Consider the following 244,563-nt stretch of genomic DNA (forward strand, 5'->3'; position numbering starts at 1 on the left):
GCCACGAGAAGAAGGAACCACCCCTATGGACCGTTGAACAGGGCCTTTTATTGGGCGGTCGCTCTCGGGCAGAACTCCCGGGGGCGGGTCAGCAAGGGAGCGGGGGGTGGGGGGGGGGTGGTCTGCGAAGCAAAGGGAGTCAGAGGGGTAAAGGGAGTCTGCAGGGGGGAAAAGAAGTCTGCGGAGTCTGCGAGGTGTGAGGGGTGGGGAAGGGGTTTTATAGCCCGGGCCGGGGCTCCCATATAAGGAAGAAAACGCGGGCTCAGCGGTGATTGGTGACCAAGGGCTCTGTGTCAGCTCCTGATTGGACGGCGAGGGCTTCATGTCGGCTCCTGATTGGTCGGCTTGGTTGCCGGCCCGTCTCCAGGGCTTGTCTGCAGCGCCCTCTGCCGGGACATGTCCCGACATGCCCAGGCATGCCTCAGCACGCCTGACCTTTCCCTGACCTTTCATCCTGACCTCACCCTGACCTTTCATCCCGGCCTTTTTGATATAGGACAAGGGGCGCCGACTCTCTCTGGCTACTTCCTGCTGAACGGGGGCGACGAGGGGTAGGGTACGGTCGGGATGACAGGGGGCGTCTGCCATTAATCTTGCCACGGAGTGCTTGTTGGAAGCCCTTGGTACTGTTGTCGCATCACCATCATCTGGACCGTGTCGAGCCGTTGTTTGATGAAGGCCCGAAAGTCAGGAGCAGTAGGAGAATGATGATCGGTCCCACTAGGGAAGATAGCAAAGTTGTCAGCCAAGGGGAGCTCTGGAAGCTCTGGAACCAGGATTTGAACCAGCCCTGCTGGGCCTCTCTCTCTCTCGCCTTTTGCCTTCCTTCCTGGCAGTTTCTGCCTTTGTCTCTCTCTTTTTCCTTCGATTCTGTCTCTCTTTTCTGCTTCTCTGCCTTGCTTTCTCCTTTCTCTTCTGTCACACTCTCTAATTCCTTTCTCTCTTTCCTCTCACTCTTTCAGTTTCAGTCTTTCTCTTCCTTCCTTTTCTCACTTTCTCCGCCACTCTATCTCTCTTTCCTACTTTCTTTTGCATTCTCTCCTTTTCGCTCTTCAACTCTTCTCTTTCCTTTCTCTGACTTTCTTTTGCTTTCTCTGACTTTCTCCTCTTTCCTTCTCTGGTTCCATTTCCCTTGGTTCTTTCCTTCCCTCATCTTCCTTCCTTTTTCTGCATCTCCTCCTCTCTGTCCTATTCCTTCTGTCCTCTCCCTCTGGTGCTCTCCCTAAGGTGTTCCTCCCTCTCCTCTTAATAAAAGATTTGGACGGTGGTGTCTCAGTCACTCAGGAATCGGCGACAGAGGGGTTCAGGTAATGGTCAGTTTGGTCGGCCCCGTGAGGGTGGAGCGGTAGGAGTGATCAGGAGGAGAGGTCGGGGCCAGGGCCACCCCTGTCTCTGGGAGACCCGGGGGAGCTCGTTTGAGTCGGGTCAGGTGGTACCAGGGCTCGTGTCCCAGGAGTTTGGCTGCTTTAGGAGTGGTGAGGATTACACTATGGGGTCCCGTCCAGCGAGGCTGTAGTGGGCAGGGACTCAGGGTTTTCAGCAGTACCTGATCTCTGGGTGCTAGAGGCCGGGTGGGCCCCTCGTCGTCTGTCGGTCGTGGCAGGACCCGATCTGCGTGTTCCCTCAGCAAGGATCGTAGGAGGGAGAAGAGGGGGAGGTATCCCACGAGTGGGGGAGCCTCTCCCTCGGGGAGGTGAGTCAGCAGATAGGGCCTGCCATAGAGCAGTTCAAAAGGGGTCAAACCTGTTTTGGAGTGTGGTGTGGTGCGAATGCGAGTGAGCGCCAGAGGAAGGAGGTCGACCCAAGATAGCCGCAGTTCTGAGGCTAGCTTGGTCAGATGTGTCTTGATGATGCTGTTCACCCGCTCTACCTTGCCTGACGATTGGGGCCGATAGGGGATGTGAAGATGCCAGCCGATACCTGGGGCCGCAGCTACCTGCTGAGAGATCTGCGAGATGAATGCCGGCCCATTGTCAGACTGGAGAGAGTTTGACAACCCAAATCTGGGAATGAGATGGGCCGTCAAGACCTCTGCCACTGCCGCTGCTGTCTCCCGGGCTGTGGGGAAGGCCTCGACCCATCCTGAAAAGGTGTCCACCAAGACCAGCAGATAGCGGTAGGTTCGATGTCTGGGCATGTGGGTGAAGTCTATCTGCCAATCCTGTCCGGGCATATGTCCCCTCAACTGGTGAGTCTCCTGTGGGGGTCGAAGTCCTCCCTGAGGAGAGGTGGAGGCGCATGTTAGGCAGGATCGGTGGACAGCATATATGGTCTGTCTGAGATGTGGGAGAGAAAAGACAGGGCTGAGAAAGGAAAAGAGAGCTCTTGGTCCAATGTGGAGTGTATTGTGAATTTGGGATATTATGGTCTTAGCCTGGCACTCAGGAAGCACCGGTTTATTATGGAGCAGTATCCATCCTGACGGGTGCCTCTGAGCCCCTTCTTGCGCCAGCAAGGCTCTGGCTTCCTTGCTCGAATAATCTGGGTTAAGGGTGGATCTCAAAGTCAGCAGGGGCTCGAGGGCTTGTTGTAAGGTAATTTGTCGAGCCACTTGATCTGCCATGTTGTTACCCAGAGCGACAATGTCATGAGTATTTTGGTGTCCCTTGCAATGTATGATAGCGACCTCTTTGGGCAGGGATAAGGCATCCAACAGTCGAGTAATGTGGGGGGCATTACAGATGGGGGATCCTTTAGTGGTCAGGAAGCCCCGTTCTTTCCAGATTGCCACGTGAGAATGGGCAATCAAGAAGGCATATTTGGAGTCTGTGTAAATATTGGCCCTTTTCCCTTCTGCTAGGTGTAAGGCTCTAGTCAGGGCTGTTAGTTCAGCCTTCTGAGAAGTCGTCCTGGGTGGCAAGGGCTGAGCCTCCAGGACTTCCCGGGTGGTTACCACAGCATAGGCCGCCCTTCGGTTTCCACTGGGGTCTCGCTTTGAGCTCCCATCGACGAACAAAGTTAGCTCTGGATTTGGTAGAGGTTTGGAAAACAGGTTGTGGGGTGGTTGCATAAGGGACTCAAGGACCTCCGAGCATGAGTGGTTTGGGGGTTCTGAGGAGAGAGGGAGTGAGGGTAGCGAGGAAAGCGGGTTTAATTGTGGGGAGCGGCCCATGGAAACCTGAGGATTGTCCAGAAATACCAGGTGAAATTGTTGGAGCCTGGACTCGCTGAGTTCAGAAAGGAATCTAGAGGCTAAAAGGTCACCAAGACGGTGAGGCGAGAAGATGGTCAGGGGTTGGTCATGAATCAGCTTTTTTGCATCGGCATACAACGTTGTCGCTGCCGCTAGTGCCCGCAGGCAGGGGAACCATCCCCTGGCTGTGGGGTCAAGTTGTTTGGATATGTAAGCAATAGGCAGCAATTCAGGGCCAATCGGTTGCACCAAGGCTCCAAAGGCTATCCCTCCCTTTTCATCAGAGTATAGATGGTGCGGATAGCTGGGATTTGGGAGAGAGGGGGGGTGCAGCCAATAGAGTTGAGCGTAAAGTGTGGAAGGCCTGAATCACTTCGGTGGGGGAAGACAGCGGCCCTGTGGGAGTCTCTTTGGCTGCCGCATATAGAGGTCTGGCCAGGGTAGCATAATTTGGAACCCAGTGTCGGAAGAATCCCGTCAGTCCTAAGAAGGACAATATCTGGTTTCCGTCGGCCAGAGGGCAAATGGACCGGAGGAGGCTACACCGGTCAGCTGTCAGGGCTTTAGTGGTCGGAGTGATTCGGAGACCCAGATAGACAACAGAAGTCTGAGTCAGTTGGGCTTTGGATTGTGAGGCTCTGTAACCCTGGGAACCAAGGAAATTGAGGAGGGTTGCAGTATGTTGTCGGGAGGTCTCTTCTGAGGGGCTGCAAAGGAGCAAGTCGTCTACGTACTGGAGGAGGGTGCTAGGGCGGAGCGAGCACCTAGCCAGGTCCCGGGACAGAGCTTGCCCGAAGTAGTGGGGACTGTCTCTGAACCCCTGAGGGAGTACGGTCCATGTGAGTTGTGTGGTCAGCTGGGTGTCGGGGTCAGTCCAGGTGAACGCAAAGAGGAATTGGCAGTCGGGGTGGAGTGGGATGGTAAAAAAGGTGTCCTTGAGGTCCATAACGGTGAAATGAGAAGTCTGAGGAGGTATGGAAGAAAGGAGGGTGTAGGGGTTAGGGACAAGTGGATGGGCAGGGATCACCGCCGCGTTGATCAGGCGGAGATCCTGCACTAGCCGGTAGTCTCCTGAAGCCTTCCGAACAGGGAGGATAGGCGTGTTACAGGGGGAGGTCGTGGGGATCAGGAGACCCTGTCCCATGAGACGGTCGATGATGGGCTTTAGCCCTCTGAGGTTGCGAGTAGATAAAGGAAACTGGGACCGGGCTGGGAAACAGGTGGGGTCCCTTAGCCGGATGAGGACTGGAGGGTGGTGCCGAGCCATCACCGGGACTCGGGTGTCCCAGACCTCAGGATTAACAGAAGGGGTTGGAGAGTCAACCAGTAGCATTAGGAAGGCCCCTGACGTGGGAGCCGATCCTGGAGCTAACTGAAGAGTAGCCTTCAGCTTATCAAGTATCTCTCTTCCCAAGAGAGGAGTAGGGCAGGAGGGGATGACCAGAAAGGAGTGGGTAAATAGACAGGAATCTAACTGACAGGATAGTGGTTGGGTTTGGAGCGGACACGAGGGTTGGCCGTCAATGCCCATAACCAAAACCTGGGAAGGACGTAAAGTGCCTCCAAAAGAGGGAAGGACCGAATAGGTAGCCCCCGTATCAACCAAAGAATTGATGGACTTACCCGCTACCTGGAGTGTTACCCTGGGCTCGGCTTGGGTTATTGGGGTCCCCGAGTCTGGGCGGCGTCAGTCACCGTCGAAGTTCAGCAGCTCCAAAGCCAAAGGAGGGCAGGAGGTCTCCCTGGGGTGCTCTGGTCCCCGGCCCCTAGAGGTCGAGACCCGAGAGGCCTGGGGACAGTCACTAGCCCAGTGTCCTCGTCGTTTGCACAATGGGGACGGTGTGGAAGGAGGTCGCAGATTGGGGCACATCCTGGCCCAGTGCCCTTCTTGACCACACTTGAAGCAGGCCCCTGGAGGGGGGTTTTGGGGCCCCGAGCCCGCCGCCGGCCGCAGGGCCGCCACCAAGGCCTAGGTTTGCTGGTTTAGGAGGCTTGCCTGAAATTCGGCCTTTTGCTTGAGCCTTGCCTTCCGGCTGGCCTCAGCAGTTTCCTCGCATGCATGGTAGACCTTAAAGGCCATTTTTAACAGGTCTCGGATAGGGGTCTGAGGGCCGTCCTCGGCCTTGGCCAACTTTTTCCGGATATCGGGGGCAGACTGGGAAATAAAACGATTGGCTAAGTTGGCCGCCCCGATGGGGGACTCAGGTGACAGCCTGGTGTACTGGACGAGGGCCTCGGTCAGCCGATTAAGGAACATGGCTGGGTTTTTGTCGGGCCCCTGGGTCACCTCATCTAGTTTGAGGAGGTTTACAACCTTATGAGAGGACGTTTCCATCCCGTCGAGGATACACTCGATCATATAGCGTACTCGCAGCTGGCCGCCACCCCTCTCCTGCTAGTTCCAATCAGGGTCAGTGTCAGGAACCTCCTGAGCCCCGCTGGGGGGCGCTTGGGGGAGGGGTTGGCATAGTGCCGCTGGTCGGCCTGAGCCTTGGCTGCCATCCAGATGGCCTGCCTCTCTTCGGGGGTGGTGGTAGACCCCAGGATGACATATATGTCCTGCCATGTCAAGGCGTAGGAGCAGGTCAGACCAGTAAACTGCTTAATGTACTGAGTGGGGTTGGGAGGAGAAGGAACCCAGTTTGGCCTCAATCTGTGCTAAGTCTTGGAGGGAGAAGGGGACATGGACTTGGGCTAGACCCTCAGCTCCGGCTACTTGTCGGAGAGGGAATAGCGGGGCTGGGGGAGGGGGAAGGGAAGCTCCCGGAGGGTTGCTGTGGGAGCGAGTGTGGGAGCTAACCGGAGAAGGGGAGGGAGTGACGAGGGGAAGAGGAGGATACAAGATAGGGTTAAGGGCCGGAGGATCCGGGACCGGTGGTGGAGTCTCGGGGGCGGGAGCGGAGGTAGGAAAGTCCAGAGTGGAAGGGGAGGTAGCAGAAACCAGAGTGGAAGGGGTAGGGGCCGTGGGAGAGGTATAGGGAGGAGGGGCCACCAGATCTTCCGGGGGAACAGAGAAAGCAGAGGACTCAGAGACGGGAGGAGCTGGTTTGGCCCGGGAGGGTGGAATAGGGGGAGCCATGGTAAGCAGGATTTGGCGGGGAGTGCACGTGGTGCACAGGGTGGGGCGAGAGCGCAACGCCCAGAAGGCCTGAACATAGGGGGCCTCAGACCATTTTCCCGTTCTCTGGCAGTAGTTATCTAAATCACGGAGGACGTCAAAGTCAAATGTCCCTGTGGCTGGCCATTGTGAGCCATTATCTAGGGGATACTGAGGCCAGGCTTGTGAACACAGAAAAGTGAGCTGCTTGGAGCGGATATATCCCTTTAGTTTTAGGGTCCACAGGTTAGCCAGCAGGCACTCTAAGGGGGTGGAATATTGGGGATCGGGTTTGGAGGCCGTCGATCCCATGGTGATCACCAAACGGAGACTAACCCTCGCTGCCCGAACGTCTCCAGGTGCCAAGGGAAGCCGGGGGTCCGCACAGCCGTTCGGAACGTCTTCCTCCCGTACTGGGGGACAGAGGAAGGCCGAAGCCAGAGGGTCCGTACAGCCGTTCGGGACGTCTCCCTCCCGAGCTGGGGACCGAGGAAGGCCGAAGCCGGAGGCCAAAGCCGGAGGTCTACACAGCCGTTCGGGACGTCTCCCTCACGAGCTGGTGACCGGGAGGACCCAGTAAGTGGCCACTGGTTACCGGGTCCTAGGAAGTGGTCGCCAGGGAGGGCGGGCCCCAAAGCCGAAGGGACTTACCCCGTATCCTGCCGTCCGGGGGGTTGGTCAGCCGCCTGGGTCCGGGGGGGGGCTACCGCAGCAGTGGAGCTCGAGGGGGCCTCTACGGCGAGTGCCGGAAGCCCGTTGAACAGGGCCTTTTATTGGGCGGTCGCTCTCGGGCAGAACCCCCGGGGGCGGGTAAGCAAGGGAGTTGGGGGCGGGGAGTCTGCGAAGCAAAGGGAGTCAGCGGGGTAAAGGGAGTCTGCGGGGGGAAAAGGAGTCTGCGGAGTCTGCGAGGTGTGAGGGGTGGGGAAGGGGTTTTATAGCCCGGGCCGGGGCTCCCATATAAGGAAGAAAATGCGGGCTCAGTGGTGATTGGTGTCCAAGGGCTCCGTGTCAGCTCCTGATTGGTCGGCTTGGTTGCCGGCCCGTCTCCGGGGATTGTCTGCAGCGCCCTCTGCCGGGACATGTCCCGACACGCCCAGGCATGCCTCAGCATGCCTGACCTCGCCCTGACCTTTCATCCTGACCTCGCCCTGACCTTTCACCTTGAACATCTGGAAGTTCTTGGGTCACGTACTGTTGAAACCTAGCTTGGAGAATTTTGAGCATTACTCTGCTAGCATATGAGATGAGTGCAGTTGTGCAGTAGTTTGAACATTCTTAGGTATTGCCCTTCTTTGAGATTGAAATGAAAACTGGCCTTTTCCAGTCCTGTAGCCACTGCTGAGTTTTCCAAATTTGTTAGCATATTGAGTGCAGAACTTAAATAACATCATCTTTAGAATTTGAAATAGCTCAACGGGAATTCCATTACCTCACTAACTTTGTTCATAGTGATGCCTCCTAAGGGCCACTTGACTTCACATTCCAGGATGTCTGGCTTTAGGTGAGTGATCACACTGTCGTGGTTATCTGGGTCATGAAGATCTTTTTTGTATAGTTCTGTGTATTCTTGCCACCTCTTAATATCTTCTGCTTCTGTTAGGTCCATACCATTTCTATCCTGTATTGTGCCCATCTTTGCATGAAATGTGTCCTTGTTATCTCTAATTTTCTTCAAGACATCGCTAGTCTTTCCCCATCTATTGTTTTCCTCTATTTCTTTGCATTGATCACTGAGGAAGGCTTTCTTATCTCTCCTTGTTATTCTTGGGAACTCTGCGTTCAATGGGTATATCTTTCCTTTTCTCCTTTGCCTTCAGCTTCTCTTCTTTTCTCCGCTATTTATAAGGCCTCCTCAGACAACCATTTTGCCTTTCTGCATTTCTTTTTCTTGGGGATGGTTTTGATCACTGCCTCCTGTACAATGTCATGAACCTCTGTCCATAGTTCTTCAGGCACTCTATCAGATCTAATCCTTTGAATCTATTTGTCACTTCCACTGTATAATCATAAGGGATTTGATTTAGGTCATACCTGAATGGTCTAGTGGTTTTCCCTACTTTCATCAGTTTAAGTCTGAATTTTGCAATGAGTTCATGATCTGAGCCCCACCCACCCCACCCTTTTTATCAGCTAGCCTCCAAAAGAGCCCAATATGGAAAAGAGGGGAAGGTAGTATTAACTTTGTAGTGGAGAAAGTTGGCCAATGCTTCATTGGCTGAGTAATAAGGAATGATAGCAGTGATAAGTCATGTTGATTGCAGGTTTCCCATCTATAGGAAAGGTACTTGACCTCTGTGATATTACCGTGCAAAACCTGTAACCTTAGTTCAGTAACAGAACAGCCTGGTTCTATGTTGGGTGTGTCCCTTTAAGGCTGTTTGTATTGTTGCCTGTGCTTAGTCATGCTGGCTCTGCACTTTTTGTGTTGTTGAATAGAGAAAGAACTTTGTCCATAGCCTGAAATATACATAATAGCCCTTTCCCAAGGCCCTGTCTCCCAGGCTTGAATTTTAAAGGCATAACACTTTCCTTTATGTAGCGATAAAATTGCAGAATTTGTTAAAGGTTATGCACAACTGCAAAAGCAAAGGATTATCTCCCCCCTCCAAGTCCAGCTGAACAACTTCACTTTCACTTTTCACTTGCATGCAGTGGAGAAGGAAATGGCAACCCACTCCAGTGTTCTTGCCTGGAGAATCCCAGGGACAGGGGAGCCTGGTGGGCTGCCATCTATGAGGTCGCACAGAGTCGGACAAGACTGAAGCGACTTAGCAGCAGCAGTAGCTAAGTCTGGCAAGTACCAAGAAATCTGCAACAACCAGATACATCCCCTCCCCTTTTAGTATAAAAGAAGCCTGAATTCTAACTCAGGTAAGATGGCTCCCTAGGACACTAGGCCTCTATCTTCTCTGCCTGCTGACTTTCCAGATAGTCACTATTCATTGCCCCAAAACCTCATTTCTCAATTTATTTGTAGTGTCCCCAGCAATATGAACTTGGACTCAGTTCTTCCTTGATAATATCAGAAACACCGCCCCCCAAAAAAAAAAAAACTGTCTCGCCAATACAGCCAGTGCTCCATATCCATGGGTTCCATATCTGTGGATTCAACCAACTGTGGATCCAAAATATTAGAGAAAAAAAAAGCAGAAATTTTCAAAAAGCAAAACTTGAACTTGTTATACACTTATAACACTTACATGGCATTTACATTGTATTAAATATTCTAAGTAATCTAGAGATAATTTAAAGTATATGGGAGAATGTGCCTAGGCAAATACTAGACCATTTTATATGAAGACTTGAACATCCTAGGATGTTGGCCTCCAAAGCAGTGTCTTGGATACCAAGGGGTGACTGTAGTCCTAAAAGCTGAAAAAGGTCATGGAAAACAAGTAAGCTCTGTAAGAATCAGTCACAAACCAGAGGAAGCTAAGGAGACACGACAGTTAAAGGAACTGTGGCATTCTGAAGAGAATCTTGGACTAGAAAGGGGATATCAGAGGGGAAAAACTAGTGAAATCCACAAAATCACAGAACTTAGTGAATACTGCTGTTCCAGTGTTACTTCTTGTTGTTGTGCTTCAGTCACTAAGCTCTTCCTAATTTTCCACAGTACCGTCCTAAGGGAGTCGGCTATTTACCTCTTAGTTTGTTTCCTCATGATCTCAAGATAGTTGCTGAAGCTCCAGGCATCACATTCTCCATAAATGCATTCAAGACAGAAGAAAAAGGGCAGATGAAACAGGTGTTTTCCTTTTATGAGGGAGAAAAATAATGTATACTCCCATCTTCTAGATGGGAATTGGTAGATTCTCTTCTTGACCAAACTCTAGGCAGACTACACTCAGCCCTCTTCTCAGTTATGCCTCAGCCTGGGCCTATAAAATTTACTGTCTCGGCACTAATGATTTCATCCACTCCTCTCTCCCTGCATGAAAAAGACTTTAGCATAGTTTCTAATAGCTCAAGGCTGCATGCCTAGGATGACCTTAGTGCCTCGCCCCCCTTAATGAGCTCCAGGCTGCCAAAAGGATTTACTATTTGTTCTAGCCAACACCTGACAAATAGGTCCCTTACTACCCTTTCTTACAGCATTTACTAAAAGAGGACTTAAAATTTGTGAATTCTTTCTCTGTCCATTTGAGATATATATGTATCTCCTGTAACTCAGGATTGAGTCTTTCTCAAGGACCTTAAAACCATTCCTTTGAAATGTAATCAGCAGAAAGGATAGGACCTCTGTCTCCCAGTCTCTTTGTAGCCCTGATGGGCATTTACACTTAGCAGCCCTTTGTAATTCTCCCCTAACTCTACACAGGGCCTTCCATTGCCCCTGCCTACTCCCTCAACTTCTCTTTAAAACATCCAGTCACCTCTGTACAAATCCAAGTTGAATTCAGTTCAAGTCCATAGGGTCGCAAAGAATCGGACTCAACTGAAGCAACTTAGCATGCATGCATGCATGCAATAATACAACACTGATTAAAATCTGTTCTTACCACTTTAGGGAATTCAAGCTGGTGCAGCCACTATGGAAAACATCAGGAAAGTACCATATTTCACAAATTTATGCAGAGTTAAAGTTAATTTAACTATCAGATTTATGGTCAATGACCTATATCCAGTACTTCTTGGTTACCTTGGTGGATTTCTTCACTCCAAGGCTCTAATTGGAAGGCCCTTAGGAAACTGAAAGGGGTTAGAGTTCTCTTTGGGCCACAGCTGATATTGCTAGAGTGGACTCCATCACTTAGTTAATAATACCTGCTCTGACCCTGGCCTTTTTTTTTTTTTTTTTTTTTGAGTAATGCAAGCTCAATCAGAACAACCAACTGAATCTCACTCAAAAATCATAACCTTCCTCAGTCATGGGATGGACTTATGTGGTTAACACCAAGCTATGGTCATTAAAGTTTAAAGACCCCTTTATGTTGTGTTTGTGATATTGTACTATAGCTTTGTAAAAATATTACCATTGAGGAAACTGGGTGAAGTACAAGGAATTTCTGTATTATTTCTTACTACTGTTCATGAATCTACAATCATCTCAATAAAGTTTTGTCAAAAAGCAGAGGTCTTTCCCTGATTATTAGTTTTGTTTTTTGCAACTGATTAGGAAAATTCCTTGAAGTTGTGATATAATTGGAAACTATCTAAAGCATAGCTGTTCAAAGGAAGTTTCTGCTGTGATGGAAAGCGATACCTGCACTGTCCGGTACAGCCATCACTAACACATGTGACTCCTCAGCCCTTGAAATGTGGTTAGTGGAACTAACAGACTGAATTTTAATTGTATTATTTTGATTAACATTACATTTAAGTAGCCGTAAGAGTGTGGACAAAGAACGTTACCTACCATTTCAGTAAACAGCCCACCCCAACGGTGCACCCAGAAAGGAATTCACAGCAGACAAAAAAACAGGATACTGGCCCTAGATAGAGTTCAAGTGCACATCAAAGGAATAATTTCAGTAAGCCCAAACACTTATCATACACTGAAAACTGCTAAATTCATTAATTTGAGATGTTTTGTTTTCTTTAATTAGCAGTAATTGATGTTCCAGGACCTGGGTTTTTTGGGTTATTTTTGCAAAAACTCCTGCATATCCTGGCTCCTCCCTTACCTCTCCAGAACAATCCTTCAGAGGTATCTGAAGAGGCTATGCTGCTGCTGCTGCTGCTGCTAAGTCACTTCAGTCGTGTCCGACTCTGTGTGACCCCATAGACGGCAGCCCACCAGGCTCCACCGTCCCTGGGGTTCTCCAGGCAAGAACACTGGAGTGGGTTGCCATTTCCTTCTCCAAGAAGAGGCTATATCCCAGGCTTAAATCCTCAGTTCAGTTCAGTCGCTCAGTCCTGTCCAACTCTTTGCGACCCCATAAACCACAGCACACCAGGCCTCCCTGTCCATCACCAACTCCCGGAGTCCACCCAAACCCATGTCCACTGAGTCAGTGATGCCATCCAACCATCTCATCCTCTGTCTTCCCCTCCTCCTCCTGCCCTCAATCTTTCCCAGCATCAGGGTCTTTTCAAATGAGTCAGCTCTTCGCATCAGGTGGCCAAAGTATTGGAATTTCAGCTTCAAAATCAGTCCTACCAATGAACACCCAGGACTTATCTCCCTTAGGATGGACTGGTTGGATCTCCTTGCAGTCCAAGGGACTCTCAAGAGTCTTCTCCAACACCACAGTTCAAAAGCATCAATTCTTCGGCACTCAGCTTTCTTTATAGTCCAACTCTCACATCCATGTAAGCTCGCCAAATAAAATGTAATTCTCCACTTTCGTGCTTAGTCACCTAGTCGTGTCCAAATCTTTGTGACCCCATAGCCTGCCAGGCTCCTCTGTCCATAGGATTCTCCAGGAAAGAATACTGGAGTGGGTTGTCATGCCCTCTGCCAGGGGATCTTCCCAACCCAGGGATGGAACCCAGGTCTTCCACATTGCAGGTGGATTCTTTCCCATCTGAGCCACCAGGCAAGCCCAATATAACAATATTTGACATATTAAACCTGGGCACAATGAAAATATTATGCTTAATGTTGATGACTCTTAACATGTCTGTATGACTTAGATCAACAAAGCAAACATTAACACTAGGTATTTAATACTGAATAATTCCCAGTTCATATGAACCTGAAATTCATTTAGGTTAATTTCTCTTGCATTTAGAATTATTTGCTTTGTAAGCATTTAGTTTTCTGTAGGCCAATTAGATTAGAACTCATTTACAAACCAGTCATAACAATATTATCAAAAAAATCTCAACTTTTAATTTGTGCTTTTTCTTTCAGTGGACAGGACACAGCACAGAAATGAAAATTATATCATAGCCCCCTAATTCCTCTATTTTAAGCACTAACTGGTAAGGAAGAAAATTAGTTTCCCACCACTGAACTAATTTATGAACCTGCTCAGTCTCCATTTCCTCACTTTAAAAATGTAAATAAAAAGATGAATCCTAAGGCGTTATTTCGAGTGGGAGAAAGGGCTGCAACGCCGCTGTACACTTCAGGAACTGCAAACAAGTAACCTGACAACCTTGTGAATAAACAGTGATTTAGTGAACACTCCCCACAGAGAGGTGAAAATCAGCCAAGGCTGTGCCAGTAGATTTGCGTTCATATTTAGGGGAGAAACCAACAAACACTTGATCTCTACCATTTTCATCCAACTTATTCCACAACTCGAGGTTCCCAAGACTTCAGTTACAGTGATATTTTTCAAACACCAGGAGAAATAAAGTTAGTACATATGATTCATTTCTGCAAGCGCAACCGTGAACACGGGTGAACAGGAGGAATTCTGAGTTCAGCTCAGTTCAGTCGCTCAGTCGTGTCCGACTCTTTGGGACTCCATGGACTCCAGAACGCCAGGCCTCCCTGTCCATCACCAACTCCCAGAGTTTACTCCAATACATGCCCATTGAGTCGGTGATACCATGCAACCATGAGGATGGGGCTCAGTTTTAACTGAACGTTTAACGTTCTCTACGTTTAACGTAGAGAGCACGACCAATAAGAACGATTCTCTGCCCCCAGGCCTGAAATCGCCAGCAGCAGCTTTTGAGGAGGGCTGTTCTTAAACCTCCGCAGAAGTCCCCTCTCTACACACTCCACACCGCTGAGGGTCCGCAGGCGGCCGGGCCCCGAGGGGCGGAGCCTGAGTCTGCGCCTGCGCGCTAGCCCCGGCGCCCCAGGGTAATGCAAGGCGGTGATCGCTCCGCGCACTTCTTCTCGCGCAGACGCTGAGACGCGCAGCTCCCTGTTGAAGGCAACCCAAAGCCCTGCACACCGGCCATGTCGTCCTCCAACCGCGTGGCGCTGGTCACCGGGGCCAACAAGGGCATCGGCTTCGCCATCGTGCGTGACCTGTGCCGGGAGTTCCCGGGGGACGTGGTGCTCACGGCGCGGGACGAGGCGCGGGGTCGGGCGGCCGTGCAGCAGCTGCAGGCGGAGGGCCTGAGCCCGCGTTTCCACCAGCTGGACATCGATGACCGGCAGAGCATCCGCGCCGTGCGCGACTTCCTGCGCAAGGAGTACGGGGGCCTCGACGTGCTGGTCAACAACGCGGGCATCGCCTTCAAGAGTAAGAAGCGGTTGGATGCTCCAGGAAAGGCGGTCACCCGCTCTGAGCATCTCGGTCCAGGATGGACCAAATCTGTCGCAGAGTCGCTGTAGAGGGGCTTCTCCCGCCTGTGGGGTCCAGAATGACGCCCTAGAGAAGGAGAAAGGAAGGGGGAAGGGGAGCGGCTAGAGGAACTGCGAGGAATTGGATGTTCTCTACCTGAGAGAACTGTTTCTCTGGCTCAGAATCCTGGGCACCTTTTCCAGGTTATTCCACAGCCCCTTTCTGATACACAGAGGTCCCATGTGTGCACCCTTTGTACAGGGCCGTGCCAGTGGTGCGTTCTTACAAAACTATGCTTCATTATCAAACTGGGAAATTCACACGGGTGCAGTACTGACTGTATTGTGCACAAAATTCAACCGGTTTTTACCTTCACTAGTTGTACACAAAACTCAAGAAATGAATCTTCTTATGCAGTGTTACCGCGCGAGAACTGTTTCTTGACTCCACTTTGCTCTTCTCTTGAAAGCTGCTGATACCACACCATTTCACATTCAAGCAGAGGTGACTATGAAAACAAACTTCTTTGCCACCAGAGATGTGTGCACAGAGCTCCTGCCTCTGATAAAACCGCAAGGTGAGTCTGATTGGACCCTAGACTGCAGTGCTTCTGGCAAGATCTGGGTCCACCTGGCCCTGGTCTCATCTACAGGCTCCTGCCGCTCCTGCTCAGCCTCACTAGCCTCCACCGTGTCTCCACCCAGACGGGTGTCCTGCACCCTGAGGTCCCTCGACACACTGCCCAGGTCCTTGGTGCTGTCTGTCCACCTGCTTTTTGCTCATCTGGCTCTTTCTTCTCTTTCCCATCTGAGCTCAGAGGTTTCCTCCTCCAAGAGGCCCTTAGGTTGCTCTGTGCCCATCACAGGAGCAGTTCCGTCAGGAGTCCTTCCCAGACCTTCCCTCTCCCCTGTCCCCCTCTTACTCAGCCTAGTGGAGCCTGCACCACCACCAGTTCATTAGTCCCCTTCCCCCCAAAGACTCGCCCTTCCCCCAAAACATCTTGGTAACTAATCCCGTCGTCCACCCACCAGGAACCTGGAGGGCACCCTGCCCATAAGTGGGAGGTAAGCCTGCCCACTTATTGTCATTGCCAGTTCCTAAATTCGTCCAGCTGAGTTTCTCCCCAGCCGTCTGCCCCATCCCAGCTCTACAAACAGGCCCTCAGCTGTTGTTTCTAAACATTTGTAAACCCTCCTAAGGGACCCCCTGCCCTTCCTGAATCCTTTTCTTTCTTGGCAGGTTCACTGCCCCTCCCATAAATCCTGCAAGTGTGAAGTTCAAGCCCTTAGTGTGGCTAATAGAGATCTCTAATCTGATAACTGCCCTGCAGTGTGCTTGGTGTTCTGGACAAAACAAACTCATTCCTCTAGATTAAACTACTGTAATGTTTACCCTGAAGTAAGGGGCCAGGAGGGGAACCTCCACCCATTAAACGCACAAAGTAAGACAAGCAGATACTTTAAAAAGGATTCAGAGAGTGCCTAGAGATTGAGTAAGGGTGTTTACAGTTTACACTCAGCTTCTAACCTGTTTCCTGTCCGCTTGTTCTGGGAGGTGCTGCTCCTTCAAAGACTTGGTTCACTAGGACGTCATAAGTCAGCTCCTAAGTGTCCCCTGATTCTCCGAAGTGATATCTTTTCTTTTTAACAGCCTGTCTGCGTTTGTCATAGCTTTCTTCCCAAGCAGCTCTCATCTGATTTCATGGCTGCCTTCAGCATCCGCAGTGGTTTCAGAGCCCAGGAAGAGGAGCTCTGCCACTGCTTCTTCCTCTTGCCCTCCTATTTGCCATGAGCTAATGGGACCAGACGGAGAAGGCAATGGCACCCCACTCCAGTACTCTTGCCAGGAAAATCCCATGGACGGAGGAGCCTGGAAGGCTGCCATCCATGGGGTCACTGAGGGTCGGACACGACTGAGCAACTTCACTTTCACTTTTCACTTTCGTGCATTGGAGAAGGAAATGGCAACCCACTCCAGTGTTCTTGCCTGGAGCATCCCAGGGATGGGGGAGCCTGGTGGGCTGCTGTCTGTGGGGTCGCACAGAGTCAGACACGACTGGAGCGAGTTAGCAGCAGCAGCAGCAGCAGCAGCAATGGGACCAGATGCCACGATCTTCGTTTTTTAATACTGAGTGTTAAGCGGGCGCTTTCACTCCCTCCTTCACCCTCATCAAGAGGCTCTTTAGTTCCCCTTCGCTTTCTACCATTAGAGACCATCTGCATATCTGAGGTGGTTAATATTTCTCCCACAATCTAAATTTCCAGCTTGTTAACTCGTCCAGCCCAGCATTTCACATGAAGTGCTCTGCGTAAAAGTTAAACTCGCTGACAATACCCTTTCTGTTGTTTTCCTCTATTTCTTTGCACTGTTCATATAAGAAGGCCTTCTTGTCTCTCCTTGCTATTCTCTGGAACTCTGCATTCACTTGGGTGATCCTTTCCCTTTCTCCCTTGCTTTTCGCTTCTCTTCTTTCCTCAGTTACTTGGAAAGCCTCCTCAGACAACCACTTTGCCTTCTTGAATTTCTTCTTCTTTAGGATGGTTTTGTTCCCTGCCTCCAGTGCACTATTAGGGACATCTGTCCATAGTCCTTCAGACACTCTATTTACTAGATCGAATCGCTTGACTCTAGTCATTAGCTGCACTGTATATTCTTGGGGAACTGGACTTAAGTCGTGGCTGACCGGCCTAATGGTTATCCCCACTTTCTTTAGTCAAAGCCTGAATTTTGCTATGAAGAGCTGATGGTTTGAGCCCCGGTCAGCTCCAGGTCTTGTTATTGCTAACTGTTACAAAGAATGTAATCACTCTGAATTCGGTATTGACCAGTCATTTGGTGATGTCCATGTGTAGAGTCGTCTCTTGTGCTTTTAAAAAAGGGTGTTTGCTATGACCAGTGATAGTTTCAGGGCATTCTCAGGATGCCCAGCCTGAGGTTACAGCCTTGGTCCCACGAGTGAAGAATGGGTTGGAGAAGGAAGTCCTAACCTCCTAGGTACACTTACCAGCAACTGAACCTCTGCAGCAGGTAGCTGAGGAACAGGATGAGAAACGCTGATGTCATCCCTATCGTGGGAAGATCCCACAGCCCTTGGCAGGGAGGGAGCCCTGCGTCTCAGATGCAGCACCGCAGAGTGAAGTTTCCATTGTTATGGTCAGAAAGGAGGAAAGGAAGGAGCAGTCACGGCTGAACTAGATGCTCTCTGTTCTCACCTGAGTTCTTGGAGATAGTCTGCAAGAAGAGGTTCATTTGCTCCATGCCCTCGGGACCATTTCCAGAGACTTTAAATGGCTGAGTTTTGAAAATATTTTTCACAGGTCATTCTGGGTGGTAGATTCAGACTTCTTCCTTCATGACTTATTTATTGAGTTTCAGGGAAATATTTCATTCTTGTAATTTCTAAGAAGATTCGGTTCAGTTCCAACTCTTTGCATGTCCGACTCTTAGTCGTGTCCAACTCTTTGTGACCCCATGAATTGCAGCACTCCAGGCCTCCCTGTCTATCACCAATTCCTGGAGTTCACTCAAACTCATGTCCATCGAGTCGGTGATGCCATACATCCATCTCATCCTCTGTTTTCCCCTTCTCCTCCTGCCCCCATCCCTCCCAGCATCAGGGTCTTTTCCAATGAGTCAACTCTTCACATGAGGTGGCCAAAGTATTGGAGTTTCAGCTTTAGCATCAGTCCTTCCAAAGAACACCCAGGACTGATCTCTTTTAGGATGGACTGGTTGGATCTCCTTGCAGTCCAAGGGACTCCCAAGAGTCTTCTCCAACACCACAGTTCAAAAGCATGAATTCTTCGGCACTCAGCTTTCTTCACAGTCCAACTCTCACACCCATACATGACCACTGGAAAAACCATAGCCTTGACTAGACAGACCTTTGTTGGCAAAGTAATGTTTCTGCTCTTTCATATGCTGTCTAGGTTGGTCATAACTTTTCTTCCAAGGAGTAAGTGTCTTTTAATTTCATGGCAGCAGTCACCATCTGCAGTGATTTTGGAGCCCAAAAAAATCAAGTCTGACACTATTTCCACTGTTTTCCCATCTATTTCCCATGAAGTGATGGGACCAGATGCCATGATCTTCGTTTTCTGAATGTTGAGCTTTAAGCCAACTTTTTCACTCTCCTCTTTCACTTTCATCAAGAGGCTTTTTAGTTCCTCTTCACTTTGTGCCATAAGGGTGGTGTCATCTGCATATCTGAGGTGACTGATATTTCTCCCCACAATCTTGATTCCAGCTTGTGCTTCTTCCAGCCCAGCGTTTCTCATGATGTACTCTGCATATAAGTTAAATAAGCAGGGTGACAATACACAGCCTTGACGAACTCCTTTTCCTATTTGGAACCAGTCTGTTGTTCCATGTCCAGTTCTAACTGTTGCTTCCTGACCAGCATATAGGTTTCTGAAGAGGCAGGTCAGGTGGTCTCGTATTCCCAACTCTTTGAGAATTTTCCACAGTTTATTGTGATCCACACTGTTAAAGGGTTTGGCATAGTCAATAAAGCAGAAATAGATTTTCTCTGTAACTCTGTTGCTTTTCCCATGATCCAGCGGATGTTGGCAATTTGATCTCAGGTTCCTCTGCCTTTTCTAAAACCAACTTGAACATCTGGAAGTTCATGGTTCACGTATTGCTGAAGCCTAGCTTGGAGATTTTTGAGCATTACTTTACTAGCTTGTGAGATGAGTGCAATTGTGTGGTAGTTTGAGCATTCTTTGGCATTGCCTTTCTTTGGGATTGGAATGAAAACTGACCTTTTCCAGTCAGTGGCCACTGCTGAGTTTTCCAAATTTGCTGGCATATTGAGTGCAGCACTTTCACAGCATCATCTTTCAGGATTTGAAATAGCTCCACTGGAATTCCATCACCTCCACTAGCTTTGTTCGTAGTGATGCTTTCTAAGGCCCACTTGACTTCACATTCCCGGATGTCTGGCTCTAGGTGAGTGATCACACCATCATGATTATCTTGGTCGTGAAGATCTTTTTTGTACAGTCTTCTGTGTATTCTTGCCACCTCTTCTTAATATCTTCTGTTTCTGTTAGATTCATACCATTTCTGTCCTTTATTGAGCCAATATTTCCATGAAATGTTCCCTTTAGATATAGCTTACTTTTGAAAAACATTAGCAATAACCTGTTGTCACTTATAATAATAAAACAGATGAAACCCTTTGAGCAAACCCCTTCTAAAATACATTCCCTTCCTTCCCTAATGTCCTCTCTTTCAAGAGGGCAGTCCTGTCCCCAGTAGGGATTCATCCTTCCCGTGCTCGCCTTTCTGTGCACTGATCTGTGTTGTATTTTAGGCAGAGTGGTGAATGTATCCAGCTTTGTCAGTGTCAACTCTCTAAAGAAATGCAGCCCTGAACTGCAGCAGAAGTTTCGAAGTGAGACCATCACGGAGGAGGAGCTGGTGGGGCTCATGAACAAGTTCGTGGAAGACACAAAGAACGGAGTGCACAGGAAGGAGGGCTGGCCCGATACCGCATATGGAGTGACGAAAATCGGAGTCACGGTCCTGTCCAGAATCCACGCCAGGAAACTGAGTGAGCAGAGAGGAGGCGACAAGATCCTCCTCAATGCCTGCTGCCCAGGGTGGGTGAGAACCGACATGGCAGGACCCAAAGCCCCCAAAAGCCCAGAAGAAGGAGCAGAGACCCCTGTGTACTTGGCCCTTCTGCCCTTGGATGCCGAGGGGCCTCATGGAGAGTTTGTTTCTGAGAAAAAAGTTGTGCAGTGGTGAGCTCACTCACAGCTCCACCCATGGGTCTGTTTATATTGCTGTCCCAGATTCACCAAACATACACTGACAAAATTATCCCTATGCAGAAAAAAAGAAAAAGGAATCAAAATATCCAGATCAAGTTCTCACTGGGAGACGGCTGCTAATGTTGTAAAGAGTTTTCTGATTTCTTCTGTGATCCCAGGGGAGGAAAAGTGGGATGGGTGACAAATAATAAAAATAAACAATTCTTTATAAATGTCCATTTGTGCAAACTCTTAAATGGTGAATCTGCTCCATTATTCGTAATAGCTGAAGCTAGTTTGGTGGACATGTGGGTGTCTAGTATTAGTTCCATTTTTCTATTTAAAATTTTTCAGGACAAACATCTGGAACCAGAGAGTCCTGGCTCTGCCCCCTTCCTGGATGACCTAGAGCCAAAATCCAGCAGGATACTACTCCCTAACCCAGGGAAACCTGCTCAGTGTTACGTGGCAGCCTGGGAGGGAGGGGAGATTGTAGAGAACCAATACATGAATACGTGTGGCTGAGTTCCTGTGCTGTCCCCCTGAAACCGTGGTGACAGCTGACAGCGTTGTCAATCAGCGATGAGGGTGTTAGTCGCCCAGTCCTGTCTAGCTCTTGGCAGATCTGTGGATAGCTGTCTGCAATTCCATGGACTGTGGCCCACTGGGCTCCTCTGTCCATGGGATTTCGCAGGCAAGAATACTGGAGTCAGTTGCCATTTATTTCTCCAGGGGATCCTCCCAACCTAGGGATCAAACCTGGGTCTCCCCCCATTGCAGGCAGATTCTTTACTGTCCCAGCCACCAGGGAAGCCCTGTCCTCCAATATAAAATAAAAGTTTAAAGAAAAAGAGCGCTGGGTCCTCTTTTTTTGGCTCAGGGTACAGCACAAGGAAAGACGTGGAGCCTAGAGGGTGTTTAGTAACCTTATGGAACATTTGATCCCTCCTTAAGCAGGAGAAGAAGGCAGGGCCTCCTCCTTCTCAACTAGTCACCTCACTGGATGCTAGGACGCAGTTCTTTGCCTTCTGGACTGGGACGGGCCTCCCTGTCCCACGCCGCGCCACCTTGTGGGTCTCCAGCCTTGTCAGCTCTACTCCAAAGGGCCCTGCACACCGGGCATGTCCTCCACCCGCTTGGCCCTGGTCACCGGGGCCATCAAGGGCCTCGGTTTTGCCATCGTGCGGTTGTTGGCGGTGCCCTGCGCGACTTCCTGCACAAGGAGTACGGGGGCCTCAACGTGCTGGTCAACAACACAGCCATTGCCTTCAAGAGTAAGTGGGTGGGAGCTGGGGGGGTTACAGCCACTTTGGGCGAGCCAGATGGGGCAGGGCAGGGCTACTGCCTGAACCTCCGCTGTGGGATCTAGAACCCCCTCCCTAGGGATGGAGCACAGGCCAGAGGTCACAGGGAGAGCAGGTCTTCCACAATTACAAGCTTTTCCAGCAAGAAGGCCTTGCAATAGCTTTGACCAGGGTAAAGGACAGTGCCCAGATTTTCACAGTATTGATTTCACTGAACTTTGTTGAGTTGGGTGAATTTTTAACTTCTGAAACCAATTTAAAATTGCAGAGTGGTACACAGGAGGTCATATGGGCTTCTTTCACACAGCCTCCCCTGATGCCATCTTATGTAACTATACAGCATTATCAAACGACAAAACACCCATTGGTGCAATACCGTTCACTAACACCAAACATTACTAGATGAAAACAGAGTTCATGGAAAAAGTACTGTGTCAAGTAAGCATTTTTACCTTATGGCTTGTGGTTATTCACTTCAGTTCAGTTCAGTCGCTCAGTTGAGTCCGACTCTTTGCGACCCCATGAATCACAGCACGCCAGGCCTCCCTGTCCATCACCATCTCCCGGAGTTCACTCAGACTCACGTCCATCGAGTCGGTGATGCCATCCAGCCATCTCATCCTCGGTTGTCCCCTTCTCCTCCTGCCCCCAATCCCTCCCAGCATCAGAGTCTTTGCCAATGAGTCAACACTTCGCATGAGGAGGCCAAGGTACTGGAGCTTCAGCTTTAGCATCATTCCTTCCAAAGAAATCCCAGGGTTGATCTCCTTCAGAATGGACTGGTTGGATCTCCTTGCAGTCCAAGGGACTCTCAAGAGTCTTCTCCAACACCACAGTTCAAAAGCATCAATTCTTCGGTGCTCAGCCTTCTTCACAGTCCAACTCTCACATCCATACATGACCACAGGAAAAACCATAGCCTTGACTAGACGGGTCTTAGTAGGCAAAGCAATGTCTCTGCTTTTGAATATACTATCTAGGTTGTTCATAACTTTTCTTCCAAGGAGTCTTTTAATTTCATGGCTGCAGTCACCATCTGCAGTGATTTTGGAGCCCAAAAAAATCAAGTCTGACATTGTTTCTACTGTTTTCCCATCTATTTCCCACGAAGTGATGGGACCAGATGCCGCAATCTTCATTTTCTGAATGTTGAGCTTTAAGCCAACTTTTTCGCTCTCCTCTTTCACTTTCTTCAAGAGGCTTTTTAGCTCCTCTTCACTTTCTTCCATAAGGGTGGTGTCAAGCCCTATTCTTTTTCTATCGTAAAAGTTGGTGATCCCATACCGATTGCAATTCAGGCAGAAGTGACCATGAAAACAAACATCCCTGGTACCCGAGATGTGTGCACAGAGCTCTTGCCTCTGCTAAAAAGCCGAGATGAGTCCGATTGAGCTACATCTTTTGCATGTGGCAATGTGTGTGTTTCCGTGATCCTCTCTCAGCTCCTCCCACCCTCTCCTTCCCCCACTGTGTGCATAAGTCTGTTCTCTACGTCCACGTCTCCACTGCTGCCCTGCAAATAGGCTCATCAGTACCATCTTTCTACTTTCCATACACAATATTCATCTTTCCCTTTCTGACTTACTTCACTCTGTACAGTAGGCTCTAGGTTCATCCACCTTATTGATATAACTTGATTCTCGCCTTGATCAACTGCTACTTGTACCTTCAGTTCAGTTCAGTCGCTCACTCATGTCTGACCCTTTGTGACCCCATGGACCACAGCCCGCCAGGCCTCCCTGTCCATCACCACCTCCCGAAGATTACCCAAACCCATGTCCATTGAGTCGGTGATGCCAGCCAACCATCTCATCCTCTGTCTTCCCCTCCTCCTCCTGCCCTCAATCTTTCCCAGTATCAGGGTCTTTCCAAATGAATCAGCTCTTCGCATCAGGTGGCCAAAGTATTGGAGTTTCAGCTTCAGCATCAGTCCTATCAATGAACACTCAGGACTGATCTCCTTTAGGATGGACTGGATGGATCTCCTTGCCCTACAAGGGACTCTCAAGAGTCTTCAACACCACATTTCAAAAGCCTCAGTTCAGCGCTCAGCTTTTTATTTAGCATAAAACTGTTTGTGCAGTCTATTTAGTATCGTTAAGAGAGAAAAAGAGGCAACACACAAAAAAATTATTTCAGTTTGAGACAAAGAACTCTTTGAATGGGAAATCACCAAACCAGAATTAGTGAGGATGGCCCGCCTGACAGGCACTCAGAAAGAGACTATTGTGGAGAAAAGGCTGAAGCAAAGTAAGGAAACTGTGGACTGTCTTCCGCTTCTGGCCCAGGTGGCTCTTTGTGACTCTCAGTCCTTAGGTTCCCATTTTGTCACCTTGAGGCATTTTCAGGCTTCCGTTTTGGTTTGCTTACAGAGGCCACCAAGGAATTAGAGCCAGCTCAGCCTAATGACCTCTGCGTTTAACTCATTTACAGCATGGAAACTGGCTCATGGTTAGCTATGCCGAGTTCTTCATCAACTAGTTATTTTCCATCAGTAGTACACCCTGCAGAGACTTTACCTCCATCTCCCATCACACTTGATCATCCGTATCGGTATCTTCCTATGGCTCCTTTACATGTGAGAGTTGAATATTACCAGCAAGGCCAGTGATAACCCATATCACAGGACAGTAGGTAGAACATGTGACCTGAAAACTAACACTCAACAGTTGCTGGGACCTGGCAAGAGAAACACTCAGTGATTAACGATTGGTTCAATCCATCACCACGTCTTACAAAAATATCCCACAGACATCCCAGGGCTTCTGCTTGACTTTCAGTTCAGTCCATTGCTCAGTTGTTTCCAACTCTTTGTGACCGCATGGACTGCAGCATCCCAGGCCTCCCTGTCCATCACCAACTCCCGGAGTTTACTCAAACTCATGTCCATTGAGTCAGTGAAGCCATCCAATCATCTCATCCTCTGTTATCCCCTCCTCCTCCCACCTTCAATCTTTCCCAGCATCAGGGTCTTTTCAGATAAGTCAGTTCTTCACATCAAAATATTGGAGTTTCAGGTTCAGCATCAGTACTTCCAATGAATATTCAGGACTAATTTCCTTTGGATGGATTGGTTGGATCTCCTTGCATTCCAAGGGACTCTCAACAGTCTTCTCCAACGCCACAGTTTAAAAGCATCAATTCTTCGGCATTCAGCTTTCTTTATATTCCAACTCTTACATCCATGCTTGACTTTGGCAGGTCCTAAAGCAGGAGTGACCTTGACTGCAGGTTGCTTCACTCTATCAGGCATCTGGGATAAGTGAGCTAAAAGAGGATATCTCCTCCTGCTCTCAGCATTAATACTGATGTCTCTTATTGCATAACCCATTTAAACATCCTCAGTTCCATTCTGCCTACTCCCCACATGTCATCGACTTTTACCCATACTTTCTCATCCTTCAGAGGGATGTTAAGTTCCGTCACTGCTCATGCTGACTGCCCTTATCAATACCTCCCCTTAGTCCACCCCCAGCACGCAGGTCGGGTTACACAGCCCCAGACTGGTGGACTCTCTAAGCTGCTGACTAGACAATATAGCTGCAGTTGCTGTTCCTCCAAATTGGCCAGATAGGTGAAGACACAGTCCATCTCATTGGGCCATTTGGAATTCTGACCAAAAAAGTTTAAATTTATAGTTAACTTTCTTGCTTACCAGTTATCCCCTGACTTCCAGATCATAAATTGCAGCCGGGTCCCAGAACTACAGTATGGCCAGAAAAACGAAGGTTGAAATGAAGTAGGGAAAAGACTGTAGAGTCACCCTGGCATCCTCCACACCCCTTCTTCCCCACAGGAGAGAGGAATCTATCCGGGGGCTTCTTCCAAGGCTCCTATCATGCTGATTGTGGGCATAAGCTCACGAATGTCTGTAAGCCAATATTTGAGACAACCAGAGTTTCATTTCCTGTCCCAATTCTGTATCAAACCTCTACTCTGAGCATGAACGTGTGTTCCCTGGCCTGAGGAATATAGCTCATCAGTCCAAATCGTGCAGTGTCTTCTGCTCCAGTACCATAATACAACTTGGGCCCAAGGATCTACTGCTGGCTACACGGAGCCGTGCCCACAGACAGCATCTCACCTCATCGGGACATTTTCTACCTTCCCAGGGCTACTACCTGCAACTCATCTGCTCTGTGCCCATCCTTTGGCTCAAAGAATATGACTCCTACCATGCAAAGACTTTTTCTCTCACCCTGTCAGATACAGCAGGAATGGGAGAGGCACGGATAAACAAGGATCCCATCTCTGCATTCCTGCAGCACCCCATTTGCACTCATCTCATGGGGCCAGGCCCCAGTTCGATTCCTGGGCTGGGAAGAGCCACTGGAGAAGGGATAGGCTACCAACTCCAGTATTCTTGGGCTTCCCTTGTGACTCAGCTGGTAAAGATATGCCTGCAATGCAGGAGACCTGGGTTGGATCCCTAGGCTGGAAAGATCCCCTGGAGAAGGGGAAGGCTACCCACTCCAATATTCTGGCCTGGAGAATTCCATGGACTGTATAGTCCATGGGGTTGCAAAGAGTCAGACATGACTGAGCGACTTTCACTTTCATGGGGCCAGGTAGCACTTCAAATAAGCACACCTGAAAACACTCAGTGGTTCCAACTGCCTTCCAGTTTTGGAAGTGATTCTTCCGATGAGCCTTAAGTAGTTGTACTTTAATTCCTCCTAACTTCCCATCTGACACCCAGAGTATCATGTGACCGTCCGTTAAATAGTCTAGTTTCTGCTGCCCACCTCTGTCATCATACATCCAGGACTTGAGTCACCACTCCTGAGCTGATATAAACCTGAACCCAGAGAAACGAGCATCAGTTCAGCCCTCTGAACTGAGTTAATTTCACCATCCTTCAACCTGATGCTCTCTGGTCAACTTGGAACTGCCATCCACAAACCCATCAGCCCTTTGCTGGTCAACAGAGGCCTGGCATAGAGCCCTGCCCAAGTGACCTAATGTCCTCAGCTAGTTCCAGAGGAGGCCTTTGAGAAAAAGATGCTATCTGCTCCTGAGTGCAGTAAGGATTCCTTCAACCTTTGGAGCTCTTTCCTCAATATACCGTTTTCATTTTCTTATGGAAATCTGGGCACTGTCCTCCCCTTTATACCATGTCTTTCTCTTTAGTTACCCTAGGATCATGGTTAGGGCAGGTTACAAGACTGCCTAATAGTGAAGTGAAGTGAAAGTCACTCAGCTGTGTCCGACTCTTTGCAACCCCATGGACTATACAGTCCCTGGAATTCTCCAGACCAGAATACTGGAGTGGGTGGCCGTTCCCTTCTCCAGGGGATCTTCCCAACCCAGGGATCGAACCCAGGTCTCCCACATTGCAGGTGGATACTTCACTCACAGATACAGTCTTAATTCATCTCGTAGGAAACTGGTAACTGGCTCTCCAGGGGTAATCAAGTCCAACATCTCAGGAAATTGGGTATTCATTATTCTCATACATACCTTCCCAAGTAATGGTTTGTGTTGCATTTTAGGCAGAGTGGTGAACATGTCTAGTGGATGGGGCTTCAAAGCTCTTGAAAGCTGCAGCCCTGAACTGTAGCAGAAATTGACAAGTGAGACCATCACGGAGGAGGAGCTGGTGGGGCTCATGAACAAGTTTGTGGAAGACACAAAGAACGGGGTGCACAGGAAGGAGGGCTGGCCGGATAATAATATATATGGAGTGGCGAAAATTGGCATCACAGCCCTGTCCAGAATCCAAGCCAGGAAACTGAGTGAGCAGAGAGGAGGAGACAAGATCCTCCTGAATGCCTGCTGCCCAGGGTGGGTGAGAACCGACATGGGGGGATCCAAAGCCCCCAAAAGCCCAGAAGAAGGAATAGAGACCCCCGTGTACTTGGCCCTTCTGCCCTCGGATGCCGAGGGGCCCCATGGACAGTTTGTCCATGAGAAAAAAGTTGCAAAATGGCAATTCATGCCTGAGTTCTACCCATAGGCCCCACTTGCTTACCTGTCCTGACTAGACTAAGAAAACACAGTGTTCAGAATATCTCCTCATGAAAAAAATCAAGCATGCCTACCTCTATGTAAATTTCAAAGCCACTTTGAAATGGCTACTGTTCTGTGAGATCTTTTGTGATTTCTTATGTGATCCCAGGGAATAAAAGAAGAATGGATGACAAATAATCAATAAACATTAATAGATGAATACATGGTTCTTTATAAATGTCTGTTTGTTCCAACTGATTATATGCCGAACCAGCTCAGAAGTCTAATAGACCAAAATGTAGGTCAAGGAAAGTGAGAGTACTACTTGGGGAAAGAATTATCATCAACAGGGCCAGATGGGAAATACTGTTAGTTTTCGGGTTCAAGTGGTCTCCATGAGAACTGTTCACCTCCCCTCTTTCACCAAGAAAGTAGCCAGAGACAATATATAAGCCGACGAGCATGGCCACATTGGGTCTGCCAGCTTTAGCTGACCAGCCTCTAGGATGACATGGACCACACCATGAGGGGAAAACCTCTGCTCTGGTGCCTGTAAACACCAAACTCACTGGGAAAAAAACAATTTTACGTGTGAAATGTGAGGGGGTGCTGGTATGAAAGATAACATCCTACAAGAATCTGAGACAATGGGGAAATTGAGAACAGATGGGTATGAGTGGGTATGAGAGATTACTGTCAAATCTCTTCAGGGTGAATGTGTCGTTTTTGTGGGATGAGGTTGCAGGAGGTCTGCAACATTAGCATGGTTATGCAAAATACACGCAGAAGTGGAACACATAACTAGAGTAACATAACAGTTGAACCTAGTTGGGAGGACACCTGGGTGACCACTTTACCATGCTTTCAACTTTCTGTTTAAAATCTTTGAACCGAAACAGCCTGGCTCTGCCCTTTCCTGTGCAACCTTGACCAAAATCCTACATCTACTGTATCTCCTAAATCGCAAAATGAAGAGAACAGTCATAGGATTGCTGTAAATTGTCCATATATCTGTGATAGTGCTGAAAATACACTGGAGGTGCTAACTGTCCTATGTCATGAGTCCCTGTAAGAGGGGCACAGCTGCGCCCAGGGCATTGATGAGAAGCTTCCTGCTGCCCAGAACTACATCTGGCTCCCCAAGGCCCCAAAGACTGTCACAGAAGCTCCATGTGGTACACATGCCCCTTCTGCCATGGTGACCTATCACTGTCCGCCTCTCATTGTCAGCCCTGGGGAAGTAAAAAGTGACAGCCCCTGAAGGCAAAGGCAGGGCCCCTCCTGAAGTCAGGTTGACTTCACAGCTGTAGGCCTTCAACTAGTCTGGTATTTTCCTCCCCGTGCACCCCGCACCATATGACAGCAGAGGATCATCAGTGTCTAGATCAACGGTCAGCATCCCACCTGCCAGTCTGGAAATGGATACTGGAATCACAATGATCATGCACCTAGTTCCAGAAAAATGAAGCTCACATGATAAACCAGTTGTTAACTGTGACCTAAGACAAATCAAAATGTATGCACTTTCAACAAACCTAAGGATATGTAACTTTTAAATACAACATTCCAATTATGACCCAGCACAGTAAGAGGTTCATAAACAACCCTTCAATATGGGACCCACTGAATTCCAGAGTCAGATAGCCTGCCCACACAGAAAGTCTAATCACAGGACCTATTGTCAAAAGCCAAGTTTCTATCAGGAGAGCAGGCGGACCTATGTCCTTAGAAGTAGTTTACTGTTGTTCAGTCACCCAGTCATGTCCAACTCTTGGCGTCCCCATGGACTGCAGCCCGCCAGGCTTCCCTGTCCTTCTCCACCTCCTGGAGCTTGCTCAGACTCATGTCCATTGAGTCAGTGATGCCATCCAACATTTCATCTTCTGTCGCCCCCTTCTCCTCTTGCCTTCAGTCTTTCCCAGCATCAGGGTCTGTTCCAATAAGTCAGCTCTTTGCATCAGGTGACCAAAGTATTGGAGCTACAGCTTCAGCATCAGTCCTTCCAATGAATATTCAGGGTTGAATTCCTTTAAGATGGACTGGTTTGACCTCCTTGTTGTCCAAGGGACTCTTAAGAGTCTTCTACAACACCACAGTTCGAAGCAGTTACCCTAAGGAATTTCACTGCATCTTAGGAAGAAGCAACCATTCCAATTCTGCGGGTTTGATGGACCTGAAAAGGCAAAATGATAGGATACCAAAAGAGGAACTCCCCAGGTCATTAGGTGACCAATATGCTACTGGAGATCAGTGGAGAAATAACTCCAGAAAGAATGAAGGGATGGAGCCAAAGCAAAAACAATACCAGTTGTGGATGTGACTGGTGATAGAAGCAAGGTCCAATGCTGTAAAGAGCAATATTGCATAAACCTGGAATGTCAGGTCCATGAATCAAGGCAAATTGGAAGTGGCCAAACAAGAGATAGCAATGGTGAACGTCGACATTCTAGGAATCAGCGAGTTAAAATGGACTGGAATGGGTGAATTTAACTCAGATGACCATTATATCTACTACTGCGGGCAGGAATCCCTCAGAAGAAATGGAGTAGCCATCATGGTCAACAAAAGAGTCCAAATGCAGTACTTGGATGCAATCTCAAAAATGACAGAATGATCTCTGTTCGTCTCCAAGGCAAACCATTCAATATCAGTTATCCAAGTCTATGCCCCAACCAGTAACGCTGAAGAAACTGAAGTTGAACGGTTTTATGAAGACCTACAAGCCCTTCTAGAACTAACACCCAAAACAGATGTCTTTTTCATTCTAGGGGACTGGAATGCAAAAGTAGGAAGTCAAGAAACACCTGGAATAACAGGCAAATTTGGCCATGGAATGTGGAATGAAGCAGGGCAAAGACTAACAGAGTTTTGCCAAGAAAATGCACTGGTCATAGCAAACACCCTCTTCCAACAACACAAGAGAAGACTCTACACATGAACATCACCAGATGGTCAACACTGAAATCAGATTGATTATATTCTTGGCAGCCAAAGATGGAGAAGCTCTATATAGTCAACAAAAACAAGACCAGGAGCAGACTGTGGCTCATATCATGAACTCCTTATTACCAAATTCAGACTCAAATTGAAGAAAGCAGGGAAAACCACTCGACCATTCAGGTATGACCTAAATCAAATCCCTTATGATTATACAGTGGAAATGAGAATTAGATTTAAGGGCCTAGATCTGATCGATAGAGTGCCTGATGAACTATGGAATGAGGTTCGTGACATTGTACAGGAGACAGGGATCAAGACCATCTCCAAGGAAAAGAAATGCAAAAAAGCAAAATGGCTGTCTGGGGAGGCCTTACAAATAGCTGTGAAAAGAAGAGAGGTGAAAAGTAGAGGAGAAAAGGAAAGATATAAGCATCTGAATGCAGAGTTCCAGAGAATAGCAAGAAGAGATAAGAAAGCCTTCTTCAGCAATCAATGCAAAGAAATAGAGGAAAAGAACAGAATGGGAAAGACTAGAGATCGCTTCAAGAAAATTAGAGATACCAAGGGAACATTTCATGCAAAGATGGGCTCGATAAAGGACAGAAATGATATGGACCTAACAGAAGCAGAAGATATTAAGAAGAGGTGGCAAGAATACACGGAAGAACTGTACAAAAAAGATCTTCACGACCCAGATAATCATGATGATGTGATCACGAATCTAGAGCCAGACATCTTGGAATGTGAAGTCAAGCGGGCCTTAGAAAGCATCGCTACGAACAAAGCTAGTGGAGGTGATGGAATTCCAGTGGAGCTGTTTCAAATCCTGAAAGATGATGCTGTGAAAGTGCTGCACTCAATATGCCAGCAAATTTGGAAAACTCAGCAGTGGCCACAAGACTGGAAAAGGTCAGTTTTCATTCCAATCCCAAAGAAAGGCAATGCCAAAGAATGCTCAAACTATCGCACGATTGCACTCATCTCACATGCTAGCAAAGTAATGCTCAAAATTCTCCAAGCCAGGCTTCAGCAATACGTGAACCGTGAACTCCCTGATGTTCAAGCTGGTTTTAGAAACGGCAGAGGAACCAGAGATCAAATTGCCAACATCTGCTGGATCATGGGAAAAGCAAGAGAGTTCCAGAAAAACATCTATTTCTGCTTTATTGACTATGCCAAAGCCTTTGACTGTGTGGATCACAATAAACTGGAAAATTCTGAAAGAGATGGGAATACCAGACCACCTAATCTGCCTTTTGAGAAATCTGCATGCAGGTCAGGAAGCAACAGTTAGAACTGGACATGGAACAACAGACTGGTTCCAAATAGGAAAAGGAGTACGTCAAGGCTGTATATTGTCACCCTACTTATTTAACTTATATGCAGAGTACATCATGAGAAACGCTGGACTGGAAGAAACACAAGCTGGAATCAAGATTGCTGGGAGAAATATCAATAACCTCAGATATGCAGATGACACCACCCTTATGGCAGAAAGTGAAGAGGAGCTAAAAAGCCTCTTGATGAAAGTGAAAGAGGAGAGCGAAAAAGTTAGCTTAAAGCTCAACATTCAGAAAACGAAGATCATGGCATCTGGTCCCATCACTTCATGGGAAATAGATGGGGAAACAGTAGAAACAGTGTCAGACTTTATTTCTGGGGGCTCCAGAATCACTGCAGATGGTGACTGCAGCCATGAAATTAAAAGACGCTTACTCCTTGGAAAAAAAGTTATGACCAACCTAGATAGTATATTCAAAAGCAGAGACATTACTTTGCCGACTAAGGTTCGTCTAGTCAAGGCTATGGTGTTTCCTGTGGTCATGTATGGATGTGAGAGTTGGGCTGTGAAGAAAGCTGAGCACTGAAGAATTGATGCTTTTGAACTGTGGTGTTGGAGAAGACTCTTGAGAGTCCCTTGGACTGCCAGGAGATCAACCCTGGGATTTCTTTGGAAGGAATGATGCTAAAGCTGAAGCTTCAGTACTTTGGCCACCTCATGCGAAGAGTTGACTCATTGGCAAAGACTCTGATGCTGGAGGGATTGAGGGCAGGAGAAGGGGACGACCGAGGATGAGATGGCTGGATGGCATCATGGACTCGATGGACGTGAGTCTGAGTGAACTCCAGGAGATGGTGATGGACAGGGAGGCCTGGCGTGCTGCGATTCATAAGGTCTCAAAGAGTCGGACACGACTGAGCGACTGAACTGAACTGAACTGATGGACCCAGCACAAGATAGTAACTGTACTCCTTCCTCATTTTGGAGACCTACACGTGCATGCATGCAGCACCTCTAATGATTTTTATTCCTTTGCCAGGAAGGAATCCCTAGTCCCTTAATGACCATTCACCAAGCAGTTTTGTTTGGAGGACGCTCACCACTCCACCCTGCAAACCACAGTGTATCTCAGAGGTGGGATCAAAAGAGGGCTGTGTCCTGGTTTGGCTCAGGAAGGGGTGCAGTCAGGAGTGGTCATTAGGAACCTTCTGGAACATCTGGCCCCTCCTAGGAGGGAGGGAAAGGGGCGGGTTCTCCTTCTCAAGTAGTGACAGCACTGGACCCGGGAACATAGTTCTTGGCTTTTCTGCCTGTGATGGGCCTCTGCTTCCCACTCTGCCCCACTATAGGTGGCCACCAGCCTGGTAAGCTCTACTAACTGGAAAGGACCCCGTGCACCCTGCCATGTCCATGTCCAGTACCCCCAAGGCGCTGGTCACTGGAGGCAACAAGGGCATCGGCCTTGCCGTCGTGCATGACCTGTGCTGGCAGTTCCTGGCCTGCTACCTGACATGCTGTCTCCCGGGCCGCAGTCCTCGTTTTGCCCCAAAGAAAACTTAACTCGCAACTCTCACATTGTGCATCTTTTTTAGTTGACAGGTTCAAACGCATCTTTATTAATCAAAATAGGAACCATTACAATCAATACGTTTTTGCCAATGAGAAATAAGTTTGTTTATTCCTGTAGCATAATGCCATGCTTCAGGATTCAGTGAACTCTTGGAAAGCATTTTCTGCCTCTTCTGGTTGTGGAAGCATCTCCTGTCTGATATTTCAGCCATGTACATGAAGTGCATTAAATTGAAAAGGAATTGGTGAAATTACTGTTCACATATTTTATTTAACCCACCACAACCAGAACATCATCCCTGTAATATGTAATGAGAATGGAATTAGTGAGATAATTTATAATTTGTTGTAGTGAGTCTTAACTTATTTCTTTTTTGGGTTGTGCTGTGAGTTCCCTGCTGCACAGGCTTTCTCTCGCTGTGGCGCTCAGGTTTCTCACTGCAGTGGCTTCTCTTGTTGCAGAGCACAGGCTCCTGAGCACAGGCTCCTGAGCACAGGCTCCTGAGCACAGGCTCAGTAGTTGTAGCGCATGGACTTAGTTGTCCCTCAGCATGCGGGATCTTCCCATACCGGGGATCAAACCCATGTCCCCTCCATTGGCAGGCAGATTCTCAACCACTGGACCACAAAGGAAGTCCTGTCTTGACATTTTAAGAGTTACAGCACATCACAGTTTAGACTGTTTACATGTCAAGTGCTTAGTGACTACCGAACTAGGCAGCATGGTTTTTGCTTTTTTTTTTTTTTTTCAAAATAATGATGCAGTCTTTCCCCAAGCATGTGAAGATGTTACTCTACTAATTACAATTCTCCTTCAGGATTCAATTTATAAGACTGACTAGTGATTGCTAGTATATAATTTCTAATTTTTTTTTCAAAAGTTGAATTTTTGCCTTAAATGCACAAACTTTTAAAACATAGCTCAGTTGGTAAAGAATCTGCCTGCAATGCAGGAGACCCCAGTTCGATTCCTGGGTCTGGCAGATCCCCTGGAGAAGGGAAAGGCTACCCACTCCAGTATTCTGGCCTGGAGAATTCCATTGACTATATAGTCCATGGGGTGGCAAAGAGTTGTACACAACTGAGTGACTTTCATTTTCATACACACACATACACACATTGTAAACCAAAATCTCAAAAACAAAGACCTGAAATAAGGAAAGATTTATTAATCTTTGGGGTTTATTAGGACTGCATCCGGGAGACATAGATCCAAGAAGTACTTTAATTGTGTGCCACTAGACTACAAAATAGAAGGAAGCATATAAAGGCAAAAAAAGGTAAGGTCACAGTTACAGAAGTTGTTTGCCAAGAATTATAATTGGAGCTGGCAAAAAACTAAGGTGTTTTTGTTTTTGTTTTTGTTTTTCATTAAACAAGGGTTGGTTCAGTTCTGCAATGTTTACAAAGGTGCAAGTGGGAATCTGAGAAAACGAGGTTGAGGGTAGCAGGTGTTCCTTTGGATTTGATATAGTTCCAAAAGATTCAGTTCTTAGTGATACAGGGACATGTCAGAGCCCAGATCCTCAATGGCCGCCCAACCTCATTATGTTTGTGTGAACTATGATTATTCCACTAGGACTCAAATCTGTCATCCACACACAGATATAAAATGTATTGTCAGGTCTTCCCTGGTGGTCCAGTGGTTAAGACTTCAAGCTGTCAATGAAGGGAACATGAGTTCCATCCCAGGTTGATGAAGTTCCACATAGCACACACCCAAAAAATGTATTTTCATATGGTCCGTGCCATATTCTTTAAGTTCACACATGCAAATATTAAAAATACATATAAGACCAGAGTTGACAGCTAATCCTTACCTGATGATTGACATCGTATTATATTGGGACTGTCAGTCTGGGGAGTCAGACGACTTTTCAACTCACAGTAGCCAGACAAGACGGTCCCTTGATGCCCGCCGCCTATTCAAACCCTTTGTAGTCTCCTCCCACATCAGACCAGAATTGGCCTGTGTGACCAACAGTCATGGCAGAGTAGTGGTATGTAATTTATGAAACTAGGTCATAAAAGACCCTTTTTGCCTTCTGTCTTTCTCCTGTCCCCTGGATCACTCACTCTGGAGGAAGCCAGCAGCTACATCTTGAGGATGCCCAAGGAGCCTACAGAAAGGTCCACTTGGCTAAGAAGTGAAGCCTCCAACCAAGAGCCACATGAGCCAATAACCTTGGAAGGGATCCTCCAGCTGAGGTCGGGCCTTTAGAAGATGCACCCCAACTGACATCTTGACTGCAACCTCACGAGGCTTGAGCAAGAACTGCCCAGCTAAGCCAATATCAAATTCCTCATCTATGGAAACTGGGAAAACAAATGTTTCTTGATTTAATCACTAAGTTTGACTAATTTGTAATGGAACAAAAAGTTACCAATACACAGCTTTAATTTTAAAATTAAAATTGGCAATGGGGAATCTATATCTGTAAAATTTTGTTTAGATATGAATTACTTAAGGTACTGAAGACTTTTATAGCTTCACAAATTTGGTATTACAGAATATATACTTTTTCAGTTCAGTTCAGTTGCTCAGTTTTGTCCGACTCTTTGCGACCCCATGAACTGCAGCTCACCAGGCCTCCCTGTCCATCACCACCTCCCGGAGTCCACCCAAATCCATGTCCATTGAGTCAGTGATGCCATCCAACCTTCTCATCCTCTGGCGTCCCCTTCTCCTCCTGCCCTCAATCTTTCACAGCCTCAGGGTCTTTTCAAATGAGTCAGCTCTTCGCATCAGGTGGCCAAAGCATTGGAGTTTCAGTTTCAACATTAGTACTTCCAATCAACACCCAGGACTGATTTCCTTTAGGATGGAATGGTTGGATCTCCTTGCAGTCCAAAGGACTCTCAAGAGTATATATTTTACACCAACCATTTCTTAGCACTTTAAAACAAAATTTTTGTATTAAGTATTCATGAGCAAAATTGAACACTGAAATGTTTTACTAAGTAAAAATTCTGAACACTGAAATGTTTTCAGTTCAGTTCAGCTCATTTCAATCGCTCAGCCGTGTCCAACTCTTTGCGACCCCATGAATCGCAGCACGCCAGGCCTCCCTGTCCATCACCGTCTCCCGGAGTTCACTCAGACTCACGTCCATCGAATCCGTGATGCCATCCAGCCATCTCATCCTCGGTTGTCCCCTTCTCCTCCTGCCCCCAATCCCTCCCAGCATCAGCATCTTTGCCAATGAGTCAACTCTTCGCGTGAGGCGGCCAAAGGACTGGAGTTTCAGCTTTAGCATCATTCCTTCCAAAGAAATCCCAGGGTTGATCTCCTTCAGAATGGACTGTTTTGAGAGTCTCCAAGGGACTCTCAAGAGTCTTCTTCTCCAACACCACAGTTCAAAAGCATCAATTCTTCAGTGCTCAGCCTTCTTCACAGTCCAACTCTCACATCCACACATGACCACAGGAAAAACCATAGCCTTGACTAGACGAACCTTAGTCGGCAAAGTAATGTTCTGCTTTTGAATATACTATCTAGATTGGTCATAACTTTTCTTCCAAGGAGTAAGCGTCTTTTAATTTCATGGCTGCAGTCACCATCTGCAGTGATTCTGGAGCCCCCCAAAATAAAGTCTGACACTGTTTCTACTGTTTCCCCATCTATTTCCCATGAAGTGATGGGACTAGATGCCATGATCTTCGTTTTCTGAATGTTAAGCTTTAAGCCAACTTTTTCACTCTCCTCTTTCACTTTCATCAAGAGGCTTTTTAGCTCCTCCTCACTTTCTGCCATAAGGATGGTATCATCTGCATATCTGAGGTTATTGATATTTCTCCCGGCAATCTTGATTCTAGCTTGTGTTTCTTCCAACCCAGCAATTATAATTACTTATAATTTTTAAAAGTGACTTCTAAAGCCAATATTCTATCAATTTCATAATGTTCAATTAATACCTGCAGAAATAAACATTTCTGCAAACTAAAAGTTCAATATAAAATATCATCAAAAATCAGACTTGCTAAATGTGAAGTTCAGAAGCCAATGAGATACTACAAAACAAGTAAACCTTAAAACACAATGTGAAATAAATCAGTTAGTCACAAAGAGCACATATCTTATGACTCCATCAGTATGAAGTGCTCCATATAGGCATAACAACAGACCGAAATTAGATCAGTGGTTGCCTAGGGCTGGGGGGAAAGGATGCAACTACTAATAGGTATGGGATATCTGCGAGGAGGGGGCGGGGAACAGGCGGGGTCATGAAACTGTTCTAAAACTGTGGTGATAGTTGCACAATTACTTGAACATATCAAAACCATTGAAATGTATGCTTTAAATGGGTGTATTATTCAGTATTACCTCATAATAAAGGGAAGGTTCAAAGAATAAGAGTTGCTAAAAAGCAGGGGACAAATACATCTTTTGACAGCAGCACAGAGATTTTTTCCCAAGGAATATAATGTCTCTGGAAAGTGCTAAAACAATCTTCTTTTGATAGACCACTGATAACCGGGAGCACCCATCACCAGCTGAAATGGAGAGGAGCAGAAAACAGTGGAAAGCTGTAAAGAACATTAGTGTGGCTCCCGAGATGCTTTCACGTCTGCTGCCGAAAGGGGTCCCTCAGGTGTGGCCCCACTATAGAAAGCCTCCTGTCGTAATATGTTGAGCTGCAGTATTAAATGCTGGTCAAGAATCCACCTGCAAAGCAGGAGACACGAGAGACCTGGGTTCAATCTCTGGGCCAGGAAGATCCCCTGGAGGAGGGCATGGCAGCCTACTTCAGTATTCTTGCCTGGAGAAACCCATGGACAGAGGGGCCTGGCGGGCTACAGTCCAAAGTGTCTCAAAGAGGTGGACATGACTACGCAACTCAGCATACACACATTAAGTGCTGAGAACAGGAACTCAATATAAGATTATCTACCTTTTTTTTTTTTTAAGCCAGGAAGGGAGGGAAGGGAAAGAAAGCTAACGATCCAATCAGGTTTCTTTAGAGACACTTACTAATATCAGATAACAAAAAACATAAAGTTATCATACATAATTTCTATGATGATAGAAAACATGTAAGAGCAAATGATAGAAAAAGAAAACCAAACATTATATATGTAAGCAAGAATCTTTATTTGTGAACCAAAATCACAACTAGCTCTTGAACAACCAACGACAGGAGGATACTAAAGTGAAGGGAAGTGAAAGTCACTCAGTCGTGTCCGACTCTTTGCCACCCCATGGACTATAGAGTCCATGGAATTCTCCTGGCCTCAATACTGGAGTGGGTAGCCTTTCCCTTTTCCAAGGGATCTTCCCAACCCAGGGATCGAACCCAGTTCTCCCACATTGCAGACAGATTCTTTACCAGCTGAGCCAGCAGGGAAGCCCAGAAGGATGCTGGAACCTACCAAAAAAAGGATACCCCGTGTCCAAAGACAAAGAAGAAGCCGCAGCAAGATGGTAGGAGGAGAACAATCATGATAAAATCAAGTCCCATACCCATCAGGTAGGCAACCAACAAACTGGAGAATGATGATACCAAAGAAATTCTCGCACTGTTGTGAAGGTTCTGAACCCCAATTCAGGTTTCCCAGCCTGGGGATCCAACAAAGGGACTGGGAATCCCCTGAGAATCTGGCCTTGAAGACCAGAGGATTTGATTACAAGACTTTCACAGGACTAGGGGAAACAGAGATTCCAGTCTTGGAGGGTGCAACAAAACCTTGCCTGAACCAAGACTCAGAGGAAAAGAGCAGTGACCCCCACAGGAGAGTGAACATGTGGAGGCATGGCTTGGCAGGGGTTCACCACTGGGATGGGGGTACCAGTCTGGGAAGGCCCCCTTTGGCATAAACCCTCTTGGCAGTCACCATTGATGACACAGCCTGTAAACCTAAGGTTTGGGTCACCTCAAGCCAAAAAAAATACCAGGAAGGGACCACAATACCACCTCAGTTAAGTTCAGTCGTGTCCGACTATTTCTAACCCCAAGAACTGCAGCACACCAGGCCTCCCTATCCATCACCATCTCCCGGAGCTTGCTCAGACTCATGTCCATTGAGTCAGGGATGCCATCCAACCATCTCATCCTCTGTCATCCCCTTCTCCTCCCTTCAATCTTTCCCACCATCAGGGTCTTTTTCAGTGAGTCAGTTATTCGCTTCAGGTGGCCAAAGTATTGGAGTTTCAGCTTCAGCATCAGTCCTACCAATGAATATTCAAGACTGATTTCCTTTAGGATGGACTGGTTGGATCTTCTTGCAGTCCCAGGGACTCTCAAGAGTCTTCTCCAACACCACAGTTCAAAAGCATCAATTCTTCGGCACTCAGCTTTCTTTATAGTCCACCTCTCACATCCATACATAACTACTGGAAAAACCATAGCCTTAACTAGATGGCAAAAAGTAATGTCTCTGCTTTTTAATATGCTGTCTAGGCTGCTCATGACTTTTCTTCCAAGGAGCATGCGTCTTTTAATTTCATGGAACATGCGTCCTTTAATTTCAGTCACCATCTGCAGTGATTTTAGAGCCCCCCAAAATAGTCTCTCACTGTTTCCATTGTTTGCCCATCTATTTACCATGAAGTGATGGGACCAGATGCCATAATCTTTGTTTTCTGAATGTTGAGCTTTAAGCCAACTTTTTTCACTCTCCTCTTTCACTTTCAATAAGAGGCTCTTTAGTTCCTCTTTGCTTTCTGCCATGTGGGTGGTGTCATCTGCGTATCTGAGCTTATTGATATTTCTCCCAGCAATCTTGATTCCAGCTTGTGCTTCATCCAGCCCAGCATTTCACTTGATGTACTCTGCATATAAGTTAAATAAGCAAGGTGACAACATACAGCCTCGATGTACTCCTTTTCCGATTTGGAACCAGTCTGTTGTTCCATGATCGGTTCTAACTGTTGCTGGTTGACCTGCATACAGATTTCTCAGGAGGTGGGTCAGGTGGTCTGGAATTCTCATCTCTTTCAGAATTTTCCACAGTTTGTTGTGATCCATACTGACAAAGGCTTTGGCATAGTCAATAAAGCAGAAGTAGATGTTTTTCTAGAATTCTCTTGCTTTTTCGATCATCCAGTGGATGTTGGCAGTTCTATCTCTGGTTCCTCTGCCTTTTATAAATCCAGCTTGAACATCTGGAAGTTTATGGTTCACATACTGTTGAAGCCTGGCTTGGAGAATTTTGAGCATTACTTTGCTAGCATGTGAGATGAGTGCAATTGTGTGGTAGTCTGAACATTCTTTGGCATTGCCCTTCTTTGGGATTGGAATGAAAACTGACCTTTTCCAGTCTTGTGGCCATTGCAGAGTTTTCCAAATTTGTTGACATATTGAGTGCGGCACTTTCACAGCATCATCTTGTAGGATTCAAAATAGCTCAACTGGAATTCCATCACTTCCACTAGCTTTGTTCGTAGTGATGCTTCCTAAGGCCCACTTGACTTCACATTCCAGGATGTCTGGCTCAAGGTGAGCGAGCACACCATCGTGGTTATCTGGGTCATGAAGATTTTTTTTTTTTTGTATAGTTCTTCTGTGTATTCTTGCCACCTCTTCTTAATGTCTTCTGTTTCTGTTAGGTCCATACAATTTCTGTCCTTTATTGTGCCCATCTTTGTATGAAATATTCCCTTGGTATCTCTAATTTTCTTGAAGAGATCTCTAGTCTTCCCCCATTCTATTGTTTTCCTCTATTTCTTTGCATTGATCACTGAGAAAGGCTTTCTTATCTCTTCTTGCTATTCTCTGGAACTCTGCATTCAGATGGGTATATCTTTCCTTTTCTCCTTTATCTTTTGCCTCTCTTCTTTTCTCAACTATTTGTAAGACCTCCTTAGACAACCATTTTGCCTTTTTGCATTTCTTTTTCTTGGGGATGGTTTTAATCACTGCCTTCTGTACAGTGTCAAGAACCTCCATCTATAGTTCTTCAGGCCCTCTGTCTATCAGATCTAATCCTTTGAATCTATTTGTCACTTTCACTGTATAATCGTTAAGGGATTAGATTTAGGTCATACCTGAATGGTCTAGTGGTTTTCCCTACTTTCTTCAATTTAAGTCTGAATTTGCCAAAAAGGAGTTCATGATCTGAGCTACAGTCAGCTCCCGGTCTTGTTTTTGCTGACTGTATGGAGCTTCTCCATCTTTGGCTGCAAAGAGTATAATCAATCAGATTTTGGTATTGACCATCTGGTGATGTCCATGTGTAGAGTCTTCTCTGTTAGAAGAGGGTGTTTGCTATGGCCAGTGCATTCTCTTGGCAAAACTCTTTTAGCCTTTGACCTGCTTTATCTTATACTCCAAGGGCTAATTTGCCTGTTAATCCAGGTGTCTCTTGACTCCTACTTCTGCATTCCAGTCTCCTATAATGAAAAGGACACCTTTTGAGAGTGTTCCTATTACCATTTCTTAATTGTTTGGGGTTTATTTTCAATAGGTAGGTCTTATCCTTCTCTTGTTTCCTGGCTAGAGAAGCTCCTTTAGCATTTGTTGTAAAGCTGGTTTGGTGGTGCTGAATTCTCTTAACTTTTGCTTGTCTGGAAAGCTTTTGATTTCTCCATCAAATGTGAAGGAGAGTCTTGCTGAGTAGAGTATTCTTGGTTGTAAGTTCTTCCCTTTCATCACTTTAAATATATCATGCCATTCCCTTCTGGCTTGTAGAGTGTCTGTTGAAAAATCAGTTGATAGCCTGATGGGAGTTCCCTTGTATGTTATTTGTCATTTTCTCTTGCTGCTTTTAATATTCTATCTCTCTCTTTAATTTTTGTCAGTTTGATTACTATGTGTCTCAGTGTGTTCCTCCTTCCTGGGACACTGCGCTTCCTAAGCTTGGTTGACTGTTTGCTTTCTCTTGCTTTCAGGAAGTTTTCAGCTATTAGCGCTTCAAATATTTTCTCAGGTCCTATATCTCTCTCTTCTCCTTCTGGGACCCCTATAAAGTGAATGTTGATGTGTTTAATGTTGTCTCAAAGGTCTCTTAGGCTGTCTTCATTTCTTTTCATTCTTTCCTGTATCTTCTGTTCTGAGGCAGTGGGATTTCCACCAATTTATCCTCTAGGTCATTTATCCATTCTTCTGCCTCTGTTATTCTACTTATTAATTCTAGTGTATTAATTCACCTCTGTTTGTTCGTTCTGTGATTCTCCTAAGTCTTTAGTAAACTTTCCTTGCATCCTCTGGATCTTTGCCTCCATTCTTGGCAGCTCTGCCAAGCTGTGCCTGGGAAAAGCTGAGTCATGATGAGATCGCAGCTCTGCATAAATCTGAAAGTCACTAATCAAACACACTTGGATTAAATGCACTGAAATTACACTAAAGAAGGTGGGTGGGAGAGTTCTATTTGTCCACCCCATACACACTTTGGAGATTGATTCATTTTCAGTTGACCTTTGTGAGCACAGATTTCACTGAGAGCAAAAAAAGAACATATATGTATCCTCCTTGGACAAACCTAAAATTACACACTTACCATCCACAGGAGTTATGCAAGATGAATAAAAACATTCCGGCAAGAGGCTTGGCACACAAGGAGAGTTTCATAAACACATTCGCCCACGTGGGGGCGCAGTGGGATCCCACAGAGCTGAGTACCGGGCCCACACTTGGAAACCTGCTCTTGGGACCTTTTCTCTCTCAATCCCTCTCTTGAGTTTCTCTGAAGCAAGGAAGTGAATCTAGGTCCTGAGAAGCAGGTACCCTGTCGAAATCATTTCACTGTATTCAAGAAAAAAGCAAGTATCCTCATTTTGCAGAGGATGACAGGCGCATGCCCAAGAAAATTGTCAACACTTGTTTTTCTCCTTTGGGGTTTCTCCTGCACTAGTTTCTTCATTCAAACTGCTCTAAATCTTCAGACCATTTCGACTCACCACCGTCTGGTTTTGCTCTGGGGAAACCCCCTCTCCATCCCCGCAGACCACCGCTTGGCTCATGTATGGCTCAGAGGTGGCATCAACAACAGTGCGCACACCACGGGGAGGGGTACGCTCAGGATGCGGTGTGTTTCTAAACCTTCAGAAACAGACTGCCCCTCCTAAGAAGGGAAAACTGGGGACCGAAGCCTCTTTCCCTACAAATCACAGTGCCGGAGCTTAGAAGCCAGTTCTTGCTAGCTTCTCTGCCTGTGGACCGGCCTCCACAGCGCGCGCCGCCGGTGACTTGCGGTCGGTTCCGCACTCCACCCAAGCGCCTGGAGCGCCCCTGCCCTCAGCTATGTCATCCAACACCCACATGACGCTGGTCACTGGGGCCCACAAGGGCATCGCCTTCAAAGGTAAGGATCTGGGAATATGCGCTCTAGCCAGAGGGAACTTTGCGTTTCTTTGGCTCAGAATCCTGGGCCCCTTTTCCTGGTAGTTCCGCAGCCTCTTTCTGATTGAACTTTAGGCAGCTGGGTTATTTTTTTAATACAATCTTACATAAACCACAAGATGGCAAAATGATCCAGAGGTCCCAAATCTTCACCCGCGGTGCAGCCTCCCCCAGTGGTGCCATCTTATTACAAAACTATAAGGCATTATCAAACTGGGAAATTCACACTGGCATAATATACCAATTTTACTATTGTTTGTATCTTCTTATGGAATACCACCACATGAGTACTATTTATTCACGCCACTTTCCTTTTCTCCTGAAACCTGCTGATACCATACCATTTCATATTCAAGCAGAGGTGACTATGAAAACAAACTTCTTTGGCTCCAGAGTTGTGTGCGCAGAGCTCCTGCCTCTAATAAAGCCCCAAAGTGAGTCTGATTGGAGCCCAGACTGCAGTGCTTCTGGCAAGATCTAGGTCCACCTGGCTCTGGTCTCATCTACAGCCCCCCCTGCCACTCCTGCTCAGCCTTACTGGCCTCCACCGTGTCTCCACCCAGCCGGGTGTCCTGCACCCTGAGGTCCCTCAACACACTGCCCAGGTCCTTGGTGCTGTCTGTCCACCTGCTTTTTGCACATCTGGCTCTTTCTTCTCTTTCCCATCTGAGCTCAGAGGTTTCCATCTCAAGTGGCCCTTGACTTGCTCTGTGCCCGTCACAGGGGGAGTTCCCTCAGGAGTCCTTCCCAGACCTTCCCTCTCCCCTGTCCCCCTCTTACGGAGGCTAGTGGAGCCTGCACCACCACCAGTTCATTAGCACACCACTCCCCCACCCCCCACCACTATCTGTCCACTGCCTAGAAAATTCCCAGAGTTCCAGGCACACATTCTGTCTTCTTACCTCCCTGTCCTCTGCAGATTTCCCCTCCCTCCCCTGATTTCCTCCATCTAAAACACATATTTCCAAAGACTCATCCTTTCCCTGAGTCATCTTGGCCACGGATACTCTCATCCACCCACCAGGCACCAGGAGGTCACCTTGCCTGCCCGCTTATTGTCATTTAGCAGGTCTCAAGAGTTGTCTGAGTTTCTTTCCAGCCTTCTCCCCCCACCCAGCTCTACAAACAGGCCTTCAGCTGTCATTTCTAGACAACTGTAAACCCTTCTAAGGGAACCCCTGCCCGTCCTGAGTCTCTTGCTTTCTGAGCAAGCTCACTGCCCCTCCCAAAAATCCTGAAGTGAAGTCCAAGCCCTTAGCATGGCTAGTAGAGATCCCCATAATCCGATAACTGCCTTTCAGTGTGCTCAGTGTTCTGAACAAAACAAACTCATATTCCTTTGGGTTAAACTACAGCAATGTTTACACTGAAGTAAGGAGCCAGGTGGGTTCCTGGGCTTCCTGGTGGCTCAGAGGTTAAAGCCTCTGCCTGCTTCTCCCTGCAACGCGGGAGACCTGGGTTCAATTCCTGGGTCGGTAAGATCCCCTGGAGAAGGAAATGGCAACCCACTCCAGTATTCTTGCCTGGACAATCCCATGGACAGAGAAGCCTGGTGGGCTGCAGTCCACAGGGTCCCAAAGAGTCCCAAAGGACTGAGCTCACTTTCACTTCCAAGGGGCCAGGAGGGGAACCACACCCATTAAACAGACCCTTTTAGAAAGATTAAGAGTTGGCCTAGGGATCAGTAGACATGTTTACAAGTTACACTCAGCTTCTGCCCTGTTTCCCTGTCAGGTCCTCCTGGAAAGTTCTACCACTTCTAAGACTTGGCCCACTAGAGCTCAGAAGTCCACTCCTTAGCCTGTCACGTGACTCTCCAGCCACCCCAGCACTTGAGGGCAGCCGTGGAGTTCCCTGTGTCAGCTGCACGCTGTCCCTGTCTGCCTCTCGGACCTCGTGCTGATGACTCCTGCGTGACTACTCTTCTTACTTAACTGGGCTGTTCCTTGCTGTGTTCCACAAGGAGGAATGAATACTCTCTGGATTTGCTAAGGCGGCCTCTGTTTAACACTTTGTCTTGCCTCACTAGAGCTTAGAGTACATGGAGATTTAAGTACAGAGTATATTCTCAGGTGAGTGCAAGGTTTACTTGCCTTTTGACAGGGGAGAAGTCTTCTGTTTTGTTGGGAAAAGCTATAGTAGATCATCTTATCACGACTTAATCCAGGGTATGATTCTGCTTGAGGAGTCTACAGTCTCACTGAGCTTGGGGGCGGGGGTGGGGTGCCAGGAGAGGGCTCCAGGTGACTGGCTTCAATCCCTGGGGACCTGGTCAGTGGGCGGGGCTGGCATGGAATACATTGGGAAGAGGAAGCAGGCACTTTCGGGAGTTTATTATCTGGAGAGACCTTTGGCTCTCAGGGTCAAGCTTCCTAGGTTGGTATTTTCACCATTGAGGTAGACTAGCTAATACCGAATAAAAAAGAGACTGTCCTTTGAGTATCGATTATACCCAACATAGAAGTTAATAGCTTTTCTTGCTACTGTGAGATGGAAGACATGCGAAAAAGTAACAAGGCACAGCATAAATTGGGCTTCCCAGCTGGCACTTGTGTAAAGAACCAGCAGGACACATAAAAGACATGGATTTGATCCCTGGGACAGGAAGATCCCCTGGAGAAGGGCATGGCAACTCACTCCAGTATTCTTGCCTGGAGAATCCCATGGACAAAGGAGCCTGGCAGGCTATAGTCCATAGGGTCACACAGAGTTGGACATTACTGAAGCGACTTAACACACACATGCACAGCATAAATTGCTCCACCGATTGATCTTGATCCAAGTTAATTCAGGCTCTTTTGAAGGGCTAACGCTAACTTTTTGTGGTCTGTTCTGAACCATAAGGGACTCTCATCCTTAACTTTCTCTAGCCACCTTACTGATGCAAATGATTTAGTCAAAGCTACCAGTCTCTTCCTAATTGCTTTTTAGCACAGCTTTCACAGTCTTTGTTTTTCCACTCAAACAAGGAAGAAAATGAGCATTGGACAAAAAGTACAGTAGTACAGTATTAGACTATGAAGCCATTTATGTACATTTTAAGTGAATATAAAAATAATATCATGAAGTGTTCAGAAATAAAAGTAATGGTTTAGGTTTCATCACCCTCCCACCCCTCTTCCTAATCTTCTCCTCCCTTTCCTCATGAAGAGACCCAGTTTTTGATATCATAGCTGTGTTCTTCAGTCTCTCAGTCCTGTGTGACTCTTTGTGACTCCATGAACTGCAGCACGTCAGCCTTCTCTGTCCTTCACCATCTCCCGGAGTCTGCTGAAACTCATGTCCATTGAGTCCGTGATGTCATCCAACCATCTCACTTTCTGTCGTCCCCTTCTGATATCATAGTGGTCCCTGCTTTTTTTAATTCTGAGCTGTCAGCCATTAGCCAAGCTGTAACAGGACAATGTTCAACATCTAAGTTACTTCTAGTTTTTGGAAATTATTAACAGAGCCGCTATAAACATCTGTGCATGGGTTTTCATGTAACAATAAAATTTCTTTAATCTAAGGTAGATATCCTAAATGTCCATTTTTTCAACTCCGTTTGTTAAAAGGACTTTTTAAAATAAAATTGACCACAAAATGATGGGCAATTGATCATTTACAGAGGTGTGCCTCTCTCGATTGTGTACCACGTCAAGATTATTCTAGCATCATAATAATTCTTGAATATTTCTCTTTTCCAAAAGTATTTTGGCTATTCTAGTTCTTTTGCAATTGCACATAACTTTTCAAATGTTAGTCTGGATGTACACAAAAAAATCGTCCTGAGATTTTGATTGAAATTGCATTAAATCATACAGCAATATGAGAACAACTGACATTTTACCTGAGTCTGTCAACTCATGAATGCACCGTGTCCCTCCATTTAGGTCTTTCTTTTGAGCACCAACATGTCCTCCTCCAGGGGATCTTCCCCACTCATGGGTCGAACCCGAGACTCTAATGTCTCCTGCTTTGGCAGGCGGGGTCTTTGCCACTAGAGCCACCTGGGAAGCCCCCACACTCTGATTCAAAGAAATCACATATTTTTGGAGGAACTTTGGACCTCTTGGTTTCTATGTCCTATCTTTTCCCCTTTCTTGTGCTAAATCTCTAAGCCACAGGTCTGAAGGTGGGGGCAGGCATGGTGACACTTCTGAAAGGTTGCTGCTGCGAGCCATGTGTTATGCCTGGATTCGTGACCTCCCCAGGAGAGGATTTCAATTCAGGTCAGAGATGAGGCTTGACACATGGAGCTTCTTATGTAGCAAAGTCTTATGAAACTATAATAGAGATAGTGCAAGCTTCTGACATAGACTCAGAAGGGGACAGAAAGAGTGCTCTCTTGCTAGTTTTTCGCAAGGTGTTTTGTCGCTTAGCAAGCTATTAATCAGATAGGAGAGACGCCTCAAGGCTGCAGGAGTTTCACCAGGCCCCTAACACACAGTATGCACTTTTGAGATAGCGTGGCAAGAGGTGCGTCATCCACCCACCCACCACCGCCTCCCCCCACCGGCAACAGGCGGCACCATTGGAAGAAAGGCAAATTCCAAAGCAAATACATACTTTTATTAACACAGCTTAAGAAAAACATTTCCATAAGAAAAACACCTTGGTTACCGCAAGGCACAACCACCTGTCCTCAGCACAGAATTGGAAGATGCCTCTTTTAATTTTCTGTAGAGAAGGAAAAAAACGTCTGCCTCTTGCAGTTTGTTTCCTCTTACCACTTGGGGACTTCTGGCCTTTCTACCTGTTCAGATCAGTCTCTCAGTCATGTCCGACTCTGCCACCCCATGGAGTGCAGCACGCCAGGTCTCCCTGTCCATCACCAACTCCCAGAGTATACTCAAACTCACATCCATTAAGTTAGTGATGCCATCCAACCATCTCATCCTCTGGTGTTCCCTTCTCCTCCTGCCCGCAATCTTTCCCAGCATCAGGGTCTTTTCTAATGAGTCAGTTCGTCGCATCAAGTGGCCAAAGTATTGGAGTTTCAGGTTCAACATCAGTCCTACCAATAGGATGGACTGGTTGGATCTCCTTGCAGTCCAAGGGACTCTCAAGAGTCTTCTCCAGCACCACAGTTCAAAAGCATCAATTCTTCTGCGCTCAGCTTTCTTTATAGTCCAACTCTCAGATCCATACATGACTATCAGAAAAACCATAACCTTGACTAGACGGACCTTTGTTGGCAAAGTAATGTCTCTGCTTTTGAATATTCTGTCTAGGTTGGTCATAACTTTTCTTCCAAAGAGTAAGCGTCTTTTAGTTTCATGGCTGCAGTCACCATCTGTAGTGATTTTGGAGCCCAAGAAAATAAAGTCTGCCAGTGTTTTCTCAGTGGGGCTTTCCTCATAGCTCACTTGGTATATCATCTGCCTGCAATGCAGGAGACCTGGGTTCAATTCCTGCGTCAAGATCCCCTGGAGAAGGAAATGGCAACCCACTCCAGTATTCTTGCCTGGAGAATCCCATGGAAAGAAGAACCTGACAGGCTACAGTCCATGGGATCCCAAGAGTCTGACACGACTTAGTGACTAAACCACCACTGTTTCCACTGTTTCTCCATCTATTTGCCATGAAGTGATGGGACCGGATGCCATGATCTTAATTTTCTGAATGTTGAGCTTTAAGCCAACTTTTTCACTCTCCTCTTTCACTTTCAAGAGGCTCTTTCTTCTTCACTTTCTGCCATAAGGGTGGTGTCATCTGCATATCTGAGGTTATTGATATTTCTCCTGACATCCTTGATTCCAGTTGTTCTTCATCCAGCCCAGGATTTCTTATGATATACTCTGCATAGAAATTAAATACAAAGGGTAACAATATATAGTCTTGATATACTCCTTTTCCTATTTAGAACCAGTCTGTTTTTCCATGTCCAGTTCTAACTGCTGCTTCCTGACCTGCATACAGATTTCTCAAGAGGCAGGTCAGGTGGTCTGGTATTCCCATCTCTTTCAGAATTTTCCAGTTTATTGTGATCCACACAGTCAAAGGCTTCGGCATAGTCAATAAAGCAGAAATAGATTTTTTCTGAAACTCTTGTTTTTTGATGATCCAGCGGATGTTGGCAATTTGATCTCTGGTTCCTCTGCCTTTTCTAAAACCAGCTTGAACATCTGGCAGGGTTCACATACTGTTGAAGCCTGGCTTGGAGAATTTTGAGCATTTCTTTGCTAGCATGTGAGATAAGTGCAATTGTGTGGTAGTTTGAACATTTGGCATTGCCTTTCTTTGGGACTGAAATGAAAATGGACCTTTTCCAGTCCTGTGGGCACTGCTGAGTTTTCCAAATATGCTGGCATATTGAGTGCAGCACTTTCACAGCATCATCTTTCAGGATTTGAAATAGCTCCACTGGAATTCCATCACTTCCACTAGCTTCATTCCTAGTGATTATTCTTAAGGCCCACTTGACTTCACATTCCAGAATGTCTGGCTCTAGGTGAGTGATTACACCATCATGATTATCTGAGTTGTGAAGATCTTTTTTGTACGGTTCTTCTGTGTGTTCTTGCCACCTCTTCTTAATATCTTCTGCTTCTGTTAGGTCCATACCATTTCTTTCCTTTATCATTACCCTCCTACCTGTTACCCTCTCACTTTTCTTTCAATGACACTCCTGTGTTAGGAGCTGGGAGAGGGGGCTGTAGCCCCTGGTTTTCCCAGCATGTTACTTCCCTTTGCATGCTATTTCTGCCTCACAAACAAGGGCAGTCTAGGCTCCAGCATTCTCAGGATGCCCAGCATTGGTCCCACAAGTGAGGGCTGGGTTGGAGAAGGAAGTCCTAACCTCCGAGATACACTTGCCAGGAACTGAACCTCAGCAGCAGGTAGCTGAGGAACAGGATGAGAAACACTGATGTCATCCGCCTGGTGGGAAGATACCACAGCCCCTTGGCAGGGAGGGAGCCCTGCATCTCAGATGCACCATCCCAGAGTGAAGTTTCCGTTGTTATTGTCAGAAAGGAGGTAAGGAAGGAGCAGTCATGGTTGAAATAGATTATTTCTGTTCTCACCTGAGTTATTGGAGAGAGTCTGGAAAAAAAATGTTTCTTCACTTGCTGCACACATTCGGGACCATTTCCAGAGATTTTAAATAGTTCAGTTTTGAAAATAATTTTCACAAGTCATGCTGGTAATAGGTTCACAGACTTCTTCCTCTGGTCATGACTTATTTATTGAGTTTGAGTGAAATAGTTCATTCCTGTAATTTCTAAAATAATTAGATATAGCTTAATTTTTAAAAACATTAGAAGTATCATGTTGTTACTTATAATAATAAAACAGATAAAACTCATTGAGGAACCCCTTCCCAAGTACATTCCCTTCCTTCCCTAATGTCCTCTTTCAAGAGGGCAGTCCTGTCCCCAGTAGGGATTCATCCTTCTCGTGCTCGCCTTTCTGTGCACTGATCTGTGCTGTATTTTAGCCAGAACGGTGAATGTATCCAGCTCTGTCAGTGTCAGCTCTCTAAAGAAATGCAGCCCTGAACTGCAGCAGAAGTGTCAAAGTGAGACCATCACAGAGGAGGAGCTGGTGGGGCTCATGAACAAGTTTGTGGAAGACACAAAGAATGGGGTGCACAGGAAGGAGGGCGCGCTGGATAATATAAACGGAGTGACGAAAATCGGCGTCACGGTCCTGTCCGGAATTCAAGCCAGGAAACTGAGTGGGCAGAGAGGAGGAGATAAAATCCTCCTGAATGCCTGCTGCCCAGGGTGGGTGAGAACTGACACGGGTGGAGGCAGTCACAAAGCCTTAAAAGCCCCAAAAGAAGGAGCAGAGACCCCTTGGCTCTTTTGCCCTCGGATGCCGAGGGGCTCCAGTCAGTTCGTTTTCGAGAGAAAAGTTGTGTGTGCGCTCACTCACAGCTGTACCCATGGGTCTGATTATGTTCCTATCCCAGGTTTGCCAATCAGACTTTTACACCTTCGCAAATATCCCTACACGGACAAAAGAAAGAAAAAAGAATCAAAGTATCCCCATCAGGTTCCCACTGGGAGGTGGCTGCTAATTTTGTGAAGAGTTTTTGCCACCTTGTGGATGGTAGCACAGGAGGCTTCTCTGTCCATGGGATTCCGCAGGCAAGAACACTGGATGGGTAGCCACTCCCCTCTCCAGGGGCTCTTCCGAAGCCAGGGATCAAAGCCGGGTCTCCAGCACTGCAGGCAGATCTTTACCTTTTGAGCCACCAGGGAAGCCCTATGCTCCAACATAGAATAAAAAGTTTAAAGAAAAAAACAGGGCTGTGCCCTGGCTTAACTGAGAATACAGTACGCGCGGAAAGAGGTGGAGCCAGGAGTGGTGTTTAGCAACCTTACAGAACATTTGATCCCTCCTTAAGCGGGTGGAAGGCAGGGCCTCCTCCTTCTTAACTAGTCACTGCACTGGATCCTAGGACACAGTTCTTTGCCTTCTGGACTGTGACGGGTCTCCACGTCCCACGCCGCGCCACTCCGTCGGTCTCCAGCCTCGTCAGCTCTACTCCAAAGGGCCCTGCACACCGGCCATGTCGTCCTCCACCCGCGTAGCGCTGGTCACCGGGGCCAACAAGGGCCTCGGCTTTGCCATCGTGCGTGACCTGTGTCGGCGGTTCCAGGGGGACGTGGTGCTCACAGCGCGGGACGAGGCGCGGGGTCGGGCGGCTGTGCAGCAGCTGCAGGTGGAGGGCCTGAGTCCCCGTTTCCACCAGCTGGACATCACTGACCTGCAGAGCATCCGCGCCCTGCGCGACTTCCTGCGCAAGGAGTACGGGGGCCTCGACGTGCTGGTCAACAACGCGGCCATCGCCTTCGGGTGTGAGTGGGAGCTGGTGGGGATACAGCCACTGTGGGGAGAGCCAGACCGGGCGGGGCGGGGCTACCGCCTGAACCTCCGCTGTGGGATCTAGAACCCGCTCCCTAGGCTGGAGGTCACAGGGAGAGCAGTTCCTCCGAGATTACAAGCTTTTCCAGCAAGAAGGCCTTGCAATAGCTTTGATATCAGTGTAAAGGACAATGCCCGGGATTTTTGCAGTATTGATTTCATTGAACTTTGGACCAGTTTGGTAAATCTTTAACTTGCTTTGAAACCAATAAATAGTTGTAAAGAGGGGTACAGTGAGAGATTGTGTGAGCTGTCTTCATTCAGCCTCCCCTGATGATGCCATCTTACATAAATACACAGCATTATCAAACTGTAACCGGCTTCTTCCCTGGAGAAGGAAATGGCAACCCACTCCAGTATTCTTGCCTGGAAAATCCCATGGGCAGAGCCTGGAGGGCTGCAGTTCATGGGGTCGCTAGGAGTCAGACGGGACTGAGCACACATCAAACCGCAAAATTCCCACTGGCACAATACTGTTCACTAACTCCACCCACCTCTTAGACTAAAACAGATTTCACAGGAAAAAATACTGTATCAAGTAAGCATTTTTACCGTATGGCTTATATTTATTAATTCTGTTTTGTTTTGTTTTTCTGCTCTAAAAGTTAGTGATCCCACGCCAACTCCAACTAAGGCAGAAGTGACCATGAAAACAAATTTTTTGGGGACCCGGGATATATGCACAGAACTCCTGCCTCTAATGAAACCCCAAGGTGAGTCTGACTGAGTCCGAACTGCAGTGTTTCTGACAAGATCTAGGCTCACCTGCCTCTAATCCCCAGACCCTCTACGTCCCATAGGAAACTGGTAACTGGCTCTCCAGTGGGAATCGAGTCCAACATCTCAGGAAATTGGGTATTCATTATTCTCATACATACCTTCCCAAGTAATGGTTTGTGTTGCATTTTAGGCAGAGTGGTGAACATGTCTAGTGGATGGGGCTTCAAAGCTCTTGAAAGCTGCAGCCCTGAACTGCAGCAGAAATTGAGAAGTGAGACCATCGTGGAGGAGGAGCTGGTGGGGCTCATGAACAAGTTTGTGGAAGACACAAAGAACGGGGTGCACAGGAAGGAGGGCTGGCCGGATAATAATATATATGGAGTGGCGAAAATTGGCATCACAGCCCTGTCCAGAATCCAAGCCAGGAAACTGAGTGAGCAGAGAGGAGGAGACAAGATCCTCCTGAATGCCTGCTGCCCAGGGTGGGTGAGAACCGACATGGGGGGATCCAAAGCCCCCAAAAGCCTAGAAGAAGGAATAGAGACCCCCGTGTACTTGGCCCTTCTGCCCTCGGATGCCGAGGGGCCCCATGGACAGTTTATCCATGAGAAAAAAGTTGCAAAATGGCAATTCATGCCTGAGTTCTACCCATAGGCCCCACTTGCTTACCTGTCCTGATTAGACTAAGAAAACACAGTGTTCAAAATATCTCCTCATAAAAAATATCAAGCATACCTACCTCTATGTAAATTTCAAAGCCACTTTGAAATGGCTACTGTTCTGTGAGATCTTTTGTGATTTCTTATGTGATCCCAGGGAATAAAAGAAGAATGGATGACAAATAATCAATAAACATTAATAGATGAATACATGGTTCTTTATAAATGTCTATTTGTTCCAACTGATTATATGCCGAACCAGCTCAGAAGTCTAATAGACTAAAATGTAGGTCAAGGAAAGTGAGAGTACTACTTGGGGAAAGAATTATCATCAATAGGGCCAGATGGGAAATACTGTTAGTTTTCAGGTTCAAGTGGTCTCTGTGAGAACTGTTCACCTCCCCTCTTTTACCAAGAAAGTAGCCAGAGACAATATATAAGCCGACGAGCATGGCCACATTGGGTCTGCCAGCTTTAGCTGACCAGCCTCTAGGATGACATGGACCACACCATGAGGGGAAAACCTCTGCTCTGGTGCCTGTAAACACCAAACTCACTGGGAAAAAAACAATTTTACGTGTGAAATGTGAGGGGGTGCTGGTATGAAAGATAACATCCTACAAGAATCTGAGACAATGGGGAAAATTGAGAATGGATGGGTATGAGTGGGTATGAGAGATCACTGTCAAATCTCTTCAGGGTGAATGTGTCATTTTTGTGGGATGATGTTGCAGAAGGTCTGCAACATTAGCATGGTTATGCAAAATACACGCAGAAGTGGAACATATAACTAGAGTAGCATATTCATAACAGTTGAACCTAGTTGGGAGGACACATGGATATCCATTATTATGCTTTCAACTTTCTACTTAAAATCTTTCAAAATAAACATCTTGAACCAAAAAAGCCTGGCTCTGCAACTTTCCTGTGTGACCTTGAGCAAAATCCCACATCTGCTGTATCCCCTCAATTATAAAATGAGAACTGTCATAGGGTTGTGGTACTGTAAAGGTTAACTGTCTGGATATAGATGACAGTGCTGAAAATAGATGGGAAGTGCCAGGTATCTTATATCATGAGGCCCTGAAAGAGGGGCCCAGCTGCACCCAGGCCAGCTTCCTGCTTCCCTGTCACAGTCTTTGTAGACTGGGACCTGGGGACTGGAGTTGATGAGAAGAGGGACGCAGGGGATCCAAGTCTCAAGTGAAACAAGGGTGCTTTATGCAGTAAAAATATATATCTTCATACAAGGCAGCTTTAGGCAGTAAAAAAAAATTAGCAAAAACAAGGCCAAGCAAATAACAATCTTAAAAGGGCCAGAAAGCATTCCATATCCTGAGTAAGAGGGGCATAACTGAATAGACTACCTTTAAGTAAATGGTCACTGAAGGGAGTCACTGAAAGGAATCCAAGCAGGTGACTTTTCTTATGATCTCAGTCCTGAGAACTGTGTGCAGCTTTGCTCGTTCCTGTTTTCCAGGAACTGATAAGGAATAGAGTCCTTGAGGAATGGCACACAAAAGAAGAAAATAATATATTGGATCCCTTAAAGCTGAACGTCCCCTGACACTTCCCAACACCATATCCGGCTCCCCAAGGCCCCAAAGACTGTCCGCCACATCGCCTCTTCACAGAAGCTCCATGTGGTACAGATGCCCCTACTGTCATGGTTACCTGTCACTGTCCACCTCTGATTGTCAGCCCTGGTGAAGCAACAGCCCCTGAAGGCAAAGGCAGGACCCTTCCCTGAAGAGTCAGGTTGACTTCACAACTGTAGGCCTTCAACTATTGTTATTTTCCTCCTCCCCCTACACCCCACACCATATGACAGCAGAGGATCATCAATGTTTAAATCAACAGTCAGCATCACACCTGCTAGTTTGGAAATGGATAGTGGAATCACAATGATCACGCACCCTTAGTTCCAGAAAAATAAAGCCCAGGTGATAAACCAGTTGTTAACTATGACCTAAGACAAATCAAAATGTACACATTTTCAACAAACCTAGGGATATGTAACTTTTAAATACAACATTCCTGTCAACGGCCCTGAACACAGTGAAAGTTTCATAAACAGTCCTTCCATATGGGACACATTGAATTCCACAGAGTCAGGTAGCCTGCCCACACTGAAAGTCTAATCACAGGACCAAAGTCTTTAACAAGCTGAGTTTCTATCAAGAGAGCAAGCAGAGCCATGTCCTCAGAAGGAGTTGTTGTTGTTGTTCAGTTGCTCAGTTGTGTCCAGCTCTTGGCGACCCCATGGACTGCAGCCCGCCAGGCTTCCCTGCCCTTCACCATCTCCTGGAGCTTGCTCAGACTCATGTCCATTGAGTCAGTGATGCCATCCAACCATCTCAGCCTCTGTCGCCCCCTTCTCCTCTTGCCTTCAGTCTTTCCCAGGATCAGGGTCTTTTCCAATGAGTCAGTTATTTGCATCAGGTGGCCAAAGTATTGGAGCTTCAGCTTCAGCATCAGTCCTTCCAGTGAATATTCAGGGTTGATTTCCTTTAGGATGGACTGGTTTGATCTCCTTGTTGTCCAAGGGACTCTCAAGAGTCTTCTCCAACACCACAGTTCGAAGCAGTTACCCTAAGTAATTTCATTGCATCTTAGGAAGAAGCAACCATTCCAATTCTGCAGGCTTGATGGAGCCAGCACAAGATAATAACTGTACTCCTTCTTCTTTTTGGAGACCTACACATGCATGCATGTAGCACCTGTAATGATTTTTATTCCTCTGCCAGGAATCCCTAGTCCCATTCACCAAGCAGTTTTATTTGGAGGACGTTCACCACTCCACCCTGCAAACCACAGTGTATCTCAGAGGTGGGATTGAAAAAGGGTTATGTCCTGGTTTGGCTCAGGATGGTGCACCAGCAAGGGGTGCAATCAGGAGTGGTCATTAGGAACCTTCTGGAACATCTGGCCCCTCCTAGGAGGGAAGGAAAGGGGCAGGGCCTCCTTCTCAAGTAGTCACAGCACTGGACCCGGGAACACAGTCCTTGGCTTTTCTGACTGTGACAGACTCCGCGCCCCCCCGCCAATCCCATGCTATCCCACCACTGCTGGCCCCCAGCCTGGTCAGCTCTGCTTAAAAAGCCCCTCCACATCCCACGCCTGGCCATGTTCAACAGGTTCAGTTCATCACCACGTCCTATGACCATATCCCATAGATGTTCCCAGGGCTTCTGCTGACCTTGTCAAGTTTCAAGCAGGAGTAGTCTTGACAGCATATAGCTTCACCTTACAGGCATCTGGGATAAGTGAGCTAAGAGAGGATGTCACCGCCTGTGCTCAGACCCTTCAGGCACCAGTAAATCTGGACACTGACCTCCCCATTGGAGCATTTCTTTCTCTGTTGTCATCCTAGACATCATGGCTATGACAGGCCAACAGGCTGTTTCATGTACTTCTATTGTATAAGCAGTCTTAACTAATCTCATAGAAACTGGTAAATGGCCATCAAATGGAAGTTTGAGATCCAACACCCCAGAAAATTGGGTATTCATCATGTTTGTGCTCACCCTTCTAGGCAATGATCTGTATTGTGTTTTAGGCAGAGTGGTGCATGTGTCAAGCAGAGTGAGCTTTGTAGCTTTTAAAACCTGCACATCAAAAACTGCAGCAGACACTGAGGAGTGAGACCATCACGGAGGAGGAGCTGGTGGGGCTCATGAACAAGTTTGTGGAAGACACAAAGAACGGGGTGCACAGGAAGGAGGGCGGGCCCAATACCGAATATGGAGTGATGAAAATTGGAGTCACAGTCCTGTCCAGAATTCAGGCCAGGAAACCAAGTGAGCAGAGAGGAGGGGACAAGATCCTCCTGAATGCCTGCTGCCCAGGGTGGGTGAGAACTGACCTGGGGGGGACCCAAAGCCCCCAAAAGTCCAGAAGAAGGAGCAGAGACCCCCATGTACTTGGCCCTTCTGCCCTTGGATGCTAAGGGCTGTCGTGGAGAGTTTGTTTCTGAGAAAAAAGTTGTGCAGTGGTGAGCTCACTCACAGCTCCACCCATTTATATTGCTATCCCAGATTCACCAGGCAGACACTTACACTGTCACAAATATCCGTAAGCAGGCAAAAGAAAGAAAAAAGAAAAAAGTATCCCTTTCAAATTCTCACCGGGAAATGGCTGCTAATTTTGTGATGTCTTCTGTGATCTCAGGGGAGGAAAAGTGGGATGGATGATAAATAATAAACAGAAGTCAATAAATGAATAAATAGGTCTTTATAAATGTCCATTTGTGCAGATTGTTTATATGCTGAACCAGTTCAGAAGTGTGTTTTGTTTTTTTTAATATTTATTCATTTGGTGGCACCCGGTCTTAGTTGCAACGTACGCGATCTTCTTTGCCACGTGTGAGATCCTTAGCTGTGGCATATGTCCTCTTTGGTCAGGGCACGTGGGATCTAATCAAGGATCGAACCTGGGCCCCACTGCATTGGGAGTCTGGAGTCTTAGCCACTGGGCCACCAGGGGAATCCTCATCTTCCCTGGTATAATATATTACATGTAATATATCAAAAGGTAGAAAAAAGAATAAAACTCAGGTGTACAACCTTTATAGACAGGGCCGGTAGGAAATACTTTCAGCTTTTCAGGTTGAAATGGTCTCTGTGGGAACTGCTCAGATCCGCTCTTATACCATGAAAGTAGCAAGAGACAATATATAAGTCAACGACCGTGGCCAGACTGGGTCAGACTGGGCCTGCCAGCGATTCTCTCAGCTTTCCTGTTAGAAATTTTATAAGACAAACGCCTGGTAGAGTCGAGGCTCTACAGCCTTCCTGCATGACGTTGAGCCAAACGTGGCCTTCAACTATAGAATGGGGTAATAGGATAGGATAGATGCACAGATTAATTTTCTGGATATAGGTGATAGTGCTGAAAAGAAGTTGGAAGCGCCAAGTGTCCTATATCATGAGTCCCCGTAAGAGGAGCTCGGCTGCATCCGGGGCAATGACGAGAAGCTTCGTGCTGCCGAGAACCACACCCAGCTCCCCCAAGGCCCCAGGAATTGCCCAGCACACCCCCTCCCCCCACAAAGCACTCCATGCTGCATAGACGCCTCTACTGTCACGTTTGCTTGTCACTTCTCAGGTATGACTTTCAGCCCCGGGGAAGTGGAAAGTGACAGACCCTGAAAGCAAGTGTGGGACCCTTATCTGAAGAGTAAGGTCTACTTTACAATTGCTACCCCTCAACTAAGCTGTTACTTTGCTCCCTATGATTATGTTTTTCTAAACATACACCAGAGGACCATCAATGCCTAAATCAACATCACAGGATCTTAGCAGCTAGTTTTGAAGTACACACTGGAATCACAAAGATCTTTTCTTTCTTAATTCTGTAAAATAATACCTAACTATATACCCCACTTAATAACTAGGATACAGGACAATACCAGAACGAAGGCATATTTAGCAATCCTAAGGATGGGGTAACCATTAAATCATAAGTTCTGGTCAATGACTTTGCACTCAATAGAAGCTTCATAAACAAATGTCCCGCCTGGAAGCATACTGGGAATGCCACACAGTTAGGAACCCTGCCCGCTCTGAAAGTCTAATCATAGGATCATTTTTTTCTAACTCTGTCGCGAGTCTTTTAAGTGAGCAACAAGAGCTATGTCTTCAGAAGCAATTAATCTAAGTAATTTCCTTTCATCTTAGGAAATAGCAACCATTGCCATTCTGCCGTGGATAATGGTCCCAGCAGATAACAATTACTACTTCCTTCTTATCGGTTCAGGATTCTTTTTTTTCTTTCCATGCAAGAAAATGGTTTTTGCTCATCTACCAGGAATCCCTAACCACCACTCCACCCCCGACCCCGACCCTTCAATAGCAGTTTTCCTTGAAGGAAGCAAACCTCTTTGCCTTGTAAACCATTGTATTTCTCAGAGATGGTATCAAAAGAGGGCTATGTCCAGACGTGGCACACAGAGCAGCGTCAGGAATGGGGTGGACCCAGTAACTTAGAAGCCTTCTGGTACATTTGGCCTTTCCTTGCAGGGAAAGAAGGAGGTAGCAGATGGGGTCTGGAGCAATCATAACCAGGGAAAAAAACCTACTGTGGGACACAGGTGACCCAGTTCTAGGGTAGAGCCTGGGTGAGGTGCCAATAGCCATTGTTGGCCCTTATTCAAGCAGCACACCAAAGCATCCCAGAACTCCAATGGCAGTCACTCACAATACAAGAATCTCTGTGGGTCCCAACTGCCCTGCTCTGTGGCTCCATAAAAGTGCAGGGGGTCAGGCGGAAGGTCTAGTGTCAGGGATGACCTGTGAGGGACAAAGTGAACTTACACCCAAGGCTGAGTCTGAGCAGAGTGAAGGAAACATCGCAGGCGCCTGCACCGGCAGCACATTGAAGGCAGCGAGGGGCCTCTGTCTGCAGCACACATGACACAGGAACCCACACAGGCCCGTGGCTACAGCACTTCATCCCTCTGGGCAAGGATTCTGGTGTGGAGAGAAGGGAATACATACACTTAAAGGGAAGAGAACCAGCTTGGGCCAGACCCTCAAGGCTTCTGTCGCAGGAACTTGGGATCAGAACCTGCTCCCAGTAGTGTGTGACAGTCACTGAGCAGAGTGGAAGGCCCACCTCACTCCAGCTGTACCTCTAGACTCTTCATCTCCAGCCGCACTCAGCACCAAGGTGAGAAATGCCAGCATACTCTGAAGAAAAATGTGACTTACGTTCACCTAATTCCAGCCCTCCCATTTAAGGCACTGGGCACACATAGCCTACACAGGGACACTCCCACATAAGAACATTACTTCAAGACTATAGTACATAACTGTATAACCTGATTGACAGAGGCAGAGAAAGTTAACCAAAATGAAAAAGGCAGAGGAAATACTCTCAACTGAAATAGCAAGAGAAATCCCAGAAAAAAATAATGAAGCATAAACAGTTTTCCAAATAGAGAGTTCAAGGCATTGGTTATAAAAATGTTAACTGAATTAGGGAAAGAAAAGATCTACTGAAAAAATGTCACATGCAAGTAGAAAATAAGGGCTTCCCTAGTGGCTCAGACGGTAAAGAATCTGCCTGCAATGCAGGAGACTCGAGTTTCGTATATAAAAAGACCCAATCAGAAATGAAATAAAAATACAGTAGAGGAATGATTAGAAGACTATGTGATACAGAAGAAAATATAACTTATCTGGAAGATAGAATAATGGAAATCACCCAATCAGAACAGTAAAAAGAGACACAAATTTTAGGGAATTCCCTAGCAGTCCATTGGTTGGGATTCCACACATCCACTGCAGAGGGCATGGGTCTGATCCTGCTTGCCTCAAAGTACAGTCAAAAGAGAAAGAAGAAGAAAGAAACACAAATTTTAAAAAATGAAAACAGCTTACGAGGTTTTTGGGTAACATTAAGCATACAAACATTCACATTATAAGGATCCCAGAAGGACAAGAGACAGAGAAGGGGATGGCAACTGTTTTTGACAAAGTTATTGTTGAAAATATCTTGAATCTGAGGAAGGAAACATATATCCAAGTACAGGAAGTATAGAGCGCTCCATATAAGATAAACAACCTCATACCAAAACATATCAGAATTAAGATAGCAGTAGTAAAGATGGCACCCCACTCCTGTACTCTTGCCTGGAAAATCCCATGGATGGAGGAGCCTGGTAGGCTGCAGTCTACGGAGTCGCTAAGAGTCAGACACGACTGAGTGACTTCACTTTCACTTTCATGCATTGGAGAAGGAAATGGCAACCCACTCCAGTGTTCTTGCCTGGAGAATCCCAGCGATGGGGGAGCCTGGTGGGCTGCCGTCTGTGGGGCCACACAGAGTCGGACACGACTGAAGCGACTTAGCAGCAGTGGCAGCAGTAAAGATAAGAAAAAAGTCAGCAAGAGAGTGAAAAGAGCCATATGCAAGAGAACCTCCACAGGCTATCAGCTGATTTCTCGGGAGAAACACTGCAGGTCGTAAGGGAGTAGCATGATACACTCAAAGTGCTAACAGCTGAAACCCTGCAACCTAGGCTACCCAGCAAGACTATCGTTTAGAGCAGGAGAGATAAAGAACTTCTCCGATAAGCAAAAACTAAGGAAGTCCGTCAAGAGTGAGCTCACTCTTTAAGAAATGTTAAAGGGACTTCCCTAAGTGGAATGGAAGTAAGACTATTTAAGAAAGAGAAAATCCCACCAGAAAAGGCAAACACATAGTAAACACTGGGGATCAACCACTGAAATAAGCTAGTATGAAGATGAGAAAACAAAAATTGCAAAAGGAATTATAAATACTACACATATTAAGGGATAAGCATGAGGATGCAAGATATGACATTTAAAAAAATGTGGGGAAGGGAAGCAAAAATTTGAATTTAAAGGACTGCCAGCTTAAAATGAGTAGGATGTAGTTAAAGGTCAACATATACAAACCCCATGATTATCACAAACGAAAAACCTACAACAGACAGCTTTCATTCCAATCCCAAAGGAAGGCAATGCCAAAGAATGTTCAACCTACTGCACAATTGCACTCATGCCACACACTAATAAAGTAATGCTCAAAATTCTCCAATTCTTCATAAACAGTGAACTTCCAGATGTTCAAGATGGTTTTAGAAAAGGAAGAGGAACCAGAGATCAAATTGCCAACATCTGTTGGATCACAGAAAAAGCAAGAGAATTCCAGAGAAAAACATCTACTTCTGCTTCACTGACTACACTGAAGCCTTTGACTGTGTGGATCACAAGAAACTTTGGGAAATTCTTCAAGAGATAGGAATACCAGACCACCTGACCTGCCTCCTGAGAATCTGTGTGCAGGTCAAGAAGCAACAGTTAGAACTGGACATGGAACAACAGACTGGTTCCAAATTGGGAAAGGAGTACAACAAGGCTGTATATTGTCACCCTGCTTATTTAACTTCTATGCAGAGTACATCATGTGAAATGCTGGGCTGGATGAAGCACAAACAAGAATCAAGACTGTTGGGAGAAATATCAACAACCTCAGATATGCAGATGACACCACACTTATGGCAGAAAGCGAAGAGGAACTGAAGAGCCTCTTGATGAGAGTGAAGGAGGGAAGTGAAAAAGTTGGCTTAAAACTCAACATTCAGAAAACTAAGATCATGGCATCCGGCCCCATCACTTCATGGCAAATAGATGGGGAAACAGTGGAAACAGTGACAGACATTATTTTCTTGGGCTCCAAAATCACTGCAAATGGTGACTGCAGCCATGAAATTAAAAGACACCTGCTCCTTGGAAGAAAAGCTATGACAAACCTGTGCTTAGCTGCTCAGTCGTGTCCAATTCTTTGCAACCCCATGGGCCCACCAGGCCCTTCTGTCCACAGGGATTCTCCAGGCAAGAATACTGGAGTGGGTTGCCATGCCATCCTCCAGGATGACAAACCTAGACAGCATATTAAAAAACAGAGACATTACTTTGCTGACAAATGTTCATCTAGTAAAAGCTATGGTTTTTCCAGTAGTCATGTGAGAGATGGACTATAAAAACAAGCTGAGCACCAAAGAATTGATGCTTTTGAACTGTGGTGTTGGAGGAGACTCTTGAGAGTCCCTTGGACTGCAAGGAGATCCAACCAGTCCATCCTAAAGGAAATCAGTCCTGAATATTCATTGGAAGGACTGGTGCTGAAGCTGAAACTCCAATACTTTGGCCACCTGATGCGAAGAACTGACTCATTGGTAAAGACCCTGATGCTGGAAAAGATTGAAGGCAGGAGGAGAAGGGGATGACAGAGGATGACATGGTTGGATGGCATCACCGACTCAATGGACACAAGTTTGAGTAAACTCCAGGAGATGGTGCCAAACAGGGAGGCCTGGTGTGCTGCAGTCCACAGGCTCGCAAAGAGTCAGACACAACTGAGTGACTGAATTGAACTGAAAGGCTAGAAAACTAGGACACAACTAGGAGAGTTAGTGGGAAAACAGCCTAACCAGGGAAGTGGATGTTAATATCAATAGCTAACATTTACCCAACGCTTACTAGGTGTGTCTTTTTAAGACATGTTTATGCAGATTCTTGTTTAGTCTTCCTAATACCACTTCCATGAGTTGGCACTTTTATAACCCCTATTTTACAGAGGAGGAAACAGGCTTCAAATGTAATAGGATGGCAAAGAAATTTATGAAACTGAATGCAAGGGGTCTGTGTGCTGATGCCTACCATTATTCATGTTTTGGTGATCCACAGTTTAAGACTTGTGATCCATTGCAAGGGCCTGGGGGTTCCATTCCTCTTGGAGGAACTAAGTTCCCACAAGAATAAACAGCCGGCAAGGTCAAAACCATGTGACTAGGACTTATCAGAAAGAGTGAAAGGGCACCATCTAGTGACCCTCTAGGTGGTTAAAAGTATGTTTGTTTTTAATAAGAGAACTGAACTGAACTGATTCATTGTAAAAGTCCCCGATGCTGTGAAAGATTGAAAGCAGAAGGGGAAAGGAGTCAGATGATGAGATGGCTGGATGGCATCACTGATGCAATGAACATGAACATGGGAACACTCCAGGAGATGGTGAGAGATCAGGGAGACCTGGGGTACTGCAGTCCATGGGGTCTCAAAGAGTCAGACACGACTGGGCAACTGACCAACAACAAATTAAAGACACACAGACAAACAATACAACACCAATGAACCACCAAATGGCTTAAGAGCCTTAACATTTTCACTTATTTTAAATAAATACAAGCACATTGATTAAAAATCAAAATGATCAGAAGGGTATATATATAGTGAAATGTCAGCCTTCCTATCCCCCAGCTACCCAGTTCTCCCCAAACACACCAGTTTGTTATGCGCCCTTTCAGACATAGTATGTTTAAATATTTTTTACACAAAATGGTAGAGTAATACAGTAGTATAACACCTTCTCCCCAAGAGGTCTACTCCCTAATGCCCAGAACCTAAGAATAGGTTATGTTACATGACAAAAAAGGATTTTTCAGATGTCATTAATCTTAATAAGCATTTCAAGATGGGGAGATTATCCTGAATTATTCATGTAGGCCAGTGTCATCATATTAATCCTTAAAGATGAGAACCTTCTTAGGCTGTAGTCAGAAGAAAAGGTGACTATGGAAGGATAGTCAGAGATGCAATGTTGCTTGCACTGAAGATGTAGGAAGCCAAGGAATGCAGTCAGCCCCCAGAAGCTGGAAAAAAGCAAAGAGTAAAAAATTTCTTCTTAAAACCTCCAAAATGGAATGTAGCCTGGCTGACACCTGGATTTTAGCCCAATCAAGACTTGCATCTTGACTTGGATTAAGACCATCCCCAAGAAAAAGAAATGCAAAAAGGCAAAATGGCTGTCTGAGGAGCCTTACAACTAGCTGAGAAAAGAAGAGAAGTGAAAAGCAAAGGAGAAAAGGAAAGGTGTAAGCATGTGAATGCAGAGTTCCAAAGAATAGCAAGGAGAGATAAGAAACTCTTCCTTAGCAATCAATGCAAAGAAATAGAGGAAAACCATAGAACGGGAAAGACTAGAGATCTCGTCAAGAAAATTAGAGATTCCAAGGGAACATTTCATGCAAAGATGGGCACAACAAAGGACAGAAATGGTATTGACCTAACAGAAGCAGAAGATATTAAGAAGAGGTGGCACGAATACACAGAACTGTACAAAAAAAGATCTTCACAACCCAGATAATCACGATGGTGTGATCACTCACCTAGAGCAGACATCCTGGATGCTCAAAATGCTAAAAATTCTCCAAGCCAGGCTTCAGCAATACATGAACAGTCAACTTCCAGATGTTCAAGCTGGTTTTAGAAAAGGCAGAGGAACCAGAGATCAAATTGCCAACATTCTCTGGATCATCAAAAAAGCAAGAGAGTTCCAGAAAAACATCTATTTCTGCTTTCTTGACTATGCCAAAGCCTTTGACTGGATCACAACAAACTGTGGAAAATTCTGAAAGAGATGGGAATACCAGACCACCTAACCTGCCTCTTGAGAAATCTGTATGCAGGTCAGGAAGCAACAGTTAGAACTGGACATGGAACAACAGACTAGTTCCAAATTGGGAAAGGAGTACATCAAGGCTGTATATTGCCACCTTGCTTATTTAACTTCTATACAGAGTACATCATGTGAAACGCTGGGCTGGATGAAGCACAAGCTGGAATCAAGTTTGCCTGGAGAAATATCAATAATCTCAGATATCCAGATGACACCACGCTTATGGAAGAAAGTGAAGAAGAACTAAAAAGCCTTTTGATGAAAGTGAAAGAGGAAAGTGAAAAAGTTGGCTTAAAGCTCAACATTCAGAAAACTAAGACCATGGCATCTGGTCCCATCACTTCATGGCAAATAGATGGGGAAACAGTGGAAACAGTGGCTGACTTTATTATTTTGGGCTCCAAAATCACTGCAGATGGTGACTGCAGCCATGAAATTAAGACACTTACCTCTTGGAAGGAAAGTTATGACCAACCTAGACAGCATATTAAAAAGCAGAGACATTACTTTGTCAACAAAGGTCTGTCTAGTCAAGGCTATGGTTTTTCCAGTAGTCATGTATGGATGGATGTGAGAGTTGGACTATAAAGAAAGCTGAGCACCAAAGAATTGATGCTTTTGAACTGTGGTGTTGGAGAAGACTCTTGAGAGTACCTTTGACTGCAAGGAGATCCAACCAGTCCATCCTAAAGGCGACCAGTCCTGGGTGTTCATTGGAAGGACTGATGTTGAAGCTGAAACTCCAATACTTTGGCCACCTGATGCAAAAAGCTGATTCATTTGAAAAGACCCTGATGCTGGGAAAGATTGAGGGCAGGAGGAAAAGGAGACGACAGAGGATGAGATGGTTGGATGGCATCACCAACTCAATCAACATGAGTTTGGGTAAACTCCAGGAGTTGGTGATGGACAAGGAGGCCTGGTGTGCTGTGGTTCATGGGTCGCAAAGAGTTGGACACAACTGAGTGACTGAACTGAACTGGGATTTGCATCAGAACTGTAAGATAATAAATTTGTGTTGTATTAAGCCACTAAGTTTTCAATAAACTTCTACAGCAGCAACAGAAACTAATATATACTCTATATGGTACCATGCCTTTGAGGTAAGAGATGTACAGGCCCTGGACTGAGCAGCTGCGGTTGGTCTCCTGCTGATGCTGTGAGAGGCATGCCAGCGGGAGCACTGAGCCCTGACTGGGTGCTTTCCTGCGGGTTTTCTGGTCAGACACATGCGCAGAGAAGGCCCTCAGTCTAGGGAAAGGACAAAAGGAGGAAAAGACACCAGCTGGAATCCATCTTGGCTGAGAGATGTACACCCACATCAGGACCAGATAGGGGATGATTGACCAGAAAAAAATCTGGAAAACGGCCCCTAAGTAAGCAACCTAAGCCACCCCTATGAGACACAGCTCATTCCAAGTTTGCCTGTGCGCTCTTCCACATGGGTTTTGTTTTTTCTACATGTATTTTTCTTGTAACAAACACTTTTATCTTTTTCACAATCTTGGTCTCTTCGCTGAATTCCTTTTTCAGAGGAGACAAGAACTGAGTCCTTCTTCCAGCTTTTTATGGCCGGAATTACCTTTCTCGTTTAATAGATATTGAAGTTTCTTCTCTTTGACTACCTTTAGACCTGCTGTATTCTTTTTGAGACATTCCCTGGTGACTCAGATGGTAAGGAATCTGCCTGTAACGCAGGAGACCCAGGTTCTATCCCTGGGTTAGGAAGATCCCCTGAAGAAAGAAATGACAAACCACTCCAGTATTCTTGCCTGGAGAATACCACATATTTCTTTTTCAGTTCAGTTCAGTTCAGTTGCTTGGTCATGTCTGACTCTTTGTGACTCCATGGACTGCAGTACACCAGGCCTCCCTGCCCATCACTAATTCCCGGAGCTTGCTCAAACTCATGTCCATAAAGTCAGTGATACCATCCAACCATCTTATCCCCTCTGCCGTCCCCTTCTCCTCCTGCCTTCAATCTTTCCCAGAATCAGGGTCTTTTCCAGTGAGTCAGTTCTTCCCATTAGGTGACCAAAGTATTGGAGCTTCAGCTTCAACATCAGTCCTTCCAATGAAAACCCAGGAGTGATCTCCTTTAGGATGGACTGGTTGGATTTCCTTGCAGTCCAAGTGACTCTCAAGAGTCTTCTCCAACACCACAATTCAAAAGCATCAATTCTTCGGTGCTCAGCTTTCTTTATAGTTCAACTCTCACATCCATACATGACTATTGGAAAAACCACAGTTTTGACTAGATGGACATTTGTCAGCAAAGTAATATCTCTGCTTTTCAATATGTTGTCTAAGTTGGTCATAGCTTTTCTTCCAAGGAGCAAGCGTCTTTTAATTTCATGGTTGCAGTCACCATCTGAAGTGATTTTGGAGCCCCTCAAAATAAAGTCTGTCACTGTTTCTATTGTTTCCCTGTGGCCCACTTTACTTCACATTCTAGGATGTCTGGCTCTAGGTGAGTGATCACACCATTGCAGCTATCTGGGTCATAAAGATCTTTTTTGTATAGTTCTTCTGTGTATTCTTGCCACCTCTTCTTAATATCTTCTGCTTCTGTTGGGTCTATACCATTTCTGTCCTTTATTGAGCCCATCTTTGCATGAAATGTTCCCTTGGTATCTCTAGTTTTCTTGAAGAGATCTCTAGTCTTCCCCATTCTATTGTTTTCCTCTATTTCTTCACATTGATCACTGAGGAAGGCTTTCTTATCTCTCCTTGCTATTCTTTGGAACTCTACATTCAGATGGGTATATCTTTCCTTTTCTCTTTTGCCTTTCGATTCTCTTCTTTTCTCAGCTATTTGTAAGGCCTCCTCAGACAACCACTTTGCCTTTTTGCATTTCTTTTTCTTGGGGACGGTCTTGATCACTGCCTCCTGTACAATGTCATGAACCTCCATCCACAGTTCTTCAGGCCCTCTGTCTATCAGATCTAATCCCTTGAATCTATTTGTCACTTCTACTGTATAATCGTTAAGGGATTTGATTTAGGTCATACCTCAATGGTCTTAGTGGTTTTCCCTACTTTCTTCAATTTAAGTCTCATGATCTGAGCCACAGTCAGCTCCTAGTCTTGTTTTTGCTGACTGTATAGAACTTCTATACAGCTTCTTTCATACTAGTCAGTATAATTTTATTTAAAATAATGATGCAATCATTCTTGAAGCATGTGTAGATATTACCCTGTAACTGTATAATTCTTCAGGATTCAAGTTATAAGACTGACTAGTGATTGCTAGTATATAATTGCTAAATTCTTTTTCAAAAGTTGAGTTTTTGCCTTAAATGCACAAACTTTTAAAATATACATATACATGCAAAGTAAACAAAAATCTCCCAAACAAAGACCTGATTGAAAGGAAGAGACATTAATTTGGGATTTGTTAGGACTGCAGCCAGGAGATATCGACTCAAGAAGTATTCGACTTGTGTGCTTATAAAGGCAAAAATAGTAAGGCTGCAGTTACGTATGTCATTCATTAAAAATTATGATTGGAGCTGGGAAAAAAAAATAAAGGTGCTTGTTAATCAAGGATTGGTTTGGGTCTGAAATGGTTACAAAAATGCAAGGGGAAACCTTGAGACAAAACTACAGCTAGCAGATGTATCCTTGATTTGATGCCGTTCAGAAAGCTTCATTTCTCAGTGTTGCGGTGATATGTTTGAGCCCAGATGCTCAATGGCTCCCAACCCCATTCTGGTTGTGTGAACTGTGATTATTCCACTACCACTCCCATCTGTCATCAACAAATAGATATAAAATGTATTCTCAGTACCTCCCTGGTAGTCCAGCAGTGAGGACTCCAAGCTTCCCATGTGGAAGGCATGGGTTCAATCCCTTGCTGAGGAAGTTCCACATGCCACACAGGAGAAAAAAAAAAATTCTTCAGGTTTAGTGTTCAAATGTTCAAAAAGGTGCGGGGGGAGCAGAGCTCACCTAATCTTTACCTAATGATTGACTCAAATTATTTTGGGACTGTCAGTCTGAGGAGTCAGACAACTTTCCCCCTGGTAGTACTGAGCCAAGCCTGTTCCATGATCCCTGACCCCTATTCATACTCTGTAGTCTCCTCCCACACTGGACCAGAACTGGCCTGTGTGACCAATAGCGATGGCAAAGTAAGAGTATGTAATTTATGAAACTAGGTCATAAAAGGCCTCACTTCATAGCAAATAGATGGGGGGAAAAAATGGAAACAGTGACAGACTTTATTTTCTTGGGCTCCAAAATCCCTACGGACAGTGACTACAGCCACAAAATTAAAAGATGATCGCTTCTTGGAAGAAAAGCTATGACAAATCTAGGCAGTGTATTAAAAAGCAGAGACATAACCACCGACAAAGGTTTGTATAGTCAAAGCTATGGTTTTTTCAGTAGTCATGTACGGATGTGAGATTCGGACCATAAAGAAGGTTGGGCACCAAAGAACTGATGCTTTTGAACAGTGGTGCTGGAAAAGACTCTTGAGAGTCCCTTGGACAGCAAGGAGATCAAACCAGTCAATCCTAAAGGAAATTAAACTTGAATATTCATTGGAAGGACTAAAGCTGAAGCTGAAGCTCCAAAACTCTGGCCACCTAATGTGAAGAACTGACTCACTGGATAAGACGCTGATGCTGGCAAAGACTGAAAGCAGGAGTTGGGGGCAGCAGAGGATGAGATGGTTGGATGGCACAACCAACAAAATAGACAGGAGTGTGTGCAAACTCTGGGAGATGGTGAAGGACAAGGAAGCTTGGTAAGCTGCAGTCCATGGGGTTGTAAAGAGTTGGGCACAACTGAGCAGCTGAACAACAACAAAAGATACTTTGCCTTCTGTCTTTCTCACTGTCCCCTGGATCACTCACTCTGGAGGAAGCCAGCAGCTACATCTTGAGGATGCCCAAGGAGCCTACAGAAAAGTGCACTTGGCTAAGAAGTGAAGCCTCCAACTAAGAGCCATATGAGCCAATAACCTTGGAAGGGATCCTCCAGCTGAGGTCGGGCCTTTAGAAGATGCACCCCAGCTGGCATCTTGACTGCAACCTCATGAGCCCTCAGCCAGAACTACCCAGCTAAGCCATTACCAAAGTCCTCAACTATGGAAACTATGGGAAAACAAATGTTTCTTGATTTAATCACTAGGTTTGAGTAATTTGTTACAGAGCAAAAAGTTACTAATACACAGCTTTAATTTTAAAAACGAAATTGGCTACGGGGATCTGTATCTGAAAACATCTGTTTAGATAAGCTTCACTGGTGGCTCAGTATTAAAGAATCCACCTGCCAAGCAGGAGACCTGGGTTCGATCCCCAAGTCGGGAAGATCCCCTGGAGAATAAAACGGCAACCCACTCCAGCATGCTTGCCTGGGAAATCTTATGAACAGAGGACACTGGTGGGCTACAGTCCATGGGTGGCAAAAGAGTTGGACACGACTTAGTGACTAAATAACAACAAAAATAAATTACTTGAGGTACTGAAGATTGTCACAGCTTCACAAATTGGATATTTCAAAACATAGTTTACATCAACCATTTCTTAGTACTGTAAAACAAATTTTTAAATTAAACATATGAAAAAATAGAATGTTGAAATGTTTTACTTGGTTAAAATTCTGAAAGTGTGACCATTTTTATAACTGTTGATAACTTTTAAAAACTGACTTCTAAAGTCATAGTCTATAATGCCTATTGCATCAATCTTATTAGGCTCAATACCTTTAGGAATAAACATTCCTATGAACAAAAATTCATTATAAAATCCCATCAAAAATCACACTTGCTAAATGTAAAGTTCAAAACCCGATAAGATACTACAACACAAATAAACCTTGAAACATAATGTCAAGCGGGAGAAGTTACTTAAAAAAGAGCACATATCTTATTATTCCATTCATATGAAATGTTCCACATAAGCACAACTACAGACAGAAAATAGGTCAGTGGTTGCCTAGGGCTGGGGGGAAGGATGTAACTCCTAATGGGTATGGGCTTTGTGGGGGTCATGAAGCTGTTACAAAACTGTGGTGATGGTTGCACAATTCCTTGAACATATTAAAACCATTGAATTGTATGCTTTATATGGGTGCATTGTTCAGTATGTGAATTACCACTTAATAACCTGGGGGTTTTTTAAAGGGAAGATTCAAAGGATGAAATGCTAAATAGCAGAAGATAAATATATCTCTTGACAGCAGCACAAAGATTCTTTCTCAAGGAATATAAAATCTCTGGAAAATGATTGCTAAAGAGTCTTCTCTTCTGTAGACCTCTGGTAACTGGGAATAGCCATCATCAGCTAAAACAGAGAGGAGCAGAAAGCAGTGAGACAGCTGGGAAAGCACATTAGTGTGGCTCCCAAGATGCTTTCAAGTCATCTTTCGAAAGGGGTCCCCAAGCTTAGCTCTATAATATAGCAAACCTCCTGTTATAATAAAATCAGTTGCATTGTTAAATGCTGAGAGCAGGAACTCCATTAAAGATTAGCTATCATTTTTTTTTAAGCCAAGAAGGGAGGGAAGGAAAAAAAGTTTTAACAAACCAATAAAGCTCTAGTTCGAGATATTTAATATCAGATAACAAATAACAGAAAAGATATTACATACACTTTCTCTGATAGAAAAAAGTATGACTATAGAAGCAAATTACAGCAAAACTAAACGTTTAAATTTTAGGCAAGAATCCTTATTTGTGATAAGGGTTGATCAGAACTAAGTCATTGATTAGACTAATTGAGATAAATCCACAGAAAGGTTAAAGACACTGTAGTAGGTTGGATAGTGGCTGCACAAAACTCATGTCCACCCTCCACTTCAGAATGTGACACTATTTGGAACTAGTGTCTTTACAGATGTAATTAGTTTCAATGAGGTCAGACTGGGTTAGGGCGTGTCCTAAATCCAATGAGTGGAGTCCTCAGAAGAAGGGGAGAGGACACAGAGATACGTGGGAAAGAAGGCCATGTGAGGATGGGGACAGGGATGAGAGAGATCCAGGGCACAAGCCAAGGGATTCTAAGGAGTGCTGCCAACTACCAGAAGCTGGAAGAGACCAGGAAGGATTCTTTACTAGAGCTTTGGGAGGGACTAGGGCCCTGACAACACCTTGAGACAGGTCTTCTGGCCTCCATAAACGTGATAAAATTAATTCCTGTTGTTTAAAGCCACGCGGTTGGCGGTGCTTCATTATGAGACCACAGGGAACAGATACAGTTGCCATGAAGTGTAGCCACCAGACCACCAGAGGGCACTGTCTACCACCAAACGTGGACCCAATATACTTCACCAGGTTTATAGAGAAACACATAGTGTTCAAGTATTGAACACTTGTTCCTTTCCAATAATGATAAGCAAGTTAAAATGTATCCTTTAAATAATTTACAACTTTAATCAACTTTCTGGATAGCTTGTGACCTTTCCAAGAACTTGACTGGATGCTGCTTTTCAAGAACATCCTTGTTTGGCAGTCATTTCACTTCCCCAGGAGGTTATCTGTAGTACAAATTTCACCAAAAATTTCCCTTCCAGGAAGAGATGCGTATTTTAAATTTCTATAGACAGGGTCTAATTCCTCTCCAAGAAAGTAATACTAAATTACATACTCACTAGAAATGCACAAAATTGGCTGGTTTTCCCCTGCCTCGGCAATACTGATCTAGAACCAGCAGCAACATGCACCCCGAAAACAAGACTAAGGGCCTGAGACCCACATTTCTCAGCTCTGGTACTTCACCAGCCTGATGGTACTAGAGATCCCCAGCCTCCCCTAAGTGCTTCTCCAGCCAGGCATTGGCACAACTGATTTTCTTTGGAGAAAGGCCTAGAGCTCAGCCTTTTCGACACCACACAGGACTGGCTCACACACCTCTGCGGGGAGATGGTGTTGCTCCAAATTAACAGTGTTTACAATAAACATCACCCTTCTCCCTGGTTCACTGTGAACACAGAGGCCAGAAACCAATGCCAGGGCACCAAAGGGACAGGCACCATGGTGGTGACTCAAGAACAGCCCTCTCACCATGCACATGCATCTGACTAATATTTGACAGAAATCTTCACCAGAGAAAACAGTCTCTTCAATACATGGTGCTGGGAAAATTGATTATCACATGTTTAAAGAAATGACACTACACTCCTATCTTCTACCACTCACAAACATTAATTCAAATGAATTAAAGACTTAAATATTAGACTAGGAACCATAAAACCTCTTGATGAAAGTGAAAGAGGAGAGTGAAAAAGTTGGCTTAAAGCTCAACATTCAGAAAATGGCATCCGGTCCCATCACTTCATGGGAAATACATGGGGAAACAGTGTCAGACTTCATTTTTTTGGGTTCCAAAATCACTGCAGATGGTGATTGCAGCCATGAAATTAAAAGACGCTTACTCCTTGCAAGAAAAGTTATGACCAACCTAGATAGTATATTCAAAAGCAGAGACATTACTTTGCCGACTAAGGTCCGTCTAGTCGACTATGGTTTTTCCTGTGGTCATGTATGGATGTGAGAGTTGAACTGTGAAGAAAGCTGAGCGTCAAAGAATTGATGCTTTTGAACTGTGGTGTTGGAGAAGACTCTTGAGAGTCCCTTGGACTGCAAGGAGATCCAACCAGTCCATTCTGAAGATCAACCCTGGGATTTCTTTGGAAGGAATGATGCTAAAGCTGAAACTCCAGTACTTTGGCCACCTCATGAGAAGAGCTGACTCATTGGAAAAGACTCTGATGCTGGGAGGGATTGGGGGCAGGAGGAGAAAGGGGCGACCGAGGATGAGATGGCTGGATGGCATCACGGACTCAATGGACATGAGTCTGAGTGAACTCCGGGAGATGGTGATGAACAGGGAGGCCTGGCGTGCTGTGATTCATGGGGTCGCAAAGAGTCGGACACAACTGAGCGACTGAACTGAACTGAACCATAAAACTGCTAGGACAAAACACAGGAAAAACCTCCTTAAAATGGGTCTTGACAATGATTTTGTTGGATTTGAAACCTAAAGCACAAAGAAGCAACAACAACCAAGAAAAGAAAAAAAAAAGTGGACTTGTTTCAAACTGAAAAGCTTTTGCACAGCAAAATAAACCATCAACAAAATAAAAGGAAAACCTACTAAATAGAAAAAAAGATTTGGAAATGATGTGGCTTATAAGGGAGTAATATCCAAAAATATATAAAAAATTCATACAACTCAATAGCAAAAAACAATTCAAGTTTTAAATGGTTAAAGGACCTGAATGGGCCTTTTTTTTTTTTAAGACATACAAATAACCAACAGGTTCATGGGAGGTGCTCAACAACACAAATTACCAGGAAACTACAACTCAAAATCATGAAATATTGCCTCTCACCTGTTAGGATGACTATTATTAAAAAAAAACCAAGAGATAACAAAAGCTAGAGAGGCTGTGGAGAAGAGGGAACTCATACCCTATTGGTACATCTATGGAAAAAAAGTATAAAGTTTCCTTTAAATTAAAAATAGCTCTACCATATGATTCAGCAGCTCTACTTCTTGGTATTCATCCAAAGGAAATGAAAACACAATCTCAAATAGATATGTGCACTCCCATGTTCATAGCAGCACTGTGTATAATAGCAAAGGTGTGGAAACCACCTAGTGAAGTCGCTCAGTCGTGTTCGACTCTTTGCGACCCCATGGACTGTAGCCTATCAGGCTCTTCCATCCATGGGATTTTTCAAGCAAGAGTGCTGGAGTGGATTGCCATTTCCTTCTCCAGGAGACCTTCCGGACCCAGGAATCGAAGCCGGGTCTCCCGCATTGCAGGCAGACGCTTTACCATGGGAGCTATCAGGGAAGCCCAGTGGAAACAACCTAAGTGTCCACTAATAGATGAGCGGATAAAGATGTGGTGCATATATTATGGAAGACCATTCAGCCACCAAAAAAGAAGGAAAGCCTGTGATTTGTGACAACATGGATGAACTTGAGGGAGCTAGGCTAAGTGAAATAAATCACAAGGAGAAAGAAAAATACTATAGGATCTCACATGTGGGATCTAAAACTACAGACTCAGAATAGAGACAGAAGGTTGCCAGATGGTTGGGGGGAAAGGTGAAGAGGGTCAAAAAGGTACGTAGTTCCAGTTAAAAGATAACTAAGTCGTGGAATGTATAGCATTGATGACTAGAGTCAACATTGTGCTATACATCTGAAAGTTGCTAGGAGAGTACATCTTAAAAGTTCTCATCAAAAGAAAAATTTTGTAGCTATATAAAGTGATAAGCTGTTAACCATATTTCGTGTGGTGATCATTTTCAATATACATATATCAAGGTTTCCTTGCAGGAAACCTTAAACTTACATGATATCTCCATTATATCTCAATACAACTGGGAAAAAATCATGACCCTCCAAAATGGTTTAATAGGAATATGACAGGAATGGACCTGCTGGTGGCTCTGACATTGGTACCAGTCAAGACAGTAATGTAGTGGAGAAATAATTAAACTGGTGATGAAGACTTGCTTCCAGCTCAGACAGAGACAAGCAGTGTGAACATTCAGGGGCCTTAATTTCCTCATGTGCAAAAAACTGGTTTGGGCCAGATGATTTCTAGATCCTAGCAAGTATTCTACTTCAAGAAAGAAATATAATGAACACAGTCCATGTTCACTGCAGGGTTATTCACAAAAACCAAGAGCTGGAATCAACCTAAGTATCCACTGACAGTTAAATAGATAAAGAAAGTGTGGTCTCTACATACTGTGGAATATTATTCAGCCTAAGGAAATCCTATCATACAGTAAAACCTGGGTGATCCTTGAGGGCATTAGGTTAAATGAAATAAGCCAGTCATACAAAGAAATACTTAGATTCCACTTTGTGAAGTATCTAAAGTGGTCAAATTCATAAAAACCAAGTAGAATGTGGTTACCAGAGTCTGGAGAGAAAGGAAATAGAAAGTTGTTGGTTAAGGGGTATAGAATTCTTCCAGTTACGCACCTTGAAAAATTGCTAGAATCTGTTCCGCAGTAATCTTTTCCACAGTAATTGGCATATAGTTAACACTGCTATACTGGACATTTAAATGGTGAAGATGGTATATTTTATGCTCTGTGTTCCTCACCACCATAAAGAAGAATAGGCATCCCACACCTGCTTGCCCTGCCTTCTCTCTGCTGGTCAAGCCCTGCAGGGACCTGGGATGGCTCAGCACTCAGACACCCAGCACAAGGGAGAGGAGGGTGAGGTTGCAGCAAAGTCCAGGAGCGTTACCTGTGTTACCCAGCCCAAGTATGTATGCCCGACACACAGTGACACAAAACAGCACCGAAACATCAGAGTCTGGAGCCAAGAAAGGATTACTGCAGGGCCATGCAAGGAGATGGGTGCCTCACATTCTAATATCTCTGAACTTCCTGAAAGGCTTCAGCAAAGGCCTTTTATAGGAAAGTTGAGGGAGGGGCCTGATTGCAAACTTCTTGGATCTTTGTCCTTGAGGTCAGGTAAGGGTCAGGTCACAATGTACCTGTAAACCTCCACCAAAACAAATGTCATTCTCTGTCCTGACAAGAAGGGGCAAGGCCTCAAGGCTCAACCTTTGCCCTCCTGGGTATAGGCCTGGCTAAAAGGAGGGGGTCCCTGGCCCAGCACCCAGTCTGGGTCTTCCTACCAGTGCCCAGGCCCAGCTAGGAGGCAGATCTCAGATGGCAGTGCTCTCAGAATGGGTCCCCAGACCCTGCACAGCCATCATCACAGAGGGGACAGGTGCCCTCAGCTATTCACTGAAACTGGAAAGAATCAATTGTACAAGATCAATAGGAACAAACACATGTTGCAGCAAATACCAGTCAGGTTGGTTTCCTGCTCACAACTGCCTTTCCTAGAGAATGGCCCCAACCACAGAGGTGGACCTGAAGTAATGATGTGCAAAGTCCTTGCAACTTAACCCTGACCTCTGGCCTCCTGGGGCACACATTGAGCTAAGCTGTGCCAGGTTTTGAAACTGAATGCAGAGACTGAAACTGTTTGAAGCTGTCATCTCCAGTGACCCCCGGAGATGGCCCCCCACCATGAGGTCACAGATGTGGAGATGGGGGAGAGGTTCTCTGCTTCTTCAAGGTCTGTGCCCAGCCAGTGAGCTCTGTAGGACACAGCCCTAAGGCTGTCCCCACTGGCCCTGAGGTCAGTGGGCCTGGAGAGCCCCGGGGAGAAGGTCCAGACTTACCTCTGTCCTGATAAGAAAGGACCAGGTCCCACCACACAACCGTCACCCTCTGAAGTCCCGGTCCTGGCTAAAAGGAGGCACAGCTCCGTGGGCAGCTCCCTCAGGGCCAGGTTCCCAGCCCTGCCCAGCCATCACCGCTGAGGGAGCCAAGAGCCCAGGACCCAACTGGCCCTCAGACTCCTTAGGCCAAGCCCTGCAAACTGCATCCTATGAGTCCTGCTGCCGCCATTACATCACAAAGGGGCAATGAGGAAGAGGTTCAAGGTCCGGGCCCGGCCAGAGAGTGGCCTTGGCAAGGGCTCTGGAACCCTGCAGGAAACAGCCCCTAGCCTGTTCCCCGGGCCCCCCAGCTCGCGCACTGGCCAAAAGCCAGTAGGTGAGCTGGTGGGTCCTGGAGAAAAGACCAGGATTCCCTCTTACCTCACTCTCCACCAGAGGACCACCGCTGGGGAAACCACAGACTGTTGGCTGAAGGCACGCTAAAGGTGCTTCCTTGACGGTTGCTTGCTTGGAGCGAGCGGCCCACTGTGGCAGCCAACCAATGGCTGAGCAGGCCCACTAACGGTCACCCATTGACCGTTGCTTGTTGGGGGAGGGGGTCCACTGTGGGGCCACCAACGGCTGAGTAGGCCCACTAACTGTCACCCACTGACGGTTGCTCTCTTGGGGGGAGGGGCCCACTCTGGCAGCCAACCAATGGGGAGCGACTAGTAAGGGTTTCCGGGTCACCTCACCTGGTAACAGGTTTGGGGGCTTAATGGTGTGCAACTATGGCCACATCTAAGGGCTGCCTATGGTCCGCCACGCTGTATTGCAGAACCTGCAGTACAGGTTGCTTGAAGTAGCAATTCATTCTTGCTTCTAAAAAGAACATGGGCCCCGTTCCTGCCCGGGGTTGGCTTTCAGCAAGCCAGATACTCTGAGCATTACAGGGTCAATAGCACTTCCTCTAAGGAAGGATGAGAGACTGGGTTTCCTGTCTCCATCTCTGCCTATGAGATCGTCTGCCTCCAGTGAAGAAACGTTGGTTGAGACATGACTGTCTGGTTCCAATCTTGTCATACAGGAGGAGTGTAAGATGACCATCTGTCTCCCCTGGTAGAGAGTATAATAACAGCTGACATTCAGTGTCCCCACTTGCCATGACTGCTCTAAGCACTTTTGTAGTATTAACTCATGTCATCCTGACCACAGTTATAAGAGGAAAGCACCATAATTATTCCCATTTTACAAACGAGCAAACTGAGGCATGGAGACATTGAGAGCCTATCCCCAAGGAGCCGCTAAGGAGCTGAACCGGGAGCAGCTCCGTGCAGGCTCCCCATGCCTGTTGACTCCAGTTCACATGTCTGGGACCTAACAGGTGCTCGCATATTCACTGGAGGATGCGGATGAATGAATGCTGCAGACAGTCCGTGCCCAGGTGATGACACACCTTGGGAAGGACAAGAACCCTGAACAGATAATGTTGCTGGCATATCATGTCACTTTGGTTTGAACCCTAATGATTTAGGAAATACAGAAGAACCCACCAAGCAAGAGCAAAATCAGTTTAAATGGAATCACAATTATACATTAAAAAACCCAGAACCTATAACTTCTGACCAGGTGTGCAGGGTGGTTTAGATGGTGGGAATTTGGATCCGGCACAATAGCCTACACATCACTTTTGCTCAGATCCGCCAACCAGGTCATGAGTCAGAGGGTGTCCTGCAGCTTTTTCCCTTTAATTCATTTCTCCTCCACCCTTAGAAAGGTATCCAAGTTTTTTTTGTGTTTTTTTTTTTCAAAACCAGGATTTTTCGTAAGATTTGTTCACAATTCAAATCCTTAACTAGGTGTAAGTGAAGGGTGTTTCACTCCATCCAGAAGATAAGGGAAGAATCGTCCATTTTAAGTGTATATTTTCTGAATGCTGCTGTAATAAATTACCACACATTTAATGTTTTAAAGCAACACAAATTAATCAACTTACAATTCTGGAGGTTGGTAGCCCTAAAAATCAACATGTCAACAGAGCTGTGTTCTGTCTGAAGGCTCTAGAGGAGAACCCACCTCCTTGCTTCCTGCAAGTTCTGGAGGTTACCTGCATCCCTGGGTCTTCACCATCTTCAAAGCCAGCAATGCAATCATCGTCAAATCAGTCTTCCTCCAGGCCTCTCCTGGCTTTTATCTCACATCTCCTTGTGCCTCTGACCTGCCTGCCTGCTTCTCATAAGATCTGGGATTATATTGGGCCCACCAAGAAAGTTCAGGGATATCATCTCATCTCAAGATCCTCAATTTAATCACGTTTGCAAAGTCCCTTTTTCCATACAAAGGGACATCCACAGGTTCTGTGATTAGGACCTGATGTCTAGGAAGGGGGAGGGGACAATCACCTGTGCCATTTCCAAACTCTGTCTCCTCTTTTCTCTCAAAATCTTCAGCTCTTTTTTGAAGATTATGTCACTTTTAACCAATTAAAATTCCTATTATGTAACCCAGTGATTCCTAAAGTTTGCTACACATTGGAATCAGCTTTTGAAACTGCCAGTGCTTGGGTTACACCCAAACACAATTAAATCACAATGTCTGGGGAAAGAGCCAGACATCAGAATTTTTTTTTTTAATAAGATCCCCAGGGAATTCTAACATGAAAAACTGGAAATGACTGCTATAAGTAACGTGTGTGCATGTGTGCATGTGTGCATGCGTGCTCAGTAGTGTCTGACTCTTTGTGACTCCATGGACTGTAGCCCACCAGGCTCCTCTCTCCATGGAATTTTCCAGGCTGAACACAGGAGTGGCATGCCATTTCTTATTCCAGGGGATCTTCCTGACCCAGGGATCGAACCCCCTCATCTGATGTCTCCTGCACCGCCAGGCAGCTTCCTTACCATTGCACCACCTGGGAAGCCCCCTACTATGAGCAACAAACTCTCCCCAAACCACCCCAGACTCCCTTTCATTGACCTGCTACATAATTTGAGGCCTAGTGCGAAATGAAGATGTGGGAACCCTTGTTTCTTTAAAAGAAAAAAAAAAAAGTCTTAGGACAGAAACAGCCAAAGGCACAGACCTTGAGGCCAGCACATTATTCAGTATTTTCTTCCCTCCACACTTGTCCTCCTTTCTGAGGAACTCAGTAGACATGTGACGATTCCATCCAGTATCTGGCTTCCCAGTTCCACTTCTAAACACCAACACAAGTCCCCCTGCCCTCTTCACCTGGTTCATCTGTACAACCCCTGAGATCTCGGTCTCAAAGCATCCCACGCTGACCCCCAGGACCCAGCTTGGCTCCAGTCTACAAGCTTGCCTCCAGGGAGGTCCTGTCCTCAGAGGCCTCTGTTCCATCAGCCCTACTGTTCTTCACTTACTATGAGTCTCCAAACCTCTGGTGTCCTCTCCTCTCTCCTCGAGGCCATAGCCCTACACTACGCACCTTGCCTTGCAAACATCTCTCCCTGTGTTTTGTGAGCCTGGCGAAACACCAGCTCTCCAGCTTTGCAGCTGCACGAGTGGGTGGACGATGCCAGGAGGAAATTGGAAGGGGCTGGCTGGGCTGTCTTGACATTTATGACCACAGGTCTCAAATGAGCCCCCAACTCTGCTCATCAACGCTGCCTAATTCCCTAATAAATTTACTTTCCTGTTCTGCAAGATGGCTACACTTTCCTCAAGTCTCCCCAAAGAATCCTTCTTGTTAATGATCTCAAATCATTCATCCCTCAAAGGGAAAATAGTGCCCCCAGGAGAGCCACCCAACATCCTACCACTAGACCCACACACACGGCCTGCCCTGTCACAGGAGGTGTCCTGATTCCAAGGCCGGGCCCCCGTCTGAGCCCTAGGACCCATCTGCACTCACCTTCCCACACATTTTGTTCTTGAATTATTCACTTTGTCTCTGTCACCTATTTTTACCTCTTTTTGAAATAATTCCTATTGCATGAAAATGCTTTCCTCTCTCTCTCTCCTAGCTTTAAAAAACTCCTTTAAAAGAATTCAAGTCATACAAAACACATTCTCCATCTACAACAGAATTAAGAAATAGTAACAGCAAGGTATCTGGAAAATCCCCAAGTAGTTGGAAGCTTAAAAAAATACTTCTAAATACCCTTGGTCAAAGAATATATCAAAAAGTAAATTAGAAGTTACCTATTTTATGTTTATTTTTTTGGCTGCACGGCACAGTTTATGGAATCTTAGTTCCCCAACCAGGGATTGAACCTGGGCCCTTGGTAGTGAAAGCACAGAGTCCTAACCACTGGACTGCCAGGGAATTCTAGAATTATTTTAAACTGGTTGAAAGTGAAAGCACAATGTATCAGTGTTTATGGGATGGCACTAACATAGTATTAAAAGGGAAATTAATAACCCTTAATGTCTATATTAGAAAAGAAGAAAGATTTCAAATCCATGTTCTCAGCTTCCATAGTTAAGGCTCAAAAAACAAAACAAACAAAAAGAAACACAACACAAACCAACTAGGAAAATGAGCCAATAAAACCCCAAATGAGAAGAGAAGAAATAAACGTTAGAAAAGAAATATAACCAGAAAAAATAGAGAAAAATATCAATGAAATCAAAAGCTTCTTCCTGAAGTAAATGAACAGTTCTAACCAGACAGATCAGGAAAAAAAAAAAAGAAAGACAGAAATTGCCAATATCAGGAGTGAGAGAAGTGGCATTGCTATGGATATTACAAGGATTAATAAAGGCATATTATGAATGATTTCATGACAGAATCAATAACATAGATAAAATATACAAATGTTTTGGAAAACGTGAATTAAGCTCTCAAGAAGAAGTAGAAAACCTAAGTAGCCTTACGTTTTGAAAAGAGAGATCCAAATAATCTTTAGGGGAAAAAAGAAAATAATTGCTGAGCCACAGCATGTGCCCACCTTCCTGACCTCACTTGTTGATTTGATGAAGAAAGTGCTGTCAAGGTGACAGGCTTGGGTAGCTCAGCCAAGCTGTGCTTGAGAAAACCTCAGTCGTGAAATCACTGCTCTCCATCAATCTGAAAGTCACCAATTGAATGCACTCAGATCACACTAAAAAGAGTGGGTTGAAGAGTTCTAATTGCTTGTCCACACTGTGACACACCTTTAGAGATTCATTTTCAGTTAAATTTTGTGGGCACAGAGATTTCACTGGGAGAAATTATATATACATATATATACAAATATATATCCTAATTGTTGTTAAGCTGCTAAGCCTTTTTCGACTCTTTGAGAGTCCACGGGACTGTAGCCCGCCGGGCTCCTTTGTCCACGGGATTTCCCAGCAAGAATATTGGAGTGGGTTGCCATTTCCTTCTCCAGGGGAGACACTTAGCACCCACAGGAGTTATGCAAGATGAATAAAAACATTCCGGCAAGACGCTTGGCACACAGTGGGAGTTTCATAAACACTCTCGCCCACTTGGGGGCGCACTGGGATCCCACAGAGCTGGGTACCCGGCCCACACCTGGAAATCTGTTCTTGGGACCTTTTCTCTCTCATTCCCTCTTTTGAGTTTCTCTGAAGCAAGGAATGGGATCGAGGTCTTGAGAAGCAGGTACCGTGTCGAAATCATTTCACTGTATTCAAGAAAAAAGCAAGTATCCTCATTTTGCAGAGGATGACAGGCGCATGCCCAAGAAAATTGTCAACACTTGTTTTTCTCCTTTGGGGTTTCTCCTGCGCTAGTTTCTTCATTCAGACTGCGGTAAATCTTCAGACCCTTTCGACTCACCACTGTCTGGTTTATGTTTTAGGGGAAGACTCTCTCCACCCGCGTAGACCACCGCTTGGCTCAGTTGTGGCTCAGAGGCGGGATCAACAGTGGGCGCCTCGCGGGGAGGGGGCGGACCCGGGAATGGGGCGTTACAAAACATTCAAGAACAGACCGCCCCTCCTAGGAGGGGAGGGATCGAGGACCGGAGGCTCTTTCTCTACAAGTCACAGCGCTGGAACCTAGAACCCAGTTCTTCCTGGCTTCTCAGACTGGGGACCGGCCTCCGCAGCGCGCGCCGCCGGTGGCCCACGGCCCGGATCGCTCTCCACCCAAGGGCCCCGCGCTCCTTGCACACCGGTCATGTCGTCCTACACCCGCGTGGCGCTGGTCACCGGGGCCAACAAGGGCATCGGCTTTGCCATCGCACGCGACCTGTGCCGGGAGTTCCCGGGGGACGTGGTGCTCACGGCGAGGGACGAGGCGCGGGGTCGTGCGGCAGTGCAGCAGCTGCAGGCGGAGGGCCTGAGCCCTCGTTTCCACCAGTTGGACATCGACGACCTGCAGAGCATCCGCGCAGTGCGCGACTTCCTGCGCAAGGAGTACGGGGGGCTCAACGTGCTGGTCAACAACGCGGGCATTGCCTTCAAGAGTAGGTGAAGGGGTGGGTGGGAGGTCTCCGGCTCTCCGAGGGCGCCCCGCGACGAAATGCTCGCGCCCCTGCCCCCACCCGTCCACTGGAGTGATCGGAAAGGGAGCGCCCGCCCCTCGGGATGCGCTCAGCTCTCGCCTCCCACGGCTGGTCCTCGCTTCCCACGGAGTCGCGGGAGCGGTTCGTTTCGCTCGAGAGCAGCCGCGGTGCCGGGCACAGTGTGCCCAGCGTGCCCCGCCTGCCCGCCGGCCTGTGCGGGCCTGTGCGCCACAGTGCGCCACCCGGGACCCTCCCAGAACCGTCAGCTGCTGAGTTTTGCAAGAGAGTCGGTCTCCGGGGAGGGGACCACGCCCTGCTAAGCTCATCAGCTTTCTAATGCCAGAAACATTTGCTCTGTGAAGGGTCTCCAAGCTCTCTTTGGGCTTTCGCTTTCCCTCAAAGAGAGCATTCATAGACACCAGGAGGCATCTGCTCGGGACAGGAAGTGAGTCTCGGAGACACGGATTAGCGCGCATATGCACGCTAGTGGACTTGGGTCTCTTTAACGCAGGGCTTTGATAGGCTCTGGCAAAAAGGAAGCGAGTGTGGTTCCCACCCCCCAGGGAAGCTCCGCTTGTTATCAAACATAGAAGGTTTGTTCTGGGTTTTTCTTTTTTAAGGGTGGTTTTAAGCAGCATCCTTCTTTGGAGAGGGGCAGGGAGATGGAAATTACTTGCTCCATGACTCGAATAAGAAAGTTATTGATCTGCCTTGTGCTGCGGGTAGAAAATAAAAGGCTGGCCTCACTTACAACCTAATGGGAAAGAGAAATCTAAGAGGCCGAGGGGAGGAAAAGGAAGCATTGTGAAGCCTAAGTCTTCATCTCCCTCGGCTTTGGGCGTTGGGCCGCCCGGGGCACCCGTTGGGGCAACTCAGTCTGCCGGGCTTTCTGCGCGCTCAGGCGGGGAGTTGGCGGACACCCCCTCGGAGCGCACAGTTGAGGGATGGGTGGACAACACATGGGGGGGTACACTGACCTCATCTGGCAATCCTCGCCCCTCAGCGTTTGGACCCTCGACCAGCAGTACCTGCGACTCTGGGAACTGCGGGAATCGCAGAATTGCCAGCCTCAGCCCCACACCTGCTGAACTGTAATCTGCATTTTAGCAGAATCGCCAGGTGCTTCCTCCTATGCCCTTTCAAGATGGGTTTGGCCACTGCTGCTCCAAGTGTGGCTCACAAGCCGGTAGTTGGAGCGTCACCTGGAAACTGAATTAGAAATGCAAATTATGAAGCCCCACCCCGGAACTCCTTAATCCCAAACTCTGGGGGCAGGTCCCAGAAAGCTGTGTTCTAACAGGCCCTGCGGATGCTTCAGATAGAGGCTGGACGTCTGAGAACCATCAGCCTCCTGCTTTTAATTTATGTAAACATCTTTGGCTGGGCTGGGTCTCCGTTGTTGTGCCGGCTTTTCTCTAGTTGTGGCGTGCAGGCTTCTCATTGCAGTGGCTTCTCTCGTCGCAGAGCAAGGGCTCTAGGGTGCTCGGGCTTCAGTAGTTGTGGCACGGGGGCTCAGTAGTTGCGGCTCCAGGGCCCTAGGGCACAGGCTCAATGGTTGTGGCCCTCGGGCTTAGCTGCTCTGCAGCACGTGGGATCTTCCCGGATCAGGGATGGAACACATGTCCCCTGCATTGGCAGGCAGATTCTTTACCACTGAGGCACCAGGGGAGCCCTTGAAATTGTTTTACAGTTACCTTGTTTTGCTTTTAATCAGAGATAAGATCCACTTTGTCTTGAGAATTTCAGGGGGGAAATGTGTGACTTTGTTTCTGTCTCTTTTTGAAAAGCGGATGATCCAACACCATTTGACATTCAAGCTGAGATGACGCTGAAGACAAACTTCTTTGCCACGAGAAACGTCTGCACCGAATTACTGCCGATAGTCAAACCTCATGGTGAGTCCAGCTTTGCTGACCGTCAGGTTGTCTCCCTCAGCAAGGAGTGAGCCACAGGGACCTGTCCCCCAGGAGTCTTCCGGGCGGCTGCTTCTCTGTAGGGGAAAAAAATAGAAAGCTGCGTTATCTTCTCACAGTACCTGGCTTCTCATCTGAACATTTCAGCTTTATTGAAGGACAGGTACTTTGCTGTTCAGTCGCCAAGTTGTGTCCGACTCTTCGAGACTCCATGGACTGCAGACTGCTAGGCTTCTGTGTCCCTCACCATCTCCCGGAGTTTGCCCAAGTTCATGCCCACTGAATCAGTGATGCCATCCAACCATCTCATCCCGCACCAAATTTATGGAAGAATTATTTCACTTTTCTCCCTAACTTGTGTGTTGGTAGGCATGAATTCCCTTAGCCGTGTATAGATACGTGCATGTTTAGATACCCGATTCATTGAGGAGAAGGGGACGACAGAGGATAAGATGGTTGGATGGCATCACTGGCACAATGGACTTGAGTTTGAGTAAGCTCTGGGAGTTGGTGATGAACAGGGAAGCCTGGCATCCTGCAGACCATGGGGTCGCAAAGAGTCGGACACAACTGAGCAACTGCACTGAACTGAAGGAAGAAGAGGGAATCTAAATGTACCATTTTGCAAATGGCTACCCAGTTGTCTCATCGCCATTTATTAAAGGCTCACCTCCCATCTCCTGCAAAACAACAACAATAAAAGATAAGTATGATACACAGCAATCTTGGGTCCCAAGTCATTAACTCAACCCTAGAAGGAGAAGGTGTTGCAACTCTCATAAGGCATCTTGCCTTTGAGCAACCTCAGTGAGTCCTTCTCAACTCCCCAAGGTGACCAGTCCTCACCCAGCTCACCTGGGGCCTGGGGAAAGGGCCTGTTCTTGCATGATTATGACTTTGTCTGTATTATTTTCTTCTTGTACCAACCTTTGCCAAGCTGATTCAGAACATCCAGAGGAAACTTTTCTTTATTAGGAAATATCTTACCCACACCTTCACGTATTCGCTAAATAACATTTATTACTATTTCCACAAGCATGTATTGAGCACCTGCCATAACCTAGGCATTACTCTGGTGCTGGGGTTACAGTGGTGAGCATTGTGGGCACAGACAGTCCTGTTCATGGAGCACGGAGTCCAGTCGGGGAGACTCACTGACAAAGAACACTAACTGTGTAAATTACAATTGTGCTGTGACTTGGGGACAGAAGGCTGGCTTCCCTGAGGACTTTCTTTCCAAGAAATCAATCATGTTTCTTAGGAAAAGAAGAGGTCTGTAGTTTTTTTCTTGGAAATGTGCTTTTCTTAACTGAACGTTTTGAATAAAGATGATCTCCGGTGCAGATATTTAAATCTAAAAAGATACATGGTAAGAGGTCCACCCGCCTGCCCATCTCCAGTTTCCACAAGTAATTCTCTTTACTGGTTTCTTTAGTGGGATGGGATCATAGAAAGCTCACAGGTAAGAGTTGCAGGCACCAGTTGAAGGAAGCTTTGGGGCCGGAGGCATGGAGTTGGTGAGTGCCCAGGGCCAGGGGGATGGAGTTTTTATACTTTTATTGATTGATTGATTGATTTTTGGCTGCGCTGGCTGTTGCTTGGGCTTTTCTGTAGTCACACTGAGGAGAGGCTATTCTTCATTGTGGTGTGCAGCCTTCTCCTTGCAGTGACGTCTCTTGTGGATTCTAGGGCAAGAGCTTCAATAGTTGTTGTTCCTGGGCTCTGGAGCACAGGCTCAGTATTTGTGGCAATGGGCTTTGTTGTTCCAAGGCACGTGGGATCTGCCCAGACCAGGGATCGAACCGGTGTCTCCTGCATTGGCAGGCAGATTCTATGTCACTGAGCCAGCAGGGAAAGCCTGGGGATGATGTTTTTAAAGGCAAATCTAGGGAATTCCCTGGTGGTCCAGCGGCTAAGACTGCTCTCACTGCCAAGGGCCAGGATTCAATCTCTGGTGGGGAACCAAGATCCCACAGCCGTGGGACATGGTCAAAAATAAAATTAAATAAATGCAAGCATTTGTTTATTTTCTAAGTAAAAATAAATGTATATAAATTTTTGCCCCCCCCCCCTTTTAAAAAAAAAGACATTATGTTTGCCACCTGGCTTTCTTCACTTACTGTATCTGGGACTCATTCTGGGTCAGGACAGAAAGCTTTTTTAATCTTTTTTATAGCTGTGTAGTACTTCACTGTAGTTGTGTCTTTTACCAAGTATCAGGAAGTCTTCTCCCTACGGACTTTAGAATCAAAATCTGAAAGCTGCAAGGTATTGACGAACATTTATGTTCCTACACCTTCAGTTTATAGAAAAGGTTATTGAGGCCCAGAAAAGTGAATACAGTCAGGCAGTAATAGAACTAGAAACAGTATCCCCATTTCCTGATTTCAGTCAAACCAGGACAGTTAGTTCTAGTGAGGAATGATCACAGTATGTCAAACAACTGTGAACAAGCCATTTTGAAAGGTACAAGGAACCTTCAGGGAGGGTGGGGCCCAGGGATCAACCCAACGCTGGCCAATCACGGTCTTCAACCAGTTTTCTGTAACAGTAATCACCAAAGCAGGAACCTTCAGTTTGTAACACATTGAGAATAACTGTGACTTTTTGACAAACCTCCTGTTTACCTGGAGGGCAAAACGCTGACCATCATAGCCCCTTGGTTTATAGGGAATCACTTTCACCCCATTCAAAAGTGATTTAACAGCCACTCTTTTATTAGCTTTATAATATCACTTTAAAGAAAGTTATCCAGCTCGCTTGTTAGTTCAAGATTGAGTGAACAGGTTAAACAACTGTAGAGGCACCTCAGTTCAGTTCAGTTGCTCAGTCGTGTCCAGCTCTTTGCGACCCCATGGACTGCAGCATGCCAGGCTTCCCTGCCCATCACCAACTCCCAAAGCTTGCTCAAACTCATGTCCATTGAGTTGATGATGCCATCTAACCATCTCATCCTCTGTCATCCCCTTCTCCTCCCAGCCTTCAGTCTTTCCCAGCAGCAGGGTCTTTTCAAATGAGTCAGTTCTTTGCATCAGGTGGCCAAAGTACTGAAGTTTCAGCTTCAGCATCAGTCCTTCCAATGACTATTCAGGACTTTTTATTTTTATTGCTTTTAAATTTCCTTCAGGATGGACCGGTTTAATCTCCTTGCAGTCCAAGGGACTCTCAAGACATTGCTGGCAATGTCTCTGCTTTTTAATATGTTGAGCCACTAGGGGGAGCTAGATGCCCACTCTTTCCAGGATGCTATAGGGTTGTTTGCGAACAAGTGGCTCCACCTGACCCTCAGCAAAGGGTGGTGGTGATGGGGGTGTGTCTTAGTCCTTCTCAGGGCTGATTGGACCAACTTAGCCACTGCCACTGTCACCCCTTGGCCCCTCCCCCAGAGATGTGCCTTGAGATCAAAGAAGATGCCTCTTCCTCTTAGAAGGTTATTTCCACCAAAGGCATAGAGTAGCTCCTGTAATTTTTTTCTTTTCTTTCCTGCTTTCCTGTTTGAATTTAATTCCTTGTAGCAGCCAAGCATTTGAGAACAAAGCTGCTTAGCAAGTAATGAAGAACGTAACTTCAGCAAAGCAGAATTCTTGATCAAAATATTGAGACGACTATATATAATCATTAAAATAAAAAAAGAATCTTGCCAATCCAAACTGGGGGAAATACTATAAAACAATGGCTTAGAGGCTTCAAGCTCACCGTCAACTGCTCTAGACTAAAACAGACTAAAAAGGACAACTAAATGCAATCGGTGATTCCACATTGGACCCTGGATGAAAAAAAAAAAAACAAAACTTGTAAAGGAAGATTATTGAGGCAATCCAAGAGCCTTGAATATGGACTATACTTTAGATAATAGTGTTGTGCCCTGATAAATAGCTTGAGTATGACCACCTTTGTGGTTATGGAAGGGAGTGCCCTTACTTATGGATACTAAAGTGTTTAAGGTGAAGCCTTACTCTACCTCTGGAGAAGGGAAAGGCTACCCACTCCAGTATTCTGGTCTGGAGAATTCCATGGACTCTATAGTCCATGGAGTCACAAAGAGTCAGACACGAATGAGTGACTTGCATTTTACGCGGGGTGAAGTGAAGTGTAGTCGCTCAGTCGTGTCTGACTCTTTGCAACCCCATGGACTGTAGCCTACCACGCTCCTCCGTCCATGGAATTTTCCAGGCAGGAATACTGGAGTGGGTTGCCATTTCCTTCTCCAGGGGATCTTCCTGACCCAGGGATCGAACCTGGGTCTATCTGCACTGCAGGCAGATGCTTTACCATCTGAGCCACCAGGGAAACCCCTACTTTATGCTGCTGCTGCTAAGTTTATGCTACCTGTTTACAATTAAGAGAAAGAGCGAAAGCGAATGTGGCAAAATGCTTAACAGTTGGTGAACTCAGCTGCAGGTTACATGGAAGTGGAAGTGAAGTGGCTCAGTCATATCCGACTTTTTGCGACCACATGGACTGTAGCATACCAGGCTCCTCCATCTATGGGATTTTCCAGGCAAGAGTACTGGAGTGGGGTGCCATTTCCTCCTCCAGGGGATCTCCCCAACCCAGGGATTGAACCCAGGTCTCCCGCATTGTAGGCAGATGCTTTACCATCTGAGCCACCAGGGAAGCCTACAGGTTATATGAGGTTTACTAAACTATTCTTGCAACTTCTGTGTAGGCTGCAAAGTTTTTCAAAGTTAAAAGTTTGGAAAGAAATAGGTATTACAAGAGAGAGAGAGAAAAGGAAGGAAGGAATAAAGGAAAAGAAAAGAAAACATTGAAGAGTCGTAGGTACTTGGGATGACATGGGATGCTCAGGTATAAGGCCAGAGTGAGGGCCTTATATGGGGCTGGGCCTGCAAGGACACCCCAACAAGCTCACAGCCACCCCACAAATGTGTACTCTGGTGAATGCCACTTACAAAGTGAAATAAAATCCAGTTATTCTGTTGGATGCAGTGAACATGGATTCAGGATAACACGGGAGAAGTGAACTCCCCAAATCTGGTGTTTCTTGATGTTGGACAAAATGTGTAAAGTCACACATTTACTGGTTTGGGGATTTCCACCAATGCTTCAGATTGCTTTCTAGTTTTTGGCCTATTTTATTTTATGCACAGAACTATCTCTTTAGTAGCTGTGAATCGTTGCTAATATGAAGATGAACTCACTAAACTATATTTAATTATTTGTTAACTACGGGCTAAAAAAATAGTGATGAAAATCAAATCTGGGTTGGAGACACAACCCTTTCCACATGTGAGAGTATCCATCATTAAGGACAGACAAGGGTCATCGGCAAGGGATGGCTTGACTCTGACTTTGGCACTCAGGTATGCAGAGGTGGCCCCTTGGCCCTAGGAAATAATCTAAAGGGGAGGGCGCTGTCTCCAGGAAAGCAAGTTCACAAACATCTGGAGTGTGTGTGTGTGTGTTTCCAAAGTGCCTGGTGATCCTACTGCAGACCTGCCTCCTGTTCACCTAATGGAAAATCACTGTTCTTTAGCACATGTTATCAATGGAATTATGTTCTCATTATGTTCTTTTTGGGGGAACAAAGCACAAAAAGTTAAAATCCACAGGTGCCTTCTTGCATCTTTTTCAAATGCCTTTTGGAGCTTTTTGTAATGACCGGTAGAATCATTTCTTAAATCAGAAATTAAGCCTGCCCCATGACTGAATTGCATGTTTGTCAGCAGTCAACCAGTGATGGTGTATTTGTGACACACTTCCGTATTTTTCGTTATCCTGTTTCAGGCAGAGTGGTGAACGTCAGTAGTTCACAGGGTTCCCAAGCCCTTGAAAACTGCAGCGAAGATCTGCAGGAGAAGTTCCGGTGCGAGACGCTCACAGAGGAAGACCTGGTGGACCTCATGAAGAAGTTTGTGGAGGATACAAAAAACGAGGTGCATGAGAGGGAGGGCTGGCCCAACTCGGCTTATGGGGTGTCCAAACTGGGGGTCACAGTGTTATCGAGAATCCTGGCCCAGCGCCTGGAGGAGAAGAGGAAAGCCGATAGGATTCTGCTGAACGCATGCTGCCCCGGGTGGGTGAAGACGGACTTGGGGGGCGCTCATGCCTCCAGGACGGTGGAGGAGGGGGCTGAGACTCCTGTCTACCTGGCCCTCCTGCCGCCAGATGCCACAGAGCCCCATGGTCAGCTAGTCTGCGACAAAGTTGTCCAAAACTGGTGAATGTCTGCTGTGACCCTCGAGGCTTAATAAATGTCTGGGGAGTGAATGAAGGAGTTGTGGCATGGTAGTTTGATTCTGTTTCTGTCCTTGGGGAGCCTCTATGACAGTTTCCTTGTGAGAAAGTGTCTCGTTCTGGAAGGGAGCTGAGCAATTTTGTTCTGCCCAAACTCTAGCCCTGACAGGGAGACAAACTTGGTCCAGTCCAGTTCAGTTCAGTTCAGTTTAGTTGCTCCGTCACGTCCGACCCTTTGCGAGCCCATGGACTGCAGCACACCAGGCTTCCTTGTCCATCAGCAACTCCTGACCTTGCTCAAACTCATGTCCGTTGAGTCGGTGATGCCATCCAACCATCTCATCCTTTGTCGACCCCTCTCCTTCTGCCTTCAATCTTTCCCAGCATCAGGGTCTTTTCAAATGAGTCAGTTCTTCATATCAGATGGCCAAAGTATTGGAATTTCAACTTCAGCATCAGTCCTTTAAATGAATATACAGGACTGATTTCCTTGAGGATTGACTGGTTGGATCTTTATGCAATCCAAGGGACTCTCAAAAGTCTTCTACAACACCACAGTTCAAAAGTATCAATTCTTCGGTGCTCAGCTTTCTTTATAGTCCAACTCTCACACCCATATCTGACTACTACAAAAACCATAGCCTTGACTAGATGGACCTTTGTTGGCAAAGTAATATCTCTGCTTTTCAATATGCTATCTAGGTTGGTCATAACTTTCCTTCCAAGGAGTAGGCGTCTTTTAATTTCATGGCTGCAATCACCATCTGCAGTGATTTTGGAGCCCCAAAAGATAAAGTTTGCCACTGTTTCCACTGTTTCCCCATCTGTTTCCCATGAAGTGATGGGACCAGATGCCATGATCTTTGTTTTCTGAATGTTGAGCTTTAAGCCAACTTTTTCACTCTCCTCTTTCACTTTCATCAAGAGGTTCTTTAGTTCCTCTTCACTTTCTGCCATAAGGGTGATGTCATCTGCATATCTGAGGTTATTGATATTTCTCCCAGCAATATTGATTCCAGCTTGTGCTTCATCCAGCCCAGCGTTTCTCATGATGTGCTCTGCATATAAGTTAAATAAGCAGGGTGACAATATACAGCCTTGACGTACAACCTAGCCCAGTGGTCGCCAAATATTAGAGGGCAGCAGAGCCACCTAGAGAGTGATGAAGCACTGCCCAGCATCGGGGCCCAAGGGCGTGCATTTCTAACAAGTTCCCAGGGGCTGCAGGCATGGGGATGGCACTGAGGGAACCACCAGTCTCCCGAGTGGCCCCAGGGCTACAGAGCGGGTCCTATCTGTGTTCAGCTGTCCCTTGCTATTTCTTTCTTTTTTTTCAGGATCTTTTCTTTCTTTCTTTCTTTCTTTCTTTTTTTTTAAATTTATTTGGCTGCCCCAGGTCTTAGTTGCGGCATGAGGGATCTAGTTTCCCCGACTGCAGATCGAACCCAGAACAAACCCAGACCGCCTGCATGGGAAGTGCAGAGTCTTAACCACCGGACCACCAGAAAGGTCCCTCCCTGGCTGTTTCTATAAACGCATCCTGTTTCCTTAGTTCTGCCACCCAGCTTTGTAACTCATTTTGTTTTCCTGTATTTGAGGACACTGAAACTCGTTCCAACACATACGAAGTACAGCTTGAAGGACCTGGGAGGGATGTCCCTACTTGCTGGGTTCTGGTTTCCTCCACAGTGGGTTTCCCATTCGGATTTTGCATTCTGTGTTCTTCCTAGGATGTGTGCCACTCCCCTCATTTCATTCATCCTGAGCAACTTTGTCTGGGCCGTTTCTTTGCTCCGACAAATGCGAATACTGTCTCCTTAACCAGTTCTGCTCCCCAGTGAGCTCCAGCCCAGGGTGATGCTTCAGAGGCCTCCCTGAGCCTCTATCATCATCTCTCTGACAACAGGCAACTCCACCACTTTCAAACGGAATTGGTTTTGCAAACAGCATCCTCGGTTCTGGTTATACCCTGTAGATTAAAAAAAAAAAAAAAAAGCCTTGGTGACTAAAGGATGTTACAAAAGACAAGAAATATACTTGCAAAGAAAGTAGTAACTTTGCAAAATAGCCCAATGTGTTTCTTCTCTCTTTTTTTTTTTTGGTCTCTGGCCATGTCCCAACTTGGTATTTTTTGGATCAGCATGTAGCCCACTCAGAAGTCACTTTTCATGACTTCCCTAGTGGCTCAGTGGTTAAGAATCTGCCTTTAATGCAGGGGACGCAGGTTCGATTCCTGGTCAGGGAACTAAGATCCCACGTGCCATGGGGCAACTAGGCCCAAGTGCCACAACGAAGATCCTTAGTGTCTCAACTAAGACCCAATGCAGCCAAAAATAAGTTAATATTTTTAAAAAATGAAAGCTTACAAGAGAGGCAAGATTTTAGAAAGAATGGCTAGCCAAACAAGAAAAACCCAACATGTACAGGATGGACAAAATACAAAGGAAAGTAACCACAGATTTACCTCAAGTTTGTGATGGACTGTGCACAGTAAGAAACAGCAACATTGTCCTTGCTTATGACCACGAGAAGCACGTCCCAATTCCTGACAACACTGCAGACGTAAGGCGTAACACTGCTCTCCATTCGGGGAAATCGTAAAGTACGGGAACGTTCAAGCTTTCATGTATGCGGAAGACCAGGACTAACCAGGTGACACTGGTATTTCTGGTCCATGAGGGGGGGCAAGGTATTTATGGTTCTCGATTCTATGACTTGCAATGGCAGCCTGGCTTCTCACAACCCTCACGTCACTTTTCCATCCACTTTGTGTAGAGGGAAGTCTGAATCACTTCCTCTAACCTTCCCTACACTGCACTGCGATTAAATACTTGTCTCAGACCACAGCTCCTAAGACATTTTAATGACTGCTTGGCTGGTTCTAAAAACATTCTAATGGCTTTCAATAAGTTTCCTGAATACCTTTCCTACTCTGGCCTTTCTGCAGCCAGCCTCCAGACTCCTGCCAGTGACGGGCAGAAGCACAGGAACCATGGAGCACTTTTAGGCTCTGTCTGATGGGGTTAGATAGGAAATGCACACCTAAACAGGCCAATCCCTTTCTTCTCCTTTTCTTTTTATTTTTCTTTTGGTCTCTGGCCATGTCCCATGTCCTGACTTGGTATTTTTTGGATCAGCATGTAGCCCACTCAGAACACCCCTAATTGTAAGCTGCTGATCAGAGTGGCATTCCTCATTCTCATGGAAAGCTCAGAGAGGGCTCTTACTGAACGATCTTCCCAGCAGCCTCTTCCTGAGAATTCTCTCCTGGCCCCATTTGCCCTGCTTGTTCCCATGTGAGTAGCTGCAGCAGCTGCAAGATGACTGTCCTGCCAGCCTCTGTTGACTGCGCCAGTTGCAGGCCCTTCCTCTGAAGAGCAGGACCAGCTGGGCTGGATCAGGGAGTGAGCAAAGCTGCTCCTGTGAGTGACCGCGCCCCACCTCCTGTTGCCTAAGGAGTCTGGGGAGCCAGGCACAGTCAGAGAAGGACGCAGCCGACTCTGAAGGAAAGCAGCTTCAGGGAGCAGACTTGTGGACACAGGGTGGGAAGGAGAGGCGGGAGAAACAGAATACCGCTGAAACACGTGCGCTGCCACGTGTGAAATAACCAGCTGCTGGGAGGCTGCTGCCTAACACAGGGAGCCCAACCCTGCGCAACTGACATGGATGGGATCGGGTGAGGGGTGGGAGGGGGGTTCCAGAGGGAGGCTATGTGCGTGCTCAGTCACGTTCGACCCTTTGGGAACCCCATGAACTGTAGCTCTCCAGGCTCCTCTGTCCACGGGATTCTCCAGGCAAGACTACTGGAGTGGATTGCCGTTTCCTCCTCCAGGGGCTCTTCTCCGCCCAGGGATCAAACTCAGTGTTTCTTGCATATCCCGCATTAGCAGGCAGATTCTTTACTGCTAAAAGGGAGAGAACATATGTATACTTACAACTGATTAAGCTGTAAGGCAGAAACCAACCTAACATTGTAAAACAATTATGCTTCGATTAAAAAACTTCAGTTAAAAATAAATAAATAAAGCAGCTACAGGAACTTCCCTGGTGGTCCAGTGGTTAAGAATCTATCTTTCAAGCAGGGGTCGTGGGTTCAACCTCTGCTTGGGGAGCTAAGATCCCATGGGGATACTGAGCCCGTGTGCTCTGGAGCCCACATGCTACAATGAAGACCCAGCACAAATAAACTTTAAAAAGCAGCTACAGACTGCCCCTTCCCCCTAAAAAAGGCCCCTCTCCTCACAAGGGCATCCATTCCCCAGCTTCAGATCATCCCTGATATTCTGGATTCTAAGAGGTGCCCTAAGAAATTCTTGGACCCTTCAAAGGAGCTGTCCTTTTCCTTAAGATAGTTTGAAGTGGCTTATTGTTGCTTACAACCAAAAGGAATCTCACTAATAGTAGTGCATGAGAACGTTTCATAGTATGCTGTAAAGGAAAAAGAACAATATTTAGGCTTGGAATCAGAAAGGGGAAAAAAATCATGAATTGAGAACCCATGGCATGCTAGGCCATGCTGCTGGTGCTGCTGCTGCTAAGTCACTCCAGTCGTGTCTGACTCTGTGCAACCCCAGAGACGGCAGCCCACCAGGCTTCCCCATCTGTGGGATTCTCCAGGCAAGAACACTGGAGTGGGTTGCCATTTCCTTCTCCAGTGCATGAAAGTGAAAAGTGAAAGTGAAGTCGCTTCGTCGTGTCCAACTCTTCGTGACCCCGTGGACTGCAGACCACCAGGCTCCTCCGTCCATGAGATTTGCCAGGCAAGAGCACTGGAGTGGATACCATTGCCTTCTCTGATGCTAGGCCATAAGTCATGCTTAATGCTTTCCCAACACTGTTTCATATAATTCTCACCACAGTCCTTTGAGGTAGATTTTTAAAAAAATATTTTATTCCGCTGCACCAGGTCTTAGTTGCAGTACACAGGATCCTTGATCTTTGCTGTGGCATTTGACTCTTAGTGTGGCATGTGGGATGTAGTTCCCTGACCAGCGATCGAACCCAGGCCCCCTGCACTGGGAGCAGAGAGTCTTAACCACTGGACCACCAGGGAAGTCCCTGAGGTAGCTCTTAATGTCATTTTTCAAATAAATAAATAAAGGTTTGGAGAGGCTGATTAACGTACCAAGATCGCAAGAGCCAAAAGTCAGAATTGTATCCAGGACTGTTTGACCACAAAATTCCTTGGTGCCTAGCACTTGGTACCTCCAACTTCACTATTATGAGTCTAAAGATCACAGGCAATTCCTCTGGTGTAAAAATTAGAGGAAACGATACATCAAATCTAGAGGATTTGTAAGCCATATGGTTATTAGATCCCCAATCCAGCCACTATGTGAACTTTTCCATGAACTAGACAAATGAAATATGGTTTTAAAGTGGCATATTTTCAGCAAAATGGATGGACCTAGAGATTGTCATACTGAGTGAAGTAAGTCAGACAGAGAAGGAGAAATACTGTATGACGTCCCATATGTGAAATCTAAAAAGAAATAATATAAATGAACTTACTTACAAAACAGAAACACACTCACAGACTTCAGAATGAGATTGTGGTTGCTGAGCAGGAGGATGGGGGAAGGGATAGTTAGGAAGTTTGGGATAGACTGCTGTATTTAAAATGGATAACTAACAAGAGCCTGTTGTATAGCACAGGAAGTTTTCTCAATGTTATGTGGCAGCCTGGATGGGAGGAGAGTTTAGGGGAGAATGGATACATGAGTATGTATGGCTGAGTCCCTTCACTGCTCACCTGAAACTATCACAGCATTGTTAATAGGCTATGTGCCTGCATGAGTACTTAGTTGCTTCAGTCGTGTCTGACTGTTTGCAACCCCCGGGACTGTAGCCCACCAGGCTCCTCTGCCCATGGGATCCTCTAAGCAAGAATACTGGAGTGGGTTGCCATGCCCTCCTCCAGGGGATCTTCTTGACCCAGGGATCGAACCTGTGTCTCTTGCATTGTAAGTGGATTCTTTACTGCTGAGTCACCAGGGAACCCCCCCCCCCCCCCCCCGCCCCACTGCCCTACCAAATACAAAATAAAAAGCTTTTTTTCTTAAAAAAAGAGGAAAAAAAAGAAATGCATAGCATAAAAATAAAAGGCAGGAAAACAAAGTGGCATATTTTATTTTTTATTTGTTTGGCCATGCTACAGGATCTTAGTTCCCCAACTAGAGAGCGACCTGGTCCCCCCCTGCAGAGGAAGTGTGGCAAACTAACCACAGGACCACCAGGGAATTCCCTGAAGTGGCATATTTTAAATTAATTATCTCATACAACGTGTTTTTAGGCGCTGAATGGAGCCAGAGCTCCCATCCATATCAGCTTCTCTGTGACACACTTTTCAGGTTGTCACACGTTTTCAGTATTCTAGGTTGACACCTGTGTGGGGAACCCAAACACAGCATCACCTTTACCCTCACCTACTGAGCTGCAACAGGACTGTGACAGCTCAAGAGCCCAAACAGTGATTCAGCGGAGATGAAACAGGTGATGACGATCCCAACAAAGGTTTACTTGTTCCTGCAAGTCAACACAACGTGGGCACAGCATCAGCTACAGAACTATGCAAGACTCCTACCCAGGTGGGTGGAGAAGAGACTGGCTTAGGGAGTCACCAGTATCTGCTCCTGGAGACTCAGAATGTGTTTCCCTGGCCAATCTCCCTAATAGGGGGGACCAGCCTGAGCCCAGGGTCAGGCAGATCCCCTGGAAAAGGGAATGTCTACCCACTTCAGTATTCGTATCGGGAGAATCCCATGGATAGAGGAGCCTGGCAGGCTATACAGTCCATGGGGTCGATGAGTCAGATACGACTGAGTGATTGACACTAAACACTAAGCCTGAGCCAGAAAATGTCATTTCCTCTGATTTATAGAGCCTTCTTTATTGTCAAAAGGCTTACAGTTCTGATTTAAATTAAATCTGAAGTGCCCTAATTAAAGTATTATTATGCAAGGCACCTAGGCTATTTACATATCTTAAACAGATGAACATAGCTCAGTAGTAGATCAAGGGTGACAAGACAATTGGAACCAGGTAACAGATCCTTAAAAGAAAAAAGGTTCAAATCTTAATGCTGTACACTTACCATCCAGCCTGATTATAAATGGAGTTCTTCTTTTAAGGGTTTATACTATCCTGATTTGTTAAAGTTCATTTAAATTAAGTTCCCACACCCCTGGCATTCTTCAGCGCTAGGTGACTAAACTACAAGGCACACGTATTATTTTATATAAATGCATTAAGGCAAAATTGTACAAGGTGGTCTTGGCACTGACAGACCGATTATTCTTAATGGTGGATACAAGCAATTCTTCTATCTCTATTGTTTTTGTTTAGTCGCCAAGTTGTGTCCAACTCTTTTGCGAGCCCATGGACTGGGGCCGGCCGGGCTCTTTCTGTCCATGAGATTTCCCAGGCAAGAATACCGGGGTGGGTTGCCATTTCTTTCTCCAGGAGATCTTCCCAGGGTCACCTGCATTGCAGGTGGATTATTTACCACTGAGCCACTGGGGAAGCCACCTTATCTCTGTTAGTTCAACGTAATGTGGAAAGTGGTAGGATTTGAGGAGCCTAAAAAAAAAAATAAAGGAAAAAAGAAAAGAAACTCATGTTTGTCAACTTTGTTTTTGTAAAAATGGAGTTTATCACATCTTCATTAGGAAATCAATTTTCATTCATTCTTTGTCTTGTCAAATGCTCAATCCTTTAGTTTTCTTCTATTTTCACTTTAAGACCATTTCTAGAACTGACTATTAGGGGGCTTACATCTGGGACACTTGATATGGATGGAATGGAGATGGAAGATCAGAACCAGAAGCCTGGCTGGGCGAGGGGTCCAGCATCTCAAACTATTAAAATATTCTTGGTATTTTGGGTGAGGAGATGGAGCCCGTGGGAATGTGATACAAATTCTATACCCTTTCTCCAGAAACACAGATAAACACATGTTCTACCCAATTTCAGCATGTTCATAGACTCCCCACTCCCATCCCCTCAGACTCTTTCGCGGATGGCCTAGTATTTATGATCCCAGACTAGATCTGATTCTGCAGAAACCACAACCCCAATCAACAGGTGACACTGCTCTGGTTGGCTGGGAGCCCCAAGCTGGAGTCATCAGGAGCTCAGGTGAAGTCTGCCTGAGCCCGGTCATCAGGTGCCTCTTGCCAGGCTGAGTAGGTCTGGACTGTGTGGGTCCCCAAGGCCCCTGAAAGCGGTTAGGGGTTCATCTGAAAATATTAATGCCCTTTAGGCTTGATGTGAGGTCTCCTTCCTGAGCCAGGGCTAAAGAAGCTCATTGTAGGAATTATCTCCCTCACCTCCTCTGATGCCAAGGATGGGAAAAGTGAAGCCTGTGGGCTGGGGTGGGGCACTTTAGCCAGGGTCCCCCAAACCTCCTGTGGCCCGAGCATGTATGGAAGGATTTGGTCCGCTTCCTCCCCGAGGCTCTGGGGTGTGGTCCGGTTGGCCAGGTGCCACGGACCCCCACCAGTCTCGGGTGCAACGGTTTCTCCTTGCTTGTCACTCCAAGCCCCACCTGGTCCCGGCTGATTCCCTGACCCTACGAAAGACCGGGTGGAAACGCTGGGCTTGCCAGGCCGGGGCTCAGGCACCGCCCCCGCGCGCAGAGGACCCGCCTCCCTGAGCCCGCCCCGCCCACCGGGACCGCCTTATGGCCCCGCCTACGAGCCCAGGGACCGCTCTTCAGTCCCGCCCCCAGCGTCGAGAACACGCCTTCGGCCCTGCCCTCACGCGCCGAGGGCTCTTCCCTTGGCCCCGCCCACACGCCTCGAGGGCTCCACCTCCCGACGCTGGCCCTGTTCCCGTCCTCAGAAAATCTCCGCCCGTAGCCCCACCCCTACGCGTCGAGGACCCGCCCCCTGGACACGCCCACAGACCACGCTCCAAAATCACGCCCCGCAGAGGACCCGCCCTGGGCCACGCCCTCCCCAGGCGCCGCCGAAGACCCGCTTCCCGGCCGGCCCCAGTATCCCGGAGCCGCTGCCTCTGGGGCTCGGGCGCGGCGTTTCTTCCGTGGTCCCGGCGGACCTGCTTGACCCGTGGCGTCCAGGCCGGCTCCTCCGCGCCTCTCTCGTGGGCGCGCCCGCCGCGGAAAAAGCCGCCGCCTCCGGTAAGTGGGGCCCGCGCGCTTGTCTGCCGGACGGAAGCCGAGGGAGCCGGGCGGCGTCTCCTCTCGCGGGCCCGCGAGCGGCGGGGGCGTCCTCACCTGGTGCCCAGGGGTTCGGGCGGCGCCTCGGGGGCGCGCCTGGGCTGCATGCAGGTGGCTCGGCGGAGCGTGCACTGCAGCAGCGCGGGGGTGGCCCTAACGAGCCCCCGCCAGTGGGCGTGGGGGCGCCGGGCCGGGACCCCCCGAACCCCACCAGGGGCCGCCCGCCAGGCCGAGCCGGGCCCCCCACCCCCACCCCCACCCCCAGGTCCCCCCGGCTCCCGGGGGCGAAGGCAGGCAGGTCCGGCTCGCGCACGCGGCCTTCTCCTCCGGCAGGTGGAGGTCAGGTGGGTCACGGCACGCCAGCCGGCCGGCGGATGTTGGAGCCGCGCGCGGCTTTGTTTTTGCTCCCAGTCCTACTCGGGAAGCTGGGCTAGGAATTGAAATCTTTGGTGAGATGAAGGTTTTCCCCGTGGAAAGACCAGCCCCCGCCACCACCCCAAGCCTTCCAGACTGTCCTCTGGAGAAGGGAATCTGAGCCGCAGTGCGCGCTTGGCCCGCCTGCGTCGTTTTGCAGTCTCGCCGCCGGCTGCTGACGCCCTGAACGGTCTTTAAAGCATCTCTGTGCCCTGCTTACGGAGGCTGTTACCCTCAGGTGTTTCCCCTGATCTGGGACAGCTGCCCTACCCTCGGGAGAACCCTAGTAGGATTTTTTTTGGTAAGAAAGTGGAGGCGCCTTTTCCCCGCCAAAGCTGGCTCCCATTGTACGCCTCACGTTTTTCCACTACAATCTAATTGCCACTCTGAAAGACCCCATTCAAAATCATGTGTGGCCTAGAGTCGATTAAACCGCTTGCAGATGAGTGTTTTTTTCTGTGCTGTGACAGGATCATTATTTATCGATAAGTAGGTCTTATGAGACGTGTGACTTTTTGACATTTTTTTTACTTTTGTGTTTTCATCTCAGAAACAGGCCTTTCATGTCAAAATCTCTAAAACTAACTTCTTTTAGATCTAGTTGGTTGATTTTTCACTTCAGCTTGCTTTTCTAAGAAATTAAGCATGGTTAAGGTGAGAGATGCCCAGCTGAGAGTTCTCCACTTTTTTCCGGTGGATTCATCTGGCCCCATGTGCTTGTTTATAGGACTGCTCCTCTGAGTGTAATTGTTACTAGGCTGTCATACTCAGTCTTACTGAGTTATTGAGTCTCTCACAGAAAAGGTATCCGGAGGAGATTGCAAAATTTCAGGAGGGCTCTATGAAGGTTGCACTCTTGAGTTTTACCTGTGGCGTAATATGGTCGAGGCTCTGTGGCACCTGGCTGGCCTGAACTGGAATCCTGATTCTGCCAGTTGCTTGCCTTGGGACCCTGGCACCTTTTTTGGAAGGCCTCAGTCCCAACATCCTCATCTGGAAGCTGATGATACCCATGTCTTAGGACTCTTGTGTGTGGCGTGAGAGAAATACATGCAGAAATGATGGGTTTACCAAGCCCACCCAGGAGTCACGCTTATGAGCATAGCATCAGGTGCCCCATATTTTGAAATAAAAGAGCTTGCTTGACTGTTTCCAAACTTCTCACCTGTGCTGTTAGTGACATCAAGGAGGCTTTCTTCTGATAACCAACCATAACATTGAACTGTTCTAGTTACCCACTTTTACTGGGCTCACACCTTGCTTCCCATGAGCAGTGGTGCCCCTTGGCTATCCCACCTCCTAAACACACATGCTGTCACTGACAAGGCTCTCTTCCTGCTAGCAAGCGCCCACACCTGTGGACTTTGAGGACTTCTCTGCTGTTCGTTGGGGTCCCTCTGCCTTTCTTGCCAGCATCACTCATACATCAGCCCACCCTCCATCACTCTGTGTGCACATTAATTTTTAAAAATGTATTCTTTAGTTTTTATTGTATTTTCAGTTTTTTGACAGCGCCTTGAGGCATGTGGGCTCTTTGTTCCCCAATCAGGGATGGAACCCATGCTGCCTGCATTGGCATCAAGGAGTCTTAATTACTGGACCGCCAGGGAAGTTCCATGCCACGTTAAATTGAAATTACGTGTTTAGGTATTTCCTCTTTTATTAGGCTCTGAACTGTGAGAGTCGAACCCTGCCTTGTTCTTGTTTCTTTCCCCAATGCTTTGACACCTAATAGAGTGAACAGACTGCATGGAGTATTTACAGTGGTTCAGAAATACGGGATATCAGACCTATAAATCTCCTGGAATTAAAAAAAAAGCACTTAGACCATTGTGATGTACTGAATTCTTATGTCTTTACTCAGCAAAACAAACTACATCTCTCATTACCATCCTTATTCTTTTCAAAAACTATGAAATATTATTTCAAAAAAAAGGCAGGCCTTTCCAGGAATGAGCGAACAATCCTATTATGTACCTATGCGTAGTGCAGTGTATTTTTGCAGAGAGGTCCAGCAGGTGCAAAAGCCCTGTGGAAGGATGAATTAGGACAAGCAGAGTGCTGCACGGAGAGAGGCAGGTAGAGCCTTGCAGGCCCAGAAGTGGGCTGGGCATGAAGGGAGTGAGGGCTTACTATATATAGGCTCAGTGAAGTGAAATCGCTAAACTCTTTGCAATCCCATGAACTGTAGCCTATCAGGCTCTTCCGTCCATGGGATTTTCTAGGCAGGAGTACTGGAGTGGGTTGCCATTTCCTTCTCCAGAGGATCTTCCCATCCCAGGGATTGAACCTGGGTCTCCCGCATTGCAGGCAGCCGCTTTACCCTCTGAGCCACCAGGGAAGCCCAATGGGAAGAGTTTAAACATGGTGCGGAAGTGCTTTATGTTTTAAGAGGACTTGGAGCGCTGTGTGAAAGTACGCACAGGAGCAGAGGGACAAGAGTCTGAAGGAGAAGCCTTAGGAGGCTTCTGCAAGCTTGCAGGAGAGAGACGACTCACTCAGTGGAGAATCCACGGGTGTTTCGGAAGATGAGCCAACAGGACTCGGGCTCAGTGTGGCTGGTAAAGAGAAGGAAGAGTTCAGGACGACGTCAGAAATCTCATAGGCGGAGGGGCCACTTTCTGAGGAAAGGAAGACCGGAGAGGGAATGTGCTGTGCAGGTAGAATCAAGAGCAGAGGGCTTTTTTTTTTTTTTAAGTTTATTTTTAATTGGAGAATAATTGCTTTGCAGTGTTGTGTTGGTTTCTGCCGTGCCCAACGATTGAGTCAGTTGAAAGTGTACACATATCCCCTCCAAGAGTGGAGGGTTTTTTTTACACAAGCAACTTAATGCCCACCAACCGATAAATGGATAAGGAAGATAAGGTGTATATACACAGTAGAATACTGCTCAGACGTAAAAAACAAATGAAATAATACCATTTGCAGCAACCTGGATGCAACTGGGGATTATCATACTAAGTGAAGTAAGTTAGACAGGGAAGGACAAATATCATATGATATCACTTCTGTATGGAGTCTAAAATGTGACACGAATGAACTTAAGTATAAAATGGAAACAGACAAACATAGAGAACAGATTTGTGGTTGCCGAGGGAGAGGGGAGGAGGGGGAGGGATGGTTGGGAGTTTGGGGTTAGCAGATGTGACCTATTATATATAGAATGGATAAACAGCAAAGTCCTACTGTATAGCATGGGGAACTATAGTCAATATTCTATAGTAAACTTACTGGAAAAGAAAAAAGGAGTGGAGGGTTTTTTAAAACCAGTGTTGTTGAGTTATAATTTACAGACCATAAAATTCTTTCAGTATATCATTCAGTGATTTTTAGTAAACTTACAGAGATATGCAGCCATGGCCATAACCCAGTTTTCAGCACATTTCCATTACTCATCCACCCCCCCACCCCCCCCCCCCCCCCCAGTAAAAAAGATCCCTTGTGCTCATTTGCAGTTACTCCCTGTTCCTACTCCCCACCCTAAGCAACCACTAACGCATCCACTTGCCATCTCTACAGTCTGGCCTATTCTGGGCATTTCATATAAATGGAATCATACGATATGTGGCCTTTTATGACCGGCTTCTTCCACTAAGCTTGTATCTTCCAGGTCCATCCACATGTGACATGTTCAGCACTTTGTTCTTTCTCATCACTGAGGAGCATGCCATCATATGGCCACACCTCATGCTGTTGATGGACCCTCCAGAGTCTAGTTTTGACGCGCTAAGTTTCAGATGTGTAGAGAAAGAAGTCAAGGAAGCACTGGCATGAATTTGGGTCTTTGAGGGGGAGGTTTGGAGGGCTATAAACTTGTGAGTCATGAGCATGAAGCTGGTATTAATTACTTAAAGGAATAGATCATTGAGGGGAGAGAGAGAGGGCAAGAGGGGTCCAAGCATGTTGCCCGGGAATGCCAGCATCTGGCAGGTGTGTAGATGAGGGTGGGCTTGCAGAGAGGTGGGTAGGAGCCAGCACAGGGCGGATTGCCCAGAGGAGTGTGGGCTGGTGGGAGGCTGTCTGCAGAAGGAGGAAGTGGCCTGCCGCACCATCCTCCTGGGAGGGGAATGAGGAAGCAGAGTCCACTGGCGTTGCTGATTTGAAAGTCAGTTGTGTTGGCCTTAAGAAGATCACAGGGGGCCCGGAGCAATCAGAAAGCGAAGAGGAGAAGACCTGGAGGGTCTTAAAACTTCCCCATAGCCATGAAACAAAAAACTGAGGCTTAAAGATCACACTGTTCCTGCAGCTCAGTTTCTTCCGTGAAGTAATATTTGCCTTTTTATCTGATTGATGACATGCAGTTTGGTTAGCAAACGGACGCTACCTCGGGGGAATTTACTCATGTCACCATTACTCCATGCTTCTCTCTCCTTTCAGAGCGTGAGCTAGTGAGATACCACGTAGGCTCATGAATCAGTCAGGATCATGTTTAGCTGTGAGTAACAGAACACTTGATTTAACAGCTTAAACTCAACTCTTAACATACAGAAAGCAGTAAGTCCAGCGGCAGAGTGTCCAAGGTTGCTGTGGCGCCTTCCTTCCACTTAATGCATGGAAGTCATGCCCTAAAGATGGCTCTTTCCCCTGGCTGCAAGGTGAGGCTTCAGCTCCAACATCAAACCTTTGTTTTGAGGCATAAAATAGGGGAAAGGTAGAAGGCAAAAGGCCAGAGGAGTCCACCCTACCACCGCTGCCTCAGACTTTGCAGTAGCTGCAGTGGTTCATGTATAATGAATGCATCTAGCCACAGGGGAGAAAAAGAAAGAATATACACGGGCCGAAAGAAAATGGCAGCCACCTGGGCCCTGGTGTAACACACCTCCATCCAGACTCCTCGCCTGGAGACATAGCACCCTGGGGACAGCACCCTGTCGGGGGGCAGCACCCTGTCGGGGGCCAGGCAGGTAACGGGTACTTGGAAAATAAACAGTCAAGGCTTTCCAGGCGGTGCAGTGGTAAAGAATCCACCTGCAGTGCGGGAGATGTGGGTTTGATCCCTGGGTCGGGAAAGATCTCCTGCACCAAGACCCTGCTGCAGTTTTCTTGCCTGGAAAACCCCACAGACAAGGGAGCCTGGTGGGCTACAGTCCATGGGGAGTCAGACAATGACTGAGCACACCCACACGCAAATGAACGGTCATGTGGTGGATTTCTGACACCACTGCTGTCAGACACTTCACGATTAGATCCTTCAGCTTTTTAACTTTTTTTTCCCCCAACTGATTTTCTTATAGAATACTTACAGTCCTCTCTTGGAGTCTAGCTGTAAAGGATTGGGTGCTAAACCAACTGTTCAGTTAGGACCATAGATCTGCTTTTCCTTAGGGCTAGTAGATGCCCCATGCTGGCAGGAACCACTTGCATTCAGAATTAGCAGTTGGCAACAACATGCAGTTAGCTACTTTGTGAGTTTCTGTCCTAGAGTTCACTTCCTCCATTAAGTGGAACGCTAGTGTGTTCCTTCTTTCAGCTTCATCCCTTTGTCTCCCTCAGAGTCCAGGAGGGCCAGAACCATTTATCTTTTATGTCCCCCAGTGCCTGGCTCGGCAGCCTTGCTAAATATTTGAGTTGGATCGCCCAGCCCGTCTGGGCACAAGAGTGTTTGTGGCCGCGTGGCCTCCGGGGCAGTGGGCTGGGAACACTTGATCCTCGAAGAGCTGTTGCATCTGTTTTCCCTCCGATTCCCTCTTAGATACCTTTTCTGCTGCGAGAATGTAAGATGGATCCAGAAGAGCAGGAGCTGTTGAGTGATTACAGATACAGAAATTACTCTTCCGTGATCGAAAAGGCATTAAGAAATTTCGAGTCCTCGAGTGAATGGGCGGATCTCATATCTTCCTTGGGCAAGCTCAACAAGGTATGTGGGGCTGGGAGTGTTTGCACTGTGGGGGTGGGGGGCGGGCACACAGCTGTCCTTTTATTGTTTCAAGGACTTGTCTTTTTAATATTATACTGCATGCCGATTACAGCCATCAATAAGAACCGCTGCTAATTTGTCACCCGAGTTACACCTGCTATTAACCTATCTGTGTATGAACCTCCTCTTCCAGCCCTTTCTTTCTGAGCACGCAGTATAGTGCGGATAGAGTCCATAGAACAGCTGAACACTTTTTTTCCTCAACAATATTTAGGTTTAAACAAGATAAATTTATAAATGATCCAAAATTGTCCTTCCTGTACTGCTCAGGATTTTTATGGCTTTTTTTTTCTTCTCTAATCTTTTCCACCATTTTACTGCTAACTGGTAACTCCTAGAAGAATAAAGGATGAAGCAGTTATGGAAATCTGCCCAGAAATTGGGTGTGTGTGTTTGGACAAGGGAAAGTGGGTTGGGTCTAAGAAGACCAAAACTGATCACTTGTGGGCTTGACCTCGTGTGCCTTTGTTTATTTCCGTCCTGCCCAGAAGGAGGGTGATTACTGTGACCTTTAGGCAGATGATAACCCGGGCTCAGAGAGGCTGTGCCCGGTTCTGTTGCTGGTTACCTGGGCTCCTGGGTGTGACACCTGACTTTGGAGCCCGAGTGACGTATGGGAGCTGGGAGGTGGCTAGCTGAGTCTGGCGGTGGGGGGCGTCCCCACTCCCCAGCTCACACATACCAGGGGGGCTTGAACAAATCTCGCTAGAGAGAATTTGTCCATTTACTGCTTCAAGGGGTCAGGGGAAGAGAGAAGGTGGGCAGCCTGACCACAGGGGCGGCACCTGGGCAGCTGTCCAGCACCAACCGCCCAAAAGCAGCTATCAGCACCCACAGATGGCAGAGAGGAGATGGGCGGTTATTGCAGGTAGTGCCCAGGAAGCTGTGCAGTCTCTGCAAAGTGTATTTACAACATGTGAACCCCATGGCTGGTGCTGGCTGGGAGGAAAGTGGTAGTGTAAGTCACTCAGTTGTGTCTGACTTTTTGTGACCCCATGAAATGTAGCCCACCAGGCTCCTCTGTCCATGGAATTCCCCGGGAATACTGGAGTGGTTGCCAATCCTTTCTTTAGGGAATCTTTCCAACACAGAGATTGAACCCTCATCTTCTGTATCGCAGGCAGATTCTTTATTGTCTGAATCCCCAGGGCTGGGATGGAGACATATAATAAAACAGCAAATAAGAGCTTGAGAATGCTTTGGTGGCAGAGCTCTGACTTAGGACTTTTCTGGCTGAAGGTAATCACTGTGTTGCACGGAGGTAAGCTGCTTTTTTAGGGGAAAGCGAGATGCCCTGGAGTGGGACTTGGACATATTCCAGCTCTTCCACATATTTGACTATTTTAGTACTTGACTCTCCTGGAATCTAATAATACCATACTTTTGGGGAGAGGGGGACATGCTTACTGCTTTCTGTTGAGTTAAAATTCATGCAACATAAATTTTACTTTTTTTTTTTTTTACCTTTTTATTTTTGTTGTTTGTGCTGGGTGTTTATTGCTGGGTGAGCTTTTCTCTAGTCACGGCGAGCAGGGGCTACTCTAGTTGCACAGGCCCCTGACGGTGGTGGCTTCTCTTGTTGCAGAACACGGGCTCTAGGACCCAAGGGTTTCAGTAGTTGTGGCGCCCGGGCTCTAGAGCACAGCCTCAGGAGTTGTGGCGCACAGGCTTAGTTGCTCCGTGGCGTGTGGGATCTTCCCAGACCAGGGATCGAACCTGTGTCTCCTGCCTTGGCAGTGGACTCTTTACCGCTGAGCCACCAAGCCCCGACCAACCATCACCGCTGTCTACTTCCCAGACATTTTCACCACCCCAAGGGAAACCCTCCCCATTTCTGTCTTTACTCAGGCCCTGGTAGTCACTAATCTACTTTCTGTATCTGTGGATATTTCATATAAAAGGAATCATACGATAACGTGGCACTTTTGTGTCTGGCTTCTTTCACTTAGCGTGTTTCCAAGGTCCATCCACGTTGTAGCCTGTATCAGTACTTCATTAAGTTTTATGGCTGAATAATGTTCCAGGGTATGAACAGACCACATTTTGTTTAGCCATTTTTCAGTTGGCTCTTCTGAGTAGTCCCATATGGATATTTGTGTACAAGTTTTTGTTTGAACACCTGTCTTCATTTCTCTCAGGAGTATACCTAGGAGGGGAATTAGTCACGTGGTCACTCTATATTGAAGTTATTGAGGAACCATCGAGATGTTTTCCTCAGTAGCTACCCCGTTTCACATGCCCACCGGCTACATATTAGGGCTCCAATTTCTTCTCATTCTCAGTTTTCAGGGTGGTTTTCTTTTTTGACAGTAGCCAGTTTAGTGGGTGTGAAGCGGTATATCTTACATATCTTAGGGTTTTGATTTGCATTCCCCTAATGACTAAAATTTTGAGTATCTTTTCACTTGCTTGTGGGCCATTTGTATATCTTTCTTGGAGAAATTTCTATTCAAGTATTTTGTTTATTTTTTTAACCATGTTGTTTGTCTTTTTGTTGTGATTTGTAAGAGTTTCTGTTTACATTCCGGATTCTGGTCACTTACAGGATTTTGATTTGCAGATTGCTTTTTCCCCCCATTCTTTAGGCTGTCGTTTCAGGTTTTGATCGTGTCTTTTGATGCACAGAATTTTAAAAGTTTTGATGAAGTCTCATTCGTTTTTCCTCTTGTTGCCTACGCTGTTAGTGCATATCTAAGAAACCGTTGCCAATTCCATGATCGCGAAGATTTACCCCTGTGTTTTCTTCTTCTAAGAGTTTTTAGTTTTTGTTTTTGCAATTAGATCTTTGAGTTATTTTGAGTTAATTTGTGTTTTTTGCTGTTGTTGTTTTTCATAGATGAATATTGAGTGTGTAGTAAGAATAAAATTACTTCATAGCACACGTGCAATTCAGACATTCAAAATTAAACAATCTATGGTTGGGAAATGCAAACAATATGATAAATACATGATATGAAATACGTGATAAATGCAATTAAAAAGTACATGATAAACACATTGACCATATTATTGTATATAACCAGAGACATTAAATGTCTCAGATGGAAGGAGTGTAGGTTTGGGGCATGTGCAAGCATTCTAATGTTCTGGAAATATGTTTTTTCTTTAAATCTAATGTTTTATATCAGAGTACAGTCGACTTACAGTATTCGTTTCAGGTGTACAGCAAAGTGTGTCTGTTATACATACATGTATGCCATTCTTTTTCAGGTTCTTTCCCCATGTAGGTTATTACAGATTATTGAGTAGAGTTTCTTGTGCCATATAGTAGGTCCTTGTTCATCATCTATTTAGTATCTGTATAGTAGCATGTATATGTTAATCCCCATATCCTAATTTATTTTCCCCCTACCTTTCCCTTTTAGTAACCATATCTTTGTGAAATCTGTGAGTCTGTTTCTGTTTTGTAAATGAATTCATTTGTATTATTTTTTAGATTCCACTTATAAGTGGTATTATGTGATACTTGTCTTTTATATACTTCAGTTAGTATGATAAGCTCCAGGTCCGTCCATGTTGCTGCAGATGGCATTAGTTCATTCTCTTTCACGGCTGAGTAACACTCCATCGTATACTTGTACCACATTATCTCTATCCATTCATCTGTCGATGGACAGCTAGGTTGCTTCCATGTCTTGGCTCTTGTAAATAGTGCTGCAATGAGCATTGGGGTGCGTGTTTCTTTTCAAATTATGTTTGTCTCTGGATATATGCCCAGGAATGAGATTGCTGGATCATATGGTAGTTTGTTTTTAGTTTTTTAAGGAACCTCTATACTGTTCTCCATAGTGGCTGCACCAATTTACATTCCCACCAACAGTGTAGGAGGATTCCCTTTTTTCCACACCGTTTCCAGCATTTATTGTTTGTATACTCTTTGATGATAATCATGCTGACCAAGTTAATTTTTGTACATGGCTTGAGGAGGCTCCAACTTCATTCCTTCTCATGTGGAAATCTAGTTGTTTTACATGTGGAAAGCCATCTATTGAAGAGACTGTACTTTTGAAGGGTCTTGGAATCCTTGTTGAAAGCCAGTTATCTATAGAGAGATGTTTAATTCTGGACTTTCCTTTTTTTCTATTGGTCTATATGTTTATCCTTATGCCATTTTGTTTATTGTAGTTTTGTGGTAAGTTTTGAAATGGGGAGGTAAGAGTACTTGAACTTTGTTGTTCTCTTTCAGAGTTGTTCTGGATTCCTTGACATTCTGTATGAATTTTAGGATCAGCGTGTCAGTTTCTGCAAAAAAGCCAAGTGGGATTTTGACAGGGATCGCACTGACTCTGTAGCTCGCTTTGAGGAGTATTGCCATGTGCACAGTAGTGTCTTCTAATCCATGAACACAGAGTATTTTCCCATTCGTTTAGGAACACGCACACACATATGTATGTGTTTTTTTGGCTGTACTAGGTCTTCCTTGCTGCACAGGCTTTCCTTTAGTTGCGGTGAGCGGGAGCTCTTCTCTAGTTGCAGTGTGCAGGCTTCTTGGAGCAGTGGCTTCTCTTGTTGTGGAGCACAGGCTCTAGGGCACGCAGGCTTCTCGTTGTGACTCACAGGCTCAGTAGTTGCAGTTCCTGGGTTCTAGAACACAGGCTCACTAGTTGTGGCGCACGGGCTTAGTTGCTCCAAGGCACGTGAGATCTTCCCGAAGCAGGGATCGACACACCGATGTCTCCGGCATAAGCAGGCAGATTCTTTACCACTGGGCCACCAGGCAAGCTCAGAACATGTTTATTTTGAGGTAGGTAAAATTATGAACTTGAAAAATACAGCTCTTGAGCAGTGAGTTATCCTATGAAACAGACTTTGTTTCAGTGTGCCGGAGAAGCTTTCAAAAATGTTGAATCATTGTAGCCTGCCTTTTAAGTGTAGGATATTGAGCACAGCTGCGTCTTTCTTTAAGGAGCTTTAGAAGTGTTAGCCATTCCTTTCAGTGGTCGTCTGAGTGCCTAGAATGTGCCAGCACGTGCCAGGGTGCAGCAGAGAGCAAAACTGACAAGACCCTGCCCTCATTCTGGTGGGGATGGGGAAGCTGGATGGAGAATGAAAGATAGACCTTGTTAGTGAGTGATGAGTGTGGTGGGAATGGTAAAGAAGGCAGTGCCTGGTGAGCATAGCTGAGATGGTGCCATTGGATCAAGTACAGAGGCTCTAGTGTGTCCGAGGCTGGGGAGGTTGTCACCGAGCAGGCCAGGGATGGGGAGAGGCTGCAGAGGAGAGGGGTAGGGAGGGCATCTCATCTTGCCAGTCCTTTGGAGCTGGCGTCTGAGGGTGGCCCCTGAGTTGGGGGCGGCTGCCCAGCAGCAGGCATGGCCTGTCTTCCCTTTTAGGTGCTGGAACCATCTCCAGCTGGTCTGCTGGGTGGGGTCAGGCAGAAACAGGGAGACCAGTTAGGAGGCCCACGGGTAAGGGCTTGGATTCTGAATATACTTTGGAGGTATGACCAAGAGGCTTTGTCCTCAGAGCAAATGGGAAAGACGAGGGAAAAAGAGGAGTCGAGTATGACTTGCAGGTTCTCCTGGGTTGGGGGCTCGAGGAGCTGAAAGGCTGTGATAGACTGGGGAGCAGCCGGCCCCTCGGGCCAGGCAGGGAGACCACAGGTTCCCACCAGAAAGCGTGCGTTTGAGCATCCGTCAGATGTCCCTGTATGACCTCCGTGGGTCTTGGGATGGATGTGAGTTTGAAAAGACAGCTCTTTGTTAAAAGTCGTCCCCCCAATTCCATGTAACCCCACTCTTAGGTCCTCTTCACGCCCGCTTCCTGTTCTCTGCAGCCATGATGGGCTGATGAGGGTGAGCTGCCCCCTGCACGAACTTGCTCAGTGTCGGGGAGACGAGGCTGATGCTGTCTGTTCCCCCCGCAGCCCTGCCAATAACAGTGGACATCCGGAGAGAGCCCACTGTGGGCCGGGGGCCTGGCGGTCATCCTTGTCCAGGCGCACAGCATGGCCTGAGGCTGGACCCAGACTAAACAGCCTGTGCCTGATCAGAGCCGGCAGGTGGCAGAGGGGGGCCCAGCCCCTGAGCAGAGCCTTCGGCTCCTCTCACGTCTGAGTCCGTGGCTCACAGAGAGGACAGGGATGCCCCTCTGCTTTCTTTGTTAGCCAGATGAGGGAGACCTGATGATCAGCCCCCTTTTGCTGGTAAAATTACCTAACTCACTCCATGTCCTGTGGCTGCAAAGTGGCTTTTACGGGTTGAATTGTGTCCTTGGAAATTGATGTGTTCTCACCCCCAGTATCCCAGAGTGTGGCCTTATTTGGAGATCCAGTCTTTACAGAGATAGCCAGGTTAAAACAAAGTCCTTATCCAACATGATGACTGTATCCTTGTAAGAGGGGACAAGTTGGACACAGACACAGAGATGCCGAGAGGGAAGGCGCCTTGCGAGGGTGAAGGCAGAGACCAGGCTGATGCGGATAGAAGCCAAGGAATGCCGAGATTACCGGAAGCTGTGGCGCAGCCTGGAGTGGGCTCTCGCTCACAGCCTCGGAGGGAACCAGCCCTGCCGACACTTGCCGACGCCTTGATCTCAGCCTCCTGGCCTCCCAGTTCCATGGCCTTAAGCCTCCCTGTGGCTGGTGCTTTGTTACAGAAGCCCTCCAGCAAACTGACAGAGCAGTAGAACCAAGGTATATACTGAACACTTAGGTGCTAAGGGCCTGATGTTGAGCACCCATTCCTGCTCCCATGGAACATAAGGCTTTGCTGGCAGCAGACAGAACAGTAGTTAAACACGTGATGTCAGGTGCTGAATGCTCAGAAGAGAAATCAGCCGGGAGAGTGGGTAGCAAGGAAGGAGGACGGGGCGCTCGCTCAGACAGAGACGGCTCTTTGATAACGTGACATTTGAGATTTTGAGCAGAGGCCCGGATGCGTCGCGCTGGCTGGCAGGGACGCCATCTGGGGCCCGGGCCTGAGTCCAAGGTCCAGGAGGGGACGGGCATGGCTGGAGAAGGAGAGGTGATAGGAGATGAGGAGGAGAGGGAGCCCTCCTCCCCGGGCACGTTATCCTGCGGTGAGGGGTGCCACTGAGCTCCTGGGAAGGCGTGGAGCAGGGTGACCCATCACTGCCTTTTCCCCGGAGAGGAATACCTCTGGCTGAAGTGTGGGGAGGGAGCCTGATCATGGGAGCCTGCGGGAGGGGAGGGGGCAGCTTCAGCACCGGGTGGATTGGAGTTACTGGACGCAGAGGGTTTGGGAAGGGACTGGAGGGAGCAAGCCTCCTGCAGCTTAGCAATCACTTATTTCTGGGAGGCTCACAACTACTGCATTCAAGGAGTAGGAGTTGATGTGAATAAAGAATTTTCTTAGGGCTTTAGTGATGATCAAATTTCTTGCATGGACTCTTGCATGGATACAGAAATTCAGTGAGTAAATTAGTGAGGAGTTAATTTAAAAAAAAAACTTTATGATGCAAGAAGAAGCAGTATCGTGGTCTTTAGGTTGCAAAGTTAGGTCAGGTTGTATTCTAATGAAAGCAGATGATCGCAGGTTCTAAAACATAAACCACGGTCTCACAGCAGAAGTGCCTCTGGCTCAACTCTTTGACAAGAAAAAACCGAGCCCCAAGGGGTCTCTTAGTTTGTCAGACTACAGACAGATTCTAATTGTATCGTTCCTAAAACTTGCTAAGCTTTCAGTACCATTAAAAAAATTTTTTTCTGTGTTAGGGAAAAGTTTATCTTTTGTAGTTGTTATGTGTATCAACCTGAATAGAGTAATTTTTGCTTCATAGTTTGTCTTGAGACTTCAAGCTGTCACCTTTCACTGATCATTTTAAGATGAATTTTAATCAAGTGCATTTTGAACCCTTAGGAACCCAACCACCATACCAAGCCTAGATTGTAAATTTAATTATGGAAATGAAGGCTAGTTTATTTAAACTCTGTACATTTAAAAAAACCTTAGCAGTAAAACTTCTTTAAAAAAAAATGTTGTAACGCTCCTAAATGAGCCACCCTCTTTTGGCTGCTTTTATGCAATATCCTACTGTTTCACAAAATGGCCCGAAAGTGGGTGGCATGCATAGCAAGAGATGTAGGTCTTGGGTGTTGCGTGTTTCAGCTTCTGAAGTGTTACTGCTTAATGACAAGTACCTGCTTTTTAAAGCAGAGCCTCTTTGGCATGATGAGAGGAAGGTGGCTGAAACTCAGAGGCCAGGTGAACTGTTCTGACTCTTTATAGGTGAACTCCGAGACCTCTTCTACCTGATAACTTGATGAGGTCACCTGGATCCTGATGTTTACCTGCGCCCTGATCAATTACTTCTCTATTAAACAGTGTTAGTTCAGGTGAAGCATCTTGCAGGTCTGGAGGCTGGAAGTCCAAGATCAGGGTGTCAGCAGATTTGGTTTCCTCTGAGGCGTCTCTCCTTGACTCAGCTGGCTGCTTCCCACTATGTCCTCCTCTCTGTGGTTTGTGTCCTAATCTCCCCTTCTTATGAGGCCACCAGTCATACTGGACACCACCTATATGACCTCATTTTACCCTGGCCACCTCTTTAAGGGCCCTGTCTCCAGCACATCTGCATTCTGAGGTACCAGGGGTCAGAGCTTTGATGCATGAATTTTAGGGACACAGTTCAGCACGTAACAGGGTGTAATAATGAAGTACAGATCGTCTCTCCATAGATCAGCATTTTAAAAAAGCTTGTTTCTCATGGAAGCTCAGATGGCTTTCGTCCTGTGCCTCATGGAAGGGTAGAGTGTTACTTATTTCATCTCTTCTTGCTGCCCTGGAGCACCGTGAAGATCTGCGGTTCTCCTGTGTGTGTGGTGACCCAAGACGTGCCTGGAACTTCTGGGCCTCTCAGGGCAGCCTTCCCGACCGCCGTAGTTCCCTCCGGACGCTGCCGTAACCATCCTGCAGCCCGGGGGCTAATCGACAACACACATTTATTTCTCACTGTTCTGGAGGCTGGAGTCAAGGTCACGGTGCAGGCGGACTCAGCGTCTGGCCAGTGCCCTCTTCCCGGTTCACAGTCAGCCGCCTTTGGTTCTGTCCTCACATGGTAGGGGGCAGGGAGCCCTGCAGGGCCTCTTTCATAATAAAACGGCACTAATCCCACTCACAAGGGCTCCACCCTCATGACCTCATCACCTCCCAAAGGCCACTCCTAAGATCCTCACGCTGGGGAACACACTTTCAGACCCCTGATGGGCCTGATGACTTGTGCCGCATCCAACAGCCCCTCACCAGCTCGGCACCAGCCAGTTAGTGGGGACTGTTTGTGGGTGTCTTCTAGGAAAGGTCAGCCCTCCAGGTGGGGCTTCCCCATGTGTCCCCCCCGAGAGGGCCCTCTCAGTCCTCCCCAACCTGTCCTCTGTCCGCTGAGACACAGTTGGCATTGCCGCCCGTGATATCCACTGTACCAGACTCTGCTTAGCACGTGAGCTGAAAGTAGGGCCGGGAGCCCCCGCCTCAGCCCCGGGATGCCTGGTTCCATCACGTGAGCTCACCTTCAGGACCTCGTCTCGTAGAGAAACGGTGTCTGTTTAGGGCATTTGTTCTAGTCATCTTCAGCAACCTGTGCTGTTGTCTGGAGGGGTGACCTTGAGGGTGGAAGGGGTCAGGTAAAAGGGGTATCCAGGTCATACTGGAAAGACGTGAGCCAGAAGGCCTCCTGAGGAGAGACCACATTTGAGGATGTTGGCAATTAGTGATGCTTCACTTGTCGGCAGAGTGGGTCCTGTGCCTTTGCGGGAGAGTGGTGAGCAGAGGGCCCGCTTGTCTCTGGCAGTGTTCTGATGGTCTCGATGCTGGGGTTTAGGAGGCACAGCTAATAGCACTCCCATTCCTAGTCGTGAAGGTCACGCCACTGTTCTGTCTTTCATCATTGGTGGGGGATGTCCCGGGGCCCAGGTGATATCACTGACTCCTACCCACTCCAGGTTATCCCGGGGGAGCTGAGAACTGGCAGGAATGTTGCTGCTCGGGGTCGAGAGCGCGGCCTCGCTATGAGCCGCTCAGACACCATAAGGCCAACAACATAGTCCTTCTGAAAGGAGTGTTTCTCTTTGCTGAAAGGAGTCTGATACACTTGGAGTAATTTATAGCTGAGGTACTCTATTTTACATCTGAGCAAAGGATTTTTTTTCTTTTTCTGGCTAGTCTTCTTTTCAGATATACTGAAGGGATGGAAATAGTCCAGATTTGGGCAGATGAATTATTCTTCCAGTAAACTAATGATGAACGCTCATCTGGAAAAAAAAAAAAGAGAAAAGGCTCATCCAGCAGAATGGAGTATATGGACAAGGGAAAGGGCTTGTGATTCACTTACATGTTCTAAATAATATCAGGAAAGCTAAGAAACCAGGACTGAGTTGTGTCCCCCCGAGCCCCACTCCCACCACCAAATTCATGTCAACACAACTCCCAGTGTGGCTGTACCTGGAGGTGGCATTTTCAGGAGATAAGTAAGGTTCAGTGAGGTCATATGGGTGGGGCCCTAATCCAGTAGGACCGTGGCCTTCCCAGAAGAGCAAGCTCTCTTCCCTCCACACGAGGACCCAATGAGAAGGCACCTCTGTAAACCCGGAGGAGAACCGAATCAGCTGGCACCTTGATCTTGGACTTCCAGCCTCCAGAACAGTGAGAAATAAACTTCCGTTGTTGAAGCCCCCCCGGACTGTGGTATTTTGTTATGGCAAACTAATACAGAAGGAAATGAGTTAAGCCGGGCTATTTTTCGAAAAGGACGACCGTTGGAACATGAACACCAGCACTCAAGCTTGAGTTTGAGCCAAATACAAGCGTTCCCATTTATTTATCTTTTTAAATGGTCTTTTCTTTTTTTTTTTTAATATAGCTTTGTTGTGCAGTAAGCTATACATTTATGAAGCACTTAATTGACGAGTTCTGATCTTCAGTTCAGTATGGGGGCTTCTCTGGTGTTTCAGACAATAAAGAATCTGCCTGCAGTGCAGGAGACCCAGGTTCAATCCCTGGGTCAGGAAGATCCCCTGAAGGAGGAAATGGCAACCCCCTCTAGTCTTCTTGCTTGGAAAATTTCATGGACAGAGGAGCCTGGCGGGCTACAGTCTGTGGGGCCACAAAGAGTGGGGCAGGACTGAGCAACTGAGCATGTACACGTGGAACCTTCACCACATAAGATAACGAGCATGCATCCATCACCCTGGAAGTTTCCCCATAGCCTTCTGTGATCCCTCCTCCATCCCCTCTCTTTCCCCATCCCTAGGTAACTGCTGGTCTGCTTTCGTTTACAATTCGACTTTGCATTTTCTGAAATTTTATATTAACAGTCTCATACAGTATGTGTTCTTCTTCACCCTCGCCTCGCCTCCCCCCACCCCACAGTCTGTCTTCTTTTACTCAGCAAAACTCTTCTGAGAGTCATCCAAGGCCTGTGTATTGATGGTTTATTCCTTTTTACTGCTGAGTACAGTTTTATGGATATACACCATTTACTTGGTCATTTGCCTATTAATGGACACTGGGTTGCTTCCAGTAGGCAGGTAAATATTTAATTTTTTAAAAACTGCCAAATTGTCTTGCAAAGTGGCTATATCGTTTTACATCCCACCAGCAGTTATAATAACTCCAGTTCTTCCATATTCTTACCAACACTTGGTATGGGCAGTCTTTCTTTTTTAAGTTGAAGTATAGTTGATTTATAGTATTATATTAGTTTTAGGTGTACAGGATAGAATTCAGTATTTTTGCAGGTTATACTGTATTAAAAGTTATTATACAATAATGGCTATAATTCCCTGTGCTATGTTATATAATATATCCTTGTTGCTTATCTATTATATGCATAATAGGTTGTATCTCTTAATCTAATACCCCTAATTTGTCCCTTACCCCTTCCCTAACCCCTTCAGTGGTTTGTTGTCTATATCTGTGAGTCTGTTTCTGTTTGGGGCTTCTGTTTGGCTCAGCTGGTAAAGAATCCGCCCACAAAGTGGGAGACCTGGGCTTGATCCTTGGGTTGGGAAGATCCCCCAGAGAAGGGAGAGGCTACCCACTCCAGTATTCTGGCCTGGACAGTTCCATGGACTGTATAGTCCATGGGGTCGCAAAGAGTCGGACACGACTGAGTGACGTTTCACTTTCTGTTTGCATATACATTCATTGTATTATTTTTTATATTCCACATACAAGTGATATCATAAAATATTTGTATTGCATGATGTCTCTCTGTCTGACTTATTTCAGTAAGCGTAATGTTCTCTCAGTCCATCCACATGGCTGCAGATGCAGAATTTCATTCTCTTTTATGGTTGAGTAAATATTGCATTGTGTGTGTGCACATGTGAGCGCACACACACACACGCGCACACACGCGCACACACGCCACATCTTTGTTATCTGTTTTTCTGTTGATAGGCAGTCGGCTGCTTCTGTCTTGGCTGCTGCAGACAGTGCTGCTGCGAACAGTGGGGTGCGTGTCTCTCTTTAAATTAACGCTTTTATCTTTTCTGACTATTCAGGAGTAGAAATTACTGGATCATTACTGGTCATTCTACTTTTAGTTTTAATTTAGGGACCGCCATACTGTTTTCCATCGTATCTGCACCAGTTTACTTTCCCACCAACAGTGTATGAGTGTTCCCTTTTCTTCACATCTTCTCCAACAATTGATATCTGACTGTTTGATGATAGCCGTTCTGACAGTTGTGAGGAGATATCACTGTTGTTTTGGTTGCATTTCTTTAATAATTGGTGATGTTGAACATCTTTCCAGGTGCCTGTTAGCTGCCTGTGTGTGTTCTTTGAAAAAACATCAGTTGAGGTCTTCTGCCCATTTCTGATTGAGGGTTTTGGTTTTTGTTTTTTTTTTTTTGGATACTGAGTTGTCTGAGTTCTTTGTATATTTTGGATGTTAACACCTTGTCAGTCTATCATTTCCAAATATTTTCTCCAATTCCATAGGTTTTCTTTTTGTTTTGTCCACGGTTTCCTTTGCTTTGCAGAATCTTTTAATTAGGTCCCATTTGTTTATTTTTGTTTTTATTTCCTTAGATCCAGAAAAAATATTGCAATGAGTTCTGCCTATGTTCTTTCATAGGAGTTTTATGGTTTCCGGTCTTACATTTACACCATTTTGGTCTTTAACCCCCTTTGAGTTTATTTTTATATGGTGTGAGGTGATATTCTAATCTCATTGTTTTAGATGTGCCTGTCTCATTTTCCCAGCATCAGTTGAAGAGACTTTTTTCCATTCTATGCTCTTGCCTCCTCTGTATTTTTAGATTGATTAACCATACAGGCATGGATTTACTTCTGTGCTCTCTAGTCAGGTTGCATAGATCATAGACACATAGATTAATGGAACAATGTGTCTGTTTTTGTGCCAGTACCATACTGTTTTGATTACAATAGCTTTGTAGTATAACCTGAAGTCTTGAGAGGCTGGTAACCTCTAGCTTTGTTCTTTTTCCCCTATTGCTTTGGCAATTCAGGGTCTTTTATGGTTCCATGTGAATTTTAGGATTATTTGTTCTAGTTCTGTGAGAAAAACATCATGGATATCTTAACAGCAATTGCATGAAATCTGTAGATTGCTTTGGGTAGGATGGCCATTTTAACAATATTAATTCTCCTGATTTAAGAGCATAGGATATGGCAGTCTTTTTGTTTTTGGCCTATTGGTAGGAGTGTGGTCATATCTCCCTTTATCTTTTTCATTCCCAAATGATTAATGATCAGATGGTTACTGTGTGATCACCGTATATTTGTTTTAACCTGATAAAAATACAACACAAATAGAATTCTAAGACTCTCTACATCATTTCGATATATGTAATAGTGAAACATTGGGAATGACCGCCCTCAGTAGGGGATGATGCAACAATGTGATGACCAGCAGTGTTCACCTGAGGTGGACTTGTAGTTACGTGAAAAATACTCAAAGTAGAGGGGCAAAAAAGGCAGGTTGAACAGTTCATGTATAGCTGCGTCTCCTATGTGTGTATGTGTATGTAAGAAAAAAAGGGACTGAGGGGGCACTGTATAGGGATGGCAAGATCTTGAAACCGTTTATTGTTAGACGAGTTCACTTCTGGTTTTTCACAATTCTAAAGCAGGTTCTAACAGGTGTCTTTGTTCCTGTGGCTGTTTGTGTAAGGTGCGTCTCCCGTGGTGGAGCTGCTGGGTCAGTGAACGTAGAGCTAAACCTTTGGACACACGAGTCCGTGTGGACTTTATTGTGCTCCACTAATTGTCTGCATGGTGCCGGGGACACGCCTTGCAGCTCCTGTGCTTCATGCCTTTATCTGGCAGGAACATGGTTTCCACCCTAGCCTAATAACCACTCTTCGGTTCTAGAAGTTTTCTACCTTTCCCAGGTGGTTTTCTTCCAGGTGAACTTCAGAATCATTTGCAAAGTTTAAAGAAACTCTTACAGGGGCTGTTGGTATTAGGTATCAGTTATTGTATATTTCAGGGAGAGGTGACATCTTCACACAGTCGGGCTTCCTCCCGCCTGGAAATGTGGTGGTCTCTTCACTGACTGAAAAGCATTCACTTAGGTTCCTAAGCATTGGATTGTGTTTCTTACATAGATCCTTACTGTATCTTAAATATATTAGATATTTTATACATGTATTTTTTTTTGCTATTTTCAATGGGATTATTTTACACTGTCTGTTTTAATGACTGTTGCCACATTGGAAACTATCAATTTACAGAATTTGGAAACTAGCCAACTTGGTGAATTTATTTCTTAGTTTTTTTTTTCCAGCTAGTTGCATTGAGTTCTTCGGGTAGACAGGTATACATACCATCAACCAGTTCTGTTTGTGTTTTTTGTTAGTGTCTTCTGGATCTAGGTTGAACACCGGTGATACTGTCAGTGCTTCAGTAACAGTACCATGAGCTGCTGTCTCAAAGAAGTTGAAAACTTCAGTGCCACCCTAAGACTGAAGTTTCTTGCTCATGAATCAGTTCTGCAATGGTGGGTCCAGGTTGGGCGACTGACGTTCACATGATCATTCCACAGGCTCAAGCCAGGGACCCTGCTGTCCTTAACACGTGGCTTCCAACATTTGCTGACATTCTATCCCACCGGAAGGGGAGGAGCATCTACGTGTGCCCGGACTTTAAAGGCACAAGCTGCAGCTTTGTAGATGCTGGGTTTGGAGGAAGGAGGCGGTGTTGGGCTCGAGCCAACCTGGAGAGAGTGAGCCAGGCCCTCGGGCCTCGGCCACCACCACTGGGCGTGCCGCTGGCAGCCCCACCACCCACCCCCAGCAGCTCCGTTTAGCATTGCCTGCTTCCACACAGGAGCGCACCCCAGGATGGGGGTGCCGGACCAAGTGGGCTTCCGGCCGGCCAGCACCGTGGTGGAGAGTTTCAGCCCCGACCTGAAGCTGAACTACCATCCCCAGCGCTGTGGCTGCCCACCCCCGGTGCCTCTCGGTGCACAAGGCCCTTGTGGGCCAGGGCAGCCCAAGCACCGGGGAGGGTGCGTCCCATTCTGCTCCAGTGGGTGGGGGGCAGTTGGGAGGTGCCCCTGGGACTTCAGTCCCAACACTGAGTCTCACTTGAGCACGCCAGTTCTATTCTCCGTTGTGAAGTTTGAAGAACATTGAGTTCTACCAGTAAAGCGTCTGTGTCTGAAGCCTCTTTGGAATTTGTAATGAGACTCTTACCTGCCACATCTTCTTTCTTTCCTCCCAGCTCTTAAACTTTTGACAAGTTGGTTATTAGGCTTTTGGTTTGTCTGTTAGACCTGTCATTTGCATGTGGGTTAAAATACGTTTAAAGAGCAGAAAAATAAGATGTTTCCAGACATTTTACCATCTGTGTCTAAACGGTAGGCTTGCATTTTTTATTGAATCCGCGTATACACGGTGGTTATTTCAGCCGTCTCCTCATCGTGTATGTTTCAGGGTTTAGACTGCACTCCGAAGGGTGTGTTTGCCCCGCCTGTTCATTTGCCTTTCATGTGGTTTACTGTAGAGCTCAGTTGCCTTGACCTTCATGATTTTTCATCACTGGCCGCCCCCCCACACACAATGTGGTGATTGCCTTTAACACCAGTGGGTGAGAAGTGTATATGCTTCTCAGTCACTATTTTTCAAACCTAGAATCCTCCAAAATCCTCCACTCCCTTTACTGATAAAGACACCGAATGAGGCTCAGGCTGTTCTGCACATGGTGTTTCAGCCCCACCGGCCCATCCAAGTCCACGGAGTGGGGTGGGTGGGGTGGTTGGCACGTGGACATGAGGGAGGGCCCAGGACCTGTCTTGCAGTCAGCAAAGAATCAAGTCTGGAAACCTGGAAAGCGCTGGAAAGCATCACAGTAGCCCCTGAAGTTTATAAACTGGGGGGAGGGACAGGGAAAGGAGGTGTAGTGATGAGCGCAGTGGCTCTTATAGCCCGTACGTCGTAAATTCAGAGGAGAGGAAGCAAAGAGCCGTGTGTGAGCCCACGTGTCGTAGCCTGCCCCTCCGTGAGGCAGCCAAGCGTTCATTGGGATGTTTCAAGAAGAGTTTTCTGGCCTAGTGGCGGACTCCCGAGTCCCATCAGCCGGGAGCCTGGGGTGGCCCCCAGTGCCGTGTCCCGTGTGTGCACACGCGTGAGATCCTGATGCTCTCGGGGGCGGGAGTGGACTCAACGCCCTGGAGGCCTCAGCTCCCTTTGGAGTCTGGTCCGCGGGACCAGCATGAGGGCAGGTGATGGCGCGTTTCCTGTTAATAACGTGAGATGACGGGCGGCAGCCTGGGACAGGCTGGATGGCTGGTGAGGGCCTGAGAGCTCCCGCCTGGTGCCTCCATCAGAGCCTGGGTTCCCCGTTGCGTTGGCCCTGCCCTTGGCTTCCTGGTCTTTCCTGAGCCTGAGGCATGCCTGGTCCTCCCTCCACGGCCGAGCCCGCTGCACAAGCTGATAGAAACGAGTTTCTGAGACTCGCCGAGTGGAGCCCAGGCCCAGGGCTTAATCCGGCAGTTCTTGGCACACACGGTTGGACCGTGCCCCTCTCTGGGCACCATAAGGTCTCCAGGCATGGAGATGCTCAGCCTTCAGTCCGTTCTTCCTGTGGCACCAGCGTGCTATTTGTTCAGAAAGTACCAATGAATGCAAGCTCCAGCAATAAGGTAAACCAGATGCAAACGAAATAAACTTTAAGACAATTTTAAAAGAGGAAAAAAAAAGTGTCCTGTTGGGTCTCTAACGGATGCAGGCGGCTGAGTGAACTTCCGCATCCCAGGCTCTGCGGGCAGCTTTATTGCTTGGAACATGCGGTACGGATGAGAACTGACTCCGTAAGGGTGCAGCTCTGCAGGCTTGCTCTCAGCGTTGGTCAGAAAGCAGTACAGCAACACGCGAGTCAAGGACCTTTGTCAGCAGGAGGCTTGTCCTGTATGGAGGAGTTGGACCCGTGTCACTCCCCCGCTGCCCGTGAAAACCGAAGCTGGCCTCGCTGGCTACCTGGGATCCTGGCCCCCTGCCCCAGCTCGGAAGCCGTGGGGACATCCCGGTTTCCCCACCTGTCTCCTGCCCCCTCCCAAGCTGGTGCGGTGGCCAGGTCGCTGCCATGTGAGGGCAGGCTGGATGCTCTCCACCGAGGCCTGCTTTAACACGAGAAGTCCTGGCTGTTTGTCCGTACTCAGTGGCTGTCCTGTTTTCATTCCATCTGGAGGGCACCGTTGCTGTCCCCTGGCAAGTGTTTAGTGAGTGTTCAAGCTTGTGCCACCTAGCCAGTCTGACTCACCGTGCAGCTTCATTTTTGTGCCGTGAAACAAACATCCTTATAATGATGATGGACTTCCAGAAGGGAGACATGTAGGGCCTCACCATCTGCTTGACAAGAGCCGGGGTTTTAAATTGGCTTCCTCAGCATCCCTTTATAGACGAGCGTCAGGTGTTCTGAGGTCAGCACTAACACTGGGAGGGCAGGTCTGGGCTGTCTCCTTTGGGAACTTCTATTTATTTTTATTTTCAGATTAATTCATATTAGATTATGGAGAAGGAAGTGGCAACTCACTCCAGTGTTCTTGCCTGGAGAGAGTCCCATGGACGGAGGAGCCTGGTGGGCTGCCGTCCATGGGGTCACAAAGAGTCGGACACGACTAAGTGACTAACACACACGTATTAGAGGATAGTTGCTTTTCAACATTGTGTTAGTATCCACTGCAAAGTGAGTCAGTTACACACATACGTGGATCCACTCTGTTTTAGATTCTTTTCCCATATAGCTCATTACAGTATTGAGCAGAATTCCCCGTGCTATACAGTAGGTCCTTGTTAGTTACCTGTTTTATATATAGCAATGTGGACATGTTTTCTTCTAGAAATTTTTAAAAGAAACATTTAAAATTTTTATTTTAAAGGCTAGAGCATTTTAAAAATGTAATTTAACTCTCCCCTCACCCATGATATTAAATTACTCTAACATTTTTAAAAATTGTGATTAAAATGCACATAACATAAAATTTATCATCTTAACCATTTCCAAGTATATTGAGTTACTTTTCGAGTCCACAACTTGCCTTTTTGGAATTTTTAATCATGTTTCTTACATAGAGCTGTTTTAATCATGCTGGGAGTCCTGGAGAATATCAGAGTGTCAGACTGGATAATGTCAGAGTGAAACAAAAGAGAAATATAGACATTGCCTTGGGTGGAGTGAAGTGAGACACTTCCTGGTCTCTATTAATGGAGCTCAGATGTGGTTCAGACCTTTTCTTTACAACTTACGTTTTGTATTTTATTATTTTGTTCTAAGATCAGTCTGCTGAGCCTATGAATACAATGAGGTTAAAACTGTTGTAATTATATCTTAATTATAGCTCAAGGAATACTGTAAAAAAATGCAGTGCTTGGGTGAAACAAATAAGGAAGTTTAATTTCCTGTCTAATCATATTTTTCCTTTTTGGTTAGCATGTTAAAAAGTAATTTTGAAAACATGGCCATGTTTTCCTTCTCAATTCATCTGTTTGCCTGAGATATTTATTCTACAGCTGTAGAAGAGCATTTCACTCTAAGTATACATTGTTTATTCAGTGTTCGTGTGTGTGTGTGTGTGTGTGTGTGTGTATTAAGCTTATTGGCCAATCACTTGGGTTTCTGTTTTCCTAAAGAACACAACCCAAACAATGAAGCTTCCCTGGAAATATTCCCTGAGCTTAGCTCACTGGAGAAGTGTCTTGCCAAAGTGAAATGCCTGGATGGAGGCTGGAAAGAGGAAGGCAGAGTCAGGGTGGACCTCCCTGACCTGAACCGGGTTCAGTCTTGGCAGCTCTTAAACAGCTCGAGGGGCAGGAGGAGGGAATCCGGTGTTTTCAAGCTCTAGCCGATGGGACTCGGTTGTGGGGTGAGGGGGAGCTATTTTGCTAATTAAAGGGTAAGAAACTCTCACTCTCGAGAGGCTGGACTAAGTCCCTGGGTCCCTTCAGGACTGTTAAAAAAGAGGCCCTTTGCTCTCTGGTCAGGAAAGAGTGTTCAGTTTAATCCAAGGCGTGGACGTCACTCAGGAGTTCATGGTCCTTGCAGCTCAAGACTGGTCTGGCGAGAGCAGCTGGGTGAACACAGCGTTCATTTCTTTCGTGGTTTTTGGTGGTGAAATACACATAGGGTAGAATTCACCGTTTTAGCTCTTTCTGAGCGTGCAGTCCAGTGACATGCTGTGTCCTTCGCTGCTGTGCAGCCGTCACCACCACTCATCCCAGAGCTTTGCCTCTTCCTGACTGGAAACGCCCTGTCCATTAAACCCACCTCCACTCCCCCGTCTCCCCAGCCCCTGCTCAACACCAGTTGCTTTCTGTGTCTATCACTTGACTACACTAGAAACCTCATGTAAGTGGGATCATGTAATACTTTGTCTTTTTGTGTCTGGCTTATTTCATGCCGTGCCTTCAAGGTTCATCCATGCTGTAGCACATGCAGGATTTCCTTCTTTTTAAGGCTGAGTAATATTCCATTGTACATACAAACCACCTTTGTTCATCCATTCATCCATTGATGGGCTCTTGGGTGGTTTCCACCTTTGGGCTGTTGTGAATTGTAATGCAGTGAACGTGGTGTGCACATAACTGTCTGAGTCCCTGCTTTCAGGTCTTCTGGGTGTGTGCCCAAAAATGGAGTTGCTGGATCAAATGGAATTAATAATTTGGTAAATAAATCAAGTGTTTAATACTGTGAGGAGCACAGCAGCTGACCCATCTTACATTCCCAGAAGCAGTGCCCAGCACTCAGTTTTGAAACCTCCTAGGATAGAGTTGCTCCGAGGACAAGGTCTCCTTCTTGAAAAGCAGCAGAAGCTGAGGGCATCAGGAGCCCACCAGGTTCCTTCCAGAGGCGCTGCAGCAGAATGCCTCCCCCGTCCCGACTTCCCACTGAGAAGTATCTTAGTGGGCTGGCCATGCTGGCCAGACGCTTAGCTCATGCCCCAGGGTGACAGCGCTGGTGCCGGAGTTAACAGCCCACAAGCAGAGATGCACCTGGATCGAGGGTGTCTGGGTGAAGACAGCCGCCAGGGCTGAATGAGCACTCGGTGCTTGGAATACGTAACAGCCAGAGTGAGGGATACATCTTTAGATAACTCCTGTCCTAAGTTTGCCTTAAAAACATGGAGCCGATTCTCTCCACGCTTTAGTCCTCAGTGAGACAGCGGGACAGTCTCATGAAAGTAGACTATATATACGTATTTTTTAATATATTAGGTATGTATGTATTCGGCTGTACCAGGTCTTAGTGGTGTCACGTGGGATCTTCTGTCTTCATTGCAGCATCCAGGATTTTTAGTTGCAACATCTGGGATCGAGCTCCCTATCCAAGGATTGAACCTAGGCCCCCTGCATTGGGAATGCAGAGTCTTAGCCACTGGTGTGTGTGTGTGTGTTTAGTCATGTCCGACTCTGTGACTCCATGGACCATAGCCCGCCAGGCTCCTCTGTCCATGGAATTCTCCAGGCAAGAATACTGGAGTGGATAGCCATTCCCGTCTCTAGGGGATCTTCCCTACCCAGGGGTCGAACCTGGGTTTCCTGCTTTGCAGGCAGACTCTTTACCACTGAGCCACCTGGGAAGGTGATTTTTCCAGTAGTCATGTACGGATGTGGGAATTGAACCATAAAGAGCGCTGAGTGCTGAAGAATTGATGCTTTCAAACTGGGGTGATGGAGAAGTCTCTTAAGAGTCCCTTGGACAGCAAATCAAATCAGTCAATCCTAAAGGAAATCAACACTGAATATTCATTGGAAGGACTGATGTTGAAGCTCTAATACTTTGGCCACTTGATGGGAATAGCTGACTCATTGAAAAAGACCCTTATGCTGGGAAACATTGAGGGAAGGAGGAGAAGGGGGCGACAGAGGATGAGATGGTTGGATGGTGTCATCGACTCAATAGGCAGGAGTTTGAGCAAATTCCGGGAGATAGCGAAGAACAGGAAAGCCTGGTTTGCTGCAGTCCATGGGTTCACAAAGAGTCAGACACGCCTGAGTAACTGAACAACAATTCCTCAAACGTTCTTCTTAAGACATCTAACCAGTGTCCTTGTTTGCTTTTGTGACAATAAAGGACATTATTTGTAAGTGATTGGATTTCAGTCAATTCTTTTAAAACGCAGTGCATTTTGTCTCCATCTTTAAATCTCATACTAGCTGACTGTGGCTCAGATCATGAACTCCTTATTGCCAAATTCAGACTTAAATTGAAGAAAGTAGGGAAAACCACTAGACCATTCAGGTATGACCTAAATCAATTCCCTTACGACAATACAGTGGAAGTGAAAAATAGATTCAAGGGATTAGATCTAATATACAGAGTGCCTGAAGAACTATGGACAGAGGTTGGTGACATTGTACGGGAGGCAGTGATCAAAACCACCCCAAGAAAAAGAAATGCAAAAGGCAAAATGGTTGTCTAAGGAGGTCTTACAAATAGGTGAGAAAAGAAGTGAAAGGCAAAGGAGAATACCAAAGATATACCCATTTGAATGCAGAGTTCCAAAGAATAGCAAGGAGGGATAAGAAAGCCTTCCTCAGTGATCAATGCAAAGAAATAGAGGAGAACAATAGAATGGGAAAGACTAGAGATCTCTTCAAGAAAATTAGAGATACCAAGGGAACATTTCATGCAAAGATGGGCACAATAAAGGACAGAAATGGTATGGACCTAACAGAAACAGAAGACATTAAGAAGAGGTGGCAAGAATACACAGAAGAACTGTACAAAAAAGCTCTTCACAACCCAGATAACCATGATGGTGTGATCACTCACCTAGAGCCAGACATCCTGGAATGTGAAGTCAAGCGGGCCTTAGGAAGCATCACTGTGAACAAAGCTAGTGGAGGTGACGGAGAAAGCAACGGCAACCCACTCCAGTACTCTTGCCTGGAAAATCCCATGGATGGAGGAGCCTGGTAGGCTGCAGTCCATGGGGTTGCAAAGTCGGACACAACTGAGTGACTTCACTTCACTTTTCACTTTCATGCACTGGAGAAGGAAATGGCAACCCACTCCAGTGTTCTTGCCTGGAGAATCCCAGGGACGGGGGACCCTCGTGGGCTGCCATCTATGGGGTCGCACAGAGTTGGACACGACTGAAGTGACTTAGCAGCAGTAGCAGTGGAGGTGATGGAATTCCAGTTGAGCTGTTTCAAATCCTAAAAGATGATGCTGTGAAAGTGCTGCACTCAATATGCCAGCAAATTTGGAAAACTCAGCAGTGGCCACAGGACTGGAAAAGGTCAGTTTTCACTCCAATCGCAAAGAAAGGCAATGCCAAAGAATGCTCAAACTACTGCACAGTTGCACTCATCTCACCTGCTGGCAAAATAATTCTCAAAATTTTCCAAGCCAGGCCTCAACAGTATGTGAACTGTCAACTTCCCGGTGTTCAAGCTGGCTTTAGAAAAGGCAGAGGAACCAGAGATCAAATTGCCAACATCCATTGGATCACTGAAAAAGCAAGAGAGCTCTTTATAAGCAGGAGAGCTTTCAATACTAGATCACCTGACCTGCATCCTGAGAAATCTGTATGCAGGTCAAAAAGCACCAGTTAGAACTGGACATGGAACAACAGACTGGTTCCAGATTGGGAAAGGATACATCAAGGCTGTATATTGTCACCCTGCTTATTTAACTTGTATGCAGAGTACATCATGAGAAATGCTGGACTGGATGAAGCACAAGCTGGAATCAGGATTGTCTGGAGAAATATCAATAACCTCAGATATGCAGATGACACCACCCTTATGGCAGAAAGTGAAGAACTAAAAAGCCTCTTGATGAAAGTGAAAGAGGAGAGTGAAAAAGCTGGCTTAAAACTCAACATTCAGAAAACTCTTATCATGGCGTCTGGTCCCATCACTTCATGGCAAATAGATGGGGAAACAGTGGCTGACTTTATTTTTGGAGCTCCAAAATCACTGCAGATGGTGACTGCAACCATGAGCTTAAAAGATGCTTGCTCTTTGGAAGAAAAGTCATGACCAACCTAGACAGCTTATTAAAAAGCAGGGATATTACTTTGCCAACAAAGGTCTATCTAGTCAAAACTATGGTTTTTCCAGTAGTCATGTATGGATGTGAGAGTTGGACTATAAAGAAAGCTGAGCGCCAAAGAATTGATGCTTTTCAACTATGGTGTTGGAGAAGACTCTTGAGAGTCCCTTGGACTGCAAGGAGATCCAACCAGTCAATCCTAAAGGAAATCAGTCCTGAATATTCATTGGAAGGACTGATGCTGAAGCTGAAACTGTAATACTGATGCGAAGAGCTGACTCTTTTGAAAAGACCCTGATGCTGGGAAAGATTGAAGGCGGGAGAAGAGGACTCCAGAGGATAAGATGGTTGGATGGCATCACCGACTCAATGGACGTGAGTGTGAGTAAACTCCAGGAGTTGGTGATGGACCAGGAGGCCTGGTGTGCTGCAATCCATGGGGTCGCAAAGAGTCGGATACAACTGAACTCAACTGTCATAATAAGAGGAGATGCTTGTTAATTGCTTACTCATGGTAGACCCTGTGTATGATATGTCCTGATGCTCGCAACTTTGTGAGGCCCCTTTTTTTCCTGTGAAATTGCAGCCCAGAAAAGTTAAGGGGTTCACCTAACAGAGGATGGAACTGGAATTCCAGACTCTGACCCTGACGCTTGCGTACTTAAACCAGGCATCACAATAACCCCTGTATCATTGTTTGTGTAACCTGAGTTTTGAAGCACTTATTAAATGCCAGCCTCTGTGAGAAGTGTCTTAACAAAATCACTATGACCGAGGCACTATTTTAGCCCTATTATTCGTGATGAGAGTAGTACATAGGGCAATCTGTATCATAGCCACTCCAAGGAGCAAGCTTACAAATACTGTCTGGCCAAGTCCTGACTGTGGGCTTGATGAACCCAGTTCATGATCTCTGGGTGTCTCTGCTCTGCTCCTGAACCTGTGTGCTTTCATCTAACTTGCCAATCTGCTGGATGGGTGAGAAGAAAAGCACTTCACAGAAGTTTTGATTTGTATTCTTTTTAATCAGCAAGGATGCGCACCTTCTCATTTTTCTAAGTACTGTCTGATTCTGTCCTTTGTTCTCTGTTGTTCAGTTGCTCATTTGTTTCCGAGTCTTTGCAACCCCGTGGATTGCAGCACGCCAGGCTTCGCTGTCTCTCACCGTCTCCCAGAGTTTGCTCAGACTCATATCTGTTGAGGTGATGATGCCATCCAGCCATCTCATCCTCTGTTGTCCCCTTTGTTCTTCAAATCAGACAGCTTCCTTCATCTTCGCGTACCTGTCACTCAGAGCCCCTGACTCCCTGACTGGGGTGTGATGTGTTTGCTTGGATTCGTGTGGGCAGAGTACAGTGAACAATCCATCCCACGTGTTCTGGTAGGGTCGCAGTTCTCAGTTATGTTTCTTTAACAAAATTAAATGGAGTAACAATTTTAAAAGCAATAGCAACCAGCCTTGTTCATTTGGAATGAATGGCTGTGCTTCCTTGTAATTCCATTTACCTGGGAAGATTTGTATCAGTCAGGAGAGGGGAGGTTATGCCATGGTAACGAACAATTCCCCAAAACAAACAGCTCGGTGGCTTTCACAGCATGGTTGAGCTCTGCCTCTGTGGGTCAGCGGGTGGTTCCTGCTGTCTGTAATTTCTCAGGGGCCCAGTCTGGGAGGGGCTGCAGTCCATGGCAGGGTCTCCACGATCTTAGAAGCAGGGAAAGAAAACCCACTGGGCCTTGAAGTTGGCTTCTAAAGCCTGTACCAGGAGTGACACATGATGCTACTCAGCCCACTGCCAGGGTAGGTCATGATGCCCACACCAGTGTTCAGAGGGTGGAGAAATGAGATCCTGCTGAAGTATAGCCCCAGGGTGCGGCGGTGGGTGGACAAACGCTTGCGGGTCCCAGGGGAGCCCCTTGGGAGGAGCAGCCCATCTTCTGCACCTCGAGTAGCAGAAGTCCTGAGACTGTGCTGAGCAGAAGTGAGATAGTGACTTACACAGCAGGAGCTCTGCCTGACGGATGCAACAGGTGAGGCCAGAGCTAGTTCTCCTCCTCTGAGATCGGGGAGAAAGCCCAGGACCCAAGTATCGAGAGGCCAGCCAGTGAGTGGGTCACAGACATGGTTTCCTAAAAGCCTTGTCGTCAGGATTGGCCAGCTCACACCTGTTGAACCTGGGTGGTGCTTTCCGATTCCACCTGCTTTTCTGTGTGTTCGAAAGTCATCAGATGAGCTCTTTCCTGTGTGTTTCCCACGGTTGTTTTCTCTCTGCTTTGATACCTCAGTTCTCACCTGCTGTCACAGCACGTTTTGCCAGGTCACTGCCTCAATTTTTTTTTTTTTTTTTGGACACGAGCACATTAAAAGACACTGGTTGGGTTTCCCTTTCTTTTAAGTCATCCAACTCTTACAAATAATATTTTAAGGTATTTCTTGATGATCTTGAGGTGGTGTTTTTTTCCCTTTAGAGATAGTTTTACTGATTTTGAGAGTTCAGTTTACTCTGTGCTTCTGGTGGAAAATGTCATTTTCCTTCTTTTCCCTTGACCTCCTGCATAGCCTCAGTGTGTGTTTTAGAGGTGAGATCATTTTCCTCGCTTCTAGAAAGTAAGCTGTCACGGGCCTGAGACCACACAGCTCTGACACACGTCGGGTGATGTTCCTGTGAGCTGTCTGCCTTGGGAGAGGTCACTCTGCAGAGAGAGGTTTTGAGAACAGCAGAGGAAGAAGGCAGATCCGGCCCCATATGGCTCACACAGCTCAGCCCGGGAGAGGATGGTGCTTAGCTCCACGCTGCCAGTCAGTGACACGTGGAACCCAACAGAGCACAGCTCCACGGGCACCCTGTCCTGGGGACACTCCTACCTGAGTAGGTGCTGAGCTGAGTCCAGTGAGGAGAACATTCAGGCAGACCTGGTTGGGGGGCAGCAGGGGCCAGGCAGGGACCTGCGGTGGACCTGTGTTGTTAGAAAGTTTGAAGCTGAAGCATTGAGAGGTGGGTCCAGCAAATCAGGTGGGAGTCCGCTGTTGAGGCCTTCTTGAGCGGCTTTGTGAGAAGCGTGGACTTCACCCTGTCAGCTTTCAGTAAATATTTGTGTGAGTCATGTGGATTGTTCCACGGGAAGGGCAGACATTGGGTGTATAAGACTGAGTCACGAGGACCCACCCAGCGCTCTCACAGTGGCCATTCGATGCCGTGAAGAACAGCATGGACCTGCCACCAGGAAGGAGGTGCCCACCGTATTTCTCAGGCACGGTGAGCGCCCAGGAATGCCCTAGCACAGACCAGGCCTACAGTCCTGGCTTCCCAGGTGGCACTAGTGGTAAAGAACCTGCCTGCCAGTGCAGGAGCCTCAAGAGACAGGAATTCGAGCCCTGGGTGGGGAAGATCCCCTGGAGGAAGGCGTGGCATCCCACTCAGTATTCTTGCCTGGAGAATCCCATGGACAGAGGAACCTTGTGGGCTACCATCTATGGAGCCGGAAAGAGCTGGACACTGAGCGATTTAGCACGCACACAGGCCCGTGTCCTGCTGGAGGAGGCCCTCTTGGGGTGGGGAGGGGAACTGTCATTCCACACCAGCAGGGATCTGACTTCCTCTTGTGGAACTTCCTGGCAAAGATGTCAGGAATCCTGGCCTAGAAGCACAGGGCTCCCCATCTCTGCTGGGTGCCGCCCCCCGCCCCCCGACTCCACGAACTGCACTCAGAACACGCAGCCATGAAGCACAGCTGGGAGGTTGATGGGAAACGCAGGCCTTCTGCGGCTCACACACAAAGCTCTTCTCGGGGACGGGGAGGTCTGTGTTCTGTTCCGTCACAGGTGTAGACTGGAGGCTTCCCCAGACAGAAGCACTCGGCTTCACAGGAAGCTGGCCTGTTGGAGACAGAGGCCCTTTGAAGGGAACACATGTACGGTGTGCTCAGTGTCCGACTCTTTGTGACCCCATGGACTGAAGCCCACCAGGCTCCTCTGTCCATGGGATTTTCTAGGCAAGAACGCTGGAGTGGGTTGTGATTTCTTTATCTGCTGAAGGGACGCAGGATCACCCTCATTCTCAAAACCACACCCTGCCTCGCCTCCAGCGATGCTGGGGGCTCCCCCAGCCCCGTCTCCCTGACACTGGCTCGCGGCCCTGGACCTTGAGCCCTCCCTAGCCGTCCCTGTGTCTTCCTGTCCGCTCACATCCTGCCTCTTACACCCATGCCACAGCCTGCTGGGGTCTTCCCGGCCTCGAGGGATGCGTGCCACACAGTCCGCGTCATTGCCTTCTTCCTCACATGCATCTCCTCTTGTGTTCCAGGCTCTGCAGAGTAACCTGAGGTACTCCCTGTTGCCCAGACGACTTGTCATCAGCAAGAGATTAGCGCAGTGCCTGCATCCCGCCTTGCCCAGTGGCGTGCACTTAAAAGCCCTAGAAACCTATGAGATCATCTTTAAGATCGTGGGGACCAAATGGCTGGCCAAGGATTTGTTCCTGTACAGGTAATGCTAGCTTCACCCACTACTTCCCTCTTCTAGTCCTTAAGGAATCCACGTTTCAGTTCACCAGAGCAGAGAAGTATACTGCTGCTGCTGCTAAGTCGCGTCAGTCGTGTCTGACTCTGTGCAACCCCATGGACAGAAGCCTACCAGGCTCCCCTGTCGGCGGGATTCTCCAGGCAAGAATACTGGAGTGGGTTGTCATTTCCTCCTCCAAGAAAAGGACGAACAAAGTGAAATACAGAGGGATGCGTCAGTTCACCATGAAGCCATCCATCAGGAGGTTCCCCCAGGGCCCGCCCTCTGGAGTCGGTCCTCCCTGACTTTTCCCCTTGAGCTGAAACGCACTTCGTGCACACTGCCTGTGGCCTGCCCCCTGCCCGCACTGGGTGGTGACTCTCCTGTGACAGCTGGGCCCCTCCATCACCAGCATAGACGGCTGGCTGGCTGGCTGGCTGGCCGGCAGCTCTCAAAACCCCCTGTGGCTGGCCGATCCCTTGGAGCTTCTGAGCAGGCCTCTCATTTTCCCTCCTCTCCCTTTTTTCTCTGTCCCCAAAGCTGCGGGCTGTTCCCGCTTCTGGCGCATGCAGCCATGTCGGTGAGACCCGTGCTGCTCGGCCTGTACGAGAAGTATTTCCTCCCGCTGCAGAAACTGCTGCTCCCAAGCCTCCAGGCCTTTGTCGTCGGCCTGCTGCCGGGCCTGGAGGAGGGCTCGGAGATCTATGACAGGTGGGTGTCGGCCAGAGCCCAGGGCCGCCCGCCCCCGGGTCGGGGGGTGCCTGCTTGTGTTTTATTCTGCTACTTTTTGAGAAACGCGGGGAGACGTGCGGAGAAGACCTCGGAAGCAGGGTAGGTGCAGAAGTCAGGCTAGCGTTCACCTTTCTGTGGTGTCTCTGCCTGACGAAGTACCGCATGCCCCTTTGAATTTTACCACGTTTCCAGGTGAGGGTGGGGAGATGAGAAAGTTCCCCAGAGTCTCTCGGTTTGTGGGCGGCGGGGGATGGGGTTCTGCCTCTTACGTGTCAGGTTCTGAGGGTCTCCCTCCTTCTCTATACTCATGAACGTGAAAGCGTTCGTTGCTCAGTCACGTGCGACTCTTCAGGAACTTACGGACTGGAGCCTGGCCGGCTCCTCTGTCCATGGGAATTCTCTAGGCCAAGAATACTGGAGGGGTTTGCCATGCCCTCCTCCAGGGGATCTTCCAGACCCAGGGGATCTTCCAGACCCAGGGATCGAACCCAAGTCTCCAGCATTGCAGGCAGATTCTTTACTCTCTGAGCCACCAGGGAAACCCATTGTTTACTAGGCTGCTTCCAAATAAAAGAGCAAGCCTGGGTTTCATTGATGGGTAGGGCTCGGCTTGATGAGTTTCAAGCACCTTGGAGAAATTTGGCAAGCTCACAGGCACAGAAGTTCATGCAATGGTGTTCATTTGTTTTTATTTATTTTAATTGGAAGCTATTTACAATATTGTGGTGGTTTTGGTCACTGCTTAGGATGGTAAAGAATCCGCCAGTAATGTGGGAGACCTGGGTTTGATCCCTGGATTAGGAAGATCCCCTGGAGAAGGGAATGGCTACCCACTCCAGTATTCTGGTCTAGAGAATTCCATGGACTGTATAATCCATGGGGTCGCAAAGAGTCAAACACGACTGAGTGGAATGGGAGAGAGGATATATCCATTCGGACCATGGCATATACACAGAGAATCGTTTCTGGAGAATCATAGTATGAAAACTCAACTTCCAGGGTGTGAACTGTTCTGAGTGATGCCACAGTGATGAGCCTCTGTTCACAGGACCCGTTTCCAGAGCCCATGTGCAGCTGGCCAGCAGGTCTAGAAACCTGCACACTTGCACAAGTTCCCACGTGGTCACCCAACGCCTTGCTCGAATCTTCCCCACACCAGAGACCCCAGCCGTGCCACCTGTGCCTTATGGCACCAGCTGTGGCAGGGGGTGTCAGGGGGCATGGAGTGGAAGCACGGAATCCATCCAGGGCCCACTCGGAGTGCACCCTCAAGGAAACCAAATAATCAGAATGTTTGCAGGATGGTGGCTGGTGACCCAGGGTGCGTTAAAGTCACGTGCATCCATCCTGGCGTTTGATGTCCATTTGGGCTGTTTGAGGCTTCCACTCAGAGCGGGTGGTGGCCCTCTACCTCCCCATGGGGAATCCACCTCAGTGACATGCTAAGTCACTAGCATCCAGTTCCCTCGGAGGCAGGGTCTGTCTCGTTGCTATTTGAAACCTAGCACCATGCCCTGAGAAGCCAGGTGGGCCTGTGGGTTCAGAAAGAGTCAGGGTCACACGGAGTTAAGAAGCCAACCTTTACCTGACTCTGGTCTTGACTCCTAGCCCCAGGCTCTTTCTAGAAGTTCTTCTGGTCCATTCATGTTTTCCTAATAGATGTTTACTGTAAATGCTTCCCCCGTGCCCCCATCATCTAAAGATGAGCACTTCAGCTCCCACAGTCTAAGGCAATCTTTTTTTTAACTTGTAAGAATGAATCACACCAGAAACCTGTCAGTAGTCAGGGTGTTGTCATATATTCTTCCGGCTGATCAATAAATGTTCATTTGAACAGTTGCTCCAGCCAATGAACATGAGTGTTTTCTCCTAATACTATGATTTCTCAACGTTCAACTGCGAGCTGAGTAAAGCTCCGTGAGTCACGGGATACCCGCGGCTGTGACACAAAGCCCGATCCGATATCTTCGGCGCTCAAGGGTACGAGCGACCGGCCTTCCGAGGTGAAGGCCGGGGCAGGGTCTCTAAGCGCAGGCATGTGGCCACCGCAATCAGGTGACTGTGTGTATCCAGATCAGTTTGAGAAGGTTCCTTGCTAACCTGCCCAAGAATTGAGTCAGACTCCCCCCCAACCCCCGACTCCCAGCAGATACTCTGCAGAGGGTCTGGGGGTGGGGCGGTCACGATGTCCGAGCCGGTGGAAACAGCTGAGGGGTGAGTGAGTGAGTGCATTGGGGCTGCTGAGTCATGGGTTTCGTGGAGGCGGGGACAGTTCCTGGTCTCTGCTTGTCAGTGAACCATAAGGCAATGGAGATTTTGGCCAGCGTTCGGTCTTGTTATTCACCCTGCCTTTCTAATAACGCTTTGATGTCCACAAACCACTCCTGCCCAGGATCCCTCTTGTAAAGTGCACAGGAAGTGCCCACGTGGCTTGCTGTGAGTTGCTGTACGAGGAAGACAGGATTCGTGGTTGGGGGTGGATACTAAACCCCTGCTCCGAGGAGATGGAAGAGAAGTGGGAAGTTTTCAATGGTTGGAAAGCAGGTGGAAAACAGGCAAAACCTGGGTCCCCAGACATGACCCTTGAACTCAGTGGTTCTCAGCCTAGGGTGGCTCTGGCCCCCTGGGGGACCCTTGGCAATACCTGAGTACATTTTTTGGGTGTTACACTGGGGTGGGGCGGGTGCTACTGGCATCTAGTGGGTAGAGGTGAGGGGTGTGCCTGAACATCCCAGGATGCACACGATTGCCCCCACTGCAAAGGAGGGCCCAGCCCCAGGGGTCCACGTGGTACAGGGTGAGAAACCCTGATTTAAATGAGAGTGGGCGAATCTTCATTGGCCCCTCTTCTGGCCAAGGCCAGCACCATGCTGATAAAGCCCTGCTGGTCCTAGAGTTTTCTCCCCCTTGATCATTCGCTAAGTCGCGTCCAACTTTTTGCAACTCCAACCCCACGAACTGCAGCTCACCAGGCCTTCCTGTCCCTCACTATCTCCCAGAGTTGGCCCAAGTTTACATCCGTTGAATCGGTGATGCCATCCAATCATCTCATCCTCTGCTGCCCTCTTCTCTTCGCCCTTCAGTCTTTCCCAGCATCAGGGTCTTTTCCAGTGAGCCAGCTGTTCGCATCAGGTGGCCAAAGTGTTGCAGCTTCAACGTCAGCATCAGTCCTTCCACTGAGTATTCAGGGTTGATTTTCCCCTTCTCTCGTGTTTACTTGATGTGATGTTGCAGGGCGCTGTTGTTATTGCCCTGCTGGTTCAGATGGTCACAGCCCCAGGCTGTTTGGTCTCATGACAGTTCAGCTTCCACGAGGGTCCATTCAGCAACTGACCACGTGGCCAGAGTCAGGAAGTGCCCGGGGCCCACGGCACACAGCCCACCTTCCTCACTGGCTGTCAGCTGGGTAGAAGAGTGTGTGGCAATTTCGTAGGAATGAGCTTGCGTTCACGGAGGACAGGAAGCAGCAGCTAAGGTGACTGAGAAAGGGGTTAGGGGATGGTGTGTGTGTTTGGTTTTATTAACTGTCGATTTTAAGTACAGAAGATTTCCATTCTGGATGCTAAACCGTGCACACTTATTTTGGAACTTCACAGTTAAGGTGATAAGTGAATAATTCTTTAGTGGACAGTTAATTAGCCTTCCCCCCCCCCCCCCCCCCCGAAAGCTCAGTTGGTAAGGAATCCACCTGTAATGCAGGAGTCTCCGGTTCGATTTGTGGGTTGGGAAGATCTGCTGGAGAAGGGATAGGCTGCCCACTCCAGTATGCTTGGGCTTCCTCTGTGGCTCAGCTGGTAAAGAATCTGCCTGCAATGTGGGAGACCTGGGTTTGATCCCTGGGTCGGGAAGATCCCCCAGAGAAGGAAAAGGCTACCCAGTCCAGTATTCTGGCCTGGAGAATTCCATGGACTATACAGTCCATGGGGTCACAAAGAGTCGGACACGACTGAGTGACTTTGACTTCAGCTTTTAACCCCAGTTATCTTGCTCTTTACTTTGCTCTCCGTAGAAGTTTTGTTTAGTTGCTCAGTCACGTCTAATACTTTTATGACCCCATGGACTGTAGCCCTCTAGCCTCCTGTCCATGGGGTTCTCCAGGCAAGAATACTGGAGTGGGTTGTCATTCCCTTCTCCAGGGGATCTTCCTGACCCAGGGATCAAATCTGCCTCTCCTGCATTGGCAGGCAGATTCTTTACCACTAGCACCACCTAGGAAACCCCCCTCCACGGCATAGTCCTTTCATAATTGCTTATTTTTCTAACCTGTAACATTATTTCAATTTTTAATATCCGTTCATTTTTAAGGTAAAATTTTTATTTTTATATTAAACTGCTGCTTTAATGTGAAAGTTATTCAGTCTTATCTGACTCTTTGTGAGCCCATAGACTGTACAGTCCATGGGATTCTCCAGGACAGAATACTGCAGTGGGTAGCCTTTCCCTTCTCTGAGGGATCTTCCCAACCCAGGGATTGAACCCAGGTCTCCCACATTGCAGGTGGGTTCTTTACCAGCTGAGCCACAAGGGAAGCCCGTTTAATAAAGAAAACTGGGCAGTGTTCTCTGAATGTTGAAGAAGGGATAGCGTAAGTGGCATTCCCCAGGCTCTCAGACGGTGGAACCCCCTCTACCGTGGCCACTGTTCCCTGAAACGTGCTTTGGGGATATGCTTTTATAAGCAAGGGGCAGGAGACAGCAGTGTCCATGCTGTAGTGTTTGTGATGGGTTTTAGCTTGGTGTTGATGTTGTGTGATAGGGACCCTGGAGAGACGAGCTCTCCAGGGGCTTCCTGGATTAATCTGCTGCTGTGGGAATCTCTTCCTAGCTCAGGACCATCCTGTGCATCCACTGTGTCCACAGGGACCCATCTGCCCAGCTTACCGCAACTGCAGCTGCTGAATGGTGCTTCTACCCCAAACTAGCGCTTTCGGTGGTTTTCAGAGCTCGGCAGAGAGAAGCTGTTTTTGTTGGCTCAGCCCTGACAGAAGGCTGATCAATACCTTTAGCCACTAAACCATTCTGTGTCCTTCTAAGCATTTGGCTGTTACTGATGCTTCTTTATTTTTTTTTTTCCTCTGCGTCATTCGCTACGGGTATTTTATGAGTCGAAAAGGTTCATGCTAGGGTTAAGGAAAACAGAATTAATTTTTGATGTTGAAAGGTAGTAGACTTTTTTTGTACGAAATGTTTAAATATATACTGAGCAAGCTGAACTTGGGCAAACTCCGGGAGATGGTGAGGGACAGGGAGGCCTGGTGTGCTGCAGTCAGTGGGGTCACAAAGAGTCGGACGTGACTTAGCGGCTGAACAACCAGAGCAAGCTGCACGCAGCATGGGTCACAGTGAAGTGGAGAGAGTGGCATTCATCTGACAGTCTTCTGGAGGGCCAGCTGCGTGTCATACGCCCATCTGGGCACTGGGGAGGGTCAGCTAGGAGAACAGACCGTGATGAGTGTATATTCAAGAGACGCTCGCGTAGTTTCACCCCTTTTCTCCGCCACGGCTGAGAGATGACATGCACAGGGCTTTCATTTGTCCCAGGCTCCACTGCCAAGAAGTAGACACAGGATTGCTGATTCCAGAACGCCACTGCTTTATTCTGGGCTTGTCGTCCTGTCTTTTTCCCACCCCACCCACTGCCGTGGTCGATGCAAATAGGAAGCATATGAAAGATGGACTCATTTTAGATTTCAAGTCAGGCCCCCTCCTTAAGTGAAATCCCTTCGTGGGAGCTGCCCCTACTGTAATAAGTGCCATCACTGGGCCCACAAGCTGTGTTTTCACAGTTGGCGGGAAAGGGCCCCGCTAGACGCAGATGCTCCCCAAGCGGAGAGGGGCCTGCCTCGGTCCATGTCGGTGGAAAAACAAGCTCACACCCCCCAATGCTGCTGCTGTCCGAGGAGGTCCATCCAAGTGCTGATGCGATGTCACGGCATCCCAGGTAAAGATGAGACCTGGATCCAGGCAGGTGGTCCACAGGAGTGCTTCCTGCTGTGGCAGTCGAGGTGTGGAGGTGCTGGGGGCAGAGTGTCAGGAAACGGCCCCAGACCTTCTAGACTGTGCCATGGGGTGGGAGGCCCAGGCAACACCTGTCCCCAGTATTTCTGAAGCCCAGTGTCAGGTGCTCAGGTCAGGGATGTCTTTATCACTGAGTGAGTGACAGTCCCTAAGTCGTGTCCGACTCTTTGTGACCCCATGGACTGTAGCCCGCCAGGCTCCTGTGTCCATGGGATTCTCCAGGCAGGAATACTGGAGTGGTTTCCCATTTCCTTCTCCAGGGGATCTTCCCCACCCAGGGATTGAACACAAGTCTCCTGCATTGCAGCCGGATTCTTTACCATCTGAGCCACTACGGAAGTCTTTATCATTACTTAGATCTTTAATCAGTCGTATCAGCCTTTTGCTTTTTTCCGCACATTAATGACTCCTCGTGCTTTTATACAGGGAGGCCGATCTGCTCATCTCCTTGGGGCAGTGGGCCCGCCTCCCACAAGCACGGTGACATCTGTGGTGAGGCCAGAGGTGGAGACAGATCTCTGTGCCCCGAGGGGGACACAACCGGTCAGACGCTGCCCCTCGGCCAAGACGCGGCCCGTCTTGGTGACACGTTTGTCCTAGAAAATTCAGTTTTCAGTGACAGCTGGCGGACGGACAGACAGACACCAAAGGGGCAGACGGCGGCGGCTCAGAATGAGGGAGGTGGCGTTTCCCTGGCCTGCGGGGATCGCCCTGACGCTGTGCTCTCCCGTCCTAGGACGGACGCGCTGCTCCTGAAGCTGTCCCTGGTGGTCGGCAGGGAGGTCTTCTACGCTGCCCTCTGGGGGAGTGTCCTGGCCAGCCCGTCCATCCGGCTGCCCGCCTCGCTCTTCGTGGTGGGCCACATCAACCGCGGTGCGCCCGGCCGGGAGCAGAAGTACATGCTGGGGACTGACTACCAGCTCACGGTGGGTGCCCCGGGCCTGGGGGGGGGGGTGGGGCTGGGGTGGAGTGGGGGCGGGTGGGCACAGCAGGATGTGGAGGTGTCTGGAGGGACTGAGCAGGTGAGGAGGCGGCATCGCTGTACAGCCCACATTGGGACGTGGTCGTGGTCTCTGACACCTGCATCACGCATGTGTTCACACGTGCTACTCACACCTGAGCAGGGCCCTTCAGCAATACAGGTGGCTCCTGAGAGCCCTCAGCTGGGGGTTTGCTGTTGAGTCGCAGCCGTGTTTTCAGCCCCCGCCCCCGCTACCTCCGTCACACTGACCACTGACCACCGCCCGCAAATAGGCTCCCACCTCTGGCTCCTTCCGTCCTCCCGCGTGCCCTCCTCTCCCTCTGGCTGCTCACACACCTAGGTTGTCCAGGTTCCTCAGGGGTCTGTCCCCAGGCCTTCTTCCCTGGAGGTGACCTGCCTTCTCATGACCTTGAAAACTGGGAATTTCTCAGATCTGTTGCCTTTTTCTCCCCAAACTTCTCCAGTTCTCCAGGCCAGAATACTGCAGTGGGTAGCCTTTCCCTTCTCCAGGGGATCTCCCAACCAGGGATGGAACCCAGATCTCCCAAATGGCAGGTGGATTCTCTACCAGCTGAGCCACCAGGGAAGCCCAAGAATTGTGGAGTGGGTAGCTGATCCCTTCTCCAGGGATCTTCCCGACCCAGGAATGGAACTGGGGTCGCTTGCCTTGCAGGCAGATTCTTTACCAACTGAGCTATCAGGGAAACACTCCCAAACTTCAGTTCAGTTCAGTTCAGTCGTTCAGTTGTGTCCAACTCTCTGAGACCCCATGGACTGCAGCACATCAGGTTCCCAAGTCCATCACCAACTCCCAGAGCTTGCTCAAACTCATGTCCATCGAGTCAGTGATGCCAGCCAACCATCTAATCCTCTGTCATCCCCTTCTCCTCCGGCCTTCAATCTTTCCCAGCATCAGGGTCTTTTCCAGTGAGTCAGTTTTTCGCATCAGGTGGCCAAAGTATTGGAGTTTCAGCTTCAGCGTCAGTCCTTGCAATGAATATTCAGATCTGATTTCCTTTAGGATGGACTGATTGGATCTCCCTGAAGTTCAAGGGACTCTTAAGAGTCTTCTCTAACACCACAGTTCAAAAGCATCAATTCCACTCTGAGTCAAATCAGTTCTCCCAAACTTAAGGCTTGTTTAATGGCTTGCAGTCTATCGCCACCTAGTGGTGGACCTCGCTTCAAACTGAAAACGTTCAAAGCTGATTTCATCGTTAAGAAAGTGGGTAGCGATTCCTTACCCCGCTGAATCCATTCCTCTTTGCACCGTGGAAGTAATAGATCTCCCAATGGGGCTCTCCAAGGAAAAGAGTGATGAAGGGACGTCGTCCAGTGCTTAGGACAGAGGAGACCCTCACAGACACACTCCCTCCTCTGCCCCGTCAGCACCGCTGTGTCTCTTCCTCTGTTTTCACCTCCCTGCCTCGTCTCCTTCGGTCTTGTTCCTGGACCACCATTTAATTTTCTAACTGATTTCTCCCCATCTCTTCCCTCTCCCATCCAGTGCTTTTTTGGTTGCTGTGAGACTTCACTTGCTGAAGCATAACATTGCTTAGATCTTTTCTGTGCTTGAAAAATTACCTGCTGCCAGCAAATAAAGTCCATCCTCAGGAGTGCCCTGGTGGTCTGCTCCCGGTCACCCATAGGCCTGACTCTTTCCTCCTGGCCATCTACGCTCCCAGAGCTCGCTGCCCCTCCTGGCCTGGCAAGTCTGTGATGCCGTCTTTGCTTGAGCTGGTCCCTCCCTCATCCTGCGCTCACTGCCCGTCTCTTCTCTCCCATCTCAGTGTCTGTCCTGCCTGTCTTTCAAGCTCAGCTTCCCCACAAAGCTTCACTGTTCCCCCCGGATGAAAGATCTTGCCCTCTCCTCTTCCCGGTTTTCGCAGCTTTTTGTTAAAACTCTTCTTATGGCTGGTTTTCTATCGGGCAGCTGTAGCACATCTATCTGTACTCAGAAAGGATCCTCAAAATCCGCATCGAATTGGTTTGGAGTCCATTTGGCTGGATGTCATTGGAGTTTTAGTATAGTCGAAGGTCCCCATTGGAACCTAAAAATGTTTCTTTCTGGGATTGTAGGACCTGAGGTCTTAGAGCCTGGCCATCTGTTCCAAGCCTCTCCACTTCTGAAATCAAACAGTGCCGTCTTTCCCACCACACAGAGCCCCCCCCCCAGCATCTGGAGCTAGAACCAAGTTTCCCATATTTACACCGTGTTGTTCTGTTCCACGTGACGTTAACACAATGGTTTCAAGATGACCAGGGAAAGTTGTTTTCATTTTTACGATTAAAAAGAATAGCTGCAAATGATACTCAATGTCTTGGGCGTGAAATGTTCACGGCGTTTTGTCCCTTGCAGATAAAGTCCTTATGTGCTTCCCTGTTGGATTCAAACGTGCTGGTGCAAAGAAATAACCTGGAGATTGTCCTGTTCTTCTTCCCATTTTATACCTGTCTGGTGAGCAATCTGTGTTCTTCCAGGGGCAGTGCTGGTCTTCTCTGAAGCCGTGGGGTAGGTGGGAGAGACCCGGGCTGTCTTGTCAGGAGGGCAAGGCAGGTGCTCAGTGACCACTGTCCACGTTCAGCTCATTTCTGTGCGGGTGGTGTTTCCATAGCAGAATCGAGTAGCTTCTCCCCTGGGCAGCGTGTGAAGAACCCACCCCTTTTGAGAACCTCTCTTTAAGGTAAAGCTTTGTAGGCTGCTGAAGAGGGTCCGCATTTCAGAAGGCCAGCAGTTTACCGTGTCATCACCTTGTGGTAAAGTTTCCTCTGTCTTCCTCCTAGGATTCCAACGAGAGAGCCATCCCCCTGCTCAGATCCGACATTGTGCGTGTCCTCTCAGCTGCCACTCAGACCCTCCTGAGACGGGATATGTCTCTGAACAGAAGGCTTTATGCGTGGTTACTTGGTACATAGGGGCTAGAGACCCAGAGGGAAGGTGCTGATTTGGGGAATAAGTTCTAATCTTGGTGATGTGTTTCTGAATGTCATCAGTGTAGGAAGACAGCACACAGACCGAACTGTCAACTGGTCAGCAGAGTTCTGCTGTCTAGCCTGCAGCTTTGGTTATTATTTTGCAGTCAGTACATAAAATACAGAGAAGTAACAGGATTTTCTGGAGAAGGAGATGGCAACCCACTGCAGTGTTCTTGCCTGGGAAATCCCATGGACAGAGGAGCCTGGCGGGCTGCAGTCGTCCATGGGGTTGCAAAGAGTCAGACACGACCGAGCAGCTGAGCAATGAGATTTGTAAAATGTTAACTGAATTCCATTTTAAGAAACTTGAAAGACCACAAAATAACGGTGGCTAAGCCTTATTTAGGTAGAAGCCTGCTGCTGTGGAGAAGCTTCATGGGATACGGGTGTGTGTGAGAAAACCCAGAAACGTGGGAATATGGTCAAGGAAGGTTTTGTCTGGATGGGAACATCTGTGGCTTTTGATGCATGTGGAGAGGTATTTGGGGAGGTAAGTCATCAGATGACTTACCATCTGATGGTTCAGATGGTAAAGAATCTTTCTGCAATGCAGATATCCCAGGTTTAATCCCTGGGTCAGGAAGATTCCCCTGGAGAAGGGAATGGCTGCCCACTCCAGTCTTCTTGCCTGGAGAATTCCATGGACAAAGGAGCCAGGAGGGCTACAGTCCATGGGGCCGCAAAGAGTCAGACACGACTGAGCGACTCACACTTTGACTTTGTTTGGGTGACTTTGGGAGCCCACGAGAACCCTCGTCCATGTTTCTGCGCACTTCTCTTCTTGTGGACAGACTGTACACCTGCAGGAAAAGAGCCCTTGACTGTCAGTTGAAAGGCTTCATGGGGACAAGTTCAGGAGATCATAGGGCCTAAAAGGTAGCACTTTGTGAATGTTGCAGATTCCCAAGTTCATGTCCCTAAGAGAAGATGGTGTACAGAGTGATTGTGAAAGGACTCCAGAGCTGCTCTTTTAAGGGTTTATTTTTCTAGAGCAGTTTCAGGCATAGCACAACTAAGAGGACGGTATGGAGAGTTCCCATCTAGCCCTCCTCCCTGAAATGCACACAGGCCTCCCCCTAACTAGCATCCCCCAGTGGAGCGGCACGTTTATCACAGTCGAGGGACCTACACCGATACATCATCATCACCACAGGCACCCGCTACCCCGTTTATTCCCACTCAGTACTGTGCATTCTGTGGCTTTAGACAAAGGTCTATAATAATACATGTCTCCCATTAGAGTGTCACCCGGAGGATTTTCACTGGCCTGAAAATCCTCTGCTGCTCAGCTTTTTTTCTTTTTAACTCTCGTGGTGCCCAGTCACTCAATCGTGTCCGACTCTTTGCAACCCCATGGACTGTAGCCCGCCAGCCTCCTCTGTCTATGGGATTCTCCAGGCAAGAATACTGGGGTGGGTTGCCGTGTCCTTCTCCAGGGGATCTTCCTGACCTAGGAATCAAACTCACATCTCCTACTTGGCAGGTGGATTCTTTACCACTATGCCACCTGGCATATCAATGTCAGAAAGTCCTCTTAACCCTTTCTTCCCCTGGTTATAAAGCTTTCAGAAGTCATAGCATGGAAGCTTATGAAGGATCTTCAGAGGGATATTTACAGGCTCTTTAAACATTTTTTTTGTTAAAAGGATGATTTTGTCAAATGCACAGCTCCCTCCCAGGGGGGCTCAGCACCTTGTCTATAGGGAGGACCTGGGACCCAAGCTCAGTAACAGCTTCTACTTGTATAAGCTGTGACCCCAGGAGTCCAGACTCTGCTTAGAAAGATGCTGTGCCTTACCCTAAGGACCTTAGAGACTCAGCCACGGCTCAAAGTGAGTGCGTCCAGATGAGAATACCTTGATTTCTCATACTGCTGTACAAGTAAGCACCGGTTTTCACAAATGATAGGCATTCTGTTTGATTCTTATAATCATACTTGTCAAAGACAGTCAGGATGAACTCAGCTGAGGCCCGTTGAGATGGAATTCTGCCTGTCTGATTCATGGCACACCACTGTCAGAAAGATAGGACTTGGTTTCACTGAATCTGATTTTTGATTTCTGTTGGAGGCGTTCTGTTTTTTGAAATACCAGAGCATAAGACCTTTGCACAATAAGATGTACTCTAAATGTGTAAATCTCTTTACATCTCATGGTTCTTGTTCTTTTATAGGTTCAGATATTAAAGGAAATACCATTGTGCCCGAATCTGAAGTCTCAAATGTTTATGAAGACCAGTCCGTGTATTTTTTTGAGAAATACTCCAAGGATCTTTTAGTTGAGGTAAAGGAGCATTTCTGGAAAGGGGATCTCGATCAGGACCTTCCTAATTGTGGTTTTTCAGTGGGGTTCCTTGTGGGACCTCAGAGTAGACATGGGGCCCGTTCCTTCATACGCAGTTGGGGAAAATCCATGTGTGGTCATCCCCTGGAATCCACAGGGAGTGGTTCCAGCCCTTCCCGCACCCCCATCCTGTGGATACCAAACTCCACAGGTGCTTAAGTCCCTGTATATAACACAGCCTGGTGTTTGCATGCAACATATGCTCGTCCTCTCGTGCGCCGTAACTCAGCACCTTGTGATACCACCTCTAGACGATTTGTGACATAAATGCTATGTAAATATGTTGCAGAACTCAGCGTAAATGCTATATAAGTAGTTGCTAATGCATGGCAAGCTCAGGCTTTGCCTTTGGGAACTTTCTGGAATTTTTTTCCCCCCAAATATTTGCAATCTGTGGACGACTGAATCCGAGGCTGCAAGACCCATGGTACGGAGGGCCACGGGTTGTCATCTCATGCTGTGTGACTGCTTTTACTTCTATCCCAGAACATTTAACAACTAGAAGTGACCCCTGATGTCACTCTGAGACAGCTGATTCTTTTTTTTTTTCATTGTAGGCTAATTACTTTACAATATTGTGGTGGTTTTTACCATACATTGACATGAATCAGCCACGGGTGTACATGTATTCCCCATCCTGAACCCTGCTCCCACCTCCCTCCCCACCCCATCCCTCTGGGTCATCCCAGTGCACCAGCCCTGAGCACCCTGTCTCATGCATCAAACCTGGACTGGCGATCTGTTTCACATATGGTAGTATACATGTTTCAGTGCTATTCTCAAATCACCCCACCCTCGCCTTCTCCAAAAGTCTGTTCTTTACACCTGTGTCTCTTTTGAGAGAGAGCTGATTCTTAAGTAGGTTGACAAGGAGTCAAGGGCCCTCAAGGAGAAAAGGACAAACCTTTGTTTTCCCTACATTGCTTCATCTTAGTCACATAAGACATGTTTTTTTCCTTAAACTCTGAGTTGTTATGACAACAATCTATCTCTTCTAAAACTAACTTTCTTTTAACCCAGAGCTAATGATTACACAACAAAACAACTCTCTTGCTCAAGGGTCTGCTTTTCCTTAAACTCTATCAGTTCAGTTCAGTTGCTCAGTCGTGTCCAACTCTTTGCGACCCCATGAATTGCAGCACGCCAGGTCTCCCTGTCCATCACCAGCTCCCGGAATTTACCCAGACTCATGTCCATCGAGTCAGTGATGCCATCCAGCTATCTCATCCTCTGTCATCCCTTTCTCCTCCTGCCCCCAATCCCTCCCAGCATCAGGGTCTTTTCCAGTGATTCAACTCTTCGCATCAGGTGGCGAAAGTATTGGAGTTTCAACTTCAGCAGCAGTCCTTCCAATGAACACCCAGGACTGATCTCCTTTACAATGGACTGGTTGGATCTCCTTGCAATCCAGGGGACTCTCAAGAGTCTTCTCCAACACCACAGTTCAAAAGCATCAATTCTTTGGCGCTCAGCTTTCTTCACAGTCCAACTCTCACATCCATACATGACCACAGGAAAAACCATAGCCTTGACTAAGATGGACCTTTGTTGGCAAAATAATGTCTCTGCTTTTGAATATGCTATCTAGGTTGGTCATAACTTCCTTCCAAGGAGTAAGTGTCTTTTAATTTCATGGCTGCAGTCACCATCTCCAGTGATTTTGGAGCCCAAAAAAATAAAGTCTAACACTGTTTTCACTGTTTCCCCATCTATTTCCCATGAAGTGATGGGACCAGATGCCATGATCTTCATTTTCCGAATGTTGAGCTGTAAGCCAACTTTTTCACTCTCTTCTTTCACTTTCATCAAGAGGCTTTTTAGTTCCTCTTCACTTTCTACCATATCGGTGGTGTCATCTGCATATCTGAGGTTATTGATATTTCTCCTGGCAGTCTTGATTCTAGCTTGTACTTCTTCCAGCCCAGCGTTTCTTATGATGTGCTCTGCCTATAAGTTAAATAAGCAGGGTGACTATACAGCCTTGACGTACTCCTTTCCCAGTTTGGAACCAGTCTGTTGTTCCATGTCCAGTTCTAACTGTTGCTTCCTGACCTACATATAGATTTCTCAAGAGGCAGGTTAGGTGGTCTGGTATTCCCATCTCTTTCAGAATTTTCCACAGTTTATTGTGATCCACACTGTCAAAGGCTTTGGCATAGTCAATAAAGCAGAAATAGATGTTTTTCTGAAACTCTCTTGCTTTTTCAGTGATCCAGCGGATGTTGGCAATTTGATCTCTGGTTCCTCTGCCTTTTCTAAAACCAGCTTGAACATCTGGAAGGTGATGGTTCACATATTGCTGAAGCCTGGCTTGGAGAATTTTGAGCATTACTTTACTAGCATGTGAGATGAGTGCAATTGTGCGGTAGGTTGAGCATTCTTTGGCATTGCCTTTCTTTGGGATTGGAATGAAAACTGACCTTTCCCAGTCCTGTGGCCACTGCTGAGTTTTCCAAATTTGCTGGCATATTGAGTGCGGCGCTTTCACAGCATCATCTTGTAGGATTTGAAATAGCTCCACTGGAATTCCATCACCTCCACTAGCTTTGTTCATAGTGATACTTTCTAAGGCCCACTTGACTTCTCATTCCGGGATGTCTGGCTCTAGGTGAGTGATCACAGCATTGTGATTAGCTGGGTTGTGAAGATCTTTTTGTACAGTTCTTCTGTGTTGTCGTGCCACCTCTTGTTAATATCTTCTGCTTCTGTTAGGTCCATACAATTTCTGTCCTTTATCGAGCTCATCTTTGCATGAAATGTTTGTTAGTCTTTCCCATTCTGTTGTTTTCCTCTATTTCTTTGCATTGATCACTGAGGAAGGCTTTCTTTTCTCTCCTTGCTATCCTTTGGAACTCTGCATTCAAATGGGAATATCTTTCCTTTTCTCCTTTGCTTAAACTCTGTACTAATAATTATATAGCAACAATGTATCCTGCTCAAGTACATGTTTCTCCTCCTTAAGAACCTTCTGAGTCATCCTGTTATCTTAAGAGATAGGTTGTGGGAGTGGGTCTGGTAAGACCTTTCTACTGTTAGTAAGCAACTGAGAAAGTATATAAATCCCTACCCGAACTCCACCCGCTTCTGATGTCAGAAGTGTTTCTCTGTCCACTTTTCACCTTAATAAAACTCTTGCTGCACAAAGCTCTGAGTGACTAAAGCCAAGTCTCTAGTCCCAAAGCAAAACCCTCTCCTTTGGAGACTCCAAATCCAACACCATTCACCATAAGCCATCAACACTATACTGTATATAATACCCTAATGTGTGCCTTTTTTAAAAAAAAACAAAACAAAACAGGGTCTGGCTGAGATCCTGCACCAGAAGTTCCCTGACATCGATGTAGAGGAGCGCCACCACGGGTACCTGAAGCCTTTCCGGATCCTCGTCAGTCTGCTCGACAAGCCGGAAATAGGTAATGTTAGACGTGCTCTGCCAACATGTGCCCAAGGTGGATTCCCCGCTGAGCGGGAGTTCCATATCGGTGAGGTGCAATCACCCCATTGTTTGGTAGTGCTTTAGTTGCCAACTCGGGTCCGACTCTGGCGACCCCATGGACTGCAGCCCGCCAGGCTCCTCTATCCACGGGATTTTCCAGGCAAGAACAGTGGAGTGGGTTGCCATTGCCTTCTCCGGGGGATCTTCCTGACCCACGAATCGAACCCAGGTCTCCTGCATTGAAGGCAGGTCTCCTGCATTGCCAGTGGATTCTTTGCCGACTGAGCTACAAGGGAAACCACCGCATCGTTTAGAATACAGTTTAATCTTTGAAATTTCAGAATCTCGAGGGACTTCAGTCATGCTCTGTGGTTCAGTTTTCACTGTTTGCTGCTGCTGCTAAGTCGCTTTGGTTGTGTCCAACTCTCTGCGATCGCACGTTCTGTAGGACTGTAGCCCACCAGGCTCCTCTGTCCATGGGATTCTCCAGGCGCAAATACTGGAGTGGGTTGCCATATCCTTCTCCAGGAGATCTTCCCAACCCCAGGATCGAACACGGATTTCTCACCTTTGCAGGCAGTTTCTTCTTAAATTTTTTGCACAATTACTTGAATTTTTATTTTAGGAAAATACCTTTGAGCTATTATGCTCATTGGAACACATGCCTGCAGGGCATGTACAATACTGACTTTGTGAGAACGTGTCTTCAGTTAAATGGCTTTGGTTGTATTCTCAAGAAAACAGGGGACCCTCCTCCATCTTTTTGCCTTGGGAGTCCAGACAAGCTCTCTCTGTCATGTAGGCCTCAGTCTTTTCCTCTGTCACATGAAGGAGGGTCTGATTTCGGACAGACAGCAGTGCGTGGTAACTTAAAGCGAGATCTTAGACCCCTGCCCAGGAATTGAACCTGGGTATCCTGGATGAGATCAACCCTGGGATTTCTTTGGAAGGAATGATGCTAAAGCTGAAGCTCCAGTACTTTGGCCACCTCATGCAAAGAGTTGACTCATTGGAAAAGACCCTGATGCTGGAAGAGATTATGGGCAGGAGGAGAAGGGGATGACCGAGGATGAGATGGCTGGATGGCATCACGGACTCGATGGACGTGAGTCTGAGTGAACTCTGGGAAATGGTGATGGACAGGGAGGCCTGGTGTGCTGCGATTCATGGGGTCGCAAAGAGTCGGACATGACTGAGCATGCACATGGCAGGTCCATCGGCAAGGCAGAGAAAGGGTGTGGGTGTCCCGTCTATTGCGGAGAGCAGCAGAGAGATGGTTAAATCATCTGTATAGGGCAGTTCCTCTGGGTCTCTGCCTTTGGCCAGTTACCTGATTTCTTTTCCCACACCTGACGAGCCCAAGGACCCTCCCCAGCATGTGTGTGCAACTTTTTCCCAAGATGGATTCCAGCCCAAAGGCCAACAGGAGGGAGGCTTAGCATTACCTATTATGGGATGGTGCCCCTCCTCTTTTGACCCCCCAAGGAGCCTTCCTGTGCTGTGTCTCCCTTGCCCCAAGGAGGGGAAATACATGAACTTGTGATCCTTTATGCAAATGGAGTTCAGCCCCCCTGTCCCTGCCCACGGCTGTATCTTAAAACAGGAAGGAAGCCTGGCTCTTTACCCTGTTTCTGTTATTCCTGTTTTGAAGTGCAAATAGGAGGCTGATGGTAAATATCCAGCCTCCAGCCCACCTGCCTCCTTTCCTCAAGAAATGTAAACAGGAGTCTGGTTGTAAACGCCCTACCTAGAGCCCATCTGTCTCAGGCCTCAGGTTAAACTAGACTCTGAGTCTGGAAGGCTCCCGCTTTACACACTGTGGTTCTCTGGGCGTCCAAGAGGAAAATGGCCTTCTCTCTCCCTTGCTTTAAAAAAGATAAGAAACTGCTCCAGTGTCCATTCACCCTGAGAAATCAGCACCTCACGCCTTGAACAGCGTCACCAGCCAGGAAAGCCCTTCTTCTGCCCCGGATTCAGTCTCGATGGCGTCCTCTGAGCCGTCTGCTCAGGGTGGCCTGCTGCTCGGGCGCTGTTTGCAGAGAACAGGAGCGGAGAGTGTTAGTGAAGTTCCTCTCCGTCAGGCGTCAGGACGGGGACCTTTCCTTGATGCTTTCAGAGACAGGCGTGAGGCATCTGTGCAGCCGGGGAGGCGCTAACCTCTAGGCAAATAAAAGGAAACATAGGCTTCTGGTCAAGTTAGAAGGGAGACTGCAGTCCTGATGTGTCCTACCTGTTGTTAATAATAACAGTGACATTGAAGGGCAATCATTTTGTACTTCATTAATATTTGTTGTTGTTCAGTCACTCAGTCGTGTCTGTTTGTGACCCCATGAACTGAAGCACGCCAGGCTTCCTTGTCCTTCACTATCTCCAGGAGCTTGCTCAAACTCATGTCCATCGAGTCAGTGATGCCATCCAACCATCTCATCCTCTGTCAACCCCTTCTCCCCCTGCCTTCAATCTTTCCCTGCACCAGGGTCTTTTCCAGTGAGTTGGCTCTTTGTATCAGGTGGCTGAAGTATTAGAGCTTCAACATCAGTCCTTCCAATGAATATCCAGGGTTGATCTCCTTTAGGATGAATTGGTTGGATCTCCTTGCAGTCCAAGGGACTCTCAAGAGTCTTTTCCAACACCACAGTTCAAGAGCATCAATTCTTCAGCGTTCAGCCTTCTTTATGGTCCAGCTCTCACATCCATACATCCCTGGTGGCTCAGACAGTAAAGAATCTGCCTGCAGTGCAGAAGACACACGTTTGACTCCTCAGTCTGGAAGATCCCCTGGAGAAAGGAATGGCTACCCACTCCAGTGTTCTTGCCTGAAGAATTCCATGGACAGAGGAGCCTGGCAGGCTACAGACCAACTCAAAGAGTTGGACATGACTGAGCGACTAACACACACATCGATATACATCCATGCATACGTCATACCTCCAAAAACCCTGAGTAACTTTTCTGACTACACATGTTCTGCAGATGGAGACTAGAGTAGAGCAAGTCTGAGTCATTTTCCAGGGCCCACCCAGGAGCTGGGACTGAAACTCTGGAGTCTGTCTGACTGCAGAACCTGACCTCTGTCAGAACGTTTCTCCTTACTTGATGACCCTCGGATGGCCCATCCCCAACATGTTAACTCCTGTAACACAGATGAACTTGGGTGCATGACAGGCGCAGCTCTGGTTGCTCCTGATCAAATTGAAGGCACAAGGCTTGTGTGTCTCCAGGCTCCGGCCTTGGGGATGGGTGTTTTATGTCAAGGCCTTGACCTGGGTCAAGTGAGTGTTGAACTAACTAGGGCTCCAGGTTGTATGTTCTGGAATGGGATGAATGATGGGCTTCTGCCTGATCACAGAAGTCGAATTTGTCTCTCTCATAATTTAGTTTTCCGTTGAAAGGCACATGTGCAGGGCAAAGGAGCGGGTTGATACTGTCAACTGGAAGGCCTGAGACGGTCAGTCTTATCTGTGCTTTGTCTCCCAGGCATTAGCCAGTTCCTCATTTCTCCCTGAATGTCAACCACTTTCCTTCACTAAGAAAAACCATTTGGGTTGGGAAGATCCTCTGGAGTAGGAAATGGCAACCCACTCCAGTATTCGAGCCTGTAAAATTCCATGATCAGAGGAACCTGGCAGGCTATGGTCCAGGGGGTCACAAAGACCCAACAAGACTGAACACACACACACAGTTTTACGCTGTAGATAAAATACAACCTGGGGCTTATTGTGAAAAGGGGGCCTTTGCCTTTGGAAGCGTAAGAGATTAGATTATTTGCTTATGCTTTGTTGACAGAGCTTCTGTTTTCTGTGCCTCATGCTGTGTTCATTCCTCTGATTACTAGGGTAGGAAGCCATGCCCTTCCATGAGGCCTGCTGGTTGGTGCTTGAGGAGCAGAAATGTCCAATCGCTTCCCACCTGCCTGTCTGGCAGGGTCCAGTTCTCTTGTGCCATCTTAAGCTTTTCTGGGTTGGTTATTTCTCTTGTGTCATTCTAGCTCATCATTAAAAGTATTCAGAATAGGAAATTGCCCTACTCTGTTGGGGTTTATGTAGAGGGACTGCCTCTGGCTGGGCAGTTTCTGTACTCTTAATATTCATCCCCTGCCTCCACCTGGGAGAATCCACCTAGGCTAGTTACTCAGCCTCAGTTGCCTCATCCATAATCAGGACCGCATACCTCATTACATACCTGGTTCTTTGGCTGTTGTAGGATTAAATAAGTTAATAGTTACAGAATTCTCAGAGTAGTGGCCAGCACATAGTAAGTCCTACAAAAATGTTCCCTTGGACACCAAGATCAAACCAGTCAATCCTAAGGGAAATCAACCCTGAATATTCATTGGAACATCTGATGCTGAAGCTCCAATACTTTGGCCACCTGACATGAAGCGGTGACTCATTGGAAAAGACCCGGATGCTGGGAAGGCTTGAGGGCAGGAGGAGAAGGGGACGATAGAGGATGAGATGGTTGTTTGGCATCAGTGACTCAGTGGACATGAGTTTGAGTAAATTCCAGAAGATAGTGAAGGACAGGGTAGCCTGGTGTGCTGTAGTCCATGGGGTCACAAAGAGTTGGACATGATTGAGTGACTGAACAACAACAAAAATGGTGAGTGTCTTCATGGATGTTATTCCCTCAATTAAAGTTGTGATTTTCACAACCAAAGTTAAGTTTCTATACATTTAAGACTATACAGATTATCTATGTTTATGGAGTTACTCATGATATGTTTTACACATTTGTCATTTGTTGGTTTAAAAATGGATTTTTAAAAAATATTGATATTTTATTTCTTATTTACTCATTCATTCATTTGTTTGGCCATTTTCTTTTTAATTGCAGGGCCTCAAGTTGTTGAGAATTTGTTTCTCGAAGTCATCCGGGCATTTTATTCTTACTGCAGAGATGCTCTTGGCTCTGATCTTAAACTTAGCTACACTCAGAGTGGAAATTCAGTGATAAGGTAGGGGTGTGGCTTTCAAATTCACTCTTCCTCCCTCCCTAATGCTGCATTTTTTTCTGTTTGCCGTCCATTGTGATGTGCTCAAGACTGGAGGTATAGCAGCAGGTCAGGCCACTCCTTAGGAGAACTTTTGCTTGTAAATCAGTCAACCTGAATCAACTTTTCCCTGTTGAATGCTGAGAAGGTTACAGGGAGTTTAATCTTATCTCTGCCCCAGCCTGGGAAGTACAGATTGTGTTTTGACAGAGTGTGAAAAGTTGTTCAACAAAGGTAGCTGGGTCTAGTGTACAAGTGTGAGTTACCGGGAGGAGGTGGGGTCAGGAAGTGGGGCCAGTGGGTGTGAGTCTTCAGGAGACAAGTCAGAGGGCAAGGAGGGCCCCAGGGGCTCATGCTCTAGGACTCGAAGGCACAGCGGGTGGGGTTTGGGAGACGGCAGACAAGGCAATAACTTACACAGTGTGTAGTTATCCATCAGCCCTGTGTCTTGTTCTGTTTTTGTTCTTTTCAAGGTAGGGTGCGTGCTAAGTCGCTTCAGCTGTGTCCGACTAATCACCCCTATAGACTGCAGCCCGCCAGGCTCCTCTGTCCCTAGGGTTCTTCAGGCAAGAATACTGGAGTTAGTGGTCGAGTCCTTCTCCAGGGGATCTTCCTGACCCAGGAATTGAACCCCTGTCTCCTGCCTCTTCCTTTTCCCTTTATTCTTAATGTAATTTCCTTTTTCCCGACTTGGCATTGGTCTACTGAAAATTTAGGACTTCCCAGGTGGCTCAGTGGTAAAGAACCTACCTGCCAATGCAGGTGATGCAGGTTCAGTCCCTGAGTGGGAGGTGCCCTGGAGGAGGGCACGACGACCCACTCCAGTATTCTTGCCTGGAGAATCCCAGGGATAGAGGAACCTGGTGGCCTACAGTCCATGGGGTCGCGAAGAGTCAGACATGACTGAATGCACACACACACACAGGTATTGAAAATTGAAATCTATTAGATTTTTCTGGTTATTAACTGTAAGTATACCAAGAATCTTTCGTGTTTTTTTCCTCACAGAATAAGAGTAGTTTACTGTTTTCCTGAATATGAAAGTAATACATATTCATGGTAGAATGTACCAATATCTGAAAGTATCGAGAAAAAAAGATACTGTCCATAATCCCACCACCCTTCTGAGAAAACCATAAAACATTCCAGACTTTCAATGCATTAAGTATACAGCTGCCTATCTTTTGTTTTTAAGCTGAAGTTACAGTAACTGTTAAGTTGCCTGTTTATTTTTTTTTTTAATGCAAGTTATGACTGGCTCTACAGTCTTCTCCTATGGAGGATAATGGTTGCCTTAGAGTCCTTAGTAAGGAGCTGTCACTTACTTAAGAAATCCTGACTAATCGATCAATCTCTGAATGACTTTTGGGTGGTTTCTACTTTTTCAGTATTTTATAATGACCTTCTCATAATTCCCTTATGTGTACATCTTTGTGTGCTTGTACAAGGATTTCTATACCATACGTCCCTAGAATAAATGCCCTGAGTTACAGAAGATGTGCGTTTAAATGTTAGCCAAATTTCTCTCCTAAATGGCTGTACTATGTTATTTTGCCAATAGTGTATGTAATTACCAATAGTTGGACTTAATCTGGTTTCCATATCACATTCTTTTTTCAGTAGCTCTTAAGCTTACTTCTGAAGGAATGTATCAATATATATACTATTTAGGATGGCACGTGCTTGCTCTTCCCTGTATAAGAACAGTAATATTTTATCTATGACCAAGTTTGTCAGCCTCTCTAGAAACAAGTCATAAAAGATTGAAACGAGTTTATTCACATACTGCACCCCAGGTGAATGAATGGTACAAGGAATTTGTGTTTTTCAGACATGGTATTCCTGTAACACAGGATTTTTCATAGATATAAGTATCCCTCTTCTTTTACAGTGCAATAAAAGAAAACAGAAATGCCTCTGAGATTGTTAAAACAGTGAATTTGCTGATCACGTCCCTGAGCTCAGACTTCCTCTGGGATTACATGACAAGGTGTTTTGAGAACTGTTTCAGGTAAGGCTCCAGTTCAGGCTTTATAAACATGTGGGAAGGAATTGAGGCTGTCACCGTTTTTTATAGCTGCTCACTCTGGTCAGGTTATACTCAGTGGCTAACACTGGGGTGATCTCTGCTGAGTACATGATTGGATTCACAAACTCAGAATTAAGAACGTTGCCATTGAGAGGGTTCACACAATGCTGATGCTTCTTCAGTTCAGTTCAGTCGCTCAGTTGTGTCCGACTCTTTGCGACCCCATGAATTGCAGCACGCCAGGCCTCCCTGTCCATCACCAACTCCCGGAGTTCACTCAGACTCATGTCCATCGAGTCGGTGATGCCATCCAGCCATCTCATTCTCTGTCATCCCCTTCTCCTCCTGCCCCCAGTCCCTCCCAGCATCAGAGACTTTTCCAATGAGTCAACTCTTCACATGAGGTGGCCAAAGTACTGGAGTTTCAGCTTTAGCATCATTCCTTGCAAAGAAATCCCAGGGCTGATCTCCTTCAGAATGGACTGGTTGGATCTCCTTGCAGTCCAAGGGACTCTCAAGAGTCTTCTCCAACACCACAGTTCAAAAGCATCAATTCTTCGGCACTCAGCCTTCTTCACAGTCCAACTGTCACATCCATACATGACCACAGGAGAAACCATAGCCTTGACTAGACAGACCTTAGTCGGCAAAGTAATGTCTCTGCTTTTGAATGTGCTATTTAGGTTGGTCATAGCTTTTCTTCTAAGGAGTAAGTGTCTTTTAATTTCATGGCTGCAGTCACCATCTGCAGTGATTTTGGAGCCCCCCAAAATAAAGTCTGACACTGTTTCCACTGTTTCCCCATCTATTTCCCATGAAGTGATGGGACCAGATGCCATGATCTTTGTTTTCTAAATGTTGAGCTTTAGCCAACTTTTTCACTGTCCACTTTCACTTTCGTCAAAAGGCTTTTTAGTTCCTCTTCACTTTCTACCATAAGGGTGGTGTCATCTGCATATCTGATGTTATTGATATTTCTCCTGGCATCTTGATTCCAGCTTGTGTTTCTTCCAGTCCAGCGTTTCTCATGATGCTTCCTTATTAAAGTCAAACTTTAGAAACAAACCCATGCATTTTATAGTTGGCATCAATCTAGTCAGGTTTCTTCCCGCTATGCCGTTAGAGCCCTGATCTATTCAACAAGCTTGGTTTTGTGGCCCAGGGACTAGAGAGAGAGTATTTTTCAAATCATCAGTCATCTTAAATTCTTACTGAAATCAGTGTATAACGGGTTCAGATGAAAGCATTTATGTTCTGAGCTTCTGTAATCAGCTTTCCCGTCACTTTCAATCTGGTGGATTGCACCGACTCCAAACTGTGGGGTGGTAGCCAGCTTGGGACTGCAGGCTTCCCTGCAGGGCCCTTTCCCAGGAGGTTTTCCCCATAAAGGAGGATGGGTGTAATCTCTCAGATCCAGTTCTATCCTGTGATTCATGCTATAAAACTTAATTCCTGTCACCTCCTTTGGAACATTCTGCACTATCACACTGTCTTCAGTACCTGTAACGTTTGTCTCAGGCTGTCCCTTCCACATACCCCCAGGAGAAGAAGGCACATCCATCAAGTAAGAGAGCCAGAGATCAGAGATGTGACGGATCCTGTGTGACAGCACAGCAGATCAGCAGCAGCTGAGACTGGAGCCAGGCCTGCCTGCCTGACGTCCCAGCTGTTGCTGCCGTGTCCTCTGCCGCCTCTGGTGCCAGACCCAGCAGGCACTCCAATCTACAATGAATAAATTACTTGTAATTGGATCCACGGGTGATAGCAAGGCCATGCTATACTGAGACCAGAATGTGTTTTGGTCAGCTTAGTTCCATTTCAGAGTTACGAGGAACACTTTCTTTAAAAAAGTGAATTAACTGTGAAACATTTCAGGTGCAGGAAAAGATGGGAAATAATGTGAGACACACGTGAACCCATTGCTAAAATTGTGGACAGTATTTGACCTTCGGTTTTCATATCTTTTTTTCTTTTTTTTAAGGAATAAAACGTTACCACTCAGAGCCAACCCCTTACCTTCCCAGTGGCTTCCCTTCTTTCATCCCAGCTTTAATCACTGTCCTGAAGTTCATGTTTGTCCCAGTGATGTCTGAAATCCCTTGCATTCCTATACACTAATAATGAGGAAATAGAGAAATTAAGGAAACAATTCCATTCACCATTGCAATGAAAAGAATAAAATACCTAGGAATATGTCTACCTAAAGAAACTAAAGACCTATATATAGAAAACTATAAAATACTGGTAAAAGAAATCAGAGAACACTAATAGATGGAGAAATATACCGTGTTCATGGATCGGAAGAATCAATATAGTGAAAATGAGTATACTACCCAAAGCAATCTATAGATTCAATGCAATCCCTATTAAGCTACCAACGGTATTTTTCACAGAGCTAGAACAAATAATTTCACAATTTGTATGGAAATACAAAAAACCTTGAATAGCCAAAGCAATCTTGAGAAAGAAGAATGGAACTGGAGGAATCAACCTGCCTGACTTCAGGCTCTACTACAAAGCCACAGCCATCAAGACAGTATGGTACTGGCACAAAGACAGAAATACAGATCAATGGAACAAAATAGAAAGCCCAGAGATAAATCCACACACCTATGGACGCCCTATCTTTGACAAAGGAGGCAAGAATATACAATGGATTAAAGACAATCTCTTCAACAAGTGGTGCTGGGAAAACTGGTCAACCACTTGTAAAAGAATGAAACTAGAACACTTTCTAACACCATACACAAAAATAAACTCAAAATAGATTAAAGATCTAAACGTAAGACCAGAAACTATATAACTCATAGAGGAGAACATAGGCAAAACACTCTCTGACATAAATCACAGCAGGATCCTCTATGACACACCTCCCAGAATATTGGAAATAAAAGCAAAAATAAACGAATGGGACCTAATTAAAATTAAAAGCTTCTGCACAACAAAGGAAACTATAAGCAAGGTGAAAAGACAGCCTTCAGAATGGAAGAACATAATAGCAAGTGAAGCAACTGACAAAGGATATACAAAATATATCTCAAAAGGATATCTCAAAAATATACAAGCAACTCCTGCAGCTCAATTCCAGAAAAATAAACGACCCAATCAAAAATGGTCCAAAGAACTAAACAGACATTTCTCCAAAGAAGACATACAGATGGCTAATGAACACACGAAAAGATGCTCAACATCACTCATTATCAGAAAAATGCAAATCAAAACCACAATGAGGTACCATTTCATACCAGTCAGAATGGCTGTGATCCAAAAGTCTACAAGCAATAAATGCTGGAGAGGGTGTGGAGAAAAGGGAACCCTCTTACACTGTTGGTGGGAATGTAAACTAGTACAGCCACTATGGAGACCAGTGTGGAGATTCCTTAACAAACTGGAAATAGAACTGCCTTATGACCCAGCAATCCCACTGCTGGGCATACACACCGAGGAAACCAGAATTGAAAGAGACACACGTACCCCAATGTTCATCACAGCACTGTTTATAATAGCCAAGACATGGAAGCAACCTAGATGTCCATCAGCAGATGAATGTTGAAGAAAGCTGTGGTACATATACACAATGGAGTATTACTCAGCCATTAAAAAGAATACATTTGAATCAGTTTTAATGAGGTGGATGAAACTGGAGCTGATTATACAGAGTGAAGTAAGCCAGAAAGAAAAACACCAATACAGTATACTAAGGCATATATATGGAATTTAGAAAGATGGTAACGATAACCCTGTATGCGAGACAGCAGAAGAGACACAGATGTATCAAACAGTCTTTTGGACTCTGTGGGAGAGGGAGAGGGTGGGATGATTTGGGAGAATGGCATTGAAACATGTATAATATCATATATGAAACGAATCGCCGGTCCAGGTTCAATGCATGATACAGGATGCTTGGGGCTGGTGCACTGGGCTGACCCAGAGGGATGGTACGGGGAGAGAGGTGGGAGGGGGGTTCAGGATGGGGAACATGTGTACACCCGTGGCGGATTCATGTTGATGTATGGCAAAACCAATACAATACTGTAAAGTAAAAAAAAAAATAAGTAATGGTACATATTAAAAATTTTTTAAAAGAAGCAGACCTAAAAAAAAAAAACAAGGGATAAAACGTTACCACCCAGACAGAGCTAACCCCTTACCTTCCCAGCGGCTTCCCTTCTTTCATCCCAGCTTTAATCACTGTCCTGAAGTTCATGTTTGTCCCAGTGCTGTCTATGCTTTTATAACAAATATAAAAAGTACCCAGTATAAAAACAGCTATCCAGAAACAATACAGTCTGTTTTGCCTCTTCAAGTTTTACATCAGTGGTATCAAACTGCATATAACTTTTCACCCATGTGTGTTTGGTTGGGAGGTGGGGGTCAAAGCCCTCTGGAGATTTATCTGTATGGTAACATACACACCTAGTCCGTTCACCTTGGGTGCAGTCAACCAGTGTGTGAATAAACCAGTTTCAGTCTTTTCATCGCTGCAGGTGATGAAGAGAGACTGATCCTGTCTCTTTATATGCACACATGGGGGGGTCTCTTTAGGCACCTAGGAGCAGAACCTCCTGGATGTAGTGAATGCAGTTCTTCTATTTCTTACCCAGATGTACACTGAGATACCTGAGCGATCATTTACAGTGAAGAAAGTTAAGTCGAACTGTACTGTGATAGCAGGATCAATCCAAAATTTGTGTTTTAAGAACCAGTATATTGACTTTTTAACGTAGGTATCCAGTTGCCTACTTATTGAAAAGGAAGTGTTGAGTTTGAGAATAAGATAAGCAGCTACCAGTAGAGTTACCCAGTGGAGTAGCAGTTCTCTCTGGGAGCTGAGGGATTCTAAGCTCATGAGGATGATAGACAGGTGGGAGTGGGCGGGGGAGCTATCTCCGGTTGCTCCCACAGCAAGTCGAACAGCTGTCCTGCATTCTGGAGCCAGGCTCCTTCCCTGGGAACATGCCTTTGGTTTGGGGCTGGGGACCTGAAATTGTTGCTGTTGACAGTTTTAGATCAGCCGGGTGTGGAATCCCATGGGTGTATGGACCACCCTCAGGTGCTATGATAAGGTTCAGGTCAGAGTCAACCTGTTTCGGAGATAATTAGATTCAAGACTTACTGACGCTTCTCTGTGTTAGATCGTTTTGGGCATCAAGGCTGAATTATTAGAACTACAGAAGCTGTCTTTCACTGTGGTTGAAATAGAATAAACTACTTTATTGGAAATCATAGGAATTGCTTGACAATATTACAAGAGAGTGATTTTTCTTTCCTGTGGTTCATGCAGACCGGTGAAGCAGAGTCCCTCTGTTGGGAGAATCATCGGCCCTCCCCCGACGGTCTCAGAGCTCTGCACCCTCCTCGTGTTCCTTCTGGACGTGATCCCCCTGGTAGGTTCTTTGCTCTCCAGAGGTGATTCTGTGCTGGCTGTCGTCTGCATTCTTATTAGTGGTGTTGGCCTTTTTCTAAACCTCATCTTACCAACAGGCTTCCCTTGTGTAGCTCAGTCGTTAAAGAATCTACCTGCAATGCAGGAGATCTGGGTTCGATCCCTGGGTCAGAAAGATCCCCTGGAGAAGGGAATGGCAACTTACTCCAGTATTCTTGCCTGGAGAATCCCCATGGACAGAGGAACCTGGTGGGCTACAGTCCCTGGGGTCGCAAAGAGTCACACACGACTTAGTGACTAAACCACCACCCCCGCCACCATCTTACTAAAGAGGTGGTTGTACATAGACACCACTTAATGTTTGTTTCAGCGAGGAGGATGTAGCTGAATGTGATCTCATATCTTTTAGGCCCTTGTGATATCAGGAGTTATAACACTTCAGCCAGTGGTAAGTGGGCTGAGCTGAAGTTATGGAGACCAGATAAGGAGCTGGGTGGCATCCTTGGACAGCAGTTATTCAGGAATGAGTATCGTGATATATAGATAGATAGAATGAAAGTCGCTCAGTCACGTCTGACTCTTTGCAACCCCATGGACTGTAGCCTGCCAGGCTCATGTGTGTGTGGGATTCTCCAGGCAAGAATGAAGGAATGGGTAGCCTTTCCCTTCTCCAGGAGATCTTCCCAACTCAGGGATGGAACCCAGGTCTCCCGCATTGCAGGTGGATTCTTTACCAGCTGAGCCACCAGAGAAGGAATGATATTTCTTTTTTAAAAATTTTTTAAAAGAAAATTTTGGTCCCGCTGCCCTGGCACCTTGATTCTCTGACCAGAGATCAAACCCTCACCCCCTGCATTTGGAAGCATGGAGTTTTAACCACTGGACCCCCAGGGAGGTCCCAGAAAGTAAATGTATTTCCTAAAAGTTATATCCTTGGCTAATTTTCTCCAAGGAAACAAATTCCCTTAATAGAGAAATGAATGTGGCAGTCATTTTCTGCTAGAAAGATGGAAGCCACCTGAAAAGAGAAAAAATGTCCATGGACGTATTAGATCAAGAAGAAACACTATTTTGGTTTCCGACTTGGAAACAAACATGGAACAAACTTAGGCTCAAAAAACACTTGCGTATTCCAAGGCACCGCTTTCTGCTGATTACACACGAGTTAAACCCACATCTGTGTTTCATAGGAACTTTACTCGGAGGTGCAAACCCAGTACCTCCCGCAGGTGCTTGGCTGCCTGCTGCAGCCTCTGGCTGAGGAGATGGAGATGCTGAGCTTATCTGAACTCACGCACGCCCTGAGGACCTGTTTCAAAGTGCTCAGCAAGGTCCAAATGCCGCCTTCCTACCTGGACACGGAGCCCACAAGTGGGAGCTTGGTATGTGCTGGGAGGAGCCGACATGGCTTTTCGGGCTAACAGGCCCTTGGGCCTCCCTGGATAGGAGTAAAGACTGGAAGAAGTATCGGTAATATCCAAAGCAGGCTTCTAAGACCCTCATATGCTTTGTGAAAGCTTGTTGTGTTGAAGTAACCCCGTTTGTTTCACCCTCTGCCCTGCTGTGTTTCTGCTGAAGCCCACCGCTAAGCTAATGGTTACACACAGCTCACCATCTTGGCCTTTCTATGTGTATGTTTGTATATGAGGAATTTTGCCTTTTTTTTTTTTTTTAAGTACAAGTGAGATAGTAGTCCCTGGGGCTACAGTAAAGTGACAGAATAGCAGAAAGTTCCCGTCTCCCAGCTCTGGAAGCCAGATGTCCGAGGCTAAGTTGTTAGCAGAGTGGTTCCTTGTAGGCTGTGAGGGAGTGTCTGTTCCGTGCATTGCCTCTGTCTTCTAGTGTTCCTGGCGTTCTTGACATGTAGACCCGCTGCCCCAATCTCAGCCTCCCCCTTCCCATATCTTCCCCGTGTGCATATCTGTGTGTGTCCAGATTTCACCTTTTTATAAGGACACCCATCACACTGGATTAGGACCCACCCTAATGACCTCATTTCACTTGATCATCTGCAAGGACCCTAATTCCAAATAAGATCACAGTCACAAATACTGGTATTGGCGGGGCTTCAGCATTTTTTTTTTTTTTTTTTAGGGAACATAATTCAACCCATAACAGATATTATTTCTCTGATTTGCTTTGGTTTTCATCCAAACACTACTTGGAGAGCATCTGTATCTGTGTACAGACAGAGGTATCTTGCTGGTTTCTCATTTGTACATGAGAATCTATGGTATGGCTTTACAGTTTCTTCAACTACTCCCCTATTGAGGGTTTGTTTTTTTTTTTCCAGTTATTTCTAGTTTTTAACTGCTACGGTGCCGCTGTCAACATCTTCAAACAACCTGCTCTCAAGGCTGCCAGTGTCTCTGAGGAATCAGTTCCTAGAAATGGGAATCAAGCCCATTTCTTAATGTGAAGAGATGTTGCCAAATTGTCCTCCAAAAAGACTATAACAATACGGTTCCACGAGCAGCTTGAGGCCCATGGTCTTTGAATTATTTTTTAATTTTCTGCTTTGTTTAGGGATTTGAAAGTCCTGCCCTTGAGATCCATTCGGTGCAGTGGCAGACAGGAACAGGCTAAAAATGGGAACCCTTCCTGAAAGAAGGGTGGCTTCCTTGGTGGCTCAGAGGGTAAAGCATCTGCCTGCAATGCTGGAGACCCAGGTTTGATCCCTGGGTTGGGAAGATCCCCTGGAGAAGGAAATGGCAACCCACTCCAGTACTCTTGCCTGGAAAATTCCATGGATGGAGGAGCCTGGTAGGCTACAGTCAATGGGGTCGAAAAGAGTTGGACACGACTGAGTGACTTCACCTTATGCCTTTTCCTGAAAGGAGAGCCTTGCATGTTGGTTAGTGCTGGGAGGCAGGTAGGCTGCCCGCGGGGCTTGAAGCTCAGTTTGCAGACTAGTTACCAGTTCTTCCTTCACTCTCAAAGCTAGTTTTTTTTTTCCCCCCTTAGCTGTTAAAACTCTTGGAAAAAATCTTCAAAAGGATGTAAGCTATAAAGTATAAGCATGTGTTGTGTACAAATATAAATAACAATGTTTCCAAATATTTGCATAATACTGTCTCATTCTTCCCCAGAGAGTGGGTCAGGTGCTGAAAAGGTTTCAGTTTAATGTAGTATTCCCTGAGTAACGGTATATAAGAAGTTGATTCATTGAAGTGTCATCCTGAAAAAGCCACAGAATGTACTTACTATACATGTTTGTGTGTATGTGAGTCATGTATGTGGTTAATACTTTGTTCTTGTTGTCTCCTCTTATTTCATTCCTTTATGCCTGTATTTTGTGCTCAACCCAATTCCCTCATTCATATTCTTAAATGTCAGAAACTTTTTTTTTTCATTTCATTTTGCCTTCTTAAAATTTGGCTATTTCACGTTAAAGTATTGTGCTCAGTTGCTCAGTCGTGTCTGACTCTTTGTGACCCCATGGACTGTTGGTGACCCACCAGGCTCCTCTGCCCACGGAATTCTCCAGGCATCGATACTGGAGTGGGGTGCCATTTTCTCCTCCCGGGGATCTTCCCCACCCAAGGATGGAACCCGCGTCTCCTGCACTGGCAGGCAGACTCTTGACTACTAACGCCCCCTGGGAAGCCCATCCTGGAGGAGAGCCGATGAATGATGTTGTGATAGTTTCTGGTGCACAGCAGAGTGACTCAGCTGTGTGTACACGTGCATCCTTTCTCCGCCAGCTCCCCTCCCTCCCCTCCAGGCTGCCACGCAACACTGAGCAGCGTTCCCCATACTATAGAGTAGGTCCCTGCTGGCAGAAACTGTTCTTAAATGACCTTTTTGGATTCCGAAGGGTCTAAATAAATAGTAAGAGGGCTCTCTCATGATACACGTGGAGATCCTCTTGGCGTAGAAAACTGTGGTCTCGAAAAATAGGGAGGATGCATTCATAGCCTGATTCGCTTGATGTTTGAACCCCTCGGTCTTACAAGATCCACGATACAAGCTTCCTTTTTTTTTTTTCTTTTTGCAGAGTCCAGTCAGAGGTGAAAACACTGAAGTGATTTCCGACACAGACGCCATGCCCACTGGTGACGAAGACGCCCCATTTCCCCCGCTGAAATCGGAAGACAGCGGAATCGGGCTGAGCGCCTCGTCGCCGGAGCTCTCAGAGCACTTGCGGGTGCCCCGGGTTTCCCCGGACAAAGACGACGTCTGGAAGAAGGGCGGGAGCATGCAGAGGACGTTCCTTTGCATCCAGGAGCTGATTGCCAACTTCGCCCACAAGAACGTTTTCGGGGAACAGCTGACGGCGTCCGGGGAAGACACCAAGTCGGCGGAGGAGCCCGCGGGTCCGCGGGATGAGGGCGGGAAGGGCTCGTGGGAGGCCCGGCCCCTGGGCGGCGTGCCCCAGTTCAAGCAGATGCTCTCCGACCTCTTCACAGCCCGAGGGTCCCCCTTCAAGGCCAGGAGCGTGGAGCCGCCCTCACCCCGGCCCCGTAGCCCCAGCCGCAAGAAGGACGATGGGTGGGCCGTGCACCAGGTGGTCCTCAACCTCCGGGGCTCCCGGGAGGGCGTCCGGGAGGCCTTCGCCGCCGCCTGCCACCTGCTGCTGGACTGCGCCACCTTCCCCGTGTACCTGTCCGAGGAGGAGATGGAGCAGCTCTGTGAGGTCCTCTTCCAGCCTCCAGGTGAGGGGCTCCCTGGGCGTGTGCCGTGAGGAGGAGCCTTGGGCCCCTGAGGGTTATAGACGAGTTAAGACTCCACAGCGACGGAAAGGGCGCTGTCTGCCCACCCCATTTTCCTTCCTTGTTTCATAGTTGCCGTGTACAGTTTGGGTTTGTCTTCACCAGACGGGAACCTAACCTCCCTTTGTATCTTTACAATTCCCTTTTTTTTTTGGCTGCACCCCCTGGCATGTGGGATCTTCCCTGTATGTAGCTCAGACAGTAAAGAATCTGCCTCCAATGCAGAAAACCCAGGTTTGATCCTTGAGTCGGAACGGTCCTCTGGAGAAGGGAATGGCAATCCACTCCAGTAGTCTTGCCCGGAGAATCCCCACGGACAGAGGAGCCTGGTGGTCACAGTGGATGGGGTCGCAAAGAGTTGGACACATCTGAGCGACTAACTTCACTACACGGCATGAGATCTTAGTTCCCCGACCAAGTATTGAACCCACACCCCCTGCAATGGAAGCACAAAGTCTTAACCCCTGGAGTGCCAAGGAAACCCCTGGGTCTATATTTTTTAACCTCTGGTGCCCAGCACAGCCTGTTAAAAAGGCTGAGACATAAAAGGGGCCTCATCCTAGTCAGTACATAGACTGTTTCGTGAGACCTGTTACTGAAACTTTATGTGTTAGTGTGCCAGGGCTCCCATAACAAAGTACTACCCACTGAGTGGCTTAAACCACAGAAATGTGTTGTCGCACGGTCTGGAGGCCAGAAGTCTGAGGTCAGCGTGTTGGCAGGGCTGTGCTCCCTCTGAAGGTGCTTCAGAAGGGTGTGTTCCGGCCTCTCCTCCAGCCTCTGGTGGTTCCCAGGCTTGTGGGAGCCTAGCCCTCATCTTTCCATGGCATTCTTCCCGTGTACGAGTCTGTGTTCAAATTTCCCTTCGGTAAGGTACCCACTGGGCTTCCCAGGTGGCACTAGTGGTAAAGAACCTGCCTGCCAATACAGGAGACAGTAAGAAACACAGGTTCAATCCCTGGGTCAGAAAGATCCCCTGGAGAAGGATATGGCTGGCCACTCCAGTCTTCTTGCCTGGAGAATCCCATTGACAGGAGCCTGGCGGACTGCAGTCCATAGAGTTGCAAAGAGTCGGACACAACTGAAGCGACTGGCACGCACGGACTCAGGGCACCCGTTATATTGGATTAGAGGCCCACCCACTCTTCTCTACCAGGGCCTCATTTTAACTGATTACATCTGCAACCAATTTCCCAAGAGGTTCATTCTGAGGCCCTGCAGGTTTATAAACTTCAACATAAGAATTTCTGTGAGGGCGCAGTTCAGACTGTTACCGGCAGCACGTTAAGCCCGGGCTGCCATAACAAAATACCATAGGCTGGGGGGTGCTTAAACCACAGAAATGTATTTTTTCACAGTTCTGGGTCTAGAAGTTCGAGATCAGGGTGCCAGCATAGTCAGCGTCTGGTGAGAGCTCTTCCCTGCGTTAGACTGCCACCTTCTTACCATGTGTTCACATCCCGGGACGTGTAGGGGGTCTCTCTGGTGTCTTCTAACAAGGGCTCCAATCCCATCATGTCAGCCACCCCTCAGGACCTCATCTAGACCCGGTCACTCCCATAGGCATTCCCCCGCCTCCAAATACTATTACCCTGGAGGGTTGGGGCATTCACATGTGAATTTCAGGCACATGCAGTTGAATCTATTACAGGCAGGGAACACTTTAAAGAAAAAAGCATCAAGGGGAAGGTATAAAAGAAGAGTGATCAAGTTGGTAGGAGCTGAGGGTGAAGATTTCCCCTCTCATCGTCACCTTTGTTAAACGTCCCATGCAATGTGTCTTGACTCCCAAGCTGCAGATGACAGAATCGTTGGAAGAAATGCATTTAGAATTGATATCTTTGGTATATTTTTAGCCTCTTGTAAAGCTAATGCCATGTGCCCTACCACCAAGAGAACTTTGAAAACACATTTTGAGCTCTGCACCAACAAATGTAACTTTTACTATATGTAAATTTTAACAAGTACTTTAATTCAGATTTTACTGTGTTTACTTTTTGTGTGTGTGGGGGGCTGCACTGGGTCTTTGTTGTGCACGGGCCCTTCATTGCTGTGACAGGGCTTTCTCTAGTTGCGGCGAGTAGGGGCTACTCTCTAGTTGTGGCGTGCAGGCTTCTCACTGGGGTGGCGTCTGTTGTTGCAAAGCACAGGCTCCCCGGCGTGAAGGCTTCAGTCATTGTAGGGTACAGGTTTAGTTGCCTCAAGGCATGTGGGGTCTTCCCAGACCAGGGATCTAACCCGTGTCCCCTGCCCTGGCCGGCAGATCCTTAACCACTGGATCACAGGGAAAGTCCCATTTACAAAATTTTTTAAACAAGAGAAACATGTTTTGAATCATCTCAAAGCCCCAAGAGTGACATTTGCAGAACTTGAACCATCTGTTAACACATGACTTTGGTCTCATCAGTTCCCTGGCCCTGAATGGGGACAGTGGAGCGTGTCACCACCGGAAGGTGATCATACTGCTGTGCAGGTGGCCTCCCGGACCTGAAGGTCTTAGAGTCCGCAGGCTGGTGAGCCAGTCTCGAGAGGTTTTTGTGTGTCTCCGTCCTCTCTGGTTGGCTCCCTTTCAGGAGCTGGCGATTCCGGTTTTCCACCTTGGCTGAAGTCCCTGATGACCATCTCCTGCTGTGTGACTGACTGCTACCTCCAGAATGTGGCCATCTCCACCCTCCTCGAAGTGATCAACCACTCCCAGTCCCTCACCCTCGTCATCGAAGACAAGATGAAACGCTATAAAAGCTCCGGACACAACCCATTTTTCGGCAAGCTGCAGATGGTGACAGTTCCTCCCATCGCTCCAGGAATACTGAAAGTCATTGCAGAGAAAACAGACTTCTATCAGGTATTTCCCACTGGGAAGAGGAAAGCTGGGACCCTGAGACCTTCTTCCCAGACTCTTTCTTTGAAGCTGTCCCTGAGGTTTTGGGGTTGGGGTGGGTGGATGTGTGTGTGTATGTGCGTATTTGGTCAGTTGCTCAGCCATGTCCAACTCTTTGCCAGCCCCATGGTCTGTAACCCACCCAGGCTCCTCTGTCCATGGAATTCTCCAGGCAAGAATACTGGAGGGGGTTGCCATTTCCTTCTCTAGGGGATCTTCTGAACCCAGCGATCGAAACCTTGTGTCTTGCATCTCCAGCGTTGACAGGCGGATTCTTTACCACTGCGCCACCTGGGAAGGCCTAAGGTTTTGGTGGTGGTGAAAGAATATGGTGCCTTGGGTAGCAGCCAGAGAGGGTGGCTGGAGACCTGGGCCTGCTTTATCTGTCTCTAACCCCAGCTCCTGGCAGTTTATGGCCCCGCAGCAAGTGTTCAGTAATATTTGTGTTCAGTGTTAGGCTGGCTGACTGGACTGCATAAGTAAGAATTGTTAACTTATCTAAATACACAGAAAGAGAAACTTTGTCCCACTTGGTGAGATTTGAGGCTTTGAGGTTATTTAGCCTCAAGGAAAACTTCAGTTTCTCAGTCATGTCTGACTCTGCGACCCCATGGACTGCAGCACGCCAGGCCTCCCTGTCCATCACCAGCTCCCAGACTTTGCTCAGACTGATGTTCATTGAGTCGGTGATGCCATCCCACCATCTCATCCTCTGTTGTCCCCTTCTCCTCTTGCCTTCAGTCTTTCCTAGCATCAGGGTCTTTTCAAATGAATCCGTTCTTCATGTTAGTTGGCCAAGGTATTGGAGTTTCAGCTTCAACATCAGTTCTTCCAATGAACATTCAGGACTGATTTCCTTTAGGATGGACTGGTTGGATCTCCTTGCGGTCCAAGGGACTCTCAAGAGTCTTCTCCAACACCACAGTTCAAAAGCATCAATTCTTCTGTGCTCAGCTTTCTTTATAGTCCAACTCTCACATCCATACATGACCACTGGAAAAACTGTAGCCTTGACTAGACGGACCTTTGTTGGCAAAGTAATGTCTCTGCTAAGAGCTTGCTCTAATTCATGTCCATTGAGTTGGTGAAGCCCTCCAACCATCTCTTCCTCTTAGAAAACTTGTCAAATGTGAGAAAGCTTACTGCTGAAGATGGTGAGCAGGTGTTGTCCATCTTTCTTGGGGACAGAGTAAGAAAATAAGGTATTATAGGGCTCAATCAACTGAAAGAAGCTGAAAGCTATTCCAGCTAGCTCATGGAAAAAAAAAAACAACTGAGGTTTATTATAAAGATGGAGCCTGTGGAGGGCAGGGTTGGGAGTGGAATGCCACTGGCTCTCACAGGTCTCACCTGGGGAGCTGTCAGAGCCCAAGGCTGCCTCCTCTCCATGTCTCCCTGCCAGCCAGGACCTAACCTGCTTGTCACTCGACCTTGAGTCAGCCTCAGGACCCTCAAGCTTGGTTGTCAGAGCTAATGACACTGGCATCTCTGTTTCACAGTTCTGAGCTCACCTGTCAAGGCTCTTAAATGGGCAGTCAGCAGGGCACACCTGGGTCAGGAGGCTTCTGCTGTCCAGTCGACCACAACAGTGACCCAGGCCAGGGTGGAGTGGTTGTGCGTTGTAGACAAGGACAGGACCACTCACCAGGGCCTGTAGGGGGAACCTGTTTCCCCGGAGGGTAGGAGGGGCTCCAGATGCCCCGCGTACCCGGAGACCCTGAGGAAGAGAGATTCTCGATGCTTTATGTGAAGTGCTGGAAGTAAACTCTCCTTTGAGGTCTTGATAGCCCATCCTCTGAACGGCTTTTGAAGTGGGCTGGCTTTTCACCTATTGGGTTGAACCCTCCTCAAGCAAGTCATGTAGCTGAAGCCATCTCCAGCTTGGTTCTGTCCCCCCGCCTTTTTTTTTTTTTTTTGGCTCTGCTGGGTCTTAGTTGCAGCATATAGGATCTACTTCCCTAATCACGGATCAAACCTGGGGTCCCCCTGCGTTGGGAATGTGGAGGCTTAGCCACTGGACCACCAGGGAAGTTCTTTTTTTTTGTTAAGAGCATTATTTAAATATAATTCACCAATTTCAAGTTTGCAATTCAGTGGTTTTTACTATATTCATAGAAATACGCCATTTTCCTTGTTTTCTGTATGTGATTTTTTTTTTCCCACCTGTTTCCTCTTTTTTATTTTCTTTTTCATAAAGTGCTCTTTTCCAGTGTAATGTTTTAATCCCCTTAATGGTTTTTTCAATGTATTTTTGGAGTCGTTTCTTTTTGTCACAAAGAGTCGGACACGACTTAGCGACTGAACTGAACTGAACGCTAAGGTTTACCATATGCATCTTATCAGAATTGACTTCACTTCCATTCTGAATTCCTGTGAGTTGCAGAAACATGCCTGGCAGGCTACAGTCCATGGGGTTGCAAAGAGTCAGACATGACTGGCTGATCCTTTTTCACCTCTTGAATAGCTCTGTTCCTCTTCCCTTTCTTGTGCCGTTACTATGCATAATACATCTAGGTATGTTATAAACTGAACAAGACGTGGTTGTATAATCTTATGATATTTTAAGAACTTGGTAAAAGAAAGAAAAACAAGTATATATTCGTAGAGTTTGGTTGTTCAGTTGCTTAGTTGTGTCCGACTCTGTGATCCCATGGACTGCAGCATGCCAGGCTTCCCTGTCCTTCATAATCTCCTGGAATTTGCTCAAACTTGTGTCCACTGAATTGGTGATGCCATTCAACCATTTCATCCTCTGTCGTCCCCCTCTCCTCCCACCTTCAGTCTTGCCCAGAATCAGGGTCTTTTCCAACGAGTTGGCTCTTCTCATCAGGTGGCCAAAGTAGTGGAGCTTCAGCTTCAGTCCTTCCAATGAATATTTAGGACTGATCTTTAGGATTGACTGGTTGGATCTCCTTGCTGTCCAAGGGACTCCCAAGAGTCTTCTCCAACCTGACAGTTCAAAAGCATCAATTCTTTGGCGCTCAGCCTTCTTCATAGTCCAACTCTCACATCCATACATGACTACTGGAAAAACCATAAATTTGACTAGACGGACCTTTGTTGGCAAACTGACCTTTGTCTCTGCCTTTTAATATGCTGTCTAAGTTGGTCATAGCTTTTCTTCCAAGGAACAAACATCTTTTAATTTCATGGCTGCAGTCATCATTTGCAATGATTTTGAAGCCCAAGAAAATAAAGTCTGTCACTGTTTCCATTGTTTCCCCATCTGTTTGCCGTGAAGTGATAGGACCGGATGCCCTGATCTTCGTTTTCTGAATGTTGAGCTTTAAGCCATCTTTTTCACTCTCTCTCGCCTTCATCAGGAGGCTCTTTAGCTCCTCTTCTCTTTCTGCCATAAGGGTGGTGTCGTCTGCACATCTGAGGGTATGGGCATTCCTCCCGACAGTCTTGATTGCGTCTTCAGGATCATCCAGCCCGCCGTTTTATATGATGTGCTCTGCATACAGGCCTTCTCCGATGGCTCCGGTGGTAAAGAATCTGCCTGAAATGCAGGAAACCCAGGTTCAGTCCCTCGGTTGGGAAGATCCCCTGGAGGAAGGCATGACAACGCACTCCAGTATTGTTGCCTAGAGAATTTCGTGGACAGAGGAGCCTGGCAGGCTGCAGTCTGTGGGGTTGCAGAGTCAGACACAACCTAGCGACTGACGCTTGCACACTCTGCGTGTGAGTTAAATAAGCACAGTGACCGTATACAGCCTCCGACATGCTCCTTTCCAGACTTTGAGCCAGTCTGTTGTTGCATGTCCCCCTTCTGGCTCTCTTCACTGTGGGTGCACGTTTACATCCGGTGCTGTTCCTTTACTCCAGGCCAGCTTTGCTTGCGCTGTTGTGATACACTTTTCCACAAGTGATGGGACCAGCAGTGCGTGTGCCCCTATTGTTGTACGCAACTGGTTTTTAAAATTATTTGTGAGAAGAAAAGAGAAGGAATATGCATTAATGCTCTCTCTTTATAATTACATAATTACTTTTTCTGGTGCTCTTTGCTTTTTGTATGGATTCAGATAATTGTCTGGGGTCAGTTATTTTCACCCTAAAGAACTTCTCCATTAGTCTTGTAAAGGAGAGCTGCTAGCAACAAAATTTGTTAGATTTTCTTTATCTAGAAATGTCTTTATTTTTCTTTCTTTTATGTAAGCTAGATTTATGGGATATAAGATGTTTCTTTTTTTTTCTTTCAACACATTGAATATAAGAATGAGCCCACTTTAATCTTTTCCACATACACTTGATTATAAAATATTTCAAGCAGCACTTGTTTAATAATCCATAACAAATGCTCAGCTAAATGTTTGAACCTGCATTTGAATGAATTGTTTGAATATGTCATTCACCAGTCTTCTGGCTTCCCTTGTTTCTGATGAAAAGTTGGCTGTTACACCTTACTAGGGTTTGTTTGTAAACTATCAGATCAATTTTCTCTTGTTATTTTCAAGATTTTCTCTGTCCTTTTATCATTCTGCTAGGATGTGTCTGGGTGTGGATCTCTCTGTGTTTATCCTTCTTGGGATACATTGAGCTGCTTGGATATGTAGATTGAGGTTTTTCATCAGATTTTGGAAGTTTTCAGCCCTCATTTCCTTAAATATCTTTCCTGCTCGTTTCTTTTTCCTGGCCTGGCACTCTGCTTATGTGCATGCTGGTGCTCTTCCTGGTGCTCTGCACGTTTCTCTGCGACTCAATTCATTTTTCATCATTTTTTTTCCTGTATACTTCGGATTTCATGATTTGTATCACTGTTTTTCACTGACTCTTCTGCTAGTTCAAATAAACTGTTGCGCCCTCTCTAGGGAATTTTTCATTTGTTATTGTACTTTCAACTCCAGAGTTTCCTTTTTATAATAATTTCTGACTTCTTATTGTTACTGTCTGTTTGATGAGGCATTGTCATCATACTTTTTTTTTTTCTTCTTTGAACATGGTTTCCTTTAGTTATTCAAACACACGTATAATGGCTCCTTTGAAGTCTTTGTTAAATCTGGCTCCTCTCTTGGCTTCTGCTGTCTGCTTTTTTAATCCCTGTGCGTGGGTCACATTTTCTGGTATCTCTGCCATGGCTTGTAACCTTTATTGAGGACTCAACATTTTAGATAATATATTGTTGTAACTTTGTGTTCTGGCACCTCCCTCCAACTCCCACCAGTGACTTGTTGTTATTGTTGTCTCTGTTGTTTGTTTAGTGACTTGACTGTTTGTTTCCCCTGCAGGGTGAGGCATTTAGTGATGCTCCTTGGAGGCTGCTGGCTTAGGAATGTGCAGCCCCTCTTGAGATGATGGTGATTTTAGCAAGATTTTCGTTGACTTTCCCTGATTTCTTTTAAACTGTTGATATCACCCCTGGATGTTCAGTTCAGTCACTCAGTCGTGTCCGACTCTTTGCGACCCCATGAATCGTAGCACGCCAGACCTCCCTGTCCATCACCAACGCCCGGAGTTCACTCAGACTCATGTCCATCGAGTCAGTGATGCCATCCAGGCATCTCATCCTCGGTCGTCCCCTTCTCCTCCTGCCCCCAATCCCTCCTAGCATCAGAGTCTTTTCCAGTGAGTCAACTCTTGGCATGAGGTGGCCAAAGTACTGGAATTTCAGCTTTAGCATCATTCCTTCCAAAGAAATCCCAGGGCTGATCTCCTTCAGAATGGACTGGGTGGATCTCCTTGCAGTCCAAGGGACACTCAAGAGTCTTCTCCAACACCACAGTTCAAAAGCATCAATTCTTTGGCGCTCAGCCTTCTTCACAGTCCAACTCTCACATCCATACATGACCACAGGAAAAACCATAGCCTTGACTAGACGGACCTTTGTTGTCAAAGTAATGTCTCTGCTTTTGAATATGCTATCTAGGTTGGTCATAACTTTTCTTCCAAGGAGTAAGCGTCTCTTAATTTCATGGCTGCAGTCACCATCTGCAGTGATTTTGGAGCCCCCCAAAATAAAGTCTGACACTATTTCCCCGTGTATTTCCCATGAAGTGATGGGACCGGATGCCATGATCTTCGTTTTCTGAATGTTGAGCTTTAGGCCAACTTTTTCACTCTCCTCTTTCACTTTCATCAAGAGGCTCTTTAGTTCCTCTTCACTTTCTGCCATAAGGGTGGTGTCATCTGCATATCTGAGGTTATTGATATTTCTCCCGACAATCTTGATCCCAGCGTGTGTTTCTTCCAGTCCAGCCTTTAGACTCCACTATTCACTGGATGATGGCTCTATTATTTTTAACAATGCCCTGGGGCACAAATTACTCCACAGCCTTGACTCAGGTAGGTTTTTTCTTTTAATGGTTATTCATGTGTCTGTGTGTGTATATAAATATATTATTTTTTGGCTTTGTTGGGTCTTAGTTGTGGCATGTAGGATCTTTGTTGTGATGTGTGGGCTTCTCTGTAGTTGCAGCTGCAGGCTTAGTTGCCCTGTGGCATGTGGGGTCTTACTTCCCTTCCCTGGGATGAATGCTTATCCCCTGCATTGGAAGGCAGATTCTTAACCACTGGGCCCCCAGGGAAGTCCCTGTCTGAAGTAGTTTTTTTGAGGCCAGTCTTAGAGATTTGTTTTGACACCGGAGGATTTTTCCTAGCTCTCTGTGTCCCTGTTAGCTCAGTTGGTAAAGAATCCACCTGCAATGCAGGAGACCCTGGTTTAATTCCTGGGTCGGGAAGACCCACTGGGGAAGTGACAGGGTACCCACTCCAGTGTTCTTGGGCTTCCCTTGTGGCTTAGCTGGTAAAGAATCCTCCTGCAATGTGGGAGACCTGGGTTCAATCCCTGGGTTGGGAAGATCCCCTGGAGAAGGGAAAGGCTACCCACTCCAGTATTCTAGCCTGGAGAATTCCATGGACTGTAGAGTCCATGGGGTTGCTGAGCGACTTAAATAAAATAAGATGTGTCCCTGTTTATTTCTGGTAAATGAGCTGGCCTTTGGTGTAGCTTGTTGCTATCATGGAGCTAGCAGCCTCCTCATAATTACTTACCATTAAAATTTCTTGTTATATCTGAGAGCACTCCTAGGCTTGACCTCATCCTAGACTCTGTTCCCTTATAGAGAGCTGTGCAACTCTGTTTTGTGGCCCGCCTCTCCCCCTGGGCAAAATCTCTGAATCCTATTGTGCAACTGCTTCTCTTGGTGTGATTTCCTTGCGGGTCGCTGGGCAGGGTGGTGGCCTCTGGTCTTCTGGGTGTGCCTCTTTTCATCTCCTAATAAATGATGAGTGTTCTTAGCCTGCTATGGTTAGATAGAGCCTCCACCCAAGAGCCAGGGCAGAGGAGTAAGATACTGGCGGCCTGTTCCTCCCAGGGAGATACAAAAGCCTTATTATTAGCTGGGGAGCTGGGAGGAGAGGAGGCCCACCTTCCTGGCCACCCCTACCAAGTCAAGCTGGACTAGAGGTGGACAGGGTCGTAGTTAAAGTGCCATAGACTTATTGCTTCTTGTGTTGGAATTTTTGTAGATTCTCTCGAGTTTTTCCTCATTTCTTGAATGCCCTTAGGATACTGTCCAGCAACTCTAAATCACTGGCTGTTTTCTTTTTCTATAATTTTCACTGGCAGAGGGTCCATGGTATGTTCAGTCTAGCCCCATTCATGATGTTGGGTCCTGGCAGATTCTGGATTTAGTTGCTCTTCAGCTTCTTCTCCTTGTTTTCCCTCTCTTCCTTCCTACCAAAGTTGAGTCACAGTATAGATCTTGCTGTAGAACTTGGAACCATGGTGACTGGGCAGATCTTTTTCCCTGGTCCCGCATATATCACAGAGTTTGGTATAGCTACATCACAGGCACAGAGAGGAAAAGAGAAGAAAGAATTTCATCCATGAATTCTTGGAAGGCTATTAATAGAATGAGAATGATAGCACTCAGGACTTTCCTCTTGTTTGGGTTTGCTTCCATGAGTTCTTTCTGAAGCCTTGATTTTTATTTTGATTCAGATTTATGCACCTGAGCACGTGCTACTTGCCAAGCACTGGAGCATATGTTATATATTAATGTTACCAGGTTCTCAAGAACGAGACAGGGCTGGAGCCTGGCCACACTGAGATGCTGGAACTAGAGACGGTAAAGCAAGCTATACACTCAGCCAGGGTGCGCCCCAGGTTCTCAGACTCCAGGCATCAGGCTAGTTCCAGATCCTCTAGCCTTTTTCTCGTTCCCGTGGAATAGCTTACATACCAACGTTCATTCTGCCTACAGTGCCAGCAAGAGTAAGGCCAGATGTCCCAAGAGTGCCCTGCCCTTTCTAAGTAGTAATGGCAGATTGCCAGCCACTAAGAAAATGTCCAGCGCATAGGGACCAAGAAGGCAAAGATGAATGGGCAGGCGTGTTTTTTTTGGTGTGATCAATGTCAAGTCTCAAAAACCCTCCAAAAAGCCTTTAAACCTTCCAAATGGAGCATCTTACACATAAATTTGTACTGGGGACTGCAAGTAAAGGGACTACTTTATTTTATTTGGAAATGACTTGGCTATTCAATGAACTTTCATCACTTTGTTTAGCACAAACCCTAGAAATATAACTTACCCCGATCTGGAGAGACTATTTTAGACAGACATTCCTGAAGCATAATTATTCTTAATAAAGTTTATCTAAAAGCTCATATCTCATTTACATTTTTTAGAAGTTTCTTCACTCGAGGTTCTTTCCTTGCTGACAAACTTGTAAAAGATATAACAATATACAACTTTTATTAAACCTTCAGTTCAGTTCAGTCACTCAGTCATGTCTGACTCTTTGCAACCCCATGGACTGCAGCACACCAGGCCTCCCTGTCCATCACCAACTCCTGGAGCTTACTCAAACTCATGTCCATTGAGTCGATGATGCCACCCAACCATCTCATCCTCTGTCATCCCCTTCTCCTCCCACCTTCAATCTTTCCCAGTATCAGGGTCTTTTCAAATGAGTCAGTTCTTTGCATCAGGTGGCCAAAGTATTAGAGTTTCAGCTTCAGTATCAGTCCTTCCAAGAAGGTCAATATATAAGATTTTGGTGAAGGAGGAGTTTTGTGCAATGAAGTGCTTACTTTACAAGAGGTTTTCTGCTAGTCAGGAGGAGCTGATGTCACCATGAAGGGATTTAGTGCTTTTCTAGATATGAAAGTGAGAAGTCGCATTCAACTCTTTGTGAGCCCACGGACTATACAGTCCATGGAATTCTCCAGGCCAGAATACTGGAGTGGGTAGCCTCTCCCTTCTCCAGGGGATCTTCCCAACCCAGGGATCAAGCCCAGGTCTCCTGCATTGCAGGCGGATTCTTTACCAGCTGAGCTACCAGGGAAGCCCTTTCTAGATATGAAGAGATCCAAAGGTGGGGATCAGTTCAAGTCAGTTCTTGAAAATATCTAACTATCTAAAGACCTGTCCCATCATCAGATTCCCTGGAGCACAGGGCTCCTCCCTCCACCCTGGTCAGCAGCTGCGGCAGCACGGGGTTCAGTCTCCGGAGAGGCAGATGGCAAATGCCCTTGTCGTTCTGTTGCTGCCAGTGCTCTTGGCAAGTGTCAGTTTGCAGTTGACAGAATGTTTGTATGAAGTTTACGTGTAACTTGATAATTGGAAATCACATTTCCTTAAGTAAAAAATAAATAATGGTTAGGGTCTCAGGCCAGTCAGGGATTAATTTGATCTGTGCAAAGAAGAATTTTGTCAAACAGAAATGTGTTAGTCGCTCACGTCATGTCCGACTCTTTGCGACCCCATGGACTGTAGCCCGCCAGGCTCCTCTGTCCATGAGATGACAGAGTCTCCCCTCTGTCATCTGAGACTGATGGCAGTCTCACCTCTGTCCAGGTGAGAACACTGGCATGAGTAACCATTTCGTTTCCAGGGCATCTTCCCAACCCAGGGATCAAACCCGTGTCTCCTGCACTGCAGGCAATTTCCTTACCGTCTGAGCAACCAGGGAAGCTCAGAAATAAATGAGTCAAAAGAAGTTCTTTGATCTACAAGGTCTCTAAAACATAATGTGTGAGACATCATCTTTTTCCATGACCCCCCAAAAAAATGCCTTCAGAAATTCCCCCTCCTAGGAGTGGGAATCAGCCTTCTTTTTGAGTCTCACCCTGGTTGGTCCCTCTGGTGTCCCCGGGAACTTGGGAAGGGGCTGCAGTCACTCACAGACATCACACGTTTTAAGAGCCAAGATCAGAGTTGAGTAGATGAAGGACTTGATCCTGCGATATAGTTTAGGCCCTGAAGATGAGCCCGGCCTCTGTTACAGCATTGAGCGTAGAAATGGGAAGAAGCAAGTTTGTGGGATTAAAGCTGAACACCAGTTAGAGCCAACCACCGGTGGTAGGGTGCTAAGGTGTTTACCCTAGGACAGTGACCACCACAGATCCCCCCAAACTTCCTAGAGGACGCAACCCTGGCACCCCAGCACTGGCTCAGAGGGAGCCTTGTTGTGTGCTGATTGAGAGGACGTCTCCATCGTCAACAGGTGCCTGCTGCTAGGTGGTTCCCCTCTGAAAGCGGAGGTCTGGGCTAGAGCTGCAGTGTCCTGCATTGCCGACCCCTACATTTCACCTGTGCCGTTCCCCTTACCCGGTGGCTCCTGAGGGGACTGTGAGGTGGTTCGTTTTGTCTGGCGGTGGTGGTTCTTTGTATATTAAGGATGCTCGCATAGCAAAGGTAGGCAGGAACAGGCAGCTGGGGGCCAGACTGGCCTGCCAAAGGAGGAAAGGGGCAGGACTTGGCGGTGTTCACCCAGTCTCCCCTCTGTCCAGAGGGTGGCTCATGTGCTTTGGAATCAGCTGAATAAGGAGACCCAGGAGCATCACATCACGTGCGTGGAGTTGTTCTACCGGCTGCACTGCCTGGCCCCCACGGCCAACGTCTGCGAGGACATCATCTGCCACGCCCTCCTGAACCCTGACAAGGTGAGTCTCTGCAGCCGGCGACCTCCGTCTGACTCTGGTCCTGACGCCCGCCCGCCCCCGCGGCCCAGGTGTCACGTGGTGGCATGCGTTAAGTCATTCAGTCGTGTCCAACTCTTTGTGGCCCTACAGACTGTAGCCCGCCAGGCTCCTCTGTCCGTGGGATTCTCCAAGCAAGAATACTGGAGTGGGTTGCCATGCTCTCCTCCAGGGGATCTTCCCAACCCAGGGATCGAACCCGAGTCTCTCACATTGCAGGCAGATTCTTTACCATCTGAGCTATCAGGGAAGCCCTCAGGCAGACTCGCCTGTATCCGACAAGAGCCATTCTGGGGCGCAGTGGACATCCTGTTTAACAGGCAGGGGTGTTGCATCAGCAGCATTTTAATACATCAGTAATTTCAGGCCCGGAAAGCCCGCAGAAGCACGAGCCACCCAGTGTGTTGCACTAAAGCTCACCAGGAGCGTCTGCCCAGGCTCCCATGATGCTTGCAGGGCCCCCAGAGCTCTGGGGGAAGCAGGCAGCTGCAGAGAATGTGTCACCCCTGGAGCCCTGGCTATGCCCTGCTGTCAGGGCCTGTCCTCTAAGCTGGGGGTCCCCAAGCTCCGGGCTTCAGATCAGAACCTGCTGTCAGATCAGCGGTGGTATTAAATGAGAAATGAAGAGCACAATAACTGTCATGAGTATGGAATCCTTCCGAAACCATCTCCCGTCTGACCGCAGTCCGTGGGAAAATGTTGTCTTCCATGAAACCGGTGCCAAAGAGGTTGGGGATGGCACTGCCAAGGGCCACGAGGAGGTCATGCCCCGTGTTCCTCTCGAGCCGCAGGCCTGGCTGTGGCCCTGGACTCTGGTTATCGTGGAGTCTGGAACACGGACTGCCCCACCAGACACCAGGCCCCTTAGCTCAGGCACCTCTGCCCTGCTTGCCCTCTTTCCGCTGAGTTCTCGTCTGTCATTTAAATGGGGCTCGTGACCACTAAGAACGCCGTTCTGTTAAGAAAGAAGCCAGGCACCTCACTCCCGTTTTCTCTCCTGTTCAAGGGAACCAGGTTGGAAGCTCTGTTTCGATTTTCTGTCATCTGGCACCTGACCAGAGAGATCCAGGGCAGCAGAGTGACGTCTCACAATCGCTCCTTTGACAGGTGACAGGGACTTTTTTTTTTTAATAACTTAACCCTTAAAGGAAAAGGACACTTTGGGGAGGTGCTGGGTCAGCGTGCCAGGCTAGGATCGGGGAGATGCATGAAACAGAAACCACCCCCCGCCCCCACCCCGTGTTCTTGATGCAGAGAGATTCCTGGGGTCCTCTCGGTGAATTCAGGCCAGACAGGTGTAACTACCTCGTAGGGGGTTTCTTACCTTGATCTTAAAGGGAGGAAGCCCCGCATGCCTCAGAGTCACCTGAGGAGCTGGCAGAACAAGCCCCCCGAGGGGGCTTGGTAGGAAGATGAGGAGGGGTAAATCTTGGCCGGGCTTCCCCGGCAGCTCAGTGGTAAAGAACCCACCTGCCAGTCAGTGCAGGAGATGCAGGTTCGATCCCCGGGTCAAGAAGATCCCCTGAAGAAGGGAAAGGCCCCACTCCAGTATTCTTGCCTGGGAAATCCCATGGACAGAGGGGCCTGGCAGGCTACCATCCTTGGGGTTGCAAAGAGTAGGACGCAACAGAGCACGCACACACATGTATCTTAACTGGGGTGGCGGCCACACTGGCTGTGTGCAGCTGCGATGTCCTCAGTCCCAGGCCCCAAACCGTGCATTTTATTACAGGCATGTTCTGTTCTACATTGGTTTTTAAAAATCCCCTACCTTGTTTCTTGTAAGCTTCCCTGGTGGCTCAGAGGGTAAAGTGTCTGCCTGCAAGGTGGGAGACCTGGGTTTGATCCCTGGGTCGGGATGATCCCCTGGAGAAGGAAATGTCAACCCGCTCCAGTATTCTTGCCTGGAAAATCCCGTGGACGGAGGAGCCTGGTAGGCTACAGTCTGTGGGGTCACAAGGAGTCGGACACGACTGAGCGACGTCACTTTCGTTTTTATCTTGTTCCTGGAGCCCTAGATGTGGGGTCAGACACGCAGCCTTGGAGAGATTCCAGGTGGTCCTAATGTACCACACCTGCCCCCCATTTGTGAGGAGGCCCAGGCATCAGCATTTTTTAAAGCTCCCCTGACTTAGCAACTCAGCAACAAGCCAGCAACAGCGACCCTAGCTGGAAGCAGGGTTGACCTTATGGTCCTCATCTGCCTGGGCCTGCAAGTCCAGCCTCCCCAGGTAGAACTCCCCAAGGGTGTCCTGACCGCCCTGACGGTGCGCATCCACACCCCGCCCCACCCCCGTGGCAGGTCGCTGTTCGTGGTGCTGGACAGCCTGGGCAGCTCGGACGGGGCCATCGGGGCCGCCGCCCAGGGCTGGCTGGTGCGGGCTCTCTCCCTGGGCGACGCGGCCCGCATCCTGGAGCCCGTGCTCCTGCTGCTGCTGCAGCCCAAGACCCAGCGGACTGCCATCCACTGCCTCACGCGGGAGAACTCGGCGGGTGAGCACACCACGCGGGGGCAGGGCTGGCCCTGCATCCCGGGGACCCTGGGCCCAGGGGGAGGGAAGGGGCGGCCAGGACCTCCCTGCCGCCCTGGGGCCGCAGTCAAGGCATTCAGACCAACAGGATGGTTTCGCCAGATTCGAAAGGTGGGGGAGGTACTTTGTGGGGCCTCCTAAAATTTCTGGATCAGATGAACCAGCACTTAGAAATGCTAAGTCGTAGGTTTGTTGTTTTCACTGAAAAATATATGATTTTTTTTTTAATATATTAAAAAGGAAAATACTAGCAACCCATGTTCCAATAAATATAGCTGATTCTTGGTTCTTTTGCTGGAGAAAGCACTTCAAGCGCATCCAAGGTAGTAGGAGAGAAAACAGACCATCCACCTGAAGGTCTTCAAGGCCACCTCTTCACTTAGGAAGGAAGTCTGAGGTCTGGTGTGAAGGTCATTTTGGGCTGCCCAGGCTAGCTCTTCTCAGACCTGGGACGGGAGAGCAGAGGTTTTTCCCAGGTATGAATGGTCAAGCGTGTCGAAACCTGCATGTAAGCTAATCAGTTGTGCTATATAAAAATCGCTTCTGCTCAAGAACTGTCAACAAGGTAAGTGGTTTCTATCTGCTCTCCAGGGTTCTTTCCAGCTAACCTAAAATCAGAGAAGTAGAAGAAACAGACCTCTGGGCTCTGAGAATTTTCAGAGGCACCTTTAACTAAATTTTAAACAATAGAGGAGAGGCAGGAAAAGGAAAAGAAAGACTGAAATGAAACAGATGATTTCATTGAATTTCAGTGATGAATACCTAGCACAGTTTATGGTCTACCATCACTTCCCACAATAGGTGTATTTTATGATTTCCTGCAGTTAGTTCTCTAAGCAGTGGCTTTACAGACTTTGACTAGTTTGTTTAGCTTAGTGGGTTGTAAATACTCAGTGTTTGTCAGTCTCATCTTACGGAGGAATGCAGCCCAACCCCTAAGTAAGCAAAGATTCCCAGGTGGCTGCCTCTCTTTACAAGATTCCTTACTTAAAAACTAGGAGGCATTTTATTACTCCACACTTAGAAGAAAGTAAAATACAAAGAACTGTAAACTAAGCACCTTCTTAAAAGTTTGATCTGCATTTATGGCAGCTCAATTTTGAAGCATTTCTTTGCTTTAACAAGAAACTCTGCAGCCCGTCAGGTGTTACAAGTCTCGGGGCACTTCCTGCTGCATCTTCTAATTCCTGTCTAATGCTACCTGCCTGTTAAGGAAAAAATGTGTCTTCTCTGCCCTGTTCGCTCCCTGGAAACAACCAGAAGGGTTGTACTTCCCCTCCTCGCTATTGCGGTAGTCCTTTGGAAATCTCATTTTTAAATACTGTTTAAAGTGGAACAACAGGAAGCTCATATTTCTAATATCTTATCCTTCCTTCTTTCCTAACCTGGCTTAATGTTCATGGAGTAGATTTGTTGAAAGCTGCCTATTAAAAATGTTTGGCAGTGCCGAAGACATCTGGCTTTTCACTCCTTTTTAAAAGAGACCTCAGCACGTTAAAGCGTTGTCTGTGTTCTGATCTCAGGTACTGACAAGTGCATATTTTAAAAATCGGAGTAATCGGGAAATAAAAGCACAAATAAAGTCCCTTGCCACGCCAGCCAGTAGAGCACTTTACAGTTAATGGTTCAGCAGATATCCTCCCAGACATTTCCGTGGTTGCGTATTACAGATACTCTCCCCTAAGCGGACTTTTTGTGAACAGCAAGATTCTGCAGCTTGCTGTTTTCTTTGAGTACTCAATGTACTCTGTACTTTGCTCCATATCAGTGCATGTAGATGTGTCTTTAGGAAACCCAGCAGTAGCCTCTGCAGGCCTGCACCATGAGGTTCAGTCCTCTTACTTGCGGATGCTTTGTTTGTCTTTATACAGCACATTTCAGCGATACCCTTTCAGTTTTGAAAAACCTTCTGTTGACGTTTCTGTAGGGTACCTTTTTTTGAAAGGAAAGTTGTGGGAGAAAACGATAGGCATTTTTATAGATCACCCTTCCCCTAAACTTGGTATATTTTCTATGAAAGTATAACTAAATTACCCAATTTCTTGAACATTTTAAAAGACCTGTTCACTTTGCTTTGTCTGACTTCCATCTGTAATGTAACCTAGACTCTAGTGTTATCGTTGCATGCAGGAACTATATTTTGTTGTTTTTTCATGCTTTATTTTTTATTGCAGTGTCCTTGATTTACAGTGCTACACAAGTTTCATGTGCACAGCATAGTGATTCATGATTTTTAAAGGTTACACTCCATTTGTGCGCTTCCCTGGTGGCTCAGTTGGTGAAGAATCCGCCTGCAATGCGGTAGACCCAGGATGGATCCCTGGGTGGGGAAGAACCCCTGGAGAAGGAAATGGCAGCCCACTCCAGTATTCTTGCCTGGAGAATTCCAGGGACAGAGGAGCCTGGTGGGCCACAGTCCTACGGGATCTTGAAGAGTCAGACACTGCTGAGCCTCTGAGCATACTCAATTTATAGTTATTATATCATATTGGTTATATTCTCTATGTGAAAATGAAAGCCACTCCGCCGTCCATGAAATTCTCCAGGCAAGAACACTGGAGTGTATTGCCATTTCCTCCTCCAGGGGATCATCCCAACCCATCCAGATATTGCCAAGAATTTGTCTTGCCCCTTCCCACCCCCATGGAGCGTTTTACTAATATTGATCTTGCTGCCTCCCTTTAAGACCAAGATCACTGTGGAACTGCCTGACATAACTAACCCTTCTGTTCTCAAGCTGTCTGTCATTCTGTCCCTTGCAGAAGACTGGCACCGCTGGCTCAACAGGAAGCAAGCCTCATTCGCTGAGGCATGGGCCGCACCCGAGCTGCCAGAGGATGGCTGTGAAGACGGCGCGTCCCTGAGCCAGCTCACCACGGTGGACCGCGAGGCCATCTGGGCCGAGGTGGAGACAGAGCCAGAGGCGCGCCCGGCGGGCAGCGAGCCCCACGAGCATGACCGCCCTGTGCGCCTCGAGGACCTGCTGGACGGGCAGGCCCGCACAATCGCCGAGGACGGCAGCGAGCGCACCGAGTCAGCGGACACAAGCTCCGGCGCCACGGACAGCAGCGAGAACACGTCCTCCGTCTCCTCGCCGGCGCATGACCCGCAGGAGCTAAGCGGTGGCGAGCAGTGCTGTGCACCCCTGGCTGCGGCCACCCGGGCCCCTGGCCCGCAGGCGGGCAGCCCCACATGCCTGGCGCGCGCGGACTCGGACCGGACCCAGGCCTCGGAGTCGCTGCCGTCCAGCGACGAGGAGGCAGCCGCGGAGCTGCAGGCGCTGACGGCGGCCCGGCTGCGGAAGCAGCAGCGCGAGAGGCAGGCAATGCTGGAGGCCCTATTCGCGCACATCCTGCTCTATCTGCAACCCTACGACTCACGGCGGGTGCTGTACGCCTTCTCGGTGCTGGAGACTGTGCTCAAAACCAACCCGCGCGAGTTCATCGAGGCCGTGTCCAGGACCAGCGTGGACACCAGCGCCACGGCACACCTCAACCTCATCTCTAACCTCCTGGCCCGCCACCAGGAGGCCCTGGCGGGCCAGAGTTTCTACGGCAAGCTCCCCAGCCAGCCCCCTAGTGCTTGCCCGCACTCGCTGCTCATCGAGCTCCTCACCTACCTGTGCCTCAGTTTCCTCCGCAGCTATTACCCTTGCTCCCTGAGGGTCTCGCACCGGGACATTCTGGGCAACCGGGACGTGCAGGTCAAGAGTGTGGAGGTCCTGATCAGAGTGATGATGCAGCTGGTCTCGGTGGCCAAGGCGGCCGAGGGCAAGAACGTGGAGTTCATCCAGGGCCTGCTGCAGAGATGCCAGGTCCAGGAGTTCGTCCTGCTCTCGCTGTCTGCCTCCATGTACACAAGCCAGAAGCGCTATGGGTTGGCCACGGCTATGCCGGGCGGAGCCCTGCGGGAGGAGGGCGTGCTAGAGGAGCACGTCATCAACCTGGGCCAGGACCAGATTTGGAGTGAGCACCCGCTGCAGATCGAGCTGCTGAAGCTGCTGCAGGTGCTCATCGTGCTGGAGCACCACCTGGGCCAGGCGCCTGAGGAGGCGGAACAGCTGCCCGACCTGCCCCGGGAGTGGCGACGGGCCCTGAACTTCCAGCAGGCCATCAGCGCCCTGCAGTACGTGCGGCCCCACCCACTCACGTCACAGGGGCTGCTGGTGGCCGCCGTGGTCAGGGGCCTGCAGCCAGCCTACGGCTACGGCATGCACCCGGCCTGGGTAAGCCTGGTCACGCATTCCTTGCCGTACTTCGGAAGGTCCCTGGGCTGGACCGTAACACCCTTCCTCGTCCAGATCTGCAAAAACTTGGATGAGCTGGTCAAGCAGTATGAGAGCGAGTCAGCAAAGCTGTCCATCAGGTACAATGAGCCTTGAGGCAACTGGTGCTTGGGTGCTAAGTCCCTTCAGTCATGTCCGACTCTTCTGAGACCCCGTGGAGTAGCCTGCCAGGCTCCTCTGTCCGTGGGATCCTCCAGGCAAGATTCTGGAGTGGGTTGCCATTTCCTCCTCCAGGAGGTCTTCCCTACCCAAGGATGGAACCCGTGTCTCCTATGTCTCCTACCTTGGCAGGCGAGTTCTTTACCACTAGTGCCACCTGGGAAGAGGCATATTCCTATTGCTTTAGTGACAGCTTTTTGTCACTAATGGCTTATTGGCCCTTGCCAGTTGGAGGTTCCTTTCAACCTAGTCAGAAACCTAGCTAGAATTGTCAAGAGAGGGTAACAAGGAACTGTATGTGGATTCCTTTATTTTTAATTCCATATGACCACCCAGGCCAGATCTGGGTTGTAGGACAAGTCAGTCAATCTGTCTCCGTTATTTTTGTGAAACAGAAATAAAAGTGTGAATCCTCTGCACAGAAATCCTAAAACATCTGGAAACATTTTTCCAAAGCGGCCAGATAAATGTAAATCTGCTCGAAAGAGGCCTGTCATTTTTGTAGCAGTATTTCACTATGAGAGCCTCGGTTTGTTTTAAGATGGTGATATCTCTGTGGGTTTCTATGTTTAGGATTAAAAACTTTTCTGGCCTCCTTCTTAAAGATTTTCAAAACCAGTTTCTCATTTCTTCACCAAAGCATAACCTCCAAGAGGGAAAACATCTCCCCGGATTATCCTCTCACTCTGTTGGAAGGCCTAACAACCATTAGTCATTTCTGTCTTTTGGAACAACCCAACCAAAGCAAAAAGGTAAATTGCTTTTTTTCCTGAGTTCAAGGCAGTTTTCATGTATTGTTTTGTCTTCTTTGGGATTATGTCTGTTTCAAATGAGAAACGTATATGTGTAATACAGACACGTGTGCCAATATTAATGCCAAGTAGCACACACACAAACAATGCGAGCCTGTGTGCAAGTATATGTACAAATGTACGTACTGAAATAACGCACGTGTGGTTTTGTTCTCATTGGCCACTCTGTGGGCAACTTCAGCCTTTGCCCAGTGTGGCATAGAATGTTATCTTTTTTCCATGTTTTTTTTTTACTTGACTTTATGGAGTTTGAAGGCATTTTATGTTTTGATTACTCTACCCTAGAAAGTGAAAGTGAAAATAACCTCAGTCACGTCCAACTCTTTTTGACACCAAGGAGTGTAGCCTGCCAGGGTCCTCTGTCCATGGGATTCTCCAGGCCAGAATACTGGAGTGGGTTGCCATTCCCTTCTCCAGGGCATCTTCCCAACCCAGGGATCAAAGCCCGGTCTCCCACATTGCAGGCGGATTCTTTACCACCTGAGCCACCAGGGAAGCCCACTCAACCCTATCTGGTATTAAATTTTAGAACGGAGCTAGTACTTTGGTTGAAGGATTTGCAGAGTTTGTAACAAGTTTGTAATGAGCCTCAGACTCACAGACATCCTTCTCTGAAGGGAAGTCATGGGTTTAAACGCTCAGGGAAGCATCTTATTTCTAGACCACATGTAGGCCTTGCCCTGGGGAGTGCTCCAGCCCAGACTCCATCTCACCAGCCCCAGCGTCCTCATGGAAAGGGAAACGCAGCCAGGTCTCAAGTGTTTATCTCTGTTTTTCAGACTGCTGCTGTGACCGACCCTACCAATCTGAAGAATGCCAAGAATGCTATTCTGGAAGAGCTCCCTCGAATCGTTAACACCATGGCCCTTCTCTGGAACGTTCTCAGGAAGGAGGAGACTCAGAAGAGACCCGTCGATCTCCTTGGAGCCACGAAGGGATCCTCTTCCGTTTACTTTAAAACCACCAAAGTGAGAGAGCTTCCTCTGCAGGCCTAGAGTTTCCTTTGTCTTGTATTGTCCTGCCAGAAATAAAAATACACAGGGATGTATACATACACAGTCAAAGACAACGTGCCCAGAGAAACCCAGGTTAGAAGTACTGTTATAAGTAAACCAGAAGTAGAAATCTCCAGCTTGTTTATTAGAGTAAGCCTTATATTCATGGGAAGAAGGCTTTTGTGAGTACTTTTCAGTTTATTTTTTCCCCTTTGGCTATTTATAAAAATTATTTTTGGCCATGCTGGCTGTTTGTTGCAGCAAGGGCATTCTCTAGTTGCGGGGAGTAGCGTCTATGCTTCATCGAGGTGTGTGGGCCTCCCATTGCGGTGGCGTCTCTTGTCACAGAGCACAGAATCTCGGGCTCACAGGCTTCAGTCAGTGCAGCTCCCGGGATCTGGAGCACAGGCTCAGTAGTTGTGGCAGAAGGAATGAATGAGGTGCTTGACTGCATATGGGATCTTCCCAGATCAGGGCTTGGAACCGTGTCTCATACATTGAATGCTTGACTGCTGAGCCATCAGGAAAGCCCCTCAGTCATTAATTCTTGAGCCAGGCGTTGATGACTCAGGGAAGGCCTGGGAGGCGAAAGCTTTTCCACAAACAAGAGGCCGGCAGAGGACAAGCAGGGAGGGATCTGTCCCAGGAAGTCCCCAGAGGGTCCTGCGCTGCGTTAAACCCTTGACTCTCCCTGGGAGGCACCCAGGCACGTAACTCAGTGTGTGATCGCCATGTCCCGTGGCTCCCAGTTGTCTGGCCATGTCTGCCATCCACTGAGCAATGGTGGCACGTGCCCTTAGGGCTTAACACCAGCCTCTGGCAGCCTGGGTTCAGCAGAACAGGTCAGGCCCAGGGACCCAGGTCGCCTGGATTTGGCTCCCTGCTCAGCTGCTTTGTGGGACCTTGAGCACATGCATTAAACCTCTGTGTGGTGGTATTTGCTCTGCTACAAACAGGGTGCCAGGCATCATCTGAGCACTCTATATTTACTGGCGTTATTCAGGCCTCACCTGCAAGGCAGGTGCTAGTATTATTCCCAGGTGACAGGTGAGAGGTGTAGAGAGAGCATGTGATTCTTTCTGTGGTCAGTCTGGCAGTGTAACTCCCAGACCAGAGGGCTTTTAGGTTCTGGGAAGTGCAGGTGGCCTCCAAAAATTTTCTGTTGGTTCCAGGGATGACCTCCAAGGGAAATCTACCACAGGAACCTGCTTAAATTCAGCCTAAAAATTAATCTCTAAAAAGGTTCAGAAGGCTCACTCAGCCTGAGCCTCCGTTTGCTCCTCTGTGAAATGAGTCTGTTACTAGTAGCCTATCCCCTGGACTGATGGAAGAATTCACTGTGGTGATGGCTGACATTTATTGGGGGCTTTCCAGGAGCTTCCCAGGTGGCTCAGTGGTTAAAAAAAGAAGCAAACAAACATGCCTGCAGTGCAGGAGACATGGGTTCAATCCCTGGGTTCGGAAGATCCCCTGGCAAAGGGAATGGCAACCCACTCCAATATTCTTTCCTGGAGAATTCCATAGACAGAGGAGCCTGGTGGCCTCAGTCCACGGGGTCGTGAAGAGTTGGGCGTAACTGAACAACAACAATGCAACATTTACTGAGCACTTCACCCAAGCCCTCCCTGAAGGACCCAAGGCCCTGAGCTGGGGCCCGCATGATCTCTCTCAAGCAGAAACCATGTTAGGAGGGAGAAGACGTCCCCATTCCCGGCTCAGTTGTATCTAAAGTGATGCTAGACAAAGGCAGTGGGGACAGGGATGTTCAGTTCAGTCCCTCAGTCATCTCTGACTCTTTGCGACCCCATGGACTACAGCACACCAGGCCTCCCTGTCCATCACCAACTCCCGAAGTTTGCTCAGACTCATGTTCATTGAGTTGGTGATGCCATCCCACCATATCATCCTCAGTCACCCGCTTCTCCTCCCACCTTCAATCTTTCCCAGCATCAGGGTCTTTTCCAATGAGTCGGCTCTTCGCATGAGGTGGCCAAAGTACTGGAGCTTCAGCTTCAGCGTCAGTTCTTCCCAAGAATATTCAGGACTGATTTCCTTTAGGGTGGACTGGTTTCTCCTTGCAGTCCAAGGGACTCTCAAGAGTCTTCTCCAACACCACAGTTCAAAAGCATCAATTCTTCGGTGCTCGGCTTCCTTTATGGTTCAACTCTCACATCCATACATGACTCCTGGAAAAACCATAGCTTTGACTAGACGGTCCTTTGTTGGCAAAGTAATTTCTCTGCTTTTTAATATGCTGTCTAGGTTGGTCATAGGTTTTCCTACAAGGAGCAGGGGAAGCCCAAGGTAAATCCATTCATTCCACAGGCACATATGCGCCTGCTGCTCTGTACCTGGCCCTGCCTGTCCACAAGTGGAGAAGATAGAGGGAGGTCCTTGTCCTCCTGGCAGGCATAGACGTTAACCATCCACTTTAAAATAATGATGAGAAGTGCTGCAAAGAAACGCAGGGCACTCTGCCAGCCTGTGACCCCTGCTCTGAGGGTCAAGGAGGCCTTCCTGAGGCAGAGGGGCTGAGCCAAGACCCAGGATGAGAGGATGTGCCTTCCCAGGTGTGTGTTAGAGGCTGGGAGACCTGCAGCATCCCCAAAGGAAGGAACACAGAGGTTTTGGGAATACAGAGAAATCCAGGCACAGCAAAGGGGAGGGTGGCAAGTGACATCCCCAGGCCATGGCGTGGGTCCGTTTTTGTTGGCTGCACAATAAAATTAGGTAAATGGCACATATTTCTGGAAACTGAAGCACATCCTTCCTGGTACTTACAAGACCTCCCTGAGCTGGTTGAGGCCAGCATGGCTGGGGGCTTCCCTGCAGGATCCCCGCTTTCTCACTGGGTCTGCAAAGCCTCAGGTGACTTGCTCCGAGCCCTGCCCTGCTCCTATCTGCTCGAAGATGGTATCCATCACTTCCCAGGAGTCTCTGCTCCGCTGTTCGTGCACCTGGACTGTCCCCCATGCGTCCTGTCCAACTCCTCCAGGCGGTGCTCTGCACCACCACCATCCCCCCAAGCCTGCCCCCAGACCCCAGCATAGTGCCCACGACTCTAAGACGAAAGCTCCCAAGGTCACAGGTGCTAGTGTGAAGTGCACAGTCCATTGGAGCCCTGACTGCGCTCTCACTCATCATTTTTCTGTTTTGTTTTTTAAGACCATACGACAAAAGATTTTAGACTTCTTGAACCCCTTGACAGCGCCTCTTGGAGTTCAGCTGACAGCAGCAGTTGCAGCCGTGTGGAGCAGGAAGAAGGGGAAACGCCATAGTAAGACAAAGGTAAAGCCCGAAAATGAAGACGCGCACGGACGGCACTGTGCGATCTAAGTGACCCCAGAGGCCGCCAGGGGAGACCTCGGAGGCCCCCCCCCGCCCCCCCCCCGCCCCGGCCCGTGTCAAACTCGTGACGTCATCATCTAGCTGTGCCTGTTACAGCAAGGTGGGGGGAGGGAGTGGAGCCCACCCAACCTCTGTTTTCTTCTCTTTCTACCGAACGATGAAAGTACGCATATTGTACTTTTCATTTAACATTTTAATCTGCTGTCTAGTAGTGTGCTTCCAAGAACGTATCTAACATGTACATTTCAAAGAAAAACACCACTGCTTGGCCTGCCCCCCCCCCCCCCCCCGGCTTAAGAAGTGGTTCCTCATTTTACCTGTGAGGACCCCTGGGGGCCCCTCCCTGGATATAGTGCCTTCTAAAAGCTTTCTTTCTGTTTTTGTTTTTTTTTCCCAAACCAATCTTTTTAAAGACTTTCTCTTTCTAGGGCAGTTTTAAGTTCCCAGCAGAATGAGAGAAGGGTATAGAGATTTTCCCTAGTTCCCTGCCCCCACACATGTACCTCCCCACCCCCGTCAACATTCCCCCCACCCCCGACCGAGAGAGGTATGCTTGTCGCAGTTGCTGTGATGGACCAGTCAGTGGAGAACACTTATGCAAACTGTAAACCAAAGTCCTGGCAAGGGAATGCGATGATTTCTTTACCATCACAAACGAGTATCATTTTTATAAGTTAAAAAAAGCCAAACGTCAACTGTGACTGACACAGTTATTTAACTTATAAAGATGATACTCGTTTGTGATGGTAAAGAAATCATCGCATTCCCTTGCCAGGACTTTGGTTTACATTCTGCATAAGTGTTCTCCACTGACTGGTCCTTCACAAGGTCCTGCCAGGAGCTTGGTCTCCTGTTTCTGAAAACCCAGCATGGGCTTCACCCTCCGTTCCGTCCATCGTCCGTGAAGGTTCCTGCCCGGTACCTCCGTCAGAGCATCTGCCCCACCCCCAGGCACTGGCTCAGTGCCCAGCATGGACCCCGTTACCCGAGGAGGCATGAGAGGCTGGTGGTCCAGGCCACCCAGCTTAGCACCTGTGGGATCTTCCCCAGCAAGGACCGTCATACTTCCAAGGGCAGGCCCCCACCCCCAAGTCGATCATCAAAACCCACCTCCCACGCCAAGACTTTCCTGCCTTGGCCAGCTCCTGTGAACCTGGTTTTCCTGTTTCACTTGCTGTCCTCGTACTCTGGGGGCTGGCTCTTGATAATCAGCCTGTTTCCTTCAAGTTAATATAGTCTATTTCCAACACACTTTCTTAGCTTGAACTCATAAAGACTAGAGCAATTGCCTGTCACTGGCTATGCCTTTTATTGCTCATCTGTATCATATAATGATTATAGTCCTGTGATTAAAAGCTTTTTTTTTTTTTTTTTAAACCTCACTCTTCTTCCTACCAATACAGTCCTTTACCTAGTATTCCTTTAAGTATTTGTTTCAAAGATTAAAACGCATCTCTTCCTCCGGGAGCAAGTATCACAGAGTGCTTTCTGGGAGTCCTGCTTATTTTTGTTGTCTCTCTCAAGGAACGGTCCTCTTCTCGGCAGATCGTTCCGGCGGCCAGCACGTCCCAGCTGACCCTTGTGGATCTGATCTGTGCGCTGAGCACCCTGCAGACAGACTCAGTGCTGCACCTGGTGAAGGAGGTGGTAAAGCACCCCCCGCAGGTCCGCGGGGACGAGGTCAGGAGCCCGGGGGCCCTCGGATGAGTGCAGGACTCTTCCAGTCCACATTGTATAGATGGTGTCTGGGAGGGAAACAAAGGTTGCAGGAGCACCTGGGAATTCAAGGGGCCATAAAAGGGAGGTGTTCTCGCCGGACCTTGTGGAGATGCACAAGATGTGCTCCACGGACGGCCGTCTTGAGGTGCGAACCACCTGAGACCGGGGACCGACTTCCATCCTTACAGCCCACCGCAGAGCACTCTGCCCAGTAGTGGTTCTGTTTTCTGCAACGTATTTTGTTTATTTGACTGTACTGGGTCTTAGCTGCGTCTTGCAGGATCTTTTGTTGCGGGCACCTGGGCCCTCTTGTTGTGGCACTTGGGCTCAGCAGTTACGGCACACAGGCTTAGTTGCTCCAAGGCAGGTGGGATCTTAGTTCCCCAGGCCAGGGATCCAACCCACGTCTCTTGCGTTCTCAACTACTGGACCATCAGTGAAATCCCTGGTAGTGGTTCTTATCAAGGGCCTGTTGTGCGCCAAATCAAGTAAATCTAGAAAGAGGAAATGGCACTTGGCTTCCAGAAACTTGCAGCCTAAAAAGCATCAAAGATAAACAAAGCTAGTTAAAGGTGGAAAAGACCGACTTCATTCAGCAGCTCCAGCAGTACAGGGAAGAGGTGTGGTCAGTTCCAGTTTGTGCAGGGGTGAGTAGGTATTTTATGGGGAGGATGAGTAAAAAGGATGAAAGAGCAGGGCTTCAGCAGAGTCAGGGGAGTGGAAAGTTACAAACAAGCAGAAAGGGGCTTGTTGAGTGTAATTAGACCATACTTACCGACTGTGTTGTGAAAGGTTGGTTCCTATGCTCCCCAGGAGACTGGAAGATAGGGGCCCTGTCTTTCTTGATGATATTTTAAAGAGATGGCTGTCATGTCCTTGGGAAAGACATTCCTGGGTTGGAGAAGATGCATTCACATCCCAGAGGGACAGAGGAAGGATTTGTAACCATAAGCTTTTCCTAATAAATGCTCGAAGGAGGGGAGGTCAGGAACTTATCAGGACTTGGCTGAACACACAGCAGATTCCTTCCGAGGCCGTGAGCTTTCTCATTTTAAGGGGGTCGAGGTCATCTCCCTCGAACACAGCCTTGAGCTGCTGGGAACCACAGTTGTGTTTGCTCAAGTCTCTTAGCATGTGGGGTGGATGGAATCGTTTGTGCCGAAGGTACAACCTTGTAGATCAAGGCTGAGTCTTGGTCAAGATGAAGGCTCAGAGGAGCCTGGCTAAGGACTTCCCTGGCAGTCCAGTGGTTACGACTCTTCACTTTCACTGCTGAGGGTCCCAGTTCAGTGCCTGGTCGGGGAACTAAGATCTCATAAGCTGTGCTGTGTGGCTGAAAAAAAACACACCCAGGGAATTCTCTGGTGGTCCAGTAGCTTAAGACTCTGTGCTGTCCAATGTCCGAGTTTGATCCCTAGTCAGGGAACTGAATCCAACATGAGTTTGAGCAAACTCCAGGAGAAGGGAAGGCTGGCGTGCTGTAATCCTTGGGGTCACCAAGAGTTAGACATGACTTAGCCACTGAACAACAGCAATACCAGGGAACTAGATCCCGTAGGATGCAACTAAAGCTTCCGCATGCCAGAACTAAGACCTGGAGCAGCCAAATAAACAAGTAAATATTTCAAAAATTCAAAAAGCAGAGGGGCCTGACTAGACTAGGTCAAGGAGAGCATCTTTGTCCATGGGCAAGTTAAAAGTCTGCATAATTTTTGTCGAAGTACAAAATTCACATCAGAGGACTTAACTCATACTGGAGATTCTAAGAAAGCAGAGCTTTCATCTGGCTGCAGGGAGATCAGTGGTCTTTGAAGGGTGATGTGATTGAACCACAAAGCTCCTATTGTTTTCCTGCCCAATTTCTGCGTAGCAGTTGAGGGAGCTTTTCTACTGCTCGGACACCTTTTCATTTACGCACAGTGGTTTTGCAGCAGAACAGACTCTACGGTTTTACGCCTGAGAAGTCTTTGATTTCACCAAAGCAGACTTCTTCATTGAAAGTGTGGGAGCTATTTTGTTCTGAATTAATTTGATAGAAACCAGGGATTTGTTCTGACCTTGAAATAATTGTCCTCTCTCAGGTAATTTAAGATGATATCGTCAGAAACACTCTTAAGAATAATTCCCTTTATGAAAATTAATGGAGTAGACCAAGTGATCCCTAAAAATAGTTTTAATTCAAACTGATATTTGTATACCAGAGCCAAAAAGTAGAAATAACCCATCAGCAGATGAATGGATAAACACAGTGAGGTCTGTACACATGCAGTGGATTATGACTCAGCCTTGAAAAGGAAGGAAATTCTGACACACGCTATACACCATGGATGAACCTTAACAGCATTATGCTAAGGGGAATCAGTCAGTCCAAAAGGACGGTATTGCATGATTCCACTTATATGGGGTACCAGGAGTGGTCCAGTCCACAGAGACAGAAAAGAGAAAGATAGTTACTAGAAGCTGGGGAGGAGGGCATGGGCGTAGGTCTTTATTGGGGACTGAGTTTCACTCCGTGAAGCTGAAATAGAGCTGATGAATGGTGATCATAGTTGCCCAACAGTAGCTGTGAATGTCCTGAATGCCCTTGTCCTGTACCCTAAAAAATGTTTTAAGCAGTAAATTTTGTCAAATACATTTTACCAAAATTTTATAACAAATAAATCTTCCTTCATTCCACATGTTCATTGAACATCAAGTATGTGCATCCACAGTGGGGAATCCTGAAGAGTGACGCTACCCCCGTCCACAGTCAGCCTGTATTCTAGTTGGGGGAAGAAGATGAGGCAGCCTACAGCTTAACCCTGTGAGGCCACATCATGGAACCGGCTTAAGGAATCAGATATAAAATGGTCACGGGAGGCTTCATGGCATCTGCCCCCAGATCTCTTCATGGCCTAGGACTCTTGTTGCCTTGGGGCTTCCCAGGTGGTGCTAGGGGTAAAGAGCCTGCCTGCCGATGCAGGAGACAGGAGACCCAGGTTCGGTCCCTGGGTCGGGAAGATTCCCCTGGAGGAGGGCACAGCAACCCACTCCAGTATTCTTGCCTGGAGAATCCCATAGACAGAGGAGCCAGGCGGGCTACAGTCCACGGGGTCGCAAAGAGTCGGACACCACTAGAGTGACTTAGCGCGCACAGCACTGGTTGCCCTTTACCCTTTATTAAAAAGTATTTATTTGTGTATTTCTTGTGGGTATCGAGTCTTAGTTGAGGCATGCAGGATCTTTCGCTGCAGCGCACAGGCGCGTTAGGTGCAGCACTGAGGCGTTGTCACCCTGCAGCACGTGGGATCTTGGTTCCCTGAGCAGGGGTGGAACCCCCGTCCCCTGCATCAGAAGGCGGGTTCCTAACCACCACGTGACTGGCAGGAAGGTCCTGCCTTTTACTCTTGAACGTGAATGTTCGCATAACAGACCTTGGATTGGCATTTATAACTCTGAGCAGGTCGAGGTGGCTGGAGACTGGCCTTCCCCACGGCTGGTCAGTTCCTCCGAATGATATCCTGGCTACAGCCACGGGGAAGCTGGCCCTGTGACAGACAGCTTCGTGCAGAGTGCAGGCGCTTCCCCGCTTTGTTCCTTCAGTACTTGATCTACAAGCGTCTGCAAATCCTGGGCTTAAAGATAAAAACCCAGAAGACCCTAGACGTCATCTGGCCGACTGGCTTTTGACTTTTCGAATAACAAAGTTGCTTTTGTGGTTAGTTTAGTTAATTGGCTTAACTTCTATAACTGACAAAGAGAACAGGGAAAAATACGTGTTTTGCAAACCTATTTACAAGTAATTCGAGCCATTTGGGACGTAGGGAAGTTGTCTGAGCTGTCTGGGGGAAATTCCTGGAGCTAAGAGTTCGCGTTTGGCGTTGTCTGTAGCTCGACACGGGCTCCTGAGGCCACCAGCTTCGTGTCTGAGGAGGTTCAGTCATTATGCCAACTATTGCTTAAATACTTGCTAAAAGTCTGGGGTGGGAAGTAGGTAAATGTGGGAAAGGACTGGGAGTCTGATGAACAGGGACCTAAGGATGTGCGCCGTCACAGGATACATTAGCTTTTATTTCACTGAGATCCTTTGTATTATTATATTCAGAAGACTCCCGGAGCTGGAAACATTTGCTTTGTTAGCAGATAAAACCTGTTTCATTTCTGTATTTGAATTCTTGTCTTAGCCTTATTTCCTCCCAATTTGGAGTAATTACCTGTGCTTTAATTTTCAGAAATCGCCCCTGGTGGATGTCCCAGTGTTGCAGTTTTGCTATGCATTCATCCAAAGGTAACGCAGCCCCTCAAAGACATTTCTCAGTTATAGTTGCTGTTGCAGTGGTTATAAGTAACTGCTCTTGATTGTCCTCCTTTTTTTCTTCTATCTGAAGCGCCGTTGATTTACGGTGTTGTGTTGGTTTCAGGTGTACGGCACAGTGACTCAGTTTGATGTGGGTGGGTGGGTGTGTGCACGTGCCTGTTCAAATGCTGTTTCATTGCAAGTTATAAGTTGCGTATAGTTCCCTGTGCTTTACAGTAGGTCCTCATTGTTTACCTATTTTGTATACAGTAGTGTGTCTGTGTTAATCCCAACTACTTCTTTATCCCTCCCTGCCTCCACCCGTGTGTTTCTTGATTACTGGAGAGCCTTAGTTCAGAAAGTATCTATGTGTTACTAACCCAGCCGTGTCTGACTCTGTGTGACCCCATGGACTGTAGCCTGCCAAGCTCCTCTGTCCGTGGGATTCTCCAGGCAAGAATACTGGAGTGGGTTGCCATTTTCCTCCTCCAGGGGATCTTGCCGACCTGGGGATCTAAGCGGTGTCCTAATTTCTCTCAAGCCATCGGAACACCCCGACAGTCTCACTTCTTCCTTCTACAGAGAGCTAATCTGACATTTTCAAGTCTGTGTGCTGTATCTTGAACACTTTATGTCAGCACAGCTTTGTGTGAGACCTGGTAAACTTCAGAAGAAACAGTTTGCGTTACCTTGATAACCAAAAAAAGGAGGGGAATTTTAAGAACCTCTTTTAGGAAAAGAAGTGACTACTTTGGATCCTCAGTGCTTTGCTGTGCTTTCTGCTGGGAGGCTTCATGTCGATGGACTAGAGTTTGAGCAAGCTCGGGAAGTTGGTGATGGACAGGGAAGCCTGGCGTGCTGCAGTCCATGGGGTCGCAGAGTCAGACATGACTGAGCAACTGAACTGAACTGAGGTTTCTGCGTGGATTTACTGAGCTGAACACCCATCTGCAGGCGTCTCAGCTGCAGGTTCCCCAGGTGGCTCTCTGCAGGGAGAGAGGATGCTTTGCTGGCTCCTGCGGCTCTTACAGCAGGTCCTGGATACAGCTCCCAGATGTGTCCACCGTGCAGGGAGGTTAGAGCTGCAGTAACAGGAATGAAGGGGGTATAGCCCTATCTCATGGATGCCTCGATAGCCTCACGTGTCTCAGGGGATTCACCATTAGCCTCACGTGTCTCAGGGGGTTCACCATTAGTAAATTTGACCACCAGCTGCAAGCTCCCTGGCTAACAAGTTCACATTCCATGGTTATTCTGACCCACGACACCGTAGGGTTACAGGAAGGTAGATGGAGGGTCCTAGTCCCAGGAGTCCCCTAGCCCAGGATTGCGTTCAGGCCAGCCACTCACCCTCCACCACGAGCATCACTGCACTGCTTTGCTCCAGGAGGGGAAAATGAGCTAGTCCTTTGTTGTTCAGTCGCTCAGTTGTGTCCAACTCTTTGAGACCCCATGGACTGCAGCACAGCAAACTTCCCTGTCCTTCACTATCGCCCAGAGTTTACTCAAACTCATGTCCATTGAGTCAGTGATGCCATCCAGCCATCTCATCCTCTGTCATCCCCTTCTCCTCCTGCCTTCAATCTTACCCAGAATCAAGATCTTTTCAAATGAGTCAGTTCTTCCCATCAGGTGAGCGAAGTATTGGAGCTTCAGCTTTAGCATCAGTCCTTCCAGTGAATATTCAGGACTGATTTCCTTTAGGATTGACTGTGTGATGTCCAAGGGACTCTCAAGAGTCTTCTCCAGCACCGCAGGTCAAAAGCATCAATCCTTTGGCGCCCAACCCTTTTTATGGTCCAACTCTCACATCCATACATGACTACTGGAAAAACTGTAGCTTTGACTGTATGGACCTTTGTTGTTTAAGTAATATCTCTGCTTTTTAATATGTTGTCTAGGTTGGTCATAGCTTTTCTTGCAAGAAGCAGGCATCTTTTAATTTCATGGCTGCAGTCACCGTCCTCAGTGATTTTGGAGCCAAGAAAATAAAGTCTGTCACTGCTTCCACTTTTCCCCATGTCCTTCCTAGTGCTCACTCATACATGTCGTAATCCCAGCAAGCACCTGCTTCAGTGGCCTGAGTGAGGCCAGCGGCCGCAGGGAGGCCACCTCCTTTCAGGGAGGAGGCCCCACCTCGAGTCAGGGACCAGCACTCGGCCCTGGGACCCTCTGGCTGTGGCCCAGCTGCCTCCCTGTACAGTGCAGCATCACCCCACGGCAACAACCCCGAGTCCTGATTCCCCATGAGGCCTGACCTGAGAGCTACTAAAGATCAGCCTCCTGCTGGGTGACCCCTGGCCTCATCCTCTGCGACCTCCCGGATGGCTCACTCTGCATTTCCAGTGATGTTAGGGAGGCCAAATGCTAAATAGAGCCAGACAGGCCCAGAGATCTGTCCTCCAGTTCAAGGCTTTCACTTTATAGACGAGGAAACCAGGAGTGTCTGACCTGTTTGTTTAGATGGGTGGCTGGTATCCAAACCCCCAAGTTCTTGCCAGAATACCGCAATTTAGCACATGTGTATTTTAATTTAAGAAGAACGAAACAGGTCAGGCAGATAAGGCATCGTCCCGTACCTTCTAACCACCTGCACCTAAAATGTGCTTATAAGAAAACATTTTCATTAGACCTGTTCATGGCTGGATGTTTCTTTTCCCCCCCTATGGTTTTTTGTTGTTTGTTTGTTTTTATTAAATAGGCTCCCAGCAACAGCCTTGCAAGAGAACTTCGCTTCGCTGTTGGGTGTGTTGAAGGAGTCTGTGCAGTTGAATCTGGCTCCCCCCGGGTACTTTCTGCTTCTCAGGTACCGTGTTCCTAGCCACTCAACATTACCGCATTTTGTTTTCCTCCAGGAACATGTATGTTTTCATTTCTGCTAGCATTCTCATTCTGAAGCTGATTGTCTCTCAACAGCATGCTGAATGACTTTGTGACAAGAACTCCAAACCTGGAGAGCAAGAAGGACCAAAAAGACCTGCAGGTCTGTATGTGCGCGTCCAGTAGGATGGTTCCTCTCCCAGGAGAGCATGGCTCCCCGCCCCCGCCTTCAGACAGTCTCAGTGGAGATGATAAACATTAAACATGGGGCGGAACCAGATCTTAGGTTTACACGTGTTCCCACATCTGACTCCCTGCATCACTGTCTTCAGAGGACTCGATAGAGTCTCCAGATGACGGTTCTCATGTCAGCCTTGCGCCGTCCACCTTGCAGTTTGCTCGCTGCCGCCTGGACCCCGATGTGTGCAGGCTCACTCTTCAGCTCAGTCTTTATGCACAGATTCCCTTCCTTAGAACCCTCCCCCCTTCTTTTTAAAGCAATTCAGACTCATGGGAAACTTCAAAAACACTGAAAAGCAGAAGTAAAGCTCAGCCACCGGAGACGGAAAATCTTTGAGTAGAAACCCAGCCAATAAGTAGAAGTAACGAAGGAGTGAGAAAAATCAATATGTTATATAACCTTTATAATCATCGGGTGAGGAGCTTTAAGGCCTTAACTTCTTTTTCAGTGCCCTTTATTCATTTATTTTTGTTGTTGTTGTTGGCATGTGGTTGCCTCACCATGTCGAGTTAGTTTCTGCTATAGAGCATGGTGAATTCAGCTACACGTTTACATATGTCCCCTTGCATTTCCTTCCCTTGAGTCAAGGTCATTAAACCGTGCTGTGTATCTCATGGCCTTGGTGATACTGCCCCTCCCTGTTGTGACCCCTGGCGTTTGTGAGACCCTGAAGCTCTGGAGTTCTGCGTAAAGCCCAGTGACTCGTTTGGCTCCCCTGGTAGAGGGGAAAGAGCCATCCCAGCGCACGTACTGCAGCCCAGCCCACGGTCAACACTTCCTATGCCAAGCTGGAAACGCTCCACCTCGTGCGGTCCGTGGCCTGCCATGGCCCTGTCCCCTCCAGTCCACCAGGCCGAGCTTTGGCCATGGCCACTAAGGCCGCTGGAGGAGCCCGATGGGCCCCTGTGTCCACCACAGAGGGTCCCAGCCCTCCGGACAGTGACCCCTTCCTACTGCTTCCAGGCACCCTGACTTCCCCATCTGCTCACTGCCCTCGAAGTGGCAGCTTCTCAAGTCCTCAACCCCTTGTCTTGATGTTTTTTTCTTATTTATTTTATTGAAGCGTAAGCTGCTGCTGCTGCTACTAAGTCGCTTCAGTCGTGTCCGACTCTATGCGACCCCAGAGACGGCAGCCCACCAGGCTCCCCCGTCCCTGGGATTCTCCAGGCAAGAACACTGGAGTGGGTTGCCATTTCCTTCTCCAGTGCATAAAAGTGAAAGTGAAGTCGATGAGTTGTGTCCGACTCCTAGCGACCCCATGCACTGCAGCCTGCCAGGCTCCTCCGTCCATGGGATTTGCCAGGCAAGAGTACTGGAGTGGGGTGCCATTGCCTCCTCCGTGAAGCGTAAGCAGTGCCGTATTAATGCCTGCTGTACAGAGTGACTCAGTTATGCACGCATGTGCATTCTTTCTCCTATTTTCCATTATGGTTTATCGCAGGATATTGAATACAGTTCCCCTCTGCTCTACAGTGGAACCTCGTCGTCTGTCCATCCCATATATATGATAGTTTGCATCTGCTAACCCCAGCCTCCTGCTCTCTCCTTCCTGCGTCCCTTCCCCCTTGGCAGCCACAAGTCTGTCCCGTGTGTCTGTGGGTCTGCTTGCTGTTTCCTAGGTAGGTTCTGTCGTGTCGTATCATAGATTCCACATGTCAGTGTTATCATCTGACGTGTGTCTTTCTCTGCCTGGTTTCGCTTAGCGCCATCAGCCCCAGATCCATCCGTCCTTCCGCAATCTCCCTTGCTGCCCGCGTCCACCCCTGCCCCTCTGCCCAGGTGCGCTCCCCCGTCCCTCCCAGCAGGGAGGGACGTACTCTTGCTTCATGCCTGAACACACCTGCTGCACTCACAGCAGACCCAGGACTGCTCACGTGTCAGGGACGTGCAGCCCTTCTTAGCTGACGATGCCCCATGATACCCGGTCTGCATCTCCACTTGTGTCCGGGCTTCTTGCCAGATTCTGTACTGAGAGCACTCCTGTGCTCTTCACCCTCAAGTCAGTTTGAACTTACTCAGTTTTGTTTCTGGCCGTGTTCGTCAAAGGTGCATTTCTAGTAAGAACCCGTGGTCCTAAAGAAACCAGGAATCGAGCCTGCCAAATGCATTGTGCCGCTGTGACTTCCTGTGTATCCGTTTTACCTGTTGACCATAGAGCAGCCACAGCTCAACATATGGCTGCTGAGCCCTTGTAACGTGGTTTGCCTGAACTGAACGTACCGTAAGCATAAAACACACATCAGGTTTAAAAGCCTTAGCCCAAAGAAGAATGCCGAATCTCACGAATAATTTTATATTGGTTATATGTTGATATTTTATATCGGTTATATGTTGGTACTACTTTGGATGTATCGAGTTACACACTGTGAACTTGTTTCTTCTTTTCAGGTAGATCCTCGAAGACTTCATTACCTATATGCTTCATAGCTGTGACTTGCTTTATATTTCTGTCGATGGTGCTGCCTTAGGCACTTAGACTCTCTTAACTTCCTTTCTTCGTTTCTCTCGGTTCCTCTCAGGAAGTCACTCAAAAAATTCTGGAAGCTGTTGGGAACATTGCTGGGTCTTCCTTAGAACAAACCAGTTGGCTGAGCAGGAACTTGGAAGTGAAGGCCCAGCCTCAGATCTCTCTAGAAGAATCTGATGCTGAGGAAGACTTGCACGGTAGGTGTACATGGCTCAGAAAGTAATGCCTGCTTCCAGGTCCCGGGTCTCTCTCTGCGTTAAAAGTCGCCTGGCTTTGCTTCTTACAAAATAAGTTGTAGTATCATAAACATAAGTTGTAGTAAAATGAACAGTAGAATTCCACTGGAAGGATCCCAAGTGACCCATGCTACTGTGTTCAGCCATCCGTGAGCCTAGATGAGTGTCCTGGGAAATAACTTCCCAAGATAATTTGCATGGACTCAGTGGTAGAAATCTTTGTGAGGTAAAGAGTAGGGAGAATGCATATGTGTTTTTTTGTTGTTTTGTTTTGTTTTTATGGAGCCATGGAAAGAAAACATAGTAAACCAGCTCACTGTTGTTAAGCAGTTGATGTATTTCATTTCTGGCCTGCCTTCCAGAGATCCTTGTATTTGGTCATTGCCTAGGTCATTAAGATTTTATCATGGCAGTCACACACAGTACGCACACCCCAGCCTTATTTATTATTAGTTATAACTTCCTAGCAAATGATCGAGAGACTCTCAAAGGAGACTCATCTGTTTATTTGGAGGACCACTGACCAGCCAGAAACCCCTGAGGGGTCTGAATTAAATGCCACAGTGTAGACTGTCAGTTGCTGGTGCACTAAAGACCACCAGATGAATCTATCAGTCAGGCACATCTCAGGTTATTGGGTCCGCTGCAGCAAGGGAGACACTTGGCTGAGTCAGAAGAATGTCTCAACAGGGGACACTTGGGGACGATGGTAGGGGGCTGTGGGGCATAGGTCGAGTTGTCTGTAGCAGATGTTTCAAGGTGGGTACTGAGTGGAGTTAGTGATCAGATACCTCTGCACTGGTGGGCACAGTGCTAGGCGGGGGCACAAGTGAATCTTCATGAACACGTTGCTTGTTTTGATAAGTGAGGCGCTTTAGTTGGTTTAGTCTTTCTTTCAGCATTAGGCATATCTTGGAGCAAGTATTAATAATTATTGTTGCAAGTTCTCAGTATTATTTAACACAGAGACACTATGCCCAGTCCCCACACTGCTCAGCACTAGACAAGAAAATCAGGCTCTCCTGAGAGCTGAGCTGGTAAACAATCCACCTGTAATGCAGGAGACCCCGGTTTAATTCCTGGGTCAGGAAAATCCACTGGAGGAGGGATAGGCTACCCACTCCAGTATTCTTGGGCTTCCCTGGTGGCTCAGCTGGTAAAGAATCCGCCTGCAATGCAGGAGACCTGGGTACAATCCCTGGGTTGGGAGGATCCCCTGGAGAAGGGAAAGGCTACCCACTCCAGTATTCCAGCCTGGAGAATGCCATGGGCTGCACAGTCATGGCGTCGCAAAGAGTTAGACATGACTGAGCGACTTTCACTTAACTTTCGCCTTTATTTTCCCTCCTATTTTGATGTGACCTCGATCATTATCATTAGCAGTTGTTATAGCAGCAGAAACAAAACTGAATTCGTGGGGTTTAATGTACAAAGGACGGCATGCCAAGAAATCTGGGCTCTTTTCTCTTGCAAGTAGCAAAAACCCACTTCAGGAGAACAGAAACACAGCGGCACAAGGTGTTCTGGCTCACACGCGTGGAATGCCCACGCGTCCTCTCCGTGTCTGGTTTTGAGGGCAGAGTGGGAACCAGATGTTCAGACGCAGTTCATCAAATCTTGTGCTGGTGTTCTGGTTGGTTCTTCCCTGGCCCAATAGTGGGCTGGCCCAGTAGCGGGCAGGAAGGGCTCATATCTTGGAGCCCCAAGAAGCGGTCTCCCACCCAAGAGGGGCTTCTCTTCCCAGGAGGAGAAGGGATGGCGTCCAGCAGATGTTTAAACCATGGTATCCCATTCCATCACTTCCACCGTATTTATTTGACAGCTAGCTTTGCGGTTTACTTAAGAAAAATAATTACGCTTTACTCTGTATTGAAGATCCTGTAGCTAGTATACTATCATTTGCTAACGTAAACCAACAATTACGTTTTCTCAGGCTGTGGCTCTGATTATAGGTGTGGTTCCAGGGAACGAGAGTCTGTGCCTCTCCTTGACTCCTTTGCCCTCAGTTACTCTGCCGTAGTTTGCGGTGTAAGGATTAAACTGCCTCTTTAATCCTGGCGTGCTGCAATCTGTGGGGCCACAGAGAGTCAGACATGACTGAGCGACTGAACAACCAGCAACAGCTCAGCTGAACTGTGTCAAATGTAACAGGGCCTGACTTTTGTGCCGTCGTTAGATTTAACCTCAAGACAGTAATGTAGTAAAATAATTATCTGATTTTTTATTTAAGAAAAGAAATCATAGGACTTCCTTTGGTTCAGTGGGTAAGATTCAGTGCTCCCAATTCAGGGCACATGGGTCTGATCCCTGGTTGGGGAACCAAGACCCTACAATGCAGCGTAAAAAGAAAAAAAAAAATCATAGAATTTCAAAGCAGAAAGTGACTTGGAGGCTTCTTAAGGAGCAGTTTGGGTAAACTCCGGGAGTTGGTGGTGGACAGGGAGGCCTGACGTGCTGCAGTCCATAGGGTCACAAAGAGTCGGACACGACAGAGTGACTGAACTGAGCTGAGCTAATTAGCAGACTGTAGAGTATCAAACAGAGAAGGCAGTGGCACCCCGCTCTGGTACTCTTGCCTGGAAAATCCCATGGACGGAGGAGCCTGGTAGGCTGCAGTGCATGGGGTCGCTAGGAGTCAGACACGACTGAGCGACTTCACTTTCACTTTTCAGTTTCATGCATTGGAGAAGGCAATGGCAACCCACTCCAGTGTTCTTGCCTGGAGAATCCCAGGGACGGGGGAGCCTGGTGGGCTGCCGTCTCTGGGGTCGCACAAAGTCGAACACGACTGAAGCGACTTAGCAGTAGCAGCAGCAGAGTATCAAAAGAGTCTCTGGATCATAACTATTTTTTATTTCAGTCTTGAACAAACTAAGGATGCACCCTGGCCATATCAAGCATGAAACAGAATGAGGCCTCAAATGATGATTTTTTTCGGCTTGGAGTCTTTATGCATGGAGCAGACATGCAGGGTCTTCCATCTTGCATGTTTGCCACGCACCGTGTTCTAGACGCTGGTGCTCCAGCAGCAAACAGAATGAGCAGGGCCTCTGCTGTCGTGGGGGGTGACACGGAAGGTGATGGTCCAGAGTAAATTAACAAAGGTATCTTTCAGTTCTTCTGGAAATGCAAAGTCATTCCAAATTTATATATATATATATATTTTTTTTTTTTTTTTTAATGGGAGTGGGGCAGGGTTCACTTTAGATATTACAGAACATGTCCCCACGGAAGTGACAGTTGTGCAGAGAAAGGAAAGATAAAGTGGGGTGGGTGGGGACTTCTTAGTGGTCCAGTGGTTGAGTGTCCGTCTGCCAGTGCAGGGGACAAGGATTCCATCCCTGGTCAGGGAGCTTAAGAGCCCACCTGCCTCAGGACAACTAAGCTGGTGCACCACAGCTGCCCAAGCCTGCACGCTTGCAACGAAGCGAGAAGTGTTAGTGTCTCAGTCATGTCTGACCCTTTGTGACCCCATGGGCTGTAGCCCGCCAGGCTCTGTCCATGGATTTCTCCAGGCAAGAACACTGGAGTGGGTTGCTGTGCCCTCCTCCAGGGGATCTTCCAGACCCAAGGATCGAACCCAGGTCTCCTCCCAGGCAGGCAGTTGGATCATGTGAGCCACCAGGGAAGCCCACCACAACAGGGAGGAACCTCCAGTTGCAGCAGCTAGAGAAAATCCGTGCACGGCAGCAAAGACCCAGCACAGCCATAAATATGAGGGCGAGCATGCAGAGACCTAAGGAGGCGCTCCCCAGGGCGGGTGGGGGCGGGAATGGAAAACCCTTGGGGTGGGAGTGGGCTGAGACTGAGAAACCTCGAGACCAGCCCTCTGGGAGCCTACCGGGTAGTCAGGCGAGGTCCTGGAGAGTGCGGGGGAGGAGGGCCATGGGGCTCGAGGCTGAGCTCGCCTCGGGGCTTGGCCGTCTGCCCGCTTGCTGCAGGAAGCCATTCAAGCGTTTGGAGCAGTGACAGGATCAGACTGAGTTTTCAGAAAACATCAGTGTGGCAGCTGGGAGCAACATGGGCCGCAGCAACCCAGAACAGAAACCAGAGGTTCAGACAGACAGCTCTCGTGGTTGCTTCGGGCACAACTGACACTGAATCAGAGGCACGGACGCTAGAACGTGGTGGGCTGGTGGGAGGGCAGGGTCCCCGGAACCTGCTGATGGACTGGGACGTGAGAGTCACCGAAAGGCACTCAAGGGCGACTTCGGGTTTTGGTTTAAACAGCTGCCCGCGATGGAGAAGACTGCAGCAGGAACATCTCGGGGGAGGGAAATGGAGCCTGGGTTTGCACGGCCATATTAAATCTTGAGATGGTCTGGGAAAGAGTTGGGAAAGGTCACTGGGGTAGGTTGAGAAACCGAGAAAACATCAAGTCATGGAAACTATGAAGGAGAGTGTTTCCAGAAGGAGGGAGGAGGCGTGTGGTAGAAGGCTGCTGAGAAGCAGTGTGAGATAAGGACACAGGCTCTCTGGACCCGGCTAGGGGTCATGGCATGCTGGGGTCGGGGGGATAAAGGGCTGAGATGAGAAGGACCTGGCAGTGGGTGTCGATAACCCGCTGAGGCTTAATCATCAGTGGGACAGGAATGAAGTAGTGAATGCGCGCTCAGTGGTGTCCGGCTCTTTGAGACCCTATGGACTACAGCCCATGTGCTAACCCTCCCATAGAGCGGTGGTGGTGGTTTAGTTGCTAAGTCATGTCTGACCCTTTGTGACCCCATGGACTATAGTCTGCCAGGCTCTTCTGTCCAGGAGATTCTCCAGGCAAGAATACTGGAGTGGGTTGCCATTTCCTTCTCCAGGGCATCTTCCCGACACAGGAATCGGACCCGGGTCTCCTGCATTGCAGGCACGTTCTTTACCAACTGAGCTACAAAGGTTCCCATAGAGAACCGCCCCCACCCCCGCAATGCCCCTCGGCGCTATGCTGCCTTCCCCACTTGCCAATGTAATTCTCCGAGAGGCTCCTCTGTCCACGGGAGTCTCCAGGCAAGAACACTGGAGTGGGTTGCCATTTCCTCCTCCAGGGATCATCCTGACCCAGGGATCAAACCCACGTTCCCTGCACTGCAGGCGGACTCTGTACCGCTTGAGCCATCAGGGAAGCCGTAATGAATAGTACTAAGGACCAAAGAATACCGTTTATTTGGCTTACTTCGCAGTTAGAGTTCATCTAAGCATATTTGTATGGTGATGGAACAGTGCAGCAGAGCGGTAGGAGTCAATATCAGAAGGTGAAAATTGAAAGTGAAGTCACTCAGCCGTGTCCGACTCTTTGCGACCCCATGGACTATAGCCTACCAAGCTCCACCGTCCATGGGATTTTCCAGTCAAAAGTACTGGAGTGGCTTGCCATTTCCTTCTCCAGAGGATCTTCCCAACCCAGGGGTCGAACCCAGGTCTCCCGCATTGTAGGCAGACGCTTTTTACCGTCTAAGCCACCAGGGAAGTCCCAGAAGGTGAAAGGATAGTTAGAAAGTGACGTTTTTGATGGCCATCCATTCAGTCGCTCAGTCATGTCTGACTCTTTGCGACCCTGTGGACTGCAGCACGCCAGGCCTCCCTGTCCATCACCAACTCCTGGAGTTTACTCAAACTCATGTCCATCGAGTCGGTGATGCCATCCAGCCATCTCATCCTCTGTTGTCCCCTTCTTCTCCTGCCTTCAGTCTTTCCCAGCATCAGGTCTTGACAGCCAAAGGGCCAGGATTAACATGGTAAATGGAATTACTGTTCTTTGACAAGAGCCAGGAACATGTCTATCAAACAGACAAGGCAGAGAACATGGATATCAGTGTTCTAGATTAATAACGCGTGGGGCCAAACTGAGGGAGTTCCCATTTGTTTACATTCATTTTCTGAATGAAATATGAAGCGAGGCTGCTCCTGAGAAGGCGCGCATAGTGGTGGCTCTGGAGGGAGGAGGTGGATTCAGTTGGAGAGTGAGGAAGCCAGCATAGCGTGGAGATACCTGGGGAGGTGTATCTAGTAGCATCAGGTGTTTTTTGAGGTTCATGGTCATGAAATAGAGTGAGATCTATTTCGTAGTGGTTTGATTTTCTCCAGAGCATTTTGCTGTGCAGAACTAGGCAATCACTGGGTTTAGCCAAGCTTTGCATGCCTCTGAGTGAGTGCTTCAGGAGGGAGAGAGGAGAAAAAGAACGAAGGATGCTCTCACGGTGGCTGATGGGCCACGGTTATGGGTGGGGAGGAAGAGACGCGAAGACCTAGGGGGTTGATGGCTAATTAAGATGGGGAATTGCAGGGGCCGGAGAAAGCTGTCATAGCAGCATTCTAAGAATAAGTGAGCAGGTGAAATAAGACACGGTCACGACAGGAGGCCAGAGATGGAGATTTGGGAAACTGGCGCGACCACGTGTGTGAGGGTGACAGTGGCTGGCTGAGCTGCAGCAAAATAAAAAGATCGCTGAAAAGAGTGGCTCAGAGGCCAGGGTGACCGAGGCACCACCCGAGGGGATGTTGAAGTTGCAAGAATGATGATGGGAAGAGAAGCAGGGAGGAAGATGGTGAGCTGGTGCTAAACAAAGGTTCTCAGTTGCTGAAACTGAACACGTGAGAAGAGAAGACTGTGTGACTCATACTTACACGCGTGATGAGCGTGAAAGGTGGAGACTCGTGACTCACGTTCACGTGATGCTTTCGGGGCATAAATGGTGACCAGTCCATCTTGAGGGTTTTTTTTTTTTTTTTGGCTGTTCAGCCTGCGAGATCTTAGCTCCCTGACTAGGGAGTGACCCCTGGCCCCAGCAGTGAGATCGCAGCATCCTAACCACTGGGCCAGCGGGCACATCCCCCATCCATCACGGTTAAAACACAAATGCCTCTCTCAGCAGATGCTGCCGCGGCCACCTCAGCGATGGTGTCCGCCTCTGCACCCTCGGTGTATAGCGTGCAGGCCTTGTCCCTCCTGGCAGAGGTAAGTACGTGTCTGCCTCGTCATCCCCGTCAGGGGAATGAGGCTTCACAGGGGCGCGTCCATTCTTAGAGACTGGGGGCTCCTGCTGCACCGTCCTGGCTGAGCCGGTAAGCCAGCCTGGGCCTCCGGCTGCCCCGTGGGGGTGTCCTGCTAGGCTGTATGTGCCCACATTGCCACTTCCTTTAGGAGAGTCCTGTTTTCCAATTCCGGTTCTCCTAGGTCCTGGCGTCGCTCCTGGACATGGTTTACCGAAGTGACGAGAAGGAGAAAGCGGTGCCCTTGATCTCACGTTTGCTCCACTATGTATTTCCTTACCTGCGCAATCACAGGTACGGCCGCCGCACCTCTGTAACCCCCCCAAACCCGGCCACTCCTGCCCAGGTGTGGGAAGATGGCTAATGGGAAATGCATCCAACAGGGCTCCTCTCACGGGCTCTGACCTTGACCCTTTACCCTTCCCACCCCCTTGCAGCGCCTATAACGCCCCCAGCTTCCGGGCAGGCACCCAGCTGCTGAGTTCTCTGAGCGGTTATGCCTATACCAAACGAGCCTGGAAGAAAGAAGCCCTGGAGTTATTCTTGGATCCGGCCTTCTTCCAGATGGACACGTCTTGTGTGCAGTAAGAAACGCCATCCTGATTTAAAAAACGGGCCGGGAACCATCAAGTGGCAAAGTGTGTGGGTTTCTATAATTAGTTCCCATTCCTGAAATGGCGAGCAGAGCTAGCTATTATCATCCCAAATCTTAGGACATCCCTCACAGGTTAACGGTGTATTTCCGGGGAAGGAATTGAAGTCTTTTGAAAATGACACTGGTGCCCCCCCTTTTTTTTTTAATAATCAAGAGAAGAATTGTTATTCCTAAAGAGCATAACAAGGGGTTCCAGCGGTACTTGGCCTAGTGCTGCTCTGTCTTGTAATCACAAGATGCTGGACCAGCACTGAGACGTCAGGGCTCTGTGGTGACCCTCCGGGGTCCCTCCCCCCACTTCTGGGCTTACACTCCACGAGTCCTCGCTGAGACCATGCAGCCACCAGGCTCTGCACGGGCAGCAGAGATGCGTAGAATCAGGCTGAACTGACTGCGCTTTCTACTCGGAGGTCAGCAGAACCACTCGTAACTCTGCCCGTGGCTTGGCTGAACATGTCTTCATTAACAGCAGGTAGAGACTGCTGGTCAAGGTAGAGACTGGTCAGCTTCTTTGACCTTGGCTTTCACCCTGGGTCGGTCAGATCCATTGGAGAAGGGACAGGCTACCCACTCCAGTATTCTTGGCCTTCCCTGGTGGCTCAGCTGGTAAAGAATCCGCCTGCAATACCAGAGACCTGGGTTCAATCCCTGGGTTGGGAAGATCCCCTGGCGAAGGGAACGGCCACTCACTCCAGTATTCTGGCCTGAAGAATCCTATGGACTGTATAGTCCCTGGGGTCTCGAAGAGCTGGACACGACTGAGCGACTTTCACCCTGTAATCCTGTTGCATTGTGGGAGGCTCTGATGAAAACTAGTGGTATTTGTCTTCGGGACCCCCACTGCTCTTCCTCAATACAAGTGTATGGACTTCATCTGTGCAAATACATCTAAGGGCAACCCTTGCAAAAGCCTTTTGATTGAGATGGTAGAGGATTCCGCCTGCAGTGAAGGAGACCCAGGTTCAATCCCTGGGTTGGAAAGATCCCCTGGAGAAGGGAATGACAACCCACTCCAGTATTCTTGCCTGGAGAATTCCATGGACAAAGGAGCTCACACAACTGAGCGACTTTCTTTTTTTTGTACAAGCCAAAGGACTTTGACACAAATGCTTTCTTTTATGGTGGTCTGGGAATTATTCATTACTTCGTATGTTATTTACTCCCTATATTAAGGTTATAAATGGAGAGCTTCTGCTTAGTTTCTCCTAATTCATCCCTTTCACTAACTTTTCAGAAAGCAGTTTTTAATCTTAAAGGGACATGTTGTTTTTCTTTGATATTTTTGATTGGGCTGTCACCCTTTGCATATTTAACTTTGCTTTTTTTTTTTTTAAATATCCAGTTGGAAGTCCATTATTGACCATCTTCTGACTCATGAGAAAACAATGTTTAAAGATCTAATGAGTAAGTTTTTCTGTGTTAATGGTCACATAAGTCATACTTTAAAGGACCGATGCCTTTTGGTCATAATGAGCTTTTACCACGTATTTCAGAATGTGACTCAAACATTTTATGGTGCAGTTTCAGCCACAAACTATAATGTGGTGCATAGGATTTGCCAGGACTCCATGAATGAACCTTCCTAGTTCCAGTCAGTTGACAAGAATACCTCTAACCACCATTTTTGCATTTTTATAGTGGAGAAAATACTTTTGAAAGCAATGATAAGGTGACCATAATTTGTTAGGAGTACTTTCCTATACCGCATATTGTCTTCAAATACCCTATCATTAAGTATCACTCAGGAAATAAATACTTCTATAAATTTTAAATATTTGGATAATAGCTACATGCCCTTAATCAAGACCATATTCCACCAGGGAAGATAGGAATGAACACTTGTGTGAATTTCTCATCACTTACCTATCATTGTGGGTTTCTCACTAAGTGAAACTTATTTGCTGTATTTATTCCAGACATGCAGAGCAGTTCTTTAAAGCTGTTCTCCAGTTTTGAGCAGAAAGCCATGCTGCTAAAGCGCCAGGCTTTCGCTGTCTTCAGTGGAGAACTTGATCAGTACCACCTTTACCTTCCTCTAATCCAAGGTAAGAAGGCCCGCCCTTCCCCCAAGCCCCCTTCCCTCACAGACAGGCCCAGGCTGGAGACCAGAGGGGCCCACAGCACGTGCTGGCAGAATGGGCCAGCGTTAGACGAGTGTGCCGCAGGGCCGATCGTAGAAGGACTTTGGCAAATCGGGAACTTTGTTTTAGAAATCAGCTACTATAATGCTGTTCAGAGAAGGCAATGGCACCCCACTCCGGTACTTTTGCCTGGAAAATCCCATGGACGGAGGAGCTTGGTGGGGTGCAGTCCATGGGGTCGCTAGAGTCGGGCATGACTGAGCGACTTCACTTTCACTTTTCACTTTCATGCACTGGAGCAGGAAATGGCAGCCCACTCTAGTGTTCTTGCCTGGAGAATCCCAGGGACGGGGGAGCCTGGTGGGCTGCCGTCTATGGGGTCTCACGGGAGTCGGACATGACTGAAGCGACTTAGCAGCATAATGCTGTTAGTCTTTATTGGGTCACTGTTTAAAGTCTGGCTGTGTTTCTTCGTCACTGTCCCCTGCTCAGTCCCTCCTGCAGTTCAGATACTCGGAGGGTGCAGTCCTAACGGAGGCTAGTGAAGGAGCAAGACTGTGGAGGAGTGTCTTTTTTCCTTAGCAGTTTTTTTTCTCTCCTTCACCCTATCAGTATCCTTTATCTGCCTCAGAAATGAATGATTGGGGCTTCCCTTGTGGTCCACTGGTGAAGACTTCACCTTCCAGAGCAGGGGGTGGGGGTTCAGTCCCTGGTTGGGGAACTAAGATCCCACATCTCTCCAGGCCAAAAAACCGAAACATAAAGCAGAAGCAATACTGGAACAGATTCAACGCTGTGCTGTGCTCAGTTGCTTCAGGCGTGTCCGACTCTCTGTGACCCCATGGACTGCAGCCCAGCAGGCTCCTCTGTCCTCGGGGATTCTCCAGGCAAGAATACTGGAGTGGGTTGCCATGCCCTTCTCCTGGGCATCTTCCTAACCCAGGAATTAATCCCACATCTCTGGCGTCTCCTGCATTGCAGGCAGGTTCTTTACCTACTGAGCCACCTGGGAAGCCCAAGAGATTCAATAAAGACTTTAAAAACAGTCAACATCAAAAATCCTTTTTAAAAAAATGAATGCGGATATTACACATGATTTTGAAGGTTTTTTTTTTCCCCTCCTCATGAAATGTTAACATGAACATTCTAGTTCACCTTCCTCCAAAACATGAAAGAATTCTCAAATAGAAATGTGTTTTTCTTAAGACTTATAGACTAAACAAGATATAATGAAGTAAAAAAAACATCTTTCAAGATCATGTTAAATATCATGAGTACTAGTGTAAAAACAGTTTTCTAAGTACTAAACCTATGATGATGTCAGTCATTTGGGGGCAGGGGCAGGTTTATTAAGGTATAATTTACATACAGTAAAGATGACTTCCCCTAGTGGCTCAGATGGTAAAAATCCACCTGCAATGCAGGAGGCCCAGGGTCAGTCCCTCAGTCCAGAAGATCCCCCAGAGAATGGAATGGCTACCCACTCCAGTATTCTTTCCTGGAGAATTCCATTGACAGAGGAGCCTGGTGGGCTACAGTCTATGGGGTCGCTCAGAGTCAGAAAGGCTGAGTGACTGACACCTTACATACAGTAGAAGTCACCCTTCTGGCTGTACAGTTCTGTGAATTTTGATAAACACACAGTCATGTAATCACCACTGCAGTCAAAATACAGAACATTTCCCTCACCCCTGAAAGTTCGCTCTTGCTGCTCAGAAGTCATCTCCTCCCCTGACCCCATCAACCACTAAATCTGCTTTCTGCTCACATGATTTCACTTTTCCCAGAATGTCTTATAAATGTGAATGTGATTAGACAGTGTAGAGCCTTTGAGTCTGGCTTCTTTTGTGTTTGAGAGTCATTCATGCTATTGCACTTACCCCGAGTTACTCCTTTTTGTTTGTTTCTCTACAGTGTTCCATTCTGTGAGTTGTTTGCCCAGTCACCAATGGAAGGGTATTCAGGTTGTTCCACGTAGAATTATGCAATAGGTCTCTTAACGCTGCCTTCCTAAAAAAATTTCGTGTAAATATCTGTCAGTTCACGAAGTATATGCTTTTCCTAAATATTAGTACTACTAGTTCTCAGCCCACGTCCCTTCTTGATTAACCATTTGAAAGGTCTTAATGATTTTAGACCAAAACATTAACAGCTTTCCCAGGTATTAACTATGATAGTGTTTTACACTGGCAATAATAAAAAATACCATTTTATACTTCAGCTGACATAACATCCTCAATGTCAAGCGCATCATGGAGATGTTCATGCCGTAACATCCTGAATGCCTACGATGTGTGAAAGCGGATATTCAGATAGGACATGTCCTTACTCGAAGTACTAACAGGCTGATGAGATCAGAGGGTGACCAGGAATGCCCATGAAGATGATGGCAGCCCCCCAAAGCCTTCAGCTCAGAACAGAGTCAGAGCTGAATTTCGTGGCATCCTTACAGGATTTGGGAGGGAGGAAGAATGACAGGAACCCCATTTCCTGTGGTTCATGGGCAGCATCTGGGATGGTGCTTTACACACCTGGCCACGGGACAGGGGCCTGAAAGGGCAGCGTCAAGCCCCCTGTCCCAGAAGCAGAGCGCAGGGGCCAGTGCAGTGGGCAGCCCACCTTCTCTCCCATCAGACACTCTCCTAAACCCTGGGCTGAGCCCCAGAGGGCTGAAGAGACACTGTTCAGTGTGCAGAACAAGAACACAGACAGTGGCCTTCCTTAACCAGCAGCGTGGAGGGTCTGACCACGGCAGGATGTAAACATTCCATTTCTGAGAGATCATGAGAGGGGGAGGGAAGTAGGGGCCACAGAATAGTATATACATTATATATGGTACTTTTATATATGGCATATATGTATATGGGGCTTCCCTGGTGGCTCAGAGGGTAAAGCATCTGCCTACAATGCAGGAGACCCGGGTTCGATCCCTGGGTCGGGAAGATTCCCCTGGAGAAGGAAAATGGCAACCCACTCCAGTACTCTTGCCTGGAAAATCCCATGGATGGAGAAGCCTGGTGGGCTACAGTCCATGGGGTCTCAAAGAGTCGGACACGACTGAGCGACTTCACTTTTACTTTCTTATCTGTGTATGAAGGTCACCTTCATGCTGACTTTAAGTAGGAAATGGTTTGGGAGCCCTTGGAGAAAGAGGAGTTTCTCCAAATAAATACCCTCCACTTTGGATAATTCAAGGGTGTTTTTTTTTTTTTTTTCTTTTTTTTTAAATACTCCCTGTTTGAAAAAATAGAGTGGAACTCCCTGGCGGTGCTGGAGTGGTGGGTTTCAGAGTATTCTCTGACAGTCTTGGGTCACTGAATAGCCTCTGGAGCCATGAGGTTAAGGGAGTAGACGATCCAGAAGGTTCTAAATAATTGCACACTATGGTGGATAGTCAAGGCCTGATCAGAAGAGGCAGGAATAGGGAAGGCCTGGTGTCTCTCCTCTGGGGTCCCCTCTGGGGTCCTTTCCCCCTGACTGACCACCATCAAGCAGCTCTGGGTGAGGGCAATCATTGTGCATGGAGTGTGGAGCTAAATAACGCCGTATATCTTGGCTCCTCATGACATAAATTTTACATTGACCTCAGAAGAATCTGTAAATGAGCTCAAAGCAATTATTATTTTTAATGGAAAGGATGACCAAATGCTGCTTGTCTAGAATTAAAGGAAGACAGTCATCACCCCCTAGAAAGGCCCCTGACGAAGGGATCAGAAAGACCCCGAGGCAACACTCCGTGCCGTTTAACTGATGAGGGCGGCTCCTTCCAGGTCTCCTGAAGTCCCTCCCATCTTTTAAGTCTCCCTCGTTGTCCCGTGTTAGCTCCATTTTTACATCAGGACACCGATGCTCAGAGGGATCAGCACCTCTGTAAAGTTGTATTGCCACTACCTGGCAAAACCTGGACTGGAGTCTGAGCTCTCTGGCTCCCAACAGTAGGCTGTGGTCTTCAGGTGGCACCCTTTGAGGCAGGTGAGTTTCACAGATAGGAAGAGGGCTCAGCGAGATTACCTGGTCAGCCTAAAATGCGATTCCGCAACCTTGACAGCGGTGCACGGTTCCCGCTCAGGGCTGTCACCTCTGTCTGCTCACAAGGACTCCTTAAGCCTGTAAGGTTTACCGCTCAGCCAAGAAAGGCGTATTAGAGATTCTAAAATAGATCATCTGGACTGAAGAATAATCTCATGAGTTTAATTTTGATTTGAAGTATCAATACAAAATATGCCCTACTTGTACAAACCACTTTTTTAAAATCTGTTTTTTCTTTAAATAGATTAAGACTCACAAGAAGTTGTACCAATAGTACCTAGTGTTCCTGGGTACCATTTGTTCAGCTTTCCCCGTGGTAACATCTCACATAAGCATAGTCCCTCATCAAGACCGAAAATTGACATGGGAATATTACCGCAACTCAACTAGAGACTTGTTCAGATCTCACCAGTTTCTACAATGCATTCTTCTTGTGTATGTTTGTGTGTATGTCCAGTTCTGTGAATGAGTCTCCTCTACAAATTCTTATGGACAGCACCACAGCTAGGACATAGAACTCTTCCCTCACCACTAAGCGATGCCCTCAAGCCACTCATTTCAGGTCAGTCGCTCAGTTGTGTCTGACTCTTTGCAACCTCATGAACTGCAGCACGCCAGGCCTCCCTGTCCATCACCAACTCCTGGAGTTTACCCAAACTCATGTCCACTGAGTTGGTGACGCCATACAACCATCTCATCCTCTCTGGTCCCTTTCTCCTCCTGCCTTCGATCTTTCCCAGCATCAAGCCACTCACTTCTTTATAGAGGCACACCCTCTACCCAGCCCTGACCTTTGGAAACCGCTCACCTGTTCTCCATCACTTTCATTTGTCACATTGAGAATATTGTATAAATAGAATCGTGCAGCATGTCACCTTTTGAGAATAGCTTTTTCATTCAGTACAATGCCTCTGAGATCCATCCAGAGGCAAGTAGGTTCATGGGTGTATCAAGGTTTGCTCTTTTTTAATGAGTAATGATACTGCATTTTATGGATGTTTCACAGTTCATTTATCCATTTAACTGGAGGACATTTGTGTTGTTCCAGTTTGGGGTTATTAGAAATAAAGCCTCTATGATAAGCATGCATGTACCATTTTTGTGTGGTTGTAAATTGTCATTTCTCTACACAAGGGTTTGATTACAGGGTCCTGTGGTAAATGTGTGTTTAACTCTCTAGTTCAGTTCAGTCGCTCAGTCGTGTTTGACTCTTTGCGACCCCATGGACTACAGCACTCCAGGCCTCCCTGTCCCTCACCAACTCCCGGAGCTTATTCAAGCTCATGTCCATCAAGTTGGTGATGCTATCCAGCCATCTCATCCTCTGTCGTCCCCTTCTCCTCCCACCTTCAGTCTTTCCCAGCATCAGGGTCTTTTCAAATGAGTCAGTTCTTTGAATCAGGTAGCCAAAGTATTAGAGTTTCAGCTTCAGCATCAGTCCTTCCAATGAATATTCAGGACTGGTTTCCTTTAGGATGGACTGGTTGGATGTCCTTGCCGTCCAAGGGACTCTCAAGAGTCTTCTCCAAAACCACAGTTGGAAAGCATCGATTCTTCAGTGCTCAGCTTTCTTTATAGTCCAACTCTCACATCCAAACATGACCACTGGAAAGACCAAAGCTTTGACTCGATGGGCCTTTGTCATCTAACTCTCTAAGAAACTCTTAAGAAACTCTCTATGAAACTGCCAAACTGTTTTTCAGAGTGGATGTACCATTTTGCGTCCTCATTTAAACAGTAATTCAGGTGTCATTATCCTTTTGATGCCTATAGAGATAACCTTTGTTTCATTCCTGGTATTGGTAATTTACCTTCTCTTTTTTGGGGTTAGTGTTTCTAGAATTTTATCAGTTTTATTGTTCTTTTCAAATTACCAAACTTTAGTTTGAATTTTTTTGTGTATTATTTTTGTTTTGTTGGCAATTTCATTTATGTCTGCTCTTTATCATGCCCTTCTTTGTCCTTGCTTTTAGGTGGTGGTGGTGGTGGTTTAGTCACTAAGTCGTGTCCAACTCTTGCGACCCCATGGACTGTAGCCTGCCAGGCTCCTCTGTCCATGGGATTCTCCAGGCAAGAATACTGGAGTAGGTTGCCATTTCCTTCTCCAAGTCTCGTAAGATAGAGGCTTGAATTGTAGAATTGGGTGCTTTCTTCTTTTATAATGTAAGCATTTAGTGCTATACATTTCCTTCTCATTACTTTAACTATATCCCACAAAATCTGATAATCTTTTAATTTTCATTCATTGCTTTATATGTTCTATTTGCTTTGATGCCTTCTCTTCAGCCCATATCTTATTTATTAATAGAAGTTTGTTAATTTCCAAGTGTTTCCAGTTGTTCTTCTATAATTAATTTCCAGTTTGAGTCCATTATGGTCAGAGTGGGCTTCCCTGATGGCTCAGACGGTAAAGAATCCGCCTGCAATGCAGGAGACCTGGGTTTGATCCCTGGGTTGGGAAGATCCCCTGGAGGAGGGCATGGCGACCCTGGAGAATCTTGCCTGGGGAATCCTCATGGACAGAGGAGTCTGGCAGGCTACAGTCCATGGGGTCACAAAGAGTCAAACACGATTAAGTGATTAAGCACACACACGTGGTCAAAGAACATTCTTTGTAGAATTTAAATTTGTTGAAGTTAGATTTTGTCATGGGTCATTAAGCAGTCTTGGTGAATGTTCCACGAGCAGTTAATGAGATGCATTCTGCTGTGTTGAACGGAGTGTTCTGCAAGTGTTTTTAGATCCTGCAGGCTGATGGTATTGCTCGGTTCTTCTATATCCTTACTTGACTGTTTATTTTCCTAAGGCTTCTATCCATCATGGGGTAGGGATCTTGAACCTCAGCTACAGTTGTCAGAAGTTATTTTTCTTTGAGTTCTGGTAGTTCTTTCTTCTTGTAATTTAGACCTCTGTGGTTTGGTACACAGGCATTTAGGAATGTTATGTCTTCCTGCTGAATTGACCTTTCACTCTGCAGTGTCCCTCTTTGACCCTGGTGCTTTGCTCTGCTCTGAAGTCCATTCTGTGTTAATAGTGCCACTCCAGCTTTCTTAAAATGTTTGCCCAGTGTGTCTTTTCCCATCCTTTTACCTTTAACCTACTAATATATTTGAAGTGAGTTTTGTGTAAGATAGCATACAAGTAGGTCATTTCTTTAATCTATTCAACCAATCTCTCTCTTTTAACTAGTGGATTTAGACAGTTCACCTTTAATGTAATTACTGCCATGTCAGGACATATAACAGAGAAGGCAATGGCACCCCGCCCCAGTACTCTTGCCTGGAAAACCCCATGGATGGAGGAGCCTGGTAGGCTGCAGTCCATGGGGTCGCTAGGAGTCGGACATGACTGAGCGACTTCACTTTCACTTTTCACTTTCATGCTTTGGAAAAGGAAATGGCAGCCCACTCCAGTGTTCTTGCCTGGAGAATCCCAGGGACCGGGGAGCCTGGTAGGCTGCCATCTATGGGGTCGCACAGAGTCGGACATGACTGAAGCGACTTAGCAGCAGCAGCAGGATATATTATGCCTTTTTATTTATTTTCTGTTTGTTCTTTATTTTTCATTCCTTTGTTTGCCTTTTTCTATTTTCCTGAGGTTACTTGAACATTTTTTCAGCATTCTATTTTGATGTATTTAAAGTGGGTTTGGAGATGTGTCTCTTTTTAAAGTTTTTTGCAGTGGTTGCTATAGGGATTGCAGTGAACATAGAATGTATATACTTGTTTCAACATTTTACATCATTTAGGATGCTCTTCTTTTCTCCCATGTGGTATAGTTGTCTGAAATACTACCTTTTCGTACTGGAACCATAAGAGATAAACTTTTTGCTTTTACTGTCTAACATAGCTTAAATACTCAGGAAGAAAGAATATTATATGATTTTAAGAGAAGTTTATTACTAATGTACTCCAGTGAATCTTAACCAGCATGGCCATAGTTCAGCTGTTTGCCATGGCAATTTGTCATATTCCTCAGAAACCTTAAATTATGAGAAGAATCATATTCTATAAGCAGTTATTTCAATGGAGAAATGGGGAAGACTTAGGGACTAGAGAGTTTCACTCAACTTTTTTTTTTCCTGCAGGAATTGAAGTTTTTGTCATAGTCATCAAATCTAAACTTAACTGAATAATTCTTTTATTTACTCACTTCACTTGTCACTCCTCACCCCCAAAATACAGTGTCATCTGCCAACCAACTTATGTGATCTTACAGTTTGTACATATGGTACTTCATATGCTTAGAAGAACATTTACAGGACTTCCCTGGAGGTCCAGCAGTTAGGACTCCATGCTTCTACTGCAGGGGGCACAGGTCTGACCCCAGGTCAGGGAACTAAGATCCCGCAAGCTAGACAGCATGACCAAAAATTAAGAATTAGAAAAATCCACCAACATCATTTACACGCTCATTGATGATGCAGTGGATTTCTGGCTTGAGCCAGAAGTTGACGCCCTCCTTCCTACTCAGCTGTAGCAGGGGAATAAGAGACCCTTGGTTCACTTCTTTAGCAAAGGCCATGAACTGCTATGCCTCACAAAGAAGAGGGCTGTGGGCAAACATGGAGAGCAACACCATTCTCCCAACACCCAGCTCACCTACAGTTGTTGTCAAATGTCAGAGCAATTGCCGTTGTGTTTTTCCTCTTTGTCTAGTGAGAAGCTCCAAACTCTTCATTTGTGTGACATCTCGAAAATCTTCTTTCCTTAGAACGCCTGACAGACAATCTCAGAGTGGGACAGACATCCTCAGTTGCTGCTCAGATGTTTCTTTTTTTCAGAGTTTTGCTGCTAAGAATATCTCCCCAACATTTGACTTCACTGTGGCCAATAATGGTCTCTGAATTGGTAAGTGCAAATACTTTATTTTTGAGGTAAAATTGGAGCTTTTTAAAATGCATTTTCAGGAATAATGTATCCTTTCATGTATATCTAATTTGATCTGTAAAATTTTCAATCAAGTGCATGGTCAGCTGTTGGTTAAGTAGAGATATCCTCTAATCATAGTTGACCTCTCAACTGTAGTTATTTAAATTAATTTGATATTATTTGCTTTTTTTTTTTTTGGCCATCCCACGTGACTTTTGGGATCTGACTTCCCCAGCCAAAGATTGAACCCAGCAGTGAAAGCATTGAAGTCTTAACCACTGGACCGCCATAGAGCTCACTATTTGCTATTTTTTAAAATGAGCTTTTCCCACTTTTAATGAGATATAAGTGTCATGCAGCGGCATATAAGTTTAAAGTGTAACACATAATGATTTGACTGAAGTATATCATGAGACCCTTATCACATTCAGTTAGCATCCATCATCTCATACGGATCCAAAAGAAAAGGATTTTTTCCTTGTGATGACAACTCAGGATTTACTTTCTTTATGTTCACCTGTGACTTACGGCAGCTTTGACTGCAGTTGTCACATCCTGCATTATCCCTAGTAATAACATGTCTTATAAATCGACGTTTGTACCTTTTGACCACCTTCATTCAATTTTCCCTCCTCCCACCCCCTTCCTCTGATCTCTTCTGTGAGTTTGGTTTGGTTTTGCTTTGTTGTGTTTCTTAGTTTCCCCTTATAAGTGAGATCATACAGTATTTGTCTTTCTCTTCTTCCTTATTTTACATAGTGTAATGCCCTCAGAGTCCTTCCAAATTACTGCAGATGTGCCAATGGCAAGATTCCTCCTTTTCATACTGAATAATTCTACTGTGTGTGTGTATTTTCATACATACATACATATGCGTGTATGTGTGTGTGCACACATACGCATATATATGCATATGTGTGTAAACATATATACATATGTGTGTATACACACGTGTGTGTGTATATATACATATATGTGTGTATATTCATATATATATATATATATATACACATATGAGACAGTTTCTTAATCCATCTATTTGTTGATAGACACTTAGGATGTTTCCATGTCTTGGCTACTGTATCGAGTTGACCAAAAAGTTCATTCAGTTTCTTCCAACGTCACAGAAAAAGCTGAACGAACTTTTTGCCAGCCTGGTAAATAATGCTGCTTTGAATATGGGGGTGCACATATCTCTTTGAGAATATTTTCATTTCTTGGAGCATAGTCCCAGAAGTGGGTTTCGTGGAGCATACGGCAGTTCTATTTTTAATGTTTTGAGGAGCCATTCTGCTGTTTTCCTCAGTGACTGTACCAGTTTATAATCCCACCAGCAGTGTACAAGGGTTCCCTTTTCTCCACATCCTCACCAACATTTGTAACCTCGCCCGTTGGATGACAGCAGTTCTAATGGGTGTGAGGTGATGTCTCATCGTGGTTTCGATTTGCGTTTCCTTGATGATTAGTGATGTTGAGCATCTTTTCATGTGCCTGTTGGCCATTCCTATATCTTCTTTGGAAAAATGTCAGTTCAAGTCCTCTGCCCATTTTTTATTTGATTCTTTGCTTTTTTGTTATTGAGTTGTATGAGTTCTTTAAGTATTTTGGATGTTATCCCTTACTGTATTTGGTTTGCAAATATTTTTTTCCCATTTTGTAGGTTTTCTTTTCGTATTTTTGATTCCTTTTGTTTTATTTGCTATTTTTTATGGACATATAAATTGTAAACATTAAGCTAGATTTAACCTCTCTCAAATAGTAACTTGAATTCACTCTTTTTTTTTAAGATTCAGGCATTCATACAGCTTGAAGAAGAGCTGCAAAAGGACAATGAATCATTGAGGTAAGTAGTGTATGAGTCTGTGCACATATGTGAAGGTTAATGGACATCACTGTATTTTTTTTGGTTTGATTTTTTTTTTTTTTTTAGATCCAGACTGTGGACATCAATTTATGATGTAGGGTTAGCTCATCCTAAACACCATTTTCTTGAAGTAGTTGTGAAGGGACCAGCTATTCTGACCATTTTTCAAAAGGAAAAAACCTTCTTATGGACCTTTCATAGGCAAAAGGACTACAGTGGATGTGAATGAATTTCTAACAAGAGTTTCTTTGTTAATTGATAGAAACAGCAACAAAATCAACAGAACGAAAGTTGCAGCCTCTGATGGAAACGGACAATCGGTAGGGGAGATACCCCAGAGCGAGCTGGTCCTCTATTTATCAGCTTGCAAATTCCTAGACACAGCACTTTCTTTTCCACCTGACAAGATGCCGTTATTTCAAATGTAAGTCATAGGAGACCACATGTCCTCTTTGAAGGAGGTGACTTTTCTTTCCTCGTCAGCACTTTCACTTGTTCTTTCCTGTACACCATGTGGATTACCAGTGGCTGAGGAGCCTGCTCAGAATACTCAGTTTCAGATTACTCGCAACATCTGTGGTTTGGTGAATTTGGCTCACAGTGGTGTTTACGGATGGGTTTCTGTTCGTGTGTGTTTCAGTGGGTTTTGCTATTGGGTGCTTATAAAACAGAGTCCTGCACTGGTGATCCTCACTGCATTTGTGTATTTCCTTTTTTTTTTTTTTTGGTCTCTTTGTTTTTAATTAACTAAATGGAACACGCTCTCTCCAGTTCACTCTGCCCCTGTTGGCTCACATTTCCTGTGGGCTTAACACGGCCGCTTGTATGTTTCATTTCATGCCTGGCCCCAGATGCCACTTCTCTCTGTCCTGTCGCCCTAAAGAGAGGAATTGTGTAGAAATGTTTGTGGTTAGAAACACAGAATGAAAGAAGCCAGTCTGAAACGGCTACGTACCATATGTTTTCAACTACATGATGATCTAAAGGACAAAACTGTAAAGACAGTTAACAGATGAGTGTGTCCCAGGAGTGGAGAGGGAGGCAGGGCACAGGATTTTCAGGTCAGTGAGATAACTATGTGTGATTGTGTGTCCACCATACTGTGGACACGTGTCATTACACACTTGTCCAAGCCAATGGAAGATGCAGCTCCAAGAGTGAACCCTAAGCTTAACTCTGGACTTGGGGTGATGATGGGGAGTCAGTGTCAGTTCATCGATTGTAACAGATGTACCCTTCCAGTGGGAGTGTTGATAGGGAGGCTCAGCCTAGCAGAGAGCGGGCAGGGGCCAGATGGGAAACCTCCATACTTGCTGCTCAATTTTGGATGAACCTAAAACTGCTCTAAAAAAGAAAGTTTTTTTTTTTTCTTTAAGTGAGTTCCGATGTACGTGAATATGCATAGCAGCACTAATCATAATAGGCAAAAAGTAGAGAAAACCTAAATGTCCATCAATTGACAAGCAGATAAATAACATATGGTGTGTCCAGACAGTGCAGCAGTCTACAACACAAAGAGATGGAAGTGTTGGCACGTGGTAGAGCATGGGCGCGCCTTGACGATAGTAGGTTAAGTGAGAGAAGCCAGGTACAAACAGCCATGTAGTACATTGGTTGGAATGTAATCATGTACAACCATGATTTTGATTTATATGAAATGTCCAGAATAAAAAAGACCTGTACAGACAGAAAGTGGTTTAGTGGTGGCCTCGATTGAGGGGTGGATTGAGGGAGGAGATCGAGGGATAATTGGAGTGGATTGAGGGCTGAGCACTACAGGGAGCAGCGATGCTATTTGGGGTTTTAAAATATCCTAAAGTTGATCTCGATGGATGGTGATGGAGGTACAATTCTGTGAATATACCGAAAACTATGGAATGGTGCAATCTACTTTTTATTTATTTGTATTTTGGGCTGTCCTGGGTCTTAGTTGCAGCACGCGAAGTGTTTAGTTGCAGCGTGTGAACTCTTAAGTTGCGGCATGTGGGATCTAGTTCCCCTACCAGGGATTGAACCCACATTCCCGACACTGGGAGCGTGGAGTTTTAGCCACTGAACCACTAGGGAAGTCCTGAATAGTACACTTTAAATGAGTGAACTGTGTGGTACGTGAATTACATCTCAGAGAAGCTATTTGAAAACCTTTGGGTGGGCTCTGAGCCCACGTGCCTGACCTCGGATTCTCTTCCTCCAGTTACAGGTGGGCATTTGTTCCCGAAGTGGACACAGAAAGCCCTGCCTTCTCCTCAGATTTAGAGGAGGATCACCAAGCATGCAAGCCCCACACTGTCAGGATTCTTGAACTTCTAAAATTAAAATATGGGGTAATTGTTTTCCTTTTTACAAAATTTGTATTTGTGGTGGAGGGGGACGGGCTCAGGGGGTGAGTGAAGTACTTCATATGCCATTTGATTTCAGTGACTTTGAACGGTGTTCAAAATGCCTCTTAAGTGTTCAGACTTGGAGAGGGTTACACATTTCATCTTTGTCTTAGCGTTTGTATGTCACTTTCTCATCCTGGATGCTAAGAGGCAAAGCCTCCTGGGTGGACACAGTCCTACAGAACAGCGGTCCACAACTTCTTCAGCATCAGGAGGTGGTTTTGTGGGAGGCACTCTTTCCACGGACCAGGGAGCTGGGATGGGTTGGGGGTGTGGTTTCAGGGTGGTTTCATTACCTTTGTTGTGCACTTTATTTCTTTTATCGTTACATTGTGATAATGAAATAATGATCCAACTCACCATAATGCAGCATCACTGGGAGCCGTGAGCTTGTTTTCCTGCAACCTGATGTCCCAGCTGGGAGTCATGGGAGACGGGGACCCCCGAAGTGTGTTGCTAATGTCCAGTCTACTCTGTAATCTCATCTTGTTCCACTGCGCACCTCCTGCTTTGCAGCCCTGTTCCTGAATAGACCACAGGTTGGGGACCCCTGCTGTAGAAGGAGACGTGCCCGCAGAGTCCCTCCGTGACTCAGAGGAAGGGCCTGCAGGATGGGTGGCAGGGGCCCCAGCAGGATGGCTCACAGCGATATCGGGGGGAAGACTGCAGTGGGGACATGGGATTCGAGTTGACGCTGCTGTCTTCAGAGCAGACAGGGAGTTTTCCTAGAGGACTCGTGTCTTAGCTTTCACCGCCTGCATGGGCCTCTCTAACCGTTAGCATGTCGTCATTTTCTGCAGGAAATCAGCAGCTCAGATGAGATCGGCATGAAGAGCGAGTTCCCTCTGCTGCGCCAGCATTCTCTTTCCAGCGTTAGGCAACTGATGCCCTTCTTTGGGACTCTAAACTGTGCTTTTAAAACCCAGAGTCGACTGCCCGCCGACACCCAAGGCCCTCCTCCACTCATGGAGTTTCCTGTCGCCGATAACCCAAGGGTCTTGAAACAACTGGAAGAATGTGTTGAACATGACTTTTTGGAACATCTGGAATGTTAATCTTGGACCAGAGAATTTGTGTAAGCCATTTACTGAGACCTTGAGAAAAGCCAGGATATGCTGAAAATGGAAAAGGTGCCAGGATAGTGGTTCTAAACAAGTCTATCTCAATTTCGAAAGTAAATTTCAGATCTTTTTTTTTTTTTTTTTTTGGTGGCCAACAAAAAACACCTCCCTGAAATGCCTTGTAATATATTTAGGTCTGATTTTATGTTTCTTCCTCAATGTATGTAAAGAAGTGAAATTAATATATCATCTAACGGTGGCACAAAATTTGTAATATAAAGTAAACCATGAAGAGATTGAAAAGTTGGGTTTTTTTGTTGCAGTTGTGTCAGTACATTTCTCTAAACATTTTTAACTTGTTGAATATTATTTTTAACCTTTCATACATGTGCCCCTTTAAGTGTTTCTTTTGGTACCACATTTTAAAATGAAAATACATTATTTTCTGAAAATACTAATAGCCCGTTACCTTTGACTATTCAGCAGAGGTGTGACCATGAAGACAATTTCAGTGTATTTAACTCTTGCCGCATTAAAATCACGTGTTCGCACCTTCTGCTGCATAAGAAATACACCGTTTTCAACCCTCCGACAGCTGTCACCTCAGTTATACACTGCAATGTGCCTGACCAGCACTTTCCACTTGACATAAATTAATCATCATGGTCACAGAGGCTTTAGTACCTCAAACTACTGTCGGGGAAATTCACTCTGGACTCTTCCTTATTCCTCTGTCCTCTCTGGGAACTCTGTACTTCTGCAGACGTTGCTGTTCGTGAAAATAATTCCTAGGTTCCTCGGCACAGACTCCTGGGGGATGGCAACGTGCCATCTCACTCTTTTCGAGCCTCTTTGTCTTACACCAGCTTCCCTATTTAGAGTCCACTTGGCACCCGTCTTGCACGCTCTCTGCCTGTGCTCCGGGCTTGCCTCCCAGACCTGCCTGTCTCATGTTCCCTTTTCAGCCACCAGGGCATTCCATGACATCACTTTCCAGGTCAGACGATGCTGACTGCTCCGATGTGGGCTCTCAGATACATCCTTTCTCCAGACAAAGGTGTTTGGGGACTTGACAAACATTATTGGTTTCGTTTCTGGTAACATCCTAACCATGTATGAGTTTGTGAGCAGGACAGAAGCAATTTGTGTCACTGGTCCCAAGAGAGGATGTGGGGAACACAGAACCACTTGGTTCCCTCCATAATGGCTAAAAGAGTCAAAAAGCACCATCACGTATGGGTATTCATACAAATATGTGTTAAAAATTACATGCAGGGACTTCCCTGTTGGTCCAGCAGCGAAGACTCAGTGTTCTTAATGCAAGAGTCCCAGTTTGGATTCCTGGTAGAGGAACTAAGATCTCACATGCCACATGGTATGGCACCCCCCAAAACTGACAACAAATCTAATGGCTTATTTATATCATCAGTAGCTATTATGCTATGAAAGATAGTTCTTGTATCTGTACTTAGATTTTCCTTTTTTTTCCTCTCCAGTGTCTAAAACAACTCAATACCATATGTAATTTAATCCTTTTTTATCAAGTAGAAATCTTAAAGGGATTTAATAATACATCTCTGTTTAGCATAAAACAGTAAAAAAGAAGTCTTGTAAATGTGATGCTGAAGCTCCAATACTTTGGCCACCTGATGTGAAGAGCAACTCATTGGAAAAGACCCTGATGTTGGGAAAGATTGAAGGCAGAAGGAGAAGGGGACAACAGAGGATGAGATGGTTGGATGGCATCACTGACTCGAAGGATATGAGTTTGAGGACTCAGTTTTACCCTCATGCTAGACTGGGCATACTTTGTGCCTCAGTTTTCTCAACTACAAAGTGGAATTATCAATGGTAATTACCCCTCAGAGTTGGAGGAACTAATCCTCTCTGTGTTCCCTATATTGTGTGTGATCTATATTTTTTTCTCCACTTTTTTTGGACCTTTTGTGTTTTATTTTTTTGACTTTTTATTTTATATTGGAGCATGCTATTAACAATGTTGTGTTAATTTCAGGTGTACAGCAAAGTGATTAAGTTACACATGAATCTATTCTTTTTCCAATTCTTTTCCCATTTAGGCTGTTACATAATATTGAGCAGAGTTCCACATGCTACATAGTAGATCCTTGTGGATTATCCATTTAAAATATACCAGGGTGTACATGTCAACCCCTAACTGTACCTCCCCCCAACCCCCACCCTTGCCCCTGCCTGTAACCATAAGTTTGTTCTCTAAGTCTATGAGTCTGTTTCTGCTTTATAAGTTCCTTTGTACCTTTTTTTTTAATACCACATATAAGCAATATCATATGATGTCTTTCTCTGACTTCACTAAGTATGACAATCTCTGGACTCACCCATGTTGCTTCAGTGGTCTGTATAGTTTTAATTGTGTGTGTGTGTTCAGTCATATCTGACTCTCTGCAGCTCCATGGACTGCAGCCCTCCAGGCTCCTCTGTTCATGGAATTCTCCGGGCAAGAATACTGGAGTGGGTTGCCATTTCCTACTCCAGGGATCTTCCTGTCCCAGGGATCGAACCCACATCTCTTGCATCTCCTGCACCGGCAAGTGGATTCTTTACCACTGTGCCACCTGGGAAGCCCCCACCAGCGAAAGCGAAGCTTGTGCTCACTCTCAGAATCTACAAGCCTGTGTGTTGCATTAATTGACCTGAGTATCCACATAGATTGTGTATTTTATAAAAGAGAAAATGGAGATTTTTTTTTTTTTTTTTTTTTGGCCACATCACACAATATGTAGGATCTTAGCTCCCCAACCAATGATCAAACCTGTGGCCCCTGCAGTGGAAGAATAGGGCCTTAATTCCTGGGCAGCCAGGGAAGTCCCCACATTTGTTGTTTTTGTTTAAGTATGAGGAAAAACGACATTACCAGTTTTTTTTCTTCCTTCCTCATGGAGCCTCTTCTCCACCCCACTTTGAAGATGGCTGTTCTGACTCAGTTCCTCCTAGAAGGTAAACCAGGTGTCCAGCCCAAGGACCAAAGTGCCACTGCTCTGGGGGCAAGCAGTGAGCTGGAACCCTTGTTCTAAGAAAGCAGGGTTTGGAACACACACAGCTGCAGGGCGATGCAGTGAGAACAGAGCCCATATGTATGGGAATGACACGGTCGTTACCACTGGGGTGCTTTCCAGGGGTTGGGCGTGGCGCTGTGTCATCTGGGTTGTTTCCTAAGCTGCGGAGGAGGTAAGCAGTGTTACCCAGTTCTCCAAAGTCAACAGAGTCTATGTTCATCTTGGTCTAGAGCACTATGTCCTCAAACCCAGTGCCAAGAAGAATTCAACAGGAAAACCCCAGGAGGGCTGCTGCTGAGTGGCGAGGTGTGGAAGACTACTTCTGAGGGCACCCTGCTCAGTGGGCTTCCTGCCAAACCTGGCCACCCTGTGGTCACGGCACAGTGGGTGGCTCCCAACTCTCAAGGTGTGGTGAGGAGTGTCTTAAAGGAGAACAAGCCTTATTTCCCAGTATGTGTGTATGCCCAGCAAAATTAGGAGCTGGATGGGTCCGGACAGTTGATGAAGCCTGTAATTAAAAGCTTTGAACAACAACCTGGGATACCAGACAGAATCTGGTCTTTGGAATAAAATTCTGATGTAAGACAATGCCTTCTACTAGGTATTATTTGCAGTTTAATTGTTGTTCAGTCACAAGTCGTGTCCAACTTTGCGACCCATGGGCTGTAGCATGCCAGGCTTCCGTGTCCTTCACTATCTCCTAGAGTTTGCTCAAATTCATGTCCATTGAGCCGGTGATACCATCCAACCATCTCATCCTCTGTCGTCCCCCGCCCCTCCTCCTACCTTCAGTCTTTCCCAGCACCAAGTTCTTTTCCAATGAGTCAGCTCTTTGAATCAGGTGACCAAAGTATTGAAGCTTCAGCATCAGTCCTTGCAATGAACATTCAGTGTTGATTTCCTTTAGGATTGACTAGCTTGATCTCCTTGCTGTCCAAGGGACTCTCCAAGAGTATTCTCTAGCATCACAATTCAAAAGCATCAGTTCTTTGGTGCTCAGCTTTTCTTTATGGTCCAACTCTCACATCTTTACATGACTACTGGAAGAACCATAGCTTTGACTACACGAACCCACAAACATGGAAAAGCAGCACCATCAAAGGAGAGACTGGTCATGTGGACCTGGACCAGCAGAGGAGTCCATTCTACACCAAGGGGCAACTGGACGTTGTGACAGTCGCTACAGTCGTATCTTGGCGATCAGGGGCTCCTCGCTAGTTGCGCTGTGCGGGCTTCTCACTGCGGGGGCTTCTTGTTGCAGAGCACGGGCTCTAGGCACATGGGCTTCCGTATTTGCAGCACACAGGCTCAGGAGTCGTGATGCACGGGTTTAGTTGCTCCACAGCATGTGGAATCTTCTTAGACCAGGGATTGAACCAGGGACCCCTGCACTGGCAGGCAGACTCCTATCCACTGAACCACAGGGAAGTCTGTATTATAAGTTATTTTTTATGCCAGTGCTTCCTGGACCACTCTTAGAGAAACACTAGTTTGCAGAGCAACGAGTTCACAGAGATGATGCCTCTTACGGAAACAAGGAAGAAGCCCGCAAGGCTGAAGCTTGTCTGGTTACTTTTCCTCCTAAACTGGTAGCTCTTTCCAAGTGGTACTCTATCTAAATCAGTATGCCTACCTTCAAGCCAAGGGGGAAATGTACTTTAAAATGGGATCTACGAAGAGAGTCCCTCAAAGAATTTAAGATAGAATTACCCTGTGATCCAGCAATTCCAGTAAAAACTGAAAGCAGCGTCACAAACAGATGCTTGTACACCCACATCTGTGGCAGCATTATCCACAAAAGCTGAGGTGGAAATAGCCTGTATGTCCATCAGTGGATGAATGGATAAACGTGGTATAGACATACAGTGGAAGATGATTCAGTCTCAGAAAGGAATGAAATTCGGACACGAGCTACAACTTGGATGAACCTTGAGCACATGATGCTAAGTGAAGTAAACCAGTCACAAAAGGACAAATATGATTCCACTTACACGAGCTGCCTGAACTAGTCAAATTCATAGGAAAAGGAAACAGAATAGCGGTTGCCATGGGCTGGAGGAGAAAGGGCTGAGGAGTCATTGTTCAATGGGCACAAAATTTTGGTTAGGGTTGAGAAAGTCCTGGAGATGGATGCTGTTGACAGTTTTACAACAATGTGAATGTAATTAATGTTGCTGAATCATCCACCCAAGGGCTAAAATGATAAAGGTTATGCTTTGTGTATAATACCACAGTAAAAATTTTAAAATACTGTGAATTTAAAGTGAGAGCAGGGGAGATAGCCCAGGCCCCACCTTATCTGGTGAACAAGCATTTGTACCAGCCCAAGTTTTCCCCGACCCGAAGTCAACCAGAAGCAGATGGGAGGGGGAATAATAAGGACAGTCTTGCCCTTCAGTGTTTCAGCTTCAGAAAAAGAAGTTGCTCCACGTTTTACCCTAAATTGAAATTGTAATAATGATTGTTGGGACTTCTTTAGTGGTCCAGGAGTTAAGACTTTGCCTTCTGCTACAGGGCGTGGAGGTTCAATCCCTGTTGGGAAGCTGATATCCTACATGCCTTCTGGCCAAAAAAAAAAAACAAAAACAAAACAGAAGCAATATTGTAACGAAATTCAATAATGAGTTGAAAAATGGCCCACATTGAAAAAAAAAAAAATTGTTTTAAAGTAATGACTCTTGATGCCTGATGGGGTTTCTAGCCTCCTGAAGGCCTTAGCTCTCTCCTGTCTCCTCCAACCACTCGGGATTTTTCATCTCCTGCATTTCTTACATATGTTGTTTCATCCACTCGATACTGTTTTCCTTTTTTCACCTGGCAAAGACCAGCTCAAGTCATTTGTTGGTTTATTCAACAGATATAGAGGAACCCGTCTTTGAGATCCAAAACTCCCCAGGCCTGCTTCTTTCTCCTCAGGCTCAGCAAGGCACCTTCCCAGAGGGACCCTATGAAAACACCCAATAACGCAGTGCCCATAACTGGCCCAAGGCAAGCGCCCTTTTGTGGAAAAGACAGAGCCTGTCTCTTCGGTTCCTTTGCTGTCTGGCATTTACGGGCAGACGGCAGAGAGCTAAATGAAGAACAGAAAGGTTGACTTATCTGCCCAAGGTGCTGCTGGAAGGAAGAAGAAAAACGGAAGTGAAACTAAGTTTGAATGAATCAGTCTGTAGGACTGGAGAGAGTGTGGGCTCCAGAAACTGGGTTTTCTGCCCCCATCTTGGCCTCTCCATCACTCAAAGAATCCCCTCACTGAGATTCTCGTGACTCCCCTCTGTGGACACAGGAGGGTGCTCTGCTTGGTGGGATTTCCCACCGTATCCTGCTGGTCCCAGCACTGCCTGATGACTTAAGTCACCCCAACCCAGCTGCAGCATCTCTGTGAGGAGCGCCCACTCTGACTTCACCAGGCTCATGCTGAATTCTTCCTGGACCTTTGGACAACCAAACGCTTCCATACCGTATGAAGGGGGAGCACTTGACTGGGCACTAACTGCACTGCTCGGGGAGCTTTGTGTTGTAGTAAGGGCACTACTATAACTGACAAGCCCTTGATTGTATATTGTCCCATATTTTCCTTCCAATTATTTTCTGTTTGTTTCTGAAGCTAAGCCAGGCTATCAATATACATTCCATCAGGAAAAAGACAAGTTGTTTAAAACTGTTGTGGGGGCGGGGGGGGGGGGGGGGGCGGTTTGGGTAGAGCTTGTGGCCAGGTGAACAGTATGAATGGCCTAAACGCAATAAATTCAATAGAAAGTTAACACGGGGACTTCCCTGGTGGTCCAGTAGCTCAGACTCCACACTTGGACTAACAGGAGGCACGGGTCCAATTCTTGGCACGGGTCTCTCTGATCTTGGTCAGAGAATGAAGATCTCACATGCTCTGTGGCACAGCCAGGGAAAAAAAGGTAATATGTACACATCAATATAGTTTTTTGGTATCAATGTAATATATATATGTGACCTGTTATGAGACAGATGAAATCTATCTTCCAATAACAACAATAATAAAACGGGGAAAAAAAAACTATAGAAGAGCTCCTTGAAGACAACCCTACAAAAGCAGACAAGAAGACTTGGAGCTAAAGGGAAGATTTAGTAGATCTTGGAGAGGAAAATTCAGCATCATCAAGTTATAAATTTTAACTTATTGAAGAGTTGAGAGAACTAACCTCAATATAATCTTTATATTATAAAGCTAAAATAATTGGTACCAGTGCAGAAACGGACAAGAGATCAATAGGACTAGACTAGCAATTCTATCAATGGAACAAAACACATAGAAAAGTTTAACACGTGATAAAAGTAGTACTTCAAACTGTAGTGGGAAAGAAAGGTATCTTATTCAACAAATGGTGTTGGGAGAACTGGGTACCCAACAGGGGGAAAGTAAGTTGTATTCATCTCTCACATCTTTCACCAAAATAAATCCCAAACAGATCAAAGATTGGAAACCGTGAAGGAAAGATGAAAATGGTAGAAGAACTGAAGAAAAGGTATTAAGCCAACAATGGAGATGATCTTTCTTAGATTAACATAAATTCTAGGAGCCTAAGAGAAAGTTCTATAAGTTTTGGCTATGTAAATTTTCTTTTTAAAACTGCACAACAAAAAATCATCAGAAGCAAAGTAAAAGACAGCAGACAGAAAAACATTTGAGACATATTACAAAGGACTAATTTCTTCAGTACTGAAAGGACAATCGAAATTGAATAGAAATATGGCAAAAGATATAAATACGGAGTACATATACACACACACACAATTGGCTTTTACAAATGTAAAACGATACCCATACTTACAACATGAGAAAAACATTGCTCTGAGATATTAGTCACTGACCATTGCAGCCAACATCAGTTATAGGTGAACAGCATCTCTTCCCCATTGCTATAGAATATAGATTGGTACAAGTTCTGTGGAGAAAGTGGGGGCAATTTCTACCAAAAGTAAAAATGGATGGAGACTTCCCTGGCGATCCGGCGGTTAAGACTCTGTGCTGTACGGGGTGGTTCAATCCCTGGGGGGACTACAATCATCTAAGCCACATGTATATTTTTGATTCCACAATTCTACTGCCAGGAATTTATTATATACATGCATATGTGCAAAATGACTTATGTACAAGTTATTCATTGTAAATATTGATAATAGCAAGAAGTTTGGCAACAACCTCAGAGTCCACCAATAGGAGACTGGCTACATGAATGACAACGCGATATAATAAAATGTTAGGAAACAGTAAAATAATGTGATGAAGGTTTTCATATACAGCACTGAAGGATCTCTGATAGTCCATGGAAGTCAAGATGCATAGCTGTGTAGGTTTTTGAAAGCAACCAGTTTTCATATTGTGTTTGATTTATGTCAGTGGGAAATTTTACTCTATTCCAATATTCTTACTCTTGTATGGAATTTTAAAATTTCTCTTTTCTTAGTTTGGGCTGCTGACACCACAGATTGGGTGGCTTAAACAATAAACTAATTTCTCACAATTCTGTAATTGGGAAGTCCAAGCTCAAAGCACCTTGGAAATGTCCTGGTTGTCCAGTGGTTAGGACTTGGCACTTTCATCTGTCCAGGGTCTGGGCTCAATCCCTGGTCACAGAACTAAGATCCCACAAGCTGTGTGGTACGGCCAAAAAATCCCAACACTTTCTTGGTTCTACCTGTTGTGTCTTCACATAACAGACGGCTGTTGAGGCATCTCTATAGTCTCTTTTACAAAGACTCTTGATTCCATTCATGGGCTTCTCTGGTGGCTCAGCGGTGAAGGATCTGCCTGCAGTGCAGGAGACCTAGGTTCAGTCCTTAGGTCGGGAAGATCCCCTGGAGCAGGGAATGGCAATCCACTCCAGTATTCTCACCTGGAGAATTCCATGGACAGAGGAGCCTGGCGGGCTACAGGGCTACAGTCTATGGGGTTGCAAAGAGTTGGACTCAGTTGGACTGAGTGACTAACACTTTCACACTTTCAATCCCATTAATGAGGGATCCACCCTCTTGACCTAATTATCCTCCCAAAGGCCCCACCTCCAAATGCCATCACATGGTGGTGGTGGGGGGGGCTAGGTAACATGGATTTTTTTGGGGGGATGAGGGATACAAACATTCAGCACTCCCCAAAGAAGGTAGTTTTTAACCATTAAAATCATATCAATCTCAGCTTTACATTTTTTAAAAAACAGAGATTTCCAAGTCAGCTTGAGTATATCTGACAGAAGCAAAAGCATTTACTTTCTTGAAAAAGCCCCTTTTATACCCACGTGGTTTTTAAGTTTAGCCCGAACATGTCTGCTTCACATTTCTTTCATATGAGTAAGCCTTGAGAATGCAGAACTGAAGTATGCGCAACTGGGTTAAAAAACTTTCGGGGTGGGGAGGCAACAATTTGTATGTACCGGTAAGTATTTGCTTCTACCTGAATAGACTGCTGTCTATTCCTGTTGTTGTTCTAACAAATTACTGTAATTTAGTGTCTTCAAACTGCAGGAATGTATTCAGAAGCTAGACTTCTGGAAGCCAGGGGTCCAAAACGAGCTGAAACCAAGATGTCTGCAGAGACTCATTCTCTCTGTAAACTCTAGGGACTCTAGAATGGGGTTTCCTCGCCTTTCTAGTTTCTGAAGCTACAGTCCCTGTATTCTTTGCTTCATGGCCCTTCTCCACTTTCCAATCCAGCCACATAGCATCTTCAAGTCTCTAGAGAGATGCTTCAGCGGTAAGTGGCCTTCTGTGACCAAGTCTCTCTCTGCCTCCGTTTTATAAACACACTTGTGATCGCATCTAGGGCACATCCAGATAGTCCAGGCTAATCTCATTTCAAAATCCACATTGCTGAACATCACATGGTTAATAAGTGAATAACTTGGATTTGGGCCCAGGCAGACACTGTAGTATGCTATTCTAGTCTTTCTTTTTTTTTTAACAAACTCACCAAATTGATCTCACAACGAATGGGCTGCAACTTATTGAATAAACAGCCAAGAGACTGTAGATTCCACAGGAATGGAAACCTCTGTTTTACTCATCACTGCGTTCTAGGACCCCTCACTTTGACAGACACAAAGTAGGTTCTCAATAAACAGTTGAAAGAGCCTCTAATGTAATAATATGATCTTAAACTTGGAAGGAACTGAGAAATTACCCAGTTCAGAGCATTGCAAATGGTATTAACTAGCATTCTTACTTAGGTGTTTCACATGCCATTTATCCTGTGGGCAAAGAACGTTACCTGCTGTATCAGTAAAGGAAGGATGTTGCGGCCATCAGATCATCAGCCACTGCCCACCTTGAGGGGATTCAGGATGGGGAAAAATAGGATACTGGCTCTAAATAGTTAAGGTGCACATCAAAGGGTTGATTTCAATAAGCCCAGACTCTTGCCTCTTCTCATATCAAGAAAAGCACTGAATTCACTAACTTGAGATGATTGGCTTTCTTTCAGTTCAGTCGCTCGGTTGTGTCTGACTCTTTGCAACCCCATGGACTGCAGCACGCCAGGCTTCCCTGTCCATCACCAATTCTCAGAGCTTGCTTAAACTCATGTCCATAGAGTCGGTGACTCCATCCAACCATCTCATCCTCTGTCGGTTAACTGTAATCTTTTGACACTCTGACTACCTAGGTGTTCTGCAAAAACCCCTATTCTAGCGCCACCGTTACGTCTTCAGAACAGTCCCTCAGAGCTGTCTGAGAGGCTGTCTATTTGGCCTCAGTCCTCAGTATGTCCACTGAATAAAACATAATTCTCAACTTTTAGATTGTGCTTTTTCAGTTGAGAACCCAGTGGTCAATAGTAAGGGTGACAACAGAGCACAGGTTTTGTTGTTGTTGTTTTTTATTGTATTTATTTATTTATGGCTGTGTTGGATCTTGGTTGCTGTGCAGGCTTTCTCTCTTTGTGGTGAGCAGGGGCCACTCTCTAATTGCAGTACTTGGGCTTCTCATTGCAGGGGCTTCTCTTATTTCAGAGCATGGGGGTTAGGACACCACGTGGGCTAGCTGTCTCATGGCTTGGGATCTTCCAGGACCAGGGATCGTCCCCTGCATTGGCAGGCAGATTCTTAACCACTGGACCACCAGGAAAGTCCTATTTGTTTTTAACATTTCCTCCTTTGTTCAAAACTATTTGGGCACTTAGAAATCTCAAACGGAAATAATTAAAACAAAAACACGAGCTGCAGACGAGAATGTAAGGTCTAGTTCCATACTGTAAATAGTATTTAGCATATATATTTAGCATATAGTAAATATGGAGATCTGCAAGGAGATCCAACCAGTCCATTCTGAAGGAGATCAGCCCTGGGATTTCTTTGGAAGGAATGATGCTAAAGCTGAAACTCCAGTACTTTGGCCACCTCATGCGAAGAGTCGACTCATTGGAAAAGACTCTGATACTGGGAGGGATTGGGGGCAGGAGAAGGGGACGACAGAGGATGAGATGGCTGAATGGCATCACTGACTCGATGGACATGAGTCTGAGTGAACTCCAGGAATTGGTGGTGGACAGGGAGGCCTGGCGTGCTGTGATTCATGGGGTCGCAAAGAGTTGGACATGACCGAGCGACTGAACTGAACTGAAATATGGAGTAATGTACACCAAATTCATATGTTCTGGTAAAGGGATTGGGGTAAATGTTATGTTTCATATTTCCATATTATCTGAATTTTACAAAGCAAATGTATTTCTTTTACAATTATAAAGATGCAATGAGGACTTCCCTGGTGGTCCTGTGGGTAGGACTCTGCGATCACAATGCAGGGGCCTGGGTTTCATCCCCAGTCAGGGAACTGGATCCCACATGCTGCACCAACAGTTCACATGCTGTGACTAAAGATCCCACATGCCACAAGTAAGACCCTGGCACAGCCAAATAAGTATTTTTCTTTTAAATGCAGTGAATATTTTAAGAAAAACCTTTTAACTCTTTCTTTAACTGCAGTATCTGACAGCCCTTGACTTACTCATTTCTTTCATTTTTCTTTGGCTGCCTGGCAAGCAGGATCTTAGTTTTCCACCCAGGATGGAACTCCTGCCCCCTACAGCGTTATCTCGGAGGCTTAACCCCTGGACCACCAAGGAAGTCCCAACTTATTCATTTCTATATCCTACTAATTAGCCCAAGACCCAGCTCAAGGTTGATATAGATACAAGTGCAGGAGCAAAAGGACTAAACTGCATATGAGAAAGGACTCTTTTCATCAGGATGAAGGGTGATAATTTTTAGGGTATTTCCCCAAAGTACAAGTCTTCATCTCATTAAGTGTTAGTCACTTCAGTCATATCCAACTCTTTGAGACCCCATAGACTGTAGCCCACCAGACTTCTCCGTCCATGGGATTCTCCAGGCAAGAATAAAGGAGTGGGTTGCCATTCTCTTCTCCAGGGGATCTGTCCTACCCAGGGTTTGAACCCAGGTCTCCTGTCTTGCAGGCAGGTTCTTTACCACCTGAGTCACCTCATCTCATTAAAGTTTCACAACAGGATGACACTGGCGGGCATGTAACGGCTTTCTTCAGTGTAATTCATGTCCAGCCCAGTCAAGCACTTCAAGTGCATCTTTTTGGGTCACCAACACCCATGGCACCTGTCTTCAAACTTGGGGGGGGACCTCAAGCTGCAAAAGGAAAATCAAAAAAGAGTCAGTTTTGTACTGCTAAAAGAACTCTCCAGACTGGAGCCAGAGGCCACTGAGGAAGTGACTTATGTCTCTGCCCAGACTGAATCTGACCTTTTGACCACTTATCATCTAACAAAGATATCCAGAACATTTGCACAGGGTTCCAGAAATTCAAGACACTTATCCGGCCCATACCCTAAATAACTGGTGACAAATCCATCCCTTAAAGACGAATATTTCCTTTTACTATCAAAGTCAATCATAATTCTTACAATACAACTTTAACAAAACTTGTGGATTTTGCCTTTATAACCCCCTGACTCTTTCTCTTCCCCAAACATTCTATTTTGCTAGAACCTATCACCAACTCCTGGAGTTCACTCAGACTCACGTCTGAGTCAGTGATGCCATCCAGCCATCTCATCCTCAGTCGTCCCCTTCTCCTCCTGCCACCAATCCCTCCCAGCATCAGAGTCTTTTCCAATGAGTCAACTCTTCGCATGAGGTGGCCAAAGTACTGGAGTTTCAGCTTTAGCATCATTCCCTCCAAAGAAATCCCAGGGCTGATCTCCTTCAGAATGGACTGGTTGGATCTCCTTGCAGTCCAAGGGACTCTCAAGAGTCTTCTCCAACACCACAGTTCAAAAGCATCAATTCTTTGGCTTTCAGCTTTCTTCACAGTCCAACTCTCACATCCATACATGACCACTGGAATTCCGGGAGTTGGTGATGGACAGGGAGGCCTGGCGTGCTGCGATTCATGGGGTGGCAAAGAGTCGGACACGACTGAGCAACTGAACTGAACTGAAATGAACTGTGTATCCCCAGTTGTAATTCCCAAGACCCCAGACAGAGCTCTTTATTATTTGCAGCCTCCATACTGATTAATATCAATTAGT

The 244,563-nt window shown here is 47.0% G+C and overlaps 4 protein-coding genes and 2 pseudogenes across 4 annotated transcripts; all 6 read left to right on the plus strand.

Moving 5' to 3' along the window:
* Nucleotides 1-13,962: 13,962 nt before the first annotated feature.
* LOC128045249 (carbonyl reductase [NADPH] 1) lies at nt 13,963-20,889 on the plus strand. The gene is made up of 3 exons (XM_052637750.1): nt 13,963-14,323; nt 14,835-14,942; nt 19,683-20,889. The coding sequence occupies exons 1-3, from the start codon at nt 14,035-14,037 to the stop codon at nt 20,117-20,119; spliced, it is 834 nt and encodes a 277-aa protein (XP_052493710.1). The 5' UTR covers nt 13,963-14,034; the 3' UTR covers nt 20,120-20,889.
* A 356-nt stretch (nt 20,890-21,245) lies between these two features.
* On the plus strand, nt 21,246-27,384 carry LOC128050593 (carbonyl reductase [NADPH] 1-like; annotated as a pseudogene).
* Nucleotides 27,385-43,728: 16,344 nt separating this feature from the next.
* Nucleotides 43,729-51,325, plus strand: LOC128053329 (carbonyl reductase [NADPH] 1-like; annotated as a pseudogene).
* Nucleotides 51,326-51,845: 520 nt separating this feature from the next.
* On the plus strand, nt 51,846-53,828 carry LOC128047390 (carbonyl reductase [NADPH] 1-like). Its single transcript, XM_052639574.1, has 3 exons — nt 51,846-52,234; nt 52,907-53,014; nt 53,212-53,828. The coding sequence occupies exons 1-3, from the start codon at nt 51,946-51,948 to the stop codon at nt 53,673-53,675; spliced, it is 861 nt and encodes a 286-aa protein (XP_052495534.1). The 5' UTR covers nt 51,846-51,945; the 3' UTR covers nt 53,676-53,828.
* Nucleotides 53,829-83,795: 29,967 nt separating this feature from the next.
* On the plus strand, nt 83,796-92,386 carry LOC128047310 (carbonyl reductase [NADPH] 3). The gene is made up of 3 exons (XM_052639443.1): nt 83,796-84,207; nt 86,034-86,141; nt 91,908-92,386. Exons 1-3 carry the CDS (start codon nt 83,919-83,921, stop codon nt 92,342-92,344), a joined length of 834 nt encoding a protein of 277 aa, XP_052495403.1. The 5' UTR covers nt 83,796-83,918; the 3' UTR covers nt 92,345-92,386.
* Nucleotides 92,387-101,381: 8,995 nt separating this feature from the next.
* DOP1B (DOP1 leucine zipper like protein B) lies at nt 101,382-231,393 on the plus strand. Its single transcript, XM_052636456.1, has 37 exons — nt 101,382-101,496; nt 107,642-107,806; nt 135,591-135,772; nt 136,328-136,498; nt 143,273-143,462; nt 145,878-145,976; nt 146,303-146,426; nt 148,667-148,776; nt 152,135-152,249; nt 157,109-157,229; nt 159,157-159,276; nt 164,579-164,681; nt 165,871-166,062; nt 168,678-169,335; nt 171,966-172,237; nt 183,009-183,161; nt 184,204-184,304; nt 185,500-185,690; nt 188,491-190,093; nt 190,813-190,924; nt 191,764-191,952; nt 195,145-195,267; nt 196,852-197,007; nt 201,258-201,313; nt 204,024-204,128; nt 204,239-204,305; nt 206,903-207,047; nt 213,944-214,029; nt 214,249-214,358; nt 214,502-214,648; nt 216,062-216,123; nt 216,636-216,764; nt 225,543-225,679; nt 227,488-227,543; nt 227,827-227,988; nt 229,759-229,888; nt 230,746-231,393. The coding sequence occupies exons 2-37, from the start codon at nt 107,669-107,671 to the stop codon at nt 230,998-231,000; spliced, it is 6,870 nt and encodes a 2,289-aa protein (XP_052492416.1). The 5' UTR covers nt 101,382-101,496; nt 107,642-107,668; the 3' UTR covers nt 231,001-231,393.
* Nucleotides 231,394-244,563: the final 13,170 nt, after the last annotated feature.

Source organism: Budorcas taxicolor, chromosome 1, assembly GCF_023091745.1.
Source record: "Budorcas taxicolor isolate Tak-1 chromosome 1, Takin1.1, whole genome shotgun sequence".
NCBI classification, from domain to species: domain Eukaryota; kingdom Metazoa; phylum Chordata; class Mammalia; order Artiodactyla; family Bovidae; genus Budorcas; species Budorcas taxicolor.

Bases quoted from the DNA above. Each gene is read 5' to 3' on its own strand.
- LOC128045249 (XM_052637750.1), top strand. From the start codon at position 14,035: ATGTCGTCCTCCAACCGCGTGGCGCTGGTCACCGGGGCCAACAAGGGC. The intron at 14,324-14,834 runs GTAAGAAGCGGT...TTCTCTTGAAAG, and splicing joins CGCGGGCATCGCCTTCAAGA to CTGCTGATACCACACCATTT. The intron at 14,943-19,682 runs GTGAGTCTGATT...GTTGTATTTTAG, and splicing joins GCCTCTGATAAAACCGCAAG to GCAGAGTGGTGAATGTATCC.
- LOC128047390 (XM_052639574.1), top strand. From the start codon at position 51,946: ATGTCGTCCTCCACCCGCGTAGCGCTGGTCACCGGGGCCAACAAGGGC. The intron at 52,235-52,906 runs GTGAGTGGGAGC...CTGCTCTAAAAG, and splicing joins CGCGGCCATCGCCTTCGGGT to TTAGTGATCCCACGCCAACT. The intron at 53,015-53,211 runs GTGAGTCTGACT...GTTGCATTTTAG, and splicing joins GCCTCTAATGAAACCCCAAG to GCAGAGTGGTGAACATGTCT.
- LOC128047310 (XM_052639443.1), top strand. From the start codon at position 83,919: ATGTCGTCCTACACCCGCGTGGCGCTGGTCACCGGGGCCAACAAGGGC. The intron at 84,208-86,033 runs GTAGGTGAAGGG...CTTTTTGAAAAG, and splicing joins CGCGGGCATTGCCTTCAAGA to CGGATGATCCAACACCATTT. The intron at 86,142-91,907 runs GTGAGTCCAGCT...ATCCTGTTTCAG, and splicing joins GCCGATAGTCAAACCTCATG to GCAGAGTGGTGAACGTCAGT.
- DOP1B (XM_052636456.1), top strand. From the start codon at position 107,669: ATGGATCCAGAAGAGCAGGAGCTGTTGAGTGATTACAGATACAGAAAT. The intron at 159,277-164,578 runs GTAAGGCTCCAG...TGGTTCATGCAG, and splicing joins TGTTTTGAGAACTGTTTCAG to ACCGGTGAAGCAGAGTCCCT. The intron at 166,063-168,677 runs GTATGTGCTGGG...TTCTTTTTGCAG, and splicing joins AGCCCACAAGTGGGAGCTTG to AGTCCAGTCAGAGGTGAAAA.